This window comes from Hemitrygon akajei, chromosome 20 (genome assembly GCF_048418815.1).
Source record: "Hemitrygon akajei chromosome 20, sHemAka1.3, whole genome shotgun sequence".
Taxonomy (NCBI): domain Eukaryota; kingdom Metazoa; phylum Chordata; class Chondrichthyes; order Myliobatiformes; family Dasyatidae; genus Hemitrygon; species Hemitrygon akajei.
The window spans coordinates 49,914,602-50,166,143 of NC_133143.1; the positions used below are offsets into that span (position 1 = coordinate 49,914,602).

At 41.0% G+C, this 251,542-nt stretch overlaps 1 protein-coding gene across 4 annotated transcripts; it reads left to right on the forward strand.

The window, feature by feature from the left end:
* The first annotated feature begins 17,119 nt into the window (after positions 1 to 17,119).
* On the forward strand, positions 17,120 to 230,689 carry LOC140713767 (cadherin-6-like). 4 transcript variants are annotated; one of them, XM_073024272.1, is made up of 12 exons: positions 17,120 to 17,162; positions 52,547 to 52,938; positions 127,190 to 127,484; positions 151,858 to 151,977; positions 158,760 to 158,927; positions 159,727 to 159,914; positions 160,014 to 160,267; positions 206,535 to 206,671; positions 210,167 to 210,294; positions 216,217 to 216,334; positions 221,066 to 221,317; positions 225,832 to 230,689. In XM_073024272.1, the coding sequence occupies exons 2-12, from the start codon at positions 52,705 to 52,707 to the stop codon at positions 226,320 to 226,322; spliced, it is 2,385 nt and encodes a 794-aa protein (XP_072880373.1). In that variant the 5' UTR covers positions 17,120 to 17,162; positions 52,547 to 52,704; the 3' UTR covers positions 226,323 to 230,689. The 4 variants fall into 4 exon arrangements, with proteins under 4 accessions (XP_072880373.1, XP_072880369.1, XP_072880370.1 ...); XM_073024268.1 differs by lacking the exon at positions 17,120 to 17,162 and adding an exon at positions 33,107 to 33,504; XM_073024269.1 differs by lacking the exon at positions 17,120 to 17,162 and adding an exon at positions 34,627 to 34,755.
* The last annotated feature ends 20,853 nt before the right edge of the window (positions 230,690 to 251,542 follow it).

Consider the following 251,542-nt stretch of genomic DNA (forward strand, 5'->3'; position numbering starts at 1 on the left):
CCGAATCTGTTCATTGATGTGAACAGAAAAGTAAACCAGGACAGAAGTTCAACTGGCAAATTGGGTCAATATTGTTTGTCAATTACAAGCATCCCAACAACTGCAAATTGTGTTAACTTTATGATGAACTTCCTATTGTCTGTCTTTTTAATTCTCAAATTGGATACAATGTCAAGCTCAACTCTGGGCATCATCAGTGATTCCAGTGCTAAATGTGCCAATTTTCCCTCAAACTCATTTACACACAGACAAAGTATGACCTAACCCTACACACTCTGAGATCATTTTACAAACAGAAGGTTTGCTATAAAAGATTTGCTTCCAAATTAACTGGTGCAGTTTAATTACAATAGCTGAAAAACTGCTTTCACGAGGAAAATAATCATTTTAGTCATCAAATTGCCAACTGTGAGCAGATCGGTTTTCAATTGCTGAGATTCACTTTCACAGGTATACAAAACAGTTTTCCAGTTAAAGGGCACATTGGTTAATTTGTCTCTAAATTACAAAGCATACTGATGAACTTTTAAAAATCATTTCTTAAGGTCCTTCCTCCAAAATGAATGTATTTACTTTTTTAAGCCTCTCTGAAAAGATGCTTTTTCCCGAAGGGAGGGGAGCCAAAACCACCAGAGCACCAATTCAAGGTGAGGGAGAAAAGGTAAAAAGGAACTTGAGGGACACCATCTTGTCACAGATGTGGGTGCGTTTATGGAACGGGTGGCCAGGGATTAAGGCATGTGCAATAATGATAATTCAAAGGCATTTGGATAAATATATGGATTGGACAGGTTTAGACAGTTGCTAGTCAAATAGAGGCAAATTGGACTAGCTTAGATGGGATACATTGGTTGGACTAAAGGGCCTATTTCCATTCTGTATTACTTTTTGAGCAAATGTTTACAATGGTGATTAATTTGCCCCAGAGTGGAGCCAGTTGTAGAGCTGGGACTTGCAGCAGGCCCACAGTTCAGCAAGGTTCCATAATCCTTTGCAACACACCCAAGGTGGTGGAGGAACTCTGCAGATCAGGCAGTATCCATGTACAATAAACAAGCGACCTTTCAGGCTGACACTCTTCAGAACTCAAGTCCCAAAATGTCATCTGTTTATTAATTTCCATAGATGCTGCCTTACCTACTTGAGTTCCTCCTGTATTTTGTGTGTATTGCTTAGGATATCCAGCATCTGCAGAATTTATGTGTCCATAATCCTTTCCTCTGTTTACACCAACCTTGGCTAAACTGCCCTAGTGTATCAACAAATGATATTTTCTGCAGTACACCATGATATCTCTTCTGCTATCAGCTTCTCAAGTTGATACCGCACCATATGCCTGGCTTAGACACATAAATGGCCATGATAGGCTTGTGTTAATAGGTGCAAAATGACAGGAGCAGTTACAAATATCTTGTCTATGCCAACAGTTTGCACTTAACAGTGACAGTCAATACATGAGTTTGTGCCTGTTTATGTTAGTGGTATCAGCTCTGTCTGAGACCATTCAACACTGTCAAGATTGGGAAGTTTCCAACACAAATGTCATACACCAAAAGTTGTTCGCTTTAAAATGTTCCGCAATCTCTCATCTCAGTTGAAGATTGGTTCTGCATGGATCAAGCCCCACCAACAAAGCTGGCCATTTTACCCCACCCAATATCCCGAATTTGGCTGTGAGAATTTCTGCCAATCCAACTCGTCTTCTAAAGCTTCTCCGATCACACTTGTTTCCTTCAAGGCAGAAGCAACAACTGGGACCTCCAAAAGATTTCTGATACCTGAACTGACAAGAAACCGGCTAATTTAAACCGGCTGCACAAGTAAATATTTTTAAAAGTGATATTCTCATTTCCACAGCACTGCACTGTGGTGTCACTTTCATATTTTGTGTTCACAGCTCGGAAGTGGAAATTGAACTTTCTGACTCAGACGGAAGAGTGCTACCAGCTGAGCCACATCTGACATTACAGAACATCGGGTCTTATTAGGTATTATTGTATCAACCTACAATTAAAAATATTTCTCCTGGCAATCTGCGCTCACTGTAACTGAAAAAAAAAACATTAAAAGAAGCAAAAAAATAATAAACTTCTGGCAAATAAGGTGTAGATTTAAATGAAACTGTGAAGCTAAAGTGTCTTCAATTTTAGCAAAGGAGCATTCATTGTTCATTTGCACTATTGATTCTAAGAACCATGGATGTGAATCTTTGCACATTAGGAGCCAACATGTCCAAGATTTGAGACAAAAAAAAATTGTTCATTGAGTGCAAGTTTACTAGAAGGAAGAGGAGATTGCTGACTGTTGAAGAGAACAGACACCTCACAAGAAGGACCCTGAATGGTGTGGTCTACATTACCACTGATATTGAAGCTTGGATCTTGGTATAATGGAGCCAATGTACTGTAATGGATGACCATAGAACATTGAATATTACACGATAGTATGGGCATTTAGGCCCACGATTTAGTGCTGGCCTTTTAACCTACTCTAAAGTCAATCTAACCCTCCCTCCTACAGACTGTAGCTCTCTGTTTTTCTATTATTGCAATAGACAATAGGTGCAGAAGTAGACCATTCAGCCCTTCGAGCCTGCACCTCATGTGCATATTCATGTGACTGTCTAAGGCTTTCTTAAATACCCCTAATGGACCTGCCTCTAACACTATATTTGACAAGACATTGCACTCACACATCACGCTTTGTATAAAGAACTTACCTCTGATATCCCCCTTAACTTTCCTCCAATCACATTAAAATTATGCCCTCTTGTATTAGCCACTTCCACCCTGGGAAAACAAACTCTGGCTATCCACTCTACCTATGGCTCCCTTTTTTATCTTGTACATCTCTGTCATGTCACCTCTCATCCTCCTTCGCTCCAAAGAGAAAAATTTATGGCAAAGACGAGAGAGAAGAGCAGAAGAAAGCTAGGTTGCTAGCCAAAAAAATCAGGTGCTTCAGGAGACTGAGGAAATTAGAGTCCACTGGACAGCAGGAAATTACAGTGTGGAGTGAGAATTACAGGAGAGGCCATGGAGTTTCAAGAATGAAAGTCAGGTCAGTGAGGGAGTTTGCAAATCCAGAAGTATGATGATTATCTTTTAGAGAGAAGATAGAGTTGGGGAAATGAGTGGTTCATTCTCAAATCAAAAGGCACATTCCTGCCCACGGTGTTAGACTCAGAACATTCTCCATCATCTTTTCTGCAGAAAGTTCCCTGGGTCATAAGTCCATAGTATCTACGATGTCAAACAAGTGTCGAGCATCTAATTGGTAACATGTAAAGACTCTGATACCTATTCCAAGTCAAGATAAGATCGCATCGCACTTGCTATTTTCTAGTGTCGATGAGATCATATTTATTAGTCTTCAGTTTTGGAGAAGGGGGAGACCCTAATTATTAAAAACAACCAGTTTCAATTCATGTCTAAATGAATGAAACTTCTGGGTAGTTTTTTTTATGAAAGTGAAGGTTCTATGTAAACTCAGAAAGTCATTGCTGTTTGCACGGTTTGTATTCAGTGCTATGTTTGAGTTACCAGTTTTCTGAAGGCTTTGTCGGCTCTTGTCAAGCTGTTGACCAGCTTTTTGCTAATTCTCTGGGTTGGCAAGTATGAATATTCAAATACTGGGGGAGACAAAATAGTAATTAAAAATGCATCTGTGTTTTTTTTACAAAACACACTAAGCTCATTGAAGCTGATGGCGAATGAGGAACAGATACTTTGCTTGTCACAGAACATCTGTTCCAAACTTGTTGCATGAAGAAGTAGATGACTACAGAGAAGAAAGCGTTTTTTCACAAACTGGCACATTTCAGATGACAGAGAATGGAATTGCCATTTGAACTACATACGTTCTAGGATAACACACAGAAAATGTTAGAGGAACTCAGCAACTGAGGGTGCATCTATGGAAATGAATAAACAGTAAACGTTTTGGGCCGGAACCTTCTTCAGGACTAGAAAGGAAGGGGGAAGAAGCCAGAATAAAAAGGTGGGGTGAAGGAAGGAGGACCAGTTAGAAGGTGATAGGTGAAACTAGTGTAGCCCCCTCACCGGGCTCGTATGCAAACTTGGCATCTTTAACCTAGCCTGCTGACAGCCACATGACTCATTGGTGAGAAAGCCACCTTTCATAAACAATAGGCATCGACAAGACCATAAGATGTAGGAACAAAATTAGTACTTCTGGCTCAGTGAGTCTGCTCCACCATTTAATCAGAATCAGATTTATTATCACCAGGATATGACATGAAATTTGTTAACTTAGCAGCAGCAGCTCAATGCAATACATAATATAAAAGAGAAAAATAATAATAATAATAAAAGCTAAAATAAATAAAAATAACAATAAAATAAACAAGTAAATCAATTACAGTAAATGTATATTGAATAGATTTTTTAAAAGGTACAAAAAATACTGTATATTAAAAAAAAAGCGAGGTAGTGTCCAAGAATTCAATGTCCATTTAGGAATTGGATGGCAGAGGGGAAGAAGCTGTTCCTGAATTGCTAAGTATGTGTCTTCAGGCTTCTGTACCTCCTACCTGATGGTAACAGTGAGAAAAGGGCATGTCCTGGTGCACTGTAGGTCCTTAATAATGGATGCTGCCTTTCTGAGACACTGTTCCCTGAAGATGTCCTAGGTACTTTGTAGGCTAGAACCCAAGATGGAGCTGACTAGATTTACAACCCTCTGCAGCTTCTTTCAGTCCTGTGCAGTAGTCCCTTCATGCAGCCTGTCAGAACGCTCTCCACAGTACAACTATGGAAGTTTTTGGTATATTTGTTGACATGCCAAATCCCTTCAAACTCCTTATGAAGTATAGCCGCTGTCTTGCCTTCTTTATAATTACATCAATATGTTGGGACCAGGTTAGATCCTCAGAGATCTTGATACCCAGAAACTTAAAACTGTTCAATCTCTCCACTTCTGATGCCCCTACAGGGATTGGTATGTGTTCCTTCGTCTTACTCTTACTGAAGTCCACAATCAGCTCTTTCATCTTACTGTCGTTGGGTGCCACGTTGTTGCTGCGACATCACTCCACCAGTTGGCATATCTCAGTCTTGTACGCCCTCTTGTCCCCACCTGAGATTCTACAAACAATGGTTGTATCGTCAGCAAATTTATAGATAGTATTTGAGCTACGCCTAGCCACACAGTCATGTGCATATAGATAGTAGAGCAATGGGCTAAGCACACACCCTGAGGTGCACCTGTCTTGATTGTCAGTGAGGAGGATATGTTATCACCAATCCGCACAGATTGTGGTTTTCCAGTTAGGAAGTCAAGGATCCAATTGCAGAGGGAGGTACAGAGGCCCGGATTCTGCAACTTCTCAAATCAGGATTGTGGGAGTGATGGTATTAAATGCTGAGCTCTTGTTGATGAACGGCATCCTGACGTAGGTGTTTGTGTTGTCCAGGTGGTCTAATGCCGTGTGAAGAGCCATTGAGATTGTATCTGCCATTGACCTATTGTGTTGCAATGGGTCCAGGTCCTTGCTGAGGCAGGAGTTCAGTCTAGTCATGACCAACTCTCAAAGCATTTCATCACTGTCGATGTGAGTGCTACCGGGTGATAGTCATTAAGGCAGCTCACACTATTCTTCTTTGGCACTGGTATAATTGTTGCCTTTTTGAAGCAAGTGGGAACTTCTGCTCATAGTAATGAGAGATTGAAAATGTCCTTGACTACACCCACTAATTGGTTGGCACAGGTTTTCAGAGCCTTACCAGGTACTCCTTCGGGACCTTCCGCCTTGCGAGGGTTCACTCTCTTTAAAGACAGTCTAACATCGGCCTCTGAGACGGAGATCACAGGGTCCTCAGGTGCAGCAGGGATCTTCACAGCTGTAGTTGTGTTCTCCCTTTCACAGCGTGCATAGAAGGCGTTGAGTTCACCTGGTAGTGAAGCATTGCTGCCAATCATGCTATTGGTTCCCACTTTCTCAGAAGTAATGTCTTGCAGACCCTGACAGAGTTGCCGTGCATCCGATGTCATTTCCAACCATTTCAAATAGTCTCTTCGCCCTTGAAATAGCCCTCCACAAATCATACCTGGTTTTCTGCTACAGGCCTGGGCTGCCAGACCTGAATGCCACAGATCTAGCCTTCAGCAGACGATGTACCTCTTGGTTCATACACGGCTTTTGGTTTGGGAATGTACAGTAATTTAATAATGGTTGATCCTTTTCTCTCCTCCACAGCCCCACTCCCCAGCCTTCTCCCCATAACCTTTGGTGCCATGTCCAATCAAGAAGCTAACAAGCTCTGCCTTAAATACCCCCAACGACCCGGCCTCCACAGCTGCCTGTGGAATAAATTCCACAAATTCACCACCGCCTGGCTAGACAGATTTCTTTGCACCTCTGTTTTAAATGGATGCCCCTCTATCCTGAGGCTCTGCCCTCTTGTCATAAACTCTCCCACCATGGGAAATATTCTTTCCACATCTACTCTGTCTAGACCTTTCCTAAAGGATGCAATGAGATCCCCCCTCATCCTTCTAAATTCCAGCAAGGACACACCCAGAGCTATCAAACATTCCTCATATGATAAACTTTCTGTACTCTTTCCAATGCCAGCACATCTTTTCTTAGATGAGGAGCCCAAAACTCACCAGTGCCTTATGAAGTATAAACATCACATCCTTGTTCTTGTATTCTAGACATCTAGAAATGAATGCTAACATTGCATTTGCCTTCCTTACCACCCTTTAGGGTGTTCCGCACAAGGACTCACAAGTCCCGTTGTATCTCAGATTTTTGGATTTTCTCCCCATTTAGAAACTATTCCTCCACATTTATTTCTACTGCCAAAGTGCATGACCATGCATTTTCCAACATCGTATTTCATTTGCCACTTTCTTGCCTATTCGCCTAATCTGTCTAAGTCCTTCTGCATCCTACCTGTTTCCTCAGCACTACCTGTCCCTCCACCAGTCTTCGTATGCTCTGCAAAGCCATCTATTCCATCATCTAAATCATTGATATGCAGCACAAAAAGAAGCAGTCCTAACACCAACACCTGCAGAGCATCACTAGTCACTGGCAGCCAATCAGAAAAGAATCCTTTTATTCCCAATTGCTGCCTACTACCAATCAGCTAATGCTCTAAGCTAGTAACTTTCCTGTAATAGCACAGGCTCTTAACTTGATAAGCAGTCTCATGTGTGGCACCTTGTTAAAGGCCTTCTGAAATTACAAATAAACAACATCCTCTACATCCCCTTTATCTATCCTACTTGTAATCTCCTCAAAGAATCCCAACAGGTTTGTCACGCAAGATTTTTCCTTAAGGAAACCATACTGACTTTGTCCTATCTTGTCCTGTGTCACCAAGTACTCCATAACCTCATCCTTAACAATGGACTCCAACATCTTCCCAACCACTGATGTCAGGTTAACTGGTCTATAATTTCCTTCCTGCTGCCTCCCTCCTTTCTTAAAAGAGAGGAATGAAATTTGCAATTTTCCAGTCCTCTGGCACCATGCCAGAGTCCAATCATTTTTGAAAGATTATTACTAATGGCTCCACAATTTCTACCGTTACCTCTTTCAGAACCCTACAGTGCAGTTCATCTGGTCTGAGTGACTTATGTACCCTTAGGACTTTCAGATTATTGAGCACTTTCTCCATTGTAATAGTAACTGCACTCACTTCTCTTCCCTCACACCTTTCCACGTCTGGCACAGTGCTAGTGTCTTCTACACTGAAGATTGATGCAAAATATTCATTTAGTTCATCTGTCATCTCCTGGTCCCCTGTTTTTGTTTCTCCAGTCTCATTTTCTGGCAGCCTTACTGTACACTTTTACTGTACGCTTTGATATTGTTTGCAAGCTTGCTTTCATATTTCATCTTACTCCTCATAATGATTCTTTTAGTTGCTCTGTGTAGGGTTTTAAACGCCTCCCAGTCCTCTGTCTTCCCATTAATTTTTGCTTTGTTGTATACCCTCCCTTTTGCTTTTACATTAGCTTTGCCATCCATTATCACTACTTAGTCATTTGAGTATTTCTTTGTTTTTGGAATACATCTACCCTGCGCCTTCCTCATTTTTCCCAGAAACCCATGCCGTTGCTGCTCTGCTACAATCCCTGCCAGCATCTCCTTCCAATTTACTTTGGCCAACTCCTTTCTTGTACCACTGTAATTTCCTTTACTCCACTGAAATACTGCTACATCAGACTTTGTTTTCTCCCTATTCAGTCATATTGTGATCACTGGTTCCTATGGGTTCTTTTACCTTAAGCTTCCTAATCACCTCCCGTTTATTACATAACACCCAATCCCGTATAGCTGATCCCCTAGTAGGCTCAACGACAAACTGTTTTAAAAAGCCATCTCATAGGCATTCAACAAACTCACTGTCTTGGGATTCATTTCCAACCTAATTTTCCCGATCAACCTACATGCTGAAATGTCCCATGACTATCATAACATTGTCCTTTTGACATGCCTTTTCTATTTCACAATAGACAATAGGTGCAGAAGTAGACCATTCGGCCCTTCGAGCCTGCACCGCCATTTTGAGATCATGGCTGATCAACTACTATCAATACCCGGTTCCTGCCTTGTCCCCATATCCCTTGATTCCCCTATCCATAAGATACCTATCTAGCTCCTTCTTGAGAGCATCCAGAGAATTGGCCTCCACTACCTTCTGAGGCAGTGCATTCCAGACCCCCACAACTCTCTGGGAGAAGTTTTTCCTTAACTCTGTCCTAAATGACCTACCCCTTATTCTCAAACCATGCCCTCTGGTACTGGACTCTCCCAGCATCTGGAACATATTTCCTGCCTCTATCTTGTCCAATCCCTTAATAATCTTATATGTTTCAATCAGATCCCATCTCAATCTCCTTAATTCCAGCGTATACAAGCCCAGTCTCTCTAACCTCTCTGAGTAAGACAGTTCAGACATCCCAGGAATTAACCTCGTGAATCTACGCTGTACTTCCTCTACAGCCAGGATGTCCTTCCTTAACCCTGGAGACCAAAACTGTACACAATACTCCAGGTGTGGTCTCACCAGGGCTCTGTACAAATGCAAGAGGATTTCCTTGCTCTTGTACTCAATTCCCTATGTAATAAAGGCCAACATTTCATTAGCCTTCTTCGCTGCCTGCTGCACATGCTCATTCACCTTCAGTGACTGATGAACAAGGACTCCTAGATCTCTTTGTATTTCTCCCTTACCGAACTCTACACCATTCAGATAATAATCTGCCTTCCTGTTCTTACTCCCAAAGTGGATAACCTCACACTTATTCACATTAAACGTCATCTGCCAAGTATCTGCCCACTCACTCAGCCTATCCAAGTCACCCTGAATTCTCCTAACATCCTCATCACATGTCACACTGCCACCCAGCTTAGTATCATCAGCAAATTTGCTGATGTTATTTTCAATGCCTTCATCCAAATCGTTGACATAAATTGTAAATCTCTTGTTGCAATCTGTGGTCCGCATCCCACTTACGGTTGGGAGGCCTGTATATGACCGCTATCAGGGTCCTTTTACTCTCGCAGTTTCTCTACTCAACCCACAAGGATTTCAATATCTGTCACATCTTCCTACTGATTTGATGCCATTCTTTACCAGCAGAGCCATGCCACTTCTTCTGATGATCTTCCTATCCCTCCGATATGTGTAACCTTGGGCATTCAGTTCCCAACTACAACCATCCTTCCGCCACGATTCAGCGATGGCCACAACATCTCCCTCAACAATCTGTAAAAGTGCAACAAGATAATCCGCGTTATTTCTTATATTCTGTACATTGAGATATAACATTTTGAGTGCTTCATTTGCTGCCCTTTTTGATTCTGCATCCCTAAAGCACAGATACTCACCCTGCTGGCTGCAATTATGCCCTATCATCTGCCTGCCCTTCCTGACAGTCAGACTTCACGCTATCTTTGCTTTTTTACCACCTGTCCTATCCTGAGTCCCTTCACTCCGGTTTCCACGCCCCCGCCAAATTAGTTTATACCCTCTCCAACTGCTCTAAAAACCTGCCCACGAGAATATTGGTCCCCCTCGGGTTCAGGTGCAACCCATCACTTTTGAATAGGTCATACCTCCCCCAGAAGAGATCCCAATGATCCAAGAACCTGAAGCCCTGCCCCCTTGCACCAGCTTCTCAGCCACGCATTAGTTTGCCAAATCATCCTGTCTCCACTGCCACAAACCTCATAGTTCCCACATGCCGCACTTCCCGTTTCTACCTCCTACCCAAGATCCACAAACCTGCCTGTCCAGGTAGACCCATTGTCTCAGCTTGCTCCTGCCCTACCAAACTCATTTCTGCATACCTTGACACTGTTTTATCCCCCCTTGTTCAAACCCTTCCCACCTATGTTCGTGACACTTCTCACGCTTTGGATTTTTTCAATGATTTTAAGTTCCCTGGCCCCCACCTCTTTATTTTCACCATGGACATCCAGTCCCTATATACCTCCATCCCTCACCAGGAAGGTCTCAAAGCTCTCCGCTTCTTTTTGGATTCCAGGCCTAACCAGTTCCCCTCTACCACCACTCTCCTCCGTCTAGCGGAATTAGTCCTTACTCTTAATAATTTATCCTTTGGCTCCTCCCACTTCTTCCAAACCAAAAGTGTAGCCATGGGCACCCGCATGGGTCCCAGTTATGCCTGCCTTTTCGTTGGCTTTGTGGAACAGTCCATGTTCCAAGCCTATACAGGGATCCGTCCCAAGCTGTTCCTTTGCTACATCGATGACTGCATTGGCTCTGCCTCCTGCGCGCATGCTGAGCTCGTTGACTTCATTAACTTTGCCTCCAACTTTCACCCTGCCTTCAAATTTACCTGGTCCTTTTCCAACACCTCCCTCCCCATTCTTGATCTTTCTGTCTCTATCTCTGGAGACGGCTCATCTACTGATATCTACTATAAGCCTACAGACTCTCACAGCTACCTGGAGCATTCCTCTTCCCACCCTGTCTCTTGCAAAAATGCTATTCCCTTCTCGCAATTCCTCCGTCTCTGCCGCATCTGCTCTCAGGATGAGGCTTTTCATTCCAGGACGAAGGAGATGTCTTCCTTTTTTAAACAAAGGGGCTTCCCTTCCTCCACCATCAACTCTGCTCTCAAACACATCTCTCCCATTTCACACACATCTGCCCTCACCCCATCCGCCCGCCACCCCACTCGGGATAGGGTTCCCCTTGTCCTCACCTACCACCCCACCAGCCTCCGGGTCCAACATATAATTCTCCGTAACTTCTGCCACCTCCAACGGGATCCCACTACCAAGCACATCTTTCCCTCCCCCACCTTTCTGCTTTCCGCAGGGATCGCTCCCTACGTGACTCCCTTCTTCCGTTCACCCCACCCATCCCTTCCCACTGATCTTCCTTCTGTTACTTATCCTTGTAAGCAGAACAAGTGCTACATCTGCCCTTACACTTCCTCCCTCACCACCATTCAGGGCCCCAGACAGTCCTTCCAGGTGAGGTGACACTTCACCTGTGAGTTGGCTGGTGTGGTATACTGCGTCCAGTACTCCCGGTGTGGCCTTTTATATATTGGTGAGACCTGACGCAGACTGGGAGACCGTTTCACTGAACACCTACGTTTTGTCCACCAGAGAAAACAGGATCTCCCAATGGCCACACATTTTAATTCCATGTCCCATTCCCATTCTATGTTTATCCATGGCTTCCTCGACTGTCAAGATCAAGCCACACTCAGGTTGGAGGAACAACACCTTATATACCATCCGGGCAGCCTCCAACCTGATGGCATGAACATTGATTTCTCTAACTTCTGTTAATGCCCCTCCTCCCCTTCATACCCCATCCCTTATTTATTTATTTATTCCCCTCCTTTTTTTCCTCTCTCTGCCCCTCTCACAATCACTCTTTGCCTGTTCTCCATCTCCCTCTGGTGCTCCCCTCCCCCTTTCTTTCTCCCTAGGCTTCCTGTCACATGATCTTTTCCCTTCTCCAACTGTGTATCCCTTTTGCCAATCACCTTTCCAGCTCTCAGCCTCACCCCACCCCCTCCTGTCTTCTCCTATCATTTTGGATTTCCCCCTCCCCCTCCTACTTTCAAATCTCTTACTCTGTCTTCTTTCAGTTAGTCCTGACAAAGGGTCTTGGCCTGAAATGTCGACTGTACTTCTTCCTATAGATGCTGCCTGGCCTGCTGCATTCCACCAGCATTTTGTGTGTGTTGCTTGAATTTCCAGCATCTGCAGATTTCCTTGTGTATGAGAATAGTGTTTCTTTTTAAGTATTTTGAAGTCCCAATGAATATCATGCACTCATCCTAACAATGAAATTTCACTTTAGGTGTACAGAAACTCATTTTCCCAGAGTAAGATCAATGTCAGAAATTATTTTTTATATGTATATAAAAATGTTTATCTTCATTTATTTCCTCGATTCCCATTTTATTTTCTCTCAATTTATTGTGCTTTCTACATGTGATTAAAATCTAATTTATTTTTCACATTGGACCTTGCAAGGCTCTGATGATTCTTCAATGTAATTGGTTGAAGAGCAATGCTGTTACTTGTTCTTCTCATATGTGGCACCAAAATCGATCAGATGACCAATAGCAGCAAACCTTGCTCGAAAGCCTGTGAAAACTTTATAAAATTACTCTATGTGTCAGTTCCTTCACAGTGTCTGCAAAATCTGTGATTTTGTGCGTGATTTGTAGCTAGGAAGAAATTTTACTCTTGGAAACAATACCCAAAACAATTCACAAATTAATTCAGCACTGGCACATCTAAACAAAATTGGACATTTCAAACAAATTGAGCATTTAAAACAATTTTTTAAGAACGTGGGATTAAAATAACTGAATTATTTCACATTGTCAGGTTGTCAGAGGTAGCAATCTGTGTTGAGCACAAAACTCCAGCTGGCTAACTTGCTTACCATTGATCATGTAAGTAATCATTTTGCTGTCTCGCCATGGCCTGCTCTATTGCTATCCAGGGCCTAATATCTGCTTCCTATGTCAAGGCAGTCACATTTCACAACGTGCTGACAAGGTTCAGGTTAGTACATTTTGCATTTTAGCAGAATAAGCAGCACCACTAGATGAATTGTGAAACTGATACATTAACACTTGCCTTCCTTTGCCTACACATTACACAGATCTTGTGCCCTTATTGCCCTGTATCTTCATTAAGAATCTTTTATGTTAAGGTTCTATTATGGCGAGTGTTGATCTGTGAAGACCCCTTGGTCAGTGGTCTTCTGTACATAATTAATTAATTTGGTCTGAATTATATAAGCCAACAATGCATTTTTTCAACCCTGCAATAAATGATGCTGTCCGCAGTATTACTGAGCTGACTGCATTATTTCAGAGTAAAATGCATGATGCATGACACTGAACCCTGTTGTATATCGAAATGATCAGAAAGAGTGAATACAAGAGATATCCTTATAGCTACCTACTGCCAATTTAAAATCCAGGCTTTATTAATTGATTGTCCAGTGTTTAATCATTTCACTGCCATGGATTGAATTGCACTATGAAAAAGACATCAGAATGATTTCAGAAGAAACCAGTGCTCCAAATTCAAGCTTAAAAGGAGCTTGTGATATTTGTTTTCTGGTCATCTGAAAGCCTTTGTTTCTTGAACAAGGTTCTTCTGCTTGGAAGGAAGCTGTCCAAGATTTGAGCTGGTAATCTGGGTGGAATTCCAGTGTATTATTGAGAGAGCAGTACATTTTCAGATGCATTTCCTATGGAGGAGATGTTAAACTCATTTGGAATATAAAAGATCCCAGGGCAGTTTCTTAATGACAAACAATGCAGATCTCTTTGATTGTCCTCGTTATTTTTAATCTTGATCCAACATTAATAAAATTTGAACCTTATTGACACTTGTGAGACCTCGCTGATCACGCTTGGCCTGCCTTAATCCCTGCAAAAATTTCTGAGTTGTATCATCAGTTGTCATGTGATATCATAAAAAATTCAAGAAGTCCTTCTTGCCATCTAGGGTGCTGTAAAAAAGACAAGAGGTTCTATGTTTTGGAAAGTGTTGGATAATTTCATTGAAAAGCAGAGGAAAAATTGCCAAAAAAAAATGCAGAAAACATTGGAAATACCCAATCAGTTGGGCATTATCTGTGCAGAGGGAAAGAAAGTTAACCTTTCAGATCAAAGAAAAGGCAGAAAGCAAGGAGGTCTTAAGATAAGTTTGACTCAAGTCCAGAATACTATAAGAACCCAGGAGGAAGATGGAATGCTGTTTCTTAAGCTTACATTGGGCTTCCTACACTATTTTAAAGTCCAGCACCAGGACCAGTATCCCATCTGACCAGCATGTTCCAGTCCTTGGAACTCATTATTGAATTCTACAATTTCAGATAACCAGCCTTCCCAGTTTGTGCTAAAGCTGGCCAACTCTGATTGAGGATCACCATTCTAAAAGGTTAACACTCCATTTTAATTTATACACCAACATTGACTTAACTACTGGGTATATCAACCAAAAAAAATTCCTTCATATTTCTAATTATTCCTGTATTCTGTACCTCCCAGTTTCAACATTGCTCTTTTTTTCCTCTCCTCTATTCTTGGTCTAAATTTACTCCTGCTCCATACAGATCCGCTGCATATAACAACCCTTCCCTATCCTCTATCTGCCAGCATCACTGTCCCTTTAGTCATTCAGTTTCTCTTGGTCTCCACCCTACCACAGCCTATTTGATCACCCAACCCTTCCACTCTCCTGAAATTTAAAACCTGTTTGATTTCTGACAAAATATCATTGCTTTGAAGCATTCCTGGTATATTTCACCAGAGATGCTACCACCCTGTTGGGTATATTCAGCATTTTGTTATTAGTGTAATCATTTGTTTCTCAGTCACCAAAGTACCTACATTAAATTTTATTGAAGTAAATAATAAAACTTAAGGTATAGATTACATTTTACTGTTGACTTCAATAAAAGTTAATATTAATCATGTTGCAAGGACGTGGTTGGGGATGAACCCAGGTGCAGGACACAGGCACTCAGGCAGAGTCGTTAGGCGTTAGCACCACTGCAAATGGAGAGCCGGTTTCCGGGCGTGTCTTTATACAGAGACAAGGTTCCCGTAGAGAATCCAGGAGACGATGCAGAACTTAGAACTGACAGTCCTAAATAACCATGAAACGAGGTTACTCATGCAAGAGTTGACCAACAAACTGGTAATTCCTTCTTCTTCTTCTACTTCCAGCAGTTTAGACACATCTAGGCATATTACTGCCCTCTGCAGGATGTACAATTAATTACAGAATTTCGAGAAACTCAAATTCTCAAATATAAACTAGTCACAGGCAGAAACAGAATAATAAACTTTTCAATCAGATGGTGGTTCTCTTGGTGGCCAAACAAAGATTTAATAGAGAAACAAAATATTTTTAAGTTAGACAGCCTCTTGAACAATATTCTTCTTTCACTTTTATATCAATTTCCACTCAGCAAAACATGCTGAACTGTCTCCGGACTACCACAGTCACATAATCCAGTTGGATATTTTCCTATTATCTTTAAGTAATAGTTTAGCCCACAATGCCCCGACCTAAGTCTTGTTAATTTCAACATCTCTATGATTTAAAGAGTAACAGTCTGAGACCTTTTTAACTAGAGGGTGACTAGAAAAGAAATGCCTTCCCTTTAATTCATTTTTCCAATCCTCTTGCCATTTCTTCTCTATGCCTTTTTTTTTATCCTATTTCTCAATTCTGCTCTGCCTAGGGGTATTCTAATCCCTACTTGCCCACTCTGTAAGGAAGACTTTGTAATGCCATCCGCAATTTTATTTCCCTCCACCCCAGCATGCCCAGGTATCCATGTAAATCTAACTTCACAACCCATCTTCCCTACTCTAAACAAAACTAAGAATCTCAATAATTATATCAGGACGAGCGTTTGATTTATTCCCTTTTATAGCCTCTAAGGCAGCAGCAGAATCTGAACAGATGACCCTGCATGGTCAAGAGTCTTCTATCCACCATAAGGACCAGAGGATTGCTAATAATTCTGTTGCAAAGACAGAAACACCATCTGAAACCCAGTGACCAATCTCAACTCCAAGTTGAGACACATACATCCCAAATCCTACCTTATTACTGCTCTCGGAGTCCACTGTGTCATCAGTAAAAGTCTTCAGATAAGATCACCACTTATTATTTAAATACTCATTTACAATCGCTGTTGAGATTGCTCTGCTTCCTTGAAGCTGAAAGAGGAGGAATAGATCTACTTCTGGTTCTGGCAAAAGCCAGAAAGGAATGGGTGGCAAGCAAATTTGGTCAGCTACATATTCCTCAATCAGTTTCAATTTCACAGCCCAGATATTAACCAAATCTAAAAATGGATATCTTTTAATTTTACTTTGGCACTCCAACATCTCCTGCAAAAGACATTTTGATGGACAGCTGTGACTGAAGCCATTTAGTTTTACCCAATACTGCAGGCCCAACTTAACTCATCTTAAATGTAGAGGCACTTCTCCCATCTCCACACATAGTGCAGGGACTGATGTTGTTCTGAAAGCTCCACAACAGAGTCTAAGTGCTTTGTACTACAGTCTAATTTTTCAAGAACTACCGTAACAGCGGAACCATAAGCAATACAACCATAATCAATTACTGATCTAATCATAGCTAGAGATATTAAGAACATAGTTCCCCCCCCCACTCCCCAGTCACACCCAGCCATACTTCTCATAACATTTAAAACTTTTTCACACTTTCCAATTGTTTTATCTATATGAACCCTCCAAGTCTTTCATCAAACCAGACACCTAAAAACTTGAATACCTTGACTCTTTCTAATGGAGAATCATATAGACACTATTCACAATCAGGAATCTTTCTTCTAAAGCCAAAAATCATATATTTGGACTTAGAAGCAGAAATCCTGAAACCCCATTTGTTTGCCCGGTTTGTCATAGTTCCTTGTTGCAATTCCAGGGTTTTTATCCTGCATTTACTGAAGGGCAGCAGGTGTGTGTAATTTGCTGAATTGGGAACGATTGGAAATCAGGCAAGGGGATTTAAGGCTCAATTAAAGAGGTAATTGGGAATAACCAGATGGGACCATGATAAATCAGTAGTTTTCATGAAATTCTACATAGCACTGATACTGAAGATCTTTTGTGCAAAGGTAAGACAACAAACCTAAATTAACCTCAGCCCATCTTGGCCCTCTCCTCCACAATTTCTATCAGCACAGGTATATTACAGACTGGTGCTTAGCCCCCTGCTCGGCTCACTTTAGTTCAAATAGCTCTAATGCCATTTTTCAAGTTTGCTGATGACACAATGGTCGTAGGTTGAATCAAAGGTGGTAACAAATCAGCAAATAGGAGGGAGAATGAAAATCTGGCTGAGTGGTGCCGCAACAAGAACGTCGTGCTCAATGTCAGCAAGACCAAGGAGCTGATTATTGATGTCAGGAGGAAGAAACCAGTCCATGAGCCAGTTCACATTGGAGGAGCAGAGGTGGAAAGGTTCAACAACTTTAAATTCCTCAGTGTTACCTTTTCATAGAACCTGTCCTGGGCCCAGCAAGTACATGCAATTATGCAGAAAGCATAGCAGCACCTCTACTTAGGAGTTTGTGAAGATTCAGCATGACATCTAAAACTTGGACAAACCTCTATAGATGTGTGAGGAAGAGTATATTGACTGCCTGTATCAGAACCTGGTATGGAAAAACCAATGCACTTGAATGGAAAATGCTACAAAAAGTACTGGATACAACCCAGTGCATCACGAGTAAAACCTTACTCACTATTGAGCACATCTACACAGAGCATTGTCACAGGCAATCAGTATCCATTATCAGGGACCCCCCCCCCCCCCCCCAAAAAAAAATCATCCAGTTCATGCTCTCTTCTTACTGCTGCCATCAGAAAGAAGGGGCAGAAGCCTCAGGACTCGCACCACCAGGTTCAGGAGCAGTTATTACCCCTCAACCATCAGGCTCTTGAACCAAAGGATATAGCTTCACTCAACTGCCACTTGCCCCACCATTGAAATGTTCTCACAACCTATGGACTCACTTTCAAGGAATCTCTCATGGTCTTGATATTTATTGTTTATTATTTCTTTCTTTTTGTGTTTGCATTTGCACAGTTTGTTGTCTTTTGCACATTGGTTGAACATCTAGTTGGTGTGGTCTTTGACTGGTTCTACTATGGTTATTATTCTATTATGGATTATTGAGTATGCACACAAACTTAATTTCAATGCTGTATATGGTGACATGTACTTTGATAACAAATTTACTTTGAATTTTGAATGTATGCTTATACTAATGAAATGTTGCACGTCTTGCAGCCTTTTATCAAAAGCAAAGCATTTCACGAAAATGGTTTGGCCTCTTTCACTCTTATGTTGATCAATTTCTTATTCTTTCACACTGGTCGTTCCATTGTCCTTCAATATCATAGGATGTTGTTTATCTATTTAGCCATTCTGATCAATAAAGCTATTCGGAAATGCATATTCACAAATGTATCACTGCTCAGAAGTAGAACTATAGTACTGCATTCTTGTGATGTAAAATAGATCAGAGTTCTTAATTAACACCAGTGTGCAAGAGCTTGCCAAACAGGCACCTTCTGAGTTTGTTCTTACTGGTCAATTACAAGTTTCCTAATGACTACAGTCACACATGACTGAATTACCCAGGGTCCAAAGTTTTCAAAGGTAACGGTTGAGAGCAATCATAAACATAACTCAAAAATAATTTTATTCATTGTATCCAAGGGAACAGTCAGTGAAAACTAGCTTAATGATTATGTCAGTGGACTAGTAATCAGAAGGTCAGGGCTAGAGGAGACATAAGTTTAAATCCCATTATGGCAGCTGGGGAATTTAAATTTATTAAATAATCGGAGATACAAAGCTGGTATGAGCAATGAAAAACACTTGATTCTTGTAGAATGTTACTTGCACTGTTGGGTCCCTTTTCTGAAGGGATTCTGTTGCCCCTTGCTGGTTCATCTCGCGTATTATCCAATCCCACAACATTGAATTAAGATTCGAGATCATAGCACAGGAACAGACTCTTTATCCCACCATGTCTGTAGCAGCTATGATACCAATATAATTAATCCCATCTGCCTGCTAGTGTTCTATATCCCTCTTCACTGTCTGTTCATGCGTCTGTCTAAATGCCTCTTAAACATTGCCATTATATCTATTTCTACTACTCTAATGGCAGCACATTCCCGTTGCCCATCACTCTCTGTGTCAAAAAAATTTGCCTCGCACGTCTCCCTTAAACTGTCAAACACATAAAACGCTGGAGGAACTCAGCATCAGGTTGCATCTATGGTATAGAATAAACACGACGTTTCAGGCCGAGACCTTTCTTCAGGACTAAGATGCCAGAATAAAAAGGTGGGGTGAGGGGCTAGTTAGAGGCTAGTTAGAAGGTGAAACCAGGTAAACGTGGATCTTCAAGGGCAGGAGGGGAGAATGAACCATAGAAGGGGGGGGGGGGGACCCATAAAGATGTGCCAGGGTAGACAAATCCAGTCTGGGAAAGGAGTGTGTCCTCCCAATCGATGTCTCACAGATTTGTATATACTTCTATCGGTTTGTCCCTCAGCCTTTCCTGCTCTATTGAAAACAATCCAAATTTGTCCAGCCTTATAGCTAATACTCTCCAATCCAGGCAGCATCCTGGTGAATCTCCTCGGCACCCTCCCCACGGCCTACTGTAATGTGGTGACCAGAGGTGCATGCAATACTCCCAGTTTGGCCTCAATAAAGTTTTATGCAGCTGCCACAGTTTTCATCTGTCCCAACTGACAGAGCCAAGCTCACCATAGTCCTTCCACTTATGTTGCTACTTTCAGGAAGCTATGGACTTGCATGTCAAGATCCAGCTGTGCACCCACACTGCTGGGGGGGGGGGCGGGGGGGTCCTGCCGTATTCTCTTGGACTTGACTCCCAAGCTGCAACACCTGACACTTGTCTGATTAAGCTCCATCTGCCATTTCTCCGCAAACAAGAGAAAATCTGCAGATGCTGGAAATCCAAGTGACACACACACACACACAAAGCTGGAGGAACTCAGCAGGCCAGGCAGCATCTATGGGTGGGGGGGGGGGGGGCAAGTACAGTCGGCATTTCAGGCTCAGGCCAAGAGCATTTAGCAGGAATGGAGGGAAAAAAAAGCTGAGAAGTAGATTTAAATGGTGGGTGGTGGGGAGGGAGAGGAGAGAGAACAACCAGTTGAGAGGTGAAACCTGGAGGGATTTCTCCACCCGCATTTCCAGCTAATTTATATTTCTTTCTATCCTTTCGCAACCTTCCACACTATGCACATCTTCACTAATATTCTTGTCATCTGTAAACTTACTGATTAGACTTCCTATATTTTCATAAAGATTATTTGTATAAGACAACCGAGGTCCCAGCACTGATCCTTGTGGAAAAACGCTGATCACTGACCTCCAGTCAGATAAACACGATTCTGCCACTACTCTCTGTCTTCTAAAACCAAGCCGGTTTTTATCCAATCTAAAATGCACCATAGATCCAATGTGACTAAATATTATGGACCAGCAAAGGACCTTGTCTAGTGTTTATTTTTAAAGTCCACGTAGATAATATTCTAACTACACTCTCATTTACCCTTGCCTTTAAAGAGAAAGGAAAATAAAGAGATGCATAGTGGGTGGCCATTTATCCTCATTCAGCTTTCTGGGGGAGCTCAGGACTAAAGGGCACAGCCTCAGAAACGAGAGACTTCCCTTAAAAGCGGTGGTGCGGAGGAATTTCTTAGCCAGAGGTTGGTGACTCTGGAATTCATTGCCATGGATGGCTATGGAGCCCAAGTCATTGGGTATATTTAAAATGTAGGTTGATAGGTTCTTAATTAGTAAGGGTGTCAAAAGGTACGGGGAATGGGGTTGAGCGAAATAATAAATCTAACATGATGGAATAGTGGAGTAGACTCAATGGGCCGAATAGCCTAATTCTGCTCCTATGGCTTATGATCATCAATCATCTTCATTCCCTGTAATAAAATCAAGCAAATATCTGAGACAGGACACCCACCACACTCTCCCCTCACCTGCGCAAATTCATATTGACTGAGATGCCCATATTTATCCAAATATGAGATCTGAAGCCACTTAGATTAACTGCATTCTAAAAAAAAATGGTTCATCACTATCTACTCAAAGATAGACAGGGATGAATATGAAATGCTGGCCTTGCAGGTGACATCTACATCTGAATAAAAAACACATCAGCCTCAGACAAGCTGACCTATAAATGTTCAACTGTGTTCATTCCAGATGAGAAAGGAAGCTGCCACTCATATTCCTCATTGTTTGCTAACAAATTGGCTTGAGATCAGCTGGCAGATGATATGATTCAAATCTGTAAAATCATATGCTCATAATTCAGACAGCCTTGGATTTTGGAGAAGAGGACATGGCTCAATGTGATTATTCCAAATTCTTCCAGCAATTTCAAAAATGTTGTACAAAATAAGAAGTCGTGGATGTTCTAAAAATGAAGCTCAGGTTATTGGAAGTAATCTGTGGAGGGGAAAAACCAAGCTAATATTCTTGGCCAATTACCTTTCAGCAGATTATCAAAGAATTTGTTAGTAAATGGGTATAGAATAAACTAAGTCACAGCTAGTTCCCCCTTCCACATGATACTCTGCACTTGCAGTTTCGCAGTTAGTAGTTTTATTTGAAGAATATACTGTCTGCACCAATTTCTTTCACTTTTCATTGTATATTTGCAAGTTTATTGCAATTAACTACTTATTAAATGGGGGTTACATTGTGCAGTAAAAATAGGGTGCCAGAGATATTGAGTCTGTATGCTACAGATATACTTTGGGCAAAATTTAGAAACGGAAATTCTAGCAATGTAAGAAAGGCCCACAGGATGGATTACTGGGATTTGAGGATTGTACTATGAAGAGTATGGGGTAGTGTAGCATTTACTGTATATGAAGAAATGCTTTCATATAAAATATTAAATTTTGATAACTGGGAATAGATGCTGAGAAACTCTTTTTGTTGGCTGGAAGATTTAAATCGAGGGGATCAGGTCACAAGATAGGGTATCACTGATTTATATCTAAAATACAGAGAAAATACCTTACTCAGATAGTTTTTCATCGCTAGAATTTCATAATCTAGAGAGGTCCAGAAATTCAGTTGTTTGGTGAACTTAAGGATGAAACCAAAATATACTTTGTAGAAAGCAATGAAAGATGGAGGGATGAGGCAAGAATGTGAACTAAGGATCTGTGATCTTAGTCCTATCACAGAAAATGGTGCATCTCCACTATTCTCCGTCTTGGTGGGTTGTAGAGGCTAGATGGCTGAAGGCACTTAAGGAAGGAGTCAAGGCAAAAGATTGAGCAACAAGAAAGAGTTGAGACCTTGGGCAGATCAGCCCTGATCATGTTGAATGGCAGGGCAGGTCTGTAGGACTTACTCCAGCTCCTATTTTGTTCCTATTGTGTTCTTCTGCGGCATTTCTCATTATATTTCTTACATTCTTCATAAAACAACAAAATAACATAGTCAGTATATAATTGAATATTGTTACATGTTCTTGTGTTCTCTGCTCTTACTGCAAAGTATCTTTGTGAAGGTACTTGTGAAAATGTAAATATTTAAAGATGGCATACCTCGGAAAGTGGCATAATTGTCTTAAGAGAGAACTAGGAAGTGCTTCACAATGGTTAAGCTTAAATTTATATATCATTCAATAAAAGGGATTAAAGTTTCAAATCTTCCCTCATAGAACTAGCTTAGGTTAATTATGCAGAAAAGAAGGTTTAGCTAGGGCTGCAGAGCCGTGTGGGAAATGATGAATGCCATTCTGTGCTGTACTATGTCTGATATATATTTTAACATAGACACCCTTCCAGTACAAATTCTAACACCCTGCTTATTACATTCTATACACCAGATATGGCAGCATTGAACTGTAACTATTGCCAGTCTTTCTTGCAATCTTCAAAAGAAAAGGTTATCTCTCAGTGAAGCATTATGCAAGGGATTTGGGTATCCCTGAACACACATCACTGAAGTCTAATGCCCAGGGACAAGAAGTAATCTAAACAGAAAATAGAACATTGACCTTTAACTCAATTTTACTGGAATCTAGAGGGGAGGGCCTGATGGTTTAGTTGTTAAAAGCTTTAGTCCAATCTTCTCTGGGACATTATGTTCAGTTCTGGGTAATACACTTTAGAAACAAGAGAAGCTGGGAAATTCACCTCCTACAAATATCGCATGTAGTAGAGGCAGCACATTGTTCTTTCTGTTCAGCTGGAGATGGAAGTCTAGGCAAGAGTTGATCTGGGAAAGTGAAAAGGGTGCCGTTATGATGTCATGTCCCATGGGTGAGGCTAGATTTTCCCTAACTATACAGGATGATTAGGTTTAAACTAAAGAAAATAATGCTTTTCATCCAGCCCAGGGGTTTCCAACCATTTTTATGCTATGGACTAATACCATTAAGCAAGGGGCTGTGGACACCAAGTTGGGAACCCCTGATCTCACCTATTTTCTCTTGCAGGAAGGATGAGAACAAAGGGGGATGTTCAACCTATTCAGCAGTGCTATTCAGAAATACTTTTTCCATAAACATATGGATGAGCATATCTGAATGAATACTGAGACCAATTATGGGTCTGACCAGCTTCGTGTCCTCGTCATAGGAAGGTGTGGAGATTCAACTTCAGCTTAACAGGCTTGGAGGCCTAATATATGAAAGCAGATGGAATGAAATTGGCCTGCACTTCTCTGCGTTTACAAGGCTGAAGGGAATCTAACTGAAATCCTTGTAACAATGAGGCTTCAGCTCAAAGGAGGCTTCTGCTCAAAAGAGGCATTGGCTACGATTCTGTTAAGGCTTCCTTTTTTTTCCTCTGACAGTATCTAGAACAGTAAATAGCCATTGTGTGCGCTTCGTGTCGGATGCTGGACATGAAGTTGCAGGGGGTGAGCAACTGGGTGACTGTCGGGAGAAATGGAAATGTGAATTTGCAGTTAGTGCAGAGCACCCCTGTATCCATTCCCCTCAGTAATAAATATACAGTTTTAGATACTGTTGTGGGGGATGACCACCCAGGGGAATGCCACAGAGACCACGTTACTGGCACTGAACACGGGTCTGTGGTGCAGAAGGGAGAGGGGGGAGCGGTAGTGATAGTGGACTCAATAGTCAGGGGAACAGATAAGAGATTCTGTGGATGAGAACGGGACACCCAGATGGTGTGTTACTTCCCAGGTGCCAGGGTCAAGGACATCTCAGATCATGTCCACAGCACTTGGAGGGGGAGGGAGCAGCCAGATGTCTTAGTACATATTGGTACCAATGACATAGGAAGGAAAAGCTAAGAAGTCCTGAAAAGAGAATTTATAGGCAGAAAGCTAAGAAATAGGACCTCCAGGGTAGTAATTTCTGGATTGCCTCCTGTGCCACATGCCACTGAAGGTAGAAACAGGGTGGTTTAGCAGATGTCTACATGGCTGAGAAGCTGGTGCAGGGGGCAAGGCTTCAGATTCTTGGATCATTGGGATCTCTTTTGGGGGAGGTACAATCCGTACAAAAGTGAACCTGAATTCGAGGGGACCAATATTCTCACGGGCAGGTTTGTTAGAGCGGTTGGGAAGGGTTTAAACTAATTTGGCAGGGAGGTGGGAATCGGAGATAAGACAGACGGTAAAAAAGGAAAGATAGTGTGCAGTCAGACTGTCAGGAAGGGCAGGAAGATGATAGGACAAACTGCAGTCAGCAGGATAAGCATCAGTGCATTATGGATGCAGAATTAAAAAGGATAGCAAATACAGTACACAAAGTGTTGTATCTTAACGCACAGAGTATAAGAAATAAGGTGGATGATCTTGTTGCACTATTACAGATTGTCAGGTATTATGTTACTGAACCATGGCTAGGGATCGTTGTAGTTGGGAGCTGAATGTCCAAGGTTACCTGCTGTATCGGAGGGAGCGGTACATAGGTATAGGGAGCAGCGTGGTTCTGCTGGTAAAGAACGTCATCAAATCAGTAGAAAGATGTGATGTAGGACTGGAAGATGTTTAATCCTTGTAGGACCCTGATGGCAGTTATATACAGGCCTTCCAACAGTAGTTGGGATGCAGACCACAGACTACAATGGTAATGGTGTCAAAAGGGGAATGTTATGATAGTCATGGGAAATTTTAACATGCAGGAAAAATCAGGTTGGTAATGGATCTCAAGAGAATGGATTTGTCGAAAGTCTCCAAGATGGCTCGTCAGAGAAGTTTGTCATTGAGCCTACTTGACTATACTGGATTGGGTGTTATGCAATGAACCGGAGGTGATTAGGGAGCTTAAGGTAAAAGACCCCTTAGGAGGCAGGATCACAATATGATTGAGTTCAACTTGAAATTTGATAGGAAGGAAGTCTGATGTAGCAGTATTTCAGTGGAGTAAAGGAAATTACGGTCTTTGAGAGATGGGTTGGCCAAAGTAAATTGGAAGGGGATGACGGCAGAGATGACAACAGAGCAGCAGTGGCATAAATTTCTGGGAAAAATGAGGAAGGTGAATGATAGATGTATTCCAAAAATGAAGAAATACTCAAATGCAAAATAGTACAACCATGGCTAACAAGGGAAGTCAGAGATAATGTAAAAGCAAAAGAGAAGGCATACAACAAGGCAAAAATTAGTGGGAAGACAAAGGATTGGGAAACTTTCAAAAAGCTACCAAGTGCAACATTCGGAGGGAAAATATAAAATATGAAAACAAGCTAGCAAACAATATCAAAGTGGATAGTAAAAGCATTTTCAAGTATGTAAAAAAAAAAGGAGAAATGAAAGTGGATATAGGACCACTTGAAAATGAGTATTTTGCATCAGTCTTCACTGTGGAAGACACTAGTAAAGTGTTGGGGTTCTTTGAGGAGATTACAAGTGGGATAGATATAGGGGTTGCAGTGGATGTTGTATATTTGGACTTTCAGAAGTCCTTTAACAAGGTGCCACACATGAGGCCGCTTACCAAGTTAAGAGCCCGTAGTATTACAGGAAAGTTACTAGCATGGTTAGAGCATTGGCGGATTGGTAGGAGGTAACGACTGGGAATAAAAGGATCCTGACCTGGTTGGCTGCCAGTAACAAGTGGTGTTTCACAGCAGTCAGTGGTAGCACCGCTTCTTTATATCACTGTTGTATATCACTGATTTGAGTAATGGAATAAATGGCCTTGTTGCCAGGCTTGGAGATGATACAAAGATTGGGCAAGTAGTGTCGAGGAAACAGGTAGGCTGCAGAAGGACTTAAAACAAATTAGGAGAATGGGCAAGAGAATGGCAAATGAAATACAATGTTGGAAAATTCATGGTCATGCTCTTTGGTAGAAGAAATAAATGTGCAGACTATTTTCTGAATGGGGAAATAATCCAAAACATTGGGATGTAAAAGGACTTGAGAGTCCTTGTGCAGAACAACTTAAAGGTTAACTGGCAGGTTGAGTCAGTGGTGAGGAAGGCAAATGCAATGTTAGCATTCTTTTCAAGAGGTCTGGAATACAAGAGAAGCAATGTCATGCTGAGGCTTCAATAAAGCACTAGTGAGGCCTCACCTTGAGTATTATGAACAGTTTTGGGCTCCTCATCTAAGAAACGATGTGCTGACATTGGAGAGAGTTCAGGGGAGGTTCACAAGGATGACTCCAGGAATGAAAAGGTTATTATGCAAGGAATGTTTGATGGCTCTGGGTCCGTACTCACTGGAATTTAGAAGGATGAAGGGTGTATCTCATTGAAACCTTTTGAATGTTGAAAGGCCTAGGCAGAGTAGATGTGGAAAGTTTGTTTCCAATAGTGGGAGAGTCTAGGACAAGAGGGCACAGCCTCACGATAGAGGGGCATCCATTTAAAACATGGATGCGGAGAAATTTCTTTAGCCGGCGGGTGATGAATTTGTGGAATTTGTTGCTGCAGATGGCTGTGGAGACCAGGTCAATGAGTATATTTAAAGCAGAGCTTGATAGGCTCTTGATTGGACACAGCATGAAAGGTTACGGAGAGAAGTCCGGGGAGTGGGGCTAAGGGGGGGAGAATAGGATCAGCAATAATTGAATGGTGGATCAGACTTGATGAACCAAATGGCCTCTGATTCTGCTCCTATGACTTATGGTCTAATAACCCAGAAAAGTTGTTTTCACATTTAATAGATAATTGAATGAACGAAAACATTGTGCCTATAGAAACAATTTTCTAACCAGAGTTTTCAGACCTGGTCGAATGGGCAGTATAATTTTTTGTTTTCCTTGTAGTTTAACTTTCTTGTGCTTGTTTGTATATTTATATGATCATGTGATTGTTCAGTGAGCTTTTCAGTTGTTACAACTATCTCGGTATATTTTTGGACACTTTTTGGTTTCAGTCGGTGATTGTCATATTACTTGAATGGGGCTATCTTGTTGATTACTTAAAGCAATAGAATTTCAATGTGCTATCAGTGGTCCAGTATAAGAAGACCAGTAACTTTGTTCATTCTCTTTTTTTCATTCTCTGCTCTCTTTCTCCGCACTTTTCGTTATCACTCTTCATCTCTCACCATGCTTCTCCCCTTACTTCCTTTGTACATGAAGAACTTAGTGAACCAATTGTAAGTAACAAGTTTATGCCTCATTCTTAACTTCCAAAGAAACTTTGGATCACAAAAGCATAAGGGTCCAACTTTGGCATGCTGCACCAATCAGGAAATAGAAGAAGCTCTGTGATCAAAATCTCTAGCCTTCAGCAATGTATATTAAAGAAATTTGCTCTGCACTCCTTCAACATTAATTAATCTGAGGTCCATTTGAAAATTAAGATGGAATCCTTAACACATGTCATTGGGAATGACTGAAGCATTTAGCCTGTTCTGATTAAACACATGAATTAGCAGACATTTACAGTATTTTCTAAAATCCCATTCACTCTGCTTTTCTGATATGTGAAACAATTCTTGCATGTCTGACCTATTTTGGGATTGGTGCCTGCACTTGATAAACTAGTTATTCACTCATGTAGTAACTTCAGTGCCAAACATTTCAATTTATTTTTTAAGAGACAGTGTCCAGCTGTAATGCATGGAAGAAGTTTGGATTGATGCCCACTCTCTGATGTAGCTGACCTCCACTTGACAGTCATGAATGGAGCTGCAGCAGGAGTTTGTCAGGGTTCCCACTCCTAATTGCTGCCCCCCCTATCTCAAGTTGATAAGTGTGTGCATGTAGATATGGTTGGGTACAAGTTCAAACTTGGATGTCTTTTGTGGTTGAATAGTGTGACAACAGTTGCTGTGCAAATTCTGTGTTGTGCGTGTTACCTGGAATTTCCAACATCTTCAGAATATTTTGTGTTTATGATTATGCTGTTGTAAATAACTATCCGACTGAATCTGGGCACCATGGTAGCATAGTGGTTTGCATGAGGCTATTACAACTCAGGGCATTTCGGAGTTCAGAGTTCAATTCCGGTGCCATCTGAAAGGAGTTTGTATGTTCTCCCCTTGAACTGTGTCAGTTTCATTTGGGCACTCTGATTTCCTTTCGCAGTTAGTTAGTAGGTTAATTGGCCATTGTAAATTGCCCTGTGATTAGGCCAATGTTAAATAGGTGGGTTGCTGGGCAGTACTACTTGTTAGGCCAAAAGGGCCTGTTCTGTGCTGTATCGCTTAATAAAATAAATGGAAGTCTAGGAAACCGTTTCATCTCTATGGATGCATTTTCCCAAAGGAATCATTTCCAAAAAGGGTAAGTGCATAGGGCCAAAGAATATGAACCCTATTGAGTGTTAGCTTCCCATTCCAAATGTACTGAGTCCAATCCATCTAATTCATATCACACACCAGGCAAAGCAATGAAATAGCCAACCGGAAGGAAATCAATCAGATATTTATTACAAAAAGAACTTGTTCTTTTTGTAAAAAGTCTGCTAAGTGTTCCAGAAGAGCATCATTAAACAACTTTCAGCATCAAGTCACAGCAGGCTTGCTGATCAAAAGCTGGTCAAAGAGAGAGAGGAGCTGAGGCAGAGAAAGGAATTCCAGGCATGAAGGAAGAGGCAACTAAGACTCCTTGCCTTCGGTGGAAGGACTAAAATTGGTGACGTGGAACACAGTAAGTCACAGAGGGATATAAAGCTAAAGGTTAGTGGACATGGAAATTTAAGTCATAATCAGAGTGCAAAAATGTTTTTTTTAGAGTTTTAGTTTGAGATTATTCTGAATCACTTTACAAGGCCCATCAACTCTGCTAAGACCACTATATACAAGTTAGAAATGAAGCTTAAGCATTGCTCATTCACTTTAAATGCATTGAACTCAGTTAATTGTAGCACTGTTCTTAACCATTCAAATTTTCTCCCTTGAGTATAGATAATTTTGTCATGTAAGCAGCCCATTATCCCGAATATACAGTCATTTAGGATTCCATATCACAGAGTAGCTAGAATTTTTTTAGCAACCTTATTATGTAGCATGTAGAACAGAATGCAACTTCAGTTCTAATATACTGTTGGGTCATTTAAATTTAGTGAGAGGTGTTCCAAAATGTAAACTCTTTCATATTGTTATGCTCCAGTGCATTCTTCTAAGTAATAGGAGCATGTATGAAGTAATTATACTAAACATCTGTTGAATGTATAACCAGTGCAGTAACAGTGAATAAAGAGCAATGCTTGTGCTTTTAATGTTTATTGCTGATAGGAGCTGCACTATCAGAAGTCAATATAAATCAATGAAATGGATGGACAGAAAAATACCAGCTGGCCTGTCACATCTTCTCACAATATAATGGTCAAGCCAGATGATCATAATTAAAAACTCTTCTAGCTTATTGCTAATGCACTTCTCACGTCTTACCTGTTCTTGCAGATTGAAATGACCCGAAAGATCCAGGAGTGGGAGAAATTAAACAGGAATAGTAAGAGGAAAAAAGCTAAAAATACATCCTTAAGCCTGCTTCAGCAGATCGTATTTAACAAGAGCAACTAATAAAGGCACTTGGGTACTATACATTCATTGAAATAGTGAATGTTGGCTAACAGTGTGGAGATGCCACATACCATCAAAGCAGTAATCTCATCTCCATTGGTACCATCAACACATGTACTTTATTAGATCCACCTGTACACCTGTTCATTAATGCAAATATCCAAATAGTCAACCATGTGGCAGAAAGTCAATTCGTAAAAGCACGCAGACATGGTCCAGAGGTTCAATTGTTGTTCAAACCAAACATCAGGATGGGGAAGAAATGTGTTCTAAGTGACTTTGACTGTGGAATGATTGTTGCTGCTATGTGGGTGGTTTGAGTATCTCAGAAACTGCTGATCTCCTGGGATTTTCATACATAGCAGTCTCCAGAGCTTACAGAGAATGGTCCAAAAAAAAACCAGAAAAAAAAAATGAGTGGCAGTTCTGTGGATGAAAATGCCTTGCTAATGAGAGAGGTCAGTGGAGAATGACCAGACTGGTTCAAGCTGCCAGGAAGGTGACATTGACTCAAATAACCATGCATCATGACAGTGGTGCGCAAAAGAGCAACTACGAACACAACACATTGAACCTTGAAGTGGATGGTCTACAGCCGCAGACGACCACGATCATACACTCAGTGGCCATTTTATTTAGTACAGGAGGTGACTAATAATGTGGCCACCGAGTATAGATGGCTTGAGGTTGAATTTAGCCATGGTGTGTGTTGGTATGTGACTAAATGGATCACTCATTCCCCAGCCCACCCACTGCATTACTCTTTTTTTTTAATTTTGGGCCAGTCTCTCTTCAGGAGATATCAGTAAAGTACAGGCTCCATCCTAAAGTAACTTGCCTATTACACACTTTAAAAATCCAGGCAGATGCTATGAAGTGGAATTGCCTTGCAGTGGATAGAAGTAGGCGGGCAGTTCCTAATGGAAGAATATCTCAGGGAGGGGTTTCAGCCAATGAAAATGCAGCTTAATATGTAAAAGTTTAATAACAGGAGTGACTCCAATTAAATACTGCAGAATGGTTTTGGATTATCATCAGCCATTCAGCTAATAGGAATATTCTCTTAAGTGCTGTGAACTGTGCCAATGATCTAGCACCAGTATAATGCTGCATGAGCTATTAAGCAGAGTGACCTTTCAATTAGTTCCATTTTTTCATGCTAAAGTTAGCTCTTCCACTGAGAGCATTTGTGAAAGCATCGTAACAACTTCTGTGTCAACCAACATCTGATTTTTCCCCAAAAAAACATTTTTAAAATAAACTGGAGGAGCAAGACCTCATATACCATTAGGATAGCTTCAAACTTGAACATCAATTTTTTTTTCCTCCTGGTAATTTTTTTTCTTTTCCCTCCCCCCTTCCTCTTCTATTCCCCACCCTGGCATCTTATCTCTTCTCTACACCTGTCTATCACTTACCCCTCCTGTCCCTCTTTCTTCCTTTTCTCTCCTCTCCCATCATATTCCTTCTTCTCCAGCCCTTTACTTTCCCACAACACCTGGCTTCACCTACCGCCTTCTAACTTGTCCTAATTCCCTTCCCCATCTTTTAATTCTGGCACCTTCCCCCTTGCTTTCCAGTCCTGATGAAGGGTCTCAGCCTGAAATATTGAGTGTTTAATCATTTTCATAGATGCTGCCTGACCGGCTGAATTCCTCCAGCATTTTGTTCATGTTGTTCTGTTTTTCCCCTCTCTTTCACTGATTTTGGTTCTTGTTTATTCCTTTCTGTGAATTTTAGCCAGGAAAGTAAAATGTCATAGAGCTGTAGAGCACTACAGCACAGATGCAAGCTTTTCGGCCCATCTAGTCCATGACAAACCCTTAATCTGCCTAGTCCAATCGACATGCACCTGGACCATAGCCCTCCATACCCCTCCCATCCACGTACCTACCCAAATTACTCTTAAATGTTGAAATTGCACTCTCATCCATCACTTCCACTGGCAGCTCATTCCACATGCTCCCCACCCCTGAGTGAAGATGTTTCCCCTCATGTTCCCCTTAAACATTTTACCCTTCACCTTAAACCTATGACCTCTAGTTCTAGTCTTACCCGACCTCAATTAATAAAGGCTGCTTGCATTTACCTTATCTATGCCTCTGATAATTTTGTAGACCTCTGTCAGATCTCCCCTCATTCTCCTATCTCAAGCATTCAATGGCACAAAACAATATAGAGACTTACAAAAAATAAATCATGAAAACATCCGGCAGCCTTTGAAAAGCAAGACAGTTGTTCCAAGAAACCATGCCCTTGGAGCATCAGTTAGCTTTAGAGTCTCCTGACATGAAGTGTCCTGGGAATTAAACGTGGAAATTCAGGGAACGCAGGGAATTCATTCAGATACAGAGAGACAAAGACCATTTGGTTCCACAGAGGGTTAACCACTAGAAGCATGTTGTGCAGGATTACTTTACAGCTAAATATTTATATGCCAGGCAATTGAAATAAGTCATTTAGTGCAAAACTATTTTCTTGGTAAGATTCTATGAATATATTAGTTCTTTAGCCACAGATTTCTATGAATAAAGAAATAACATATTCCCAAAGTAATTGAATGTTTTCCCATTTAAATGTTATTCCCTTATTCTGTATGTTTTTTGCATATTAGATTTGCCCCACATGAATAAAAAGAATACACATGCTCTAAGTGTGTGCTACAGATTCAGCTGTTGTTGGGTCCATGCTTTGATCAACAGTCTGCCGGGTTCTGGTCGGATTCGGAGTAAGTGGGAGAAGCAGAGATCACTTCACCTGAGTGGGGCGAAGATGCCTGATCTGAAAATGATTTACAATTCGTGGGCAGCCTCGCCGTTTATTATCGACAATTCATGAAAGAACGCTGATTAGAAAGTAGCGGGGGATGGGGACAAGGAAGAATGCATTGCTTCAGACTTCAAAAGGGGGGGGGGGAGGTCAATCCATCACTGTGTATGCATGCATGCATATATGTGTGTGTGTGTGTGTGTGTTTTGGAGGGGTGGGGGAGGACGCAGAGGGAGGCTCTTAGAACAGAGAGCTCTTCACTGTAACACTCCCACTGAATTCACTTGCAAATTCCTCAGCCCTGAAAGACACAGGATTCCCACTGCCCCCTCGTCCGTGCAGAGCACAGACTGCACAGCAAGCATACAGCCTTGTCAGTCCTTCAGGCGGATGTTATTATTAATAATAATCAGAGAACCGAATGGTCACCAATCAACAAGCTGACGGGCAGAGAGAAATCTACCCCCCTCCCCTCACTCCACCACCTCTCTCTCTCGGCTGCGGGTCGCTGCTTCCAAGTGCCAAATAAAGGAGTGATGCTACGACCAGATGCCTGAACTAGACAGAAGAAGAAGTCAGCCTTGCTATCTCAACATTCCAAAAGCAACCGCAGCGCTGAACAGCAGCAGCGCCTTACTTTAGCGGTACTCTCTCTAGCCAGCCACATCAACCTACCTGATGGACAATGCGCGTTAGAGGTAAGTGCTCTCACTCTGGCATCGAGGCAGGGCTTTCTGTCGGATGTTTGTCCGCCGGTTAACAAAGATAACCCGGAGGGCATTTTGTTGTTTTTTTTTGCCCCCCCCCCCTCTGCATCCTTTGTCGCCGTGTGAAAACAGCGTCCGTGCTTGCCGCGGCTGTTGCGCTATGAGGCTCGACCGTGCCTTCACTCCGGCTGCCTCGGGCGGCTTTCAAATGCAGGGGGAGGCTCGCATGGGAACACTTGTCGGCGGGGACAGGATTCGGGGGAGCGGGGCGAGAGTTAGCTGAGCAATTTTGTTTTGCTCCAAAGTGGCTCGATTGCGCGGCGCCAAGTGGAAGCGAAATGCGTGTGGTTTGTGCGTGTTCCGGCTCAACTTTAATAGTTTGTGTTAATTCTCTGCACCTTGTGGCGAGGGGCGTGGGCCGAGGAGCGTTGTAACATCCCTCAGTAAGCTCCGTGTTATTGTGCGAGGTGAGGGTAGTCTGCTAAATTGCACCCCCTCCCTCCCCACTGTGTACACAGACCAGACACGCCAAAATAAAACGAATCGGCGGGATGCTGGTACTGAGGCAAAGCAGAGCGATTGGCGCGGTGGACGAGAGACAGGAGACTGGGTGGTGAGGGGGGGGGGGAGGTGATGTTGTGGGAGGGGTGGCTGCCACTTCGGTGTCTGTGTCTCTGCCCAAGGTCAACCCGGCATCTGGAGAACAGCATGCGATGAGGACGGAAGATAGAACGTAACCCGAGTTACCGCCGCTATAGACCCGACCCCAAAATGAGCAGAGTTTAGCATGGACAGGCTTTGTCGGAGCCAACTGCTGGCTTCATCACTTCCCATACGGCCACTCAATATTTAGCACGGAGCAGTTTTAATCCATTAGGTGTACAGGTGCACTCGCGTGCAGCACATCATTAAGTGTGCAGGTGCCCGAGTGTTTGCTGTGTGTACGCAGTGTATAATATATGTAGCGTTGTATTATACAGGATATCTAATATTTTGTGAGAGTGCGTGGTCTGTCCACTTCCTCACTAACGGTTTACAGAAAGATTGGTTTCTCCTGCATTATGCAGGCACGCCACCCGGCGCCCCCGACGAAACCGGTTTACTTTCCGTAATTGTTTTTTTTTCCCCCCTGAACGTTAAAAACCCTTTATATTTTCACCGAACTTTGAGCTCGCCTGCTTCTGTCGCGCTAGAAACCACAGGCGGGTGTCGTCTTGCGATTTGGCTGGGCTGTCAGGTGCTGTAAGTAACCCAAGTACTGGTCAGAAATCCCAGTGAATGTCAAGCCCCAGGGGAGGGAGTCACTAACAGGCTTGATTTAACTTGCCAGCGAGTTAACCCTCTAGAGACCGAATGCCCTTGGTTCGCCCTGCGACCGCAGAGTGGCCAAAATTCCCCCCTGAGGTAATTGCAGAACGGTTGCTCAGGAGAAGGCCATTCGGCCCATTTTACCCGTACCAGCTCTTTAAAAGAGGAGTCCATTGTACTGCATTTATTCATCCGATGGAAAAAGATAATTCCTCAACAGGAATATGATTCGGGAATGTAGGGGGCTTTAAGATTTGTACAAGGGATAAGTGTGTGTATTCAATGCTACTCTCGTCCATCGGTTGTCAGTGAACCTGACATTATGTGTGTTTGTTAAGGGGCTGAGCGCTCTACGTTCCTCGGTGTAATAAATGCAACCTTATTTGGGGAAAAAGTGACATATCTACAGTCTCCGTGAGGAAAAGATTAGGATGTTTCAAGCATCTCGGGCTTTCTAAATCAGCCGCGCTAATTTCAGTTGTTGGTTGGGGGTTTCTAAAGCGCAATTTGAATAATATAAATTGAGCCCACGGTGTAAACACACTGCAAGTGTTTTAACCCATTCTGCCGCTGCGTGATGAGCTCCGGTACCCCAACTACAGTAACATTCTCACAAACCTCCCGTGTTGCGCTCTGCCGTTGTTTCAGCTCGATTCCAAAAGTGTGACAAAAATCAATCTCTCTCTCTCTCTCTCTCTCTCTCTCTCTCTCTCTCTCTCTCTCTCTCTCTCTCTCTCTCTCTCTCTCTCTCTCTCTCTCTCTCTCTCTCTCTCTCTCTCTCTCTCTCTCTCTCTCTCTCTCTCTCTCTCTCTCTCTCTCTCTCTCTCTCTCTCTCTCTCTCTCTCTCTCTCTCTCTCTCTCTCACACACACACACACACACACACACACACACACACACACACACACACACACACACACACACACACACACACACACACACACACACACACACACACACACACACACACACACACACACACACACACACACACACACACAATCTCTTCACAGACGCTTAGCTATCAGGGTTCCTCGCCCAAAATTAACTTTTTAATATTTGAGGCTCGAGCTTTGTCGGTTAAAATAGATGGAATCCATGTTTTATTTTTTAAACCATGGTTCTGTTAATCTATTTAGCCCCATTCCGACCATCGACTTTGAGAGCACTGGTTATCGATAAAGTAATTTCGAACTTTTTTTAGGCTCTTGGTTGTTTAAATGAATCCTTCTGACTCTTTTGTGTTTGCGTCATATGGACTCTGAAAAACAGAAGCTTAATTATAGCTCAGACGAGACTTGATAGATTAAATAAATCAAGATTGATGTGTACGACAATAATGCAATTCCCATTATCTAAACAAGTCGCTCTTCCTCCTTCCCCGCTGAGACTGGGAGTGATTGAAGAAGGTTAGGTGCACAAGTTACAGACGCTAAACGGCAGGTGCTTAGATCCGGGTGATATCACAGCTATGGGATTGTGAAGGCCAAGTGATGCTCCCAGCGATTTAAGGGGTAATGCAATAATTTGCCCGCGAAATCTTTGTTCCGACAGTAAATCTGGAAATGCATTGTCAAATATTTCATGTAAGCGTGTTTAAATTTATAATTATCTAGAGAGGGTTTGTTTTAAAATTGTGGTACACTTGGGAATCTTCCTGACAAATTAGGCCTCCAATATGCGTCTGGTGCTGGTACTGCTCGGGAAGTCTTGCGGGATATTTTGACTTGTTGCCTTGAGTCTTCATGAAGTCTCAATCTGGGCTGCAGTGTATGAGACACTGGAAGGAATTGGCTGGAGATGTATATTTATTTTCGTCCGTACGATTTACTCCTTGTTGAACTAATGGTGCAATAATTTAATTTATATTAAATGATCAGCAAAACTAAATTTCATTTTGTGCAAGTATTGATATGCCTGAGATGCTTTATCCCTGCACATTATATGGCATCGTGTTTTTAAAGTGTTTTGATTAAGATTTGTCTGTTATTATATTGGATGCATTTGATTTTATTGAATTGTATATGTGAGCACTTTTGAATGTAATTTCTATGTGATATTGCAATGGATTTTAGATATATAGTGAGAAAGCAGCAGCTTCATTACTACTGCCCCTGTAAACTCATTGGTTTCCATTCTGGGCAAACAGTCAGGGGCTCACTGTTGACATAACATTGAAAAAGCTCCTTCACATGTCAGGGAAAAAGGGGGAAAATGATTCTGAGATTAACTGTACACTGCTAGGCTCCTAAGATACAAGAGTCAATTTTACACTCAGAACCATGAATTGAGAAGAGTTATGTAATATATTCAAAGCAACTGTTAACGTCATATAGACACTTTTAGCATTAGAGATACATCATAGTGACCATACCAATCACATTTATCCTTATGTTACTGCGTTTTTATTTTAACACAGTGTGTAAAGAATTTTTGACAAAATACATTTGGACTTTAGATAGTATGTCTGTATAAAAGACATATTAGGTGTGAAGGTGCTGTACCTTTTAGGGAAGTAACATTGTCTTCCTTTTACTCTTATTGGTTAGAAAGATATTTGCCTAAAAACCTGGACTATCGAAGGAAACATTCTGATCCCAGCACTAATGGAAACATGAAAGTATCATAACCTAAACTTGCTTCAACGAGCAGAATTTTGGACTCCATAATATTCTGACTGCTCTAATGGAAGCAGCAATTCCAATCTGCAAGCCTTGCTATAGGTACAGTAATTGAAAGAGTCCTGACAAAATCATACTGATCTTAAGAACGTTGATATTAATGATTATTGAGCTGCTATTTATTGAAAATTGTGGATCAGTTGCGCATTTGCCTTTGCTTGAAGCAATCGACTGGAGAAATTACAATTTTAGGCCGACAATTTTAAGTTCAGTTCAGAATCTTATAGTGGCTACCATGCAAGGCATTTAGTTGAAGTTGAAAAGGAAGCTTGTCTACAAACCAGGGAGCATGAAGAGTAGAAGTGATTTGCTGGGAAAGAAAGGGAGGAAAACAAAATTGAGCCAAGATCCATCGGAAGCTGGTGAGTAGTTGAGGGTAATTGTTGCTCTCCCTTCAGAACTTCCTCCCCCATTTAGTACTGAAAGTTTTTGTTTCAGATTGCTAGCATTTGTAGTATTTAACTGTATACTTTTTGAGAAAGACATTTTCATGTTGTAATTAAAGCTGACAGACCTGACGTGTTTCTAATTAATATTATCTAAACACAAACTGAAGTGAAGTACTTGCTACCTATTTAAGTGTACAAATCGAAAAAGGGCGCTTACAGTTCTAAGAAGCTGCCTAATATCCTCAGTGTAATTTATCGAGGTTATTGAAGTTTAACATAGCAAACTGGAATCAAATGGAAAGTTTTATTTGAAAGGTATGAACATGTGAATGGGACTCTGTGTGATAATCATGTTCGCAGTGTTCATTTTTATGTGTGGCAAGGTAACATCAGATGCTGAATTAACTCAACAGGTCAGCTAGCATATATAGGAAAATACAAACGGTTCCCACCAGTTTTGGTGATGGTGGTTGTTAGTGTCTACATTACCTTGCTGGTTACATTAAAATTAGGATTGGCTGCAGATCAATTGTCCCTTAATTCCTTATCCCCTTAAACGGGAAGTGATTAAGTTAGCTTTTGTCGTGGAGTTCATTCGTGTATTGCTTAGTGAGTGCAGCATTAGTGCATTAAGTATTCCAAGACATCAGGACCCCCATTTCTCTTGAGAGCCATACAAGTCCTCAATTCCCAGCCATCCCGTTAGCTTTTCCCCATCAATCCTAATATTCCCAAATGCTTAGTCATTGAATATTCCCATTCTTCAACAACTGAGGAATCATTAGAGGGATTTATTTAGCCACTAGTGTCCAGGCTCACCCCAACTCAACCATGAAGGAAATTAATCACAAGGACAGCGACCAGATGTCATTCATCTTGCTCCATTTCATCTACGAATAAACATTCTTTGAAAAGGGCGAAGTGTTCTCTGTGAAACTAGACGAATGGTGTAAACGGCTGGGGACTTCTTTCAAGGTTCGGTCAATGCGGAGCGACACAATATTAGCATGACAGCGCCGCAGTGCCGTAGTAAAATTGCCTGGAGTTTCAATGAAAGGCAAGGGAAAACAGGCAAGTTAGTAGTGCAGTTTTCGGCCGTTTGGACTTAGCCTAGCCAACTTGGGTAGGGGAGAGTGTTATTGAACTCCTGATTATCCTTCATTGATCCTATCAGTTCCAAGCATTCGGCATGGATAGTGTCTTTTCGGTCCGTACCCTCACCAACTCCTTGCCTTCTCCATTAAGCTCTTGCCCATTCCCTTCCAATGCCAGGGCACATCCCTCCCAGCTAGTGCGGCAGCGCGCAATGAAGAGCAGGGAGTAGAATATAGATGAAAAGTATGGACTATTCTGAGGCAGGTTACCCCATCGGTCCTCGCTCCACTTTTCTCCGCCAAGCGGCTCGGAGAGAGACAGGTCTGTTATGAACCTACTCGCCAGCCCAGTATGTTTTCGCAGGATGGATTGCCTCCATTTCCAGGGGGACGCATGTGGACAGTTAGTCTCTCCGCATGGAAGTTTGCCCAGTTAAACTCTCAACTCCTGCCAAGTGTTGTGCTGTAAAAGCAGGGAGGTGAGACAAAGAGAGCGATGGCATTGACACGAATGTCCTGCGTCCGCCGTATTAAGTCATTAGGTCATCAGCTTAAGTTGTCCCGGTGAGAATTGGAAGTTTGGTTTGCGGGGGTGTACTGCGCCCTGGAAGAGACCGAGAGCCGGATAAAACCCAACTGTTGCCAACCCGATAATCTGCAACTAATTTTAGTTGCAGAATCAACTCGGGCTCCCAATTTAGTTTTCATTGACTTCAAAGTGCAACAATACTAGTCTTTCCTGATTCAAAGCCACGGTCGTCGGGAGCGAGTCTTAAAAACGCGCATCTTTTATTTTAATCTCAACCTAGACACTTTCTTGACGGCTGCCGCGCCTTTAGTTCCTATTAATATGTGCGTGTCTATAAACATTTTCTCTATCCGTTTGCAAATGCGCCTTGTTCCAATTGCTCACTGACATCACCTTGGAGGCTTTGGTTCGGGATTGAAATTGACAGGATGCTAATCAGCCAGCTATGCTTCTGTCTGGAAAGAGCGAAGCGGCAGCTTGCCTCGTGGAGCACCCTTCACCCACTCTCCGCCGCGTTATGAAAGCAAATGACAACTACAGCGGAGTGCAGACACACACAAAAAAAACCCGCTCTCTCCCCCCACCCCTCTCCGCACATCGTCACGGCGGTGCTGAGAAAATACAGAGATTTAGCAGTATCTTTATATCGTGGAAGACAGAAGCAAGGCAATTGTAAACGGTGTACTCCGGTGCACCGGTATTCACTCCTCACATTCTTAGTCAACGCGGGAGGTCCGGAGATCCAACCGCGTTTAATTTGTCATAAACAAAACAAAGTCTTGTTCAGACAGTTCATAAACCCTATCAGAACAAACGTTCTTCACTTTATCAACTATCCATTGCCTTCAAATAAATATATATTGAACAGTGTTTGCCAGTCCGTTAACAGAAACCCTTGGGGTTGTTATCTTACACACTGACGGCAGATTGGCCAGTAACGCCGTGATTCATGATCATATTGAGATTCATAGTTTTGGGTAGTCTTTATTCAGTGGTGTGACATGACATGAATCCTTGGCTTTGGCGGGAAGTAGATGTGTGTGACAGCAAAGGCCCATATTAATGGAGCAAAAAAAAGAGAACCGTCCGAGGAAGTGAACGGGTCAGGCAGCATCTGCAGAGGGAAAAGGGCAATTGGCGTTTTGGGTCGAGATCCTTCCTCTGCAATCTGTAGCAACGAGTAAAAGAGAAGGGAACAATTCATTGGTATCCAGAGAGAGGCTTTGCCGGAGGTTCACAATGCTGGTGCGTGCAGTGTTGTTTCAGGAACATCTGTTGCCACGGCTCAGCATTCAGCTCAGTGATGGAAACATATTTTCAGGAATAATTTCGAGAAATTCTCCGGCAATCTGAGCCGTGCAGAGTGAATGAAAATTTCAAGTGAGAAAGTAACTCCACCAAAAGAAATCTTCGGAAGTTTGTAACAGAAAAACAAAGCTCTTGTAAGAGAAACGCCAAATTTGGACCTATATTGTCTTCTAGCAGACCTGATTGGATTTAAAAGCCGATATAAACCTTTGAGTCACACCTGACCCCTATGCTCCATAACGTCCCCCACCCCAAGATCAAACAATATAAACAGTAGGAAAGATCAGAGTTATTAGCATTTTGGCATAAAGTATTTAGCATTTTGCACAAACTTGCACCTGAGAGACATCACGATTTCTGTTTCCTTTGTATTTTTAGTTTAAACATTTGAAGCAAAAAGTGTTCATGCTGTCCTGAAGGCGAAACGATGTTGGTGCTGCATTGCATTGATAAAGGATGTCTTTAAACGGAGTCTGGCTCCCCCCTGTGGTTGAATCAGCTTGTTCTTTCAATACAAAATTAATAGTCAAATTTATTGCTTTAAGATGATTTTCAAAAGTTTTTCTCAGACACTAATACGTTCTCAGTGACGCAAAAGCAGTACAAAGAGGACTACATCAAAGAGTAACTTGTTCCTTTTCCTAGAAGGTACACTGAATTATAGATTGGGAAGATTCGGAATTGGTTAATTATTGGTACCTGTACTGAGGTACAGTGATATGGCTGGTCTGTATACTGTCCATACAGTGCATTGTGGTAGTACAAAATCAAACTTATGGTTATAGAGTTACAGCTACAGAGAAAGTGCACTGTAGTTTATGATAAGTTTCCAGATCATAATAAAGTAGACCATGAGGACAAGAGTCCATCTTGAGACAGGAGATGACTAGTGCAAAGGCAACCTACTTCATCAAAATGCATAGTGAGGTCAGAAGCTAAATTTTGCCATGTTTGTGGAGCTGAAACGGTTGAGGTTAGGAGCAAGGACCAATCCCAAACACCCATCATTTGCCCATCCACCAATCCCTTTCATCAGATAGAATAACTTCCTGGGATGTGCACAATACATTGAGTACTGAGACTGGAAAGCCTTGCCCGTGTGACTGGGCACATGGTGTTCTACTGGGACTATTTTTGTCAGGCTAGTTAGTGCTTGGTGCCCGCAATGCAAGGCAGTGGAGAAGCTTTACCAACTTGAGGAAGAAAGCTGTGGAGCTTGCAAGCAAGAACTCTGGTCCTTCAGCTCTTGCTAACATTAGTTTTCTGACTGAAGATTTCACCAGAGCATTCAGTTGAAGCACTATACAAATGCAATCCAGTGACGTCAGTTCTGATTATTCTATGGTATTTTACATACATAAGGCACAGGAAGTGAGGAGATTCTATTGACTGCGGATTTTAAGGGAGATGCCTACATTCTTCAATAAAATAAATAAAATCTCTAATAATAAAATACAATTTAAAAATTTTTTTTTAAATAAAGAAAAGATGGCTAAATAAACAAAAATGGGTAAAAGATTTAGATAAATTTAAAAAAAATGAAATTGTAAACAAAAAGAAATTAAAGCAAAATTTGCAGGGCGTCAGTCAGCATCTGTAGAGGGAGAAACAGAATTAATGTTCAATGCCAATGCATGCTTGGTGCTAAGGAAAAAGGAAAACCAAGTGCATATTGCAGTTGTAGGAGGAGGGGAGGTGTTGGAAAGAACCGAGGAACACTTTTGTGATAAGGTGAATGTGAAGGTTGTCCTAGTGACAGGATGTTTTTGTAGCCATCTGGTTAATATTTGAATGAGAGCACTTAAGAGAGAAGCGAAGAGAAACAAACATTTGTGCTGGAACTGAAAAATATGGAAACGAGTTGTTGGAAATCCAAGGCAAAAGATAATGTAAGAATTATTCAACAGATCAGGCACCAACTGTGGGAAGGAAAATAATGTGCTTGGAGTCATTACATAGCTTTGGTTATTGATAATGTCTTCATAGTCCACTATATTTATGCCCCTGAGCTGAATGCTAGTTTATTATCCTTTCAAATGCCACTGGGTATTCTCGACTTGTATTTGTTTCACCAGAAATTTATCATTTGACATGCTGAAAAATGTGATTTGGATGGAGGACTTAGCTGGGCTGGCAGAGATTCTGTCCCCACAATGTCATGCCAACATTTAATAAGGTCTCAATTTTGCTAAATATTTCATGAAGTACATGTAGGATCCTGCCTCAATCGATAGATCCAGCTTTGAATACCAGTGAACCTCTTACCGTCCCATCTTTTGTGATTGTGGCAAGGTTCATATTGATGAAGATAAGATTTGTCTTCAGATTCAGCTTGTTCTGTGTACACAGACATCATTCAGGTCACAAGGTTATCAATCAGTCAGCTTTTGCAGTGTGTGAGAAGTTAGAAAATTGCAGACCACTTAGTTATTAATTCCCAGGATAGACTTATTAATAGTGACACTTGACTCTCTGTTATTGGAGTTGCCTAGGCATTGCTTTTGGCTTTGTATTAACTTTCTGATTTCAAGATGCTTGTAATAGAGTTTGTTTAATGGTGCACTATAAGTGTTTTGTTAATCTTGCAGTCTATTATTTTTTAATTTCACAGTTTTTTAACTGTTAATTAATGTTACATTTAAGAGGTGTGTCATTCTGAAGAGGTGAGCTATAAGAAGAGCAAATTGTGAAACTTTATCAATGTTTTTTTAATCTTAGCATCACCATTTTCTTTGGGTAATACAGTATCAGATAGTATATTTCTGATGTGATAATTGCTCACTAAATAATATCTCTAGTAAACACGATGACAAATGAAAGTGGGTTATAGAGTTACAGAACAAAGTTGGATAAGGTATGGATAGATGCTAAAGCACTGTCTAAATTAAGAGCTGATTTCCCTGAGGATTTCTCTACACTTCTTCATTTAAGGATTTCTGACAGAACTGATTATCAGTTCTATCCATTCTATGAGCTGTAAGAATGGGTAACTCAGACTGTAAATTGCAAGCCTTAAATGGACTGCTGCAAGATACATAATCCCATATTTTATACATTATTTAAGTACCATGTGATATGAATGCAGCAGATCAGATAGATTTGCCATTTCTAGTGATGACTGCCTAATTACAGACATGCCAAATTAACCAAAATAGTAGAAGTTGAACGCTATTCAAATGAAGTTTAAGAAGAAATATACCTTAATTGTCCGTTGAAAGCTGAGAATGTTCATTTAGTGAAACCACGTGATAATGAAACAGCTGAGATCAGAAATACCCACTGATGCATCTCAATATATGAGAATCAACGCTGCGACGATGGTGTTGCTGTGCTAGCTGCCCACTATCCATCAGTTATTCTGAAATCCTAACGATATCAAATCAAACTTGAACCTAGCTTTCTACGGCACAGCCCTTCATTAATGGTCTCATTCGAGCAATTTAATGTGAAAGGGACATGTGTTAGAATATACTGACCTCTTTTTGGAAGTTCCACAGCAGGGAATAAAGCAACCTGGCCATTTCATTGCTTTACCAAGTGCCCTGATTGCTCAGTACTGATAAATAAATTATAACTAATGCATTATTTTTCAGGAAGGTTAAATTGGCAATGCCTTTTTCCTTTTGAATGGAAGTTTTCAATGCTGTGGAAGATTTTGTTAAAGCAGACAAAAGGAGACAGCAAGCATATTTGTGAAGCAAGTGGTCCTGGCCAGGGCAGAGAGATACAAACAGTCTGAAGCTTCGTCTCACACTGATATCTGAGCTCTTGTAGTTTGAGGACAGGGTTTGTGAAACCTTTGCTGCGTTTGTTTTGAGGACGCTATGTCATTCCTGTTACCAAAAGAAGTAATGTAAACAGCACGCTGCCTGCTTTTGGATGCATGGAAAATGAAGATATGAACTTGAAAGTAAAACTAAGCCTTTCTTGCAAAAGACATTATTTCATGCATATCATATAAAAATCAAGGGAAAATGCTTCAAAGGGCTATCTTTCTATTAGAATCACTCAACAGCTGATGGATTTGCTCAGAATTGCATACGGTACCTCCATCTGATGGATGAACATAGTAGCATACTAATAACATAATAAATAAGGCCACTACACTAATGGATTGAGCAGAGAAGGCTTTCCTTTCAGGGAATTTAGACAAATGCCTGGAGAGTACAAATGAAATTCTAAATGGATTTTAGAAGGTAAAATTTTGAGGATGTTTCTCCTGTGGAGTCTGGAATGAAGGTTATATTGTCAGAATAGCAACACAACTATTTATAGGACAAAAAGATGGAGAATTACTTTTACCTTAATGGTTGAGTCCTTTTGAAATTCTCTATCCCATGGTGTTGTGGAAGATCAGCCATTGAATATGCTCCTGACTCATTTCAATGTGTACTGGTGAGATAAAGGGATATGGGATGGTGTGAGGTAAATTTCTGAGAAATATCAAGATAATTGTATTGAATAATCAACTTCTGATCATATGATCTTGCTGGTACTGTGCCTGTGATGAAGCAGTTCTCTAAGTAGAAAGTATGGGCAGGAAGCATTGATTTTAATTGGAGTTGTATTTCAACTGTTTTTAAATAATGCCCTACCATGTATTAAATGTATTGCTCACAGAGGAATACTTGCATGGTTAAAACTTAACATTGGATGTCTTCATAAGGATAATATTAAATGAATTGTAAACATGTGATTTGGCACCAGGACTTATTAAATTGAACTTAGGTGGTACAGCTGGTAGGTCTGCAACATCACAGTTCTATTGACCTGGATTGAGTTCTGATCTTGACTGCTGTCTGCTCGGAGTTTTCACATCCTTCCTGTGAGATTTTTTTCTGATGCTAAGGTTTCCTCCCACATCCCAAAGAAGTGCATGTTGGTAGGTTAATTACCACATGTTGGTGTGGAGGTGAGTAGAAACTAGGGGAACGTTGATCAAAATGTGTTGAGGATAAAGCAAGAGTAAAGTAGATGAATGCTTGCTGTGTTGTGTAGACTTGATGAGTTTCTATGCTGTGTGACTCTGTAGTCAGAGAGCTGGCAAAGATCAAATCTTGGGCATACCTGATGGTTGCTGTGACAATATTCATTTGCTTTGTGACACAAGTGCAGTTTTTCCCTATTACCATCTGGTGTGAAGGTTAAAGGGAGAAGAAATGACAAAACAACGGCTAGGAAAGTGTAGACACACACGCACCTACTGTAAAATATTACTACACTGTTCTGTTTTGTTTGCATACAAGTACTTCATAAATCTCCAGGGTAGACTTGGAATGTGATGTGGAAAAAATGTAAGGCCATCCACTTTGGCAGAAAAGTGGAGCATTTTATAATGCTGAGAGATTGAAAGTTGTTGATTTTCAAAGAGACCCATGTGTCCTCCTTCATGAATGACTGAAAGCTAATGTGTAGGTATATTGTGCAATTATAATGGGAAGCATTGTGCTGGCCTTTATTGCAAGAGGAAATAAGAACAAGAGTAAGGTCACCTTCCAGCAATTTTGCAGGACCCTGGTGAGACTACATTGGGAATGCTATATATAGGTCTGATCTACTGCTAAAGAAAATATACCCCTCAACCATCAGGCTCTTGAACAAATGGGATAACGTCACTTAAATTTACTTGCCCCAACAGTAAAATGTTCCCACAACCTATGGACTCACTTTCAATGACTCTTTATGTCTGTTCTCGATAATTATTGCTTATTTATTTTTTATTTTGTTTTTTGTATTTGCACAGTCTGTAGTCTTTTGTAAACTGGTAGAACACTGAAGTTGTGGTTTTTCATTGATTCTATTATGGTTATTATTCTAGTATGGATTTATTGAGTATGACTACAAGAAAATGAATCTCGGTCGTATATGGTGACACATATGTACTTTGAACAGTTGTGACAGAGGAAATACTTGAAGATTTTCCAGACATTCTCCTTGGATTGTGGGGGGGGGTTCTTCTCCAAGAAGAGTTAAGTACACTGAGCTATGCGTTACTGATTTAGAAGAAAGAGAGGCAATCTATTCAAACATGCAGATTTTTACAGGGCAAGTAAAAAATAATATTTCCAGCGATTGTGGCATTTAGAACTACGCATTGTTGTCATATGATTAGGGATTAGCCGTTCAGAACAGAACTGAGAGAGATTTCTTCATTTGGTGGTATTGAATCTTTGAAAGTCTCAATCAACTGATTCAGTTTCAAGACAGAGTTAGATACATTTTTGGATACTAAGAAAATCAAGCTCTATGGCATTGGGATAGAAGTTGCATAGAGATTGTTCTGAAGATCTTATTAAACTTGATGTTTTTCAAAGGTACTTTTATTGTCAGAGAAATGTATACAAAGTACATCCTCAAATTCTTTTACTTCGCAACCATGCAGGAAAACATAAGGGGAGTTGGCCTTCATAACAAGGGGAGTTGAGTATAGGAGCAAAGAGGTCCTTCTGCAGTTGTACAGGGCCCTGGTGAGACCACACCTGGAGTATTGTGTTCAGTTTTGGTCTCCAAATTTGAGGAAGGACATTCTTGCTATTGAGGGAGTGCAGCATAGGTTCACGAGGTCAATTCCCAGGATGGCGGGGCTGTCATGTGTTGAAAGTTTGGAGCGACTGGGCTTGTATACACTAGAATTTAGAAGGATGAGAGGGGATCTGATTGAAACACATAAGATTATTAAGGGATTGGACATGCTAGAGGCAGGAAATATGTTCCCGATGTTGGGGGAGTCCAGAACCAAATGCCACAGTTTAAGAATAAGGGGTAGGTCATTTAGAACAGAGTTGAGGAAAAACTTTTTCACCCAGAGAGTTGTGGATCTATGGAATGCTCAGAAGGCAGTGGAGGCCAGTTCTCTGGATGCTTTCAAGAAAGAGTCAGAGCTCTTAAAGATAGCGGAGTCAAGAGATATGGGGAGAAGGCAGGAACGGGGTACTGATTGTGGATGATCAGCCATGATCACATTGAATGGCGGTGTTGGCTCGAAGGGCCAACTAGCGTACTCCTGCACCTATTGTCTATTGTCTAACAGAAGAGTGCCCCAAAGAATGATTGGCAGTTAAATGTTAGAACCCCAAAGCCTCCCCCAGCTCCCCCTCCCATGTGTAAGCAGCAGCAAAGCAACATTCACCCCTCCCTCACCAGCCTTCCACCGAGCATTCAAGCATGCAGCAAAGCATCAATAAAGACACAGACTTGCGGTGCCTCAAAAACTACTCATTCACTCAGTAATTCGACATACCACAGTCTCTCTCTCTCTAACGAGGGAAAAAGAGATGTCCTCGATTCTGAAGCATCATCTTTCTAGAAGAAATTTTGAGTGTTAATTTTTGTGTAGAATCACCTCTCAATCTATCTCAGATGTGACATCAGGAGTGTCCTACGTATTGGAAGAATGAGAGGCAAAATCACTAAAATGCTCAAAATTTTTGAGGCTTGACAGGATGGATGGTGAGTTGATGCTTCCCTTGGTGTAGAACCAAATGCCATAGCCTTTATATAAAAAAAAAGGGTCAGTCATTTAGAATGGAGAAGAATTGTTTTTATTCACAGGTTGGTGAATCTTTGAAGTCATCTAACCAACAAGGCTGAGGTGGCGTCATTGTTGAGTGCATTCAGTAGAGACTGATAGAACTGTTGAGTGCTATATATTAAAAAAAATCAAAGGATATAGGATGAATGTGGTGCGAAGTGAACCACCAAGGGCTTATCGAATGCCAGAAAGGCCAACTTTTCCTATTTCTTATGCTCCACATTTCGGTGGTATCCTGAAAAGATCTCTTTTGGCTGCAAAGCATTTAGGGATGACCTAGGATCCTGAACAGTGCACCGGAATTCTGTTTTCTTTCCCTGGTACTTTTCACTTCATGCAAACAGATACCAAGAATTAAAAAGCAGAGGGAGTATTAAAAAAAACCAAAAGACTGGAAATATGTCATGCATTTGGATGCATCTATGGAGCGAGGAACTTTAATATTCAGAAAAATCATTCCAATGAAAACTCTGACATGACTAGAATTGTAAACTTTTTTTCTTGCAGCTGACCTGCTGAACATTTTAATCTGACACAGCCTGAGAACACAAATATTTTTGGACATTAGATTTGGCAGACAATTTTTTTTTTAATTCTCAGGAACAAAATAAATCTAGGATAAGTGGAATCAAAATAAGTAACCTGTCAGGGATGGAAGACATACAGAATGCACGGAATAGACGGACAGTTTCACACTATTTGGTTGAATCAGATATCAGCCACGTAGAATAACATTTCTATTCATGTCTTGACAGAGCATCTTTAATGACAAAATATATATAAAACAACTTTTTAAAAAAAATATTATACATGTATAATAGAAGGTGGTGATAAGCAATCTTCTTGAACTGTTGACCTAATAGTGCAGTTGGGAAGAAGTACAAGTATTTGTTGGCAGCGACAACAAAGAGATGGTGAGGTATTTTGAAGTCACAATACAGTAATTCTTGGGGAGAAATTTGCAGATTATTTTCTATCTGTCACCTTTGTTCAAATGCACTCAGTTTTCTAACAGTGTACTTGGTGATTTAAAAAGATAATGGCAAGCACGTCTCTTGACTCAAGATTAGAAGCTTTGACTTTTTGGGAAAAGAAATGGAAATGGGAAATTATACATACAGTATTTACAAAGCTTCAGGTGATTGTGTCTTGTTTAACTTCAAAATGATTGGTGTAGATTATTCAGTCTGAAAGCTCAAGGGTAAAACTGATTTGGGCCAACTACAGAAACTATTTAAATCGTATGTATATTGAGTCAAACCATTCATTGCTTCTTCTGTTTGCCTTTAATGTCTATTCACCTAGAATTTGTACATGCTCATCTTTTTCACTTCATCCCTTCCTCGGGAGGGATAAAGCTGTTGAGAAAGCATTAATGATTGCACATTAATGTTTTAATATAATGCATTGCTCTGCATTTTCCAGAGGCTGACCACAATGACCATTTAATGAACTTTCTTTTATGGTAGTTGATATCTTCAGATAAGTACATGACAGCAAATAATGTAACATGCCCTTTACTTGTATTGCAGACTTAAAATTGTTTCACATGAAAATTAAAATTAAACTTCATTAGTGAGTAGAAGCAAATTAGTCCCATATATTCATATTAGTTACAATTCTGCATCCTTTCCCTATTTTTCAGGGATAAAGAAAAGGTTGTGAAATATTTAACATGATTTACATGCGAACATATTCAATCAAAAGTACCCATTAAGCACTACTTATTTCATTTAAATTTTATACATATTTCCTTTTGCAGTTTGTAGTATATTTATGTATTGCACTGTAGTACTGTTGCAAATCAACAAATGTTACGGCTTGTATCTATGGTAATAAACCTAATTCTGATTGGAGGAGGAGTAGGTTATTCGGTTGCTGCAGCTTCCTCAGCATTTAACAAGGTCTTGACTGATATGATTGTAACCACATTCTGGTTTATCCTTGGTAACCACTTATTCTTTCACTTACCAAGTATAAATCTACCTCTGCATTCAAGATATTCAAGGACTAGGGTATCTTGGTGGCAGAGCCAATGGAGTTGATGCCACACAGCTCCTGTAACCCCGGAGTATTTGTGAAGTGTTTGTGGCGTCTGCACAGTCTTCGTGTGACTGTGTGGGCTTGTTCTGGTGCTCTAGTTTCCTTCCACATTCCAAAGACGTGCGATAGAGGTAAACTAATTTACATCTGTAAACTCTCCCTACAGTGCAGATGAATGGCAAAATCCAGTGGTGGTGGTGGGGGGTCGAATCGATGGGAATGTTCCATGAATAAAATGAGTTAAATTGGGATTAGTGTAAAACCAGGTGCTTGATGATTGGGGCAGAACTTGATGGGACAAATGGCCTGTTTATGACACTGATTCATCTGCTTCTACCACCTGCCTCAACCACCTCACTGTCCCTAGATGAAGGGAGTTCTAAAGATTCAAAATCCTCTAAGACAGAAAAGAATGCCTGGTCTTTTTCTCAAATGTAAACTCATTGATTTTAAACAGTGATCCTGAGTTCTAAATTCTCTTATGTCCTTTTTCCCTTTCATCTGTTAGCATCTAGCTACCTTGCACAGAAAAGTCTATGGCCTAGTGTTGCATTGCATTTCTTTGGACAAAATAGGTGCCAAACATACAGAGTAACTGCTGCTGTGCGAGTGTTAATAATGTTTCAGATATGGGTTGCTTGTTTTTTTTTCACTGAAGGAGAGAGAGGGACATAAAGGGATAGTACCGGAAAATGGCATTTACTCATTTTGCAAATGAAAGCAGGGAGCAAACACAGCTCAGTGTTGTGACCTTGCTACTTCCCAAACAGCAAAGCAGCTTTCATTACGTGAACCCAGTTATCCCAATGTGACAGCAGTGTGAGTTGTTGCCTACGTGTCCCATTCTGGGAAAACCTTATAAAATGTGATGAGTGTGAAAAATTGCAATTCTTTCACTTGTCATTTAGTGTACTATAAGAACTTTTCACAGTCAGGTTTGAAGTGGTTCAGCAAAACGTTACGCAACCTGCACCGACCGACCTGTCAGTGCTTCGTTTATGTCGGCTTACCAGCATTTGGAGAAGCTAAATCATACCTGTTTAGCAACACTTCCCAGAAGAGCAATCTCTATCGGATGACAGCAGCAGGTGCAAAGGAATTAGCCATTGTGAATGGGAAATATATTGACATTTCTTAATCGGTAACTAACTGTATTCCGAGAGTACTTTCAAAACCAGGGCTGGAGTAGTTCAAGAGGTGCCTCACCTCCAATTTAGAGCAAAGAGCAATGGCCAGAAGATATAGGCTGCTGGCTTCAGCAGCAGAATTCACTTCTCAGAGACAACCCCCTATGGGCACATGATATAATGCTGTTTACATTGTAAATAATGCTGGTATTCATGTACTTTTAAACATGTTTAATCCACATCTGTACCTTTAACCTCTGACTTTACTTTTATACAATTCCTTATTCTTATTGTTGTATGTTCCTGTTTTAGTTACATGTCAAGCCAACACACCACAGCAAATTCCTAATGCATGTAAATGTATATGGCAAACAAAGTTGGTTCTTCACCCTTGGACAGTAGCTTTGCCATCACTGATGCACAAAACACTGAAAAATGACTGCAAATTCAAAATTTGCAGTGAAGATGATTTGAAATGGTGCATACTTTTTTGTCATTATCTGAGAACAGTGGCTTGGTGGGCAAATGGTGAGGCTTGGGGTTTTCAAATGCGGGTTAAAAAAAAATAAGTTTCTATTTCACCTTTCACATCCCTTTCAGGGTTTGCAATTACAGCATATGAAGCACTTTTAAAATGTGGTCACTATTGAAATGTTGGAAATGCAGCTGCCTGCGTGTAGGTGTCCAGTTTCCACAAACCAAAATCATCTGTTGTAACAGTGCCAGGGAGGGACCAATTAAGGCCTTGGATTAATGTCACCACTGAAATATTGGACATCAGTCAGTGGAAGCCCACCTCTTCAGCCTAGCTTTTCATGACTCGTTACTCTATGAACTTAGTTACAACTTTCTGATTCAGTAATGGAGATACCTATTGATTCATAGCTATTCTAAAATACAATTATCAGTGAGAAGATACGAACAATTTTCACGAAGTAACAGTGATTTATGCTGCATTATGTATTTGTAATTTTTAAAAATAACTTGTTTGAATTTTAATTCTATTTCTCTTCTTCCCCTTTAGAAATTGTCTGAAACTAAGCGTTTGAAAATTGATTGAAGATCTTGCAGTTTAGCAATGGAGCAAAAAGGTTAGTTGGAGAGACACCACTTGGTGACAGATACCTGGAGCCCAGCCAACCCACCCAGTTAGATTCTGCAGTCTTCAACGCAGGGAGAAGAATGGCGACATCGAGCTGCTGCTGGCTGCTAATGTTGCTCTGGGTCTGCCTTCTTGAGCCCAGCCAGCCGAGTCCTCTGTCAGAAAGGACTACTGAAGTGATGCAGGATGGCATACCAGAGGAATCTTCAGGTAGCAAGCTCACCGTGCTGCACCGCTCTAAACGAGGCTGGATGTGGAATCAGTTCTTTTTACTGGAGGAATATACTGGGTCAGAGCCACAATACGTAGGCAAGGTAAGCAACAAAAAGTAGACTTAAAAAGTTGTCTGTGTATTTGTACTTTGCTTTGCCATGATGGTTTCCCCTTTTCTGTTTCAAAACAGGATAAGTCGCTTTGATTGAGTTAATTGGGTCTTTATTATCACTGACAGACATTACACAAAAGTATTAAAGTGGTTACTTGCCAATGTTGGCATAAGTAGTTTCAAGGCTAAAGCATTTAAAATAAGAATTTTTAATTCCAGTAGTTGTAGCAAAAATGACTAAATGTCTATTTCTTTAGCCAGAGGGGAGCGAATCTGTGGCATTCATTACTACAGATGAATGTGAAGGCCAAGTTGTGGGTATTCTTAAAGTGGAGGTTGGTAGGTTCTTGATTCGTAAGGGTGTCAAAGGTTATGGAGCGAATGCAGGAGAATGGGGTTGAGAGGGATAATAACTCAGCCATGATTTAGTGGCGGAGCAGACTCGATGGGTTGAATGGCGTAATTCAGCTCCTAGACTTATGGTCTTATGTCTAGATCAGAGTTATATGAACATGGCCCCTTATAACCTAAAGTTAGTTAGAACCAAACCACCTTTTAAACCTGGATATGTAGTGAAAGTGAAATAAATGATCTGGTGACAGGAAAATGAAATTAATATAAGAGGGGTCACTCTCAAGCCTCTCTATTTCTGTTAAACATCATCAAAATTCCAATTCGTACTTAATCAACAATCACCTCTTTCGGTAATCTCCAGACCCTGCAGCAATTTGCAAATGCAAACCTTATATTTAACTGTAAGTCTATTTATCTAATCAGGATTAGCATCAATGTGATAGTTGTCTCCATCTTTCTGCAATCTAGTCATTTTGCCATGATTTCCACTTCACTGAGCACTCTCCCAGAAGTCGAGCTTTACAGTTGCATGTATCATTTCATAGAAAGAATGGTCAGAACACAAACAGCATTCCCAAAAACATAGATTTAAGAAATATTTTGAAATTTCATTGAACAAGGAAGATTTGCTTTGCTTTATTTGGTAATCCTGCATACTATTAATTCTTTTGATTTTCCATTGACATACTTGTCAGCAGTTATTGTGGTAAAAAAGATTTAATCTGCAGCCATTCTAAGAAGTTATATAATAAAATACACAAGGGAATGCATTGAAATTAAATGTGACTGCTTCTCAAAGGACTCATTAAGTGCATGTTATACAAGAATATAAGCAGGCACATCCCACACATGATGCATGATTATTGGATAGGAGGTGGGGGGAATGAAATTGCCATGATCCACACCTTCCTGATACCATTTAGCTCTAACCTATAGCTGACACCTGTGACTTGAAGTAAATCTGCCTTTTACGCCTATGCTTTGATACCTTTAGTCGGGAAAGTATTTTCAAAATGGATATGTCAGGCACAGTTATCAGTTTTGGCAATGGAGTTTGAACAACAGTTTGTGTCAGGGTACACCCCCCCCCCCCTTTTACCCCTTCCAGCTCCCTTCTTTTCCTTCCCCCATTCTGTTTACCCTCTCACCCCTTTTCTACTCCTCCCACCTTCATGACCTGCCCATCAGTTCCCTGTGGTTCCCCTCCATCTGTCTTTTGTTTTGTGGTACACTGCCCTCTCTTACTAGATTCCTCCTTCGTCAGCACTTGTTCCACCCATCATTTCCTTGTTCCATATAATAACAGTGAACGTATACAGTGTACAACCTGAAATTCTTACTCTTTGCACACATCCACAAAACAGTAAAAAAAAAACCCAAAGAGTGTGCGACAGAAAAATGTTAGAACCCCAAAGCCTCCCGTGCACAGGCTGCAGCAAAACATCAACCTCCCCCCTCCCCACACTTCTTCTAGCAAGAAGCATCAACACCCAACACCCACCAACCAAGCAATGGCAAAGAAAGACCCCAAAAAGCCCCTGTCTCTTATACAACCCCTCTCCCCCAACTTTCCTCCTCACCTGGTCTCACCTATCACCTTTCAGCTTGTTTGTTTCCCTTCTGCCCCATTGGTTCCCCCCCCCCCCCCCAACCTTCTTATTCTGGCTCGGCCCCTTCTGTTCTACTCCTGATGAAGAATCTTGGTCTGAAATATCAACCGTTTATTCCCCTCCATGGATTACCTGCTGAGTTCATCCAGCACCTTGTGTGTGTTGCTCAGGGGTTTGCAGCATCTGCAGAATCTCTTGTGAATATGGATTAGGTGGTTCATTGTACTTCATCTGTTCTTTGGTTATCTGTCCAGGGTTATGATGAGAAGGCTGGACATAAATCAGTCGATACAATATTTCCATTTTTCACACCTCTGCAAAAATGGAAATGTGAGATATAACACTGAGCGACTTCCTTGCTGCACTTACATGGATTTCTTACAAACATAGTGCAGTCATCTGTGGCTGTTACTGAGGGATATCTTCGTGAAATTTCTGGTTTATTTCATTTTGACCTTTTTGCAGACCCTTTGTTTAAAGAAGTCATCTAGGGGAAAAGGGTCAGGGTGTCGGGACCAGAGGTGAGGCGAGGGTCGGTTTTTGCTCGCTGATCCCAATGTTTATTCAGCTCTATGCTGAACTGCAGTGATGCCAGGCTTCACGTCTGTGCCTTGCAGCGTTTATTCGGCTTTGCAATGAACTGTGGCTGTTGCCTGCTCTGGCTGTGGTGCTGTCTGTCTTTGTGTCTTTCACAAATCGCCATTTCTGAAGCAATTTGCTTATTTTTATTGCTTACACAGTTTATTTTTATCTCTCTCTTCACCTTGGGTGATAATAATCATTTTTTAATGGGTTCTTTTAGGGTTTCTTTGTTTTTGGCTGCCTGTAAGGAGATGAATCTCAATGAATAATATATACATACTTTGATAATAAATGTACTTTTAACTTTTGAACTTTGAACCCATTTTGTGGCATTGAGAACAGGTACTTCTTCCATGTCCTAGTTATAATGTGAGGGTGGTAAAGTTGACAGGACTCATAGGAAAGTACTTGGAAATATACACTTTATCAAAAAGGGGGGGGGAAAAACGGATAGTGTGTCAAATAGATCTTCTGGGCAGTGTTATCCTTATTCCAGTTTATGTAAACTTGTGATCAACAAAAATCTGTTTTCTGTATCCTAATCGTTCAAAGCCATGTTGCTCCGTATACTGCCGCTGCTGATATTCACTGGCTCCAGGTCATGCAACAGCTCAGTTGTAAAATTCTCAGTCCTGTAGTCAATATTTTCATGGTCTTAACCTTCAGCCCTGTTTCTAAAATCAACTCACAAATACACGACACTCTGCAGATGCTGGAAATCCACAGCAACACACAAAATGCTGAAGGTCAGACTCTAGCATTTTGTTGATTGCTCTGTAATCATTTTTTTCCCTCTAACCCTCTCAGATATCTACATTCCTCCATTCAATTCTCTTGATATTTCCAAAATATAATCCCTTCAAAGCTAGTGGCTTTGCTTTCATCAGACAAACACCAAAACCCTGCAGTTTTATTCGCTAAACATTTCTGCATCTCGCTTTCTCATTTCTTTAATCTACCTCACTGACCAAACTTTAGGTGATCCAGCCAGATGTATCTTTGTGTCTCAGCATTAACTATCATAGAGTTCCATTGGAATGGGATTAGAAGCTGAGAATCAGAGTAGGATTGGAATAGGGGGCTGGACTGAATGAGTGCAACAGAATGAGTTGTTTACTTTAGTCTCTTTAGTGTCAAACCTACTTCTTGATTCATTACTGAGGGGCAATCCAGTGTTATTAACATAACAATTAGAAAGAGGAATAGACCAACTGTCCCTTTAAGCTAGCTGCACCATTCGGAAAATTCTTGGGTTACCTTCTACCTCAGCATCGTTTTCCAACAGTATCCTTGTATCAATGGGCCACCTTCATATCCAGAATTTATTGATCTCTGTTTTCAATTAATGCAATGGCTGGCTTCTACAGCCCAACAGGATAGAGAAACTCTACATCAAACTCGATGTGGAGTTTCACCAAGGCCTTATGTAAACTTCAGTAAGACTTCCTTTCTCTTAATAAAGTTGAACATATCATTTACTTTCCTAACTGCTTGGTGTAGCCATGTGTCAGCTTGTAGTGACTTTTATAGAAGGGTATTAACATCAGAACATATTCTGATGTTCAACCAATCGCTCACCATTAAAAAAAATACTCTGCTTTTCTTTATGTGCACCAACAATCTTGTACATGATATTCTATTCTGCAATGTGTCTGCTCAATCATTCAGTTTGTCGTGTCTCTCCTCAAGTCCTCTTCACTCATGGTCCCATTTGGCTTCATATTGACGTTTTGTTCCCTCATTCAAATCATTGTTGCATTTTGGGAATAGGAGGGGCCCAATTAATGATGCCTGCAATACTTCGCAGGTCATAGTCTGATAACATTATGAAGATATCTTTATTCCTGTTCTTTGGTTTCTGTTGATCAACCAATTCTCAATCCTTGTCAGTATATTGCCCATAATTCCAGCTCCTATAACCTTCAAATCCAAACTAATCAAAAGCATTCTGAAAATTTAGATACACCACATGCACTAGTCCCCCCCTTATCTATTGTATCAGTTGCATCCACAGGGAATTCCATGGGTTAGTCAAACATAATCTCCTTTTGATAAATCCATTCTGATTCTGCTCAATTCTATTAGCTCCTTCTGTTGTTATGTTGTTTATTTCTAGTGTCAGTATTTCCCTGACTTTGGTATTAAAACAGTAAATACTAGGAAAATTCAGCAGGGTGGACAGCATCTATGAAAGTGCAACAGTTGGTATTCATCAGAACAGATTAGTAGTTCTCTGTTTTATCTAACAACCCCACCCACACATCACCACCTTTCTTAAATGGCCTCCAATCATTTGGAACCATTCTAGAATCTACATGAAACATTGTCATAGAAAAGCAGCCTCCTTCATCAAAAATCCTCACCACCCTGGCCATGCTCTGTTCTCACTGCAGCCATCAGCTAGAATGTACAAGTGCCTCAGGACTCGCACTACCAGATTCAAGAACAGTAACTACCCCTCAACCATCAGGCCCATGAACAAAAGAGGATAGCTACATTCATTCTATTTCTGGTGTTCCCACAGCCAATTCTCTTTAAGGACTCTTTATCTTGTTATTTCATGCTTTCCTTATTTATTGCTATTTATTTATATTTGCATGTGCACAGTTTATTGTTCATTGATCCTGTTTACAGTTGCTGTTCTATAGATTTACTGAGTAGGTCCACAGGAAAAAGAATCTCAGGGTTGTATGTGGTGACATGTATGTACTCTGATAATATTTTTTTACTTTGAACGTTAACATTTTAGAAAATGATAACCTTTGCATCCTTTACCTCGGGATAAATCTCTGTGATTGCCGGATCCTAAGTATTTATTGGCTTTCAAACTCACAAACCATTCTAGTACTATTTTAGTTATTATATATCTCCTTCAGTTCCTGATTCTTGCCAGACATCAAGCTTTATGCAAGCTTTTTTTTCCTTTCCTGAAGACAGACTCAAAATCTGTGCCATTTCATAAGTTCTCAATACAAATGTTCCCATCTCTGTAAGGAAGCTCTTCTCTGGTAATGATGCTGAAAATGGGTTTAGCATAAGACTTCAAGGGTTTTTCAACAGATACCTAGCCTGTGAGTAGCTTAATTTAAAAGGACACTGAATTATTTTTAGAAAATTTGCACTGGGCCAATTATTACTTCCATTGGCATTAGTTTCACAGTAAAATAAATATCCTATGAGATTAAAAATTATCTTTCAAAACCTGTGATAATCACACACACTCCAAGGAAAATCAGCACAGTTTCAAAAACCTGTGCATATCAACCACGTCAACTTGGAATCTTCACAGGATAAAAGGACAGTGAAACAAAGTACAGCAAAATTCAAACAAGGGAAAATCTGCAGATGCTGGAAATCTGAGCAACACACACAGAATGCTGGAGGAACTCAGCAGGCCTGGCAGCATCCGTGGCAAAAAGTACAGTCGACGTTTCGGGCCCAGACGTCGACTGTACTTTTTTCCATAGATCCTGCCTGCCCTGCTGAGTTCCTCCAGCATTTTGTGTGTATGCAGCAAGATTCAGGCTGTCTACACAATGCTATCATTTGAAATGGCCATTCTTTGTAGGAAAGGAGGGGACAAAGCAGGGTAATTGGAATAAATAAACAGAACGTGTAGGTTAGCGCCGTATATTGCTAGGTTTGAGTTTCAGGGAAAATAATAATCCACGTTTCCTGGGAGAGCAATCAGATGGTTGGCCTTTGAAATAAAAATCTGCTGGTCACTATTTTAACTATAAATTTAACTTGATAATAAACTAATAAATTTATAAATTTTGTATATTTATTTTGATAATAAATTTACTTCTAACTTTGAACTATTACCTGTGTGCTGGCTGAGGTGCCTACTGGAAGCAAAGCTCCATTTCATTAACCATACCAGGTTTTGAACTTGGGCTCGTGCGGCAGGTGAAGAAGATGATGCCCTTCTTCCAGCCAAAGCCCAAGTCAGCATTGTTTTGTTGAATGACGAATCATAGGGATATTTTTCCAGATCAAAATTGGAAAGTCAAGTCTATTTGGCTTGAAATACACAGGTGACAATCTGTTACAATTTCCCAGGACCCACCTCCTGGTTGGGCAAACCTTCCTTTGCTACCAGCCAAACAAAATATTCAACACTGTGTCCCCAATGGTCAGTCAGCTACTGCTTTGCCTTGATTTGTACAAGTGTGAGCAGACGCTTGAAATTATGACTAAAAATCTGTTTGTTATTGATCCCACAACCAGCTGTCTAACCTTCATTGTAGATGCATCATTTTGACTTTTGTTGAGAATTTTTAATTGGTCATGATTGAATTAATGACTCATCTTGCATTCCTCCATGATTCATTTTCCATTGGAGATCAAAACAAAATGTTGTTTAAAAGATATCTGATTCAGTGTTTCTGTTTTACTTGTAACAGAAGTCTACATTACCGTTCATCTTGACACTCTGGTATCTGGAATATGTCCAAGGAGGAGTTTAGTGGCCAGTTAGGGCAGTTAAAAGCCAGGGTTTGCATCTGACTAACTGATGGTTCTGATTTTCAGATCCAGATCTTCAACGACCTTTCACTGAGCTGAATGATTTCATAGTGCTAGAAATCTTAGTAGTTTGGAGTTTCTCTATCACATACACACACCCTCAGGAACTGGCAGTAGCCTATAATTTAAAATATGAACTAAGATGCTTTATTAATGAAGCAGCTCACGCTGCAAGCCGGCACAGTTGTGCTGGCTTTTTTTCCCAAACAGACTGCCTTTGAAGCCTGCTCAACATCATACTGTAGCAAAACTAGAGAGCACCAATCCTTAAAGGCACGACAGTAACGAAACACCAATAAACCAACAGTATAAATAATTACACTTGCTATACCCCTCCTTTAAAATAAGAAAAACAACCAAAATATCTAAATCACTGTGCCTAACGAACATCTTTTACTCTGGCACAAAGTCCTCAAGATACTTAGATCAGCTTTAAGTTGTTTGCAGTTCACCGGGTGACTGTTAATGAGTTGTATTGTCCTTATTTCAAAGGACTGGATGTGTATTCTCCAATATGTCCGTATCCGCTTCGGTTAATCAAGTTTCAGGTCTTGTGTTTATACATGCAGAATGAGACAAGCTTCTTTATCATTTGCAGTATATGTGAGATGTGGTGTATGTCAAGTCATCACAGTTTGGGCTTTATCCTCTAACTTTTACTGGGTCTTGGGGGCAGATGGTTGACACTTTGGTATCAGAATTAAACCCATTATATTTTGACAGACTGCACTATTCACTTATACTTTCTGTACACATCTGGTTCAAGCAGCCAACCTGTTGACGGAAGTAGGGTTCTAGGTGTTCCAGCCAGTGGGGTATTATGGTAGACTCGTATTCTCAAGATGGGGTCTGACTGTGATGATTTTTTCCCATTTCATTAACTCTTTGGCCAGGTTTGCAGTGTTTTCTCCCTTTCTGTTACTTTGCAGAAGGGGAGGTGGTGGTGTCTGCTGATCAAAATACCAATCCTCAGTGAATCTCAGAAGTGTCTGCTCTGAGGCTTTGCAAGGCATTGGCCAGACCACACAGAGTATTGTGAGCGGTTTTGGGCCCCTTACCTAAAAAAGGATGTGCTGGCATTGGAGATGTTCCAAAGGATGGTCATGAAGATGATTCTGGGAAGGAAAGGGTTAATATGTCAGAAGATCTGGAAGTTTTGATGGCTCTGGACCTGTACTCACTGGGGAGATCTCATAGAAACCTATTGACTATTGGAAGTCCTAGATAGTTTGGGTGTGGAGTGTGTGTTTCCTACAGTGGGGGAGTCTAGAACCAGATGGCACAGCCTCAGAAAACATCAACATCCCTTTAGAAAAGGGATGAAAAGGAATATATTTGGTCAGATGGTGGTGAATCTGTGGAACTCATTGCCAGAGATGGCTGTGGAGGCCAGGTCATTGGGTGTATTTAAAGCAGAGGTTGATAGGTTCTTGATTAGTAAGGGTGTCAAAGGTTATGGGGCGAAGTCAGGAGATTGAGGTTGAGAGGGATAATAACTCAGCAATGATTTAATGGCGGAGCAGTCTCAATGGGTCAAATGGCCTAATTCTGCTCCCATGTCTTAAGGTGTTATGAACTGTAGCTCAATTATGTGTGATTAGTACCTTAGTTGTGCCAAGTCTGGCTAAAAGGTCATTTGAGCTTGTGAATGATGATCAGTGAGTGAGTACAGAAGAGTGACTGCAGATACTTTAGATCTGGAGCAGCACACGCAAAATCCTGGAGGAACGCAGCAAATTAGGCAGCATCTATGGAATACAATGAACAGTCGACGTTTTGGGCCAAGTCCCTTCATTAGAACTGAAAGAAAAGAGGTTGGAAGCCAAAATAAAGGGGCGGAAATGTCAACTGTTCATTTCCTTCCATAAATGCTGCCTGACTTGTTGAATTCCTCCAGTATTTTGTGTGTGTTGATCAATGAATGAATGTCTTCTAGAAGGAGTACCTTCCAAAAGTTGAATTATAACTGTATAACATTCATCTGCGGCAACCTTTGCCCAATTTCTGCTTGCGATTTGATGACAATTAAAATTTCCCTTTGTGGATACAGGCAGTCTTGCATCTTCATAATCTATCCATTCATTACTGGTTGGAAGATACCTTCTTCTCCTCTGTAGAGGCAACTATTTAGTCTCAGGGACTGATCTAATTTTATCGTGTTCCAAGGTAGCTTGGGAACAAGTGCCTTTGGCCTCTGAAAATCAGATCATCTCTCACATTAAAATAGGTTCAGCATTATGCTGAGCCTCTTTCCATCCTGTCCAAATTATTTGCTGATCATCTCATCTTATCTGGCAGAATCCTCAATCACTTTCATTAGCCACTGAGAGATTGGAATATGTGTCATCACGTTGACTGTCTCAATCTCAAATCCTTGGCATCTCGTGTGTCCTTGAGATTGGCTGAGCAGAATATATCAGCCACATGCCTGACTTTGCTCATGCATTGCAAATCTTTGCATTATGTACCTTTACCTTCATATATATTCTCTACAATCTCTTTGGTGTCCTATGAGGGGCTTTGCAGGAATTATCTCGATGGTTTTTGAACACCATGTGTATAATTCTGCACTATGTGTAATGGTGAAACTTTTCCTGTCCTATGATCACAAGTTACTCATTCTCAATTTATGCTTTGCTTATGTCAGCATCCACTAAAACTCCTCGTGTGTGGTTCTGAACCCCACCGCCAACACCATGCTCCAAGATTCTTTCTTTAGGCATATTCCTGAAGTATCAGTTCCTTCTTATCATCGAAGCATCACAACACTCTCCTCAACCGTGACTGCCTCCTTGATTCATTTGACTGTTTGCTGCTGGATGTGCAACAAGATTCTATTCCCAACAGAACATCGTCTATCTTCTTCATAGAGTAGTGAGTCCTCTACACACCTCTTTCTGTTAATGCCTCTTGATTCCAGGCAAATTCTCAGCTAGGCATTTCATTTTTCAATACACACCAACTTGGATACCCTGGAGTTGGCGTACCCACCAGGGCTACAATCTTTGCAATATTAGTTTTTCCTCTATTACATTATTTTCCTTCATGAGAACTACTGGAAGAATCTTTGGGATGAGTGTATTAGCAGCTATTTCCTTTTATCCAGGGCTCATGTTATGTCTTCCATTTTCTTGTTTCAGGAAAAATGTCTCCATATTCACCTGAGTTACACAGTTGAAGTGAATGCTTGCATTGTATCAATATTCCCACTCCTAACAAGATCTATCTACCCTTTACCGTCTCGTTTGCTGTACTTCCAGGAATAGGTGTAATGTCCTTCTGATTTGCCATAATGAAATCCATCTCATCACCATCTTGATCATTTGGGTTCACCACCTCCAGAGATAATCTCCCACCAAGCTTCAGTGTACCATTTCACGTTGATTCATTGGTTTTATCTGCAGCTCTTCAAGACTGGTAGATTGCTTTGGGAGGACACTGGGATTTGGTATGTCATCTAAAATTTTGACAAACTTCTACAGATGCACAATGGAGACTATCCTGACTGGTTGCATCATGGCCTGGTATGGAAACACCAACGCCCAAAACTGGAAAAAAAAACATACAGCAAGTGACAGATACAGCGTATTCCATCAAGGAAAAGCCCTGCTCCATTGAGCATATCTACAAGGAGCACTGCAACAAGAAAGCAGCATTCATCACCAAGAACCCCCACCATCCCCTGGCTATTCTCTTTTCACTGCTGCTATCGGGAAAGAGGTGCAGGAGCCTTAGATCCCGTAGAGCCATGTTCAGGAACAGTTATTACCCTTCAACCATCAGGCTCCTGAATCAACGTGGATAATCTCACTCACCCCAACACTGAACTGATTCCACAGCCTATGGACTCACTTTCAAGGACTTGACAACTCATGTTTTTTTTGTGTTTTCTTGTCTACTGTAAATGCCGGCAAGAAATTGTATCTCAAGGTAGTATATGGTGGCATATATCTACGTTGATGATAAAATTAGTTTCTGTTGGACCAGTTTTGACGCAAACATGTCTTCTGAGTGTTTCTCTCCCAATCTGGCTTCAGATATATTGTACTCCACTAGCTATCCCTGCATGCAGCAGTTCCTCTGACCTCTGCTATTTACTCTCCTGCTATCAACACTATGAGAATGAAATTCTGATCCATACCCTTCTCCGTCTTACCACCCATAACCAACAGCTTGGTTATTCACTTACCACCCATAACATTTAAACAACTTGAACGATGTTGCTATAGTTTCATTATCTTGCATTTCACTGCATACATTTCCTTCTATTAGCCTTTCAGTATTCCTTGCCTTGGAATGAATAGTTCTGCACATTGTGTGTACACTTTGCAAACCCAACAATGCCCCAGGAAGTCATCCACAACCAATCAAATCTCCAATGAGCAAGGCTTTCACATCAGTGCTCCTAAACCTGTTACTCCTTTAAGAAAATAGCAGTGGATTCTCCACATACCTGGTGTGTACAAAGATGTAATAGCAGTCAACTGTTTCATTTCTAGGTGAGCTGTTATGTGTGTGTATTATATAGAACACAGTCTGTAAGATTACAGCCAATATCTTATGGTGTGGTCCATGGCCTCCACTTGATGCCAAGATGAGACCACCCTCAAGGTGCAGGAGCAACACCTTATATTCTGCTAAGTACCCTCCACCCTGATGGTATGAATATCAATTTATTCTTCTGGTTTAAAAAAAATCCCCCACTTCTCTATTCCCCACTCTAATCTTTCATCTCTTCTGACCTACCTATCACTTTTCCCTGGATCCTTTCCTTCCCTTTGTTCTATGGCCCACTTTCCTCTCCTATCAGATTCCTTTTTTTCTCCTGCTCTTGACCTTTCCCATCCAACTGGCCTCATTTGTCATCTTGCAGCTACCTTCCCACCACAATTTTATTCTGGCATCTTCCCACTTACTTCTCAGTTCTGAAAAAGGTCCTCAGCCCGAAATGCTGACTGTTTATTCAATGCTGGCTGACTTGCTAAGTTCCAGTGTTGGCGCGTGGCCAAGTGGCTAAGGCGTTAGTCTAGTGATATGAAGGTCGCTAGTTTGAGCCTCAGCTGAGGCAGCGTGTTGTGTCCTTGAGCAAGGCACTTAACCACACATTGCTCTGCGACGACACTAGTGCCAAGCTGTATCGGCCTAGTACCCTTCCCTTGGACAACATCGGTGCCATGGAGAGGGGAGACTTGTAGCATTGGTAACTGCCGGTCTTCCATACAACCTTGCTCAGTCAACATCAAAAATCGATGGAATAATTTATGTGTGTGGTTGTGGTACAATTTCCCTCTTTGTGACCAGTTGGGTATAGGATTTGTCTATTCTGCTTTGCCATCACAGAGGGTTTGTGCTTCCCTACATCAGTTCAAATATTCACTTGGAATTCCAGTGACCCAGGTGACTTTATTTCAGTTAGAGTCACAACTGAACCAAACAGCTTGCTATCAATGCATATCCATGAATTATCTCAGTAGGGGGGTTCACACCCAGTCTTCAAATTCCAATTCAGATGTGTCATCCAAGTTTCATAATTTTATCATCCAGCCTCTCTGACACCAGGTCTCCCTTATTCACTCCTTTAAAAACTGTAAAAAAAAATAAAAAAATCTGTGTTTTAAAATAGAGAAATGGTACTTTGAAAGCACAGCTTACACTGCCAGCTGGCATGCTTACCCCTGGCTTTCTTATAAGCAGGAAGGATCTGGAATTTTTTGCTGTAATCACTATAGCAACAGAGAAAAGGTAATTAAATGGTGCAATCCTCTAAAGGGTTAACAGCATTAATTTGACAATTATTGTCCAGTGATGTATTAATATAAACATATATTACAAGCTCAACATCTGCACTGTTGCTTCAGCTGTGCATGGGAGCATCTGATTCAAATTGAGATTCATTTATTTATCACATGTACATCGAAACATACCGAGAAATGCACGAGAGTTGCCACACATTCCGGGGTCAATATAGCTTTCCCACAATGCTCAGCAGAACAACACAGAACACAACAAACAACAATAGAAATACTGCAAAACAAGGCTCTTTTCTCCCTGCCACACTCCCACATTCCTGGACAGTCCTTCAACCCCAGGCCTCCGGGTCTCTAGGCTTCGGCCATCAGTCTTTGACTTCCAGACTTCTGATTGACCTTCAGGTATCGACCGTCATCTTTGACCCCTAGACTAGCAGATGATGGCACCCCAAACTCCAGACCTGCTGATTTACTGGCCTTCATGCTTCCTGCTTGCACAGGCATTCCATGCCAGGACCCACTGACCTTGGACAGCTCGAAATTCACAGGATATCCTTCATCGAGCGTTCATATCGCTGACTTTCATGCGTGAAATGGAGGCCTAGATTCCACATGTCCTTCATCAGGCTGGATTAATGTCTGAAATCTCAAAGTTCTCAAATGTGACTTGAATCCACAAATGGAGTGGTGTAAGGACAACGGCCTGGTCCTTAACACTTCTAAAACAAAAGAGATGATCATTGACTTCAGGAGATCAAAGGACAGAGTACACACCCCCCTTCATATACATGGAGAGGTAGTGGAAAGTGTGGAATACCTGAATTCCCTTGGAATTATGTTGTCAAAACAGCTGACGTGGACCACAAACACCTCGCTGCTTGTAAAAAAAAAAGGCACAACAAAGACTCTTCTTCCTCAGAAAGCTGAAACAGGCCAAACTCACACAAAAGCTGTTGCTTAACCTCTACAGAAAGCACAATTGAAACCATCCTGACCAACAGCGCTACAGTGTGGAATGCCAGCTGCACAGCCGCTGAGCGACAAGACCTGCATCGTGTGGTGAAGGCGGCCCAGCGAATTGTCAGGATGGAGCTCCCAGGACTGGACACCATCTATTCCAGCAGACTCAGGAGGAAAGCAATCAGCATAACCAGAGACACCACGCACCCCGGCCACTCCCTGTTTGACCCACTGCCGTCCAGCAAAATGTTCAGGACACTAAAAGCCAGAACAAATGGACTGAGGAACAGCTTCTACCCAAGAGCTGTGGCCTCCATCACACCACTCCCACAGAACAATGACTGAAACTGCGCGCACACACAGGGACTCAAATACTTGCACTAATGGCACTTTGTGCATTACACTGATATTCTGGTGCTGCTGGAACTTATTTTCTGCTACTTATCTATTTAATACTGTTTTTCTATTACTGTCTTGTTTTTATCTACCGCTTTATTTAATTACCTGAGAGGAAGCCAAACAGAGTTTCATTGTATCTATGTATAATGACAATAAAGATCATTCATTCTGACTCAGGGTGGCTAAAGGCCTACCGGTTGAATGGGAGCTGATGTAGCATCGAAGCAGTGACAGGACTGAATCCTTGTAGACAATAGAGCAATTTGACATGGTCCAAGACTGTCAAAGGCACATTATGTATTCACTTCATAGACTCTAGTCTTCTGCAGTTGAGAGCTACATTATAGTATTCACAGATCAAGTCATAAGTGAAGTTTGATTATTTAGAGAGGTATCATACTTAATATCGGGTTTAGGCCACTGACTTAATGAGGAGATGAATGAACAGACCTTAACTAATTTACAGATTTTATTTGAATATTTTAAATGCCAAGGATGTTTAATGGTCTGGCTGCAGTGGAGAAATCGGTGCTTACGTTTCTGGTGCAGTGTATGGGTGCAACACTGAGAATGACTTAAATGCCAAACTCGGTGAGATAATTAGGATAGCTCTACATTTAGCTGTGATTCAGGGATATCGATTTAAACACGGTTTCTGCATTTCTTTATAAATGCAGATGCTGTTCAGGGTGCCACTGAAATCAATGCCAGGGACTACAACATCCATATTTCATGATTACAGACACAGCAGCTTGAAATTGCATCACAGACTTGAGCAGAATGACATGACTTTGTAATAATTTCTGTACCACAAGTTGAAACAGATTATTTTCAAGTGCTTTATCTTACACTGTGAAATGTGATAGTGTTGATTTAGACTATGGAATTTATAGCAACACCACTGAACTTGAATGTGCTCAGTCTGCAAATGTACAAACTAAAAGACCCAGTGGAGGCACAGCAGAGTGGGTCAAACTGAGTGGACAAACGCTCCATTGGTAACAATGCTGCTCTCTCTTCTGGTAGTAGACGTTACAAGGAAATTACATGTGGGACGGCACAGTGACATAGTAGTCAGTGTAAGCACCAGCGACTCGAGTTCAATTTTGCCGCTGTCTGTAAGGAGTTTTGTTGTTTGTCCTCCCCATGACCGCGTGGATTTCCTCTGGGCATTCTGGTTTCCTCCCACATTCAATAGTCTTACGGGTTTATAGATTAATCGGTCACATATGTTTAATGGGGTGTCATGGGCTCTTTGAACTGGAAAGGCCTGTTTCTGTGCTATATCTCTAAATAAACTAAATCTGTGAATTGCAGATGGAATTGGGGTTTTTATTCATCACACTTCAGTAATTAACTAAATAGAAAATTAAATAGATTAGCCATGCAGTGTGTGGACATGCGGAGTACAGATGACTGTGTTTGTGTAAAATTGGGTGGCAGCAGTACGTGGGAGTTCAGTATGAGGAGTGTTAGAGCCTGCAGGTGACAGGGGCACAATCAAATTTAGCAGTGATGAAAAATCTGAGGAAGGAAAAGAGCTGGGTGATGTTGCAAAGTTTCCAGATGGAGCGGAAATAGGTTCTTAAGCACAGGAAAGACTGAAGAGATATCAAAGATGTGAATGCTCCCATTTTCTTAAGAAATTGTCTTGGGTGAAGGATGGACTTGGTTGTCTGAGAGCAGAATTCAAAATCAGGACAAAAATTCAATTTCAGTCTCCTAATGGCAGCTGCTGCCTTGCGGTAAACCAAAGTTACAGCGGATCTTGAAGATACGATCAGGCACACCATAACTGCAGCTTTAAGCAAGGTTAAAGAAGGCTGCTTGTTGATCTGGATTATATTTGCAATATTATTTTGGATAATTATAGCAATCTGTACGTCACCGTATAAATTGGATTGTTGCCACAAGTTTATTATTGTTAATTGTAGCACTCCACGTTCTTCACTGTCAACTGGGTTACATCTACAATGATATTATAGTTAGTTACGACACTGTGCATCTTTCACTGTGATCATTATTTAGAATTTTTGCATCCAATTTTTGAAATCAAATTCAGACTTTTGCAAATCTGCGAGGAAAATCATTTTGCATTTAATGAGGGAGCTATTGCAACAAAAAAACTCAGTTCCAATGGAACATTTTAAATTATTTGACGAAAGAGGCTCATGTCATGCGATTTATAAAGTAAAACAATTTACAAAAAAGGCATGTACTGAAATAGCTTAGAAATTAGTCCATTTCTCTTTTTAATGCAGATGATACATAAATAACACTAATGTAGGAATTCAAGGAAAGCATCAAATTTAATAGAAATAATACTCATAATGAAATTGGACTCGGCATTTCATTTATTATATAGCTTTGTGCAGAAAACGATTTCAGCCATAATATATCCAGCTCATGGCATGACTCACTGCATGACTTTCTTTTCTGATTTAAAGTTCTAAGTCACTTGGATGTGACTTACCACTTGTGTCACGCACATCAACATTTACCAGCAGTAGGAAAGATGAGGGCATCTTGACAGGATGAAAGCCTGGGCAGACGACTGGAATGTCACCTTTGTGCCTACTAAATGCAAGGCAATGGTGCTGTCTGGGAAGAGGAATCCACCTACCCCCGACCTGTACTTTGGTTGGATTTAAAGAAGGAGCTAGTGTTAATACTGACAGCAAGTTAGTGTGGGACAATAGACAATAGGTGCAGGAGTAGGCCATTCAACCCTTTGTGCCAGCACCGCCATTCAATGTGATCATGGCTGATCATCCACAATCAGTAACCCGTTCCTGCCTTCTCACCATATCCCTTGACTCCGCTATCTTTAAGAGCTCTATCTAACTATTTCTTGAAAACATCCAGAGAATTGGCCTCCACTGCCTTCTGAGGCAGAGCATTCCATAGATCCACAACTCTCTGCGTGAAAAAGTGTTTCTTCAACTCTGTTCTAAATGGCCTACCCCTTATTCTTAAACTGCGGCCTCTGGTTCTGGACTCCCCCAACATCGGGAACGTGTTTCCTGTCTCTAGCGTGTCCAATCCCTTAATAATCTTATATGTTTCAATCAGATCCCCTCTCATCCTTCTAAATTCCAGTGTATACAAGCCCAGTTGCTCCAATCTTTCAACATATGACAGTCCCGCCATCCCGGGAATTAACCTCATGAACCTACGCTGCACTCCCTCAATAGCAAGAAAGTCCTTCCTCAAATTTAGAGACCAAAACTGAACACTATACTTCAGGTGTGGTCTCATCAGGGCCTTGTACAACTGTAGAAGGACCTCTTTGCTCCTATACTCAACTCCCCTTGTGATGAAGGCCAACATGCCATTAGCTTTCTTCACTGCCTGCTGTACCTGCATGCTTACTTTCAGTGACTGATGAACAAGGACACCTAGATCTCGTTGTACTTCCCCTTTTCCTACCTTGACACCATTTAGATAGTAATCTGCCTTCCTGTTCTTGCCACCAAAGTGGATAACCTCACATTTATCCACAGTAAACTGCATCTGCCATACATCTGTCCACTCGCCCAACCTGTCCAAGTCACCCTGCATTCACCTAACATCCTCCTCATATTTCACACTGCCACCCAGCTTTGTGTCATCTGCAAATTTGCTAATGTTACTTTTAATCCCTTCATCTAAATCATTAATGTATATTGTAAACAGCTGCGGTCCCAGCACCGAACCTTGCGGTACCCCACTGGTCACAGCCTGCCATTCTGAAAAGGACCCGTTAATCCCTACTCTTTGTTTCCTGTCTGCCAACCAATTTTCTATCCATGTCAGTATCCTACCCCGAATACCATGTGCTCTAATTTTGCCCACAAATCTCCTATGTGGGACCTTATCGAAGGCTTTCTGAAAGTCCAGGTACACTACATCCACTGGCTCTCCCTTGTCCATTTTCATAGTTACATTCTCAAAAAAATTTCCAGAAGATTAGTCAAGCATGATTTCCCCTTCGTAAATCCATGCTGACTCAGACCAATCCTGTTATTGCTATCCAAATGTGCTGCTATTTCATCTTCTATAATTGACTCCAGCATCTTTCCCACCACTGATGTCAGGCTAAATGGTCTATAATTCCCTGTTTTCTCTCTCCCTCCTTTATTAAAAAGTGGGTTAACATTAGCTACCCTCCAATCCTCAGGAACTGATCCTGAATCTTTTGAACATTGGAAAATGATTACCAATGTGTTCACAATTTCTAGAGCCAACTCCTGAAGTACCCTGGGATGCAGACCATCAGGCCCTGGGGATTTATCAGCCTTCAGTCCCATCAGTCTACCCAACACCATTTTCTGCCTAATGTGAATTTACTTCAGTTCCTCCGTTACCCTAGGTCTTCTGGCCACTATTACATCTGGGAGATTGTGTCTTCCCTAGTGAAGACAGATCCAAAGTACCTGTTCAACTCGCCTGCCATTTCCTTGTTCCCCATAATAAATTCACCTATTTCTGCCTCTAAGGGCCCAACTTTTTTAACCAACTTAACTATTTTTTTCCTCTTCACATACCTAAAGAAGCTTTTACTATCCTCCTTTATATTCTTGGCTAAACACCTTTCCACTATTTCAAACAAGGCTGGATAAAGGCTTGGAGCTCTGTGGAAAGTAGCATCCAAACTAGACAAAGAGGGCAGAGCCAGGGTTTACAAAGCCCAGGTACGAAGCATCATGGAGTATGCCTGCTTATCATGGATGAGTGCCTCACAGAGTGTCCTCAGCCAGTATGATTCCATGCAAAGAAAGGCTCTCAGGATTATAGGTGTAGATGAAGCCACAGCTCGTGAGAAGCTAGCCATCAGTAGCTTACACCACAGACGACAGGTTGCTGCAGCTACTGTGCTATACAAAATGCACACTAGCCACAGCCCTGCAGACCTTCGTGCCATGCTGAGATGGCGCACCACACGATCATGTATATCTATGCCTGCTCATGCTGTTTCTATGCCTGATGCGAGAACCTACACACTGGATAGAAGCTTCCTTCCCTGTGCTATCAGAATTTGGAACGGCCTTCCAGATGCTGTGGTTGAAAAAATCTGTGATGATTGGGTCCAAGCCTTCAAGAGTCAAGTGCACAAACACCTATCATCTCTGGGAGGGAAGTCACGTGCTTCTTCATAAGCTATTGTGAAAGGGACCAGGATGGCACTGCTTGGTTGTTGGCAAGTAGGGTTAACACCTGACTTTCAAGAGCACTTGTGAGTTATGTTCCGACTGGACTTGGTCCTTAAACTGTGGAGAACAGTGCAGAAAGATCAGGTGCTGTTTTCTCCCGGTAAGAATTAGTTTTTAGTTCCAAGTGCTCCTGTCACATTTTGTCACCCTGTAACCTTATCTTTCAATCTCTCTGAATTATGGAGGACAGCATGTGTATAAATGTCTCTCTCCATCATGATCATTATGACTCCAGTATTTCTACTATTTTTAAAATGTTTCTTAATTGTACATATGATTTTTTTATGTTCTATCGCTGAGCAGCAGTGAACCATCTGATTGGCCTCTCAGAGTTCTCTTTGGGAACTAGTTGACTTGATCAGCATTTCTGATCTGACTATTATTCACGATTGCACTTAATAAATAAAAAAAAAAATCCCTTATAAATAAACACTTCTCATAGCCAGTCTGCATGGTCAGATGTCCATCATCAAAGCTTCACTCAAAGTGATGACTCTTTATTAGATATGCCCGTACATCCACTAGTTAATGCAAATATCTAATCAGCCAATGATGTGGCAGCAACTCAATGCATTAAAGCATGCAGATAAGGTCAGGAGGTTCAGTTGTTTTTTCCAGATTGGGAAAGAAATGTGACCCAAGTAAATTTCACAGTGGATTGATTGTTGATGCCCGGTGGTGTGGGTTGAGTATCCTAGAAACCGCTGATCTTCACACACAACAATCTCTAGAGTTTCCAGAGAACGGTGTGAAAAAATAGAAAATATCCAGTGAGCGGCAGCTCTGTGGGTGAAAGAGCCTTGTTAATTAAAAGGTCAGAGGGGAATGGTTAGATTGCTTCGAGCTGACAGAAAGGCGACAGTAACTCATAACCACACATTACTACAGGAGTGTTCAGGAGAGCATCTCTGAAAGCACAACATGTTAATTCTGGAAGTGAATGGACTACTGCAGAAGAAGACCATGAACACACACTCGGTGGCCACTTTATTAGGTACAGGAGGTAGGTACTTCTCCATTACTTGTCTGGAAAATAATAGAATATGAACATTCATCTCCCCCTTCCTCCTTTGCCTGTTTTCAATTTACTTCGAGGTAGTAATGTATCATACACCTACTGTGTTCGCTGACTGCCAGCTTTCTGTTACCCACAGACTGCTGCTTACTAAACAGAACTGTATTCTGAAAGCAAAATCCCTTTCTCCTTGCAGGTGTAAGCATAGCTTCAGCATTTGATCCGTTTGAATTGCTAATCAGTATACATAGCTGGTAGAATAAGCGCAGAAGCCGGATCTGTACGTGACAGCAGTGTAGCTTGGCTGCCTTTCATTTGTATGTCATGAGATAATGAGAGTGGTTAAAACATCAGGTATCAATGCGCTCTTATGAGTTCCCGATTGAGGATCACCTAAATCCATTGGAGAAGCGAATCTTTTCATGGTGGGGGTGGGAATGAAAAGGGGCAGAAGTGTGCAACATCTGATTTTAATTAAAGGAAGCTCTTTGTTCACATGGTACAATTACCTGATGAATCAGATACGCAATCCGTCAGTTCTCACTGCATTCCTTTCAATTTGGTATACCCTCCCGCCCACGTCACCTCAAGACCAGGGTCCACAACTGAAGGGGCTTGCGGAAGAAATTCAATCTCTGCAGTGAGGTTCTTGCACTCTATCACTTCCGTACAGATTTCTATCTCAGAAGTGGCCACAAAATTCAAAGTGAGTGCAGAACCAGCTGGGGAAGAGCGTCGTGAAAAGGGCCATAACATGTCATCAGAGGTCAGGTGCAGACCAGATTCATAACCAATGACACTTGTAGACAACTCTGACAGTGAAGAGAGCTGATGCTGTTCAGCAGTAGTCCTCAGTAGGAAGGCATCACACAGTTGAGGAATAGTCTGGTGCCATCACACCCAGTTCACAAACTTCCAGCTTGAGGCACATCAGCTACCGTGACTCTACCAACATGAATCCTAACAGCATCTGTTACCCCCAGCTGGTAATGGGCGCACAAACAGAAAATAACACGCACATGGTGCTGGGAGTGGGGGGGGGGGGGCTCAACAATTTAGGCAGCATCTATAGGGGTCCAGCATTTTGTGTGTATTGCTGAAGATTTCCTGCATCTGCAGAATCTCTTGTGCTCATTATGCAGTCTTTGTATATGGTTGTGCTTTATGGAAATTTATACCAAAGACAGTGAATTTAAATAGGAAAATAAATATTGTTTTAAGATGAACACCCCATTGCCCTGTTCTGTTTCCATACACTGGGTTTACATTTCCTTAGAATCTGTCACTGTGTCTGCTGGGCTGCAAGCTACCTTTTTGAAGGCTGCTCCTGTTCACTATGAGTGTGAATGGATGGCAGCAAAGGCAATGTGAGGGGCCGTCTTCAGATCAATCAAGGTCAAGTTTACCATCATGTGCACAAATGCGCATCGATGCACACACACACACACACACACACACACACACACACACACACACACACACACACACACACACACACACACACACACACACACACACACACACACACACACACACACACACACTTGGTAGAAGTGTAAAGATGGTGAGGCTGGAATGTTAACCACTCTCCAGACCTCCATAACCTTTGAATATCAATCAGATTCTATTAGATTGATAAGTACAGTACCCTCAGCTTCCGCAGTTAGTCCACTTCATGTCAGCCTGCAATTCAAAGGGATCAAATGTTGCTCCACCATAATGTCACCCTCTGGGTGCATACAATGATGCACCCAAACACAGATTAAAGTAGATGGTAGCAAATGCTGAAAATCTGAAATGCAGAAAGGCAGACCGGAAGTACTTGACGATTGGGCCAGGTGTCTCTGTACTGCACGGATGGGAGCTCCCTACTGGGGAAATCGAGGGGAGGTGGACTTCGGTGCTTAGGCTCTTCTATAGTGGGCAGTGCTTGTTCTGCTCTGTGACAATTGAACATCTTACAATTAAATGCCAGCCACATTATCTGTTCAGGGAGTTTTATTGTTGTGCTCATCACCACAGTCTACAACCTCCCCCCCCCCCCCCCACCCCCAAGCACAAACAGCAAGGGAGAGCTTTAAAGTATCATCAGCTCTCTACAAAACAAGTATCTGCACATCTCTTCATAATTGCATGACTCCTCAGTCATATTATTATTTTTGTTTTTGTTTTCTTTATACTTACTATGTTTTTTTTGGTGCTGCATCGGATCCAGAGTCAAAATAATTTTGTTCTTCTCTTCACTCGTGTTCTGAAGAATGACAATAAATTGCTAGGAAGAAAAACAGAATCAATGCTTCTGGTCAAAGACTCTTCATCTAGATATGCAAATAAGCAGTGGTAAAGGGATAAGCTTGAACATCTGCACATCTTCAGTTTGGAAACTTTTCAGCCATCAGATGTTTTAAGATCAGATCAACAGTAACTGAAGATACTGTTCTGCCCTCCCCGCCAACCAGATACAGCTGTGTATCTTTTAGCATGTTTCTTTTTTTTCCCCCTTCTATCGCTGATTGTCAGCTTTTAAAGTAACTGTTACTTTAGACCCCTTAATGCAGTCTTCTCCTCTTTGTGGGCATTTGCACTGTTCTCTTTACCCCTACCGATCACTGGAAAGCATATCGATTGCCTTTTTTCCCCAGTTATGTCATTGCAGATTTCTCTCACTTTTACCCTTGCAGCTGTTCATTGCCCTCTTCCTAGAGACAGTGCTCCCTGCAGTGAGATGTAGGAATGCAGATACTGCTGTCCGAGGAGGATCCAGCAAAGGCCATATCTGTTCTGCAAAGAGAGATCTGCGCACGTGTTGGTTCCCTCTCTTCAGGCAGCGGAGCAACCTGCTGAACCGTAGCGTCCTTCTGTTTGAGCAGAGGCCCGAACTGCTTGTGTGCAGTGCCCTATTGCACCTGGAGAATGGAGGGCCGCACATGGCTAGCGCCCTTCTGACACGTGAAAGCCACAGTCCGCTCTTCAATGACATCTCATTTGTGTATGTGGATGGCCGTCAGTTGGCAAGTCACAGCCCTCCGACCTGTCGCTGTTCGGTTAGAGCATGAAGATGAACTCATGGGGCAGCCATCACTTGGCCGACTGGATGAGGTCAGGACCTCATGAATGCATTCAGACTTTGCCCATCTGCTGCAGCTGACACCTATTCCATTAACCACTATGTCGGCAAATACTCGACAGGCGTATTATGGCTTCCTCGTACCACACCACCTTAATGGGTGGGAGAAAAGAGGTGGCTCCCCTTCTTGTCATCTCTTGCAACCAATCAGATAGGTCAGTCAGCGCACTCACCAATGCTGGGGCATTTTCATCAGCTGGGGTAGGAAGACACCACAACAGTGGCTCTGAGCTGATTCCTGTACTTGGCACACCTCTTTAGGTCCACACCTGATTTTCTGTCTCCTGCCTGATTACGTTGTTGCCTCCAGGTCCATCAAATGTTAGATACGGAGGTGCTTGGATCATCTCTGAGGTAATGTCACAGTATTTCAGATGCAATAGTGCAATATGCAAGTCTTCCTTGTTCTTTTCATCTTTCCCCTTGGTCTCCAGCCTTGTCTTCTCAATCTCTTCACTTCCTTGTCTTCTTTCTGCTTCACTCTATCCCGTGTCCCTTCCACCTGTTCTCTTCCCTCAGTATTGTGCCCGCCTCTTCCTCTCACCCGAATATGCTTCTTGCACATTCCTCCCTATTTCATTCATACCTCATTTTCCACCTCAGATCTCCAACGTGAAGACAGATCAAAGATAATAGAAGCTAAAAAGAATAATGAGTGATCTTATTCAAACATATAGGATCCTAAGATGGCTTGACCATGTAGTTGTTTAGATGCTTTCACAAATGGGAGAGTCACATACAATGAAACATATTTGCCAAATTAGGAGCTAGTGATTTACAATTGAGGTATGTTGTATTTTTTTTTCTCAAAAGGTATTCTCTGCTATAAAGGGTGATGAGGCCAGGTTACTGGATAAAGTAGAGGTGAAGGGGTGCCACAGTAGCATGGCAGTTAGCACGATGCTATTCCAGCTCTGAGTGTCAGAGTTCAGAGTTCAATTCTGGTGTCATCTGCAAGGCGCTTCAACGTCCTTCGCATGGGTTTGTGGGTTTTCTCCCACAGTCCAAAGCCTTGCTGGTTAGTGGGTTGATTGATCATTGTACATTGTCCTGTGGTTAGGCTAGGGTTAAATAGATGGGTTGCTGGGTGGTACAGCTCATTGTGTTGGAAGGACTGATACCACACTAGTTCTAAATTCAGTTTCAGATTCAGTTCATTGTCATTTAGAAACCACAAATGCAATGCAGTTAAAAAATGAGACAAAGTTCCTCCAGAATGATATCACAAAAGCATACGACAAAACAGACTACACCAGAAAATCCACATAACATCTGGCAATCCTCAGTCCAGAGTCTGGAGAGGCTGCTGCATATTAATATCGTGCTACCATCTTAGTGCGTTCCCCAGAAAGGAGCTTCAAATCCACCAGACAAAACAAGACCAAAAACTAAAGCTACAAGACCTGCACAAAACCACAGTTACAATATATAGTTACAACAGTGCAAACAATGGCATAATTGTAAAAAAAAACAGACCATGGGCACAGTAAAAATAGTCCAAAGATGTTAAAAGACTATAAATTGAAAATAAATAAACAAAGATTGATAGCCACAAGAAATTTTGCAGAAGTTGAAAATCCAGAGCAACACACAAAAAAAATGATGGAGGAACTCAGCAGGTTAGTCAGCATCTATGGAAATGAATGAACAATTGAGATTTCATACCAAGGCCCTTCTTCAGGACTGGAAAGGAAGGGGGAAGATCCCAGAAGAAAAAAAGGTGGGGGGAGGAAAGGAGGATAGCTAAACGGCGATGGGGAAGCCAGGTGGGTGGGAAAGGTAAACGGCTGGAAAAGAAGGAATCTGATAGAGGAGAGTGGACCATAGAAGAAAGGGCAGAAAGAGGGGCACTGGAGGGAGGTTGACAGGCAGCTGAGGAGAAGAATTAAGAGGTAAGAAGGGGGACTAGAAGAAGAGGGAAGGAGGGGGGAAAAAAAAGATTGCTGGTTTAGAGTCGGTCACCACAGCCAGGTACCATCTCAGCCTCATCTGCCTCATTTCAAATGGCAACCATGCTGGATCAACAGGGCTCCTGCAGCCTGAGGACATCTTTCAGTTGTAAGTTGCTCTGTGGCTCTAAAGAAAACTTATAAGTCACCCTGGATGAGCCTCAGGCTCTGTCCTTCAGCCCTACAGCCTCTGTCCTACCACCATTATGTAAGTTGCTGCAAATAGTGCTTGATGCAAGGAGACTTTGAGGGATACTGCATCTGGGCTGTGTGCTTCGCAAATTCACACCACTCGGTGGGGGGGGGGTGGGAGGGAGGGAAGTACATCAGTGTTCTTTTTGATAAAGGGCTTTCTACCAATTGTGTATATGTTTTTTTTGTTCTCATGAGAATACTCATGAGAAGTAGCAGTACAGACAGCACCTAGTCAGGGTACAAAAGAAATCTGCACCGTCGAATTACTAGGCAAGGATAAAATCTCTAAATATTCACTTGAGATGATAATTCTGCTATTTTTTATATTCAGTTGTATTGAAATCTGAAAGCATATTTTTTTTAAAACACTCTGGTTAACCCTGGCTCAGATCATCTTCCTTGCTCTAAAGCATGGTCTTGACAAGGGAAGCCAGATGCAGTGCTACCCTGGCATTTTATTCCTATGGCCTTCACGTGTGCAGAGTAATGAACCTGATCACCTTTTGCTCCTAGGTATAATTTCTGCTAGTCCCAAAACTTTACAAAGGTCTACAAAATGGTGATGAGCTTTACCCTTAGTGTCCGCACCTTCAACCCACATTCTCTCTTCTAAATGTAAATTTACCAGCTAGGACAAAATAAATGTGCATTTTTAAATGAGCTTCCCTTCTTCCACCATTACACTGCCCTCAACTGCATCACTTCCATCTCACACCCCATTTCACCCCAATCCTCCCGCCACCCTACCACCACACCAGCACATGATTCTCCGCAACTTCTGCCATCTTCAACCGGATCCCACCACAAAGTACATTTTTCCCTCTCCCCTCCCCACCCCCACACACATCCTGCTTTCTGCAGGGATCGCTCCCTACGTGACTCCCTTGTCCATTCGTCCTTCTCCGCTGATCTCCCTCCCAGCATTTATCCTTACAAGCGGAACAAGCACTACACCTGCCCCTAGACCTCCTCCCTCACTACTATTCAGGGCCCCAAACAATCATTCCAGATGAGGCGACACTTCATCTGTGAGTCTATTGGGGTCATATACTCTGCTCGGTATCGCGGAGTGGCCTCCTGTATATCGGTGAGATCCGACATAGATTGGGAGACCACTTTGTTGAGCACCTGCGCTCCATCTGCCAGAAAAAGCAGGATCTCCCAGTGGCCGCACACTTTAATTCCCATTCCCATTCCCATTCCAATATGTCCATTCATGAGCTCCTCTATTGTTATGATGAGGCTGCAATCAGGTTGGAGGAACACACCTTATATTCCATCTGGGTAGCCTCCAACCAGATAGCATGAACATCGATTTCTCAAATTTCTGGTAATGCCCCCAACATACCATTCCCCATCCTCTTTTCCCTCTCCCACCTTATCTGCTTGCCCATCCATCTCTGATACTCCCCCACTTTTCTTTCTTCCATGACCACCTGTCCTCCTCCACCAGCCCCGTGGCTCTTTCACCAATCAACTTCCCAGCACTTTACTCCACCCCTCTCCCTCTCCCAGCTTCACCTATCACCTTGTGTTTCTCTCTCCCTCCCCTCCCCTCACCTTTCAACTCCACTCATCTTTTTTCTCCTCCATTCCTGCTGAAGGGTTTCGGCCCAAAACGTCGACTGTACTCTTTTCCATAACTGCTGCCCGGCCTGCTGAATTCCTCCAGCGTTTTCTGTGTTGCATGTATTTTTACACTGTCCTTCATGAACATGAGTGATCAAAAAAAAAAGTTCTTGCTTTTAGAAGTTGCACTTTTGCTGTGTATTCACAGTGGCCACATAAAAAGCCAGTTATACCAGTGTAAGCTGCTGTAAACAGCAATGTGACTATGACCAAATAACTTGTTTCAGGTTATATTGTCTGGGGGGTGAACTTCAGCCGGACGGAAATAACTGCAGCTCTCTTCTTCATAATAATACCTACAATAGTACACATTGATGTGGCAGGGCTGTGGTCCCACTGTTGGGCTGGGCTGGGACCCGGTGTGTGAACAATTTAAACACCAGATCAGATGGACTGGGACCGCAGGGTGTCAGGACCAGAGGGGTTGGTTCTGCTTACAACTCTGCAACATTTACTCCATTCTGCTCGGTGCTGAGGCTGTGTCCTGCTCTGCCTGCTCTGGACTTGGTGTCTGCAGGTTTTGCAGTGATTTTCCCCACTGAGTGATAAACTGAGGCTGAGGCTGTGAGGTGCTCTGGCTCTGTGGACACACTTTCTTTCTGAATGCTGGTGCTTGCTTTTATTGTTTGCATGATTTGTTGTTTTTTTTTCTCTCTGCACATTGGTTGTTGGCCTTTTTTTTAATTGGATTGTTTATTCAGTTTCTTATTTTGTGGCTGCCTGGAAGCAGATAAATCTCAAGTGTGTATTATTTATACATACTTTGATAATAAATGTACTTTGAATTTGGGGGCAGAAGGATATCGGTGTCATATTTCTGCAAAATGTAACCCTGTCAAGAGGAAGACATTTTTTTTACCATTGCACAGTGAGTGAGTGAGAGACCTGATTTTGGTATTTCTCCTTTAGGAGAGAACTCAATCTACAATTTTTGGATTGAAATTGAGAGTGCTGGACAGAATCTGTACTGGGATTATCTGTGCATGTCAGTTTCTATCACAGGCTCCACAGGCACCTCTTGCCCTTTTCACCCCCTCCACTTTCCACAGGAATTACTCTTCTTATTCACTCATTCCTACCCGCTTAGACTCCTCCCTCCCCAGGCGTTTCCCCTTGTAACCACACACAGCATTACACCTGTTCCTGTACTTCTTCCTTCAAGACCATCCAGGGTCCTAAACAGTCCTTACAGGTACAGTAGTCTTTCACATGCTATTTATTGCATCCAGTGCTCCCATAATGTTTCCTCTGTATTAGTGAAGACAGGATGCAAATTTGGTGACTGTTTCACTGAGCTTCTTTGCTCCATCCCACATTCCAGCCAGGATCTCCCAGAGGCCAGCCATTTTAATCCTCTTCTCATTCCCACACCAACATGTCTGTCCATGTTCTCGACTGCCAAGTCAAAGCTAAACATAAATTAAAGAAATAGCACCTGGTGCACTGCCTTAGTTCCTAACCTGATAGCAGGAATATTAAGTTCATAAACTTGTGGTAACTGCTCTCCCTCTATCAGCTTTCTCCTTTATTATTTTTTCTCTCCTCTTTCTTTTATTGGGAGATAAAGTGTAGAATATGCCCTTGCAGACCAACAAGCTACACCGCCCAGAAACCTATTTATTTAACCCAAGCCTAATCACGGGGTAATTTATAATGTTCAATTAACCTACTAACTGGTACGTCGTTGGGCCATGAGAGGAAACAAAAGGACGCCCAGGCAATCATGGGAAGGACATACAAACATCTTACAGACGAGGTCGGGCCTGAACACTGAACTCCGATGTCCCAAGCTGTAATTGCATCGCACAAACAGCAATGCAACCATGCCATCTCATCCTCCTGACCCCCAAAACACTACCTCTTTACCCTCCCCCACACTTTTGATCTGCCCATTACCTACTTGTTACCCTCCCCACCTCCCTTCACATTTCTTGCTCTACCTTCCTCTCCTATCAGATTCCACCATCTTCAGCCCTTTTCCACTTTCACCTGTCACCTCCCAGCTTCTCATCTCATTGCCATTCTCCTCCCTCCCACATCTGCCAATCATCTCCTCCATCTGGATCCACCTATCCTCTGCCAGCACTTGCTCAACTCCTCCCATTCTTTATACTGGCTATCTGCTCTCCTCCTTTCAGCCCTGGCCTTCTGAGTTCCACTAGTGCTCTCTATAGAGTCATAGAGCACTACAGCACAGAAACGGGCCCTTCAGCCCACCTAGACTATGTTGAACTATTATTCCGCCTAGTCACATCAACCTGCTTTTGGATCATAGTCCTCCATTCTCCTCCCATCCATGTACTTATCCAAACTTCTCTTAAATGTTGCAGTCGATTCCAGCATCGGCATCATTGTACACATTTTGCATTAGCTGTGATAGTTAGAATGATGCTCATAGCAATGTGACTTCTCTTCCTTCCTTTCCCACCTAAATGCTTTGCAGGTCCTGCCTATTCGATTTGATGGGAACCCCATGCCAATCCTAACCTTAAATATAACTGGGGTAATTATTAAGTAGGTTTGCATTTTTATGCCAAGTATAAGCATCAAGTCCTGTTCAAGTTTATTGTCATAGATGGGCATACGTACTCAGAGTATAAATGCCATGAAAATTAGCTTTTTGCAGCAGTAGGACCGAATATCGCAAACATGACAAAATTACGCAGGCTGAAATTAACGTAAGTTGTACATAACATGCACAATCAAATAAGCAAAAATGAGCGTAACTACATCGGTACAAGTTAAGGGAAATGTAGTCCAAGGTAGAATTAGTGTTTTTCAGGTTGGTTTAGGAACCTGATTGGCAGCAAGGAAGAAGCTGCTGGTGAACCTTGAAGTGTGGGTCTTCGGGTTCCTATCTGATGCCAGTAATGAGAGGAGGGAATGGCTCAGATAGTTGGATCCTTAATGATGGATGTCCTATCTGAGACATTGTCTCTTATTGGTGGTAAGAGCTGTACCCATGATAGAACCGGCTGTCAAAATGGAGCATTTCATTGTTGGAGAGCACCGCAATCATTCAAAAATTGACTACTTTTCATGTTTTAAAATCAATTAAACAAAATGGAAGATCTCTATTCAGCACTAGAGTCTGACTTACAAATACCAGCTTTACTTAATGGAAGTACTTACACATACGGTGTATCTGCATTTTACCGCAGTTTAGTAGGCAGAATTTTCCCTTACGGAATTTGCAAAGAATTTGAGGTATGGAATTAAGTTTAACTCTTACAAACTTTACGTGAGCAAAAAAATGAACACAAAATTTGAAATGAAATGACACATTTTGTGAATTTTTATCATGTTCGTTTACAGAAAATCTCAATGCGGACAGTTTTCTCGGAAGGCAGCCGCTCTGTAATGTAGGGACATATAGCATTCCAGTAACATGGTTTTTTGGTACCTTATGATTTGATCTATGCTCGCTGAAGTCCTTATGGATCATGACACATGAAGTCTAAAAGATAGTGCTAGAGCCAGTCAATAAGTAGGCTGAAACAGGCTGTAGATTTCCGTGTGTAATCGTAAAGCAACATCCAATGTGGCTGTCAATACTGAATAAATCAACTAGGCAATACGATTGCAAGTTTTGCTGAGATACATCTAGAAGAAACCACAACAGTCATCAAGTGTGATTTTTAACTCTTCAATGGAATATTGCCCCTTTTAAATGCAGAAGCATCATATTGCATTAATAGGGTTCAAATAACCACTGGCACTGAAGTGTCGACTCTTATTAAGTCCAGGCTTGCTGAAATACCCACTTGTATATTTTCAAAAAAGTTCCACTGATCTGATTCTAAAACCTTTCACCTGAAAATCTTGAACAGGAATGTAATTTCTCCAAGGAAAAGAAGCTGTTCCTTAAAAGCCATTTATTTAAATTTTAAAACTCCCGGGGTGTACTTTGACTTTGTGTGAAATAGGTGTTTGTGAAATGACAACCCATTCCATTAGCGACAACAGAGGTGGAGGGCAAGAGAGAAGGAAGTCAGATTGATGATTGGAAATCCGAGAAACTGAATCACTCCCTATGGTTTTTAATTAACAACCCCATTTTCTTGAGAGTTCAGACATGCTAATTGACTTGGATTTAAATTGCGTCTTTCATACCATCCCAAAGTGTTCCACAAAAAATTCTTTTGAAACGTAATCATCATTAAATGTAGGATATATGGTGCAAAGCAAGCTTTCACTAACTTTTAACTGGCAAAGACAAGATTACTGTTATGGTTTGTAACTCTAAGACATAAAACTAATTGAAAGAAAAACCTGGAGCTTGGAGATGTTCGTCTACTTTGTTTTTAGTTTAGTGAGGCATGGACATATGACATGGTGGTGCAATGACTTATGCCATTCACATACTTTTACATATAACTCATAATGAATTATGTAAACAACAAAGAATGCTTAATCAAACAATATATTTACAATATTACTCAAGTATTACTGAAATATTAAATACACAACAATTATCTCTTTCGGCAATATTGGCAGAGGCAGCAGAAATATCTAAAGAGCTCATTTTTTAAATAGTGTAATTGAATCTTTTATGCTCATTGGAGATGGAAGATGTAAATAATATATATCATCGATTGACATATTTTTCTGTGATCCTGAACAATGTATTAAAAGCAGATTTACTAACAGCAAAAATTTCTATTTTCAAACATTATTAACAAATAATATCTCAAGACATTTCACAGAAGTGTATGGAATACAAATGGACACAGCAAATATTACAGAAGACAAGTTTGGACAATAATAATAGGAGAGCGAGGTAGAGTGATTTGGAGAAGGATTTGGAGTTTGGGGATTTGGCAACCAATGTTTAGCAATTAAGCATGGGGGTGATTCAGTTGGCGACATTAGAGGAGAGCAGGTACTTGAAGGTCAGGACACTCCAGAAAGGGGTGGACAAGATCATGGAGGGATTTAAGTGTTCACCAGTAGGTTAATTGGGAGCCAGTATAGGTCAGCCAGAGGAAATCCCTGATCATTGTGCTTTACAAGTGTATGTTGGTGTTCCTCATTCACTGAGCAGTGCAGGCCAGAAATTTACCAGTTTATTCGATTTGTTAACTAATATCGCATTAAGCTGGTAGGGAAATTTCAAACAACAGGATTAAAGTAGGGAGAGCTGAAGATAGAGAGTGCTTAAACCTTTTTACAGAAACCAAGGGCATCAACTGCTTACATTACTGTACTTTGCTTCTCTTAACCAAATTTATTGTCAAATCATGTCAGGCCTACTCTATCAGCTGTCATATTTAGTCATTTTAACTATGGTGCTGCTTCAGCAGTCAGGGCCTAATGTGCTTTGGTGATAAAAGTGTTCACGCAGGGCAAGATAGACAGAAGATTGCTTTTAAAAGAACAACCTTTCGATTTACTTTGTTGATAAAGTGTTGCTGGAACTGGAAAGGTTTAATTTGGTTTGTATCCATTCCTGAGTGAATTATAATTTAATTTTGTTTTCATTAAGTCCGTAGGTTTAATGTCTTGAAGTGAATAAATTGCTCGTAATGTCCTGATCCACGTATGTTTTTACGGTTCCAGTTCTGTCCTTTACACAATTAACATGCTTCAGAAATGGTGTAATCTAGTTATATGCCAGTTGTGAATTGTGTATTTTTTAGGCTGGATGCCTTGCAAGTAAGGTTTGACTACGAGTAGTGTGACCTTTTCAGATACTGAATATTAATAGAGACATTAATAGATTTTAAATATTTTTGACATTGTCAGCAATGAGTTGAGCCATCACAAGTGATTGATGATTACAACATTTATGAAGATGTTTTTATTTTAAGTGTGCATAAGGAAAGCAGAGATTGTGTTAAATGCTTTAGTTTATGTCCAAGCAATTAGTATGCCTAGGTATCCAGAATCTTGTCCTCAGGCAAAATGAACACCTTTAACTGCTGTAGGATGAATTTCCGAGGAAGAATATAGAATTAAGACATGATTATATAACACATTGTTCACTAGCAACTGGGATGAATTTTTCAACATTGTACAACCTTGATATGATATTGAAGTTAAAATGGGCGGAATAATGAGGTGTGGCTTATGTATTGGACTCATTTTTTAGAGGACTCTGCAGTTTATGTGCATTCCTAGTTACTCTTTTTTTAATTGCTGTTCTGTGTGATTTTGCTTGGGGCATTTTGACTTACATTGGCTCTGCGGCCTGCAGTCAACAAACGTTACAGCACTAAATTGAATTGAGCTGAACACTCCGAGACCATTTCAAAGATTCTGTGGTTTGATATTTAATATTCTGTGTGTTATTCGCTCATTTTTTGCTGTTTGAACAATTTGTTCTTATTTTTTTTGCGCTTTGGGTGTCTGATGTTTTCTTTGAACAGGTTCCACGGTCTATCTTTGTTTCGTGGCTGCCTGCGCAAAAGACGAATCTCAGAATTGTGTTCTGCCTACATACTTTGATAATAAATGTACTTTGAAACTTTGAATCCTGAAGCATGGTCACATTTATTCCATGACGAGAAGAAGCAGTGAATCCATATCAGGCAAAATGGTCTAGAAAGCAGAGAAGGAAAATATCACAGCATTATAGGGGGAAAAAAAAGACTTTACAGCGTTAAAGTATGGATCTAATTGGCCAGTGCTTTAAAACAGTCAGTGCAAATACAAATTGAAAGTTTTCCTTCCAGACTGAAAGATTCAGTGGAATTTTCACCTCCCTCAGCTTTGAGCCTCCAAAGCTGCACATCTGCAGCACAAATCTTAGTTTATCACCTTACCATATTTTGCTATCAAAAAGGTCATCTCCACTTGTGTTTGAATCTTGCTATTAATATTGTCTTTTTAATGAAGTGGAAGAGCTGATTCTACCCTCCGACTGACGCATAGCTATCGCAAAGGCCACTGATCTGTAATTTAGCAAATATACTGAGTGCTTCCACCCCACTTTGTCACATCACAGGACACTTGAAGTCAGTTGTGCATCCCTCCCAAATCCCCGTCACCCAAGAACAATTGCTTGATGAATTAGCCAGTCTAAGTGCTCAATTCTCAATGATTTATGCTTTCTTTTGCATAAAGATGAAGGATTCAGCATGGACTAGATAAGGCTGTTTCTATGCTGAAGCCCTCTATGACTCTGTGTCAAGGTACATGCAGATGTTTGAAATTACAATCTGCTCCTTCTAATTCAAAATCAAGTCAATTCGAAAATGAAAACCAAACTAAATTTGGATGAAATCAGGTAACTTTTTTTTCAGCTTTCCATGGTTTCTCTGCTGGTTCTTTTTCTATCTTCAATTCCTAAAGGACTTCGGCCTTTGTGTGCTAAATTTCTATAAATACTAGTTGCTTTGCCAGAGTGTTTGAGCCTTGCTAATAATACTAAGAGACTCTTTAATAAAGCGGAAGAGCTGATTCTGCCCTTTGACTGACACACAGCTATCACAGGTTGCTGAGGCAACAAATACACTGAGCGCTTCCACAACCCCCCCCCCCCCCCCACCTCCTTTGCTAGATCCCAGGGCACTTGAAATCAGTTGAGCATCCCTCCCAAATCTCTCTCCAGCCAGGAACATTAGCTAGGTTAATTAATCATTGATATTGGCACCTATCAACAACTATTCATTTATGCTGCACCTTTAACCTGGCAAAAAAATTTCAAACCACTTTATAAGAATTTGAAACTGCAGGGCAACAGGAGGTATTAAGCTGGCTAGACATGGGCCTTAAAGCATGAAAAATGGGAGAAAGTTAGAGAGGTTTAATTCCAGAACTCGGGACTGGTTGTGGGTGGAGACATTAGTTTCAAGTATGATCAAAATAACAGAATTGGAGGAGAACAGCTATCTAGAACAATCAAGAGCAATAGAACATTAAAGCACCGTACAGACCTTATGGCCTACAATGTTGTTCCAACTTTTGAACTCACTCTAAGATCAATCTAACCTTCCATCTGATATGGCTCTCCATTTTTCGATCATCCATGTGCATTTCTGAGAGTTTCTTAAATGCCCTTAACGTACCTGCCTTTACCACCACCCCTGGCAGCACATTCCATGCACCCACCACTCTCTGTGTAATAAAAATCTTCCCTCTGATATAGTCCCTGTATTTCCCTCCAAGCCCTTTAAAATTGTGCCCTCTCGTATTAGCCACTTCCATCCTGGGAAAAAAAGTATCTGGCTGTCCATTCAATCTGTGTCTCTTATTGTCGTGTATATCTCTATAATGGCTCCTCTCATCCTCCTTCATTACAAAAGGAAAAGCCCTAGCTTTGTCAACCTAGCTTCCTAAGATGTGCTCTCTAATCCAGGCAGCATCCTGGTAAATTTCCTCTGCATCCTCTCTAAAGCTTCCATATTCTTTTTATAATGAGTTATTCAGAACTGAAAGCCATATCCCAAGTGTAGTCTAACCAGGGTTTCGTAGAGCTGCAGCATTACCTCATGACTATTCTTAATCCCAAGAATTAGTTTGTAACTTGTCAGCCATAATCCCATTTTACTTTAATTGTCCCCAGAATTTTTAAGTAAAAATCTATGTCATGGGCACAGCATCTATTTTTGTTAATAATTTGTATTGCACTACAAAAAATGTAATGTTACCTTTAGTCTTAACATTAGTTGGCTGTGTATCAGTAATTTTCATCAAGTTCCTTCATTCCCTCTGTTATATTTTGATTTGAACAAGTAAATCAAAGGCAAACTCAAATATTTTTGGTAACTAAAGTCATCAGGAGCTGAAGAGACCAAGGAAAAAAATTGGATGGAAATATTTTCAGATTGAGCAAGATTTTAAATGGTGGAGTGGATCTGAAGGACTAGGGACCAATTTCTACTCCAGTTTTCTAACCTGTTTCATGCCTTTTTGATCATTTTTCTAATTAATAGAAGCTTTCTGCTTAATATGCTCTTCTCGCACGTTGAATGTTGTAATTCAGAGTAATCTTTGCAGGTTTTTTTTGAACCCTCTTTCATGTCCTTGGCAGGTAATATGACCAAAACAGTCATTCACATCCTGGATCAACACGTTTCAGAGGGTTAAAGTAATACATTCAAACTTTGAAAAAATGTGTATCCTAATGCTTGATTCAACTGGCTTTTGCTTAATGGATGATCAATAGATGCATCCATATCCATCTTCCTTTTCACCTTTGCTAATTGACACACAGTCCTTGTGTGCACATATTTTATCATTCCTGTATCAATATGCATTAGCTTGCATTGATTCACATTAGATTCCATTTGCCATTCCTCAGCTCATCCAATTAATTTCTCCCAATTCTTTAGAGTACTATCAATCTCTGTTATCACACAAAGATAGGGTTGACAATATGAAAATGAAAATGAGATTCGAGTAACAATCATTGTCTGGAAAGATTGCTTGCCACTTTTTTTTAATACTTAAATTGGCTATGTTATGGAAATATCTTTTTTTTTCCTTTCGCTGAAGTCAGTTTTTTGGAATAATTGCTCTAAACTCACATGTTAAATCCTAGTGTTTAAGTTTCTTAGGAGAATTGTGGCTCTTGGTTCATACTGGTCTATTGCAAAGCAAGCAAGGCAGTGAACAATGGGGGCTAAGTGGTGTCTTAGTGCACTACTACTTTGTTCTTTGTTTATTCAAGAATGCAAAGTTCAAGTCAATATTGAAATATTAGAAAAAAATGAGAATGTAACACCCTCATAATTGACCTGGGTATATAAGCAGCAACATACTTTAAGAGTGGCTTGCAATTGGCTAACACCTTTCACACACCCATGTTTCCCAGAAGACATTGCAGTAAATAATTTGCTTTTAAAGTAAAGCAACCAATGGAATTATGGATAGTCTGAAGTCAATTTGTGCCCTGAAAGCTCCATGTGACAGTGACATTTCGACTAGGGTAACCGTCTGACTGGCCTTCAAAGTAAATTCCATGAGAACACTTGCATCCACTTGGTTTTTTAACTTATCCAGAAGATGACAGCACAACAGTGAAGTATTCCTTCAAAGTCATACTGGTGTGCTAGATTTCATACTTGTGGTGAAATCAATGATGAGGGACCTGCTTCTGATTCTAAGTAGGTATGAATGCTTGCAGTTGAGCTATGGCTGAAAGCACTCCTGCAATAAGGTCATTATGACCAAGAGGCAACCATTTGCCTGCTTGGAGAATGACTAACATTACAGCAAATGATTATTAAGCTTTAATAATGTAACATTGCAAGATTCTTATTGGAAACGTAGTTTGTGGAAATGCTCAACTCTTGATAAATTAACTCGTGGATGAAATTATTCCTTGCAATAATGTAAATATATGGCACCTAAAATATAGCTGTGAGATTTCCATAAATTTGCAATTGCTGTTGTAAATGTAAATGCAATTTAATGAAACAAGTTTATAGGTTTGCTGGAAAATAGCATTGTATAATGTTAGTGTTCACCATGTCAGTAGCCTGAGGTAAACGCATGATTTAGTGGTGTCTGTGTGTTATGTTCTGCTTTTGAAATTCGGTTTTATTGAAGTCAACAGAACCAAATTTTGGAAGTTGTAATCAAAGCACATTGTGCATTAAATATATGCAACTAAGGATGAATGTGGATCCCAAGTGGCTAGAGGAAAGCTTGCACTTCATATTTAGACAGTTCCCAGACATTTGTGCTAGTGTTATTCAATATATGGTGAAGGTATTTCCAAATAACTGCCTGACTAGTATAGTTTTGTGTTTTTTTTTCCTATTTCCTTGCTTTATCGTATTTGGATTCTTCTGAGGGTAGTGTTCCTCAGGCGTACAGTCACTTACCAGTACTTAGTGCAAGTGGTCAGAGTTCATGCTTGAGCTTAGATAATATGCAATGGCAAGACGTTCAGTCGGAGTGTCAGAATCCGTCCTCGTCACGTTTTTCACTGAGCCTCCATACTTTTGTACTTGGTCTCAGGGGACTATGGATAACAATCAGAAACAAAGAGGCTTGGCTGACTTCCTTTTTAGCCTGCACAGTCCTGAAGCAGATAAATGGAGTGGTGCGCCAGCTCAGTTATAATCTAACCCAATGTCAGTCCAGACACAGAGGGATGAATTTTCATGTTCTGTTGTTGCTATGTACTTCAGTAAGTTATCATGGCCACTGTTGGCTCCCTGTAGTCCAACTGGAGAAGATGGACACTAGGATGCTTCGATCTTTTGGAGATAATTCTGTATCTGATTGTATATTCACATGAACACTTCATTTTATTATTGAGTAATCATAATTTACATCCATGAATAAGCATTTTTCAAAAGATAATTCTGAGTTCCAGTATAGTAAAAAAAACATGGCATGGATATTGCTTTTATTAATTTATCATATGTGAGCATTTCTAATAAAACCAGCACCTATTACCTATCACTAATTGCTATTGAATTGAATTGGTTGGCAGGTCATTACAGAGGCAATTAAATATCAAATATAGTGTTATGAGTCTGAATTCTGCAGGCAGATACTACAATACTGAGTGGTGCATACAGCATTCTGGTCTCTACAGCATTCACATCTCTCCGTGACTTTTGTCCAAGTTTCCAGATTAGATTCAGCTTTGTCCCCTTTTTCAATTCCCTATCTCCATCTCTGGAGACAAACTGTCTACCTATATCTTTTATATACCCACAGCTATCTTGACCATACCTCGTCCCACCGAGTCTCCTGTAAAAATGTCAGTCCTCTTTCCCAGTTCCTTCATCACTGCCACATCATTCCCAGTATGTGGCTTTCCCATCCAGGACACAAGCGATGACTTCCTCCTTCAAAAAATGGGGTTTCCCATCCTCCACCATTACATCTCTCCTTTTCCCGGACATCCGCGCTCACCCTATCTTCCAAACACCTTAACGGGGATTGAGTTCTTCCGGTCTTCACCTACCACTCCATGAGCATTTGCATCCAACACATCATTCTCTGCAACTTTTGCCGTCTTCAGTGAGATCCTGCCACCAAACACATCTTTACCTCCCACCTACTCTCCGCTTTCTGCAGGAATTGTTCCTTCCATGATTCCCTTGTCCATTCATCCAACCCCACTAATGCCCTCCTGGCACTTATCCCTGAAGCTGCAGAAGGGCTATATCTGCTCATTCACCGCCTTCTTGTCATCCATTCAGAGCCTCAAACAGTCCTTCTAGATGTGGCAACACTTCAGCTGCGAATCTGCTAGGGTCATCTATGTATACATTGCTGCAGATGTGGCCTCCTTTACATTGGGGAGACCCGATGTAGATTGTAGGACTGCTTTGTCAAGCACATCGGCTCCATCCTCAAAAAACAGAATTTCAGTTCCTGTCCCCATTCCTGTTCCAACATGTCAGTCCATTTCCTCTGCTTCTGCCACTGAGGCGACTCAAAAGTTGGAGGAGCAACACCTCATATTTCATCTAGGTAGCCTCCAACCTAATGGCATGAATATCGATGACTCCAACTTCCGGTAATGCATTTCACCATTCTGACCTCTTACCTCGTCTCCTCATTGCCTATCACCTCCCCATGTTGACCCTCCTCCTTCCCTTTCTCCCATGATCACTCTCCTCTCCTATCAGTTTCCTTCACCTCCAGTCCTTTGCCTTTTCACTTATCACCACCCAGCTTCTTACTTCATCCCCCCCCATCTCCCACACACCTGGCTTCACCTGTCACCTTCTAGCTTGCCCTCCATTCCCTCCTCCTTATTCTGCCATCTTCCCCCTTCCTTTCCAGTCCTGATGAAAGGTTTGGCCCAAAACATCGACTGTATATTCATTTCCATAGATGCTGCCTGACCTGCTGAGATCCTGCAGCATTTTGTGTGTGTTGCTTTGGATTTCCAGCATCTGCAGGATATCTTGTGTTTATGATTCACCTTCTTTTCACTTTTTTCGCTGGTTAAATTCACCATGGTTAATAAAGCAGAATAAGAGGAGCGTAACATCTTAGTTGAAATATGGTCAGAGGAGATTAATGATCCAGGAAAAGGAGAAATCATTGAATGACTTGAAAACATGCAACCCACTGTAAAGTTAATCTATCATGGAAAATATTTTTTGCAAAACTGACCAGAAACCTAAACAGCTACTTATAACCAATTTGTTCTGAAGCCGTCACTTTTGTGGGGTTTATTTTAATGTAACAAAGGATCACTTTCATAAATACATCATATTTAGAGCAGCCGCTGTTGACAGTCGCAAGACAGCACCACACATGTTGAATCTATGCCTCATCTCACTTAATATTACATAGTGAATACCAAGGCAAAGACCCTGGATTTCATAATAGCTCAGAGTTCCTGAGGCCCTCAGCTTCTGTCAAAACTCATCAAAAAGCATGCAGCTTAGTTTGACGACATGTTAGCAAAGCGGTTAGTGCAGTGCCTTACAGCACCAGCTGTAACGTTCGGATTCAATTTCTGCCGCTGTCTGTAAGGAGTTTGTACATTCTCCAAGTGACTGCATTGGGTTTCCTCCAGGTGCTCTGCCTTCCTCCCACATTGTAAAGACGTACCGTTAAATGTGGGCCCGAAGCATGGCGACACTTGCAGGCTGCCCAGTCAATCCTCGCTGATTTAATTAAATTCGATGAGAGTGACACATTTCACTGTTTCAGTGTATCTGACAAATGAAGCTAATCTTTCTTTCTTTAATCTTTGTTTATCAGCTATTAGCAATTACAGTACACTTCTGGAATTTTGTCCTAACTTGTAGTCAGCTTGAGTTCTGAAAGGACTGTTTTACCAGGAGACCCAAGGCCTCATGACCTGCGCTGATCAGAATTACCTGGAGATCTGATGTCCTAATGACTTGGGTTGAACAATTCACACAGAAAGACTCAGCCCAATGATGAAACACATTTGAAGAAATAAGTTGTAACATTTTCTCATACTGAAGGTGTAAATGGAAGAAAAAAAATGTGTGAAATTAAATCAAAGTACGGTTTAATTTGAAATCTATTTTGGACAAAAAGAAGAGTAACCTAGATCTTTATCTGAAGTCATGTCTGGCAATTGTGGACCGTCTGTGGACCTTCAGCAAAGAAGTTAATTTCATTTGATTGTGCTCCATTTAACAGTTACATGAAATTATGCTGCATGGTATTTTGGCCTTTGAAGCAGGAATGAAACATGTAGCTCAGGGGTTTGATTCACTGTGCATTACAATTGCAACATAAAGGTTGGCAAAAAAAGACCAAAATCAAATTTCTTCACCCTTTCTCATGCTGGTAATTATATGTTCTTACAATAATAGAGTTGCTGACTAATCCAACCCATCAATCTCCATCAATAAACTCATAGGAGCATATGGACTTCTGATTCTGTGTTTCTCAAGCTCTCCAAGCATCAAAGAACAATGTTGTCTGTTGCTTCACATATTGGAGGAGAAATTCATTCTTGGCCACTCCTGCTGAGGTACAGTAATAATAGGATCTATTGTCATCTGAGGGGCAGATTTTCAGAAGCACATCCATTTCTACAAGCACATATTTAGTGCAAATGGCCAAAGAGAAATTTTGCCTCGTCTCATCCAAATTGATCGCAGAAAAACAAATCTTTGCCCTCTCTAAGACAGCTAACGACTGTATTAACCTGGAAAGGCATTCTTGCAGTGAGGTAGTGAAAGGAAAAATTTGATTTCATTGAAAAGTCTGAGCTGCATGACAGGATGCTGAAGGAAGCTTGTGTTTTGCTGTAAACACTTCAATTTGTCTGTCTAATGTTCTTGTGCTGAACACTAAGTAGGTTTTGATGTTAGTGCAGAGGAATCCCATGCCAGTTTGCCTTTTCTAGGCCAATTTGTAGTGTTTTTTTTTACTTCATTGCTGTAGCCCAGGGACTACAGCAGACAGCCCATAATAAATTGATTGGCAGTCTATTCTTTAAACACTGCAACTTGTTTCTACACCCGAGCTGTAGTAAGACTGCTCAACAGTGAAACTGAGAGGTGTACCACCTAATGATAACAGTCATATGAATCAAACTGTACCAGGCTGTAAATATTTGTAAAGATTTATTGTGTCACACAATCCTGTATTGCCATGAATCCTCAGTAAAATGATCAGAAAATAACACCATTCATTTTCCAGAGAAATACCAGGTTTCTCATGTTATTTCCCTCCTTATCTGTATGGAAGCTTAAACTTGTGCACACATATAGGTGAAAGCGAAGGGCCCTAACTTTCTTCCAGATAAGCTTGGGCAGTATCACGGCTGTACTCAGACATTGGACTCCTTATGCAGTCTGTCTGCAAGGAGACAAATTTCAAGGTTGTATTATGTATACATAGTTTGATAATAAATGTTCTTTGAACTTTGACAGTGGAGAATGTTTGAAATTTTTCCCTGGTGCAAGTATTTTTTGACTCTCTTTATATATTAGTGAATGTTGGAAAAATATTAAACTCCAACCAATTTGAAAATCATGAACACCAGAGATTCTGCAGATGCTGGAAATCCATTGTAACACTCACAGAAAGCTGGGGGAGCTCGGCAGGTCAGGGAGCATCTGTGGAGAGGAGTGAAGAGTTGGGGTTTCAGGCCGAGATCCTTCATCAGGACTCCTGAAAGGCCTCAGCTTGAAACATTGACTCTTCATTCTTCTCCTTAGATGCTGCTTGATTTGCTAAGTTCCTCCAGCACTTTGTGTATGTTAACCAATTTGCAAGCCAGTTTAGGTCCATGGCATCAATTTTAGTTATGGATATGGCTTAAACTGCCAGTAAAATATTTCTTTCATAGGGCATATTCCTATTGTGACACATAAAGGGATTTCCAGAGAGTGGGCACAATGCGATAGATGGCCACAATGATTAGATGGTATCCAGACTTTAAAGACCATGTAGACACCTGAATTCAATTCTGGAATTAGTGATTGAGGAAGCAGTAAATGTGGTTATCTTGAGGCTTTCAGGAGTTTCCAAGCCATAGTGGAACCATTAATTGGCTATTGGCATATGTTAACTTAGCGTATTGTTGATATAATTTCCATCAGTGCAACGGATCGATGCTACGGATTTTCTGTGGCCCATACGGGCAAGAAAGGCAAAGTAGCCGCCCCAAGTAGTTGGCAGATTAGCAATCCACTTCCCACATCAAGCTAACTTGTAAGGGGACTGGGGTGGGGTGCTCAGATGAGATGAAAGTTATAAAGTTCTTGAGAAGGTTCAAGGTGACAGCGCAGAATATAGGTGAAGGAAATAATATCTGCAGTATAATAAAAAGGGGGAGAACATAGAAGGAAGAATGCACCTACAAATAGAGAGGGGTAGATGGTGAAATAAACCCAAAGTTAAATTTGTAAATCAGTTTATGAATAATTGGTTAAATATTGTTGTCTGAATCCACCCAACCTTTGCTACCAGGTGGAATGAGTGAACAAAAGCAAATTAATGATTATGATCTCATGGACATTACAGAGATCAAGGCTGGAATCTGCGTATTCTGTCATGTTTGATAGCTTAAAGGGAGAACAACAAGCAGAAAAGAAATGGAATTGGGGAAACTTCACTTATAAAACAGTGAAATTAGAATGGTTGAGCAGAATAATCTTGACTCAACCGATCAAGATGCGGAATTAGTTTTGGATGGAACAATAGAAGTCACTGTGGAAGTCCCTAGAACCTCCTAATTGTAGGGCAGGCTGTAAAATAAGAAATAATGGAATTTTTTCAAAGGTACAGCAAATATGTTGACTTTAATCTTTATATAAAATAGTCAAATCAAATATGCATAACTTGCCTAGAGTATAACTCCGTGGAGTATCTTCAGGTCACTACCTTACATGTAAGTTCTGGAACCAAGCAGTGAACAGGCTCTTTTGTTCTAACCACGTATAAAAAGACTGGATTAATTAATGATCTCATCATAAAGGAACCTCTGGGGAAGAGTAAACATGACATGAAAAAATGTGCATTCAGTTTGCAAGTCTGAAATGCAGGGAATTGAAATAGAAGCAGAGATACCTAAACTGGCCTGAGAAAATAGATAGAAACTTTTAATACCTATTGTCTTAAGTTATGAAATATTTCATAATTCTCAATAAAGATAGTCCACTCTGAAATACATCCAATGCTAATATGAAATTACTAATGATATCAAATTGAAAGAAAAGATGTACACTCAGGGCCCACTTTATTAGACGCCTTCTGTACTGTTTCTAATAAAATGGCCACTAAGTGCATATTCATGGTCTTCTGATGCTGTGGCCCATCCACTTCAAGGTTTGACGTGTTGTACTTTCAGAGATGCTTTTATCAAACAATTGTCCTAACATCTGATTATTTGAGTTACTGTTACCTTCCTGTCAGCTTAACCCAGTCCTGCCATTCTCCTCTGAACTATCTCATTAGCAAAGTATTTTCACCCACAGAACTACTGTTCACTGGATGTCATTTTTGTTTCTTGCACCATTCTCTGTGAACTCCAGAGACTGTTGTGCATGAAAATCCCAGGAGATCAGCAATTTCTGAGACGCTCGAACCACCCTGCCTGGCAACAAAGTCAAGGTCACGTAGGTCACATTTCATCCTCACTCTGCTGTTTGTTCTGAACAACAACTGAACTGCTTCAGCACGTCTGCATATTTGAATGGATTGCGTTGCTGCCACATGATTGGGTGATTGGATATTTGTATTAACAAGCAGATGTGCAGGTGTACCTAATAAAGTGGCCACTGGGTGTATAACGTTACAATTTTCCTTTCTTATGCTGAATGTTCTTTGCATTCAGATAAAGCCTTTCATGTAGTCGTTTCATTATTCTTCCACACTTTGATCCGAGGTACAGCTGCGCTCATACATTTGTCTATTCTATCACTCCTGCCATACTCTGATCAATGGTAGACTAGAAGGCTGAGAACACTTCAGAAAACAGCAAATGATGATTGGGAAACAGGGAGAGAAAATCAAGTAAACAAGTAAGAATTTTGAGGCAAAAAAGCATTCAGTAAAAACTAATACAAGTGTCCCAGAAGGGAGAGACCACTTAAACAAATGTCAATTCCAAAGAGTATAATTAATGATGGGAAGATGTGGCAGAGATAGAAATGTACCAGTAATTCGTACTTACAGATGTTGGGGACGAATTTAAAACAATGATTATCAATAAGAGAAAGCACCAGATCACTCAATGTGTCTAATGATTTAGTGGCCTAAAAACTGACTGTTTAAAAAATTGGCTGTGAAAATAGCCAAGTTATTGGCCACAAGACAAAGGAACAGAATTAGGCCGTTCAGTCCATCCAGTCTTCTCCAATATTCAATCGTGGCTGACTTATTTTGAATCTCAACTCCATTCTTCTGCCCGTCCCTGCAACCCATGACCCCTTAGACTACTCAAGAACCTATCAACTTCTGTTTCAAATATATCCTATGACTTGGCCTCCACAGCCATCTGTGACAATAAATTTCACAGTTTTGCCACCCTCTGGTAATTCCTCTTCAGCTCTGTTAACAAATTTCACAACACATGCTGGTGATAATAAACCTGATTCTGGTTCTAAAGGGACGTATTTCTGTTCTAAGGCTGTGCCCTCTGTCCTAGACTCTCCCAATACTGGAAACATCCTCTCCACGTGCACTCTTTCTAGGCCTCTCAATATTCAATATGTTTCAATGAGATCCCCACTCATTCTTCTAAATGTCAGCAAGTACAGGCCCAGAGCCATCAAATGGTCCTCATTCATTAACCCTTTCAATCCCAGAATCATTCTTGTAACTTACACTGTCAACCTCTCCAATGCCAATATATACTTTCTTAGATATGAGGTCCATAACTGCTCAAATACTCCAAATTTGTCTAAATAATGTCTTTAAATGCCTCATCTTTACATCCTTGCTTTTATATTCTAGTCCTCCGAGGGTATGCTAATATTGCAATTGCATTATCACCAGTGACTCAGCCTGCAAGGTAACCATGAGCGAATCCTACACAAGGCCTCCCAAATCACTTTGTGCCTCTAGTATCTAAATTTGTTCCATTTATAGAATGGTTTGTGCCTGTTTTTCCTTCTACCAAATCAGAATCAGTTTTTATTATCACTGGCATGTGACGTGAAATTTGTTAACTTAGCAGCAGCAGTTCAATGCATTACATAATCTAGCAGAGAGAGAAAAAACTAATAATAATAAATAAAATAAAATGTAATAATAAATAAACAAGTAAATCAATTATGTATATTGTATAGATTTTTTTAAATGTGCAAAAACAGAAATGCTGTATATTTAAAAAAGTGAGGTGTCCGAAGCTTCAACGTCCATTTAGGAATTGGATGGCAGAGGGGAAGAAGCTGTTCCTGAATCACTGAGTGTGTGCCTTCAGGCTTCTGTACCGCCGACCTGATGGTAACAGTGAGAAAAGGGCATGCCCTGGGTGCTGGAGGTCCTTAATAATGGACGCTGCCTTTCTGAGACACCGATCCCTAAAGATGTCCTGGGTACTTTGTAGGCTGGTGCCCAAGATGGAGCTGACTAAATTTACAACCTTCTGCAGCTTTTTTCAGGCTTGTGTAGTAGCCCTTCCATGCCAGACTGTGATGCAGCCTGTCAGGATGCTCTCCACAGTACAACTATAGATATGCCAAATCTCTTCAAACTCCTAATAAAGTATAGCTGCTGTCTTGCCTTCTTTATAACTACATCGATATGTTGGGACCAGGTTAGATCCTCAGAGATCTTGACACCAAGAAACTTGAAGCTGCTCACTCTCTCCACTCCTGATCCCTCTATGGATTGATAAGTGTGCCTTCATCCTACCCTTCCACAATCAACACTTTTATCTTACTGATGTTGAGTGCCAGGTTGTTGTTGTGGCACCACTCCGCTAGTTGGCATATCTCACTCCTGTTCTCCCTCTCATCACCACCTGAGATTCTACCAACAATGGTTCTATTATTAGCAAGTTTATAGATGGTATTTGAGCTATGCCTAACCACACAGTCATGTGTACAGAGAGCAGTGCAGTACATGACCATACCCTTCCGTACATTGTACTCCATCTGCCACTTCTTTGTACATTCTTCTAATCTGTCCAAGTCCTTCTGCAGCTCACTGCTTCCTCAACACTACCTGCTCCTCCACCTATTTTAGTATCATCCACAAACTTGGCCACAAAGCCATCAATTTCATCATCCAGATCATTAGCATATAACCTGAAAAGTAGTGGACCCAGCACTGTCCCCTGAGGAGCACTAATAGTCATCAGGAAAGGCCACCTTTATTCCCTCTCATTGCCTTCAGCCAGTCAATCGTCTGTTTGTGCTAGTATCATTCTTTAGCAGCCTCACATTTGGCACCTTGTCAAAGGCCTTCTGCAATTCCAAGTAAACAACATCCACTGACTTTATTTGTCTATCCTGCCTATTATTTCCTCAAAGATTTCTAACAAATTTGTTAGGCAAGATTTTCTCTATGGAAACCAGGTAGACTTCTGCCTAGTTTATCATGTTCCTCCAAAAAGCCCAAAACCTCATCCTTAATAATAAATTCTAATATCTTGCCAACCACTGAAATCAGGCTAACTGACTATAATCTGCTATATTTTGCCTCCCTCCTTTCTTAAAGCGTTGAGTAACATTTGCAATTTTCCAGTTCTCTGGAACCATTTCAGAATCCAGTGATTCTTGAAAGATGCCTCCATAATCTCTTCAGCTTCCACTTTCAGAATCCATCTGCGTCCCGGTGACTTAACTACTTTCAGACCCTTCAGCTTCCCAAGTCTCTTTTAGTAATACCAACCACACTCACTTCTGCCCTAACATTCAAATTTCTGGCAAGCATCTACCATCTTCTACAGTGACTGATACAAGATACATAATTGGCTCATCTACTGTTTCTTTGTTCCTTATAACTATCTCTCCAGTGTTATTTTCTGGGGTCCGATGTCTACTCTTATCCCTCTATTACTCTTCATATATCCAAATAAAACTTCTGGTATTCTTGGTTTTTTTTTATTTATTGAGATGCGGCATAGAATAGACCCTCCTGGCCATTGGAGCTGTACTGCCCTGCAATCCCCTGATTTAATCCTAGCCTAATAACAGAACAATTTACAGTGACCAATTATGCTACCAACCCATACGTCTTTGAGCTGTGGATGAAAACCGGAACAACCAGAGGTCAAAGGAAGAACATATAAACTCTTTACAGGCATTGCTGGGAATTGAACCTGGGAAACTGGTATCGTAAAACATTGTGCTAACCACTACACTACTGCGCTACCCTTGGCTAGCCTACCTTCATATTTCACCTTTTCACTCCTTATTGCTTTTTTATTTGCCTTCTGTTAATTTTTTTAAAGCTTCCCAATCTTCTCATTTCTCACTAATATTTGCTGTATTGGGTATTATTTTCCAAAATATCTAAATTCTGGAAAAAGACCTAGGAGATTATAAAATCAAAAATGAAACTGCTTAATTTTGGGGAGGGGGCAATCAGAATCAGGTTGCTTACATTAGGTAGTTGACCATCTGGTTTAGTTAAACTGTCGGAAACTATTATCAAGGAAATAGAAACAGGACATTTAGGAAATAATAATACAATCAAACAGTCAACATGGTTTAATGAAAGGAATAGCATGCTTGCCCGATTTATTGCAGTTTATTGAGGATGTAATGAACAGGCTGGATAAAAGGAAATGTGTATTTGATTTCCAGGAGGCATTCAATAAGTTGTCATATAAAAGATTGCTGCAGAGGACCTGAACAGAATGCTGGAGGTAATATATTAGCATAAATAGAGATCTGGCTGTCAATCAATAAACCATAGAGATAAATGGGCTATTTCAGCTTGGCATTTACTTAGGTGGCTTCTCCTTTCTGGCATTAGCTCACTGTCTGCTCTTTTCATACAGTCCTCGCTTGTTTACTTGATTCCCCTCCCCCCTTTGTTTCCCAGTCATCATTTGCTGGTTTCCAAAGTGTTCTGTCTTCTGACCTGCCAATGGCAAGAAGGGTTAAAATGGATAAACATACCCACACAGTTGTACCCAGAATGAAAGTGAAGAGACAACATAAAAGGTTCTATCCGTATTGCACAAAATATTTATCTCAGTGTTGGAGAATGTTATACAATGGTATGACATTTCTTTCAATTTGATACCATTCTTAATTTCATGATAGCCAAAGAACAATGCTGTAGTCAAAATCTGTATTAATAAAGAACTTGGATATATTGCAGACAAATTTGCTAATAGCACAGGAGAGTTACAAAAGCAAATTAGATGAAAGGTAAAGGAATATAGATTAAGTGAGTGAACCAAAATTGGATAGATAAAGAATAATGTGGAGGTATGTTACTGCCTTTGGTAGGATGAAGAGTAAGTTAATATCTCTACAACTGGAGAGAGACTTAACAATGCAGTGGTATGGAGGGATTTGGCTGACTTCAAACATGAAACAAAAAAAGTCGGTGTGCAAGTAAGGCAGTTGGGAAGGCAAATTGAATTGGGACCACGACTGGAAGGACACCAGAGTTTTAAAGCAAGAAACTCTTCCTATATATGTGCACAGGATTGATGGGATCACAACTGGAATACCTGTAGTTTTGATCTCCGTATCGATGGATGTACTTATACTGTAGGCAGCTCAGAGGAGGATCACTTGATTTTTATGGCCGGAAGGGATTGTCTTACCAAGAAAATTTGAGCAATTTACCTATGCTTATTGGAGTGCAATCCTCTTCAAATTTATTCAGCTTCTGATGGGGCTTAATGGAGCTAATGGGCCTGACTGGAACTATTGCAGGGGGTAAAATAGTGAGAGCTAATAACTGGTAAGGGGTGACGGGGATTGTGCTAATGTGGGAATAGCAGACAAAAGCAAAGAAATTGAAATACAGCATGGAATGGGCCTACCACCCTTTCAAGCCATGCCACCCAGCAATCCCTCCAATTTAACCCTAGCCTAATCAAGGGTCAATTTACAATGACAAATTAACTTACCAACTGGTATGTCTTTGGACTGTGGGAGGAAACCAGATCACCCGGAGGAAACCACAGGGTCACGAGGAAAATGTACAAACTCCTTACAGGCAGTAGTGGGAGGAGAACGTAAGTCGTATGACCCGTTGTTGTAATAGAAAATTGAATTTACTGTTTGATCTGTGGATACTCATTTTATTCTGTAATCAGGAACAATTCGGTTTTTCCGTCGCTGCCATTATGTTATCAGAATTTGCGGGTAATCATGTCAATTGAGAATCCAATAGCTCTGCCGAATTCATGCTCAGGAAGATCAGCTTTGACTGGTCTGCTGGTGTGCACTGGTTTTTATTAAATCACCCGTTATTTCCAACACCAACTCTGTGTGAGCTTTCAGTTTATAATTTTGAAACCAGAGGTCACCACTTAATGTGGAGGTGAGAAGGAATTTATTGGAAAGTGGTGAATCTTTGAAGTTCTGTACTGTCCAAGAATCAGATTCATACCCAATGTGGAATGGTCCACTTCTGCCCTTATCACTTGATTACTTGCACTCACTTCCCAAGCAAGCATTCATCAGCTTTTTAAAATACAAACTGCTGCTTTAAAGAAGAGTCATAATTTGCATAAGCAGTGACATACCTGCTGAATCATGCTCAGAGAAAGTACTCAACAATGAGATGTGAAAGCACACGTTTCTGCTTCTGATGTGACAGAAGAAGGAGATAATAAATCAGCAGGGAAACTCCCTTCACATCTGCAAGTCTTTCAAGTTTGTGACTGTGTGGTGCCAGAATTCTTCAACTCGAATGATCCAAGTGTCCAAATCTCCAGTGTTATGAAACCAGTAACTGGTTTCACTTACCAGCAAAGATAGATATGTCAGTCGAAGTCCAATGGTACTATTTTCAAAAGTTTTATTAATAAAGGGGCACAAAAATTAAGGTTAATACAAACATTCAGATAACATGCGTCAATACTCAATCTAAAACGCAGGTACATTAATAATCACTCAGAAATAAGCTCTTTCGTTGTCTAGGGTATAATACTGAGTCCAATTGGAAATATAAAGAGTCACTCTGAAGTCTGCAGGCTTTTCCCTTTTTGGTTTCACGTGTTGGAGAGAGAGATTGTTAGGAAAGAAAACACTTGCCCGTTGTCTTTATGAATCAAATCCTCAGCCTCAGAGGATTTGGCTTTCCTGGTGTTAAATAAAAGCGGTTTTCCGTTGGTTCTAGCCACAAACCCCGCATTCGGAATTTAACGCACGTGGCTTCCTTCAAAATGGCTTCCCGTTCCCACGGGAAGCGGTATCGTGCTTCTTGGTGTCTCCTTGGTGCGTCTGAGGGTCGTCCTCTTTCAGACCCTTCTTTATACTGCCTCACGGGATCTCAGGTGTCAATCAGGTTGCAGGTGATGCAATCTCTCTCTCAACCAGCCCACTTTGCCCGAGGGCTTTACAATGTCCCTGCGAGTTGGCACGTCTGCAGTTCCCAGGTGTCTCCTGAGAACAATGCCACAGTCCCCAGCTTTTGTCCCAGTGGAATGCGGTATCCAGCACGTCGCTGTCTTTCCATTTCCTGTGTCCATTCAGCCTGTCTCTCTCTCTCTCTTGCTCTCTCTCTCTCGGGTCATTGACCCCCCTTTCACTAGGGCTCTTGCAATTCTCACAAAGGAGGGGGCTGGTATCATAACACCAGAGAAAAGTCATTCTGTCAAATGGGAGCTTTTATTATTAAATATCTGCATCACATTCAGCTCTGTCTTTATACAAATTAAGAGATTAGTCATAAGAATCTCGTATTGTGTAGAATAGCATTCAGTTTTAATGTTTTTTTAGTGAGTGTTACCAATGAGTCAATTGGAGAAATGAGGTGCAGCATGTACAAAATGCTGGAGGAACTCAGTGGGTCAGGCAGCATCTGTGGAGGGAAATGAAAGTTCAACAGTTCGAGCCAACACTCTCCATCAGGACTGGAAAAGAAAAGGATAAAAGGCAGAATAAAAGGGTGAGGAGCATAGGCTGTTAGGTGATAGGTGAATCCAGGTGAGAGGAAAGGTGGGAAATGGTGAGAGGAGGGAAATTGGAATGATGTGAGAAGCTGGAAAGTGATAGGTGGAAGAAGCAAGGGACTGACGATGAAGGAATCTGTAGTAGACGTCGGAACAAGGTGGTGAACTGAAAGGAAGGAGGTATGGTGACAGGTAGATTGTGTGGGTGGGGGAGGTGAAATAGAAGGAGTAAATGAGCTACAGAAATAAGAGAAATCAGAAGACAGGGAACAGAGAGGAGTAGATACTAACAGTTTAAAGAAAACAATGCTGATACTGTCAGGTTTGAGATTACCAGGATAGAATATGAGGTGTTGCTCCCGCAATCTGCATCTGGCATCAATGTGTCAGTAGAGAAGGTTGTGGACAGACATGTCAGTGTGGGAGTGAGATGTAGAATTAAAATGGCTGACTACCAGGAAATCTGGGCTGTTGCAGCGAATGAAGCGAAGGTGCCCAATGAAGTAATCCCCCAATCTGCATCGAGCCTCAGTGATGTTGAGGAGGCCATACCAGGACCATCAGTTGTATCTCTCACCTGAATCCACCTGTCATCCTCCAGACTGTGCTCCTCTCCTTACACCTTCCTATTTTATTCTAGCTTCTGCCCTCTTGTCCAGTCCTGATGTCTCAGCCCAAAACATTGTCTGTTCATTTCCCTCCATAGATGCTACCTGACCTGCTGAGTTTCTCCAACATCCTGCGTGCGTTGCTGCAGATTTCTAGCAGCTTCATTCTCTCTTCTGTCTCCAGTTGGTGAAATGCATTCAGAGGCAAAGATTGATCCGACAGAATATGAAGGAACTGAAATAGCCAGTAGAGAACATCTCCTGGTAGGAGGGTGAGAAGGATCAAGAAGTTCCAATCCTTAGCTGTGTACCCCCATCCAGTTCCGAAATCTGTGAAACATAGATTGGATCCCATACTGTTTCATTTTAATCACATCAGCAGGGCTGACATTTCATTCAAATCTATAGTGGTATGGCAGGTGCAGAAATAAAAGGGTCCTTGACCATCATTGACCTAACCTTAGATCTACGCTTGAAGAACAGAGATTGGTTGCTCATTAATGTTTGAGGTTAATTACTATATTTATTTGAAATCTTATGTTCCCCTAAATGTGTGATGTGTCATCTGCAGCCACTTCTATTTATGTAGCATCTTTAATGTAGCATTTGCATTCCAAAGTGTTTCAAAAGAGCATAAACAAACAAAAATAGATGGCACATAAGGGGATATTAAGCAAATTACTGGAGCTAGGTGTTGTAGACCCTCTTAAAGATCAGAAGCAAGAAGGTGGTTTCATCAGGGATTCATGGGTTTGTGATCTTGGCAACGAAAGGCAAAGTTGCTAGTAGTGTAACATTAAAGTCAGGAAAGAGATCAAGGCCTGAATTGAAGAAGTGACATGATCTTTGAAGGGTAATGGAACCAAATGGAATCACAGACACGAAGGGCCAAGACCACAGAGGGAATTGAAATCAAGGGAGTGAATTTTAAATGGAGGTAAATACTAGCATGGCTCTTGAGCCCAGAGGGAATGGGACTCGCATTTAGAATTCAGGCAGCTGTTTTAGATGAGCTCACATGTCTTGCAAGGACCAGGTGCACTAGAATTTAATAACTCCACATTACACTTCAGGGAAGATTAGTAGTTACTCTAGACTAGAGTTCAGAGTCAGCTTGAATGTAGGTTTCATATCAATACATCATAAAGCTGGCCGGTGGTATAGTGGCAACTGCACCGGGCTTCATGGCGGGTGGTATGAGTTCACATCCGGCCAGCTCCTTCCACGCTTTCCATACGTGCTGGACTGGGCATCGAGCTGGCAACTCGGCCTCATAAAAACAGACAAAAATGCTAAAGAAACAGCAAGCGTTCCAGCCAATGCGCCACAGGGCACGGTAAAACAACAATGTAATAAAAGATCCTTGAACCCATGTAGCAGAAGTCAGCATTTTAGATTGAAGTTGAGAAAAACGGTCTTGAATTCATTTACCAACACTGTTCCAATATCACTTTGAATCTGCTTCTTTCAACCACTTAAGTATTCTTATTTTTAACTTTGATAAACTTTCTATTTAAGCCATTAATCATGGAAATGAATTTTACCACTTCACAACCCACTTCCATGATGACATTTCTAACTGTCCTATGCTCTGAACCTTTTATCCCTTCAGCCCTCAAAAGAGACTCTTCCGTACCATTTCATGCTTAATTTACTTTTCTATTTTTCCATTGTGTTGGTACTTAATCTGTTTTATTCTAAAAATAAAAATGAAAAATGTTGCAGATCTGCATTTCCCGATCAGGACAGTGTATTATTGAATCTATATTGTCCTTGCTTCACTATTCTTCCCAGGAGATGCTGCCCAATGCAATGCTCTTAGAGTTATAGAATTAAAGAACATGATAAATACCCTTCAGTCCAACCACTCTATGCCACTATGTTGTCCATCCAGCTCATCCCAATATCCTTTTGGGCCCAACCCTCCAGACCACAACATCCCTGTATGATCCAAGTGCTTCTTAAGTGACACTATTGTAGCTGCCTCAAACTGTTCTTCTTCCATGCACTCACCATTTTCTGCATGAAAAAAGTTGCCCCTTGGCTCCCTTCTAAATATTTCTCCTTTCATCCTAAACCTCATCCTCCTAGTTTTGTACTCCCCTACTCTGGGGGGTGGGGGTGGGAAGAACGTTACTGTCCATCTTACCCGATTCTCATAATTTTAAGCACCTCTATAAGGCCACAATTCCTTAAGGTTGTTATAGCCAGATGAGTAAATCCCAATGAAAATTCCAGAGATGGAGTCCCTAAGGCAGTCCTAGATTGAAATCAACACTGACTGGCAAATCCTGTGATGCTGCTAGTATTGACCTCTGCCACTCCTTTGGACTCATCAGCTGCGTGGACAGGAGGAGACTGGTACCTGGGGAACAGCTTGCTCTCCATATCATACTGCCCTGGCTTAGGTATCTTGTAGATGGCAGGCAGCAACATCCATGGCTGACCCTCGACCAATGAAGGGATTCATAATGTCACCCAACATTCTCCTACATTCCAAATCACATTGACCTGGTCTGGCCTGCATCTCCCTTTAGCTCAGGCAACTGTAACTATACATCTCCTAGTGGCCACCCATTTTAATTCCACTTCCCATTCCCGTTTCGATATGTCTATCCATGGCTCCTCCATTGTCATGATGAGGCCACACTCAGGTTGGAGAAACAAAACCTTATATTCCATCTGGGTAGCCTCCAACCTGATGGCATGAACATTGATTTCTTGAACCTCTGGTAATGTTGCCGTCCCCTTCACGAATCCCCATTTCCATTTCCCTCTCTCACCTTATCTCCTTGCCTGCCTATCATCTCCCTCTGGTGCTCCTCGCCCCTTTTCTTTCTTCCATGGTCTTCTGTCCTCTTCTATCAGACTCCCCATTCTCAAGCACTGTATTTCTTTCACCAGTCAACTTCCCAGTTCTTAACTTAATCCCTCCTCCTTTAAATTTCATCTGTTACCTTGTGTTTTTCTCTCCACTTCCCTCACATTTAAATCTACTCCTCAGCTTTTTCCCTCCATTACTATGGAAGGGTCTTGGCCTGAAACGTCAACTGTACTCTTTCCATGGATGCTGTCTGGCCTGCTGATTTCTCCAGCATTTGGTGTGTGTTGCATGAATAAAGGTTTTGTAACTCTTGACTTTTATAGCCAATATTTCTGCCTGGCACGTGATCTGGAATACTGATAGTATTTTTATAATGCGATGCATTCCAATCAATTGGGACATATCGGGACCAGTACATTTTGGCACAATTAAGCAATTAGCATAATTAGCCAAAGTTTCATGCAAATAGTTAAGAAGTATAAAAAAGGCAAACTGCCATTTAACTGAGTAACAAATTATATATCTAATTGAACAGCAGAAGAGTACAGCTATCAGTATTGTCTAGTGTCTGTTAGTTCCTAATAGTTATCAACAGACGAATTCACCCAGTGCATGCTGCTGCATTCATTTAATTGACTGTAAGTGAACGAAATCAGCGCAGACACCTCTTGCAGATAATACATGGCTTCATACAATGATTTTGGCAATTGCATCCTCCAAATTTTCATTTTCATTGTAACATTCAAAATGATTGTTGATACCTTCAAATTCTCCACCACTTCTTACTTGCCGAAGTAGTGAGATAATTTCAATTTCAGTTCTCGAATCCTGAATGCTTGAAACTGCAGTGAACAAAACAGTTCCGAATTGTTTCGCTGCTTACTTCTCACCAGCTATCAGTGACAAAAATAACTGTTTTCTGACCACAAGCACACACAATGGTTGCTATTTAAAATCTGTTTGCTCTAAGTATGGTGTGGGGTCTAATGGCCACACAAGTACACACGACTGATGCTCGTTAGAAACTGCTAGACAATGGCCTCCTGCTCCAATTAAGCCATATCATGTCCCAAATAAATTAAGGAAATCCCAGCTAGTTTCTCAATTGTTTTTGTTCTTGAAGTGTTGCCCAAATAAGTGGCTGCCCCAATTAACCAATGGCCCGATAATTGGAATCCACTGTATATTCGAACCAAGATGCAATCGTTCGTAACATATGAACCTAAAGCAAAACTTTTCTCTACCATCAATTGACACCAGATTCAGAGCAGAATAAGCTATCTATTTTAATTTACAAGGCATCACACCACGTTTGTTGACTCTGCATTTCTTTTGCTTCTCATTCATTTGCATTCAATCAATAACCCACAGCATCTTCATTTGTCTCACAAGGAATTAACCAAATTTTCTAATTTGATATTGTCAATATATTTGGAAACCACTTCTGTGGCTACAGCCAAATTATAAATCTGCATAATGAAGGGTATTGGGCACAGAGTGAAACCTTTTGAAACATTTACTCATTCCCAATTGCTCTGAGAAAGCACATTAACTTGAATGGACTAAACTCTCCCTTATACGTCATGTCTAATATCAGAAAGCATGCACTTAAATTGAGACAGAGTAAGTTCAAAAGTGCCCTAAGATTTTTACACGGTGTTGGGTCCCTGAAGTACACTGCCAGGGTTGGTGAGAGAGGGAGATATGATACAGCTGTTTAAGGCTACGTCCACACTACACCGGATAAATCCGTAACAGAAGCTTTTTCTCTTCATTTTTACCCTCCATCCACACTGAAACAGCGTTTTCATCCCCTGAAACCGGAGCTTTTCAGAAACGCTTTCCAGGGTGGGTATTTTTGAAAACGCTGCTCGGGCAGATCAGTGTGGACGGGGTAACCGGAGAAACACTATCAGACGGCAGTGTGCTATTTCATTGTTTTCTTGAACACAACTTAAAAATTTCAGAACAGATGGCAACGAGACTGAAGCCAAAAGAGTTAGAAATGTAATCACCAAATACTTTGACCCATAACTTACTGAATAAATAAGTATACTCACTTTGCCCTGTTTTCTGTCCTTGCTTGTACGAAGGTGGTTTACCTATTTATGCAAGTACTTCTCTGGCAATAGATGTGTAACAGCCTAATGTAACATTGTATGGAAATACAAGATAACACTGATGCAGACATATTTTATACATTTAACAAGGTGCTTTATTAATGCAACAGAGTTAGTCAGTTTTTCAGTGCTCGTCGTCAGCCGGGTCAATCTGTCCGTGAACTCCCTGTCGGTTGCCTCTGTACACTCCAGTATTTGTTTTTTTTTACTTTTAAGTTTTCCTGCGTGAGAGCCAACAGCTGTCCATCATTTTAAGATTTTCTAGTCCGTAACTACACAAACGCACACTTTTACAGCGAGATTCGACACCAAGCATGTGGCTTGTTTTCGGTAGATGTGTCCTGCGCATGCCCAGTAGGAGGAGATTCGCTAAAATCTCCGTTTCAATGTGAATAGAGATATCTTCAAAAACACATGGTGTGGACACCTATCGTTTTTACGTGAAACCGACGTTTTCAAAATTATCCGATCTAATGTGGATGTAGCCTAAGAGGCTCTTAGACAGGCACATGAATATGCAAAGATGAAGGACCCTGGCACTCAACGTCAGTAAGACAAAAGAGCTGATTGTTGACTTCAGGAAGGGAAAGATGAAGGAACACATACCAATCCTCATAGAGGGATCAGAAGTGAAAGACTGAGCAGTTTCAAGTTCCTGGGTGTCAAGATCTGAGGATCTAACCTGGTCCCAACATAGCGATGCAGCTATAAAGTAGGCAAGGCAAGTGACTGTACTTCATTTGGAGAATGAAGAGATTTGGTATGCCAACAAGAACACTCAAAAACTTATATAGGTGTACCGTGGAGAGCATTCTGGCATGCTGTATCACTGCCTGATATGGGGGAGTTACTGCACAGGACCAAAAGAAGCTGCAGAGGGTCATAAATTTAGTCGGCTCCATCTTGGGTTTTAGCCTACAAAGTACCCAGGGCGACATCAAGGAGCGGTGTCTCAGAAAGGCAGCGTCCATTGTTAAGGACCTCCAGCACCCAGGGCATGCCCTTTTCTCACTGTTACCATTAGGTAGGAGGTACAGAAGCCTGAAGGTACACCCTCAGCGATTCAGGAACAGTTTCTTCTCCTCTGCCATCCCATTCCTAAATGGACATTGAACCCGTGAACACTACCTCACTTTTTAAATATATATTATTTCTGCTTTTTGCCCTAATTTTAATCTATTCAATATGCATATGTTGTAATTAATTAATTAATTTATTTATTATTATTAGTGTTTTTCTTCTATGATATTTTGCATTGAACTGCTGCTGCTAAATTAACAAATTTCATGACACATGCCAGTGATAATAAACCTAATTCTGATTTTGAATATGTATATCATGAGCTTAATTAGTTCAGAAACACGAGAGATTCTGCAGACGCTGGAAATCCAGAGTAACTCTCACAAAATGGAGGAACTCAGCAGGTCAGGCAGCATTGATGGAGAGAATTAAAGAGCTGACATCTGTGTAATGAAGGCGCTCAGCCCAAAATGTTGGATCTTTATTCCTCACCATAAATGCTGCCCGACCTGCTGAGTTCTTTTAGCATTTTGTTCTATGTTCTCACTAGTTCTTAATCCAAAACATTATCCTTCAGTTCTCAACCCCTTAAGATTATCTAGTTATTCCCCATATGGTGCTCTCAAAATCTTTCCTGGTGTCTGTATGTTCCACAGCCACTGTATCTCCCTCCTATTCAGTTACTAGTTGTTCCTCAGAATTTTGCATGATTTGTCAAGCATATAAGTACCTTTTGATATATGTGCTGAATGGTCTGTACTATTTCAGTGTGTTTTCCTTTTTCCTTTTATACTTCACTTCAACTTGACAGCTTTGCTGATGACATGAAAGATGTATCACTTGCCCCCTGGACATTAGCAGAATCTTTATTCAGGACAGGAGGTTTGAAAAGAGCTGTCCTTTGCTCCTTTGCCTTATTAGCAGATAAACATTGCATCAGAACAGCAAGATCTATTCATATCAGTGGTTTGAAATCTATAAATGGAAAAAGTATTTAAATCCCTCATGTATGCCCTGTGATGTGTACCAAAGTTACCCATGACATCCCTGAGTGTTTCTGTTTCAACACTCATTAACTTTAAATGAGCCAGCAAAATTGCCAGTTGAATGTTAACAAGGGAAACAATGCCATTTCAACTCCTGTGTCTCTGTCTTGATATAATTATTTCCCTACTGCTTGAGCTTGACCTTGGAAGCTGAAAAGTTTTGTATGTGATTCCACTTCAAACTCAACTTCATATCTTTCCATGCCATAACCCTACTGTTCCTCAATGAACTCCCCTCCATCCCCTTCAGTCATCTTCTTGAAGATCTGCCTTTTTGGTGTGAAAAGTTACTGTGAGCATTTTACCCCATCTACTCCCCTACTGCCTCATACTCTTCACATCTTATTACCCTTTTTCTACTTCCATTTTCCCCCCCAGCTTTGCAACCAAATTTCCTTAAGACCTCTATCCAGAACCTGTGCTCTGCTGCTTTTCAAATAGTGTTTTAAAGTTATTCTTCTGAAGTGTGGATACAGTTTTCTGTCCCATCTTCACTAAGTTTCCTCTGTTTCTCTTCTTTGCTAGGACATCATAATATCTTATGCATATAGTTAGTGCTTCATAAATGCAAGATATTGTTAAAAAACATGTGAAAGAAATAGATTTGAATGCACCAAACCACTTGTCTAAAAACAGAATGTCATTTTAATCTCCACTTGTGAATTTAGCTCCCCTGCGCTCATAATCTCTTCTCTTAGTCATATCCTGTGATGATCGTGATATAATAACCATTGTTCACTTAATAAAAATATTCTTACTGGGGAGGGAGAACAAAGTAAGAAGCAAGTCAGAAAGGCAGAGATGTAGCAACGGGAGCAAAGAAATAGAGGACTAACTGAATAAGGACATCAAAGGCTATGGGGAGAAACCAGGAGAATTGGGTTGAGGGGGATAATAAATTAACCGTGGTCAAATGGCAGAGCAGAGTTGATGGGCCAAATGGTCTAATTTTGCTCTTATGTGCTGCTCTGGTTAAGATTTTTAATGCTAATGCCATAAGGTAGTTCATTTAGTAGCTTTCTGTAAAAGCAGGGTATCCTGCTGGCGTAATGCTTTGGTTTCGGCTAAAGATGAGGGGCTATGATGTTCAACTTGGGAATGTTGAGTCAGCCAATCAGGATGGTGAAATTAGAAGAAGGTTCTAGAGAGAGCTGTGCAGAAAGAGACTTGTAACAGACACTGGTGGAGTTCATGGTCTTTTTGGCAGCAATTGTGGCTCAGACAGGTGTGAAGATGGATGAAAATGCCATGGTAAGGAGCATATCCATTGCACCAAGTGCTTTGTGCCGATTATTGGCTCCAAGGAGGAAGGGCCAATACTCTGGAGAGGGGCCATTTGTTTAAGATGGATTTTGAGTGGAGTTCAGAATGTGTTGTGTGCTTTCACGCAGACTGTAGGTCCAGAGTCAAAAGGACAACTTCAAGATGAGCTCCAACTTTATGTTTGTGTTGGGTTAATTGAAATGGGCCCTTTTATTTTTTTCTTCTTTTAGCTACCAACTGTTCCATAAAGCTGAAATTTCTAAGTATGTTTTCTGCATGATTTTATGCAGTGTACAATCTGTTATTTCACGTAGATAGACAATTGTGTATGGGCAGTATTTACACAGCATTAGCTCAAATCGAGGTTTTTTTAATTGGTACATCATGATGTTCCTGTTTGGCTGAACCCCAAATCGTACAGACCCTAGATGCCTACTGTTTATGAAAGGTGTTTTCGCTGCTGAGTCCAGTGGCAGTTAGTAGAGCCGGCTAACGAGCCAAATTTGCATGAGCCCGGTGAAGGGGTTGTAGGCCTCCGTTAGTCTCAATAGACCATGGATTTGCACCTTGGAAAGTTTCCAGGGTACAAGCCTGGGCAAGGTTTTTTTTATGGAAGACCGGCAGTTGCCCAAGCTGCAAGTCTCCCCTCTCCATGCCACCAATGCTGTCCAAGGGAAGGGTCTTAGCGGTGAAGGGGTTACACTTTATATTTTATGGTTTTATAGAAAATTCCAACCAGATCTGCAACTGACTGTGGCATTGAGGAATACCTATCCAGAATCAGTCAAAAATCCATTCCATGTGGCCATTTTGTAGGCAGTACACTCACCTTTGATCAGGAAGCTGCAGAGGTGTGTCTTGTCCTTAGAGAATGCTGCAATGTCAGAGATGTTTCTGATGAGCTGTTATGTTGGAATCAATTTTATAATCATTGACATATGTTGTGCACTTTGATGTTTTGCAGCAGCAGCAGTGAAGTCCAATTCATAAAATTTACTATGTTAGGATAAGAAATATAAAAATAAATACATTAGTGCAAAAAGAGCGCATAATAGTGAGTGGTGTTCATGGGTCCGTGGTTCATAATGGCAAAGGGGAGGAAGCTGTTCCTAAAACGATGAAAATCTGTCCTCAGGTTCTTGTACCTCCTGGTGGCAGTAATGAGAAGAAGGCATGTTCCTTTCCTGGATGGTGAGAGACCTTAATGATGGATGCCATCTTTTTGAGGCATCGACTTTCAAAGATGTCCTCAATAGTGGTGAGGCTGGTGCACATGATGGAGCTGACTGAGTTTACAACCTCCTGCAGCTTTTTCTGATTCTGTGCACTGGCCCCTCCGTACCAGATGGCGATGCATCCAGTCAGAATACTTTCCATGGTACATCTGTAGAAATTTGTTGGAATCTTTGGCAACGCACCAAATCTTCTCCACCTCCGAATGAAATGTAGCCGCTCGTGTGCCCTCTTCATAATTGCATAAGTATGCTGTGTGCAAGATGGATCATCAGAGACGTTGATGCCCAGGAACTCAAAGCTGCTCACCCTTTTCACTGCTGACTCCCGATTTTCCCCTTCCTAAAGTCCACAATTAATGCTTAGTCTTGCAAGATTATTGTTGCAACACCACACAGCCAACTGAACTACCACACTTGTGCACACTTCCTTGTCATCATTGGAGATTCTGTCAATAACAATCGCGTCGTTAAGAAATCTATAGATGAGCTTGAGCTGTGCCTAGCCACGTAGTTATGAGTGTAGAGAGAGTAGAACAATGGGTTAAGCACGCATCCTTGAGGTGCACCTATGTTGGTGCCCCAGAATGCTCCAGTCACCACTCTAATGTAAGATGTGGATCTACAAATCTCCAGGGATTTGGATGTAAGGACTCAGTTTAGTTCAGAAAGCTGTTGTTACTCACTTCTGTTGTTCTCATGATATGTTTTTATTCTATCTCTATGTATTGGGAGTTGGTCTTTATTTATTTTAATTGGGTTCTTTGCTTTGTGACTGCCTGTAAGCAAACAAATCTCAAGGCTGTATAATTTATACATTCTTGATAATAAATGTACTTTGAATGCATTGAATACTTTTGAAATTTTGTCATCACTTTGCAAGAAGCAAGATGGCATAAAGAGCAGCCTGATACTAACCAAAAGCTAACTTTCAGTCACATTCAAATTGCTGTGAGCCTAGTTGGTTAGGCCTCAGGCTGCACAGCCTCACAGTGAGCAGCAGTAATCCAGACAAACTATCTGCCAGGACATAGCAGGGGCACTGAAGGAGGTGGCAGTGACAGGATCACAAATGCTGTCATACAGGAGTTGTTTGGTGATTTGTTCTGCACGGATCAAAATCCGTTCTCCATCTGCAGAGTCTCAGTATTTTGCTGATTTGCTTGCAGTGAACTGTTGTAAGTAGGGCCATACAGTATGGAGCAGATCCTTCAGTCTAACTCATCCATGCAGGACTGGGTACCTACCTGAGATGGCCTCAGTTGCCTCTGTTAGTCTCATCTCACATTAATCTTATCCTTCCCATGTACCTCTCCAAATGCCTTTTAGATACTGTAATTGTACCTGCCTCTATCACTTCCTCTGGAAACTCATTCCATATACAAACCATCTTCTGGGTGAACATAGGACATGGAACATCGAACATTACAGTACAGCCGCAGACCCTTTGGCCCACAATGGTGTGCCGACCTTTTAACCTCCTCTAAGATGAATCTAACTCTTCTCTCCTACATAACCTTCCATTTTACTATCATCCATGTGCCTATCTAAGCACTTCTTAAATGTCCCTTGTTTATCTGCCTCCACCACCACCCTGGCAGAGCATTCCACACATGCACCATTCTCCGTGTAAAGAAAATTACCTCTGACATGCCCCCCTCCATACTTTTCTTCAATCAGCTTAAAGTTATGCCTTTTAATCTTTCCCTTTTCATCTTGTACCTCTGTCATCTACTTTTGGACTTCCCTACCTTGGGAAGCAGACTATGAATATCCATCTTATCTAACCCCTCATAATTTTATAATGCTCCTTAAGGTCACCGCCTCAGCCTCCTTCACTCCAGAGGAAACAGTCCCAGCCAATTCAATCTCTCCTTTCAGCTCAACCTCTTCACTTACAGCAACACATTTGTGAATCTTTTTTTGCAGCTCTCTTGTGTAATCACATAGCATAGCTACTGTGTATCTAGCCGATAAGCAGTGGTCCAAGTGCAGTCCCACCAATGTCTTGTACAGCTGTAACATTACATCCTCAGGCTCTTACGCAGTGCCCCAACCACAGAATTGTGCATCTTTTTCATCACACAATTTCAGGGAAGATTTTCCCTGAATTCCCCACAGATTGAAACCCAATTACACTCCGTCCAGAACGTAATCTTACCCACAGATTGAACACGAATGGATGTGGATCCTAAGGTCTCTTAGGATGTGGATCCTAAGGTCTCTCTGTTGTACAACACTCCTCAGGGATGTACGCTTCACTGCGAACATTCACCTGGATTAACTTCCCAAAATGGATCACTTCATAAGTTAATTAAGGTAAATTCCAACTGCCGTGTGCCCACTTTCCAAATTCAGCTACACCAGCAACTGGGTGTCGTGCGCAGATTTATGAATCATTGGCAGCTCATTCTCATCCAAGTCATTAATATGTAATTAACAAAATCCTGGAGATCCTGGAGATTCCTGGAGCAGCCGGTGACCTGACAGCAGGTCAGGTTCAAGGTCAAGTTCTATATTTCAGGTGGATAAACAAGACAGCCATCCAAGACATCTGAAAAGCTGAGCAGCACCAATATAGTTGATTTATGCTGTCCTTTAACTCTTCAGTCATCCATTGCTTATTGTTTTGGTAAGTAAAACACTTTAAAACAGCATCGTTTTTTTGAAGTGACCGTTTAGTAGACTTGCTATTGTGGATGGTCTCAGGTTTGTATAAGTTCAAAGATGAACATTTACCATGTTCAGGGCCAATCTGCTCTACTCCTCTCATTCCTCATGCACTACAGTACTCAGATTTGCTCATCGCACTAGCACAATTAGTTTACAGTACATACTTGGATAGAACTTTCATCTCATGTAAGTATCGTTAGTTTTGAATTAAGAGACCTGGAATTCCTACAGATTAATTTTCCATGTACTTCATTAAACAAAGATTATAAATTGGTAAACAAATATAATTTTCAATAAAGAGCTTAATATTCATTTAGAAACTACTACTGTACTGACAGCTGATGGATTTTAAGCGGAGACAGAAACAATTCATGGTAATTTCGCTCTTTTGATGAAAAAATCTCCAGTAGAGTTTTAAAAGCTTGATCCATCATGAAATTTGACATTTTGCAGAAGTAGATTTGTCAGATAACTGCATGCTTCTTTATTAGATTTAATATAGTTAAATGGGTAGAGTGATTCACAGTATTCCTTTTAAGTAGTGTTCTCAGAACTATCAGGTTTGAATATTAATCAATTCTATAGGGGGCAAGTAACTGTTCTTTAATTTTTACCCAGCAGCTGAAACCTCTGAATTGAAATAAAAGAAAGGCTTGCATTTCCATAGCACTTTTAATAACCTCAGAACATCTCAAAACACGTTGCAGCTAGTGAAATAAATTAAAGTGGCAAGGCTGTTGTATGCGGAAATACAGCATTTAATTTACACAGCAAATTCCCACAGACAACAACGCAATAATGAGCAGATAATATGTTTTGTTTTGCTAATGTTTATTGAGAGGTAAATATGACCCCAGAGGGATTTCTTTTCATAGTTGTTTCTGATTTGATTTTATGTATCATAGGATCGCTGGTCTGAGACTGATTTTTGACAATGAATTGTTTCTTGGATGATATGAATATTGTTAATTGGCCCCAGTATTTACATCTTATGCCCTAGGAATAGAAGTGCTATGCTTGTACAGTATAATAATGTTTTTATATTTGAACTGTGCTTGTGAAATTTGATGAGAGACAATAGAGACTAATTTGGTGGTCAATAGAGATAAATTTTGGAAGCAGAGTACAATGTACAGATATTACAATATCAAATCTTCCCTGCATTTCTCCTAAAGTTATTCTAGAAGAAAGGGCTATAGTTATTTCAAAGCAACACACACAAAATGCTGGAGGAATTCAGCAGGTCAGACAGCATCTATGGTAAAGAATAACCAGTTGATATTTCGGGCTGACACCCTTCAACAGAACTGAGAGGGAAGGGGTGAGACGCCTGAATTAAAAGGTGGGGGGAGGGGAAAAAGGCTAGCTGGAAGGTGATAAGTGAAGCTAGATGGGTGGGAAAGGTCAAGGGCTGGAGAAGAAAGAAACTGATAGGAGAGGAGAGTGGGCAATAGGAGAAAGGGAAGAAGGACGAGACCCAGAGGGAAGTAATAGGCAGGTGAGAAGTAAAAGGTCAGAATGGGGAAGAGAGGAGGATGGGGGGCGGGGTGGTAGTCATTGTTCGCTGGAAGGAGAAATAGATATTCATTTATCTTACTTCGGCTTTGCTTGCTTTCTTTTCTTTTAAAAGTATTTGTGCTAGGAATAAACGTGAACATCAGCTTCACATTGTGATCCCTAGGGATCAGGATACTCTGCCATGTATGTTCAATAGGAATTGACCTCAAGATTAGTGTTGTCACTAAGAAGTGACTTTAGAGTTGATATGTGTAAAAGAAATTGATTTGGATAGGGGAAGGCCGTTCAGCTCCTCAAAAGTGTTCTTCTACGCAGAGACATTCATTGCTGATCTATGACTGAACTCCATCTGAAGAAACTGCAGTCTTCTGCCAGTGCCTGGATTTCAATTCAGCCTAGGTTCAAAGTCAGCTTTCAGTTTCTTAAAATATCCTCCGTGAAATTGAGCTAACTTGGGGACAATTCCCAATCAGTGGACATCAGATGCACTGCCATGCAAATTGGGGCAAATAGTCAATTTTATTCAGAGAAACAGCATGCAGACGTTATCAGTCCATCTTTGTTTCCCATCATGGCATACAAAATTATTGGCTGCTCATTCCATTCACCTCTCATTAGCTTCAATGGAACCGAGCATGCAAGAGGTGATTAAAATCGGCAGCTTGCTCTTGCCCTTGTAGTATGTTTATAACTTACAAACGTGGACTAATTTTTCCCCATTGAGTTTCCACCAGTATGGCAGAAGTCTCTGCTTTGTGCTTTATGTAAGGATAAAGTTTAACTGGAGTTATAGCCATCTTTTGAGCCATATCATATCTTTCCTGAGAATTGTTACATACAAGGTTCAGTAGTGCACAAATTCTATTCCCTAACTGTGTCAGTGGCTGTGAAAACTCTCCATTCAGAGAACAGCTGAAGCAAATATTTCCATCTATTGAATTTTGAAATGGCAGCACTTGTTCATTCTTTTCAGCCAATAGTCCTCCCATCGAACTACGGTCAATCGGATTCATTCAGACCCATCCTACATGAATCAAGCACTGCAATCTGAAACCCAACCACACTTACTCCTTTCAAGTTAATGATCAGCTACAATGTTGACAACCGTTATATTTATCGTGACCTTTATCTAAGTGCCACTCTGTAGCAGTTTTCACTTTTATCAGATGTTTGATGGAAAATATTTTCAAGGGTGATTCTTAAAGATCTGGCATTTTGCTGTAAGACGTTACTGTGAGCATTTCACCCTTGGCAAGAATATAAATATTTCAACCTGTCAATTGTCTCCAGGTTCCTGCAACATTGATTACCTCTGAGGGAATCCTAGAATTACTCAAAGTTGCTTGTTTGCTGTTTTACTATTGATTCTTTGATCGGTGTTTAACTAAATTACTGTCTTTCCCACTGTAGCCCAGCCAAGAACTCTTCATGTTTTAAACTTGTTACTCAGCTAAATTAATTCACAGGTCAATACCTTCTATGGAAGTAATAGAATGTAAAATTTAGAACAGTACGATACAGAACAGGACCTTTGGTCCACAATGTTGTACTGACCTTTTAGCCTATGCCAAGATCAAACTAACGATTTCCTCCCACATAGCTCTCCATTTTACTTTCATCCATGTGCCTGTGAAAGAGTCTCTTAAATGTCTACAATGTATGTGCCTCTACCAGCACCTTAATAGCGCATTCTGTGCATTCACCGCCCTGCAATTTCTGCACTAGCTTCTCACTGGGTCCGAGGGAACACCTTGTCCGGTCCGGGGATTTATCCACCCTAATTTGCTTCAAGACAGCAAATACCTCCTCCTCTGTTATCTGTATAGGGTCCATGGCCTTGCTTCTGCATCATCTCTCATCAACAGATTCTGCGTCCGTCTCCCAAATGAACACAGATGCAAAAATTCCATTTAGATCTCCCCCATCTCTGTTGGCTCTACACTGTGATACTACTCTGATCGTCCAGAGGACAAATTTTGTCCCTTGTTATCCTTTTGCTCTTAATATATCTGTATAAGTCCTTCAGATTCTCCTTCACCTTGTCTGTTAGAGCAAACCCGTTTCTTTCTTTAACACGTATTCTGACCGGGACATACAGACTCTGTAGTCTGAAGATTTCACTTTTGAAGGCCTCCCATTTACCAAGTATACCTTTGCAGAAAACAACCTGTCCTGAACCACACTTGCCAGATCCTTTCTGATACCATCAAAATTGGCCTTTCTCCAATTTAGTATCTCAATCCGAGGATCCTTTTCCATAATTACCTTGAAACCAATGCCATTATGATCATGAGCTGCTAAGTGGCCCTCTACACAAACTTCCACCACCTGCCCTGTCTCATTCTCTAATAGGAGAGATAGTATCACATTCTCATTAATTAGGATTTCTATACACTGATTAAGGAAACTTTCCTGAACACATTTGACAAACCCTTTCTCTTCCAGCTCTTTTACAGTATGAGAGTTCCAGATAATATGTGAAAAATTAAAATCACCTACTATCACAACCTTATGTTTCTTGCAACAGTCTGCATTCTCTCTACAAATTTGCTCCTCTAAATTCATGAACTGTTGGATGGTCTATAATATATGTAATCCCATTAGCATGGTCATACCATTATTATTCCTCAGTTCTACCCATAAAGCCACACTAGATGAGCTCTCCAGTCTGTTCTCCTGACTGAGCCCTGCATTGACAGTTTCCCTGATGGGTAATGCCACCACCCCCCCCCCCTTAATCCCTCCTACTCTGTCAAATCTAAAACAGTGGAACCTCGAAACACTGAGCTGCCAGTCCTGCCCCTCCTGCACCACGACTTACTAATCACTACAATGTCATAATTTCATCTGTTGATCCATGCCCTGAGCTCATCTGCCTTTCCTACAATACTCCTTGCATTGAAGTATGTGCAGTGCAGAACATTAGTCATACTATGCTTAACCTTTTAATTCCTGATCTTGCAATTAGGTTTCACAATATCTTTCTCAACAACCATTCCACTATCTTTTCTGGTGCTCTGGTTCCCATCCCCCTGCAAATCCAGTTTAAACCCTCACCCCACCCGTACAACACTAACAAACCTTCCCATTAGGATATTAGCCACACTCCAGTTGGTGCAGTATTGGCCCTCGCCCTTCCTGTGGACAACATCGATGTCGTGGAGAGGGGAGACTTGCTGCATGGGCAACTGCTGGTCTCCCATACAACCTTGCCCAGGCCTGCGCCCTGGAAACCATTCCAGGTGCAGATCCATGGTCTCGCAAAACTAATGGATGCCACCACCACCAGTTGGTGTGCAAACTGCCCCTTCTGTAAATGTCCCACCTTTCCTGGAATAGAGCCCAATGATCCAAAGATCTGAAGCACTCTCACCTGCACCAACTCCTTAACCACATGTTAAACTGTTATGACCTTCCCATTTCTGGCCTCACTAGCATGTGATCACAACCCTGGCATTCTCATCCTTTATCTAATTCCCTGAATTCACTTTGCAGGATCTTGTCACCCATTCTACCCATGTCATTGGTACCAATATGCACCATGACCTCTGGCTGCTCACCCTCCTATTTAAGAATGCTATGGATTTGATCCAAGATGTCCCTGACCCTGGCACCCAGGAGGCAACAAACCACCCAGAAATCTTGTTCTTGTCCACAAAACCTCATTTTTCTTCTGCTACAGCTCTTCTGAGCCACAGATCCAGACTCTGGCTTCTCCCTAGTAAATCTTTTTCCCCAAACAGTATCCAAAACATTTTACTTACTATTAAGAGGAACAAGCATGGGGTACTCTGCACTGGATGCCTATACCCTTTCCCTCGTCCTGACACTCACCCAGGTACCTGCTTCCTACAACTTAAGGGTGACTGTCTCCCTGTTGCTTCTGTCTATCGCTGATGCACCATCAATAACTCTCGGACGTGAGTTGAGTTAAGGGAGGCTTTTATTGGCTGGAAGAAAGCACAAGCAGCAAGCGACCACCACACAACATCCTGGAGACTGAGGAAGGGGTTGTGCCTCCAATCACCTTTATACCGGGGTCTGTGGGAGGAGCCACAGGAGCAGTCAGCAGTGGGGGGGCGTGTCCAGACAGGTATATGTAGTTCACCACAATCGCCTCCTCATTCTCCCGCACGAGTCGAAGGTCATCGAGCTGCAGCTCTAGTTCCTTAACACAGTTTCTAAGAAACTGCAGCTCAGAGCATTTCATGCAGATTTATTTGTCAGGGAGACTGGAGTTCTCCCAAAGTTCTTAAAACTCGCAGAATGAAACTACCACTAAATCTCAACCCATTCTTAGCACAAAAAAATTACTCACTTAGAGCCTGTGTCTGTGTTTGTCCAAGCCTGTTGAGCCAAAGCTGGACCACTAACACTGTCCACTCACACAAATTGTAGAAGCTCTATTCCTTTCTCCTTTTATCCACATCTTATGTATTTGAAATCCCCCAGGATATTTTTACTCTTCTGGCTCCCTTTCCATGGTTTGTAGTCTTCCTCTAGTATTGAAACTAATCCACTTTCAACCACACAGTCATGACTTCTATTTCTGATTGCTATCCTACTACGTTTCTTTGTTCGGCTGCAATATCTAGAGACCATGACTAAAACTTTTTCTTTACCCTGTCTGCCTTTTCAATTCAAAAAGGAATTATTGGCAGGAGCATGGAAAAATGGTAATGAAATTAAACTGAACTTGCAAAGAACTACCACAAGTGCAGAGTGCTGAATGACCTGCCACGTGACATGTGATTGAATGGGGCCAGAAATTACCCTCGGTTGTATTCATTAAACGCAAATCACAGTAGGGACTGAATTTTGGATGTCCAGGTGTTACTATTTTGAGCATTTAATACAAGTACCATTCTGGTCTCATCACCTGCCTACCTGTGTTTACATTGGGCCAATAATTGGATAGCCACTGGCTGTGATTTAACAAATGACAAGAGACTAGAAATACAAGCTCTGTGGTGATATATTTGTGGTTGAGAGATTGCAGTAACCTTAATGTGACAGCTGACACTATGCAGACAGTAAACTGTGCCCAGCTACTTCTCATTGTCCCAGCAGTCAATTCAGAGACACTCCACTGAGGCTCAAAGTCTGGTTGTTATCCAGGTCAGTCAGCCGGCTCTTCGTCCAATGCAGAGCTCTCATAGTTGAGACATCTTTTTTTAAGTTAAAGCCATTAACAAGTATAATTTCTGCTACTATTTTGACAACACGGGGTGTAAGTGCTAGTGCTTGGGGTTCAATTCCTGCCACTGTCTGTAAAGAATTAATATGTTCACCCTGTGACCATGTGGGTTTCCTGCAGGTGATTTGGTCTCCTTCCACGATCCAAAGATGTGCGGGTTAGCAAGTTGTGGGCATTCAATGGAAGCATAGTGACACTTGTGTGCTGTCCCTAGCACACCCTTGGACTGTGTTGGTCACTAACACACTTGAGGCATTTCACTGTATATATCCATGTACATCTGACAAATAAAGGTAACTGTTAAATCTTTACAATTTCCTCCTCCACAGCCAGCAGACAGAACCAAATCACTCTCCTGATGGTATCTAATTTGTAAAATGTAGCTTTGATATATTTAACATTAATAAACAAAAGTTTATTACAATGGGGGTGCACGCTAAAGGAGAATTTATTTAAAGTGGGTGGTAAAAATGCTTTCAATAGAGTTGCATATGGTGTTAATACAAAGTTCAGTGTGTAATAAATATAACCCACTTCCTAACAAACAGTCCATCTTCAAGGTGCATTGCATCAGGGAAAGCTGACAGTATCAAGGATAGCTGCCAGCCTGGGCACTCCCTTTTCTTTCTTCTACCTTCTAAAAGATACAGGAGAACAGACAACCGGACTTGAGAATAGCTTTTGTCCCCACTGAATTCCAGACCGATTTCATCTTTTGCATCCCCTCCCAGTGGTTCTGTCACATTCTCGACCCCTTAATTCTAACTCTTACATTGTTGTCACTTCAACGCTTCTTTTGTACTATTTCAGTTTGCACGACTATTCCCCGCACCATTGTGAGCTTATTGCTGTATTGTTTGCATTTATTATTAACATGTATACTGTTTACTCTTTGAGCTTCATGCCAGCAAGGAATTCCATTTCACCCTGGTGTATATGAGAATACAACAAATCAGAATCTCTAAGACTTCCCCACCCACATCTCTTTTGTTGAAACCAGTGACAGCATATTGATATAAAATGCTACTGGTAAACAAGCAAGTCCTTCAAACAATGAGCAGTGTTCATCTACAGTACTTCTTTCTTTGTTTGTGTAGCTGAAGTACTTTTTTATAATGGAATTTTTTAAACTCAAGAGCTTTTGACTACTATCATTTCCAAAGACTGTGGGTGCAGCACTCAGGTATATGAAGCCTACTTCTGGCTTCATTGTGAAAATTGTGGACTAGTAGATAAACATCACGGGTCTGAAAAAGAAGACATGTGAGAGGGAAAGGGAAAAATATTCCGTGTGTCTCTCTCCCATGTTCTCAAACTTGGACTTAAGGGAGCCCTTAATCTTCTTAGTGTGTGCTGGCACATTAGATTTTTGGCTATTTTCTTGATGTGTGGACCATAGCCCCCTTCAGCTGTGCAGCCAACTGGCCATGTTAATGTAGATACAGTGAGCCAATCTTACTGAAGTATTTGAGTGGGATGACTTGAGGTTAGACACGTTGAGGAAAGAGATATGGCAGAAGCTAGCTTCAATCAGCGCCTGGCTGAAAACTAGAAGAGAAAACAAGGAAGATCTCAAAAGGGAAACATGGAAATTCTGCCAGGGAGCAGGGGAGAACTTCTTCAATGCTGGAAGGCTGGCATTCCTAGAAGGCAAGTGGCTGTGAAATCAACAGCGAATGAAGCATTAGAAAATCTGAAATAAATGCTATTAATTCCATCTCAGACTTCTGGACAGCTCATGAACACTGCATCATTATACATCTTTTGCACTATTTATTTATTTTGTAACTTACAGTAATTTTTATGTCTGGCATTCTACTGCTGCTACAAAGCAACAAATGTCAAGATGTATATCAGTGATAGTAAACCTGATGCTGATTCTGGTGGAAGCGTTCATCAGATCAGGTAGCTCTGATGAAGGGACTGGGATCTGACTGTCTTTGCACAGATACTGTCTCATCTGCTGTGTGCTTCCAGCATTTTATAATTTTTTAATTTTATATTTCCAGCATCTTCAATATTTATTCTTTATTTATTTTCATCCTGAAACATGAGTAACCAAATCAATAAAAGAGTTCTAATCTTATTGTATTATGAAAGATTGGAAAATTGTACAGCCTCTGCTCACAACTTAATAAAATGAAATCCTCTTTTATTTGATTACATACAATTTTATTTAGGAAAACAGAGAGCAAAGCTACATATGAGGAAGCTAGATAAGCACCCAAGAGATAAAGAAATAGGAGGTAACACACACAAAATGCTGGAGGAAAGACCAGCCCAGGTAGCATCTTTGGAGAGGAATAAAGAGTCGATGCTTCAGGCTAAAACCCTTAATCAGAAATAGAAGTTGAAGCCAAGGCGGAGAGAGGCTGATTTAAAACATTAATGCTGACATGGTTCTCTATATATCATGACCATTTTCCACGTTGGGAGATAAGTTTTATTATGCTGTAGTCCTTCACTATATAATGTTGCTCTTGCCTATCTGTTACAAGGTAGCAATCTCTGTTTGCCTTCAAAATTTGTAAATCCTGTTTTGTCTTTTACTTCCACAGCTACACTCTGACGTAGACAAGGGAGATGGCACACTGAAATATATTTTGTCCGGAGATGGTGCTGGTACAGTTTTCAGTATTGATGAGAACACTGGGGATATTCACGCCTTAAAGAAAATGGACCGGGAGGAAAAGTCTTTTTATACATTACGAGCCCAAGCCATTGAACGGCGGACTGGCAGACCTGTGGAACCAGAATCCGAGTTTATCATTAAAATCCATGATATCAATGATAATGAACCAAAGTTTTCAAAGGAAACGTACATGGCTACTATTCCAGAAATGTCTGATGTTGGTAAGTTTTTGGAGGTCTTGGTACAGAGAAAACCTGATTAGCACAGAAATTTATTGAATGGAATATGTCAGCTTTTCTATTTGCTATTACTTGCCTTTTCTTTTTGGCTTGTGAACAGCAAGACATAAGACATGAGAGCAGAATTAGGCCATTCAGCCCATCAAGTCTACTTCACCATTCCATCATGGCTGATTTATTATCCTCTCAGCCCTATTCTTCTATCTTCTTGTGACCTTTGATGTTCTGACTACTCATGAACCTATCACCCATCACCCTTTGCTTTAAATACACCCATTGACCTGGCATCCACGACCATCTGAGGCAATAAACTCCACAGATTCACTACCCTCTAGCTAAAGAAATTCTTTCTCATCTCTTTTCTAAAGGGATGTCCTTTTCTGAGGCTGTGCCCTCTGGTCCTAGACTCTCCTGCTATTGGAAACAGAGTTATATTCCTCTATGGCTTTAGAGACAAGGATGTTTTCTCATTTCTGTTCCGTTGTTGGTGGCCATATCTTCCCTTGCCCATACTTAAATGGTTCAGGAAGGGCTAGATCTCTAAGGAAGGGTAAATTCTGCCACTTTCGATCAATGCTATACTGGAATAATGCTTGTTCAGGGGAGACATCTCAGAAAGTGTTAGTTTCCAATCGTAAAAATGCTTTTGTGAGAGATATTAGCACTGACAAATGGAGAAAGTTCTGACATCAATGATTAATATTGGCCATTTCCAGGTCAAGTCAAGTATAGATGCATAAAGTTTCTTATATTCTGCCCTGAAGTTACTTTATCACAACTCCTAGACAGGACTGTAAAATTTGTTTCCTCACTCTGGTTTGTTTTTAAATTCATGGCAATTGATGAACATTATTCAGTTACACCCACTATTAGGCAAATTAGAACTATCTATGTACATCTTGAGAGCAAAGAAAAAGAGGATAGACTTGTAAATATATAGAGCCTTTCACAATCTCAGCCTGTCCCAAAATAATTCATCAGTGAAGTACAGTACATCTGAGTTGTGGTCACTGTTGTAATTATCAGGATGTGACTACGAGTCAGCAGCATACATTGGAATAGGCTTGAGGAACACAGCAGGACCAGGAATACAATCCCTCGGGCCCAATACTGTGGTTGATCTAATCTTAGCCTCAATTTCATTCTCCTGCCCAGTCCCTACAATGCCTGACTCCCTTATTGTTCAGCTGTGAATATTCAATTAGCTCACCCCGCAGCTTTCTAGGATACAGAATTTCTGTGATTTGCTACTCTTTGTCCTCCACCAAGGCTTGCTCTCGAAGCAAACCTCTCCATTCTAGAAATCAACCAACCCCTGCACATGTTCCAGTACAAGAAAATCACTCCTTAGTAGTGGAGACCGCAAAACTGTACATGCTCCTTCCAGTGTGTCCTAACCAATATCCCATGCAATGCGAGCTCCAGTGTTCGAGATGACAATCATGTGGCATTCTGGCATAGCAATGTTGAACTGATTGATGACTATTGGTCAGCACTTTGGCATTATCACTAGTTTCTCTTCAAATTACTGGCATGGGCTTTTATACTTTCTCCAAAGAAGAAGCAGAACCTGACGTTAATCTCTCACATGAAATGCAGCTCCTCTCACAGTGCAGCATTCCTGCTCTCCCTTCTATCCCACTGTTATAAGACTGTTGGACGGACCTCCTGTATGAGAAGAATGTATTGATTTTATGAATGGCATGCAGAACAAAGTTCTTCACTGTACCTTGGTACTTGTGACAGTAGCAAACTAGTTTACCAGTTTTCCTCAGCAATCCCCAAAGGTATTGTGACTTCTGGGCTCATGAGCCAAGAGTCCTCTAGGTAAGGGTTTATTGGGATTGTAGGGTTCCTGGAGTCACGTGGATTGAAAGGCCAGAGGTATTGCTAAACAAAAATAATGATTAAAAATAAAATCTCAGCTCCAGAATTTTGAATCATGAGGACTCTTCCTTCACATCATTTTGAGATGAACTGTAAGCAATTGCGCAAAGATGGAAGAAGTTTACTAAATATGGGAGAGTTTCCACCTATCAATCTAAGACAATTCTGTATAATACCTAGCTTGTATGGATTATGCTCAGTTAAAAGAAATGTGTTGTAGAGAAGGATATCATAGAATTATACAACATGGAAAAAGTTCCCTCAGCTCAACTGATCCATGCTAGGTGGCGTTTTCTGACATTTATAAAGAATTGTGAGTGCTTCATAGCCAAATATTTTCCCCTGGCAGAGTGCAGAGCTAAAACAGAGGGTGGGCAGAGGGAGAATTCATCTATGCTCTCTGCTGCTGGATGCTCGTAGTAGCATTGGCCATCGGATTCAATCATCTCCTGTGTATTTGGTGCTGTTGACTTCAAACAGTACGTGACCAATGTACACTAAGCTATTGCAGTTTAGGGCATTTCAGAGTTTGGAGTCCAATTCCGGTGCCATTCTGTAAGAAGTCTCTGTACGTTTTCCCCATGGAATCTGTGGGCTTCCCCAAGTGCTCCAGTTTCCTCCCACAGACCAAAGACCTACCAGGTAGGTTAATCGGTCATTGTAAATTGTCCTGTGATTAGGTTGGGGTTAAGTGGGGGTTTGTGGGGATGCTGGAGCAGTTTGGCTTAAGGGGACAGATGGGCTACTCTGCACTGTATTGCTAATTAAAAAGAAAAAGAAAAAGAAAAACTCACCAACAGAACTCACCATTTACAGACAGACTGCCACCAGTGGATACAAACACACTGCACCAATGTGCCAAAATAAAGGGAACTCGTGTCATGATAGATTTCATGCCTGTGAACATTTTGCTTTGTTGATTTGCAGCCTTGTGTCTGAGAATGTTAGTGTTAAATATCAAGCTTTATTTATAATTGATGTGTCTCTTCATCAGCTTTGGCTCTGAGTGAGCTCAGTGTTGGCAGAAGAAAATATTTGCCATTGTTGCTTTGGATGAGGATGAAATCTCTGTCGCTCTCGCAAGAGACCACCCTCCAGTGGTTCAAAGTTTTGCCTCAGTCCATTATAAGTTTACTTTTCACCATTTATTATCATCAGTCTAGACAGATAAATCATGCAAGCTGAAATAGAAATTGCTACAGCAGAAATTACATGTTAGTGCTGTAGCTCGTGCTTCTTTTGAGGTAATAAAATCTTATCACATTTCTTAAATTAACAAATTGGATTTGGTAAAGCGCTGGCTCTGAGTTTTACTGCTTCAGTAAAAACTGGTATATTTTCAGTACTTGGAAGATAATAGTATTAATATCAATTATTACTCCAAGGAGCTTAATGATTCAGCTGGCTCTGCTGTTGTACATGCATGGCCTGTGGAGTTACTGAAGTTGGGGGGCAGTGCATCCAGATAGTGGTGTATGATGCACCATCAATAACTCTCTGAGACGTGAGGTGAGATATCAGCTTTTATTGACTGGAAGAAAGAACAAGCAGTAGTTGACCACCATACTACATCCTGGAGACTGGGGGCAGGGCTCAGGCCTCAATCGCCTTTATACCAGGGTCTGTGGGAGGAGCCACGGTCAGTGGGAGGAGCCACAGGAGCAGTCAGCGGGGGTGTGGGGGGGGGGGTGTCCAGACAGGTATATGTAGTTCACCACATTCACCCCCCCCCTTTGTTTTAAAGAGAGTCCCCATGGGGCAAAGTTTCTTACAAGTATATTTACAGGTTAAGTCTATCAGGTGGTTGAATCTGTCGCTGCGATCTACGTAGCACCGGCTGTGATTACACAGGTGCCAGTGGTGATTGCACCGGAGACGGTGGTTGTGCTGGTTCCGGCCTAACTGGAGGTGTCAGCCCACTAGGCATCAGTGATCCCTCATGCGTGTGCGAGGCGACTGGTATATGCGCGTGCGAGACGCCCGGTATAGGAGTGTCATGAGGAGTCTGTGTAGGGCTCAGTGTGCACAGTGTCACCTCGGGTACAGGGTTCATAGTTACCATGGAGTGTTCGGGGTAGTGGTCTGCTGCTCCTGCGGGCGCCAGGTCGCGGACGGAGACCGTGTCCTCCCGCCCATCAGGTAAGACCACGTAAGCATACTGGGGGTTCGCATGTAGAAGGTGAACCCTCTCGACCATTGGGGAGTATTTATTGCTCCTCACATGTTTCCGGAGCAGCACTGGTCCTGGGGACGTCAGCCAAACTGGTAGGGTGGTCCCAGTGGCAGACTTCCTGGGAAAAGAGAATAGGCGCTTGTGAGGGGTGGCATTGGTGGACGTACATAACAGGGAGCGGATAGAGTGGAGTGCCTCGGGGAGGACCTCCTGCCATCAAGAGACCGCAACCCTTTTGACTTAAGGGCTAAAAGTGTGGCCTTCCACACTGTGGCATTCTCCCTCTCCACCTGTCCATTTCCCCGGGGATTATAGCTCGTGGTCCGACTAGTAGCAATGCCCCTAGCCAGCAGGTACTGGCGCAGCTCGTCACTCATAAAGGAGGACCCTCTATCACTGTGGATATAGCAGGGATATCCGAACAGAGTGAGGAGCTGGCACAGGGCTTTTATGATGGACGTGGCAGTGGTGTCGGGGCAGGGGATGGCAAAGGGGAACCGCGAGTACTTGTCGATAATGTTGAGAAAGTAGACATTGCGGTCGGTGGAGGGAAGGGGGCCCTTAAAGTCAACACTCAGTCGCTCAAAGGGGCGGGTGGCCTTGATAAGTTGTGCCTTTTCAGGACGGTAGAAGTGCGGTTTGCACTCAGCGCAGACTTGGCAGTCCCTGGTCATCGTCCTGATGTCCTCAAGGGAGTATGGCAGGTTCCGGGCTTTCACGAAATGGTAAAATCGGGTGACTCCCGGGTGGCAAAGATGTGCATGGAGGGCTTATAGCTGGTCGAGCTATGCGCTGGCACACGCTCCCCGGGATAGGGCATCAGGGGGCTCATTGAGCCTTCCAGGCCGGTACAGGATATCATAGTTGTAGGTGGAGAGTTCTATTCTCCACAGCAAAATTTTATCATTTTTGATTTTGCCCCGCTGTTGGTTGCTAAACATGAACGCAACTGAGCGCTGGTCGGTCAGCAAGGTGAATCTTTTGCCGGCGAGATAGTGTCTCCAGTGCCTAATAGCTTCCACTATGGCCTGGGCTTCTTTCTCCACCGCAGAGTGCCGAATTTCAGGGCCTTGAAGGGTACGAGAAAAGAATGCTACTGGCCTGCCTGCCTGATTGTGGGTAGCAGCCAGCGCGAAATCGGAGGCGTTACTCTCTACTTGGAAGGGAATGGTCTCGGCCACCACATGCATCATTGCTTTGGCAATGTCCCCTTTAATGCAGCTGAAGGCCGCGCAGGCCTCGGCAGAGAGGGGAGAAATGGTAGACTTGACCGGGGGCGGGCCTTGTCTGCGTAATGGGGGACCCATTGGGCGTAATAGGAAAAGAAGCCCAGGCATCGTCTGAGGGCTTTGAGGGTAGTGGGAAGAGGGAGTTCTAACAGGGGGCGCATACGGTCGGGATCAGGGCCAATGACCCCATTTTCCATGACATACCCAAGGATAGTGAGTCAGGTGGTTCCGAACACACACTTGTCCCTGTTATCAGTAAGGTTCAGGGCTTTGGCCACTTGGAAAAATCGTTGGAGGTTGGCGTTGTGATCCGGCCAGTCGTGACCGCAGATGGTGATGTTATCCAGATAGGGAAATGTGGCCTTCAGTTGGCACTAGTCCACCATCCGGTCCATTTCCCTCTGGAAGACAGAGACACCATTTGTGACACCGAAGGGGACGCGCAGGAAGTGATAGAGCCTGCCGCCCGCCTCGAAGGCGGTGTAGGGGTGGTCCTCTGGGCGGATGGGGAGCTGGGGATAAGCGGATTTCAGATCTATTGTCGAGTACACCTTGTACTGAGCTATCTGATTGACCATATCCGCGATGCGGGGTAGGGGGTACGCGTCAAGCTGCGTGAACCTATTGATGGTCTGGCTATAGTCCACGACCATCCTATTTTTCTGCCCGGACCGAACAACAACCACCTGGGCCCTCCAAGGACTTATGCTTGGCTCAATGATCCCCTCCCTGAGCAGCCGCTGCACCTCCGACTGAATGAAGGCCCTGTCCCCCACACTGTACCTCCTGCTTTTAGTTGCCACAAGTTTACAGTCAGGGGTCAGGTTGGCAAACAGTGGTGGGGGAGGGATCTTGAGGGTGGAGAGGTTGCAAGTGGTGTCAGTAGCGCAGCTGTCGGTATGGTGCTGGGTGGGATGTGTGGGTCAGTGTGTGTGTTTGGTCAGTAGCGGGGTATATGACGAAGTCCCACAAAACTGAGGATTCCTGACAGTGAGTGGTGGGAGGGGCCCGTCATATGCCATAGTCACACTTTCGAGGTGGCTCTGGAAGTCCAGCCCCAATAGCACAGGCGCGCACAGTTGAGGCATGACCATTAGCGCAAAGTCCCGATATTCTGTGCCCTGCACCACCAATGTTGCTACACAACCCACCCGGATGTCTGTGGAATACGACCCAGAAGCCATGGTGACCCTCTGGCTTACCGGCCGTGTCACGAGTCCGCAGCGTTGCACCGTGTCCGGGTGAATAAAACTCTCAGTGCTGCCCGTGTCAAACAGGCAGCTAGTCCTGTGCCCCTCCACCAGGATGTCCATCATTGACCTTGCAAGCTGGTGTGGTCGAGGGTTACGGAGGCCAGAGTTGAACCGTCTTGGTGCCCGGTAAGCACCGGTGGGTTGGGGGCGGGATGAGGTGGCACCGACAAAGGTTGGAGGCTAGCCAGCCGGTATCTCTATTGTCAAAATGAAGTCTATCCATGGCCTCCTCTATTGTCAAAATGAATCCAAACTCAGGTTGGAGGAACAACACCTTATATACCAGCTGGGTAGCCTCCAACCTGATGGCATGAACATTGACTTCTCTAACTTCTGTTAATGCCCCTCCTCCCCTTCTTACCCCATCCCTGACATATTTAGTTGTTTGCCTGTTCTCCATCTCCCTCTGGTGCTTCCCCCCTGCCCCTTTCTTCCTCCTGAGGCCTCCCGTCCCATGATCCTTTCCCTTCTCCAGCTCTATATCACTTTCGCCAATCACCTTTCCAGCTCTTAGCTTCATCCCACCCCCTCCGGTCTTCTCCTATCATTTCGCATTTCCCCTACCCCCACTACTTTCAAATCTCTTACTATCTTTCCTTTCGGTTAGTCCTGATGAAGGGTCTCGGCCCGAAACGTCGACAGCGCTTCTCCCTATAGATGCTGCCTGGCCTGCTGTGTTCCACCAGCATTTTGTGTGTGTCATTTCTCTTGTGCTCAGTTCTGGTCGCCTCACCACAGGAAGGATGTGGAAGCCATAGAAAGGGTGCAGAGGAGATTTACAAGGATGTTGCCTGGATTGGGGAGCATGCCTTATGAGAATAGGCTGAGTGAACTCGGCCTTTTCTTCTTGGAGCGAAGGAGGATGAGAGGTGACCTGATAGAGGTGTACAAGATGATGAGAAACATTGATTATGTGGATAGTCAGAGGCTTTTTCCCAGGGCTGAAATGGTTGCCACAAGAGGACACATGTTTAAGGTGTTGGGGAGTAGGCACAGAGGAGATGTCAGGGATAAGTTTTATCCAGAGAGTGGTGAGTGCGTGGAATGGGCTGCTGGCAATGATGGTGGAGGCAGATATGATAGAGTCTTTTAAGAGGCTTTTAGATAGGTACATGGAGCTTACAAATATAGAGGGCTATAGGTAAGCCTAGTAATTTCTAAGGTAGGGACATGTTTGGCACAACATTGTGGGCCGAAGGGCCTGTATTGTGCTATAGGTTTTCTATGTTTCTGTGTTTTTTTTTACTATATCTCCCTGCTGAGCCACAATTGATAACTACAGGGATATCAATAGGGAAACTTAATGCAAGGCAAGAATTCTAATTTTGTACTGTAAGGGAAACAAGAGCCAATGAAGTTCAACAAAGAGAGGGATAATGAGCTAACGTGACTGTTAGGTTATCCAAGAAGCTGCAAAAAGTTCAAAGTACATTTATTACACTATATACAGCACTGATATTTGTCTTCTTACAAGCAGCCACAAAACTAAGAAACCCAATAGAACCCATTAAAAAAAGACCATCAAACACCCAATGTCCAGAAAGATAAAAAAAAGAATTGTTCCAACAATAAAAGTAAGCAAATAACATTCAGAACTGAAGTTCACGAAAATGAGCCCACAGCCACAAAGCCGGTCATCATTGTAGCTGGTCTAGAAGCCAGTTAGTTGCAGTTTCAATTAGAAGCCTCAGTCCATCGCAGAGGTGAGTAAACCTCGCTGAGCAGTGAGCTGAAAGCTGACGTGTCCCTTGTCTCTGGCCCCGACACCCTAACCTTTTCTATCTGGCCCACGCTAAAATCGGCCAAACCTGGATCTAGGCCTTTCTGCTGCGACTCTGCCTTGCCTCAGATCTGCTGCTTCAAATTGGCTCCAAGCCCGCTCCAGCGAAGACCAAATATTGGCTCATTCTCCACACTCTGGCCCGGGCCCCGCCATCTCGCTTTGGCCCATAGACACCACACCACACCCATCCTGCACCTTCGAAACTTCAGTTCGCACTGCAAAGATGTCAGGTTGTATACAGGCGGTGCAAAAGCTCCACACCAAAAGGGAAGTTACAGGCTATTGATTGCAGTGACCATTTTTGAGAAAAGTTGTGACTAATAAAGTAGTTAGTAGATTTGTTTGTTTCCTGCAAGTCGTCACTGTGCCTTACCAGTGCTATCCTAAAACGGAAGTTAAAGAAGGCTACTAATAGTATATGGAGGTTAGGTATTGGAACACAGGTCTTGAGGTCTTGGTAATAATTCACTCGAGAGCTGATTAAATATTTTGGGAGAGTGGTGGAATGACATGTTGTACTATTGGATGAGGTTGCAGAGTGGCATTTTAGTCATTTTGCAGTACCTGAATGTTTGTAAATTCAGCCTAGGGTTGAGCATGGCAGCAGGTTGCAAACAGTCTCATTTAGCTTGAGAGTATGAAAGGAACAACATTGATATGAACAATGAGCCTATGGAGGTCTGAGTGTGGGAACCTGGGGAGTGGCTAACAGCTAAGAGTAGGATTATGGTGGTCAAGTGTATGAAGTACTATACCATGCATGGGATACAAAGATGATGTCCGGGAATAAGCAGAGCGACATTCTATTCTCTGCTATTTTCATACTGATTACGTTGCCATTTTTACAATATTGTATGTGAAAACTTGTTATGCTTTACTGTGCCAAATCTGGACTAACCACCACATCATTCAGATTATTATCTCCATTAACCTGGCCCGTAAATGGTGATGAGGGCTCAGACACACCAAATTAATACTGAAGAGCTCTTCAAGAAAAGATGTATTTACTCAGTGCACTGCATGTACTATTAAAATTCCTAGCCAACAGGAACCAAGAGAGTCTGCTGCCCAGATGGTCATCACAATTAACACTTGCAGCACGACTGATGGATAATCACCCAGAAAACACAAGAACTGGTTTGGTGAGAACAACCAGGAGAACCAGAAATTAGGCAATTGGAAATTCAAGGCAATCGTGATGTGAAAATATCATCCTGTCTCAAGAACTAAAAGAATCTACAGACATCTGAAAGCCAACCAAAAATTGTGTGACCTAAAAATAGATGGTGAGTCCAAGAATGCAAGAGATCTATAAATCAGCCAATGGCTTTGACATGTATCGGCTCCTCGGACCAATCACCAAAGAATCTATCCCACTGATAGCCAGGAACAGAAGAGAGATTATCAAGCACAAAGAAATGGTCAGGGTTTTGACGACATTGATGTTTATGTATCCTTGTGAGATATTATGAACAGCCCTTTTTTTTCTTTTTTTTTTAGTTTTTTTTTTAGTTTTTTCTTCCTTTTTTGTTTTTTTTTTCTTAGATATTAGATTAGTAGATTAGTTAACTTTCATATATAGATTTATATTTTTTTTCTCTTTTTTTTATATTATATATTATGGAATATCTAGACTTACCTTGTTCATATATACACTATATGGTTTATGTTTGGGAAAGCTTACTTATACTGTATTCATTGTTTATGTATTCCTTCATGTGTAATGGGAGTTTATATGTTTGTAATCCATTATTAATATTTTAATTGTATTTTGTTCATAATATTTTTAATACTAATAAAAAGATTAAAAGAGAGAGAGAGAGAAATGGTCAGGGTTAGCTGGAAAAAGATCTGATCAAGTAAAGCAAGATCTTTGGTCGGACTGTCCCTGAACTCATCTGCAACATATAACCTACTATAAATTTAGTGTTGTTACAGTCTGGCAAGAAGTTGAAAATAACAACATCTCTGGAGCAATTAAAATGCTGCCAAAAATGTTAAAATATGATGCAGAAATACTTCTGGAATAAAAGGCATGCCTGCAGATCTCAAATGCATTAAATCCCTGACCATCTTCAAAGAGGGTGACAAGTCCAGTTGGAGGGAGTGCAGAGATATTTCCCCGCAGTCTGCCACAGGAAAAGTTATCGTCACATTCCTCCTCCCGGTGTGTGAAGAGCTGATCCAAGATTGCCTGTACTCTTTGGAGTTCAGAAGAATGAGGGGGGGAATCACGTTGAAACCTATTGAATATCCACCTAGATAGATTGAATGTTTCCTATAGCGGGGGTGGTCTAGGAGTAGAAGGCACATCTTCGGAATAGACTAGGTACATTTTACATTTAATATTTCAGTAATATTGTAACTATATTGTTGATTAAGCATTCTTGTTCGTTAAAATAATTCATTGTGGGTTATATATAAAAGTATGTGAAGGGCATACGTCATCATGCCACCACATCATATGCATGTGTCTCACTTGAAGCAAAAATGAGATCAGACACATTATTCCTGTGTTTTTGTTTTGGATAGTTATTTTGTTTTGAAGTTACAAAACATAATAATGGCGACAAGGTATTTTTTAAACGAACCCAAGAAGACTATCTACCTGTTGAAGCAGAACAAGATGTTCAACTTTTCAAAAAAGCAGTGTAGAACGTCTCTTCAGAATAGAGAGAGAAAAAGGCAAGACAACAGTCAAATTCATTGGCTCATAAACAGAGAGTACTGATTGATAATAACTATAAATTTTTTAAAAATAGAAATGGCTGGCTACATCAAAAAATAGATGTGTTTGTTTGGTCAAAAATTAACCAGATGTTGTATACTGAGTGATTTGGGAAATATATTAAAGCAAGTGAAATAGCCAGTGAGAAATGAGTGACAGTTTTGCTGAATGCATTGGGTTTAAAGGCATACGGATTGATTAGAAGTTTGACTGCTCCAACAAAACCAGCCAAAATGAGCTTTGCTGACATCATGAACATAATGCAGGAACATTTAGAAGCAAAACCATGGTTGATTGCAAATTGCTTTAGGTTTCATAAGTGGAATCAAAAGGAAGGGGAGACCATTTCATTGTGCATGGCTGAATTGAAGAAGTTGTCTAAGCATTGTCCGTACATTAATGAACTTAATGATACACTGAGACATTGTTTTGTTTGAGGAATCTTATAAGTAAGCATTCAAAAACAGCTCCTACCTGAAACACACCTTAAAGTTAAAAGTAGAGTTGCAATTGAAAAAGTGCAGTTCCATGTATCAATGGAAAAAGCAAACAGTGATGCAGTCAGGTTGTAGTCAGGAATAAAAATGAGCGTGAATAAAATTGCAATGTGTAAGCAGAAACCAGCCTTCCAAAATAAATTGTGTTACCTGTGTGGCAGGGGCTCATACACACAGACCAATGCAGATTAAAGGCAAAACTTGCAGAAAATGCAACAAAGAAGGGCACATACAAAGAACATGGTGGGCAGACAAAAATAACTGGACTGCACAGGGACGAGAAAAAAATATGCTAAGTTGTAGTTTCAAAAAGATGTTGTTGAAAAATCTGATAATGATGAGAGTGACACAGAAATTGTGTAGCCTTAAGATTTACGATGTGAAAACTAACAATAGACAAGCAGTGCGGCTTACACCTGAAATGAATTGCAAATTGACTCAGCTGTTTCATTCATTCCACAAAAAGAATTTGTACAACATTTCAGAGAAACTAAACTGAAGCTTGCAAATATCCAACTAAGAACTTATACTGGAGAAAAGATAGCACCTGTGGGAATGACATTCATAAAAGTGAAATACAACAACCAGCAAGCCACATTGTATGTGGTAAAAACAAGAGGGCCAGCATGGTGGGGGTGTGATTGGCTGAGACAACTACAACTTAATTGGAGATCGATCCACCATTTGCATACCGCATCCACTGCAATAGAGTCAACTGAAAGCGAATTAAGAAAGCCACAACAGTGTTCAAGGATGGCCCTGGAAAAACTCAGGCATATCAAAGGTAAAATAGTGTTAATTGAAAATGCAAAGCCCGTCCAGATACTTAAACAATTCATGATGAAGTAGCCAGTGAGCCAGATTGCACGGAGGCTGAAGAATTCTTTCCAAAGTTGAGTGGAGCCCATGAGCAATGCAAGTGGTCCCAGTAACCAAGAGGAATAGCTCTGTCAGGCTCTGGAGTGATTTTAAGGTCACCATCAGCCCAATACTGAAAGTAGATCAATACCCTTTGCCGGGGATAGAGGATATCTTTGCAAACCTTTCTGGAGGAAAACACTTCAGCAAAGTGGACTCAACTGAGGCCTACCTACAAATGGAGATGGAGGAAAAGTCCCAAGTGTTTCTCACCATCAACACTTAAATAAGGCGTTTTTGCTTTAATAGGTTTATTTTTGGAGTAGTATCCACACCTGCACTCTGGCAGAAAACAATGCACCAGGCACTACAAGCTTACCCAGGCACTCAGTGTAACCTGGATGACATCATTGTTGCTGACAAGAAACATCTCCAATATGTCAAGACTGTGTAAAAAGATTAGAAGATTATGGACACAGAACATGATCTAACAAGTGTGAATTCTTTAAACAAAGCATCATTTACGATGGTCACACTACTGACACACAATAATTACAGAAGTGTGCTGAGAATATTCCAGCAAAGGACGTGGTACTGTTGGAGTCCTTTTTTAGGATTTGTCAATTACTTTAACAGGTTCCTGCTAAATGTGGCTTCTGTGTTCCGCCCCTTGAACTCATTACTGCAGGTCGGGAGGAAATAGCAATGGACAAAGCAGTGTGAGATAGCTTTCCCAAAGATAAAGGAAGTGGTGACATCCAATACTGTGCTCACACATTATGATCCACACTGTCTAGTGAAGCTTGCCTGGGACACCTCACCTTGTGGTGTAGGTGCAGTCATGTCACATGTTAAGAGTGATGGAAGCGAACGCCCCACAGTTTTTGCATCATATTCCCTTACAGCTGTAGAGAAAAAGTACATGCAGCTTGACAGAGAGGTTTTGAGTCTGGTTTGGGGTGTAAAACCTTTCAACCAGTACTTGTGTGGGAGAACATTTACCCTTGTTACTGATCATCAATCACTATTGTCCATTTTCAATCTCCAGAAGGGTTTTCCTCTAACACCAGTAGCATGAGTGCAGACATGGGCTCTGTTTCTTGGAAGACATAATTACAAGATTGATTACAACCAATTATGGAAACGCAGACGGATTGTGCCATTTACTCTTGGGAAAGGAAAATTTGAAACACTTATGAAAGAGGACAGTCCTCTTGACATGTTCTCACTAATGCAAATCAAAAGCCTCTATATTATGGCAGAGATGATCCAGAAAAGAGCCCACACTTTAACAGATCTACATTACAACACAAAATGGCTGTAGTATGCAGCAGAATTCCAAGTTCCCCCATTATTACCAGCGCCGGGATGAACTTGCTCTTGACGGAGGTTGCCTTATGTGGGTATTGAGAGTTTTTTCCATATTCTGATTCCTTTATGGCCACAAGACCAATGTAGATATTAGTACTAATATGGTATTTATGACTTCACTATAAAATTCAACTTTTTCACCTGTAAGCAATTATGGAGAATCTTTCTTAAATTTGGTTCTCTTCAGAAATTAATAGCCATTTGACTTCTGCAGCAACATGACATGAAGTTGGTGATCCTAGCCAGTAAATGCATCATTGACCCAACCAGAGACCGGAGTGAAATGAAACTGTATCATCATACCAACCCTCTTGGCCTTCTATGCCATCATTTTGAAACTCAACACCAGAAGCTTCTCATCAGTGACTGTAAGGGAATTGTTCAGCTTTTATCCATTTCCACTCCAGAACCAAGATTCCTCAATCTCAGACACTGGTTTATAGTATGCAGGTGAAGTCTGTGTTGAAGAAGTCAGAAGTTGTGTTTTAGGTCATTGTTGACATTCCGATACATTTATCTATCACATGTACATTGAAACATACAGCGAAATGTGTCATTTTGCGTTAACAACCAACACAACTTAAGGATGTGTTAGAGACAGTTCGCAAGTGTTGCCACACATTCTGGTGCTGATATAGCATGCCCACAATGTTCAACAGAACAATGCAACAAAACAACAACAGTAAAACCAGCCCTTTTCCTCCCTCCCATTCACCCACCCACCACTCACTCCGACACACATGGAGTCCTCCAACACCAGGACAGGGCCTCCTTCCTCCACAGACATTGGACTTCCGATTTCTCACCAGGCCTTGACTTCCAGATTTTCAGTCGGCCTTTGGGCTTGATTGAAACTTATAGGAGGATGAGCTGTGCACTCAGCATCTGGAAGACAAAGGCCTTCAGCCCTTGCCACATCCCACAATATTGTCCGCTAATAATCGATCTGTGATCACTTGCCATAACTTGAGCACCATTACCCAGCAAAGGTGGGACCCTCATGAGAAAAGCTTATCATCACCACCCGTGCATCAATACTAACCAGCCAGGGAAATGGTTCTCAAACCCTGCACCAAGATCACAGTCACCAGAGCTCCCCTCCCACCCCCTCCAGTACCCTTCATTACCATGGAGAGTCTGCCACGGGCATTTCAAAGCCCTGTGGACACATTACCAACACTGTTTCAGCAAAGCCCTCTAAACTGACTGGAGGGTTGAAAGATAAGTAAACCAATATTAGTATCCTATCCTGGACTAACAACCCCATCACTGAGGTGCTGGCCATGCACAGGTACACTGGACCAGTATGTCATCCAAGTGTTTGACATCAGATCTCCACCCCATACCCCTGAAACAGCACTCAGTACTCTCATCAGTCACATCAAAAGATTATTAAGGGAAAGGAGAGATTCAAGACTCGTAGAACATTGCTTAGAAGAAAGAGGGAATCTTTGACAATTAAATGAAGAGAGTGCATTCATAAGGCACTGCATAAATCAATCTTCACAACAGAGATGCATGGAGGACAAATGCAGATGAAGAAACCCATAGAATTAGAGAAGAACTAAACATCATCCTCAAGCACAAGAGAAGGGAAGAAGGTGTGCACAAGTTTGCTACTGTGTATTATTAATTTACAACAAGGACTAACTTGAAAAATTCTTCATTTTCTGTGAGGAGTGTTGGTGTAATCTGATGTCAGCAAAGCCACATGAGAATCAACGTTTCTTACTTTTGTTTATACACATCTCACTTTGTCTAGCTGTGCACTCCTAGGGACAATTTTCCTGTTCATTGAAGTCAATGGGTAGGAAAATAGTGCAGGGTGCATAATAGGCTTTCAATTCACTGCCACTCCTTTTCTGCTTGTTGATGTATTCCTGTCTGAAGACCTCATTCAGTTGAACTCTTCGCTGCCACTGAATCAATTTCAGCTGAATGGCCGATGATGATTTTTATCTAGAATAAAGCCAAAGTGAAGAGGAAGAAAAGTTTTTCTCTAAAAAAAAGGATAATTTATTAATAAGCAGCAGTTTGTTTTCTGTCTTTTTATTGCTCTAAGATAAAATTTAAGCAGAACATACATAATTGCAGAAAAGTGAAGATCTTTCAGCGTAAAAATATTCAAAAGACTAGGTCATGTGTAGTTTTGAATCCTTTGGAAGAAACGGATTGGAATTTATTTTTCACATAGTTATAACTTTGTTGAAGTTAGTAATTACTTATTTATTTCAAGGTGTCCCTACAATTTAAATAATGGATGTACTGGAATAGAATATGCATACGTATTGTTAGCTAATACAGAATTTGTACTGTATTTGCTAAACTTTTTAATTTACTTAGAAGTTTATCAAATCTCTGTTTCGAAGTAGAACTGTAAATAAAATAATTTATAGTTTCATCGGAGAGAGACATTTGATTCATACACCTGGTGAGTTGTCCATTATTCACAAAGATAATGATTAGCTTTATTTGTCACATGTAAATCGGAACATAGAGTGAAATGCGTTGCTAGTGTCAACGACCTACACAGTCCGAGATGTGCTGGAGGCAGCCCGCACATGTCGCCGCTGTTCCATCACCAGCATAGCGTGCCCACCACTTGCTAACTAACCCGTATATCGTTGGAATGTGAGAGGAAACTGAAGCACCCAGAGGAATCCCAGGTGGTCATGGGGAGAACGGACAAACTCCTTAAAGACAGTGGCGGGAATTGAACCCTGTTGCTGATGTACAAAGCATTATGCTAACTCCTCTGCTACTGTATGGATTAAAAGCAAAACAAGCTTTTGCAGCAATAGAGAAGGAAGCATAATCTTCTGGAAATACTTACCTGTTAAAGCTGAGGTGGATCTAATGTGACCACTCAATTCTGGTATTTTTGGGGTGTCTTTTATTGTCTGTTTCAAAGCATTAATTGAGCTGGATAAACTCCATCAAGAAATCAAACAGCATCCATCTGCAGATCATTCAGACAAAAAAGGGATCATTAAGAGAAAAGATAGAGCTATTAATATGCATTCCAGGCAAATCAAAAGCAAATGGGACATGCATAAGCTCTGACCTTAGGTGCAGAGAGAGACGTGAATCATCACAAGAAGCGTGGGAATGAGGGTGGTTCTGAGCCAAATTGAATTGAAAGCAATCACTGAACCATGTTGTACTGTCGTTAAAGAGCCTCTCCATACTGGCTACTAGTGGAGCAGATTACAAATTGATAAGTTATTAGCTGTCATTGCACATGAGTTTGAGCTGTTCAATGCATCCTCCTTGTTTGATTTCTGCTCATGAATCTAGATAGCTCATTTTGAAACTGAGTGTATATTCAATAACCAGACTGATTTGCTTTCAGTAAGAAGTCAGTGGGAAGTAAAGCTGGCTATCAATTCTCAACTGCCCACTTTCCATCTTTGCTAAAGAGCTGTCACTCCCTGTACAAGCAAAAACTCTGAGATTATGATAGTATACCCATAGAACCCTGACAACAGCCACATCATTTCCTGCTGGTACAATTCCACTGAGTTGCTGAGCCTGTATAAGGCATTGATCGGATTGCACTCGGAGTATTGTGAGCAGTTTCGGGCCCCTTATCTAAGAAAGGTTGTGCTGGCACTGGAGAGAGTCCAGAAGAGGTTCACAGGAATGTTCCTGGGGATGAAAGGGTTAATGTATGAGGAGTGACTGGGTCTGTACTTGCTGGAGTTCAGAGGAGTGGGTTGGAGGGGAATCTCATTGAAACTTATTCAATATTGAAAGGCCTAGATAGAGTGGATGTGCAGAGGATGTTTCCTTTCATGAGGGTATCCAGGACCTGAGGGCACAGCCTCAGAATAGAAGAATGTAACTTTAGAACAAAGACGAGGAAGAATTTCTTTAGTTAGTGGGTGGTGAATCTGTGGAATTTATTGCCACAAGTGACTTAGGAGGCCAAATCATTGATATATTTAATCCAGAGGTTGGCAGATTCTTGATGAGTAGGGTTATCAACGGTTATGGGGAGAAGATAGGAGAGGTGGTGTAGCAGTTAGCGCAAAGCTGTTACAGCTCACAATATCAGATTTTGGAGTTCAAAGACATAACCGGTTAGTGAGTTAAAAAGTCATTGTAAATTGAACTGTGAATGAGCTAGTGTAAAATAGGTGGGTTGCTGGGAGGCTTGGCTCTTTGGGCTGGAAAGGCCGATTCTGTACTGTGTCTCTAAATAGATTAATGGGTTTGAGATCAATAATAATGGAATGGTGGAGGAGACTCAGTGGGCCAAACGACCTAATTCTGCTTCTGTGTCTTATGGACAATTTTAACCACATTGAAACTCACCACAGCAGCAGGAATATTAACCTAAAGATAAAGCATTGTAATGATAATGGCTTCTGCAGTTGCATCTGAAATCCAGCAGAGTTCGGTCAAAATAGAGGGATGTGAGAGCTTTATAGAGGCTATGGAGGAGATTTAGGTGCTGCCTGGATTAGAGAGGGTGACTTATGAGGAAATGGTAAGTGAGCTGGGGCTTTTCTCTTTGGAGCAAAGGAGGATGAGAGGTGACGAAATAGGTGGATAAGATGATAAGAGGCACAGTTAAGGGGACATTTAAGAGACTGGTAGATGGGCACATAGATGAAAGAAACATGCATGGCTCTGTAGGAGGGGAGATTAGATTAATCTTGGAGTAGGTTAAAAGGTCATTTTAACACCATGGGCTGAAGGGCCTGTGCTGTATTGTTTTATCAACACACACAAAACACTAGAGGAACTCAGCAGGCCAAGCAGCATCCGTGGAAGAGTAAAGAGTCAACATTTCAGGCCGCGACCCTTCATCAGCACCTGTTGCTTACTGTTTACTCTTTTCCATCGACGCTGCCTGGCCTGCTGAGTTCCTTCAGCATTTTGTGTGTCTTACCGGGACTTCCAGCATCTGCTGACTTCCTCGAGTTTGTGTACCGTTTGATGAACTATGTCCTAAGAAGAACTTGTTCACAAGCCATGGTTCGTGAACCGCATGAAGCATCCCCCGGAACAGTGTACCCTGGTGCGGATCCATTGCTTGTGGTTGCCACTGAATGACTGAGTTAAATATTTGCATGGTGCTGCCCTTCACATTGTGTGGAGGGCATTGTAACAAGTTTCTGCAAAAGCTTAGCAGGCTGGTGAAAGTGCCTGAGCTGCAGGTATTAGGAGCTAAGGCACTCTCCATGGGCCCTCTGATGGTCAGAGACATTTAGTAAAGTTTAGAAAGGAAGTTCGTTATTATGACAATAATTTAAAATATAAAAGACTAAAATTGATAAGTTTACAAACCATTGTAACTATTATGAATTGACTTTTAAAATATCACTGATATAAGAACTTTTTAAGAAGCTTTTTAAATTTCAACTATCAGACAGGAGACTCCAATGCATAAAAACAAAAACAGTCAGGATGGGAAAAAGTTTCTTCCCTCAGGCCATTAGGCTTCTGAACTCCCCGCCGCATCACATTCAAACTGTCACTGGTTAATATGTTCTGTACCTTACAGTATTCCATTTATGCACTTTAGTTTGTATATTTGTGTGCAGCCCATCTGTAGATTTCATCCTTGCTTTCATAAGTTACTGTGTGTTATGTGTGCTACAGTGCTTTACACCCTGGTTCAGAGAAGAGGCTCATTTGATCGTGTACATGGATGTAGCTAAATGACAATAAACTTGACTGATTGCAGGTGCTGGAAATGTTCAACAACTCAGGCAGCATCTAAGGAGAAAGAAACCGAGTTAACATTTTAGGTCAATAAAAGTTCATCTTCTCCCCCCCCCCCCTCCCCAGCTAAGGGGGCGCTCTGTGAGCTGTACGGGGCTATTAGCGAACTGCAGAACACACACCCTGATGGTCTATTTATTGTCGCCGGTGATTTTAACCACGCGAACCTTAAGTCAGTGCTCCCCAAATTCCATCAGTATGTGGACTTTGCAACGAGGGGGGAGAATGTGTTGGACCTGGTTTACAGAAACATCCCCGATGCATACCGGGCAGAGCCCCACCCCCACCTCGGATACTCAGACCACATCTCTGTTATGCTAATCCCAGCATACAGACCGCTCGCCAGGCGCTCCAGACCAGTTCAGAAGCAGGTGAAAACCTGGCCAGCAGGAGCCATCTCTGCTCTTCAAGACTGCTTTGAGCACACTGACTGGCACATGTTCAGGGAGGCTGCAACCGATGGCGACTCTACCAACTTAGAGGAGTACACAGCATCAGTGACCAGCTACATCAGCAAGTGCATTGATGATGTTACTCTGTCCAAGACCATCACTAAACGTGCCAACCAGAAGCCAGGGATGACCGCAGAGGTGCGTGTGCTGCTGAGGTCCCGCAACTCCGCCTTCAGAGCAGGCGACAAGGCAGCCCTAACAACAGCAAGGGCCAATCTGTCCCGAGCCATCAGAGGGGCAAAGCGTGCACATGCCCAGCTAATCCACAGTCACTTCCAGGACAGCGGCGACACGCGGTGCTTGTGGAAGGGCATCCAGGACATCACCAATTACAGGACAACATCACCTGACTGTGCAGGTGATGCCTCCCTCCCAAATGTGCTAAATAACTTCTACGCCCAGTTTGAGGTGGAAAATGACGCGGTGGTGAGGAAGTCCACCCCTCCTACGAATGACCAGGCGCTGTGTCTCACCATGGCCGATGTGAGAAGAACCCTGTGCAGGGTCAACCCACGGAAGGCTGCTGGACCAGACAACATCCCTGGTAGAGTGCTCAGAGGATGTGCAGACCAGCTAGCAGATGTTCCCACTGACATCTTCAACATCTCCCTGAGCAGTGCCACTATTCCAACGTGCTTCAAGGCTGCCACCATCATCCCCGTGCCGAAGAAGTCTTCAGTGTCCTGCCTAAATGACTACCGTCCCATTGCACTTACATCCATCATCATGAAGTGTTTCGAGAGGCTCGTCATGAGGCATATCAAGACCCTACTGCCCCCCTCACTGGACCCCCTGCAGTTTGCGTACCGTCCCAACCGCTCAACAGATGACGCCGTTGCCACCACCCTCCACCTGGCCCTAACCCACCTGGACAAAAAAGACACATATGTTCGGATGCTGTTCATAGACTTCAGTTCAGCATTCAACACAATCATCCCTCAGAAACTGATTGGAAAGCTGAGCCTACTGGGCCTGAACACCTCCCTCTGCAACTGGATCCTAGACTTCCTGACTGGGAGACCTCAGTTAGTCCAGATTGGGAGCAGCATCTCCAACACCATCACACTGAGCACGGGGGCTCCCCAGGGTTGCATGCTCAGTCCACTGCTGTTCACTCTGCTGACCCACGACTGTGCTGCAACACACAGCTCGAACCATATCATCAAGTTCGCTGATGACACGACCGTGGTGGGTCTCATCAGCAAGAACGATGAGTCAGCTTACAGAGAGGAGGTGCAGAGCCAGCAACCTGTCTCTTAATGTGAACAAAACAAAAGAGATGGTTGTGACTTCAGGAGGGCACGGAGCGACCACTCCCCGCTGAATATCAACGGCTCCTCGGTAGAGATCGTAAAGAGCACCAAATTTCTTGGTGTTCACCTGACGGAGAATCTCATCTGGTCTCTCAACACCAGCTCAATAGCAAAGAAAGCCCAGCAGCGTCTCTACTTTTTGCGAAGGCTAAGGAAAGTCCATCTCCCACCCCCCCCCATCCTCATCACATTCTACAGGGGTTGTATTGAGAGCATCCTGAGCAACTACATCACTGCCTGGTTTGGAAATTGCGCCATCTCGGATCGCAAGACCCTGCAGCGGATAGTGAGGTCAGCTGAGAAGCTCATCGGGGTCTCTCTTCCTGCCATCATGGACATTTACACTACATGCTGCATCTGCAAAGGAAACAGCATTATGAAGGACCCCATGCACCCCTCATACAATCTCTTCTCCCTCCTGCCGTCTGGGAAAAGGCTCCGAAGCATTCGGGCTCTCATGACCGGACTATGTAACAGTTTCTTCCCCCAACCTATCTGACTCCTCAATACCCGAAGCCTGGACTGACACCTTGCCCTACTGTCCTGTTTATTATTTATTGTAATGCCTGCACTGATCTGTGCACTGAGGTCTGTAGTCTAGTGTAGCTTTCTCTGTGTTATTTTTTTTTATTACGTAGTTCAGTCTAGTTTTTTGTACTGTGTCATGTAACACCATGGTCCTGAAAAACATCTCATTTTTACTATGCACTGTACCAGCAGTTATGGTCGAAATGACAATAAAAGTTGACTTGACTTGACTTGACTTGATCTTAACTGGGAGTGCAAGAAAGACAGCATAGAGAACTTCAAACATGGCATTTGTTGGAGTTTGCAGACAGATGTACATTTAGTTGCCAGAATGAGTTCTGCATGTTGAAAGTCATTCCATTCCTTGAATTCTTCTGTATATTCCAGAGAGAACTATGCAAATATTTCATCATATATAGGTATTATTGGTTTGAGATATCGGAGTGTAAATCAGTTCTGAAATATGAATAATGAAGCTATTGTGAAAAAGATCTAGTGCTTTCCTGGCGTATATGATGTATGTGCCATTGAAGTCAATCCTATGGCCATTGTGAATGCAATGTTCTGCTACCACCAGTTTCTGCAGGTAACCCATATGGATACACCAACTGTGCTCTTTGATACAGGTTTCATAAACATTGCTCTGCATTCACAGGGATCCTGTAAATGCCGGCCGTCCTGAGTCCCACGACATCTGCGTAAGCTCTGACTGAGCTTCCTTACGGGTTTGCGACTGGTATTCTTCTGGTATTCCTTCAGGATCCTGGCGATCCTTCCAGAAACCTTGAATATATAAGGTGGTAGTGACATTCCTCCTTGTTGTTATGTTTCCTGGTTTTTCTGTCAGCCCCCTGATTGATTTCCTTCACCTTGTAGCCATTCTGTAGGAAAGTCGTGCATCATTGTCTTATTTCCTCGTGGAGACTCTCTGGGTTCAAAATAGTTTTTGCATGGTTAATCAAAGAAGAGAGAACTGCTTTATGTTGGGAAGCATGATGGTGGCTGTTATTGTTGAGATATAAATCCTTGTGAGTGGGTTTCTGATAGACACTATGTCCAAGACTACCGTTTGGTTTCTGTCATATTAGAATGACTGGGAACAGGACTTACACAGTTTCTGGAAGGATCACCAGGATCCTGAAGAAATAGTGGATTGATACCATCCACAAACCCATGAGGGAGCTCAAATCACAGCGTACGTGTGTCAAAGATGACCTGCGACTCAGGGTGGCTGGCGTTCACAGGATTCCCTGTGAATGCAGAACAGTGTATACAGGCCAGACGGGACGCACGGTGGAAACCCGCATCAAGGAGCACAGGAGGTGTATCAGTCTGGATTACCTAAAGAAATCAGTGGTAGCAGAACATTGTATTCGCAATGGCCATAGGATTGACTTTGACGGCAGAAAACTACTGTGCCAAACCAATGCCTTTTGGGACCACCTGGTGAAGGAAGCCACTGAAATAAAACTTCAGGCAAAGAATTTTAACAAAGACAAAGATCTCATTCTAAGTAAGAACTGGAATTCGACTTTAAACAAGGAAGGACAGAGGAAATCTGGTTAGATAAGGACTATCTAATCAGGAGGGATGGACTACAGGGGTATAAATACCACCAGACTAGACATGGTCAGGCATCATCCCTGATGAAGGTGGCAGAGTTTGTCATCAAAATGTCAGTTAAAATTGATATCTGTACCAGGCTGGAAGCCCGATAAGAGTTTGTTCATAATTAACCGAATTCTTTTATTCTTTAATCTGTAAAATAACAAAAATCATTTATGAAAGGTACCAAAGTGGTAAAAAAAAAGTTGCAATACCAGAAATGGTTAGATTAAAGAAAGGAAAAAGTTTGTCTTTAGTCAAGTGTTCTAAGTATATACAATATCAAACAATTAATGTACTCCAGTGCACTTAGTGTACTGTGTATACAGAGGGACATAATTCTAAGGTGATTGGAAGAAAGTATAGTGAGCATGTTAGAGGGAGGTTCTTTACACAAGGAGTAGAATGGAATGCCCCTGCCAGGGGTGGTGCTAGAGGCAGATCCATTAGGGGCATTTAAGAAATTCTCAGATAGGCACATTAATAATAAAAAAAATAGATGGATGGGTTAGATTAATCTTGGAGTGGGTTAAAAGGTTGGGACAACATCGTGGGCCAAAGTGTCTACTGTGCTGTAAGATTCTATGTTCTGTATGTCAGAGTCACCCACCTTCACTTGTGTTTTCATTGAAGAACTGCAGTGTGAGTTCAGCAAGCAGCTGGCACTCTCATGCATGTTTAATAGCATTTAACAGAGATAAATCTCCTGCAGTCTGCTCGTCCACTTTCCCCAGATCTTCCCATCTCCATAGTGCTTGATAAAGAAAGCTAACTTAAAATGTTTACAGTTTCCAACATTGTCCACACTGTCCATTAAATTATATAAATGCTTATAGTTATCAACAACACTCAGAAAGCAAGCGTTTGAAAGTTTAGATTAATATTAATGGAATTTATTGGAGTAAGACTTGCTGAAATGTTTTGTGATTTGTTTTTTTTTTACAGGTACATCTGTAATTCAAGTCATAGCTACGGATGCTGATGACCCCACTTACGGATACAGTGCCAGGGTGGTCTACAGTATTTTACAAGGCCAGCCCTATTTTTCCGTTGAGTCAGACACAGGTCAGAGACTTTTCCTTCCTGAGTTATTTTCTTAATAATTTAGGCTGAGGTCACAACATATACAGGGCTAAATACTTCATTTCCATACAGCTAAGGAGAGAGTTTGCATTGATGTGAAAGGATTTTTATTCCCTTAGGAGGAGGAAATTTTGCAGTTATGATGGAAATGATGGCTTCTGAAAAAAAGGACAAGCTATTTTGATGATGAAAGAAGCTGTTAGGAATTTCAGCTGGATATATAAGACAAATGGCTTCTGCACAAATGGCCCTGCCTTCTTGGCAGATATATCAACTCTAATGTCACCCGTTACACCACATACACTACATATTTGAAAAGTCGGAGCTCACAAGGTGTACGTGATCTTTGTAACTGGTATTACCTCTCAAGTATTAAGAGTGTTACATGGCTGAGAATATAATATATATGAATCTCTGTAATACAAAGCTGGAATGCCTCTTTTTGCTGTTCTAATCTTTCATTAATTCTACAGCTTGAACTGTTCCAATACTAATGGGATTTTATGCAAAAAAAATACATTGGATTAGTCTAAAATGGGCAGAGAAATGGTGCATTTATAGAGCTGTAATGTGATTGCTCGAGGTGATTTAGGTTGTATTTAGATGAGCTACTTTGCAGCTTCAGACACCATTCGCTTCAGCAAGTGTTAGTCACAAAGAGATGTGAGTATTTTCCACAGTGCTGAAGACTGCATTTTCCATATGAGCACTAATAACAGTGCAAGGCCTTATTAAGTAATATATACCAAAAATCGAAACCTAAGATGATAACTCAGTACTAACTCTACATAGATAACTGGGCTTAAGTCTAAAGTACCCAGTCCAATCAACTGCATTTGACCGTTAGTTTACGAGTAACTGAGACCAAGGTAGCCTGATTGCCTCCTTGTGCTTGTTCTAACATTTAATAAGATTTAACTTTACACAAAATACTGGAGGAACTCAGCAGGCCAGGCAACATCTGCAGAAAAGAGTAAACAGTTGATATTTCAGGCTGAGACCCTTCATCAGGACTGATTCGAGTGCTGAATTTGTGAGTGCTGCTTGTGAAAACCCCAGTTTCCTTGGGCTGCGCAAATCTCGGGAATACAAACTTTGATCCTGTCAAATCCGTGACATTGGGACCGCTCACCCAACCCGAACCCTGGTTTGTGTGGATGCTACGCTACCCTGTTATAACTCAGTGCCAGGAGATACCAGGCAGCACACTGCATATGATTAAAGGGATTATATTTATGAATTTTAACTTAACTAAAGGGTTAGTAAAGAAAGAATAAAACAAAAAGAGCCCATTATAATTAAACAGTTAAATGTACACAACTTGGAGCTCAACTCTTCCAAAAGTCATACTTGCCACTTCTCAGTAGAGCTCTGCACCTTGCTCCATCGAATCACAGTCCCCCACCAGGTCGAATCTTATAACCAGTTCTCTTCAGCGTCTTCTCCCTTTATGTCCTGACCAACAAAACCCCCAGTTCACACTGGTGTCAGACACACACAAAAAAAAACACTCACCTGATTGGATGGCTCACATTCCAAAGCATCTATCATCTCTAACCACAACCCAAGCACTGCTTCTACAGGAAGACCATTACGTTAACAATGAAACCTCTTTCCGGGTGTTACACGTGGATTTCCAGCATCTGCAGATTTTACTGTGTTTGAAATTTACCTCCATGTCACTTTCCACCGCTCCTGGTTCCATTAATAACCAGAAGTTATCTATCTCCCTTTTGGTTGTGCTCAGAAACCAAGCCCCCACAGATCTACTGGATAGAGAATGCCAAAATGTTGGAGCCATCTGAGTGAAGTAATTTCTTCTAATTTCTGACCAGAATGACTTACTCTTTAATTTGAGACTGTCAACCCCAGGTTTAGACTCACCAGAAAGAGACAACGTCAAATCCATACTATTCCTGCTAAGCTTCTTCAAAGAGATGTATGCTTCAAGGATATCAGCTTTCTTTCTTCTGAACTCTTGCAAATGTACAGTACATCGACCTCAAGCCCTGCAGCATTCTCCTCTCAGCCCACAATTATTTTATAGCTGTGGTATATTGGGTAGCAAATTTGATTTGTGTTAAAATTCACTGGAATGCATGTGTGACAAGATTAAAATGCAATATCCTAACTTGATAAAATCAAAATATTTTAATGTTTTGTTTAAATGTATTCCATGTGAAGTGAAAACCATGCAACCATATGTTCATCTGATTTCATGAAGCATTATTAGCTGTAAAGTTGATTATAATAACAACATAAACCATTTCAAACAACAACACACACAAAATGCTGGTGGAACACAGCAGGCCAGGCAGCACCTATAGGAGAAACAGTGTCGATGTTTCGGGCCGAGAAGGGTCTTGGCCCGAAACGTCGACAGTGCTTCTTCTATAGATGCTGCCTGGCCTGCTGTGTTCCACCAGCATTTTGTGTGTGCTGTTGTTTGAATTTCCAGCATCTGCAGATTTCCTTGTGTTTGAACATAAACCATTTTGCAACTTTGCAACTCTTTTAGGTTAATTTAAAGTGCGTTGACACATAACATTTGTCATGCGCTATTGCAATATTACAAGTTACATTTACAATGCAGTAAATCAGAGTAATCCACTTCCAGTCAAGTTGAATTTATTGTCATGTGTCCAAGGAAGTTGAAGTACAGGTACAATGAAAAACTTACTTGCAGCAGTATTAAAGGCACATAGGTACAGACAAACACAAAATATAAATATATACTTTCAGTATAATTAATAACCATAGAACCATTGAACATTACAGCACAGAAACAGGCCTTTTGGCTCTTCTTGGCTGTGCCGAACCATTTTTCTGCCTAGTCCCACTGACCTGCACCTGGGCCATATCCCTCCATACACCTCTCATCCATGTACCTGTCGAAGTTTTTCTTAAATGTTAAAAGTGAGCCCGCATTTACAACTTCATCTGGCAGCTCATTCCACACTCCCACCACTCTCTGTGTGAAGAAGCCCCCCCAACGTACCCTTTAAACTTTTCCCCCTTCACCCTTAACCCGTGTCCTCTAGTTTTTTTCTACCCCCAGCCTCAGTGGAAAAAGCCTGCTTGCATTCACTCTATCTATACCCATCATAATTTTATACACCTCTATCAAATCTCCCCTCATTCTTCTCAGGGAATAAAGTCCTAACCTATTCAACCTTTCTCTGTAACTCAGTTTCTCAAGTCCCAGCAACATCCTTGTAAACCTTCTCTGCACTCTTTCAACCTTACTAATGTCCTTCCTGTAATTACAATTACATACACAATAATTATATTAGATAGTGAAGAGAGAAAGAGGAAAAAAGGGTAGTGTCAGAGCCCAGTCCATAGTAGTGCAAGAGATGATCTGTAGTTTTCCATTGCTGAGGTATGTTTAGAGTTCTGCAAGTCTGTACAAGAACTCCACCATGGATGGTCCCACACCCAGCTGCAGAAGGAGGAGGTTTAGACATAGGTCTGGCAACCCTGTCCCATAAAAACGCAGAGCTGCAAAAAAGCCACCAGAAGCTCCAGAGGCCTCACTTGTGGGAGAGGAAGGATACACCAAGAAGATGGGGTACGCCTGGAAACAACGTGAAAGAATGGCCCCACGCCTAAGGACTCTGGTGCGTTACTATGCCCCAGTAGAAGTGATGGGCTTAAGAAGAAGAAGATCTGTACAAGAATCAGATGGTTGCAGGGGAGAAGCTGTTCCTGAACCTGTTGGTGTGGGATTTCAGGCTTCGGTAACTCATGCCTGAATGTAGCAGCAAGAAGAGGGTATAACCTAGACAGTGGAGATCTTTGATGATAGATGTAGCTTTCTTGTGGCAGCTCCCCCCTGTAGATTCTGTTGGTGGTGGAGAGGACTGCTGTGCATCTGTGATGGACTGGGCTGTGTTCACTACTCTCTGCAGCCTCTTCTGTTCCTGTACAATGAAATTGCCGTATCAGGCCAAGATGCAATCGATCAGGATACCTCCAACAGTGAAGCTGTAGAAGTTTGTGAGTGTGTTTGAAGACTTGCCAAATCTCTTTGGATTTTGAAGAAAGTAGAAGCAGTGGTACATCTGCTTCATGATTGCATTTATCTGCTGGGCCCAGCACAGGTCATCTAGGATGCTAACGCCCGGGAACTCGTAGTTGTTTCTGCCTCCCCCTTCAATGCTGACCTCCTTGGATTTGTTGACATTAAGTTTGAAGTTGTAACTACAGCACCAATCAACCAGACAATCCTGTGTTCCGATTCATCACCACCCATGACTCAGCCAACAACCATTGTGTCATAAACACAGGAGATTCTGCTGTTGCTGAAAATCTTGAACAATACATACAAAGTGCTGGAGGGACTCAGCTGGTCGGGTGGCATCTATGGAGAGCAATGAGCAGTTGACACTTCAGGACCCAGTACCATCTACAAATGTGCCAATCAAACTGGTTGTGTTGTCTGCAAATTTATAACGGTATTACAGCTATGCTTAGCCACACAGTAATGGGTGTCAAGAGAATAGAGCAGTGAGCTAAACACGCATCTTTTGTATACACCTGTATTAATGATCAGAAAGGAGGACATGTTGTTACTTTACACTAGCATTATTGAAGACTGACACCAAACCATGAAGATGTATTAAAGAGGTGACCACATGGTTCATCTGTCAAAGATGTTTAAGAAGCATCTTAAGGAAGGTGAGAAGACTTAAAAACAAAGGGAAGTAGGGAGGGAGTTTCAGAACTTAGCCAGCTGAATTGAAGGTGTTGGTAGTGCACTGCTCTGGTAGGCAGGAGTCCAGCATTGGAGGAACTCTAATATCTCACCAGGGCCTTATACGACTAGAGTACCTGAAACTGGCTACAGACATAGCGAGAAGCAGCACTTTTCCCGAGAAGATGTCCAACCATCTGCATAAGTTGGTTATATAATTGTTTACCCAATATAAGCTAGTCTAATGCACACTTGTTCAAAAGCAAAGCTATTTCTTGATGTTTGTCCAGTACAGTTATGGTGCAACCCAGTGTTTCAATCATGCAGCAAAGCTGCCATGTAAATGCATGAAACGGTGAGCATTAAAGGAGTCGTGCAATCATAAAATTGAGAACGTATTAAAAATGACAGTTGCTCTTAGTCAAATTGCCTTATTAGACTTACTAATGCAAGCGGGGATAGAGAAATCAAATCATCGCTTCATTAAAAATGATGAGAAATATCCTAAACTCTGATAATTTTTCATATAAAAATACACCCATCTATAAAGCTTGTCAGAATTTTTATATGATGCTTGTTATGCCGAAAGAAGTATTCAGAAGGGGGAGAAATAGAGGTCACTGTTGTTAGAAATAAATAATATTTCTATTTGTGTATGTCTTTAGGATGATCATGAGCCAGTAGAAAACATTCAAAGCAAAATACTGTTTTAAATTAGACCTCTGATCTCTTTACACAGAAAGGTGCCATGATTCCTGGAATATTCCAGTCATCTCCATGCAGATTCTAAATAATCTTTACAAGCCAAGTAGCCTTTCCTTGTGAGGCAGATCTATTTGTTGAGGTAGCCAAATCAAAACTGCTTCCTAAGGTCTTGCCAAATGGAAGGGAGAAGCCTAACTTACATTTGGTCTCATCGTTCCTGCATATCACCAAATAGATCAAGAGCTTCCTTGTAAACAGGTAGCCTTTGATACCAAGTCACATCTAAGGAGTGGAGCAGTGAGGAAGGTGAGAGATGAGAGGGGTTGGCCAACTGGACAACTCTAGAAAAATAGAAATGTTTTGTAGGCAGAGGGGAATGTATGAGAAGAAGATTTCAAGAGTGCAATTGGATGGTTGAGGAATAGAACAATTTATAATTGGTGAGGAAGACAGAGAGAAAATCAGCTAAAGATGCTATTCCATGTACACCTCAAAATCCTGGAAGTGAGTGATCATTAATAACAATACCAGTAATGGCTATGTTCTATTAATTATAAATTCTTAAAAATGTGGAATAGCGTCTTTAGTTAGTTTTCTTTCCCTCTTCCCCACCTAAAATCAATCGCTATATCCTGAGCAAGATCAACTAGTATGCATGTTATTGTCAAAGCTGACATCCCTCCATCGAGTTCCATACCAGGTTGATTTCATGGCTAGATCACAGGAGTATTTAAAGAGATTGAAAGGCAGGGGAGCGTAGTGCTTAGCACGATGCTTTACAGTATCAGCAACCCAAGGTCATTACCTGCCGCTGCCTGTAAGGAGTTTGTACGTTCTTCCTGTGACCGTGTGGGTTTCCTCCGGGTGCTCCAGTTTCCTCCCACTGTCCAAAGACGTATCGGTTGGTAAGCTAACTGGTCATTGTAAATTATCCCGTGATTAGGTTAAATCAGGGGATTGCTGGGCTGTGCGACTTTAAGGACCAAAAGGGCTTATTCCGTGGTGTATGCAAGTAAACAAATAAATTGCGAGTCAGGTAGATAGATAAATAAGTTATTTTTGAAAATTCAAGGAAACGGCTTGAAGGACAAAATGGCCTATGCCTGGTCCTATTTTCTTATGCTCTTATACTATCGTGCGTATTTACCAACTAAACTTTTGACATTTAGCTCCTTCCTAGCGATGTTCTGTCCTGCTGTGGGTAATTAAGAATTCTTAGCAGTTTTAAAGGCAAAGTGAGATGCTGCCAGACTTCATTGATTGACCGTGCTGGGAATTGGCCGTGAATATGGTGCAAGCTTGCTGCTCTACTAATACCCTGATGCTCAGACTGATTTGTTTTTGTCTTTGTGGGTTTATCTAGGTATTATTCGAACAGCTTTACCAAACATGGACAGAGAAGCAAAGGAACAATATCAAGTGATCATCCAGGCAAAGGATATGGGAGGCCAGATGGGGGGATTATCAGGGACAACATCTGTGAACATCACACTCACTGATGTCAATGACAATCCTCCAAGATTTCCACAAAGTAAGCAAAATTTAATGCTGTACACATGTACTTATCACATTTATGATCTGATTTGGTATTTTCAAGAGCTCAAAATATGAAATAAAATAATATGTGGATATCATGTTCTCTATTAGTAGCCAGTTATGCTAACTTGAACAAAGGTGGTAATTGCCCTTTTCAGTGCTATTTCTTTCTACAAGTGATTGACTTCTCCGATTATTTGTGTTTCACACTATTAATAAAAAATAAATGGAAGACAGAAAAATAACCAAATAACTGGAATTAATTGACATCTTGAAAAGAAATACACAATTTTATAACTGCATTTCTGCTCAGACCTACTTTTTTACTAAAATCAGTCAGCAGAATCAGACAGAATAATCAAAAACCTTTCTAGGTAGAGCAATGATGCATAAATGTGACCGTGATGTCAACCAGAGGATAACTTAGCTTCTTTAGATAAAGTTCAGCTTGAGTTCAGCATGAACCAAGCTTGGTCTGCACATCCTTCAGATCTGGTGGAGTAAGAAAACCTTTGTTCCAAGATGTATTTTCTCACATTTGGTTAATATTTCTTACTGGGTCAGAGAAGTTGACCATCTGAAGAGTTTTTAGAATTTTAGTTAAAAGGGTCAGTTGTTTTCTACTGTCAAACTTCCATTGTATTCTCAAGTTGCTTTTATATCTGATTAAATTGGGTTTTTTTTCTAGTAAGTTAGTTATTTCATGTCAAGCCCTTGCTCATAAAAGAAGTTCTGAAGTCTTATTACACACTAGTAGGTCCAACACCCGCTGAAGACTTTCCTTATCTCTACAGGTGTATACCAAATGAGTGTTCAAGAGTCTTCCCAAGAAGGTGCGGCTGTTGGTAGAATCAAAGCATTTGATGCAGATATTGGGGAGAATGCAGAGGTTAATTATCGCATCATTGATGGTGACGGGATAAACATGTTTGACATCATCACAGATGAGGCTTCGCAAGAAGGCATCATTCTCGTGCGAAAGGTGGATATGTGTTCAGTAGCTTAACCTCATGTACTGTTTCTCCATTTATTTTATTTATTTTCCATCACGTTAATCAAGGCTTTGTTCTTCTGAATTCAGATGTTGGACTATGAGAGCAAGAAAAGCTACACCTTGAAAGTAGAAGCACAGAACAGTCACCTTGATGCTCGATTTCTCTACCTGGGTCCATACAAAGACACGGCCACAGTTAGAATTACAGTTGAGGATGTGAATGAGCCACCAGTGTTCAGCAGACCCTTTTACATGCTGGAGGTGTATGAAGATGTTGATGTGGGGACTATTATTGGCACAGTTACTGCCCAGGATCCTGATGCATCTCGTAACCTCATCAGGTGAGCTATACTGTCTTGGCAGAGTGTAATAAGTCTTTGAGACAGCATGCTATCACACCTGCCAACACTTGTGTCTAATTTGTTAGCACTGTGGTTACTTAAAATCCCTGTCTAATTCTGACTCTTTCTCCAGAAAGTTATCAAGTATAACTTATGGTCATAGCCTCTTTATTGTGATTAGCAGTTGTATCTCTGGATTCCAACTGTTAAACCACATAAATGCATGTGCAAAACAGATTCTAAAACATATCCTCTAACGCTCATAGTTTTAATATATCACGGCTCCGTGCACATTATGCTGTCTCACATAGATCATTCTGTTGAATGTGATGTTGTGGACCCATCCCATTTGCTGCCTGTTGTCTTTTGGCTGTCTGTAAAAATGTGAACAAGCTAAGAGGCTTCCCCAAAGTGAAGCAGGCTGTGAGTTGTTCCAGTCCCTCTACTGTCAAAGACTTTTCAACTGTCTTTACAGGGTATTTTTTTAAACTGTTTTTATCAGGGTAATTTAAAAAACTATTTAAATAGATTTATGAGATAACATCAAAAATACCTAAGCTATTTTTTAAGTTAATTAATTTGAACAGCGTTGACTTCCAAACACCGACTAGTCCTTGCTGGAAGTTGGTGGGCTAGAATGGTCCCGCCTCACTCGCCTGTCCATTAGTGTTGAGTTCACTCACTGAGAGGTCAACTGGCATCTGGCCTCTGCATCACCTTAGGCTTTTGCTTTTCGCCAAGCGAGCACCGAAGATCAAAGCGAGCCAGGCCTTGAACGGCTGAGACCCTGCAGTTTTCTACGGAGCTGCTGGCAGTCAGTCAGCTTGATTTGGCAGAATGAATCCAAACTTGGGAACTCGGTTAAAATGCACAGCCACTATGATACTGCATGTTTCGCACTAATGATAGAGGACAGATTTTTCTTCAACTAGGCGCTGTCTGTGCGTCGTGAACGCCAATCACAAAAAATGGAACACGTGGACGTGACTGTTTTTTTGTGGTGCACAAATGTGAGATCAGGAAAGACCAGCATCAGGGCCCATGCTGCTGCGATGCTGTAATCCAGCGTGGCAGAGTAGATCCCAGGACAGTGTTCAGCTGGGCAATGTGTATTGTACATGCAATTATACAGCTTCCACTGGGCCACGTCAGTTAAACCTGTGACTCGTGGAGCTTTGTACGTCTTCAGAGCAGGTTATCTAACTTAAAAATATAAATGCCTAACCCACTAAAGGGAAAAATAAGGTAAAATGCATTAAAATAAATTATATTAGCACATAAATAACAAGACTCTTGGAGTAACTGGAGTTTGTAGGCCTTTAGGTTGTGAAATTCCATAAATTCAGATTTCCAAGCCAAACTGAAGCTGGATCAACTGAAATCTGATTTGAATCAGTAGGAATACTGTCAAATTAAATCCTGCGTTTTAAGATGGTTTCCGCATCATCAGGTTTTTTTTTTAGTCCCACGTTATTAAAATCCTTCTGAAAACATTATGCTATAATTGCTCAGAATCTGAATAACTCGATGTCTGTGTTCTGTGGTTCACTAATCTGCTTAAATCAACATTTCACAGCGTAGCCTGGCACATCAAATCTAGACCTACTTTATGAGCAGAAGTGCTGATACAACCAGGAACATAAGAACATAAGATCAGCATTCCCAATGGGATGATGCAATTAGTAAAGTTAATCAGTGATTATCATCAGTTTAACTGGCAGGTCAAGTTTTGTGTGAATGCTGGAAAGTTGTTTTATATGTAATAGGGTTGCAAGAATTAGAAAAGATCTGGGCACTCCAAACTTCTAGTTTCATAGAATGCAAACACACACACACACACACACACACACACACACACACACACACACACACACACACACACACACACACACACACACACACACACACACACACACACACACACACACTTCCGTTCCCACGTCTCATCTGGCTTCCCATTTCATTTAGATATCCGCACACTTTAGAAATTATTCTTCCAGACTCTGTGTGGAAGGTTTTAATTAGTGTGAAAGAGAGACCTGTATATTTTCCTTCTTTATCCTATATATTTCCAATTTGTTTCCTGAATTATGCTATATATTTACATTTCTGTTTTTAATCCTAGCTTTCCTTAAAATCTTATAACTTGTTTCTTGGTTGGAAAATGCCTTGATCACATGTCTAAATAATGCTTAGGACAAAACTGAAATGAAATCTCTTTTATAGAGAAGCACCTAACCCACATACAACGCATTTCCCTTCATAAACTTAACAAGTATGAGAGTCAGGCCACAACTAATTCTAATTGTTGATCTCCAACATGCCCACAGCATTGAATATCCAGATGTAATATCTCTTCAAAATGCAGCCTCATGCCTTCCGGTTAATGTCAGACTATACGGTGTCCCAGTTCAATAATGGAATTCAAAAATGCAGGTTACTCCTATTGATCCCCACCAGTTCACGGGAGAGAAGTGCAGGAACCCCAGAAAAAGAAGTAATTCCTCAATTAGGTGAAATGTTGCTTGTGCTGGAAGAAAATCAATAGAGTGTTGGAAAACAGAATTCCCCTTATGAACCTGACTGAACTCTGTGAAAGGCCCTGAATGATGAATGTTAATTATTCAGAAACCAAGATGTGTGTTGAATTCTTATTGGGGACCACACAGTAAACATTGCTGGGAGAACAGAGAGATCAGTGTTTTAGGGAAATATTCTTTTGTATCAAACTGTCCTGTAATGAATCTTAAACCTTTGATTGGTCAATAATGAAATGGAGTAAAATAATATAAAAACTTGGTTATGAATATTCAAACTTGTAGTCAATTATGTGGCGTGGCTTTGAATCAGAGGGGATAAAAAGGGCTAAAAATTCACCCTTTGGCACAAGAATTAGATACACAATATTCATTAGCAGTTGTGCTTTGTCTCCTGTTTCCAGAGGTGACTTCTATTCACTTCCGTGGATCTCCAAGCTGAAATGTTGTAGTCCAACAACTAAGTTGTAAATTTAGCACATGTGACTAAAGGCTTACTTTTTTATAGTACCTTTCACAATTGCAGGATGTCCCAAAGTGCTTTACAACAAATGAAGTTATTTTAACGTGTAGTTCATATTGCAGTGCAGAAAATGTAGTCAGTCTATACAAAGCAACATCTTCAAAGGAGCGATATCATAAGAGCAAACTTCTGTTGTATTTTACTTCACGTGGGGTATCCCAATGCCATCTAGGGATCTATTTTCTTCCAGAGTGGTAAAGGATTTAAAGTGACTGGAGTTGCATTATGATGCATTGGTGCCACGGGAACTGGAGAAATTATTGCAAATGTTGCTTTGTTGCTTGTTTTATTAAGGCAAGCAGGAAGATGATCAATTTGGAGAACAGAGGACTAGGAAAACTGAGTCAGAGATTGAGCTGAAAGATACAGTGGAAAAGAGGGAGAAGAGTGAGATTATAGAGAAAATGAGTGAGGCTTTAAGGAATAGTTGGGAAGAGGTGCCAAAGGAAGAATAAAGCAAGGGGATGAGGCTTCACTGTGTGATTTAGTGAAGGGGGGTGTTGTGTGCTGCCATTGGGTGAGACAGATGATGGTTGTGTGGTGCAGCAACATAGTTGCCACCTATTGGTCAGGTTCCAGACCCAGCCAAGATGTCAGTAGAATCATCTTAACCCATGACCTCTACCACTGAGAAGGACAGAGTAGCATTATCAAACAATAATGACCAAGCCTGATGAGCCCTGTTGCTTAAAGGTGTCCTGATAAAGGGTCTCGGGCCGAACATCAACTGTTTACTCTTTTCTGTAGATGCTGCCTGGCCTGTTGAGTTCCGCTAACATTTTGTGTGTGTTGCTTGGATTTGCAGCACCAGCAGATTTTCTCTTGTTCGATGTTGCTTAAAGAGACGCATTTTAAAGATCAGATTAAAGGTGAAAGTAAAGCCCAAGGACTGAAGAGGATATGGGGGAAAATTACGCAGTCTCAAGGCTTGACAGCCTAGAGCATGGCAGTCAGTGGTGGAGCTATTCTATTCAGAACTTTCTCAAAGCCGCAGGTGGAACAGTGAACACTCTGGAGAATTTCAGAGCCGGGAGAGATGGAACAAAGCAATATTAAAGATGAATATGAGAATAAGAACAAGATTCAGTCACATACAGACGCTTTGTTTCTTGTTCTCTCTCCCTCCTTTCTCTCTACCTCTGGCTCCATCCTGTCTCTCTCCCGCTCCCTCTTTCCCTCTTTCTCCCGTTCTCTCTCCCTTCAAATGTTATGTAAGGTATTGGCAGTTATAGTTTACATTTTAAGCACATGTTCCTTTTTCCAGTTTTATAGACAACACCCAAGAGCCACAGAATGTTAGCACAAGCCCACAAAGCAATGTGTCATATGTACCATCTGTTGCAAGCTCTGCCTTAGCTATAACAGTCCCAGGGAATTAGAAAGTAGGCTTTAAGAATCAGCATTGAGAGAGGGCTTCTGTGGATTTTATAAATCAGGTCCCACGCAGATCCATAAATGATTCACCCTGTGGGAGATTCCAGCAACAGTCCTGATCCAATGTGGGACATTGAAAGCCTTTCCATCCCTCAATGGCACATCCACTCCTTCCCAGGGAAAACTATGTTAGAAGCAGTAGGAAATAAAGAGGGCCCACCAACTACCGCAGGAGAGGGTGGAAGCTGTTCAATATTAAATTGTTATGAATACTAATTATACGATTCGGTAATTGTTGGGATGAAACAAAAACTGCAAAACTTCACTGCGGAGCAGAAAATAGGCAATCAGAAGTGAAAATGCAGTGAGGGTACTCAGCAGGTCGAGCAGCAAAGGTGGAGGAAAACAGTTAACATTTCAGGTCAGTGAGATTTGAACAGAAAATGGGCAAATGTGTTGGTTTTGACTTACTTGATCTTTGACCAGAGAAGTTTTTACGTTGATGTTGATTTACAGTGCTCCAAAGTGTGCGATATGAGGTCATTCTTATCCTCGGCCATTAGGCTCTATAATGAGTCAACCTATAGCTGGGGAAGTGATTACACCCCCCCTCCCCCCATTAGACTGTTTGATGTAACTTATTTTTCACTCTGTCTATTTCTCTTCTAATTTTTATATCTGTGCACTTGTAATGCTACGTGACACTGTAGTTTCCTTTGAGATCAATAAAGTATCTATCTATCTATCTAGAATATTTCAAAAATTCAAAGGTTCAAAGTACATTTATTATCAAAGTATGTATGCAGTGTGCAACCATGAGATTCATCTTCTCACAGACAGTCATGAAGCAAACACCTTGGAACCCCTTCAAAGCAAAACGTCAACCCCTCCCCCCCCACGCGCATTAAACAAATCACGCAAACAGCAACAGAAAAGAACAAGCAAAAAACACAAGATCGAAAGAGTCCATACTCACTTCAGCTCATTATCTGCAGCCCGACCTGACTCAAAGTCACCCAAAACAGCAACAAAGGAGCAAGCGCATCATAACATGAACTACAGTCCAATCCACAGACTGCAGACCCAGAACTTTAGCACCATCCTCTGACAGCATCAAGGGGATAATACTTCCCAGTATTCAAAGGAAATCAAAAGCTGGAGCTGAAATCATGACAAAAACGAATGCTGGAAATACTCAGCTGGTCAGGAAGCACCCGCGGAGGAGAACCAGAGATAATGATTGATGTTAAAAGATTCTTCACTTGCTGAGAGTTTGCACTATTTTCATTTGTCTTCATCATTGTTCAGAGGACACTGAAGAGGGCATTGATTTGTATGCCTTGGAATTAGAATAGATCCTTAAACATCTTTTTGGATATTTCTTGGAATCTGGAACTCCAGACTCCAGCATCTGCAGACCCGTGTAGCTATTGAATATTTCTTGCTTGTCATCTTCTTGGCTGTGTGAATACGTCTGCAGTAAAAAAATCACACGACCACAGCCTATACCATTCCGTAGTTGTGAATAGGATCACCTATTCACCTGTCTTCCTCCTCTTCAGTGGGTAGCCTGTATGCTGTAAGGTAGTGAGTGCAGCAGAACATTGAGGATCTCAGAGACAAAAATGGAACAATTCTCAAGTTATCTGGAGTAAAAGCAGAAAATGCTGGTGACAGTCAGGAGATCAAAAGGCATAAATAGGAAGAAAAGCAAATAACATTTCAGGTTGAAGGTCCTATGTTGGAAGTGAGAAAGAGAGAAAAATATTAGTCTAGATGGTGGAGAGTTGGGAGCGTGACAGCTGGAATAACATGAAGTATTCGGGTGGTCTATTTCAAGTTGCTGCAGTGACCCTAGCAACAGGATATCCTTTGTATCATCTCCTGTCTGGTGCTGTCTTTGCCTGGTGTTGCAATGCAATTCATTTGAATCTTGGCTATAGGAAAAGCATGCATGCAAGTTGCTTGAGCAATACACACAAATTACAGGAAGAACTCGGCAAGTCAGGCAGCATCTATGGAGTGGAATAAACCGTTGACATTTCTGACCAGAACCCTGCGTCAGGACTGGGTTTCAGCTGTAAAACCACTTTCCTTTCAACTGAAGTCCTGGGGGACCATGTAAATGGCATGCGTTATTTTCCCAAACTTTTATCATCTTGCCATGGAAAACATGGGGCAGCTAAGGCCCACTGGTGTTAATATTTTATGGGGAAAGTAACGGTAAAAATAGGCTCGGCAGCACATCCTGTTTATTACTCGTTTGCAGATCACTGGATAGAAAATGGTTCTAGGTGAAAGGAGATGTTGAAGGAAGAGGCGGACTTGATTATCAATTGTTAAGAGATAATGGGTTCAAGATGAAAAGAGAAAAAATGGCAGGAAACTTAGTGTAATATGAGTGTTGGCATGGACCACAGGGTCTGTACATCTGCTATGCATGTGCAATAATTTGCACTTCTATGATAGCAATGCATGCAATAGACTTTTGACACTAAACCACAGAAAGAACAATTGGGACAGAAGGCTGCTCAGATAACTAGGTTTTTAAGGAGTGCCATAAAGAAGAAGGAACATAGAAAGAATGAGCGGGGGGTCAGCAGGCGACGCTCATGGAGTGAGCACTGTTTTAAGATTCGCTCCATAACCTTTACTTTTTTTAACCTATGATCACCCTTATTTAACTTATTTTTACCTACACCAAAAGATTCTTGCTACTTTTTTGGACTTATCCTTAAGAGTTTATTGTGAATTTTTGAAGAAATGGCTCTTAGATCTAAAGCGCGAGAAACTGGGAAAAATCCTAACGGAAACGGGAAAAAGCAAATTGACCCTAAACGTACGGAATTAACTTATGAATTGTTATTGGAGGTCTTAAATGAAAAATTTGAAGAACAACGACTAATTTTTAAACAAGATATAAAGGCTTTTCAAGACTATATGGATAAGACGGATTCAGTAGTTAACCAGCAGCAAGTTCTAATCGCAACTCTGCAAGAAGACGCTCAGAAGCGAGATTTGATAATTGAAAAACTGGAGCAAAACTTACTTTCGGTGATTAAACAAGTGGAAATACTTAAAGCCAAGAGTGTTGACTTTGAGAATCGGTCCAGAAGACAGAACCTATGCATACTTGGTCTCCCGGAAGGTATTGAACAAGGGGACCCCTCGAAGTACTTTGCCCAACTTTTAAAGGATGCGTTCCCTTCCGTATTTCCAGATAGTCTGCTGCTACTCGACCGCGCTCACAATTATGCATCGATCAACAAGTACTTCAGCTAAACCACCGGTTGTAATTGTCCGATTTCACTATGTGCATGTTAAAGAGCAACTTATTCGTGTGGCTCGGCGTGTAGGGATGGTCAAATTTCAAGATCACAATTTCCGTTTGGTAGAAGATTTTAGTCCAGAGGTAATGAAGAAAAGGCTTCTTTTTAAACCTCTTATGTCTGAATGTTATGAGAAAAATCTAAAGCCTGCGCTCTTATACCCTGCGAAGCTCAGAATATCGCCTCTGAATGCTCCACGGCAGGTCTTCAACATCTGATGCAAGAAGATTTCTGAGTGAGAACTTCCCTACTGCTACGGATCCTCATTCCTAATAAATGAGTGATTTTGATCGTGCAAGATGGTTTTTATTTCCAAAAACAGTCTTGTTTTTGGCTATTGGTGTAGGTTTACTTTATATTTTATACTCTAGTTAAAGTTTTTTTTACTTACTAATCTTGTTATTTTACTTACATCAACCACTGTACTTTATCTTTGGTTATTATTATTAATCCTTTGAAGGTCAATTATTTTTTTACTAAGATGGCGGTTTCTTCTCTAAAATTATTTTGGGTATTTTTTTGATTTCGCCATTTTTTTGTCTCTCGTCTTCTTCCTATAATGCACCTCTTATCACAGTTTAAATTTGTTTTGGTGTTTGGGTTTTTAACCCGATTTATAAGTTATTAGTGATTATATTCTTTTTGGTTTTCTTTATGATTAATTATATTAAGAAGTTTGGCTTTGGTATAGTGATTATTATTTTTTTAGAGTTTGGATGGATCTTTTTTTTATCCTTTATATCCAGAGTTGTCTTCTACTGATATGGGGATAGAGTTAGTTTCATTTTTCCCTTTTCTCGGCCTATCTCTGGCTGAGATTGTCTTTTTTTTGCTTCTTGGGTGGGGGGTGGGAGGTCTTTTTCTAAATCTTATGGTTTTTATTCTAGTTTTTTTAAGTTTTTTCATTTGGGCTGATTTTGAACTACAAAGATGTCCGCTATGTTATCACTTGCGGGTCCGCCCCTTATTTTTGTTCCTCTTCCGGGTACATGAGTTCATAATTTGGTTAACCCTTTATATACCAAAGGGTTGATTTCAGAAATATAGCTCAGAATATTAATTTTGTCTCTCGGAATACTAATGGTTTAAACCATCCGATTAAACGGAAAAAGATTTTCAAAGTATTCCAAAGACTTAATGCTCATATTATTTTTGTACAAGAAACTCATGTGAGAAAAGAGGACAAATATCGCTTTTTTAGGTCTTGGAGGGGTCAACAGTATCATTCGAATTCGAATGCCAAAGTAAAGGGAGTTTCAATTTTTATTGACTCCTCTATTGCATTTGTCCAACATGATATCTTTTCGGATCTGAATAGTAGATTTTTGTTAATTACTGGCTTACTTTTCAACAAAAAGGTTGCTATGGTTAATGTTTATGCTCCAAATGTTGATTGTCCCGATTTTTTTAAGTCCTTATTTACTTCCTTACCTAATCTAAATGAATATAAGTTAATAATGGGTGGTGACTTTAATTGTTGTTTAAATCCTTTGATGGACAAATCTTTATCTACTCAGACTTTACCTAATAAGTCGGCCACTTGTATTAACTCCTTTTTGACTGATAATGGAATTTTTGATATTTGGAGATTTCGGCATTCTAAGGACAAAGAGTTTTCATTTTTCTCACATGTTTATCATTCCTACTCGAGAATTGATTATTTTTTTTATTGACTCTTGTTTTATTCCATCGGTAATTGGTTGTAATTATGATATTATAGCCATCTCTGACCATGCTCCATTAAAACTTTCTACTAAATTTACGGATACAGCTTCTAGTGCTAGACAATGATGATTTGACTCTACCTTATTGCAAGATCCGGACTTTATTAAATTTATGAAGGAACAGATTGATTTCTTCTTTTCAACTAATTCCACGGATGATATTTCTTGCGGAACACTTTGGGACACTTTAAAAGCATATATACATGGACAGATTATCTCCTATTCTGTTGGTCTGAGAAAACGCATCAAGATGGAAACTCTTTTATTGGTTGATAAAACTAAAGAGATTGACAAGAAATATCCGATTACTCCTAGCAAGGAGCTTTACAAACAAAGGGTTGAACTTCAAACGGAACATAGTTTATTACTTACATCTTCGATTGAAAATCAATTAATGAAAACCAGATCTGATTTTTATATACATAGTGATAAATCAGGTAAACTGTTCGCTAGTCAATTGAAGAATGCTTTGGTTAAACGTCAAATTACTAAGATCCGTCAGCAGAATGGGGATCTGACAGTTAACCATGATGAGATAAATAAATCATTTCAAGATTTTTATACCTCCCTGTATCATTCCGAATTCCCTAATGATCGTAATACCATGTGTGATTTTCTTGGGAAATTGAATTTTCCAAAATTATCATCAGAAGATCTTTCAATATTAGAAACTCCTATTACGGATGCAGAAATTAAAGGGGTTATTTCTTCTATGAATTCTGGGAAAGCACCAGGTCCAGATGGGTATACAGTAGAATTTTTTAAATGTTTTTCCGCTACTCTTTCTCCTTGGTTATGCAGGGTTTTTGAAGAAGTAATTAGATTGGGCAATTTGCCACAATCTTTTTATAGAGCTTCCATTTCTTTAATACTGAAGAAAGATAAAGACCCTACTGACTGTGCATCCTATAGACCAATATCTTTATTGAATGTGGATTCCAAGATCTTTTCCAAGTTACTGGCATCCAGGTTGGAGAAAGTATTACCCCAAATTATTTCAGAAGACCAAACTGGTTTTATTAAAAATCGCTATTCTTTTTTTAATGTTAGGAGATTATTGAATATTGTTTATACTCCTTCACATAGCACTTCAGAATGTGTTATTTCATTAGACGCAGAGAAAGCATTTGATAGAGTTGAATGGCCATACTTATTTTATGTGCTTGAGAAGTTTAATTTTAGTCTGACATTCATTTCCTGGATTAAACTGATATATCATACTCCAGTAGCCTCGGTGCTTACTAACAATCTAAGATCTCCCTTTTTTCGTTTATTTCGGGGTACTAGACAAGGTTGTCCTCTTAGTCCATTATTATTTGATATTGCTTTAGAACCCTTGGCTATTGCTATCAGAGAATCACAGAACATTTTTGGCATTAAGCGTGGGACAGATATACATAAGTTATCTTTATATGCAGATGATTTACTATTATTTATTTCTGATCCTGAGAAATCCATTCCTGCAATTTTATCACTGTTGGTTCAATTTAGTGATTTTTTCCGGGTATAAATTAAATCTTACTAAGAGTGAATTGTTTCCTTTAAATAGACAGGTTCCAATTTATGGAAATTTACCTTTTAAATTAGTTAATGACTCTTATTTATTTAGGGATTAAAATCACAAAAAACTATAAAGACTTATTTAAGGTTAATTTTTTACCCTTAATTGATCAAATGAAATGTTTGTTTACTAAATGGTCACCATTATCTTTATCTTTGATAGGTCGGATTAATGCCATTAAGATGGTTATTTTACCCAAGTTTTTATATATATTTCAAGCGGTACCAATTTTTATTCCGAAATCTTTTTTTTCTAATGTTGATTCAAAAATTTCCTCATATATATGGCAGAGTAAAAATCCTAGGTTAGGTAAAATATATTTACAGAAGGCAAAGAAGGAAGGTGGATTGGCATTGCCTAATTTTAGATTTTATTATTGGGAATTAATATCCGATATTTGATATGTTGGTTAAAGGATTGGGATATATCTTTTGGTCCCCATTGGGTGAACTTGGAAATTAATTCTGTACAAGGATTCGCATTGGGTTCTATTTTAGGGACTTCTCTTCCCTTCGCTCTTTCTAAATTGCCGAAACGAATTGACAACCCGATAGTTAAACATACTTTACGTATATGGTTTCAATTTTGGAAATTTTTTGGGTTGACTCAGTTTGTTTTAAATATTCCAATTTGTATCCAATTGCTTTTTTTATCCTTCTATTATAGACCAAGCTTATTCAGCTTGGAAGACTAAAGGATTATTACGTTTTTCCGATTTATTTTTAGATGATTGTTTTATGTCTTTTGAGCAATTATCTAATAAATATAATTTGCCTAGATTTCATTTTTTTAGATATTTACAGATTAGGAATTTCTTAAATACTGTACTTCCTACTTTTCCAAATTTTGTGTCTTCAGGTATTTTGGAAAATTTGTTTGAACTAAATCCTTTTCAGAAAGGGCTAATATCAAAACTTTACAATATAATTATGAAGATACGTTCAGAGCCCTTTCATAAGACTAAAAATGATTGGGAAAGAGAGCTTAACCTTATTATCCCTATTGAGAATTGGGATAAAATTCTTCAATTAGTTAATACATCATCTATATGTGCTAAACATTCATTAATACAGTTTAAAGTTGTGCATAGGGCTCATATGTCCAAGGATAAATTGGCCCGCTTTTATTCCTATATAAATCCTATTTGTGACAGATGTCATTCTGAGATAGCGTCTTTAACTCATATGTTTTGGTCGTGTCCGCTTTTGAAAAAATATTGGAAAGATAATTTTGATATTATTTCTGTGGTATTGAACATTGATTTACAACTTCATCCTATTACTGCAATTTTTGGTTTACCAATGATGGACTCACTCCATTTATCCCCTTCCACTTGTCGAATGATTGCATTTCTTACATTAATGGCTAGAAGATCTATTTTGTTGAATTGGAAAGAAATTAATCCTCCTACCATATTTCATTGGCTTTCTCAAATTATGTTATGTTTAAATTTAGAAAAAATTAGAAGTGTGGTATTTGATACTTCTATTAAATTTGATAAGATATGGAGACCTTTTATTCAATATTTTCATATGATGTAAAATGACCCTGTTCCAAGCCTATTTGTTTTTCCAGTTTTGATTGTATATATGTTGAGAGGATTGGAATTGACGACATTGATGAATTTCTATTGTTGTGAGATATTATAAACAGCCCTTTTCTTTTCTTTTTTCTTTTTCTTTTTCTTTTTTTCTTTTTCTCTTTTTTTTTGTTTTTTTTCTCTATTAGCTATTAGATTATTGGATTAGGTTTTTTTTGCATATTTTTTTTTCTATTTTTTAAAAATATATATTATGATATACCTAGGTTTGACTTGTTTATTTGTATATTGTATTATTTATGATTTGGGAATACTCATTTATATTGTAATCATTGCTTATGTATTCTCTTATGTTTAGTTTGAAAGTGTATGTTTGTAATCCCATTATCTATGTATTATTTTATTTTGCTGATATTAATAACAATAATAAAAAGATTGAGAAAGAAAAAAAGAAAAAAAAAAGAAAGAAAGAAAGAAAGAAATAATGAGCGGATTTGGATTTACAGCCCAGGCACTGAAAGCATGGTATCAAATGGTGGAGTGATTAGATTCTGAGATGATCAAGGAATTAAAGTAAGTTGTATTGCAGGTGCTGAGGAGGCCAGTTATGCACAAATCAGAGACTGGTCCGTACGAGTGGGGAGTCCTGGGTACAGGTGGGAGTCACAAGGCTGGTGGGAAACCCCCAACATTACCAGGTTCAGGGGCGGTCCATCTGAGCCTGGAAGTCAAGGACAATGCAAATTTGGAAGTAGAGGCCAAAGGTCAAACCCGCAATGTCTGGAGGACCGAAGACGTCATGAAGGCCTGGGTCCATACGAGTCCAGAAGACGAGGCTAGGAGGTCAAAGCCATGATCGGTCATCCTGGGGTAAAGTCCAAAGTTGGAGGTCCGATATCAGTAAGTCTGAGAATCCATTGACAAGGATTGGAGAGCCAGAGATGGCCTGACCTGGTGTTGGTGTCCTGCGATTGAGTGTGGCTGGTTGAAAGGGGCTTGTTGTGCAGCTGTGGTCTTGCTTTGTGTTGTTGCTGCTGCTTGTGCTGTTCGGTGGAGCATTTTGGGCACGCTATGTTGGTGCCAGAGTGTGAGGTGACACTTGTGGGCTGCTCCCCAGCACATGCTGGCTGTGCTAGCTGTTAATGCAGATGACACACTTCACCGTATATTTGAATGTGCGTGTGATAAATAAATCTGAATACAAAAATCTCAGAGTGTTGTGAAATCTGGAGGACCTGCAAAGATCAGGAGGTCTGAGGGCGTGAAGAGTTTTGAAAATAAAGATGAGAATTTTAAAATTGAGATGCTGTGGAGATATAGTAGATGTATGGCATCGGTTAGTCTCGTGAGACCATGGATCTGCACCTGGAAAGTCTTCTGCAGGGTGCAGGCCTGGGCAAATTGTAGATGAATGGTAAGGATTTAATACGAGTTCGAATATACCTGCCAATGCCCTGGATGAGCACAGATTTATGTACTTGTTATATGTAGTGTGTACTTGTTTCCCTCATAGCAGATGGCAGAAATCTCTAAGCTGCCACTAGCCTGCAGAGACTGTTACCCTCGCTAATTGTTTTGCAGGTCACAGACACCTGCAAATGCAGTTTTTAACCATATGGCAAGTGCAGACAGTTCATTTATGATGCCAAATGATCTCTCTGGCATTCTTGATTTAATCCCCTTCGCACTCAACCATTAAGATCTGCATAGGGCTGCTGTAAAAACAAATGTCATACCCTTCTTGTAAAATTGCTGTTGGAAGATAATGAAATTAAAACAGACAATACTCGAATCAGTCAGCAGACCAGACTGAGTCTTAAGAGAGAGCAAAACAGAGATAACATTTCATATTGGTGAACTTTCATCAGAACATTCCCTGAGCTGTATTGTGAACAACTTCTTACTGTTCTGATCACTAAGTTTTGATTAACAGGGGTAGAATTTCATTCTCAACCTGCAATGAAACAGCAACCACGTGGCGATCCACTTCCAAATTTTTAATGCCCTGACCACAGTTGTATTTTGGGTTAGCAATCGGAACCTTGGACAATCTCTACCCATTATTTCCTTTTTGTCTTAAATTACAATCTGTTCCTTGAAGAATGATGTCCTTCACTTGCTGCTGAAAGTTGTTTTACTGGTTATCCTTTCACAGCTTTATAAACTGCTCAGATGATTGAGACATGACTCAATTGTTGTCTTTAACATGACAACATGAGGCAATAGATGAGTTACTGAGCCAGTGGTCTCATCAGTAGGAAATACCAGAAAATGAAGTCTGGAATCTCCATATACAGCATGGTTGTGAAACTGTGTCATAAGGAGGTATTTTGGGTGGGAAGAGCAAATAACTCAAGAACCAATACAGAATAACCCCAAACAGAAGAATGGCCTACTCATGCTGGCTCACCAGCAAATCTGACAAATTGGCAGTAGAAAACACAGTGGGAACATTCGCACTCTTCCTGTCAAACCTGAACATTCTCTGATGGGAATCAGACAGTAGAAGCCTCCTAACAGGACCACAACCTTGTCGTGGTTTGAAGGCTTGCATGCTTCAATGACCCAGAGAGCTAATTTGGCTGGAGTCAGGGCTTTATGTTTTATGTATGGGTAGCATCGCCCATGCCAAACAGGTCAACGAGTAGAGGTCAAGCTAAGAGTTGTCCACTGGTCCTAAAGGTTCGGGGGTTCAGCTCAGGGCTAACAACCCTGACTGGTAAAACAGAATTGTTACAGAAGCAGCAATGAAGAATCCTTCTACAACCGAGTGCAACGGTATTCCTGACACACAACCCAGGACTTGCATGATTGACAGTAGTGAAAACAGAGAGGAAGCTACTGACATGACGAAGGAAGCCTTGAATATCACCAGAGATAGAGGATCTTTATTGCTCCCCTAAACGCCAGCAGCGTAACAGGCTGTAAGTAAGCAAGGCAGTAGAAGGATTACTGCATGTAACTGGAGTGAGGGTAGGTCCAGATCTTTTATAAAGGAGGGAATAATTTTCTTATCGTTCTTCCAACACCCCAAGTTTCAGTCTGCTTGGTTGCCATCAAAGACTAGGTGACCAGCATCGACAAAACAACAGGAACGAATGCTCATTTTCAAACCAGTCTTTTTCCTCCCTGAAAATGTAAAGTTAATGGGAGAACTAAATTAGCCAGAATTAAATCATAATGGTAAAGGGCACTTGACCAGTGTACTAACAGCAAAAGTGGAGTATAAGCACTTGAAATAGATCATGTCACCAAATCCTTCAAATTGAGCCTATTAGCTCCGACTGATGACAACAGGGAAAAAAGCTTAGGTCACCAGATACTGCAACTCAGTGCAAGTATTGCCCAGACCTCATAGCTGCAACCACCCAAGATCGTCTATACCTCAACCATGGTGTAATTTTGCAGTACCTCGAGAAAAAGGGGGAGGATGTCCTTCTTCTGATGATTGGTTACCTTGGTGTGCAGCTGAATCAGGCTACTGTGTGCATAGATTTAGATAAAGTGAACACCAAGGATCACAGCATGTAGAGATTTTGTGAAGGATAGCTCTGGCCATTTTGCCTCAGGGTGTTATTTTCTGTTGGTGCACTCCACATCACCTCTCCTGTGTGAACACTTGATCCAAGTACGTGCACTTGATCACAATCCATTAGGCAATGATGTTCCCAGACCCCTGCAGGAAAAGGAGATGATGGATCTGATGAGGAAAGTTCCTTGGGTTTCGGGTGAAAGGTGAAATATTTAAGGGAAACCTGAGGGGGAACCCGTCACTCAGAGGGTGATGCGATTGTGGAACGAGCTACCAGCAGAAGTGTTGGATGTGGTTTAATTATAACACTTCTGAGAAGTTTGGATAAGTCCAGGGATGGGAGGGACTTGGAGGGATATGGTTTCAGTGAACGTAGATGGGACTTCGGCAGGTCAGGTTGCCATAGACAAGATAGGACAAAAAGCCTGTTTCTACACTGTAGTGCTCTATGACCAATTGTCAGGGCCGGTTGACAGAATCAAAACTTTCAAACTACCAACAAGACTTTGCATAGTTGGAGTTGTAAAAGACCCTTGCCATCATATGTTTGATAGCTGATCTGCATCATGTCCACACCGAGTGCTGTCCTGATGAAGGTGGTGGAAATAAAATCATTTGGCATCTACATATTAAATTTGCCTTTACCAGAATGGTGAAGGAAAAGAGACTTGAGGTATGAGATGAGGGTCATTTCAAACAACTGTATGAAACAGAATTCTGTGGTGTATGAATTGTTGTCAGAGGTACACAGTGGAAGAAATGGCAATCTGCACTGGAAAAAAAATGTTTCTGATCAAGTGCTTCAAACTGGTTTGGTCTAAGGTGCAAGACCGTTTGCTGAGGGCCATGTTGGAGGTGGATGAAGTTATTGCTAAGACTTTACAAAGACAGGCCACAGTTTTAGCCCTTTTCCTTCTGCACATAAATTAATTATTATCCGAAAAATGGCAACAAAATAGAGAGAGTACAGAGGAGATTTACTAGAATGTTACTGTGTTTCAGCACCTAAGTTACAGAGAAAGGTTGAACAAGTTAGGTCTTTATTCTTGGAGCATAGAAGGTTGAGAGGGGACTTGATAGAGGTATTTAAAATTATGAGGGGGATAGATAGATTTGATGTGGATCGGCTTTATGCATTGAGATTAGGGGAGATTCAAGCAAGAGGACATGAGTTGAGAGTTAAGGGGCAAAACTTTAGGGGTAACACGAGGGGGAACTTCTTTACTCAGAGAGTGGTAGCTGTGTGGAACAAGCTTCCAGTAGAAGTGGTAGAGGAAGGTTTGATTTTGTCATTTTAAAAAAATTGGATAGGTATATGGACAGGAAAGGAATGGAGGGTTATGGGCTGAGTGCAGGTCGGTGGGACTAGGTGAGAGTAAGCATTCAGCACGGACTAGAAGGGCCAAGATGGCCTGTTTCCATGCTGTAATTGTTATATGGTTATATGTTATATGGTTATAATTGCAATGTCTATTAAAACCCCATGAACTATTGCTTTAAGGTTGTAAAAAGATGAAAATTGATAATGTGCTAATGTCAAGCAACTGGAATAACATGTCATTAGACCATAAGCCATAGGACAGAATTAGACCATTTGGCCCATTGAGTCTGCTTCACCATTCCATCATGGCTGATTTATTAACCCTTTCAACACTATTTTATAAGAGCATAAAATGTAGCATGAAAATGTTGATTTTCTGTATTACATACATTTATGAATAATTATTAAGGACAACTCTTAACGAACAAAAAGTAATGTAGAAAATTGCTGGGATTTCCTTCATTTATTTGGGACACTATGCCAATTAATTGGGACAGGAGATGGTTACCGAAGTTTCTGAATAGTGTTGGTTGCCTGCATTTGTGTGGCCGTTAGACCCTACACTATGCTTAGAGCGAGCACTTTATCAATAGTATCAGTTGCATGTGTTTATGTTCAAAAAGCTGTGAATTTTTCACTGGTGGTGAAAACTAAACAGTAAGACAATTCAGAACTGTTTTGCTCATAGCGGTTTCAAGCATTCAGGCTTGGAGATGCTAGAAGTGTCCATAAGTGAAAATGAAATAATTTCACTACTTCCACATATTAGAAACTACAAAGAATTTGAAGTTATTGACAATGATCTTGAATGTTACCATGAAAATGAAGATTTGCAATCACTGTCCTGACTCCCTTTCTCTTCACCATTTACACCTCGGACTTCAACTACTGCACAGAGTCTTGCCATCTTCAGAAGTTTTCTGATGACTCTGTCATAGTTGGATGCATCAGCCAGGGAGATGAGGCTGAATACAGGGCTATGGTGGGAAACTTTGTCACATGGTGTGAGCAGAATCATCTGCAGCTTAATGTGAAAAAGACTAAGGAGCTGGTGGTGGACCTGAGGAGGGCCAAGGCACCGGTGACCCCTGTTCCCATCCAAAGGGTCAGTGTGGACATGGTGGAGGATTACAAGTACCTGGGGATACAAATTGACAATAAACTGGACTGGTCAAAGAACACTGAGGCTGTCTACAAGAAGGGTCAGAGTCGTCTCTATTTTCTGAGGAGACTGAGGTCTTTTAACATCTGTCGGACGATGCTGAGGATGTTCTACGAGTCTGTGGTGGCCAGTGCTATCATGTTTGCTGTTGTGTGCTGGGGCAGCAGGCTGAGAGCAGACACCAACAGAATCAACAAACTCATTCGCAAGGCCAGTGATGTTGTGGGAGTGGAACTGGACTCTCTGACGGTGGTGTCTGAAAAGAGGATGCTGTCCAAGTTGCATGCCATCTTGGACAATGTCTCTCATCCACTCCATCCATAATGTACTGGTTAGGCACAGGAGTACATTCAGCCAGAAACTCATTCCACTGAGATGCAACACTGAGTGTCATAGGAAGTCATTCCTACCTGTGGCCATCAAACTTTACAACTCCTCCCTCGGAGTGTCAGACACTCTGAGCCAATAGGCGGGTCCTGGACTTATTTCCACTTGGCATAATTTACTTATTATCATTTAATTATTTCTGGTTTTATTTTGCTATATTTCTACTCTACTATTGGTTGGTGTACCTGTAACGAAACCCAATTTCCCTCGGGATCAATAAAGTATGTCTGTCTGTCTGTCTGTCTGAAAGCATTGTATTAAGGCAGTCCATTATCTGCATTAGGTGTATGGCTAGTTTTGTTCACTCACAGTCAATCAAAACAACATGATGGTATACACTGGATGAATTTCTCTATCAATAACTATTGGCAACATACCACAGCCTTATGGTGCTGTAGTAGAATTAGTAATGTTCTAATTTGTTCTGTATTTCACTTAAGTATGTAATTTGTTACCCAGCTAAATGGTGGTTTTTCCTTGTTATACATTTTTAACAATCTCCCTTAAACTTTAGATAATTGGCCCATCCACTTAATTGGGCCAAATGTACTGTTCCTAATGTGTCCCAATAAACCAGAATCCATGGTGTTGAGAAATTCTATTTTAAATATCAAGTGTTTCTGAATATTAGCCTTCAAAGATACAGTCCAGGTAGGTGACGAGAGGGTAAGAACTGAAAGGTTCCTTTTATTTTTTTTGGTGGGCATGAAATATGAGAGCAGGGAGATAATGCTAGAATGCATAAAATAGCCAAAGCTGTGGGAAAGTAGTTGTCATCATAGGACAGATATGTTTTATCTCAACACTTGAGATAAAACCAAGATTTACAGGGATGTTGCCAGATTTGGAGAGCTTAGCAAGAGCAAAATATAAAATAGGCTTGAGTTGATTTATTTGAAACAGTGAAAGCTAACGGACAATTCTGGTGTTTATAAATGATGAGGGCTCCAGACAGAGATAATAGGAAGCGTCTATTTACATTTCTTTCATCAATAACCATAGAGGTTGTTTCTGTGCTCTCTCACTTTTACCACCAGCAACATGGATTTAAAGTAATTGATCAAAGAATTAGTGGGAATTGAGGAGAATTTTAATTGCAAAAGAGAGAAGTAAGCGAGAGAATCAAAAGCATAAACCTTGGGAACATAAACAAGTGGTTGGATATCCATTTAACAAGCCTTTATCTACATCGGCATGACATTAAAAATGTTGACAAGCTTCTATAGATGTGTAGTGGAAAGTGTAATGACTGGCTGCGTTATGGCCTGGTATGGGAACACCAAAATCCTACAAAACCTACAGGTAGGGCCCTCCCAACCATTGAGCACGTCTACGTGGGGTGCTGTCATGGGAAAGCAGCATCCATCATCAAAGATCTTCACCACCCGGGCCATGCTCTTTTCTCGTTGCTGCCATCAGGTAGAAGGTGCAGGTGCCTCAGGACTCGCACCACCAGGTTCAGGAACGGTTAATACACCTCAGCCATCAGGCTCTTGAACAAAAGAAGATAACTACAGTCGTCAGTTGAGATGTTCCCACAAACATGATCTCTCTTCAAGTGTTTTTATCTCTTTATTTCATGCTCTGGTTTCTTATTAGTATTTATTTATATTTGCATTTTGCAATTTGTTGTCTTCTATGGTCTTGCTCTTTCACTCATCCTGTTTACAGTTACAATTCTATAGATTTGCTGAGTATGCCTGCAGGAAAAAGAATTTCAGGGTTAATGTGGTGACATGTATATACACTGATAATAACTTTACTTTGAACTTTGAACAGAAATAGAAATTAGTATAGGTATCTTCTGTTTGGTCCTGGGCCAAATCAGTTTCTGTGATTCCAAATGCGCTCGAGCAAAATTCCACAATCAATGTGGACATGGACATCTGCTTATTTTAAACTTGTCAATATCCCCATAATAGCAGCAGGGGAGCTTCACTCAGTGAAAACCAAATGAAAACTTAAAGTGAGGAGCTGAGCAACTCAATTGTTTTTAATTAAACAGCTGTATATCTTCGCATCTCTTCAGTTCTTCTCCACTTGCTGATCCTTCTAAATAATGTTTAAACATTGAGTGCTGATGACATCAGTGGAAAGCACTGCCCAAGAAGAGGCTCTGAGCTTGATCTTGCGAGACAGTTGAATTGGCAGATGTAAAGATGAAGCCAAAACTTTCTTGTCTTTGTGATTATATCTCTACTGACGTTAATTCTGCCTCAGTGCACACTCAGCAAACACTTTGAGCCAGGATGAGCATTTGTCTTCACTGCTTAAAGGAATGTTTGCTACAAATAATTAATCACAATTTAGAAGAGTAAAGTGTTGCTAAATTTAAGGTTAATTAGTTTAACTATTTCATTCTAACAAAGCGATTCATGAAGCAAACTTTGCACAATGTTATTTCTATTTTATCTTTGGCAATAGATTTAGATAAGCAGTCATAATTCTGCAATGTTTTAAAATAAGATATTAAACTGATGCACCAACATTCAGTGGCAGGAAGACACTGGCTGCAGATGAAAACCTCGCATTTCTGTTTCATACAATTCTCAAGCAAATCAAAGATCAACTTAGTATAAGCCTGCCAGGTTCATAATTGCAAATCAGTTCAGGAACAGTTTGATATTTGAAGTAGCTTTGGCATTTACAGTCAAGCCTTCCTTCCCAGAGCCTCACACAGTCACCAAAGCCACCTTTGAAATGGTGAGGTAATTGATAAACTGAAATTTTCAGCTGAAGTTTAAAATTACTGAAGTTTAAAATTAAAATGTTTCAACTTACATTTGACCTCTCCAGTACACTTTGGATGAAAGTTTATTGACCTAGAGTTTTAAATTTGTTTGTTTGTTCTAGTTGATATGCTTTTCAATCTGCAGAATAGTTATTTTATACTCAGTGGCCATTTTATTGAAAGCCTCCTGTACCTAATGAAGTGGCCACTGAGTGTATGTTTGCGGTCTTCTGCTGCTGTAGCCCGTCCACTTCGAGTTTCGACATGTTGTGGGTTTGGAGACTCTCTCCTACACACCCCATGGTTATTTGAGTTATTGTCAACCTTCCTGAAAGCTTAAACCAGTATAGACTTCCCCTTTGACCTCTCTCATCAACATGGCATTTTCACCCACAGAACTGCTGCTCATTGGATATTTTGTTGTTGTATTACACCACGCTCTATTAGTTCTAGAGACTGTTGTACATGAAAATCCAAGAGATCAGCTGTTTCTGAGCTACTCAATTCACCCAGCAATCTGACACCAACAATCATTCCACAGTCAAAGTCACTTAAATCACATTTCTTTCCCATTCTGATGTTTGGTCAGAAGTACAACTGAACCTCTTGACCATGTCTGCATGCTTTTATGCATTAAGTTGCTGCCACATAACTGACTGATTAGATAATTGTGTTACTGAGCGGGTGTACAGGTATACCTAAAAGAAAGTGGCCACTGTGTATATATCTGCAGGTCTGGAATAGGGAAGGGTAGAAGTCTCATTGTGGCTAAACCACTTAGCGAGTTCTGTAAATAATTCAGAATTAGTACATTGGCCAGGGGTATAGTACAGTGTGGTCTTGCCAGATTGATGCATAGGCTTTGTGGATAAAATAGGAAGAGAGATTTCACAAGTGAGGTTTTTATTGCATATAGCACAGGAGAATGAAAGCTGATTTGTTTGCAATGTTCAAGACTTGAAGGGAGTGTTCGTATACAAATAAAGAGAAACCATTTCTTCTGGTTGCAATGTCTATCTTCTATTTAGAAATTAAAGTCAGGCCTTTCAGGTAAAGTATGGTCCACCCAGAGAGTGTTCGGGATTTAGAACTCTCTTTTACAAGTTGTGTTTAATGCTGGGGCAGTTTGTTAAAATTGAGTCTGGGTGAGTTTCTTATTTACAGAAGTATAAAGGGCATTATAAAAAGATGGATGCACAGTCACCGATTAGCCGTGATTTCACTGACCTGCAGCCAGATGGGATAAGTTACCTCTCCTGCTCCTACATTTCCTTGTTCCTGTGGATTCATAGAAGATAAACACATCCCAAGAAGCTTGTAGCAAAGAAGAGTAATCATCAATAAACTCACATGGTAAAGTTCAGCATGTGTGTTGGATCGCACAAAGGATTAGACCATTATAGTTTAAAGTGAACTCTTTTTGAAGAAGCATAGACAAAGTGCAATGGGAATGCAACAATCGGAGCGATCTAATCAATGTATAGATATTATCATTTGAGAGGGTTGTAGTCTTAACGGAGAGGTGCCATGTTATGGTACAGAGATGACCCAGGAGCTGAAATTAGTAGCAATGGCTCTATCACAATGGACAACTACTGGAAAGCTTTCCTAACATGCACCCTCTGTAACCCTGTGTTTATCGAAACTTTCAGTGGCTCATCTTAACTCAGACCAAACCCGATGCTTTTGTTTCCTTTGCTTGCTGATCTGCACTTGTTTCCAGTTTGGCTTAGGCCCACGATGAAAAGGTTCATCCTTTCTATTCAAATTTCTCCCTGACCACATTTCTTTCTTTTGATCACCCCCAAATTGGCTGCCTTCTAAGATCTCTGTGCTCTACCATTAGTGGTCTATAATTTTCCACATTAAATCCTCCTCCCTTTCTCTTCTCCTTTAAGATTAAGGTTGATCTCTTTTGAAATCTAAACATTCTTCTGGTCTGTAAATGTGCCTTGCTGCAGTTTACAGTGTTTGAAGTTGCAATGCTAATTGTTTGATGCAGAGTGAGCCCAGTGCTGGAGTGGATTAGGGAAGGGGTAGTTGCTGAGTATCAGTGGGAACAATAGTGAGATGACAATGTGTTAGAAAGACAGAGGCTTTTGTTGTAGATGAATGATCTGAGTGAAAATGAAAATGGATGGTCAGGGGAACAGTGAGTGTAATTTGATTGGAATATTAGAAGGTTCATTGTGCAGAGTACAGTAGCTGCTCATAAACTGCTGAGCAAACAGCCTGACATTTATCATTACTGCTTCTGATCACCAAGCAGTAAAATATTGAACTAAGTAAACTTTCATCTTCAGAGAACTGGTGGAGAATTCAACACTAGTGGAGCATATGCAGCATTGGCAATTCCACACAAGGAGTTTCGAACCCGTTGCAAAATTGAAACTTATGCCTTTCATGTGGCTCCTACACTAGACCTCCTCCTGTGGTGGGTCCTGGAGTGTTGGCAAGATTTCTGTGAAACGCGCGTGCTATATTTGAAAATGGTGCCTCAGTATTTGCTGTGAAATCAGAACAGCCTTCTAAATGCAAGCCATGAACAGGGGAAACTATGGAGCCATGAGGGAGGAGCTGGCCAAAGTTGACTGGACGGATAGCCTAGCAGAAAAGACAGTGGAACAGCAATGGCAGGTATTCTTGGGAATAATGCACAAGGTGCAAAATCAGTTCATCCCCCGGAGAAGGAAGGATTCAAAGGGGGGAAAGGGGCCACAGTGGTTGACAAAGGAAGTCAGAGATTGCATAGCATTAAAAAAAAAGGAAATATGACAGAGCTAAGGTGAGTGGGAGGACAGATGATTGGGAAGAGTTTAAGGAACAACAGAACTTAACTAAAAAGACAATACGGGGAGAAAAAATGAGGTACGAACGCAAGCTAGCCAGGAATATAAAGGAAGATAGCAAAAGCTTTTTTAGGTATGTGAAGAGAAAGAAGATAGTTAACAACAACGTTGGGCCCTTGAAGAATGAATTGGGTGAAATTGTTATGGGAAACAGAGAAATGGCAGAAGAATTTAATGAGTACTTTAGATCTGTTTTCACTAAGGAAGACACAAGCAATCTCCCAGATGTATGGATGGGCCAAGGACATAGGGTAACAGAGGAAATGAAACAGATTGACATTCGTAAGGAAACGGTGATGAGAAGACTGATGGGACTGAAGGCTGACAAATCCCCAGGTCCAGATGGTCTGCACCCTAGGGTACTAAAGGAGGTGGCCCTGGAAATTGCGGATGCATTGGTAATCATTTTCCAATGTTCCTTAGATTCAGGATCAGTCCCTGAGGATTGGAGAATGGCTAATGTTATCCCACTTTTTAAGAAAGGAGGGAGGGAGAAAACAGAGAACTATCGACCTGTCAGCCTGACATCGGTGGTGGGAAAGATGCTAGAGTCCATTATTAAGGATGAAATAGTGGCATATCTAGATAGCAGTGATAGGATTGGGCCGAGCCAGCATGGATTTACCAAGGGTAAATCATGCTTGACTAATCTGTTGGAGTTTTTCGAGGATGTAACCAGGAAGTTAGACGGGGGAGATCCAGTGGATGTGGTGTACCTCGATTTTCAGAAGGCATTTGATAAGGTCCCACATAGAAGATTGGTGGGTAAAATCAAAGCTCAGAGCATCGGGGGGAAGGCATTGACATGGATAGAAAACTGGTTGGCAGATAGAAAGCAAAGGGTAGCGGTGAATGGGTGTTACTCGGAATGGCAGGTGGTGACTAGTGGGGTGCCACAGGGCTCGGTATTGGGACCACAGCTGTTTACCATTTACGTTAACGATTTGGATGAAGGCATAGAAAATAACATCAGCAAATTTGCTGATGATACTAAGCTGGGTGGCAGTGTGACATGTGATGAGGATGTTAGGAGAATTCAGGGTGACTTGGATAGGCTGAGTGAGTGGGCAGATACTTGGCAGATGGCATTTAATGTGAATAAGTGTGAGGTTATCCACTTTGGGAGTAAGAACAGGAAGGCAGATTATTATCTGAACGGTGTAGAGTTGGGTAAGGGAGAAATACAAAGAGATCTCGGAGTCCTTGTTCATCAGTCACTGAAGGTGAATGAGCAAGTGCAGCAGGCAATGAAGAAGGCTAATGGAATGTTGGCCTTTATTACAAAGGGAATTGAGTACAAGAGCAAGGAAATCCTCTTGCATTTGTACAGAGCCCTGGTGAGACCACACCTGGAGTATTGTGTACAGTTTTGGTCTCCAGGGTTAAGGAAGGACATCCTGGCTATAGAGGAAGTGCAGCGTAGATTCACGAGGTTAATTCCTGGGATGTCTGGACTGTCTTACGCAGAGAGGTTAGAGAAACTGGGCTTGTACACGCTGGAATTAAGGAGATTGAGAGGGGATCTGATTGAAACATATAAGATTATTAAGGGATTGGACAAGATAGAGGCAGGAAATATGTTCCAGATGCTGGGAGAGTCCAGTACCAGAGGGCATGGTTTGAGAATAAGGGGTAGGTCATTTAGGACAGAGTTAAGGAAAAACTTCTTCTCCCAGAGAGTTGTGGGGGTCTGGAATGCAGTGCCTCGGAAGGTAGTGGAGGCCAATTCTCTGGATGCTTTCAAGAAGGAGCTAGATAGGTATCTTATGGATAGGGGAATCAAGGGATATGGGGACAAGGCAGGAACTGGGTATTGATAGTAATTGATCAGCCATGATCTCAAAATGGCGGTGCAGGCTTGAAGGGCCGAATGGTCTACTTCTGCACCTATTGTCTATTGTCTATTTAACTGTACCTTTGGAATAACTGTGATCAACATAAATGTAAAAGGTATAAGCACTAAATGAGCTTCCCCATTGTCTCCCGTACACCTGGTCAGATTTTCATTTCAAAGGCGATCAACAAAACTGCATATTTGGGAACAGTGTGGGTGCGTGATAGTGTAGCAAGCCACTATTGTTCCCTAACAAAAAGAATATTTAGCCCACATGGTTCAATTGTTAATTTACTTTGTCACTTTACAAACTTCCAAAGAGCTTAAAGAGTGTTATCTACTTTTTAATAAATATTTTTCGTTGTTTTGTTGTGTTCTGTGTTGTTCTATTTCCTCTCCACCACCATCAGATTTCTGAACGGACAATGAACCAATGCACATTACTTGTTTTTTCTTCTTTTTTGTTGTCTTTTAGCACAATTTAGTTAAAAAATATATAGTACATTGTAATAAATATTAAAAACCTTTAAATTACAAGAAGAAATATAAACATATATATATTTCTTATTGTAATTTAAAGGTTTTTATCATTTATTGCATCGTACTGCACCTCAAAACAACCTGTTTCATGACATGTGCCAGTGATATTAAGCCTGATTCTGATTCTGATGCTGAAAACCTTGCAGCATGCTATGCTGTTGCCGGAGTGGGTGGTGACAGTTGTGGGCTGCCTCCATCAGATCATTAAGTTGTGATGGTGTTATCGCAAATGCCACACTTCACTGTAAGTTTCAATGTACGTGTGATGAGAAATGTAACCCTCTCACCATGGGCTCGTAACGAGTTAGCTATTACTGTAAATACAAGCTAACAGCAGCATAACTCTGTTATGCATGGGGAATAATGATGAAAAGGCCATTTCCAATAAATAAACATGTCTAGGGTAAATATGATTTGGGTAAGCAGAAACGTAAAAGTTTGAATGTTGCTTCTCATAGAAAACAAAGGCAATTGCTTGTATGAACACAGACACACACATACAAATTTACCATTGGCCAAGAAACAATAATTTAACTCGCATCAGTATAAACTTAAATCGAATTTGTATTGACAAAATATTTTAAAATATAACAAATACAATAATAATAATTGTCTGTTTCCATTCTGCTTCTTTCCTCTTCTTCAATCCCGCGCTCTGTCTCAAAAATGGCTCCCTGTTCTTTCCCCACACTTTCTCCAAAAAAAATACATTAACAAGGCAAATCCTCTTAGCTAATTCAACAAACCTAACTTAACAATCAACTGAATTTTTATTTTAAACAGCAAAAATGAAATACTCAATTGTAAGAGGGGTGATTGATAAGTTTGTGGCCTAAGGTAGACGGTGTCAATTTTAGAAAAGCTAGCACATTTATTTTTCAACATAGTCCCCTCCTACATTTACACAGCGGTCCAGCGGTTGTGGAGCATACGGATCCCTTCTTTGTAGAAGTCGGCGTCTTGGACCTCCAGAAAGTGGTCCACAGGGCAGGGGTGATTGATAAGTTTGTGGCCTAAGGTAGAAGGAGATGAGTTATACAGCTCTCGATACATGCACATGCAGTTCAACTTTGAGAGATTATGCAGAAAGTTTGAGGTTAATAACTCATCTCCTTCTACCTTAGGCCACGAACTTATCAATCACCCCAGCTGTGGACCACTTCTGGAGGTCCAAGACGCCGACTTCTACAAAGAAGGGATCCGTATGCTCCACGGCCGCTGGACTAAGTGTGTAAATGTAGGAGGGGTCTATGTTGAAAAATAAATGAGCTAGCTTTTCTAAAATTGACTCCTCCTACCCTAGGCCACGAACTTATCAATCACCCCTCCTATATTGTAATTAAAGGAACACTTACTGCATTTTTAAAAAATCTGCAGAAAATAAAGTACCCACAGCATAACTGTGTTAATAAAATAAAGCATGGTCTTAAACCAGGGCATTACAAAAATGAATCTGAATTATGAAATACATCAAGTCATGTTTATGTCCAATGCAGAAGTAACGTATGTAGAGGTGGAATGAAAAAGTACTTGCAAAAGCATCACGGGCACATAGCATTGGAGAAACATATAAATAAAGAAAAATAGAAATAAATTATACAAAATGGAATGTAATTGGAAGAAAAATATATCCATTGTAGTGCTAAGTGTCAATGTAGTGATAATATCAGGGTCATGATTACGTTTGTGTGGGTTGGTTCAAGAAGTGAATGGTTGAAGGAAAGTAGCTGTTCTTGAACCTGGTGCATGACTTCGGGTGTCTCTCCAACCTACCTGAAAAGATGCCATGGCTCGGATGGTAGGGGGTCTTTGATGATAAATACTGCTAATTGGCTTGGGAACTGATTTGTGCATAACAAGTGACCACAAATAGTTAACGTGCCATTTCTGTGGCCAGTGGGTGAGGAATTAATGTTGGACTGAGAACTAGAGATAATTCTTCCACTTTAATGACACTCATACAGAGTGCAGCCTTCCCTCACTGTCGCAGTGGAGGATCAGGCAGTGTTTTTAAGCTCAAGCCTTTGAAGTGGGACTTGAACCCACAATTTACTGAGTCGGGGACAAAAGTGTTGTCACTGAGGCGTGAATGACAACTGCCATTAGTAATCTACTTGAGCTTCACACGTCACTGCAGCATGCTCAGTTTCTCTTCCTACCTTGCACAGGTATCAATCACTCTCAAATTTATTTCGAAACATGACATGAATCAGTACTCAGGATACAGAAGCACTGCACTTGCCCTCAGCATAGAGAGGGAATCAAAGTGTGACTGAACTCTCAGGCAGAATCCAACAGACTTTTAAATATTTTTAATATATTGTGTCTCCTGCAATCTGATCGAGAGCTGCATGTCACCTGATGAATTCTGCAGGTAAAGCACTTGCCAGCCCCCTTTGGCTGCCACAGACCTCAGTGTGAAATACTATCAAACCATTTAGTATTGCACGCACTTCCTTTTCAGTCGTGTTGCTGAAGACAGAACAGGCCATTGACAGCATCCAGATCCCTTTCCTGAAGCACAAATTGGGCCACATGACATTCAATTGTTTTTAACTTAAGCTTGAAGTCGCTGCAGATGTGAAACCATTGAACTATTTAAGTGATACCCAACCTAGAGCCTATAAGGATAAAGTACAGACTTGAGAGCTAATGTTTCAGACATAAGGTAAATGAAAAGAGCCACAGATGGTCCAGTCACACACATTCAGTGATATTTTTCTCATTCTACCATGTTACTGATACCTTGCTGGCTTTTTCTTTCTTTAGAGTAAACCTGGAGGTGGTCTGCAGACCTGTTAGGTTCTATTTATAATAATCTCCAGGAGACACCAGAGCATAAGTGTACACTCTTTTATTGACTAATAAGTAAAAACTAATATCTGTGTTTACACATGTACAATGGTGGCATTACATCATCTACATGCGTGATTTACTACATACTAAACAAAAAATTTTGATATCTGTACAGCTCCAATTGCTTTTGGACAGCTGATTTTATCTTTCCTGTTCTCCATCTGTTCCATGTTCCCAATATCTCCCTTTCAGACTCTCCTGGTCTGTCAGGTTCCTGATCTCCCTCTAATTCTCTCCTATGCCCATGACCCTAATCTCTCTCTGATCTCTTTGATCTCTCCTCTTCCCATGACCCTGATCTCTCTCTGATCTCCCCCATTCCCATGACCCTGATCCCTCTCTGATCTCCCCCATTCCCATGACCCTGATCTCTCTCTGATCTCCCCCATTCCCATGTCCCTGATCTCTTTCTGATTTTCCTTTATGCCTGTGATTTTCCTCTCTGTCTCTCCCTCTCTCCTATTTCCATGATCTTTCTGTTGTTCTGCTCCTGTTTTGTGTTGTTGATTTCTGTCTCTGTTTCCTTCTGGCCCTGATCTCGCTCTGGCTCTTCCCCTCCACCCCCTGTCCCTGATCTGTCTCTCACTCCCTCTGACCTGTTTTCTCACCATGTTTCACAGCACAATTTCACCAATATTTATGGGATTTTTCTCTTTGCTTGGAATAGCAAATATTGGTCAGTTTTGAACCATTAACTAGGCAACAAGAGAATGTGTTGAGAAGAGGTTAGCACATCACTTTTGGCCTGGGTTCAATTCCCACCACTGTCTCTAAGGGATATGTACATTCTCCCTGTGACCATATGGGTTTCCACCCACATTCCAACCCCAAATCCCAATGAGGAGCATTAATACAGTGCAAAATTAAGCATACAATAACAATATGCTACAAAGGAAGAGAATTTAACAAAAAAGCACCTAAATTAAAGACAAGTAAGCTTAGTGTCCTCCCCAAGCCCCACAACACAAGAAAAAAAACAACTCCAGACCGACCACAACACAATATAAAGAGTATAAGTCCGGACAGTCAAACTCCCAGACTGTGAATACACTTAGCAACAGAGGATAATAATGCCTACTACCAGAAAAAAAAAGGAGCTGAAAGCAAGGGACCGAAAAGAAGAAAAAAAAAGAAAAAAAAACCCTAGTCAAGAGGAAGGTTATGAAAGTACTCGATAAAAGGTCCCCAGACCTTATGGAACTTTAGATCCGAATTAAGAACTGAATAATGAATTTTTTCGAGGTCCAAGCAGGCCATAATGTCGTTAAGCCATTGCGCATGAGTGGGCGGGGCAACATTTCTCCATCTAAGGAGGATCAAGCGTCTAGCCAGGAGAGAGGCAAAGGATAGTATTCGGCATTTGGTCGGACCCAGACATAAATCTGTCTCGCCCCAAAAACCGAACAGAGCAATTAAGGGGTTTGGTTCTAGGTGCTGATTCAGAATACCCGATAATGTAGTGAAGACATCTTTCCAGAATTTCTCCAAGCTAGGACAGAGCCAGTACATATGGATGAGAGAGGCCACGCCCCTCTTGCATTTATCACAGAGCGGACTAATGCCAGGGTAAAATCGAGATAGTTTAGATTTAGACATATGGGCTCTATAAACAATCTTAAACTGTAAAAGGCAATGGCGAGCACAAAGAGAGGTTGAGTTAACCGATTTGAGAACTGAGTCCCAGCTCTCCTCGGATAAGGAGATATTTAAATCCTGCTCCCAGGCCATTTTAATTTTATCCACAGGGGCCCGTTGTGAGGCTGCTAGTTTATCTCGGATAATTGATATTAAACCTTTACCTAGTGGATTAATGGAAAGAAATAGGTCCATAGCATTTTTTGCAGGCATTTCAGGAAAGTTAGGAATTAAAGGAGCAATAAAGTGTCGGATTTGGAGATATCTGAAAAAGTGAGCGTTAGGCAGGTTGAACTTAACAGAGAGCTGCTGAAAAGAAGCGAAGCGATTATCAATGAAGAGATCTTCAAAATGTCTAATGCCCTTCCTATACCAAACATGGAATGCTGAATCGTACGTAGTAGGTAAAAAAAGGTGATTATGTGCGACAGGGCTAGAAACGGAAAACCCCTGGAAACCATAGCATTTCCTGAACTGAGCCCATATACGCAAAGTGTGTCTAACAAGAGGATTAGCTATTGATCTGGGCAGACTACTAGGGAGTGCAGAGCCAAGAAGTGCAGATATAGATAATTCTTTAGTGGAGCTCAACTCCATTGCCACCCAGTTAGGGCACTCGGGTTGGCCATGGAAGAAAGACCAGAAGATAGCACAACGTATATTAGCTGCCCAATAATATAAGCGAAAGTTAGGTAAAGCCATGCCACCCTCTTTTTTAGATTTTTGGAGGTGGGTTTTATTAATTCTAGAGTGCTTATTCTGCCACAGATATGACAAAATAATAGAATCTAAGGAATCAAAAAAAGATTTAGGAATAAAAATTGGGATAGATTGAAATAAGTATAAAAATTTGGGGAGAACATACATTTTAACAACATTAATACGACCTACCAAAGACATAGATAGAGGTGACCATTGTACCAGACTCTGTTTTATAGCATATGAAAGATTGACGAAGTTTTCACGAAAGAGATCTTCCTTGTGACTGTAATTCCAAGATAAGTAAATTGATTATGGACTACTTTAAAAGGGAGATCACGAAATATTAGTTCTTGTGCTTCTTTATTAATTGGGAGAAGTTCACTCTTATGTAAATTAAGTTTATAGCCAGAGATCTGGCTAAACTGGTCAAGAAGTGAAAACATTAGAGGTAAGGATGTAGACGGATTTGAGAGAAAGAGTAATAAGTCATCAGCATAGAGAGAAACTTTACATCAATTCCATTTTATATCAAAAATTAGAGATCAACAATGTCCAGCAAAAGTTAAACAGCCTGAGCAACCAACCATAATGTGAAGTACTCAGATAACCATACATGAATTTTAGCTAAATTATAAATTATTTGCAAAGATTTCTGTATAAATGTGGGGTTAGAATAGTAGATGACTTATAGTAAACTTTGAAAGGATAAAAAGAACATTTTCAATTACTGTGAGAAGTTTCTTATAAAAATATGGATAACCTCATTTGTTTCATAATTGCTAATTATTTCCAGTTACAAAGATTGCAACAACACAGCCTTTGAAGGAGTAGGTTAGCAGCGGTGGCATCATTTGAAGTAGTGCTTTTAACTGCAAATATTCAGTCTTTGGAAGTTGCTCCCTGTTTCTTTAATTACAAGGTGAGAAGTGACAGTGTCACCATTGTTCCCTACCCCCCATGAAATTCCCCTCTATTACACCTGAAAGTAGATTTGACAGCACCTCTTCTGTCCAGGCATTTCAGCTTTCTCTAACTTCAGTGGGTATAATACAGGGAACATCACTGTATTCTTCTTTTGTTTGCTAATGTGAGGAAGTATGTTTCTCAGAAAAAAAAGCTGCTTATAATGCATTAGATGAACTTGCATCGGTATAATATTGGAAATTTATTTATTCACTGCTTGGCCTTAAATGCATTTGAAGCTGATAGCAGGCAGTTTAAATAGGGAAGTTCTCAATAAGTCAAAATCAATCCTACTAAACTGGTAGCTGAAAATGTTACTCAGAAAGAAGCAATTGATTTATTCTGTGTCAAACGTAAATCCAATCTGCAAAGAGTTCTGGAGAATCCACGTAAAATCATCCCCAGCTGCTAAAATAAATAATGCTGGCAACACTCAGCAGTTTGGATCGTATCTGTGGAGAAAGAGACAGAGTTTATGTTTTGGATTGAGAACCAGAAATGGGCAATTCATAGAAAAAACTAGAGTGTCTGTAAATGTAGAGAATAAAAGGAATGGATGACGATAGAATGGAGTCTCTCAGGATTGATCAGCTGGGTTACTGGTCTGAAGAGTGGCAAATGGAGTTTAATTTAGACCAGTGTGAAGTATTTTGGGAAAACTAATAAGGGTAGGACTCCCACGGTAGAGTGTGGTCCAACAGAGGGACTTAGAACAAATACATGATTCCCTGAAAGTGCATTGCAGGTCGACAGGGTAGTGAAGAAGAATTTTGGTTCTTGCCTGTCAGAGAACTGAATTCAGAAGTTGGGGTGTTGTCATTGCACAAGATGTTAGTGAGGTTGCATTTGGAACATTGCGTTTAGTTTTGGTCAACCTGTTATAGGAAAGATGCTGTTAAGTTGGAAAGAGTGCAGAGGAGATTAGTGAGAACGTTGCCAGGACCTGAGGGACTAAGTTATGAAAAGAGACTAAGCAGGTTGGGACTTTTTTCAATGGCATTTAATATAGAGGTGTATAATATGATGAGGGACAGTGTGAAAGCACTCAGTCTTTTTTTGCAGGTTTGGAGAATCGAGAACTAGAGGGTATATATTTAAGGTGAGAGGGAAGAGGTTTAATAAGGAAACTGATGGGCAAATTTTTCACTCAAAGAGTGGTCAGTATATGGAATAGTTGAGGCAAGCACATTAACAATATTTAACAGATACTTCAATAGGAACATGGATAGGAAAGGTTTAGAGCCAAGTGCAGGTGAATGGGACTAGCAAAAATTGCAATCTCGGATCGACCAGATGGGGTGAAGGGCCTATTTTGGTGCAAGATTACTTTATGAAGATGAAACACATGGAATGTTAATGACCAGAAGGGGGCTGATTCTTCTGAAGGCTCATTGAAAGCAACTAATCTGTGTGGAGAACGTGGAGGAGAGGGAGGACGGGCCAGAGAGATAAAATCTGTCGGGCATTGAGGTACAGAGTACAGCAACTGCTGCAGAGCTGAAGGAAAAGAGAATGCCGGAATGGTTCAGCTGATCAGCTAGCATCTGTGGGGAGAATAACACCGAGTTATGTCAGAACTGGTTAGAGTAACCTGGTCATCTGTGTTCCTCAAATCCATTGCTAAGTCGCATGAACTACAGCATGCTGAGATGGAAAATGAGATGTTGTTCCACCAGCTTACCGTGGGCTTTGGTGGAATAGCTGGACAAAGAGAGCAAAGTGAGGTGGGGAATTAAAGCGACAGGCAGAGGCGCGAAGTTCACACTCACCCTGTAGACAGCACGACTCGTCCCAGACACTAATAGCCAAAGCTGTGTGAGCATCCTCTGAATCAGTTAGACCAGAGGGATGGCAGTAAGATTAGATAATTGGCACAGGGTATTTGCTGGCTTCTGATCTGTTATGTTCTGTCAGTTAGAGTGTGGATTTGGTCTGTACTAAAGAGCAGAGAAACTGCAAAGATGTTTAAATGAGGAATCTCTGAGGAACGTGCTGCAGTCTTTATTTGAATGGCTTCTTTCCATAGGTGTGAGATGGGAAATCTATATTAGCTCTGTGAGGGTTTTGTCTTGACCCAGTCTGTGGTTAATTACTAAGCCAGCAGAAGTCAGTTTGGTCTTTGAGAGCCATCTAGTGGTCAAACCTGTCCAGAGCACCCAAAAGTACCAAATCCAATTGAGCTTACCCATGACAAACATTTAGAAATGTGTCATTGAAGATATTTTGGCAGATGCAACACAAATGTTTACAAAGCTAAACCTGAATTTTAATTTGATGAAGAAATGGAAAATCTTCTCCTCTCAAGCCAGCCCAGTGTAATAAAAATCATAGACTTCCATTTCACTGTTAATGACATCCTAAAACGACTTGCAGCTAGCGAAGTACATTTTAAGGCCTAGTCACTATTGTGATATAGAAGTACAGAGGCCAGCTTGTGCACATAAAGCTTCCACAATGGCAATGAAGTAAATTACTTAGTAATTATTTTTTATTGTTTGAGCAATAACCGTTGGCTAGAACATTTGGAAATACTCCATAGGTTTTGATTGAAGTATTACACTGGGCTCTTATATAACCTTCTAGAAAAGATGGCTTGATGGAATGATGGTACCTCCCCCACCTATACACAGGGTGCTCCAACTTAGATTTTAAATCTCAGATCTCTGGAGTGGGAACGAAACCCATAATCTTCTGTTCCAGAGGTGAGTCTTGTCTTATTATGTTGTGGCTGACACTAAGCTGATAGTGTCTTTAAATTACATCACGTACTTACAGCACATTACCGCAAACATGAATGTAATTGAACTGAGTCCAGTTCACATTGACTGGAGCAACACCAGCTCTACTAAAATTCTTCAATGTGAAGACATTTTTCTTCAACAGATTTTGTATGGATCATTTTTATTGGGTAAAGCTCCCCTGGGGTGTTATTTCACCACAATGTTTCACACATTATATTAAGTTCCTTCTGTGGTGTTTCTCTGCAATGGAGAATTCACACAAGGGTCTTAAACCAATGTGCTAATAATGTATTGAAATTAAAACACAACTTTTGTGTCTTGTCACAGGGTAATTTAAAAATGTTATTTACAATTCACAAAAACATTATTTCACTTTAAATGGCATGTTAATCAATGCTACAGATTTTCTGAATACATTGTGCTTTAGTCTTACATTGAGTCAAGCACTCAAAAAGTACTTTGGTGGAAATTTATCAAGCTGCCAGTTCCTTAGTTGTCAATGAATGTTTCTTTCCTCAGGGGACAGCTTCGCTTAATTTGAAATCTTGTAATAGTAATAGAACTCAATATTGTTTCTTGAATTTTTAATTTGGAGGAATAAGAAGTCCACATACTTAGTGGGGCAGAAATATGAACATCAAGTTCTGTTTTTTGAAATTTCAAAAGCAGAGTACAGAATACAGGCAAAATATTTGAGTAAATTCATTATTTGTTGGGATATGTGCAAAACCAGCATTTATTGTCCATCCCATATTGTGTTAGGTGAGCTGCTTTATTTCTGGTGAAGGTAATCCCACAGTAACACACTGTAGAGATAGTAACAGTTGTGGTCTTTGTATTGCCAACAGGGCATTGAAACTCTGGATATGTACAACAAATTTTCAGGAATGGCTTTGGAAATGGTAACAGGGACCTTTTCTTCTACAAATGAGGAGCCAGGAGGATGTTTGGAATGATATTTTTTATAATGATGTAAGGGTTAGACGGGGTAGATGTAAGGAAGACATTTCCACCTGATGGAGCAGACCATCATTACATGATAGCTATTAATAAATCAAGCATAAATTCAGGAGCATAGTCCTGACATGTGAATTATGATGTATGAGTCACATAATCTGAAGACTGATAGTCCAGCCTGATGACATCCGGGATGATACCCATCATCCAGGCCACGGTCGCTCTCACTGCTACCATTGGGCAGGAGGTAAAGGGGCTTAGGTCCCTCAGCACCAGGTTCAGTTACCCTGCAACCACCGGGCTCCTGAACCACCATGGATAACTTCACTCACCTCAATGCGGAACTGACCTCAGAACCTATAGACTCACTTTCAAGGACTGTACAACTTGGTCTCCGTATTATTTTTTTAAAAATTTATTATTTGCGCAATTAGCCCTCTTTTGCACATTGGATGTTTGTCAGCCTTTGTTATCAGAATCAGGTTTATTATCACTGGCATATGTTGTGAAATTTGTTGTCTTTGTGGCAGCAGTAAATGCAATACATAATGATAGCAAAAAAACTGTGAATTACATTAAGTATATAAATATATATAATAGTTAAATTAAATAAATAGTGCAAAAATATAAATAAAAAAGTAGTGAGGTAGTCTTCATGATTCAATGTCCATTCAGAAATTGGATGGCAGAGGAGAGGAAGCTGTTCCTGAATTATTGAGTGTGTGCCTTTTGACTTCTGTACCTCCTTCCTAATGGTAGCAATGAGAAGAAGGCATGACTTGGGTGATAGGGGTCCTTAATGATGGACACTGCCATTTTGAGGCATCGCTCCTTGAAGATGTCCTGGATACTATGGAGGCCAGTGCCCATGATGGCGCTGACTAAATTTACAACTCTCTGCAGATTATTTCGATCTTGTGCAATAGCCCCTTCTCATACCAGATGGTGATGCAGCCAGTTAGAACGGTCTCCGCAGTACATCTGTAGAAATTTACAAGTGTCTTTGGTGATACACCAAATCTCCTCAAACAACTAATATAGCCACTGTCATGCCTTCTTTGTAGCAGCATCGATATATCGGGTCCAGGTTAGATGCTCAGAGATATTTTCACCCAGTAACTTGTAATTGCTCACTCTTTCCAATTCTGAACTCTCTCAGAGGATTGGTGTGCATCTCCTCTTCTGAGCCTTTCTATGTATAGTCATTCACAAATTCTATTGTATATCTTAGTTTTCTTTTAAGTGACCAGCAGAAAATGAATCTGAAGGAAGTACATAGTGTCATAAATGTCCTATGAAAATTTATTTTACGTTGAACTTTGAGAATCAGCGTTAATGTGGCTTAATCATTCCTTGAATTGAGCTGGAAGTTGTATCCTGGTATTGGCGCACCTTTCTTAGAGGCTTATTGCATGGAAGCTGAGTAATTTGCCTGAAAGTAGAATTCAGGGTGGAACACTGGCAGATAAGCCCAGATGCTGGTGAGCAGAGGAATACAGTTAGACTTCTATTTGTTGCCCCCAGCTCCCATGACATGCGAACTGCTCCAACAAATTTCTGCTGCCAAAACAAATTAACGTCAGTAACCTGCTGCACCATCACTTTCATTGTTTTTCTCCTTGTTTATTCCCTCCCTGTAACTGCATCAGCCTTGTATGTTTAAGAGATCTCTGTCCCACGTTACTGATCTTCTTCATCATCAGCAGACTGAAGTGATACGCCATTAGTAGCTAAGGTCCTGAGCTCTGGAGTTCTCTCCCAAAATCCGTTCTTTAAAACCTGCCTCTTTGGCCAAAAGCTTTACTATCAGTGCTACTATCTGTTTATGTGACTATGGCAGATTTTTGTTGATAATCTCCTGTAAAGAGCTTTTGACTGATCTGCCTATATTCTGAATTTGATGAAAGTGCTATATAAAGGTAAGCTGTGGTTGTCCTGCTTTGCTCAACCTAAAGCTCAATGTGAAACAGGTCCATCTACTCTGCTGGCACTTGGCTCTGGTAGGTGAACATAGAAACATAGAAAACCTGCAGCACAATACAGGTCCTTCGGCCCACAAAGCTGTGCTGAAGATGTCGTTACCTTAGAAGTTAACTAGGATTACCCATAGCCCTCTATTTTTCTAAGCTCCATGTACCTATCCAGGAGTCTCTTAAAAGACCCTATTGTATCCGCCTCCAGCACCGTCACTGGCAACCTATTCCATGCAGTCACCACTCTCTGCATAAAAAACTTACTTCTGACATCTCCTCTGTGCCTACTTCCAAGCACCTTAAAACTGTGCCCTCTTGTGTCAGCCCTGGGAAAAAGCCTCTGACTATCCACATGATCAATCATCTTATACACCTCTATTAGGTCACCTCTCATCCTCCGTCGCTCCAAGGAGAAAAGGCAGAGTTCACTCAACCTATTCTCGTAAGGCATGCTCCCCAATCCAGGCAACATCCTTGTAAATCTCCTCTGCACCCTTTCCGTGGTTTCCACATCCTAGCAATCCAGTTCTACATATTCATCTAGCCACCTCAAAGAAATGTGTTCAAAACCATTCTGATGCATCAATCTGGCAGTGTGGGTGAATCAGAGATGAAAAGGAACTACAGGATGACACTATCAATGCAGGCAACTACGAGGTAATAGGAATTGTGATGGACATTTACTCATACAACACCAATAATGTGGTAGCAAAGGAACACCTACATCGTAACACTAGCTCCAAGGAGCCACATGTCATAACTGTGCAATTTCCACGACATATCTTGATAGGGATAAAACAGGAATCAAGATCGGAATAGTAATAGAAAATGGCTTTGCAACATGAAGTTCTACAATCAGGGCCAGTTGCAACTTTTATTTTGCATTTACTGAAAGCATGAAAGGGAAGGACCTTTCTCAGATGACTTATAAAATACCACCTTGTACTTTAACAATAGTGCTCCTTGTTCTGAAATCTGCAGCAGCAACTCCCAACAGGCTGGCCAGATTGTGGTCACTGAAGTTTATGTTAGTAACTTGTCACTATTGCAAACGTCACTCTTTCTGTGGGAATTATACATGTTGACAAGTATAATTCACACATTGCGACTGGTTACACTCAGCTGGAGAATGCTCAGGCAAGATACCGCAGGTACTGGGAATTCACAAGAAAATCAAGAAATTTCGGTCAGGGAGCATAGGGAGAGCGAAGCCAAGGCAAATCGATGATCTTCAGTCGGAGGTGGAAGTACAGTGACTTGCGGGCGGCATGGTAGCATAGTGGTTAGCACAGTGCTTTACGGAACCAGCGACCCGGGTTCAATTCCTACCGCTGCCTGTAAGGAGTTTGTATGTTTTCCTCATGACTGCATGGGAGAGCACAAAACCAGGTTTCCCCCCGCAGTCCACAGTCGTTGGGTGTATCAGTTGGTAGACTAGTTGCTCATTGTGAAGTGTGCTGTGATTAGGCTAGGATTAAATTGAGGAATTGCTGGCCGGCATGGCTTGAAGGGTCAATTCGGCGCTGTATCTCAATAAGTAAATAAATGTTAGGTAATAACAGTGGTCAGATATATGCAGCAACAAATACTGAAAATATTTAAGGTCAAAACATGACATCAGGACTGCTGAACTTTACAAAGAGTTTAAAGCAGAAAGAAAATACTGAAGAAAGTGTTTATATAAACACATGCTTTTCTCTGGACTCTCGCCATGTGGCAATGTCACCAAAAATTAGCACATAAATAATGAAGATGGTGCCAGATTGGTGAGTCCTTTCCTCAAAAGAATTTTGAAAGTGGTAAACATCACAATAATATCTATTACCTAGATTTTTAGGACGATTAGAAACAATGCTTTTCCCATGAAAGATTTTTTTGTTGGGTTAGTGATAGGACACTAAACTTCCCTTTCTGGGACATTTCATGGTCTTGTAGCAGACAAACAGGATGAAGGTAGTACAAAGATGGAAAGATGGAAACGGGAGGGTGGGGGGGGGGAGAGGGATGGTGGGTGGGGGTTGCATCAGCCAAACCAAATATTTGTGTATGGAGTTTTTGGATTGTTAAATGAACAATACAAAATGGAACACTTTAGGAACTTGCCGAGAGTTGTGTGTAGAACATTTCAGCTTCAGTGATGGATTGTGCAAATTGTATCCAAACTTATCCAGAGTTAATTACTACGTAACATTTAAATTTGAAGTGGTAATTCGCAAGGGAAGGATGCACAAAATCGAGCACCTGGATAGAGTTACAGAAAAATATACACATGAACATTATAGGTATGGTTGAGGGTTTGGACTGTATAAGCTACAAAGCATTCGTGTACACTAGCTTGTTGTATTTAGGTCTTCAGTAATTTCATTTAAGTCCTTGCGTAATGTTATCTATAGTAATCACATCTATATTATTCTTACATGTATATCACAAATATATCATATTATCTATATACATATCTATATTATTTCATTTAAGTTATCTCCTCTGTTATAATAAACTCTGGGTTTACTCCACTTGTGAGTCTTGTCCAGTTTTACCCTGTCTGGAGAGAATTAGGCTAAACTAAGAGGACAGGTGTAAGGGACAACAGCTGACAACCTTTCATGTTATCTCAAAGTACCTTCCAGCCAGGAAATTTCTTTAGCTATATAGTTACACTTGTTCAGAAAGAAACATATCATACTATATAGAGGCGTATATACCATAAGACATAACAGCAGAATTGGGGGATTCAGACCAAAGTGTCTACTCAGCTATTCCATCATGGCTGATTTATTATCCCTTATTTATTAGTCCTGATACCCTGACTAATCAAGAACCTCCTCTTTAAATGTAGCCAATGACTTGGCCTTCAAAGCCAATTAATTCCACAGATTCATCACCCTGTGGCTAAAGAAACTCTTCCTCATTTCTGTTCTAAAGGGATGTCCCCTATATTCTGTGGCTGTGCCCTCTGGTCCTGGACTCACCCACTATAAGAAACATCCCCTCCACATCCACTCTATTCAGGTTTTTTAATATTCGATAGGGAGCCATAGACAAGTATCGACCCACACTGGCATAAACTGGAACTCAAAGCTACAAATCTTGGCCACTGTGAGAGTGGGAACACACTCTGCTTGTTTATTTTTGCTGAATATGCTGCTGACATCAGGACAAGAGTGGCACAGTAGTGTAGAGGTTAGCATAATGCTATTACAGTGCAAGCAACCTCGGTCTTGGATCCAAAAACAAGAATTTAATAATTGCTGCTAACCTGCTTTTGATAGCGAGGAACAAATATTGACACCAGAGTTAACTAAAGGTTCCTCTCCTTCAAAATTATGGCATTTACAGTTTATATTAGGATCAGGTTTATTATCACTTGACATTAAACTGCGAAATTTGATGCTTTGCAGCAGCAGAACAGAACAATACATAAAAAATACTGTAGATTACAATAAGAAATATACTTAAAAGCTCATGCAAAAAGAGAACAAAATAATAGATAGTGTTCAAGGTTTTTTGGTCCGTTCAGAAATCTGTTGGCGGAGAGGGAGAAGTTGTTTCAGAAATGTTGTGTGTGTGTCCCTCTTCCCTGATGAGAAGGCATATCCTGGATGATGAAGGTTCTTAACAATGGATGCCACCTTCTTGAGGCATGGCCTTTTAAGGATGTCCTTGAGGGTGGAGAGGCTAGTGTTCACGATGGAGCAGCCTACTGAAGAGAGCATGTGGGGGGCTTAGTTTTAAAGACAGCGGCTTGGACTGTATAACATCGTTCCGGCATAGAGCTGAGGTTTTATCCTCAGATCACAAATGAGAAACAAGTGCACTGCACAGTGAACCATCAAAGGTTAAAAATGTAAGGTTTTAAGCCCAGAAAGAGGAAAGGTTAAAACAAAAGGGATGGGTAGCTGATAGATGAGATTAAATGACAAATGGCTTTTCAAGCAATCTATTTTCTGCATTTATCTGTGCAGAATAATGTCCATAATGTATTCAAATTGGTCACTTATTTCATTGTAAAATACTCTGCTGGCTTTCAAGTAGAGATTCTAATTTCGAAATGCCTATTGTATTAATGATACATTACATGGGACATCATTTGGTGGCAGGTAAATCAGATTTCCCAAGTTAATCTGATCACAGACCAGCTATGTTCCTAATGTGTGCCTTGAGATTCTGACGTAAAATTGAACTTCCTTTCACTGTGCCACAGTAATCTCTGTCAATCCTTTCTAATGCTCTCTCAGTTCCTTGTCCCTTGAGCTTTTTGGTCAGTCTTCCACATTTTCCTTGTTAATACATGTCTTCCTCCTGTTCCTCAACATGTCCTGTCCTACCATGAAGGCATTTATTTCGTAACCACCAGTCTGCATGAGCTGGTGGGACTGAAGCCTCCTCATGTTTGGTCTGTGCTGGTTTTCCTGAAATCAGCTGCAAAGCAAGACTTATTTCTCAAGAAGTTTTGGTTTGTTTCAATATTTTTGTGGAGGGAACATAACATGAAAAGTTGTGGGATTTCAGTGTATTTTATTTTACCAGATCAGCTGTCCATCAGATATTTGGAAAAGTTCAGTTAACTACTATTAGTCATTAAAGCAGAAAATGCTGGAAATATTCAGCAAGTTGAGCAGCACCTGTGGATAGAAACTTTCTGATGCAATCCATTGATATGAGACTTAAGCCTGTATCTCTCTCCACAGGTGCTGAGTGACCTGCTGTCTAATTAGAAACATAGAAGTATACAACATGGAAGCAAGGAAGTTAACCCATCACACCTCGCCAGCCATCAACCCTACACTAATCCCACTTAGTTTTACACCCCACGTAACCATAACATTCAGCCAGATTCTCCCATTCACCTACAGACTGGGGACAACTTACAGCAGCTAATTAACCTTCTAACACATATCCTTAGCCTTTGGGAGGGCACCCAGAGTAAACCACATGGCCACAAAGAGTATTTGCCGACTCCACACAGAGCTGGATTTAAGGTCAGAATTGAACTTGGATTGCTGGAGCATTTGTAGTAGTTTGCCTTTGACTTCCGAAAATGACTTTGCAGAAGAAACTATTAAGACAGCGCATGGGAATGGTGTGACCAGAACACCCACCCCTTATTTCTTCCCTCATTGCTTCAGAGAATGATCTATCCCACGCTTAACACTTCATTATTTATAGACATCGAGAGCACAGCTCACACTCGGTCCTTGCTGCATCCCCCTCTTTGTCACCACACGCTGGAGTGCAGCTGTTCATAAATATATGTTTCAAAACCTATTATTTTATGATGAAAAACATATCATTTCTCTTACTGGTTTTCTCCCCTTCCCTCATGCCTTGCACTTAAAGTGATGATTCCTTGCTATGCTGCAGTTCCTGGGGAATTTCCTAACTCAAGTACTCATTTATTTAAGTGAGCCTTGAAATCTCTTCAAGGTTTATTATAGCACAGGCAGAAAATGCACACATGGTCTTTTCTTGACTCAATTTCCCCACACATAAGCATCTAAATAGTGATTAGGAGCAGAACTTGTTTGATGTAACATTAACTAATGCATTGGTGCCAGAGCTGGTAAGTACCCAAACCTCCGTCCCAGCTGAGACAAGCTAACTCAGTATGGATTAGTATATCGCAAATTCTTTGTGATTCAAAACTTTGATGAAATTTTTGCATTACAAAGAGGTTCAGGGGAATACCTTGATCAGTAGAGCAGGGTACTGCATTTTTAATCCATGTTATTAAATGTACACACGTAATGAGGGCACTTCATTGAGACAGATGCAGGACCATAATTATTTACATGATAAGTCCATAAGATTATAAGACATAGAAGCAGAATTAAGCCATATGATCATGGTGATGCACCATCAATAACTCTCGGAGACGGGAGGTGAACGATAGGCTTTTATTAGCAGCAAAAGGGACCACGACATCTTGGAGACTGAGGAGCAGTGCCTCCAATCGCCTTTATACAGGGGTCTGTGGGAGGAGCCACAGGAGCAGTCAGCAGAGGGTTGTGTCCAGACAGGTATACATAGCTTACCACACATGGCTAATTTACTTTCCCTCTACCAGGTGCCATGGTAGCGTAGCGGTGACCACAACACCATTACAACTTGAGGCGGCGGAGTTCAGAGCTCAATTCTGTTGTGATCTATGAGGAGTCTCTACTTCCTCCCCATGGAATGCGAGGATTTTCCTCATGTGTTCTGGTTTCTTCCCACAGTCCAAAGATATGGGATCATTACTCATTGTAAATTATCCCATGATTAGGTTAGCGTTAAAATGGGGTTGCTGGGGCGGCTCTGGTAGGAAAGGCCTACTCCATGCTGTATCACTAAATAAATAAATAAACTTATTCTGTTGCCTTCTCCCTGTAACCTTTGACACCCTTACTAATCAAGAACCTATCAACCTTCACTTTAAATATACAGTACCAAATAACCTGGCCTCCATTTCATGTTGTGCCAATGAACTCTTCTGGCTAAGTAACTTGCTCCTCATCTCTGTTCTAAAGGAACATCCTTCTATTCTATGTATGTGCCCTCTGGTCCTGAACTCTCCCACTATTGGAAACATCCTCTTCATGTTCACTTTATCTAGGCATTTCAATATTCAGAGCTTTCAATGAGATTTCCGCACCACTCTTCTAAACTCCAGCGAGTAGAGACCCAGAGCCTTCTACATAATCCTTCCACGTAATCCTTTCCATTCTCAAGATCATTCTCATTAACTTTCGCTGTACCCTCTCCGATGCAAGCACATCCTTTCTGAGATATGGGACGCAATACTACACATACTACAAGGACATCTGGCCAATACCCATATCAGTAAAGAAGCACCTAACATCTTGGATCCACATCACTACAGAAGCATCTAACATATTCATGAAAACAGGAAGAAAGTTCATCCCAGAGATGGTCTGTGCTCAGATACACCTTAGGGGCCATTTAAAGACCATGCTTAAGTTTCAGTGCCAGAGGCAGCTAAAAAGGCATGAAAAATAAATTCAGGATACCCAAGTGCTTTACATTGTAAAGTACTTTTACATCAGTAAGGTAATTATGAAGTGTAATTGTTGGTGTAATGTGGGAAATGGAGCAGCCAGTTTTCATAGGACAAGCTCTAACAAGCAGCATTGTGATAATTATCACATAATTTGTTTTAGTGTTGCTGTATGAGGGATAAAGATTGGCCAGGACACTGGCATAGCTCCACTGCTGTTCTTCGGAATAGTTCAACGGCACTTTATATGTTCAGCTATGCCAGGCTGGCCTCACAGTCTGATGTCTCATCTGAAATGTGGTACTTCCCAGAGCTCTCCCTTAGCTCTGCACTTAAAGCTTTGGCAATAGTTGGAGAGTTATCCTGAGTAGGAAACAAGAAAAACAGAAAGTGGTGATGGAACAATTCAGTCTGCAACAGTAGTCAAATATGTCCATTTTTGGAATTTGAAAAGTTTTAAGAAGTTGTGAGATTTTTTTTACCTCCTTTGATTTTTTTCCAGTTATTCAATCGACCGCCACACTGATTTGGACAGGTACTTCAACATATACTCTATGAACGGATCAATTGTTACATTAAAACCACTTGACCGGGAGGAAACATCATGGCATAACATTACAATAATAGCAACTGAGACAAGTAAGTATGTGCCTCACTCTCACTTATCAAAGGTAGTTTTACACAGTAATTTTAGTCGTTGACTTGTCCAAACTGTGTCCTCTTCATTATGGGTGGGAGTTCATTGTTTTATGCAGAGAATTATAAAGTCTCCTAAAATTAATGTTTCTATGCTTAAATGTACAGCTGTGTGGGCCTGACTAATAAGTTGGCTTATACCTATTGCAGAAGGAACTGTAATATTATGCAAGTGAGGTCATTTTGAGGACTACAAGGTGAAATGAGCAGTGATGGGAGAACTAGTAATCCCAGACTTTGAATTGATATGTCTGTGGTTACAATTGGATTAAATATTGCTGTTTGCTGATGATTTAGGATGTCTTGATGATAGTGAACCAGATTACACTAAATTGCAAAAAGATCTCAGTCAGTTAGGGAGATGGACAGAGGAATAGAAAATGGCAAGCTAACGCTTTTGGACATTCAAATCGGGATAATCAGGGAACGGCAGGGTACTGACAAATACTGTGGAATGAAGGGAGCTGGGACTACAAGTACACTGTTTACTGAAAGCGGCCACACAAGTAGACAAGGTGCTGAAGAAGACACTTAGCATGCTGTCCTTCAGTCAGGGCCTCAAGGAGTAGGACATTATGTTGTTATACGTCAATGTCTCTCCTTTGAGGCAGCATTTGGCATACTGTGTACAGTTTTAGTCACCCTGTTATAGGAAAGACATTGCCAAGCTGGAGAGGGTACAGAAGAAATTAACAAAGATGCTATCTGGACTAGAGGACACGAGTTATGGGCAGAGGATGTTGAGTCTTTATTTCTTGGAGCGTAGGGGAATGAGGGGTGATCTCATCAAAATTTATGAAATCACAAGGTGTATGGATAAGGTGGATGATCATAGTCTTTTCCCCAGGGTTGGGAGCCCAAAACGAGAGGGTGCTGATACAAGCTAAAAGGGAAGAGATTTAAAAGAGACCTGAGAGGTAACTTTGTTACATAGAGGGTAGTGAGTACCTGGAATGAGCTGCTGGATGAAGTGTTTGAGGTAGATATAATTGCAACATTTAAGAGACATTTGGGTAGTATATGGAGAGGAGGGGCTTGGAGGGCTATGGACCAGACATAGGCAGTTGGGACTAGCATCTGTGGCTGCGCAGATCAGTTAGACCAAAGGACCTGTTTCTCTTCTGTGTAACTGAATGACTCTAGGTTGGCATCACTGCAGGGTTCTTAATAAAACAAAAGATCTGTTTTACCCCCAAGGCTTGTGGGCTGGGTGTTCAGCTTTGGTGAGTGGCAGTGAATGCATGCACGTGTATTGGCTGTCACTTGGAACCAAAGTGGGGGGGACGAATAACTGGTGGCCATCTATTACAGCTGCTGTTTTAGGTGAATTTAAAATGAAATACAATATAGTGACATTTTCTCATCCAGACTTACTACTGAAGAGTCTGACTTGCCGCTGGTCTAAAGAGATACTTGGAAAAAGATACTTGTTGCATCCAGCAATATTATTTGATAGGAAGAATTAAGAATGTCATGATACCTAATGCTCAGTGCACTGAGGATCCCTACAGTCCTCTCAGCTTCATTCCCCAAGATGGGAGGGGATTTTTGCCTCAGAGTTGTACACTTCAATGGGGAATGTCACTCCACTCACAGCACACAATCTCAGATGACGGAGGCAAATGCTATTGGTTTAAACTTTTGCCTCCACTGAAATCACCAGCAGACACAGTTTGCCTTTCAGTTACATAGAAGCATAGAAAACCTACAGCACAATACAGGCCCTTCGGCCCACAAAATTGTGCTGAGCATGTCCCTACCTTAGAAATTACTAGGCTTACCTATAGCCCTCTATTTTACTAAGCTTCATGTACCTGTCTAAAAGCCTCTTAAAAGACCCTATCGTATCCACCTCCACCACCATTGCTGCAGCCCATTCCATGCACTCACCACTCTCTGAGTAAAAAACTTACCCCTGACATCTCCTCTGTACCTACTCCCCAGCACCTTAAACCTGTGTCCCCTTGTGGCAACCATTTCAGCCCTGGGAAAAAGTCTCTGACTATCCACACAATCAATGCCTCTCATCCTCTTTCGCTCCAAGGAGAAAAGGCCAAGTTCACTCAACCTATTCTCATAAGGCATGCTCCCCAATCCAGGCAACATCCTTGTAAATCTCCTCTGCACCCTTTCAATGGCTTCAACATCCTTCCTGTAGTGAGGTGACCGGAACTGAGCACAGTACTCCAAGTGGGGTCTGACCAGGGTCCTATATAGCTGCAGCATTACCTCTCGGCTCCTAAATACAGCTTGAGGATACAGCTTACAAACACAGCTGGAAATCACAGTGGGAGCACTTACAGTACGTCTGGACCAAGTCTCCTTTGCCCAGAGCAAGACTAAACTCCTAATTTGAACTGTAGTCCCTAAACAGATAGCACTTACATATTTATTTAGAGATACAGCACAGTAACAGGCCCTCCTTACAAGGCCCAACAAGGCCGCACCATACAGTTACGCTCCTGTGACTAATTAACCTACTAGCCCTTTAGAGAGTGGGAGGAAACCCACAGGGTCACAAACGAAAACTTACATACTCCTTAGAGACAGCGACGGAATTGAACCTGGTCGCTGCCTCTGTAAGTAGTGTTACGCCAACTGCCACGCTTCCATACTACAAAGTTTGATCTCATTTTCAGTGCAAGAAATGGTTTAGCTAAAGAATGTTTCATCCCTGTGAGCATTTTCTGAACATCCACTTGATTATTTTTCCACTTGGAAAAAGTGGAGTAGGAAGTGATTTGCTTGCATGTAGTATTGTTAAAAATTTTAAACTTTGGCGTTTACACATGGCTTACTGTTATTCTCCGAGCAGTGCTGAATTTCATTAATTAGAGAAGGCATGAGGCTGTTTTTTTGGCCTGGGTTAGACTTTGGTTTTACTGGGAATTGTTTGTTTAAATGCAAATATTGGGATCTGTGCTATTCTTCAGCTCACCACGCCTCCCCCCCCCCCCCCCCCCCAACTCAGAGCACTGTTTCTGAGATAGTTCCTGAGTCTTTTGGTTATTATAGACAGAGCATCTTTCATAGGTCGCAACAGTCTCCTTGTAAATGCTGGGATGAGCAACTGGGGCAGGGAAAATTATTTAATGGAGTGGGGCTGAAGATGTTGCTTTCATTTGAATATGAGTTGGACTTTTCGGTCTAATGTTGGAGCACCATTGGGCTGTTTTGGCCTTTAGTAGTCTGATCTGGATGGATGTTATCTACAGATGTACGGAACACAAGCTGAGAGGTGGTTTTGGTCTGATCAAACTGTATTTAATCAACATGAAAACAATGAGCCTCGAATGTTGTTTTTCTACGTATTTGCCTCCAATCTAGTTTTGCTTCAATGGGTGCACAATACAAGAATTAATAAGGATTTAAACTTGCCCTGCCAATTTCAACTGACCTGAATTATATTTACTTATTGTATTTTTTACCTGTTTACAGTTACAGAAGAATCTAAACAAAGTAGCCGTGTACCAGTTCAAATCAAGGTTTTGGACGTCAATGACAACGCACCAGAATTTCCAAAGGTTTATGAGACGTTTGTATGTGAAAATGCAAAGGCTGGCCAGGTAAGCTGTTTTAATTGCTTCCATTTTATTTTATTTGCACAATTTGACAACTAGTGAACAGGAATACAACATAATAGGAGCAGGAGAAGGTCACCTAGCCTTGCCAAGTCTGCTGCACCTTTCAAGTCTTCATGGAGAATCTGCCCCATCCTTAACTTCTCCATTGAGCTGATTTTCTCTGAGACCTCAATTTATTGATTCAAGAATAACTATTTACAAAGTGTAATGAACATAGTAAAAATGCCCTTCACAAGAAAGTAGTCAAATATTTTGACACCAAGTCACAGAAGGAGGTATTTGGATAGATGACTAGAAGAATGGCCAGAGGGGGTGAATTTTAAAAAGCATATTAGAAGAAGAAAGGGAGATTTAAGGAAGTAATTTTGGATTTAGGATTTTGGCCACTAATCTTTGAGTGATCAAGTCCACAAGAGTGTGCCAATATTACCTGTTTGGACCTGCCCTGCTATCCAATGTGATCATGGCTAATTCTGTGCCACATCCCCATATTCTCTGTTATTTCTCATGACCAAGTTTCCATCAGACTCAGCTTTGAATGTACCCGTTGACTAACCATCTACAAGCACAAATTTCTCCTCACCTTGGTCCATTATTCCAAGATCTAAATTCCCTAGCTTGAGGGGAGAACATTTCAATACACACACCGTCAATTTCTCTTGTAAACTTGCAACTCACCAGGAGTGCTTTAGTGGTGTCAAATCCCGGGGGTTAATTCGGCATTCGCAATTGTTTCAGCAGCTGAAAAACTAAAACTGAAGGGAAGAAGTGGGGGTCCTAGATTTCTTGCCATTCCATCAAGCTGCCTGTTCTCAGAAGTATTTACTACACTTCACTCGAGCTGTCCTATCAACACACACTCACTCTGCTGGAGGAACTCAACAGGCTAGGCAGCATCTATGGAAAAGAGTAAACAGTCGATGTTTCAGGCTGAGACCTTTCATCGGGACTGGGAAGTTAGAGTAAGAAGGTGGGGCAAAGGAGGAGGAAATACATGGTGGCAGGTGATAGGTGAAACTGGGAGGGGGGAAAGGTGAAGTAAAGAGCTGAGAAGTTGTTTGGTGAAAGGGATAGAGGGCTGGAGAAGGGGGAATCTGATAGGAGAGTGTAGAAGATGATGGAAGGGAAGGAGGAGGTGATGGACAGGTGAAGAGACAAGGTGAGGGAAACAGGAATGGGGAATGGTGAAGACTGGAAGTTGAGAAATCACCCTCTGGTGCTCCTTATAATTCCCTTTCTTCCATGGTCTATATTCTTCTATCAGATTCCCTCTTCACTAGCCCTTTATCCTTTGCACCAATCAACTTCTCAGCACTTTACTTCACACCCCACCCCCCTCCCAGTTTCACCTATCCCCTGCCACCTTGCCCCCCTCCCCCCACCTTCTTACTCTGACCTCTCCTCTTTCTTTCCAGTCCTGATTAAAGATCTCGGCCTGAAACACCAACTGTTTACGCTTTTCCATAGAAGTTTCCTGACCTTCTGGAGTTCCTCCAGCATCTTGTGTGTGTTGCTTTGGATTTCCAACATCTGCAGATTTTCTCCTACCGTTCAGTCTACACCCCTTATTTCAGTCCCTTTTTAAATCTGCCCTATCGGGTAGGGAACTCCTTCCTGAAGCTGAAGATGGGTCTCAGTTAGACATCTCAGTGTAACCTTACCACATCATTAAAAGAAGTTTATGTGTTTTTAAGTAGATTTAAGTGGAACACTGAGATAACGTTTTTATCTCTGTAATATAAAAGCAGATGGTCAGGATGATTGGCTGTCTAGATACATTTTCCTTCACTTGTACAAAATGGTTGAAATTCTGCATGTAACTACATGTTAGTGCCAAATCTACTATAACCCAGTGTGTAATGCCCTCAAATTGAATTTCATAAAGTCAGCTAAGTTAGCATACGTTCAACATTTTCCTAAATTTTCCATTGTGGGATTGTTACAAGCAACATTGCAAAAATTTAAAAATCTATTTGTTGTATATTATCCACTGATATGGCCAATCTGTCCTGAACATCTTAAACGGACCCTGCATTAAATCTGCATCTACCATTTCCTGCTGGCTCATTTCACTCGCACCACCCTCAGAGTGAAGTATTTCCCCCTCAGGTTCCCCTTAAATATTTCATCTTTCACCCTAAATTTATGATGTCTAGTTTTAGTCTCACCCAACCTGACAGGTAAAAGCCTGCATGCATTCACCCTGTCCGTACCTCTCATAATTTTGTGTAATTGGATAGTATTCCTGGTGTATTGATCCCAGGATGATAAACAATGACAATCTCTTCATGTCAAGACAGTGTTTGACTTTGAAATGTTGGTGGCATACTTGTGTATTTGATTCATTTATCTCTCTGGGACACCAGTGTTGACTGATAAGTTACAGTTATTCTCGGCGAATACCCCAAAGATGTGTACACCACGTTATCACTCTCTAAAGTTGTCCTAAAATTCCATGAGATGTGCATGTAAAATCCTACTCTGCCAGCAAATGATTGCTGGGCATGTTACTAGGAAACTCAGCAGCTATCGGAAGAATGCCAAGGGATATTTCCCCCCTACCTGCACCGCTGTACCAAGCAGACTGCTCCTGGGAAAAATCTGAACGAAAATTTCCTGACAGTGCTGCCTAAAGTGTTAGCCAAGACCATGAGTTCAAATTCCAGTATTAACCAGTACTTCTGGGTATACACTCAGTAATAGTATCTATTTTTATCTGAGGCTATGGGTTTATGATAGCTCAACAAATCTCATTTTTATTACAGGGGATTATAGGATTTTTATTGATGTTTTAGGGATCCATTATTGTCTGATTTTCATCCACTCTGTGTGTAAACCATTATTCAGAAACTCTACTCCGTATGTTACCTTAAGCTAGAACTGATCTCGGGTCACTTTGAAGAATGGGCCAAGATCCAATTCAGTACCTTAAATACACGGGCGAGAAATTCATCCTTGTTTGTACACACAGTGTCCCGCTTGGTAGCGCAATAATATCAGCGCCGGACTCCGGAGCGAAGGTTCCCGAGTTCGAATCCAAGTCAGGTTGAGCATCAAGCTAGCAACTCGGCCTCGTAAAAACAAGAATAGCTTGCTACAGAAACACTATCATGACGGTGCCCCAATAACTCCACTGCCGAGTCAAGGGCTATTCTTCTTCTTCTTTGTACACACAGTGACCACTTTTATATCCAATAAGCCAGTCAATCTGGCAGCAACTCAATGCATAGGAACATGGCAAAATGATCAAGAGGTTCAATTGTGCAGACCAAACTTCAGAATGGGGAAGAAATGTGATCTATGTGACTTTGACCATGAAATGATTGTTGGAGCCTGAAGGGGTGGTTTCAGTATCTCAGAAACTGCTGATCTCCAGAGATTTTCACACAAAATGGTCTCTAGAATTTATAGAGAATGGTGTGAAAAACAAAAAAAAAAGATATCCAGTGTGTTGCATGCCTTAAGGTCGGTGAAAATGCCTTATTAATGAGAGAAGTCGGAGGGGAATGGTCAGACTGGTTCAAGCTGACAGGAAGGGGACAGTAACTTAAATAACCACATGTTACAACAGTGCAGAAGAACATCTCTGAACACAAAATACATTGAACCTTAAAGTGGATGGGCAACAGCAACACAAGACCACAAACATACACTCAGTGGGTACCTTATTAGATAGATAGATAGACACTTTATTGATCCTAAAGGAAATTACCGTGTCACAGTAGCATTACAAGTGCATAGACATACAATTAGAGAATAATATTATAAAAAAGTTACCTTAAAAATAAGATGTACAAGATTTCCAAATTCACACTGATAAGATTTATCAGTGTGAATTACCGTAAGAAGCAAGAATTACCGCAATATTATACAGTAATTGGTATACATTCACACCGTCCAGATGAGAAGTGATGGTAGTATTGCACAGGGTGTCCGTGCTGGCAGGGTGCAGTAAACAGAGGTTAATAATTGTCTAATGGGAGGGGTCACCACTTTGCCAGCTATAGGTTGACTCATGAGATATCTAATAACAGGAGGACCTAATAAAGTGGCCACTGAGTGGACGTACTACATTTGTAATGAGATAGCAGTAGCAAGTTGAGCTCTACTTCTGAAATTTGGCTCCATTGAAGGCAGTTGACGGAGGATGAATTTATATCAGATATTTCATTACTGAGCCTGTTAAAATTTGAACAATCCAAAAATGAATATTTTTAATATGCCATGCTAATATACGAGCCTTGTGAATTATTTATAAAAGCATTCCATTCCTCTGATTTTATTATTTCTGTCTATCTTGCTATCATTCCAGTCCACTCCAGGCAGTCTAACTTCTTCCCCCACAATTCTAATTCTAATCTTATATGAGGAAACTCTAGCCAGGCCACTGTAAAATGTATCAGACTCTGCACCCACACACTTAGGGAAGAGAATAACAAGGCTTTGTAGCTTAAAAACAGCACAGTAATCCACTAAATTCTTCTATCTTATTTAAAATATCTTTGGGTATAGTCTTTGCTAATAATTATATTAGCTTACTAGGTGACTGACACCTGGTCCAGCAAATCCTTCATTGAAATCTCCTCAGCTTTGTTCCAAATGCCTTCTTGGTCATGTCTGTTCTATCTCTGTATTCTCATCAGAACCTACAACACTCTGCCCTCTTGTATATTTTGGGATTCTATAACTGGCAGCCGTGCCTCCAGCCACCTGGCTCGTAAATCACTGAAGCTCCTCCCTATACCTCTTTGGTTTTCTACATCTCATTCCTCATTTAATAAAACCTTGGGTATATTTATAGTGGCGGTGGATAGGTTCCTGATTTGCAAGGGCATCAAGAAGTTATGGGGAAGAGGCAGGAGAAAGAGGTTGAGAATAAATCAGCCATGAATGAATGGCAGATCAGACTCAATGGACTGAATGGCCTAATCCTACTCCTATGTCTTTTGGTCTTAAAACCTATCAATTTAATCAAGTCTCCATTCTAATATCTCCCTATGTGTCAACTTTTCTTATCAATCACATAAAGACCTTTGGGATATCTTACTATACTATGAGTATCAATAGAACTACATATATGGAAGAAACCATTACAACCATGAGCACAGAAGTTCAAAGTATACTTATTAACAAAATATGTATACAGTATTCAACTTTGAGATTAGTCACATTATAGGCAGTGACAAAAAAAACCCAAAATAACCCATAAAAAGGATTGACAAATAACCACTGTGTGGAAAAAGAGAAAAGCACAAATTGCGCAAACAATAAAAGTAAGGAAACAGCATTTGAAACAAACGTGAGTCCTCAGACACGAAGCCTGGAACAGTTGAAGCAGGCCACAGCCTCATTCTCAGATCAATGCTAAGCGGAGTAAACATTGCAGAGCAGTAAGCAGGACACAGTAAAACTGTTAATCCTGCATGCTCAGGCTGTTAGTGGTGCTGGAACAGAAGATCTACTGGACTATTAGACGTTACTAATAAGCCAACAAACTTTTAATTCACTTTTTCAAAGGTGTCACAAACTAGAATAATTCATTTACTGACAAACCTGGTTAGTTTAGAAGGAATGAGTGGCGAAGAGGCCCCAGAAACACGGCAAACACAACCAAGTTTCTTGGTGAGTGTACGGGAATGAATGGGGAGGGTAGAAATGGGGGCACCAATAAATGGGCACCAGAGCTCTGATGAACAAATGGGAGACAATGGAATTGGGTTCCCAGGAAGTGGACAGGGATCGCAGCAATCGTCACTTAGAAATTTGGATAGGTAGATTGCAAAATATTGGCATTTACTTTATTTACGTGACTCGATTACTGTTCTGGCTTTGTTTGTACATAATATTGTACCCAAATACCACCTGAATGCTGGTTACATTGAGTTTTATATTTATTTAACACAGCTGATCCAAACTATCAGCGCTGTGGATCAAGACTCCCCACCAAGTGGGTCCAGGTTCTTCTTCAGCTTGACTCCAGAAGCTGCTAATAACCCTAACTTCACAGTCCAGGATAATGAAGGTATGAATTCAGCTCCGTTGAAACCTGTCACTGATATTTCTTGCATGTCGTCTGAAAACACTCAGAAAGGTTTAAAGCTTAAAAGAAAAGCACTTAGTGGGAATTCCAACTAATTATATTCAACTTAATGTATCACAACTGGAATTAAGAATGAACAGATGCTGGAGTAAGATGGTGGATTGTAACCTGTTTTTGTTTGTATCACTGCAAATCACTATGACCATTTTCATATCTGCTATCTTCAGTAGTGACTACTATTTACAAAATGAGTTCTTTTTAAAGCAAGCCCACCTGTGTCAGTTGTCAAACCTTGAATGGCAGCTGGAATAAGAGAAATTTTTTGCTTAGGAGCTTGGTGCATTTGAGTGGGCCTGATAAGGATTGTAAGCGCCAGGTTATTCAAACTTCTTCACCTGCGTCTGTCAGCTTTCTGCATAATCAGAAGGGATGCGGTACAGAGATGCTCGCTAGTGTTTAAGCCAGACTTTTAAACACACGCCACAGCTGATGCTGCTGCACTTCAGTGTACTTTATTGTTCTGCCAGTGGCAAAGCTTCACACACCACTGCTCTCATTGGGGCCTCCAAGCAGAAGGCCAAATGTAGATAAGAGTTAGCTGCCATCCAAAGTAGCAGGTCTTTGCAAAGCATTTAGCAGGCAACCATCAATCTGCCGCTTGGCTGTTAGTACCCCAAGTACAACCTGCTGCAGGCTTTTGACCAGTTTCATTAAATTCCCGAGATTAAAGTCACAAGACCACTGACCTGGTTTTGGTTGATTCTCATCCAGTGTAGAAAATAGGAAAAGAAGGGACTTCTTTACTGTTGCAACTGGTTCATGTTGTTGATTTACTGAAACGCCAAATGGGGCCAACTCTGTTGAAAGCCACATCCAAAATAATTACTCAAACCCACAGAAACATATGTCTGAGGAACTGCTCCCCCCTTCATCCGCAAAGCTATCCACCACTGACATGCTAACATTAAGATCTTAGTACAAATAGCATGCAGCAAAACAAGCTTGTTTTCCTTTTGCGATGAATAATGTTTTACTTTCTATTGTTTTAATTAATGGAAGCAAAGTGTTAGGAACTCACCATAAATTATTCTCATTAAGATTAGTGTTTCCAAAAAGGAAAATTCTTCTTATGAATTTGGCATGTTTCGTATCTTTGAGTACACCAAGCTATTGCTGTATATTTGGAGTGTAGTACCTGTTGTAATGTAAAAAATACTCAGCAGCCAATATACACGCAGCAGGATTCCACAAAACGACAAAATAATTGTTGAAAATTTGTTTTTATTTGAACAATTCCATGCCAAAATTATCTCCCTTCCTCCTCTTCAAGGTAGTTCCATTGGATGTTTTACTTCCAACAGAGAGCAGATGCGTCCTCAATTTGACATCTATTTTGAAAGTTGTTGTGGCCCTCCCTCACTCATGCACATAAATATTAGGTGTTCCTATCTCAAGAGTCAGATTTGAAGCTAAAATCTCTTCTGGACCTGCGGGTGAGAGACAGAATATAAAATACTGCAAAAGTACAAGGAATGTGAAGAATCAATTTCATTTAATTGGCAGTATCTGTAATAAATCGTTAAATAATATCAAAGCACATCACCAGAGGTGAGATATCACCTTTAGTTTCTCAATGATAAATTATTCTATTACGTGATACTCAAGTTAGTCGTGAAACAAATAGACGAAAGATGAAGAAATTAAGATGGCAGGATAACTGGGTGACGATACTCACTGACTTTATAAACGCCCAAGCTTTAAGACCATAATATTCAGTTAACTACTCTTAGACCATCCCATATTAATATATACTAAACACAAGAGATTCTACAGATACTGAAAATTCAAGCAACACATACAGAATGCTGAAGGGATGCAGAAGATCAGGCAGCATCTATGGAAATGAATAAACAGTTGACATTTTGGGCTGAGACCCTTCTTTAGGACTAGAAAGTAAGGGGGAAGAAGCCAGAATAAGATGGTGCGGGTAGGGGAAGTAGTAGTAGTAGGCTTCCGTTCATCTCAATAGACCATGGATTTGCACCTTGTAGAGTTTCCAGGGCACAAGCCTGGGCAAGATTTTTTTCATGGAAGACTGGCAGTTGCCCAAGCTGCAAGTCTCCCCTCTCCATGCCACCAATGTTGTCCAAGGGGAGGGCATTAGGACCCATACAGCTTGGCACCGGTGTCGTTGCAGAGCAATGTGCGGTTAAGTGCCTTGCTCAAGCCAAGGCTTGAACTAGCGACCTTCAGATAACTAGACGAACGCCTTAACCACTTGGCCACTCACCAACACAAAGGGGAAGTAGTACAAGCTAAAATGTGATAGGTGAAGACAGGTGGGTGGGGCAGAAGAAGGAATCTAATAGGAGAAGAGGGTGGACCATGGCAGGAGGGGAGGTGATAGGCAGGTGAGGAGAAGAGAAGAGGTGGGAAGGGAGCCAGAGTGGGGAATTGAAGATGAGGGAAGGGAGAAGCGGAAAATTAACTGAATTTGAAGAAATTCATGTTCATATCATCAGGTTGGAGGCTACCCAGATGAGGTTCCTCCCCCAATGTGAGAGTGGCCTCATAGTAGCAGAATTGGAGACCATAGATCGACGAGTCGGAATGGGAATGAGGATTGTAATTACAATGACTCGCCACCAGGAAATCCTGTTTTGTGTGGATGAAATGAAGATATTCAACAAGGCAGTCCCTCAATCTTTGTTGGGTTTCACCTTTGTAGAGGAGACCGCATCGGGAGCACTGGGTGCAGTAGACAACCTCAACAGATTTGCAGGGGAAGTGTTGCTTCACCTGGAAGGACTGTTTGGGGCCCTGAATGGAGAAGAGGGAGGAGGTGAATGGACAGGTGTAGCACTTCTTCCCTTGCAGGGCTAAGTGTTAATATACAGTACACTATATTGGATTAGATTAGTCTTACGATACACATAAATCTCAGTTTACCTATTTGTATGTAGAACATTCTTGGCTTTCCTATTATAAAATACATAATGTCAGTGAGTTTTAAATTACAGTGTTTTGCTATAACAGCAGGTTCATTGATCATGAAAATATAACAGGTTTAAACATTCTAGGTAAATATTGGGCTATTTATTATCGGGACATGTATGATAAAATATAATTCATATGGAAATGAGGCAGAGTTTATTCTTAGCATCAGAATAATTAATTTCAGCCTTTAAGAATCTTCCAGTTGTGCCCTTTATTAATTCCCAGACCAGCCTTATGCCAGCTTTCACACAAAGAGCAACAGCTGGTCTGAGGTGAACTCTCACCATTGTGACTCTCAGTTCAGACTTTTTAAAATATAAATCTGACTCCGCTGGCATATGCAAAGTGCAGTTCATAAACAGCATGCCAATAGAGAACTTGGGAATTGAACTGAGAACGTCAAACATGTTTCAGCAGTTTTCTACAGAGAGCGAAGCCGTGGCGGAGAGCAATCCTTGTTTTTCAGTATGTGCAAATACAATATGTAAAACTAGGATGATGTTAATCATTATGACAAAATCCTGGGTTATAATCCACCTTGTTTTTATTGGAAGATTTCTTGTACAAATTACACCTTTCAGCCAATTTTGGACATGCATGAAATCTCCAAAAATGGTTGGAGGGTTAATTTGTACAAGAAATAGCTAATTAATTATTTTCACAGATTCAGAGAAATTCTTCAAACCACATCATTCTATTAAGAATGGAAGACATCAATTTTGCAGTTTTCCCACTCTCGAGAACTCCATGGGAAACAGTATATTATGTAGTTTCTCTGATAATTCCAATGATTTTCATTGGGACATTGGGAAAACTACTCTGGAATTTGAAGGACTAAATCTCCAAATCTACAGAACAGACATGGGTGATACACTTTGTACCTCAGGTGATAAATTTGATTTGAACACTTATCCAACACAGAGTTGTCAGTAAACGGAGTGAGCGTCAGAGGAGGTGCTGGAGGCAAGACCAGTCACAATATTTAAGAGGCACCTGGACAGGTACTTGAGTGAGACGAACACAAGTATTGAATGTAGACAAGTGGAATTCATATAGATAGGCAAGGTTGCTGGTATCGATGCAATGAGACAAAGCTCCTTTTTTGTCCTCTATGACTTTATCACTTTTAACTGGCCCTCTTGAGAGACATATGGTAGCCTGTCCATGTAATTTCCTGGAAGGAGAGAGCAGCCTGACCCATTCCATTGTGTGAAAGTATACACTTGCCAGGCCAAATTGCCTGTATTGAGAAGTATATCACCATTATAACTCTGCACAAAGAAAATGCTTCTGTTCACCAGGAATCGTGTCCTTAGATTCTACTCTTTCTAGTCTTTATTCTTCATTTTACAAAAGGAATATTAGGGAACATCATTGTGATTCTAATAGTTTATTGTCATGTCTATTCTAACAGAAATGTAATTTTTTGAACAGGATCAAATTTATTGAGTTCTTCACACTATAAAGCTGTTATCCTTACCTCAGACCATTTATCTTGCATTAACCTGATGGAAGGTTGAAAGATGGCAGATAAGACAGCATTCCTATGATCCCTGAGGCACAAAGGCATACCAAACAATAAATATAAGTTTCATGGGGATAGCTTGTTAATCATTTGTCTTTTTCAGTGTTTGTTTTGCCCTCTTGTGAAAGGGGCTGGGAGAAAGAGACAACAATAACTGCTTGATTCTTTCCTATTCAATATTATTTTTTCAGATAACACAGCAGGGATTCTCACCAGGAGAGGAGGATTTAGCCGTCAAGAAATGAACACCTACCTTCTGCCAGTTTTCATTTCTGACAAGGAACATCCTATTCAGAGCAGCACCAATACCCTTCTGATTCGAGTGTGTGCCTGTGATAGTGATGGCACCATGCAGTCCTGCAATACTGAAGCTATAATCCTTCCTCCTGGGCTCAGCACTGGAGCCCTCATCGCCATTCTGCTGTGCATCATTATTCTGCTCGGTGAGTTATTTTTTAATCAGTCACAATTTCATTTCAATTTATTGTCTGCTTCTGCCCATCATCATGAACCAGTGGGGTACATTTGCAAGAGAATACTGAAGAACAGTGCTGAATGTCTGAACTGACAATGTTGACTGACAAAGGGCAGTCGACTTAGCAAAATTTATTTGACCACCTGAGGTATACAGAGTGCTGCTAAAAATGTCAGGGGAAGATTAAAGAAAGGCTGACGTGTGACAAACCATGTCTAGGCATTTTTCCATTCAACATCACCTAACTAACTGAAAGCAAGAAGATTATGGGAGGGCAATGGTTGGCTATTAATTTTACAAACAGTATTGTAAATGTAGTTACAAGCTTTCTTCTAATCAGGAAATGAAGTGAAAATAAAGAATGTAGGAAATCTCCCTAAAATGCTGCTGTTGCATAGTAACAAGAAGGTACATTGAGTTTTTAATTTAACATTTTCCTGTCATGAGGAAAATTAGATTATACTTATTACCCAATGCCAGATCACATTACACCATGGAGCACACAACTGAATGGCTTGTTACAAGAATCATCCTTTGTAATAATGATCAGGGAGGCACAGGGAGAATCTGTAATTACCGATGGGTACCTTTGGCTCAACGGAAGAACACATAAACTTACATACCAAATATCTGTGTGTTCACCTACGATGTTCTCCTGACATTCCATGAACAGTCAAACAATAGAAACCGTAATAGCAGTTAAAAAGACGTTCTGGCTGCTGGCTGCGTGTTCCTCATGGTCCCATTCGGAACCTCCATATGTTTGTGGGCCACCTTACATCCGTGATGGTGAACGTCCTGCGGAGTCATTGTTATCTTGTATGTGAAAACTTTCGCTTTTATACTCAATCCTTACCAATTCAAATATTGCATTCCAGTGTCACTGGCTGTAGGCCATGTGCCTGACCTTTAAAACCTTTTTATTGGCTCTGCTCCAGTCCAGCATCCGCTTGTTGCCCTCTTCCCAGCAAGTGACAATCGGTAATTTATGGCTTAGCTCTCAGTCAGCGACCAGCTTGAATCGTGCAGAACAGACACAGACCCCAGCAGTCAAAACCCTGCATGTTATATCCAACCAAAGAACACCTCACAAATAAGTTATTTGCAAATGATCTCTAGTCTGGCAAATTACCTGAGGCATCATTGTGTCTACTTTAAAACACTGATCAAGCCAAGTGACTTTAGCTCACAAAATGGAGAACACAGTCTCTTCATAAAATGGCAGCCTCCATCTCCTGCCTTATGGCAAAGACAAAGGCAATTGATCTGTCTGCTTCCACTGTCCTTGGTTCATTTGAATTCACTGATTTGTAGACTGAAGTTCTTTCTGGTCAACAGCGTATACACCATACAATATGTTCCACTGGAGTTTGCCCTCATCTTTCCCTAGTCTCCCTGGGTATCTGTTCCTCAATGTCCTGGAAGCCATTGGTGGGTGGTGGGGGGAGGGGCAGTAGTATAATCCCATCAGAATGCTTGCACCTTTTTATTAAGTTCTACCATTAGACACACTGTGTGAGCCCTTCACTTTAGCCCCTCTGAGTGTAGCTGTGATATTGTCCTTCCACCTCCTTCTCTGTCTTTTCTAAATCATTGAAATCCTGGAACATTAAGCTTTCTTTCCTGTCCCCTTATCAACCAGGTTTGTTATGGCCACTTGCAGGGAACAATATCCTTGTGCGCAGTTTTGCTAGAACTGTTGGGGGGGTGGGGGGGGGCAGGTGGTTTAAACTAATCTGGCAGGGTGATGAGAAACTGAGTGATAGAGACAGTTGGGATACAAGCATGTAGTGAGACTGTCAGGACAGACAGGCAGGTGATAGGGCAAAATTGCTGTCAGTGGGATGAGTTGCAGTGTAACGGGACAAAATCAAAAAGGGTGACAAATACAGAACTGAAGGTGTTATATTTGAACACATGAAATATACAGAATAAGGTGGATGATCTTGTAGCACAATTAGAGATTGGAAAGTATGACATTGTGGGCATCACTGAGTTGTGGCTGAAAGAAAATTCTAGCTGGGAGCTTAACATTCAACGATACGGATTGTATCAAAAGGACAGACAGGAAGTCAGAGGGGGAGGTGTGGCTCTTGGTAAAAACTGAAATCAAATCATTAGAAAGAGGTGACATAGGATCGGCAATTGTAGAGGTAGTAATGGGGGACATAGAAATGGCGGACAAACTGAATAAGTATTTTGCATCAGTCTTCACCAGCAGTATGCTGGAAGTTTGAGGGTATCAGGGGGCAGAAGTGAGTGCAGTTGGGGAAGGTGCTTGGAATGTTGAAGTTTGAAGATAGGGAAGTCACCTGGACCAGACGGACTACACCACAATGTTCTAAAAGAGGTGGCTGAAGAGATTGTGGAGATGTTAGTAATGACTTTTCAAGAATCACTAGGTTCTGGAATGGTTCTGGAGGACTGCAAAATTGCAAATGTCACTCTTCAAGAAGAGAGGGAGGCAGAAAAAAGGAAGTTATAGGCCAGTTAAATGGACCTCAGTTGGTGTTGGAGTCGATTGTTCAGGATGAGATGTTGGGCTACTTGGAAGACTTGGCCAAAGTCTGCATGGTTTCCTTAAGGGAAAATCTTGCCTGACAAATCTGTTGGAATTCTTTCAGGAAGTAGCAAGTAGGATAGACAATTGAGAGTTGGTGGATGTCGTGTAGTTGGATTTTCAGAAGGCCTTTAACAAGGTGTCACACATGTGGCTGCTTGGCAAGATTAGAGTCCATGGTATCACAGGAAAGATACTAACGTGGATAGAGCTTTGACTGGTTGACAGGAGGCAAAGAGTGGGAATAGAGGGAGCCTTTTCCGATTGGCTGATGGTGATTAGTGGTATTCCACGGGGGTTGGTGTTGGAACCGATTCTTATTACATTGTATGTCAATGATTTGGATGATGGATTGATGGCTTTGTGGCCAAGTTTGCAGATAATACAAAGATAGGTGAAGGGTCAGGTAGTATTGAGGAAGCAGTGAGGCTGCAGCAGGGCTTACACAGATTAGGAGAATGGGCAAAGACATAGCAAATGGAATGGAGAGTCGGAAAGTGTACGGTCATGCACTTCGGTAGAAGGAAAAAAAGTATACATTATTTTCTAAATGAGGAGAAAATTTTAAAAATCTGAGGTGTAAAGGAACTTGGAATCCAAGTGCAGAATTTCCTAAAGATTATCTTTCAGGTTGAGTCAGTGGTGTGCAAGGCAAAAGCGACATTAGCATTCATTTCAGGAGGACTAGAATATAAAAGCAAGAGTATAATACTGGGGCTTTATAAGGCACTGGTGAGAAGTTTTAGGCCCCTTATCTAAGAAAGGTTGTGCTGACAATGGAGTGGATTCAAAGAACATCCACAAAAATGATTTTGGGAATGAAAAGCTTATCATATGAGAGCATTTGATGGTTCTGGGTCTGCACTCACTGGATTTTAGAAAAATGAGAGGGATCTCATTGAAACCTATCAAATGTTGAAAGGCCTAGATAGAGTGGATATGGAGAGAATGTTTCCTATAGTTGGGGAGTCTAGGACCAGCAGGGATAACCTCAGAATAGAGAGCTTTATATTTAGAATGGAGATGAAGAGGGATTTCTTCCACCAGAGAGTGGTATATCTGTGGAATTCATTGCCACAGCAGGTTGTGGAAGCCAGGTCATTGGCTGTATTTAAGGAGGAGGTTGTTAGATTCTTGATAAGTCTGGATATGAAAGGTTACAGGGAAAAGGCAGGAGACTGGGGTTGAGAGGGAAGTGGATCAGCCATGATCAAATGGCAGAGCAGGCTTGATGGGCTGAATGTCTAATTCTCCTATGTCTAAAAAACATCATTGTACCATCTATTATGTTCTAGGTTGATAACCTTTTCCATAATACTCCTAACTTTAAGATACACACATGCTTCAACCTGTCTATCCCATTATCTTACTCCTACCTGTTCTTACTGGTCATGACACCTATTTTCCTTCAATCCTTCCACCTCCTGATCTGGTGCACTGGTTGCCGTCCCCTGGCAAACTACTTTAAACCCTTTTGAGTAGAACTAATGAACTTCCCGGCCAAGAAGTTGAAGTCACTCCCATACAAGTCATCCCTACCCCAGAAGAGGTTCCAATGATCTAAGAATCTGAAACCCTGCTCAGCCACTCATTCACCTGTTCTGTCTTTCTGTCTTAGCGCTCACTATCATGTGACAGCAGAAATACTCCAGAAATGTCTACCTTTCAGGTCCTGCTCTTTGGTTTCTTTCCTAACTCCCTATACTCAATGCGCAGGACGTCGTTGCACTTTCTACCTACGTCATTGGTTTCAATATTCCTCCTCCTTCCCCTCCCCATCCTCCTCCTCCTCTCGCCATCTTCCTCACTCCCCTCCTCCTTCCCTCTCTCTCCTCCCCCTCTGCCTCATATTATCCTATTCCACAGCCTTTTTCCACGTGCAGGTTTTATAAACGGAACTAATCCTATTTTCTGATTTTCAGTTATTGTGGTGCTCTTTGCCGCCATGCGAAAGCAGAGGAAAAAGGAACCTCTTATCATTTCCAAAGAGGACATCCGAGACAACATCGTCAGCTACAACGATGAGGGTGGTGGTGAGGAAGACACCCAAGCTTTCGACATCAGCACACTGCGGAATCCTGAGGTTATCGAAGACACACAGTTACGGAGGGATATCAAACCCGAGAACTTCCTTCTACCTCGGCCAAACCCCCCAATACCAGACAACACCGATGTCAGAGATTTCATCAATCAGAGGCTAAAGGAGAATGATACAGATCCCAGTGCCCCTCCTTATGATTCTCTAGCAACATACGCCTATGAAGGGAATGGTTCCATAGCAGAATCGCTCAGCTCCTTGGAATCAGTTACCACAGAGACAGATCAAGATTATGATTACTTGAGTGACTGGGGACCTAGGTTCAAAAAACTGTCAGACATGTATGGCGGAGATGACAGTGACAGGGACTCTTAGCGACAAAAATCATTCCCTTCAGTTCAGCTTTCAACAGAACAGAGTATTGCTGTGTAAACATGCGGGCCAGTACTTTCTCCAAAATCTATCTCACTAAAACATTTATTGTGTACTGTTGGACTTTTATTCCATATATTCATGGCTTCAGAATGGTTCCAGTGTGAAAAGTGTGTAACTTTTGCTTCATTTAATGAGCATTCCCAAGAAGGCAACTCTATGAGAATTTATACTTTAACTCTATGCCTACACGACCCACTGTTGCACTAGTGGAGACACATGTTATATTGATCATTTTGTTTCTAAAATAGAAATAATTCACAGGTATTATTGTCTACACAGAAGAATAGAAAATGTAATAAAATAGGGATGTGCGCAGAACAAGATCTTAACAACAGCCAGGGGTAGATTTGGATGGTTTGGAGGATTCAGGTTGGAGGCAGGCATTAGACATGATCATTGATTCTTGTTTTCTGGGTTCAAAACTGACTTTTGCCTCTCATCTCTGGTCCCAAATTACATGGAAACCATTTACAGGAGTGGCAGGCAAGCAAAAAATATCAACTCGATTGGGAAACCCAATAAAATGTGCAACAAACCAACAAGCACTTTCCTAAGAAATGAAAAATTATGGGTGTACCACTGAACAAGACTTGGTCTAATAAAAGGCCCGGGATCTATCCCAGGTTCACAGTCTTAGACCTGCAAGCCTGCTGGCCAGCACATCCCTTTGGTGAATTTAGTGAATTAGATGTTTGAGCTGAACGTGTGGTCAAGTCAACTGTTTTCTTTCACAATGTACTGTACTGTAATTTAGATTCAATATACACTGATGTATACATATTGTATGCAGAGCTGTATTATGTAGTGTGGATGTAAATCACTACAGGTGCATCTTAAAACTAAGTTAATTGGCTGGATGTAGTGGACAGTTTGAAGTGCAGCAGATTTGAGCTGCAAAGTTAACCTAATGACATAAGGTTCCCATTTAGTTTACTACCTAAAACGTTCACCTCCTGTTGTAAAACTAAGAATCGGGTCAGAATTGCAGATTCCCAAGGAAGCACCAATGATTCGACTTGAGCACGCTTACCTGTGGACTGGAGGAGACATCTTTCATTGAATGCTCCACTCCTAATGGCCAATGTAAAGTTAGTCTGAACGGGCCCTTTCGTTGGACTTGTCACCATAAATCGTCACAGCGGCATCTTCTCAAAGGCCAGCAAAATTATCCAATAAATTCACTCCATCTTCGTTACTGCAAAACCTAAGCAGCGCTCTGGTGTTTACAAAGCATCAATAAATGGAGTTCTGTCAAAAGGGGATTCAATAAATATAATTTAAATTCTTTAAAACCATCTATCCTGTTTGCAACATCCATCAGATAAGTGGATGACGATGTAAATCTCATCTTTGATACAAGGGGAGCAGAAGCCCAAGTGACCCTTTGCTGAAATTTAGATTTTTTTTTGCAATCTGAGATTGTGGTGATGGACAGACCACGGAAAACATTTCAGACCACTTGCTGTTTCAGAAGGAACCACTCACAGTTTGGAAATTTGCCAAGCTTACAGCTTTGCATTGGCCCTGCCTTTGCAATGTGTAAGATTGACATTTGATTGAGGGATAGAAAGAGGGAAGAACTGCGGTTCCCTTTAAGGGCAAGTCCACAGGAGCTCTGACTCCCAAACTAACCAAACCTTTAAGGATGCAATATAAATTTATAAAATCTCTTTTTCACTTTGAATTAGCCTGATGCCTAAATTGGGAAATGTTGATCAAGGAACCAAACCAACATCTCCTAGCTGATTTGCACCTAACAAAACTGAAATGTCACCAGGTTTTCATTAAGATGCACAAGTGCTCACATTCTGTGAGCGTGTTCTGGAGGTTTTCCTTGCCAGTGCAAATGATAAGATGGTTCTGTTGGAACCACTTGGAAATGTAAGTGGCGATTTTCTGAAGTGAACATTCAAAAAAGTAATTTATTATTCTGCATTCGAAACATAATAGAATTTCAGGGGATTACTGCAGAAAAAAATAATGATGATTTTTTTTCCCATGGAGACAAAATATAACCGTGGAAATTGAACTTGATGGGATTATTAATGGGATGTGGAAATGTTAGGCATATTTCAAATGTCATTTCAATGTGGACCCAAAGATCCATTGTTTCTTTTCACATTGTTTCAATTTAATGTTCCAGATTTCTAGTAACTAGAATTTAAAGGTACACACCTTGTTAATGTACTGCACTTTTGTGAAAGGATTCCTACAATATTATGATTTTACTTAATCTATGTAAATCTGAAAGATAAGGCTTCTCTTCTGCAATATCACTGCCAGCTTCTTTGACTCAGCTTAGGTTGAACATTTTGGGCTTTTGTGCGAGATAAAACCGATGGACAAGAATCTAGAGTCTACTTTGACAGAAATGATACACAAAAAAAGCAGCTTCAAGAAATCCCATAATTGAAATCAGAGTTGAACAATGGGCACCCAAAACTTCTGGTGTCCAGTCTGAGAATTGCATCAGCTCTACTGAAGCCCAGATCCTCAACCTCCAACCAAGAGAAGGAAACTCAAACACGACTCAGAGGCACTCAGCAGAATCTCTATCAGCAAGTTCCCAAGGCAAAATATTTCATGTCTACCAAAGGAAAATTACCCAGGGGACCGAGAGATATAATTAGGGGTTAGCCATTAAGAAACCATGCTTACACAAGGTGGGGGATTGTAGTGGATGGAATAAAAAAAACGGGGGAAAAAAACCCTACCAACTTTCCAGTAGGCATGCTGTTTACATATTTCATGCTAAAATATTTCATAAATATTCAAATTGGATTCATTGACCAATTACACTCTATGAACATTTTGATCAACTGAGGTAACTGAGATTACATACATTCTGGATCCATTTGTTCTATTTCAATCATACATAAAGAAACATTTTTTAAGTTGAGTGTTACTTTAAAATCCATAACTGTACTCATTGTCCAGTTTGGATTAGCTTAGACAATCTTAACAATTAATTAACATTTTGGCTCATGAAATTTTGAGAGACTTTTTTGTTTCACTTGGGCACTGAATATTTTAAATCTATTCAGTCAAAGACAGAATAATCCAATAATAAGAGTATTTTAAATCTTCTGGCACTTGAAAAAAATCAATTTCTTTCCATCAATTTAGCATCCATTATGAAGAGATTATGCGAAGAGAAGTTGATGTCCGGCTGTGGAAATTATTAGACCACAAGAACATAAAAAAGGAGCAGAATTAGGCTATTTGACCAATCGAGTCTGCTCCACTATTTTATCATGGCTGATCCATTATTTCTCTCAGCCCCAGTCTGCTGCCTTTCCCCCATATTCCTTCATGCCTGACCAATCAATTTGTTATTCTAACAAATGCGTAGTAATGTTATGATTTCACTCACTTTAGGTGCCATCGAATTCAATTATTTAACCAATGTGAAGACTTACCTATATAATCTAACATGCTTAAGAAACAACACAGGTGTAAGACCCAAATCACCAACTGGTTTGAGGCTAAATGGGCCAGTGAGTAATAGAAATGAGGAAGGTTATTTTGAAAAGTCATCGACCTGTAATATTAACTCTACTCCTCCCTCCAAAGATGCTACCCATGCTGCTAAATATTTGCAGCATTTTCTGTTTCTATTACTCAACTTAAGGTTAAAGTGAAATACCAAAGGACATCTGTATTACAAAGTACGTCAGTTGGGCAGAAAAAAAATCCTTGGCCTTTTGCTTCAAGCATACAAAATAGAGGTGGTCCCAAGATTTGGTTCCATTGATTTCAATTCAAAACAAGATTACTCACATGCATCATAACATCATGTGCATTTAGAGCGAGTGATGGATCAAGAATCTCTACCCCAGTTTCCCAGGATGGGAGATAAATGAGGGGAGGGGGAATGACAGTAACTTCTCATATGCTACATCTTCATCTTCTATATATTCATTTTTGCATGATTAACTCCTATCCGTTTTAAATCTTAAACTCAAGTTTTTTTTTAAAATCACTAACCCAGTCAGATGTCTTTTGATAGTATTGACCTGCCAGTTTAAATAACGTTGTGGCTATTAATATTAATGTGAAATATTTCAATGTGGCTGGGCCAGTTTGTACAACTGAAAATAGCTAATGCCAATGAAGGATCCTTGCTTATGTTTCTGATTGATACCTGCTTTTTTTATGATTTCAAGATCTGCAAAAATAGTCACTGTTAGCAGCATCTGTATGTTTAGCAAATGGAAGAAAATCTGAGTCATTTTCTTTTGCTAAGTAACATTTTGTACCAGGATTATTTATATGATACTATTCAATAAAATGTTTTTATGTATGGATACAGCCTTGGCAAATATTTGATTAATTTACTGTAAATGTGGTTTTAATCTTATCTCCATACTAGAAGACTGTACATTGCCTAGGGTGAGGTTTAACTTTCATGCTACACTGTTGTAATTAGCCATTTTTATCATCTCAGAAATGGAGGCTAATTAGAAAGGTGGCTAAAAGGTGTTGCAAATGAATTCTAAACATCTACAGTCTTCAGATGAAGTTTTAGTAGTACAGTACAGAGAGATTGAAAGGAATAGCAGTAGCTTAGAAGTGTGCAGATGTGACAGTCAATCCTTTTTCAATGTGTGTTCATTTCTATTGCTCGCTGCTGGGATTACGTCAAAGATAGAGTCCATGGGATATCTTACCTCCAGCTGTTTGACAGTTAAATAAAATGCTTTTTGAGCTTTTTTTTTCAAATAAGTAGAGAACGAGCTAAAAAATACACAGAGAGATCATATACAGGGCTGTCCATTAATGCACTGAATTGAATTAGGATGACAATGACCGACTTCAGCTGCAGACTCATTCTTCAAACCTCTAAACTTTGTTCCCTTCATCGTAACTCCTAATCCCGATACTCCATCCTGAAATTTCTAAACAGGACTCAGCATTGTTTTCTCTGACAATTACCTTTGAGATGTTTTGCAAAGGAAACACAACCTGTTGATATTCCCTCTATATACTACATATAACAGAATTTTCAAAGCATGAATGCATTTCAGTTTTGTTCAACTGGAATGCCATGGGAATTCTCCTCCAGATGGAATAGAGGGAACATTAATCTGCACAAAAGCAGTTTTCAGTTCAAATAAATTATTCCATTTCCATTTCTCCCAATAAATATCCTTCATACTAAACTCTGCCTAATCTCTTCATAATACTCTGCAACTCAATTAAATCTCCACAATCTTGTCATGGTTTGGAGGCTTGCATGCCTCAATGACACAGAGAGCGATGCTGGCTGGAGTTGGAGCCATATGCTTTGGCTCTTGGTAGGGTCACCCATACCGAACAGGTCAAAGGGTAGAGGTCAGGCAAAGTAGTCCACCAGTCCCCCAGGTTTGGGGGTTCATTTGAGGGCTAACAATCCCATCTGGTCAAACAAATCTGTTATGGAAAAAGCAATGAAGAATTCTTCTACAGCTGTGTGCAAGGACAGGCAGAGATTGAGAACCTACATCGCTGCCCTGAACGCCAGCTGTGTAATGAGCAGTAAATATACCAGTGAATTAAATTTCCCTTCAGCTTACCAGTGAGGGCCAGCATACTAAACACTTTCCTCACCACCCTTTCTACTTGAGGTGCCACTTTCAGTGAACTATGCACTTACAATCCAAGAACCTCTGAGCTATGCACACACCCCAGGGCTCTACCAATCACTGTACATGTCATTCACTGGTTAGATCTCCCAAAGTGCAATATCTCACATTTGCTAATCTTCAGACCACATACCTAGTTGATTAAGATGCCCTAGTAACCTTTTTTCTAACCTTCTACACTGTTTACCATACCAATTATTTTATCATAATGCAGTCCAATTGATCATAGTTTGCTGTTTTTTTATTATCTCCTAAGGTAATTGATCCTTTTTTTTCTCTCAACATTGGCACATCATATTCTTCAATTAACTCCTCTTTTAGCCTATTCTGTTTCAATGAAAACAACAAAATACCTGCTCCCAGCCCATGTCTGTTAAATAATTTATTATACAGAGAACACAGATTTCTGGATAGATTAGAGAGGAGTTGAGGAAATACATTTTCACCCCATAGTTCGTGATGTCTGAAATTCGCTGCTCAAAAGGTTGTCAACATCATTATACTTCAAAATAACTTAGATATGAACTTGTAAAGATATGAACCAAAAGACTATGACTGGCAAGTGTGATTTGGCTGAATTGCTCTTTTGCAATCAGCATGGACTCAAAATGTAAAATAACCTCCTTCTGAGTCGTTTTCTATGATTCTATAATAAATTCACTCTGTGCTATCTTCAATCCAATCACAACTTCCATGCAATATGGCCACTAGAAATGTACCCTATACAGAAGCTGTGGCCAAATTTGTATTGTATAATATAACCATATAATAATTACAGCACGGAAACAGGCCATTTCAGCCCTTCTAGTCTGTGACGAATGCTTACTCTCACCTAGTGCCACCTACCCGCACTCAGCCCATAACCCTCCCTTCCTTTCCTGTCCATATACCTATCCAATTTTACTTTAAATGACAATATCGAAGCTGCCTCTACCACTTCTACTGGAGGTTATAATGTATAACCTCCATCTAACTCTCCCACACCTTATAAATCTATACCTCTGCCAACACAGGCAAACATCCTGATGTCTTTTTATGTAGCTAATCGACTGTCCCCCTACCCTGAAGAATACAGTCCAAGGTCACCTTGTTCTCCATATCCTCTCATTTATTCCCTTGCTTTCCAAATGCTTTAGCTCACATGTAGTGGCTCCTCAAACAAACCAGACTCCGCTGCTAGAGACCAAGCATGGGGAGTTATCCTGTATGAGGCACCTTCAGATCCAATCCAATAATAATGTTCAAAGTCAAAGAAATGAATTTGATCCTTTATTAAGCCACTAGCAAAATGAACAATTTTAGACAGCTAAAACTAATGAAACTAAAACTAGCAATACTAAATGTAATTAAGCAAAATTAAAGTGTACTTGAGCATATTTAAAGCAGTTAACAAAAAGGGTATCACCTCAACTCACTCCCTAGCTCTAGAATGGCCCCAAAGACAAATCATGAATACTTAACTAAACTGTTAAATTCCACCATGCCCCAACCCATGTGACTAACTACCATTGTAAGCACAATAAACATGTAACACGTAATACAATGCAAACAGAAAATAGATACATGGCTCCTACACTCAGATTTCTCTGGTTTGAATTCAGGATGCCACTTCCCTGCCCAGCGCATCAGACCATCTGAATCTGCCACCAATTTTAGGCTTTCTGCCCCACTGCCATCACACAGCCGGTTTTTGTGCCATCTGTAAACTTCTTCAATATGCACTCTGCCACAACATGAGACCCCATAGGAACCAACCTTCCAGAGAGAAACATGATTAAAACAAAAACTGCACATTCCTTAATCTTACACGGATTAATATTCACTTAGATAATAATCCAGCAGTTATGATCTAATGCATTCGCTCTGTACATGACTTAGTACTGTGACCTGGTGAACGGTATTTATTTGGATATGCAAGCACCTGTCTTTGTGCCTTTGAGGGCAAAATACTCTCAGAGTTTAAGACTCAAACGGCTGAAAGAATCTTGAATTGCATAGAAAAGTCGGGATGAAAAGTCTGGGCCACATGTGACAAAAGGCTAAAGGTCAATTGCACTCAACAGATCAGTCCATCAGCAAGAGCTTTACTTACCTCAGTGTACTAAAGGGAAGGATAATATAGCAAGCTCTCAAGGAGAATATAGCTGTGACACTTTCGTACAAAAGCAGATCGGAAATCTATACAAAATGAAGGCCTTCCAACATCCTGCAGACAAAATGAGATGCAACAATATCAGTCAGTACTACTTGGCAATATTGTCAGCAAAGAGTTACAGGTCGACTCAGCAATACGTTTGGATATTAGAGGACAATTGGCTCCTGACTCACCTGTTGGGCCCTAATTCTAGGCCCTCTGTTGGCTCTTCTTGATGACTGCTAGATCTTGCTTCTCTTTTAGCAACAGTTGTGCTCAGGGTCTCTCAGCTGTCAGAGGGTATTCCAAATTTCACTATTTCTTAAGTCCACAACTGAAGCAAAGAATGCATTTGAATGAAAAACATGCTGGTGTTTAAAAACCATTGATTTTGTTGTTATTTCTTTCAAAAAGATGCATCACACTGAAAGCCAGTATATTAGTCCCAATAGCTTTAATGTGAATATACTACTAGTATACTAATATACTACTAGAATATAAGGTACTAGTGTACCTTGCTTCATGCTCAGGATAGATTACCAGAATGTACATTTGAGGATTTGGACAGGAAGTCCAAGAACACTGTAATAGATTAGTGCAGGGAGTAAAGATGGGCACAGAGGGCCTTGAGAGAAATGATCTCGTCACAAGTTGTCACCTCAGATCACATTACTTACCCACAAAATATTCAACATAAGCATACTAGTCATAGTTAAGTAGTCACAATTGCCACTTCCAGAACTGAAGAAAATCCTAGCTCTTGCTGGAATGACATGAAAGAGAAACCCTCCCTCTGCATAATATTATATAATTTATATCTATATATATATATATAATAGTTAAATTAAGTAAGAAGTGCAAAAATAGAAATCTATAAAGTAGTGAGGTAGTGTCCATGGGTACAATGTCCATTCAGAAATCAGATGGTTGAAGGGAAGAAGCTGTTCGTCAATCATTGAGTGTATGCCTTCAGACGTCTGTACCTCCTTCCTGATGGTAGCAATGAGAACAAGGTATGACATGGGTGATGGGGGTCCTTAATGATAGATGCCACATTTTTGAGGTATCACTCTTTGGAGATGTCCTGGATACTACAAAACTTAGTGCCCAAGATGGCACAGACTGAGTTTACAACTCTCAAAGTAATACTGTTACTTTACATATCTTTAAAAATCTCCTCTTCAGCTACCCATCAGACAATTAATTGCTCATCTGTTTATGTGCAAAAGAAGAATATAAACAAAAGATTTCACCCACACTAATGTGGAACAACAGTTTCACATTTTTCCCCACAAACAGACTGGTATATTGATTGCTTTTAAAACAAGGCTCTCTTCACCACTCCTTGAGTTCCAATTCTTATCACCCTTCAGATATGGAAGTTCCCCTGAATTTCTTATTGGATTTATTAGCAACTATATAATACTTAAAGGCTCCAATTTTCACCTCCTCCACAATCAGAAACAGTTTTTTCTGTGTAAACTGATCTGAATCTTTAAAACCCACTCTCTGGTTACCTCTCAGCCTTTCAGTCAATGTCACAGAACACAACAGCATAGGAATAGGCCATTCATCCCACTTAGTCTGTGCCTAACTATAATTCTGCTTAATCTCATTGACTTGCTTCCAAACTATAGCCCTCCATACACATCCAAATTTCTCTTAAATGTTGAAATTGAACCTGAATCCAAGACTTCCACTGGTAGTTTGTTCCATGCTCACACTATCCTCTGAGTGAAGTTCCCGCTGATGTTCTCTTGAAACATTTCACCTTTCACCCTTAACCCAAAACCTCTCGTTCTAGTCTCACTCAACCTCAGCAGAAAAACCCTGCTTGCCTTAACTATACACCTTGTAATTTTGTATACCTCTATACCCTCCATTCTCCTATGCTGTCGGGAGTTAAATCCTAACCTATTCAATCTTTCCCTATAACTCAGGTCCTCAAATCCTGGCAACATCCTTGTAAATTTTCTCTACACTCTATCAATATTACTGATATCTTTCCTGTAGTCGGTTCAGACTTGCTCTAAAGTTAAATCACCTTCTATGCATCATTCTTGTACCTTCACCAATGCTTCCAGATGCTTTTTACATTCAGATGACTGGAACTCTGCACAATTTCCTCCATTCCATTACCCTTGAATCATTAGGGACAACAAAATTGACAACCCATTGTAAGCTTTATCTGTAGCAAATCTCCCCAGTTTTACAATCTATACTGATTCAGAATTAGCTTTATTAGATTCACATGACATGAAATTTGTTGCTTGACAGCAGCAGCACAATGTAGAGACATATTATTACTATAAATTATAAAATATCAAATTGTGCAATAAAAAGGAATAATGAGTTACAATTCATTGGTTCATTGACCATTCAGAAATCTGATGACAGAAGAGAAGAAGCTGTTCTTTAACTGTTGAGTGTGTGCCTGTAGTCTCCTGTACCTCCTCCGTGATGGCAATACCAAGAAGAGAGCATGTCCCAAATGAGTTAAGGTCCTTTGTGATGGACGACACACTCTTAAGGCACAATCCCTTGAAGATATCCATGATAGGGACATGGGGTCACCTATACCTTCAAGCAGGATGAGTTCAAAATGTCTTGTTTTTTAGTCCATGCTTTTTCCCCCATAGAATCAGATTTATTATCATTGATACATGCCATGTAATGTGATGCTTTGTTGCAATTTTACAATGGAAGACATAAAACATTACCATAAGTAACAATAAAAATAAAATAAATATACAGTCCAAAAGAGGAATAGTAATGTAGTATTCATAGGTTCATGAAATCTGATGGCGATGGAGAGAAGCTTTTCCTAAAATGTCGAGTGTGGGTCTTTAGACTCCTATTCCTTTTCCATGATGGTAGTGATAAGAAGAGGGCTTGTACTAGATGGTGAGGGTCCTTAATGATGGAAGTCACCTTCGTGAGGCACTGCCTTTTGAAGGTGTCCTCAGTGGGGGGAGGTTTGTTCCCGTGATGGGTCTGTAGCCCTTCAATGGGGCTTTGTATTTGGACAATGCTGTTTAACATTCTTTTCTGCATTCGGTGTGGTCTTCGCTTATTCCGGCTTCAGCCCAAGTTCAACGGTCAACGTAACGTACATTTTCTGCTAGTGGAATCAAAGTTACAGCCTAGCTGAAGGTCGAGTCATCCCACACTGTTCATGCTATAAAACTATTTAGGTAACTCCATTTACCAGTTTTGGTTTGTGCTAGGGCTTTTTAAATGAATATGCAGACTCTGTCTCCTCATGTAATGATTCAGAGTTCAAAGCTCAAATTCAGCATGTCATTTGAGTTTGTTAATAATCTGAAATTTAAAAAGGAGCTAGTTATTAGTAATGATGATCATGAAACTGCTGGGTTGTCATTAAAGATCATCCAGTTCACTGACATCGTTCAGGGAAAGAAATCTGGCTAAATTAGCTCGTTTGGCCTTGCATGATTTTGGACCCTCTAATGTGAGCAACCTTAAATGCTTTCTGAAATGGAAGTAGCATGCTAACTGGGGTTCAAGGCAATTATGAATGATAATAATGATCTTGGCATGTTATAAACGCTCCTTCTGTGGAATGCAGATAACAATAGAATGTGTAATTAGATTTATGTATTCTAACAATTCCATACATTATCTTCAATGGAGAAATGTAACAGGTTCATGGCAACATTTTACCTGTAGATTTCCCCTCATTCACCATCCAGATTTGGAAATACATCTTCACTTCTTCATTGTCACAAGGTCTAAATCCTGGCACCTTCTACCTTTGGAGTACTTTGGGAGTAACTTCACCAGAAAAATTGCAGCAGGTCGAGATGGTTCCACATCACCACTTTCTCAACACCGGCAGCTTGGATTTACAATGCCACATCTCATATGCTAATAAACAAAACACGGTGAATTTCCATTGGTACATATTTAAATACTATACTAAATGCTTGGTGCTAATTCTTATTTTCACTTCATATACATTACGTTCATATATTAAGTGAAATTTGTGTTCAAACCAGCTGTTCCCTCTAGAATGAATTCCTTTAAGAATTCCTTGGAATTTTCTGCACTGTTGTCAGGAAGTAACAGTCTGCGGAGTGGGGTATCATGGAGTGAGTTGTGGACTTTAAGTGCCAGTTTTTAAAAGTGAGCGGGCCCGTCGGGACTTGTCTGTGTAGCAGGAGGTTGATTGGGTTAGTAGTAACTAAGGTTAATTTAGCACAAGCCAATTTAAAAAAATGGGGTCTGAGCAGAGCGGCCATGATGGTAGTGATTAGAAGAGGACTTGTACTAGATGGTGAGGGTCCTTAATGATGGAAGCCACCTTCGTGAGGCACTGCCTTTTGAAGGTGTCCTCAGTGGACAGTTATAAAGTGGTCAGGCTTGGGCTCAACAAGCTTGGGCAAGAAGAGGCAAAGACTAGTGATAAAGCTTGAAATGTTCGAGGTATAACATGTGTAGGCAGGATGATAGTTCAGGCAGTGGAGTGCTCCTCCTGTGAGACGTGGGATTTCAGGGTTCTTAATGGTCTCCCTGATGACAAAATCTGCAGGAAGTGCACCAAAGTTAAGGAACTTGAGCTGGAACGGGATGCTCTCGGGACCATCTAAGAGGCTTTAAACTTCACAGTTGTCTTTTACTGAGGTGATCACACCCACAGTGCAGGCCTCAGGTGGTCGATGGGTGACCACTATACGTAAGGGGGGTAAGCAGTAGGAGCAGGATCCTCCTGTGGCCATTCCCCTCGGCAGCAAGGGCACCCTTTTAAATACTGCTGCTGTGTCAGGGCACAGCAGCAGCAGCCAGGCCTGTGGCCGGCTCTGAGGCTCAGCAGGGAAGGGTAAAGTCAGGCAGAGCGGTACTGGTAGAAGTCTCAATAGTCGGGGGGGAAAGACAGGAGATTCTATGGCTCTAAAGAGAATACAGGATGGTGTGTTGCCTCTCAGATGCCAGGGACCAGTATGCGTCTGACAGTCTGCAGAAGATTCTCAAAGGGAGGGTGAACAGCCAGAGATTGTGCCGCACAAAGACACCAAATACATAGGTAGAAAGGGAGGAAAGTGAGTAGAGGGACTTAGGGAAATGGCTGTAGAACAGCAACTCGAAGGTAGTAATCTCTGGATTACTCCCCGTGTCACATGCTAGTCAGGGCAGGAATTGGATGATGGTATAGATGAATGAGTGGTTTAGGAACTAGTACAGGAGACATGTTTTCAGATTTCTGGATCATTGAGATCTCTTCTGGGATAGGTACAATGACCTGTACTAAAAGGACGGATTACACCTGAACCCAAGGGGGCCAAATGTCCTTGCGGGTAGGTTTGCTAGAGCTGTTGGGGAGAGTTTAAACTCAGTTGGCAGGGAGATGGGGACCAGAGTGATAGGGCTGAGGATGGAGCAGTTTGTATACAAGATGATGCAGTGGGTAGTGAGACTGTGAGGTTGGAGAGTCAGATGATAAGGCAAAATTGCAGTCAGTGGGATGAGCTAAAATGTAACATGGAGGCAAAATTGAAAAGGGTGATGAATTGATGAATACAGGACTGAAAGTGTTATATTTGAATGCATGCAGTACACAGAATAAGATAAGTGATTTTGTATTGCAGTCAGGGATTGGCAGGTGTGACGCTGTGGGCATGAGAGATGTGGCTAAAAGACGATCACAGCTGGGAACTTCATATCCTTGGGGTGGCCCTTTTGGTAAAAAATGAAATCAAATCCTTGGAAAGTGGATTTGGAATCCTAGGATTGGAAGATGTAGAATCCTTGTATGTAGAGTTAAGAAACTGCAAGGGTGAAAATACCCTGATGGGAGCAATATACAGGACCCCCCTCCCCCCAGAACAGTAGACAGGATGTGTGATATAAATTTCAACAGGAAATAGAAAAGCCATGTAATAAGGGCGATGTTACAATTGTCATTGAGGATTTCAGTACGTAGGTACATTGGGAAAATCAGGCTGGTGCTGTATCCCAAGAGAGGGAATTTGTAGAATGCCGACGAGATGTTTCTTTAGAGCAGCTTGTGGTTGAATCCACTAGGGGAAGGGCTATTTTGCAATGAACCAGATTGGATTAGGGAGCTTGAGGGAAAGGAACCCTTGTGAGACAGTGAATATAAGATAGAATTCACCCTGCAGTTTGAGAGGGAGAAGATAAAGCCAGATGTAACAGTATTACAGCAGAGTAAAGAGAATTGCAGAGGCATGAGAAAGGAGCTGGCCGAAGCTGATTGTAAGGGGACACTAGGAGGGATGACAGCAGAAGTTTCAGGGGCAATTTGGAAGGCGCAGGATAGATACATTCCAAAGATAAAGAAGTATTCTAAAGGCAGGACAATGCAACCTTAGCTGACAAGGGAAGTCAAGGCCAACATAAAAGCAAAAGAGAGGGCATATAATATAGCAAAAATTAATAGGAAGTTAAAGGATTGGGAAGCTTTAAAATAAGGCAACTAAAAAAAACTCAAGAAGAGTAAAGATGAAATATGAAGGTAAGCTAGCCAATAATATCAAAGAGGATACCAAAAGTTTTCACAGATATATAAAGTGCAAGAGAATGAGAGTGGATATTGGATTGCTGTGAAATGACACTGAAACGGTAGTAACGAGGGACAAAGAAATGGTGGACAAACTTATTTTGCATCAATCTTCATTGTTGAAGACACTGCCAGTTTGTCAGAAATTCCAGAGTATCAGCGGGTTGAAATGAATGTGTTGCTATCACTAAGGATATGGTGCTTTGGAAACTGAAAAATCTGAGGGTAGATAAGTCACCTGGATCAGATGGACTACACCCCATGTTCTGAGAGAGGTAGCTGAAGAAATTGTGGAGGCATTAATAATGATCTTTCAAGAATCACTAGATTTTGGAATGACTCAATCCAGAATCTAGAGGACTGGAAAATTGTAATTGACACACACTCTTTAAGAAGGGAGGGAGGCAGAAGAAAGGAAATTATAGGCCAGTTAGCCTGACCCCTGTGGTTGGAAAGATGTTGGAGTTTGTTATTAAGGATGAGGTTTCGGGGACCTTGGAGGTGCATGATGAAGTAGACCAAAGTCAACATGGTTTCCTTATGGGAAAATCTTGCCTAACAGATCAGTTGGACTTCTTTGAGGAATGAATACGCAGCATAGACAAGGGAGATTCAGTGGATGGTGTTAAATTGAATTTTCAGAGGCCTTTTGACAAGATGCCACACATGAGTACGCTTAACAGGGTAAGAGCCCATGGTATTAGAGGAAAGATACTAGTGTAGATAGAAGACAGATTGGCAGGAGGCAAAGAGTTGGAATAAAGAAGGCCTACTCTGGATAGCTGCTGGTGAGAAGTGGTGCCCTGCAGGGGTTGGTATTGGGAACACCTCTTTTCAAGTTATATGTCAACAATTTGGATGACAGAATTGATAGTTTTGTGGTGAAGTTTGCAGACTTCTGTCTCAGACTTGTGGAGGAAACAGGGAGACTTTAGAAGTTGACAGACTGGGAGAATGGGCAAAGAAGTTGCAGATGTAATATAGTGTAGGGAAGTGTATGGTTATGCATTTTGGTGGAAGGAATAAAGGCGTGGACCATTTTCTAAATGAGGAGAAAATTTTAACAATCAGAGGTGCCAAGGGAGTGGGTAGATCTTCTGTGGGATTTCCAAAGGTTAACTTGCAGGTTGAGTTCACAGTAAGGAAGGCTGGAATATCCTCATTTCAAGAGGACTAGAATATAAGAGCAAGTATGTGATGCTGAGGCTTTATAAGGCACTGGTCAGACCACACTTGGAGTATTGTAAGCAGTTTTGGGCCCCTTATCTAGAAAGGATGTGCTGGTATTAGGGAGGTTCCAGTTGAGGTTGACAAGACTGATTCTGGAAATAAAAGGGTTAATAAACGAGGAACATTTGATGGCTCTGGGCCTGTACTCACTAGAATTTAGATGAATGACGGGGAGCTCATTGAAACTTATCGAATATTGAAAGGCCTAGAGAGAGAGGATGCGGAGAGCATGTTTCCCAGAGTGGGTGAGTCTAGGACCAGAGGAAACTGCCTCAGAAGCAAGGGACGTCCATTTAGAGCAGAGGTGAGACTAATTTCTTCAGCCAGAGGGGGATAAATCTCTGGATGGCTGTGGAGGACAAGCTATTGAATAAATTCAAAGCAGTGGTTAATAGATTCTTGGTTATCCAGAGAGTTACAGATTACAGGGAGAGGCAGGGAAGTGGGGTTGAGAGGGATAATAAGTCAGCTGTGATGGAATGGTGGAGCAGGGTTGATAGGCCGAGTGGCCTAATTCTGCTCCTGTGTCTAAATGCCTTTTTAAATCAGTTCCATAAAACCCTGAAAAATAGCAGCTTTAGTTTTCAGTGAGTAAGAAGTTTTTAATCAGAGAAATTTGATACATCCATTGATACATTAAGCTACAAGCTCTTTCCCTTGTGCAATGTGACCCAAGTCAGTAATCAGACAGATTGTATTCAGGAAATAATAAAAACCAGAATGAATACTACTGTGCAAAAAGGAAAATGAACAAATGGACTAAAACAAAATCCAAAAGTTCAACATAATTGGTTACTTGATTATTACTTCAGAGTTATGCTTTTACAACTAAAACAACTGATATTGATCTTGTTTGCTGGTACAAAAGGAAACTGTGAACGGGGTGCCTCAAAACAATTTAGAAATGATAACGATTTTGAAAGGCCATCAAGAAAAAAATTGCAAATATTTTAAAAATCCAAGGTTTTAGGAGTCAAGATAATTTGGTCACTAATAAATCCAGCAGGGAATTCAGGAGAAGTCTCTTTTCCTAGAGGTGTCAGAATGCAGAACTTGCTAGCACACGGATAACTAGCATAGATGGCTTCAAGGAAAAGCCAGCCAAGCACACTAGGGAGAAAGAGATGAAAGGGTGTGCTGATCGGGTTGGATAAAAAGTAGTTTGTAATCGTTAGGTTCAACCATTGGCAATCATGCAGAACAAAGCCAAGGCCTCAAGGAACTGGCCACGTATAAGTCTGGAGAGAAAAACTAAGGGATCATGACTCAATGCACTCTTATAGACATCTAGGTTTTCCCTGGAGGATGTATTTGCCTCCTTAACTCAGCAAAAATATTGTAAAAGGTTTTACTGCTGGATTGCAGTACTGGTCCATCACACAAAAAAAAGTAACAACAAAGATTTTTCTAACGAATAAGGCATGACACAGGACATTCCAAGGTGATTTGCAGCAACTGATGTAATTGGCAACAGACAATTTGTGCAGAGCAAGCTCTCAGAATGAGCAAAGGGATAGGTTGCCAGATGGGAGTGAAGAGCCAGTCAGATTGGTGAAGCCAGCTTGAGTCAGAGGAGCAGAGGTGTCAGGGTTGGGTCAGATCAGTAACCAGAGAATCGGGGAAGATATCACTCTTGGACCAGGAACAGTGATTTGTGATCAACATCAACCCTAGATAGGACAGGCAATAGATTTCAGGTCTCCAAAGGATTGGTGCCTAGGTTCGTGAACTTTACTTATTTTATTTAGTGATACAGTGCATTTTGCAGGTCCTTCCAGCCCTTTTAGCCATGCCATCCTAGCAATCCTCGACAAACCTGATTAACCTTAACCTAATCACTGGACAATAGTATATTGACCAATTAATTTACCTGGTACATCTGTGGGCGGAAACTGGAGCACCCGGGGATAACACGCACATTCCCCAGGGAGGTCATGCAGACACCTAAATGGAACTGCAGAAAGCCCACAGCTGTAATAGTGTCGCACTAACCACTATGCTACCATACGGAAAGATAAGTTGGGTGTGCGTTGTGGTTTGAGGCCTCAGGTCAAAGAAGAGAAAGTAAGCATGGCCTTAATTCAATAGACTGTTGACTTTGGCACTGCCTGAAGATAATATTGTGCCACTCCAAGGTCACACAATTAATGCTGGAAGTGCCCAGTCAAATTTCTCTAGTGATGTGAAAGGAAAATATTAATATCAGGTTTTACTCTACAGATCATTTTTAAGTACATGGCATCCAAAACTACAGTGAAATTCATTGAACTTCCAGCTCTGCAGGTTATTTTTGCCCCTTTGAGAAGGGAGTGAATCAGATGGATTCCTAAAACATTGCAATGGCCGCCATTACTAACAGTAGCTTATTTTTATTCCAGATTACCTGCTTACCTGAATATAAATTGCCCAGTTGACATATTGGCATGGGAGTTCAAAGCTACAGGACCCGGCGCTGGTTCTCTCGATACATGCTCAGTAATTTAATTGCTACATTACCACATAACCCAAGAGAGGAGATGTCACCTTGATCTGAATAAGGGCTTAACCCACAGTGCAGCTTTCCTTCAGCACTGATGTCTCAGGTGTGATTTTTGTGCTCCAGTCTCTGGGTTGAGACCTAGACCCATAACCTTTTGGCTTGGCTACAATGCAAATCATCAGCTGACACAGTACCACACTGACATATTCCAAATAGTTAGAAAAAATGCAGCAAAAGGTCTTAAATCCTTCCAAACAAGAAATTACCTTCCATACTTCAATTATTAATATTATCGATAGTAACTTATTCAAAACATGGTTTCTCTCTCAATATCTTGCAACACAGAGGTCAAGGATATGGTAAAGGGAACACTGACATGGTAGAAATCATACCATGTGAAAGGCACTATGATGAAAAACTCCAAATATGTTACATAAGTATCTTACATTTATCTTTAACAAATATTTCACAGTGGAATATCTCTAACGAAGATATACAAATGCGGTGTGACAAAAAATACCTGACAAAGATGCACACTGCAGAATATATTCAACCCAACATGAAAATGCTTTGATCAGATTTAATTGAGCAGCCATGGAGTGATATGGAGGATAATATTAGCAAGTTTAAACAGACTATAGTTATCAGTGTAACACTGCAAAATATAATCACGACTGGGTTGAGTTTTGGTAACTGATTTATTAACAGAATAACCATAAGAACATAGAGTAGGAGCAAAATGATGCCACTTGGTGTATCGAGTCTGTTCAGCCATTCCATCATGGCTGATTTATTATCCCTCTCAACCTAATTCTCCTACCTTCTCCCCGTAACCTTTGACACCCTGACTTTTCAACCTCTGCTTCAAATAATGACTTGGCCCCTACAGCCATCCGTGGCAATGAGTTCCACAGATTCACCACCCTCTGGATAAAGAAATTCCATCTCACCTTTGATCGAAATGGACATCCCTCTATTCTGAGGCTCTGCCCTCTGGTCCCACAATAGGAAACATTCTCTCCATATCCTTTCTGTCTAGGCCTTTCAATATTTGATAGGTTTCAATGAGATCTCCCTCATTTTTTTCTGAACTTCCGTGAGTACAGACCCAGAACCATTAAGCACTCCTCATATGTTAATCCTTCCATTCCTGGAATTATTCTCACTGACCTCCTCTGGACCCTCTCCAATGCCAGCACATCTTTTCTTCGATAAGGGACCCAAAGCTGCTCATAGTACTCAGAAGGCGGTCTGCCCAGTGCTTTATAAAGCCTCAACATCACACCCTTGCTCTTACATTCTAGTCCTCTTGTAATGAAAGCTAACATTGTATTTGCCTTCCTTACTACTGATTCAGCCTGCAGGTTAATCTTCAGGGAATCCTGCACAAGGACTCCAAAGTCTCTTTGCACCTCTTCTCCCCATTTAGAAAATAGTCTGTCTTTATTCCTTCTACCAAAGTGCATTTCCTTACATTTGCCTGCACTATATTCCATCTGCCATTTCTTTGCTCATTCTCCCATCTGTCCAAGTCCTTCTATAGGCTCTGTACTTCAACAATGCCAGTCCTTCCATCTATCTTTGTATCCTCTGCAAACGTGGCCACAAAGCCATTGAGCCTGTCATTCAGATCGTTGATATACAGTACTGTGCACACGTCTGAGGCACGTATACATAGCTTGGGTGCCTAAACCTGTTGCACAGTACTGTAGTAATTTTAATTAGTGCACTTGTACTGCCACCACTCAAACAGATGCGAGTGATGATAAACCTGATTCTGCTTTGGGTCTCTGTTGTGGACTGAGAGTGGGAAGGGGTCAAGGACTGTGGAATCGTGGTTGGGAAGCAGAGAAATGAAAGTGGAGAACCGCTGGGACATTCTGTAATGATCAAGAGACTAATTATTTGCATTCTAGTAACCTTGCATGGTGTCTCAGGGCTGGGCGCTCGTGCACCTTTGCCAACGCACGCCCCGGCACTCCTTCTCAGCCACCTGTCCCATACCCCTCCCGCAATGCTCCACCCGCACCATTTCCAACATCCTTTGCTTCTGCCAGTTTTACAAACACACTCTCCACTCAATATATTGACAAATACAGTACTGTGCAAAAGTGTTAGATACCCTAGCTACATAAATGTGCCTACGGCTTTTGCTCAGTACTGTACAATGTGAAGAGGTCCCAATAATAACCCCTGCAGAACACAACTTGTCAACGGCAGCCAATAAGAATAGGCCCCTTTATTCTGACTCTTTGCCTTCCACCAATCAGCAATCCATACTAATATCCCTCCTATAATACTGTGGGCTTCTATCGTACGGGGCACCTTGTCAAAGGCCTTCTGAAAATCCAAGTAAACAGCATGCACCAAGTCTCCTTTGTCTGTCCTACCTGTTATTACCAGAAAATTTGTGAGGCAAGATTTCTCTTTAAGAAAACCATGCTAACTTTGGCCTAATTTATGTGCCTACAAGTACTCCTCAACCTCATCCACTCCACCATCTTCCCATCCACTGAAGTCAGGCTAATTGGCCTAAAATTTCCTTCTTTTCTGCCACACTCTCTTTTTACAGTGATTCTTGAAAGATCATTTTACTAATGCCTGAACAACCCTCCAGATACCTCTTTCAGAACCTTGGGATGTAGTTTATCTGGCCCAGGTGACATCTACTACCTTCAGACCTTTCAGCTTCCCAAGCAACTTTTCCTTAGTAATAGTAACTACACTCGCTTCTGACAAACACACACAAAATGCTGGAGGAACTCAGCAGGCCAGACAGCATCTATGGAAAAAAGTACCATTGACATTTCAGGCCAAAACCCTTCAGCAGGTCTGGAGGAAAAAAGCTGAGGAATAGATTTAAAAGGTGGGGGGGAGGGTTCAGAGAAACACCAGATGATAAGTGAAACCTGGAGGGGAAGGGATGAAGTGAAGAGCTGGGAAGTTGATTGGTGAAAGAGGCCATGGAAGAAAGAAAAAAGGGGGAGGTGATATGCAGGCAAGGAGATAAGGTGACAGAGAGAAAAGGGGATGGGAAATGGTGAACATCACTTTCTCAAACTTCCGGTAATGCCCCCCGCTTCACCATTTCCCACTCCATTTACCCTCTCTCACCTTATCTCCTTGCCCGCCCATCACCTCCCTCTGGTGCTGCTTCCCCCTCCCCTTTTTCCCATGGCCTTCTGTCTCTTTCACCTACTTCCCAACTCTTTACTTCATCCTCCCCCTCCAGCTTTCACCTGTCACCTGGTGTTTCTCTCACTCCTTCCCCACCTTTAAAATCTACTCCTCCGCCTCTTTTTCCTCCAGTCCTGTCGAAGGGTTATGGCCCGAAACGTCAACTGTACTTTTTTCTGTAGATGCTGCCTGGCCTGCTGTGTTCCTCCGACATTTTGTGTATGTTGCTTGTATTAGCAGCATCTGCAGATTTTCTCATTTGTGGTTTTACACTCACTTCTGCACCAACATTTTTGGTACGCAGTGAAGACTGACATAAAACACTTCTTAAGTTTGTCCACCATTTCTTTTTCCCTTTTTACTATCTCTCTGGTGTCATTTTCCAGTGGTCCAATATCCACCCTCACCCTTCTTTTACTCTTTATATATTTGAAAAAAAAAGGTGTATCCTCTTTAATATTATTGGCTAGCTTACCTTCATATGTCATCTCTTTTCTCCTTGTGGTTCTTTAGTTGCCTGTTGGTTTTTAAAACCTTTCCAATCCGTTAACTTTCCCCTTTTTTTGCACTATTATATGCCCGTTTTGCTTTTATGCTGCCTTTGACTTCCTTTATCAACCAGGTTGCCTCATCCTTTGTTAAGAATACTTTTTCATCTTTGGGACGTATCTATCTTGCACTTTCTGAATTGCTCCTTTGCCATCAACCTTGCTAATGTTCCCTTGCAATCAACTTTGGCTAGCTTCTCTCTCTTATGCTTCTGCAATTCTCAATAACACATTGAATGTCAGTACCATTTGTTATATCTTTTTTAAACTTATGATTATATAATTTTAATAATACAATCTTGAATGATCTTTTATCAAGGACATTAAATGCAATTACATGAAACAGTGCAACACTGGAAAACTTCGAGAAATAGGCAACACCTATGGACAGAAGCTGAGTTAATGCTTCGGCTCCATGATCTTTTATCAGAACTGAATAAAAGATAAGATTAAATTCATAGATAGAGAATGGGAAGAAAATGTTATGAACTAAGTAATATATAAATATAATTCTTTTTGGGCAGGCTGATACAGTAGCAGAGAAATTATTAAACAAATCTCTTTAATAAGGCATGAATTACACCAGTGCATACTCACCACCTTAGTCTGACAAAGGAGTATGCATCACAAACTGCACTGCAGCCTACACATAGCAAGGCATTAAAATAGAACAAAAGGGTTACATACCTGTATTATTTGCTTCATGGACCTCTTGCAACCCATCAGCCAGGAATTTAGTCTGAGCAACACCTAATAATGAATGTAATTAATAACTTTCCACTCCTAGAGTCGTTGAGGAGTACAGCATGGTTATAGGCCATTTGGCCCAAGACCATGGTGCCCACCCACTCGTTCCCAATTTGCTGCATTCGACCCATATCCCTCTAAGTCCCACCCCTCCATGTACCTATCCAAGTGTTTCTTAAATGATAATATTGTACCTGCCTCAAACACTTCTTCTGGCAGCTTGTTCCATATACTCAGTACCCTCTGCATGACAAGGTTAAGTCCCATTTAAGTATTTCCCACGTTAGCCTAAACCTATGCCCCCTACCTTTGTAATCCCCTAAACTAGGCAAATGACTGTTGCCGTCCACCTGATATACAGGTACGCTTCTCTAAGTTTTAAACATTTCTTCCTCATTCAAAGGAATAAAGGCCTAGCTAAACTCTCCCTATAACTCAGGCCCTCAAATCCTGGAAACATCCATGCAAATCTTTTCAGACCTCTTTCCAGTATAACCACATATTTCCTGTAACAGCGTGACTGACAGTATTTACTCCGTGCAGCTTCACCAATGATTTAAACAACTGCAACAATGTCTTGTTGTGGAACATGGAAGCTCTTCCCAAGGCCTTGTCTTTCATCTACTCAGGAACCATAGAGCTCTGCAGAAGAGAAGCAGCCCCTTCAGCCCATCTAGTCCATGCCGGACTGTTATTCTGCCTGGTCCCATCAACCTGCATCTGCAGCATATCCCTCTTCAACCTCTTCCATTCCTGTACTGATCCAGACTTACTTAAATGTAACAACTGAATCCACATCCACCAGTTCTGCTGTCTCTCACACCACCTTTTGAGTGAAGTATTTCCCTGTTAAATATTTTAACTTACATCTTTAACCTATGGCCTCTATTTCCCGCCTCACTGGGAAATAAATACCTGCTTGCATTTACCCTATCTATAGCTCCAATAATTATGTATACATCTCTCAAATCACCCCTCATTTTCCTATACTCCAGGGAATAAAGTCCTTACCTATTCAACCTTCCCTTTTTACTCATGTTCTCAAGTCCCGGCAACACTCTAGTAAATTTTCTCTGTACTCTTTCAATCTTATTGATGTCTTTCCTGTAGGTAGGTAACCAATATGACGACAAGTGACCGTGAATTCACTATAACGTCAGTGTGAGAGCAGATCATTGGAGAATGGGACAAAAAGAATCTACCTTCAGCAGACCAAATTTTGGTGGTTATGACCGGTGATCTCAAAAATTAGTGCTGGCGCTGAACTGTTCCCCTCAAGTAAGGTCCAGACTGACCATCTACAGCCTCAGTGAGAGCTCAGGCATGTAGTTTAACAGCTGGACTCCGCATGGAGCCCATAATGGAATCCAAACGTACTGAAATCAAAACGTGTGACACTGAGAAATCTGCCTCTCTAACCCTACACCCTTCAATTATTGGTGTGAGATTCATTATGGGATGGTGGGTCTGGAGATGAAGTAAAGAACAACAAAGTAAGATAATTGATGAAATAGAAAATATAATACAAATATTTAATGGTTAAGTGATACGTTTTAAACAGATTGAATATCAGAGACATTTAAAAAATCACACCGTCTTTGATTGATAATAAGTCACTTTCCTCAGCCTATCAAAACATTCTGGAGGCGGAGTCTTGGAACAATACCACATGACAGCAACCACCAGTGAGGCCTCACCCAACATCTCCTGGGTGCAGAGACATCTGATGCAGGTTTCAGAATGGGCTACATCCTGCAAATGGCCATCAGGCTAGAACCTGCTCAGTGAGGTCAAACTACAAAAAGCCTGCACAGTCATTCTTTAAAATTGTGTCAACGACAGGAAGTGGAGGGTTGGGGTTCCAGACAGAGTATGTTTTGACTTTCGCCAATAGCGGCAAGTGGGCAAAAGCAGATGACCAATCCAACCTTGCACTTCTTCCTTCTGGTTCTGTTTCATCTTCAATGAAGAGATACTAAAACAACTATCACGAGGTTATTCTACTAATTAGACTGCAAAGGGTTCTCAAATTCACCAAAACACAACAGGAGTTGGAGTAACAAGTAAAAAGACTGTGTCCGATTTGTGGGAAATTTGACTCCATGTAGAGACAATGGTTTTGGAATAAATGTTTAAATATGACCAGTATGCAGTAATACAGTGGTACATTTGAGCATACCTCCGTCCCTGTAGATGGTCTCAATGTTCACCTCACTGACTTCATTGTGATGAGAGTTAGACAGTTATGCATGAAGTGTACAACTACTGCACCTGACTTCCAAGGGACAAACTGCTAGATGGCACAATACACTGAGCATCAACATCAGCTGACTGCTACACACAACAGCAACATTTCCTAATTTGCATTTGAATCCAATCTTGTCTGGTCTCTCATCACATTTACTATACTGTACTGAATCTACAGGGCAAACGGGAAATGGGGACGTATGAAGGAAGTCACCCAGGATGCAATAGCTTTATCATGATTGGTCACATCTTCAGCTGTCACAGCCTTAAGCTCAAGAGTTCCACCTGCACAGTGCCCCTCCCCCAACCAATCTAGCATGCTCATTAAAACATAACTCTTTCATCAAGCCTTTCTTTTTATTTAATGTATTTATTGAGATTAGCACAGGGGAAGCCCCTCTGGCCCTTTCAGCAATCCTCCAATTTAATCCTAGCC

Excerpts from the sequence above, each read along its gene's own strand:
- LOC140713767 (XM_073024272.1), top strand. The coding sequence starts at position 52,705 with ATGGCGACATCGAGCTGCTGCTGGCTGCTAATGTTGCTCTGGGTCTGC. Across the intron at positions 52,939-127,189 it reads AGCCACAATACGTAGGCAAG|CTACACTCTGACGTAGACAA; the intron begins GTAAGCAACAAA and ends TTACTTCCACAG. Across the intron at positions 127,485-151,857 it reads TCCAGAAATGTCTGATGTTG|GTACATCTGTAATTCAAGTC; the intron begins GTAAGTTTTTGG and ends TTTTTTTTACAG.